The sequence below is a fragment of the Xiphophorus hellerii genome, chromosome 9, assembly GCF_003331165.1.
Source record: "Xiphophorus hellerii strain 12219 chromosome 9, Xiphophorus_hellerii-4.1, whole genome shotgun sequence".
NCBI classification, from domain to species: domain Eukaryota; kingdom Metazoa; phylum Chordata; class Actinopteri; order Cyprinodontiformes; family Poeciliidae; genus Xiphophorus; species Xiphophorus hellerii.
Genome location: NC_045680.1, coordinates 13,886,066 through 14,174,423, shown reverse-complemented (window position 1 = coordinate 14,174,423; position 288,358 = coordinate 13,886,066). Strand labels below are relative to the sequence as shown.

Sequence of the window (288,358 nt, the reverse complement as noted above, 5' to 3'; positions counted from 1 at the left end):
CCTGGCCTGTCTCTCTCTCCTTATTGCCTCCTTTATGCTTCCCCTTGAGTCCTATAGTGTACGTCTTAGTGTTTCTTCTTTCCTGTTCGCTTTTTCGCTCTTTTTTTTTTTGCTGCTTCTGTCTTTACTACTTTCACTATTTCCAATAAATCTCAGAAGAAATGGATCAGACCCCATTTTCTGTGGTTTTCTTACAACATCAGCAGAAATTGCACAAGTGCTAAGTACATATTGTCATATTGTCTTTGAATTACTGCGGCGACAGCAGATTTGCACTTTTGTAACCCAGGATTCTTAGAAGCATGGTTTTAAACGTAGATTTTTCAGATGCAATAGATGCATGCGAGTTTAGCACATGCGGCAGAGAAGGAACTCCAGAGTTGAGAAAGAGCCGCATGTGTCATGTCCGTCTTTCAGGATTCTCTGAACTGTACATTTAGTGGGTGTGAACGAGCAAAATTCATGAATGGAGACACATGCTTGTGTGTTTACATGAATTGTATGTGGCAATCGCTTAATGCATAATGCTGGGAACCTAAACATGCTGATGGGAAAAGTATATGCTGTATATGGTTTCATCACTTCTCTGTATTTACCAACATGATCTCACTGGTGCTGCTGCGAAAAAAGGGAAGACGATGCCAATTGCTGTAACATATCACACACACTACACGCTGAAATGCGCTCCACTGCTGTGTAAATCTGAGGACATGCCAAAAAGAAACACACCGTAGTGGATTTCCACTCTGAAAAGCATTTCTCAAACTTTTTGTGAGAAGTCATTGCAACATGACACAACTGATTGTCAACGATTCTCCTGTTGTTTTTCCTCTTCATTTTACGCTTTTTGATTCTGGGCTGTTTAAAATATTAAAACAGAAAGAAAAAAAAACATGCTTTACTTTACTCAGGCCAGGTGAGTCTCAGTTATTATTTTCTTTGTTTTAATGAGGAAATTTGTGAAGTACACTATATTATATTATATCTGCCTTTCCCACGCTTTGCAATATATTCACAGTCCTCTTGCATTTTATGAAATTTTGTCACATCACAGCCACAAATCTCTGTGTATTTTGATGGTATTTTATGTGACAGACTTGCAGCACATAAGTAAAGTGAAAGGAAAATTATGCACTGTTTATGTAAAAATCTATATTTAGTTCTCTTCAATCTCATACTAATAAAATTCTGTGCAACAATTTCCTTTGTGAAGTCATCAAATTGGTAATTGAAGTCCATCTGTGTGAAATTTGATCTTGATTTGTTAGAAAACATTAGAGAACAATAAAGCATCATAAAGACCAAATAACATGACAGGAAGGACAAAGAAGACCAATATCCCAGTCTTTGAACATCATTTACACATTTCTCAGTCTGTCATCTATGTAAGGAAAGAGGATAACACAACTGGAAGCCTAGCAAATAGGCTGTCCATAAAAATCTGACAGGCTGCACAAGTACTGTACACTGAGGAACAGTGAAGACTCTGGTGCCTCCAGGTAACTCTGGAGGAGCTGCAGAAATTCACAGCTGGGAGAAACAGCCTCCTATTAGTTAATTTCTTTTTATTTATGGAAGAATTGCACATCTGTTTGGAGACATTTTCTCATGTGAGTGTATAAAGTTGGGGGGCCAGCAGAAAGGTTATTTGGATTTAAAGTGACAAGAGGCCCTAAAATGGCTCATTCTGAAAGTAGATCAAAATAAGCAGAATTAACCAGACTAAAATTTTATTATCTAAGAGGGACTTTGTGAAAAAATGTAATGAACATGTTCAGTATAGACCAGAGACTTAGCCTGCTCAAGGAAGCATAATAGGTGTCCTTTGAGCAATTTGGCAAAGAATAGACAAGATGCCAATGTTTTCTTTCTTGGTGACTTACTAAGGAAGGCTATGTGTTTGGTACAAGCTTCCTTTCCTCTATTTATGTATTTACATAGGTGTAAATTTATTCTCAGTTTCCCCCATCACTTCAGAAACTGATGTTTACACTTACAGTCAGTGCTGCCGTTAACCTTCCTCTCATCGCTTCATCAAGGCCTCAAGATTTTTCATCCCAACCAGGGAGACCCTCATTTACATTTTTTTTCTGCCAGTCGGAGTAAGCCAGTCGCTCTTTGGCTATGAGACCCTGCTCATATTTTCTCCACAATGGATGCCTGTGCACGTTGAGCTCCCTCTGACCTTCTCCCTCACCCAGCTGAGAGTAAGCTGGCCTCTCAGCCAGCTTAATAAGAACAAAAACAAATTGCGCCAGGTTGGAAGTATGCGGCGTGGGTCGGGGCTGTTAATGTAATGAACTTGGCTTCTTGGAAGTACGAGGCAATTAAACTCCCACGATGCCTCCCTCAGGGCCCAGACGGTCAGACTGAAAGGGCGGGGTCAGGGTGTTAGAGGGACCCATCGGTGGGAGAAAGAGGGAGCTTGGAAGAAAGAACTGGAACATTGAGAAGGCCAGGAAGAGTAGGAAGTGTGTTGAGTGGGTTTGTGCTTAAACAGCAATCAGTCATGAGGCCGCCTCATCCAGAGGTCACATCAGGACAGCAGGAGCAGTGTCCTCCCATCACTCACACTCCTGCTGTTTATTTTGGTCATTTGTTGGCATGATTGGACTGATTGCAGAGCTGTTTTCAGAAAGGCTTTGGTTCATTCGGAGGGTGGGTGTCAGTGAAGGGACGTGTTTTCACGAATCTGGAGCTCAACACTTGGTTCTCTCGGCAAACAGAAACACGTTAGTGAATAGTAAAAGATAAACATGTCACTAACTGAGCACTTTTTTATTCATTAAAAGGAATGTTTTAATGGACATTCGGGTGAAAAATATCAAATGCTGAACAAACCTCGCTCCAAGAAACGAGCTAAAGTAATTGAGAAAATAAACTCAAAAACACTGAACCGCTTAATATTAAAACCCTTGGAATAATGTATGCTACATAAATGTACTAAAACACACAGCGTAACTGATTCTACATTGCAAGTAATTAAAAGTTATCATCTCAAAATCCTCTAAATTTATTCCAATTTACCCTCACATCAAGAAACATATAAGTCTGTATTTGGCATCTGATTAATATGATGGCAACAAAGAAAAGGTTTTCTAGTTTGAATAAAAGACAAACTTTTTTCTGTACTGTGGGACATAAAATGTTTCACACAATTCCCTGATTTCTAGTCAAATTAAAATTTTAAACTGTAAGATTTGAATTTTGTGTTTTGGGTTATTGTCCACTTGGTCAAGCCATTTCTGCCCAAGCTTACTTTTCCTGGTTGATGCTTTGAGATGTTGCTTCACTTTTTCCTCATTATATTCTTTCCTTTTTTCAGATACATTTACCTGAGTAATCCTTTGGGGAAAAACTACTTTTAGGAATAGTTTTACTTTCCACTTTTACTTGACAAATATTATTATGAAGTATCGCCACTCTTACTTGAGCAAAATTTCTGGATACCTACTCTGAACTTCACTAAATGAAGAGCAAACATGCTAACATATGTTTTATTTTAAGAACACTAATTTGCTTCTTGTGCTTAAAATCTTTTATACTGTATTTTTTTTTATTTGTGCAAGTTTTTCATTTTAGCTTTTAAAATACCAACATTTCCACATAACTTGTTTGTTTGATAATATTAATAATAACAATAATTGTAATAATATATACTGTACAAGATTATAACAGAAAATACTGTTTTGTTATTCGCAATAGACATATCAGACTCATAATCCAGTGGATGGTTACTTTTTACTATCAGGGTACGTTTGCTGAAGTAAAAATACTTTTACTTGAGTACAATTTTTGGGTACTCTATCCACCTCTGCATCCAGGTCTCTAAATAAGTCAAATGTTGCAGATTACCCTGTCAGACATTTTAACCAAGTTATCATTTTCGATTCTCTAAAGCCATTTTATTGAGACTGAATTTATTTTCTTACTTTTCTTTCTTAGCCAAGCTAAGCAGAGAAAATCTGAGACGTTAATTTGCTTCAATCGGGAAGGCCTGATCCACTGGATTTCATTACATCCAGTGTGCAAATGGGTGTGTCGCTGCAGCTGAGGCAACAGCTGTGGGTTTTGTTGTCCTCCAGCCAGCCTGCAGTGGAGAATTAAGATCTGAGCATCCCATTACTCACGATATTGCTGTAACCAAAAGTTATTCTGAATCATTTTCTCCTTTGCTCCTGGGTTCATTGTTTGGTTATGAGTCCAGAAATTGGCTCGAGTCTGAGAGCGTGAGGGAGGAAGGCAAAACTGAAACTCTAGTCAAGCTCCAGGAAGTAATTTGGGCCGAGCGCACAGAGGTTTCCGTCTGCTTCTGTTTGCGTTCATGCTGAGATTTCTGAGATATGAGACTTTTTCACCACATGGTTCACACTTTATTTCTTTTAGTGGATATCTCAGTACTGACCCACAGTTTATCGATTGGGCTGCTACCATGATATCAGTGGGGGCCTTTCGTCTGAACTCCCCGTCACAAACACAAAACATCTGTGCCGCTGCCTCTCATAAAGCCAGCTGACCACCACGGTGAGAAACAGCACTCAGAGTAGCAGAGAGGCTTTTTGGTTTGAAGGAGCTCAAAATCTTCTGGCTTTGAAGCTACCAGGAAGCCATTCTCTCACTCAGTACACATAACACCGGGGCCTTAGCCAGGACTCAAATCCATCCACTTACTTGCTTACAGCACACAGGAAATGAAGAAAACGTGATGAAACGAGTGAGGAAAGACAGTGAGGAAAGTGCAAATGGGACAAAAAGGGAGTGCCATCTCAGAGTATGATTCTGACTTTTTCTGCCTGGTTCTGGGTTATTATCACAGTGTAGATACAATGTGGTAGTTTCCCCTGGTGTCTGAACTCAAAGCAAAGTGTTTTGTTCATTACACAATGTAAAAGTGAAAACCCTGAAGCAGTGGTGGTTCTTGCATGAATGGCACCCCGGGCAAGCCTCTTCTTGTGCTGCGCTCTCAGCCAATCAAAATGCAGGAAGTAGTCTGAGATCCTGGGTCAGGATAAAGGGCAGCCCAGTTTCCCACCAAGCAGGTGGAAAATTCTTAGTGAGTTTTTACACAGATTGCTTCTTTAATGCGGTCTGAATCAATTGATGAGTTTATTAACTTGCAACCTTTTGTCTTTGTTTCTTTTCAAACAGAGAATCATTAAAATTGTCAATATAAACCTGAGACTAACATTCAGTTTGTTGATTGGTCAGATGTGTCTGGGGTAAGAGCACCAAATGTAAATACAGGAAGTAGATGCTGTGTTCTGAGCAAGTAAAGAATTTAATCACATCATGTGTTTGTTTCTGGATTCTATTTCAGGCAAACCTATCTAAAAAGAAGTGATTTTGAGAAGATGCATGTCTTGAAAGTGTCACAGGGTTTTATACTTTAGGAAGCAATAAGCAGCCAATAAGTATTAATTTGTTTTCTCTATTGTATCTCACAATGCAATGCACAGGAAGGCATCTGGCTTATGCTTGCTGCACACACATGGTAGCTGCACTGGATCAAGTTCATGCTCCCAGTATAAATAATCCACTCCTTAAAACACCCTTAGACTCCCTAGTCTCATCAGCAAGCAGGGACTTCACCTCCCCAGTGTCAGCATGTTAATAACATTTGTTCAGGAATCACTTCACAGATAAGTTATAGTTGTTTCTTGTGAATTTATGTCCCCTTTCCTAATGTCACCCTGGGCAACTGCCCAATGAATTCAAATCAATACCACTACTTACTTCAATGAAGCAGACTTTGGTGATATCCCCTTCCTGAAACCTGTGAACAAATTGTTAAGTTGTAAGATTAAGTTCTTCCCCAGATCTACAAGATACTTGAAAACTTATCACAGATGTGATGTGTTGTCTCTACTTAAATTACTGATTTATCAGACTACTTTAGCCAAATTGCTAAATTTGGCTAAATTTAGCCAAAGATTTTGTTATTTCGATGGGTGAGACTTCAAGGAACTATTTTTTTTATCCAACTTCATTCTTGAAGATTTTGACTTCTGAGTAAAAACTGAAGCACAATCAGGCATCATTTAACCAAACAATGGGAACAGTATTTTTTTTGTCTTTTGTTATGGCATTAAAAAAAAACAAAAAATCACACACAAAAATGAAAATCATGCTGTGTTACGGTTAGAAATGTAGCACATGATGGTTGTTGGAAATGTTTTCTTAGAGTGACAGTACTTGTTATGAATAACATTTGAGAACTATTGAGACAGAACCACGCAAAGTCGCAAAGAACAAAGAGGAAAAAATATTAAACACAAATTTAAACATACCAAAGGTAGATCAATGTGGAATATAATAAGACCATGACAAAATCAAGAGCAGCCAGAGATCAAACAACAAGATCATAAATTACACCAGAACACCAGAACCGACACTGACAAGCTTGACACTAGTAATAAAGATCACCCCAAATGAATGCAAGAAACCCAGAGGAACACTATAAATACCAGGATGAGCGATGACAAACATAAAACAGGTGTGAAGCCATTGCACAGTACACAACTAAGTAAACGAAAGGAAGAAAGTCTGCAGAACAAAACAGAAATCAACCATAAATTTGACTAAGACATCAAATCAAAGCTCTAATCATGTCTGTCTTTGTGTTTCTGCTTGTAAACCTGAAGTGATTATTCGTTTGTAAATTATATATTTGGTGTTAGCCCTGTTTGCTTTAAAATGGTCGGCCCAACGGATAGTTTTTTGTTTTTCATTTCAACAGAGGTTCGCCATGCTTCAGTTTGATTTGAATTTGAAATCCTTGACCATGACTGTCTTGCTTTAAGACGTGCGAGATGTACTCGGAGTGCAGTGCAGGGTGATGTTGATGCTCATCTCTGCTTAAGGCTGAATCCCAGATGAGGAAGTGTTGAGCACCTGACAGAAGAAGATTCATCACCCCTCACAGGCAATCCATCACCGGCGGCAGGAAGAGGCTGTAGGGAGGGGAAGGGTCTGGAGAGCACTCTGCTTTGGTCCAACACGGGCTTCAGAGAGTTTCCTGCAGAACAGACCCGTGGTTAGATCACACTCCACAGCTTCCACAAGATAGACGGGGAGAAACAGGAAATGGGAGACAGTGAAAAAAATATTAGTTAGATTGTTCCTAAAACAATCGAACTACTCACCTGGAAGAAAAGTCGAGTTTTACATTTTTACTCAATAATAATTACAGTTTTTTAAAATCTTGGATCTAAAATATTGCAAACCACAGTGCTTTCCATGTAATCAAGAGTCTGACCCTCGGGGAGGAACAGTGTCTGCTTCCAACAAAACTATTATTTCATCTTTGGTCAATGTTTTCAACCACAAACACTTGAAAAAGACGATCTCAACTTGAGAAAATACAACATGACAATGACTCCAGTTTTTAAAATATATTCAAGGGTTGACAACACCTGTTTAGTTCATGTTTTATTTCCTTTGTCTGCATATGTAATGGAAAATATATACTTACTGTATGAGTATAAGTATCACTTTATTATTGTCCTATTCTAGGCAATAATAAAGTGAAAAAAAAATATGATAAGTTAGGGGGGAAAAACAAACAGAAACATTCACACAACAGTAAAAGTCTATGAAATCTCTCTCTCACTCTCTCTCTCTTTATATATATATACAGATCTGGGAGAAAACTGCAGATTTCCATTAACCTGGCTCATCCCTGGGTAAAATCTTCAGACACCTGAAGGTGTGACATTCATTTGTTTATGCCACTAAAAGCAAGGATAAGCAGGAATGTACAGAGACCATACAGATGAGGAAGAACTGTTTATGTCGCAGCAATAACAATGTTATAGTGTGAATTGTGTGCATCAGAGCAGAAGCAAAAGATCTTGTGAAGATGTTGTCTGAAGCTGACAGGTAATCCTTTACAGACATGCACTGAAATGCCACTCAAATAGAAAGAAGCCATTACCAAAAATTTAACATAGTTTAAATTTGCGATCAGGGAAAGATACCTTCATTTTTAGATGATAAAACCAGATGAAACTAAGGGTGTTTTCACATTTAGACTTGGTTTGTTTGAGGACCAAAATTGTAACATTTGTTACATTTTCAACTGGTATGGTTTGCTTTCACAGAGTCAAATGAACACCTTGAAAAACTTGTTCCCTTCCTCGCCTGTAGTGGCGCTGCACCAAGGACCACTGAAGAAATTCTCTCAACATCCTTCCTAACAAATTGTGAAAGAAAATGGGGTGGCGTCAGAGTTTAGCGGTTGTAGGTTTTCTCTTTTGTCTTTGGTAAAAAAAAAAACAAGAAACAAAAACAAGAGCCGTTTCTCTCTCCAGTGCAAGACTCACACATTTGTTTTGGTTGCGTTTGCCCAGAATGCTCTGCACTATATCACGTTTCCTGATTTTAGAGCCGTTGTATCAGTTTGATTGCGCATCCACACACACCTCCCCAAATGAAGTAGACTTTCTAGGCAAACAGACTGGAGTTGGGCTAAACATTTGCTGGTGTGAATGTACCCTAAAATTTTATCATTTGGCCCAAATAACTATCTGACTATATGGAGGGAAAAGCAAGAGGCTAAAAACATAATTTCTTGGAAGTATCGGGATGGCAGCATTATGTTCTAGGAAAATTATGCTGTGGGACATAATGGTGCACTTTGCATAATAAATGGGCTTATAATTAATGAACACTATGTGGAAATATTAAAATAACATTTCAAGACATCAGAAAGGTAAAGCTTTGACACAGATGGGTGAAAGCTTCAGAAGAACAAAGTCAGTGTTTAGGAGTTTCTATCACAAAGCTCTGACTCAGTTACACCAGCTCTGTCAGGACAAATGGGCCAAAATGTCAGCAAACTATTGTGAAAAGATGCCCACAACTTCTTACCTAAAACAGGAAACGTTTGGTCAGATGTGATGACATTGAAGAGAAAATATGTTTTGTCATACAGTGTATGTAAATGTATGTAAGGTATGTGGATCACGTTTGAGTCCCATTGTTTTCTCCCACCACCTGTGCAGCTGTAACACTGCGTCCTCTCCTTTGATGCAGGCCAGCGGTGTGTCCGCCAGATGTGACGGTCGAAGAGCCAAGAGTTCAGTTAGTCCCTGAGGATTTTCCCCGCTGAGCCCCTCACACCAGCAGGGCTGCTGGGAACAGACATACAGCCAACATATGTGCTCCCCTCCAACATCCCTCTCCCTGTTTCACACAGTTGACTTCTTACCTCTACATCGTCCTCCTTCAAGTCTGTCACCAGGTATCTCATCATTTTTCTCTCAGTTTAGAAGGCCTTTAATGTTTTCAGCTGCTTGTGATTTTTGACATGTTCGCTGGGGTAATTATTACACAAAGACCTGCTGTCTCGATTCAAGGATATGCTGAAAGTATTCCATGTGTTTCCTTGTGATCCTGATTTGAAGTAGCTTCCTTATATCATCACTCCTGCAGTCTGGAAACAGGATGTGGGCAGAGGCTTGTCTTCTGGAGCAAGACAAGCCCAGGTGTGATTCATAATATGATGCCCAGGGCCCTGTTACTGCAGTCTCACTGTCACGGCTCAAAGAGACACCAGAGTGTAGTCAGAGCCATTGTGAATATCATTGGACACACCTGGGCTTTTCCTGCTGTGAACAATCAAAAATATCCATTGTGGAAAACGATCAAAACAAAAAACAAGTGTTCCTAGAGCCCATAGACCCTAGAAGTTGAAACGATTACAATCAAAATATGCATTTTAATGCAAATGTGATGAACCAGGACAAATCTGTGCAGGATTGTGAAATTTGAGCAACCAAATGGTCTTCAAAATGGTTTGCATTTACTCTAAACTCAGTTATGAATTAGTTGTTCTGTGAAGGCCACAGATGTGCTGCCCTGTAGGTGAAACAACAGAATAGTCAAAAAGCTGCTGTTGTCAGATTAGACCAAAATGTTGCGTTTTATCCTTTATGCAAAACATTTTTTGTTGTAATATCTAAATGCAAAGAAGAACGAATAAAGAAATCTTTCTCTAGATGTGTAAAAATTGCCGAGCTTCACAATTATGCACTACCATGTGCAAGTTTATTATGTAAATTGCATATAAGACACACTGAAGTTTGCATTTGAAACGTGGCAAAATATGAAAAATTTCAAGGTTTGTGAATATTTATGTTTCAGACACAGTGGAAAAATGAAAGCATTTGACCGGTCCACCCCTACAGACACACGCACACACACGCGTAAATGTATGTGTGTTTGAGCTACAGATGACCTTCTGGCTTAGAAAGATGTGGAAAAAAATCTGTTCGAGGTCCAACAGAAGACCCTCCAGGCAGCATGCATCACACACAATCCCTCTCTTTATGGGTTTACACCAAAAAGTCCTGGAGCTTTGGGGAACATATGTGTATATATTCACCGAAGACATATCCTCATCTGAGTGTGTATGTGTTGCTGCTTTTCTATATCTGGACAACAATGGAGCACAGCTGCACAGAGGGTGCTCTAACGGTCACTGGAGTTATCGCTGATACAGACTCGTACCCCATACTGGGCCTGATTGGGGATATAATTCTGAAAACTCAGGCACCCCTTCCTCCCCTGGGCAAAATTAAGGGAAATTAAAACACATCTGAATATTATTTTCTCATTTTCTGCAAATGCACCAAACATGTGCCCTGCTACATGACTGGAAACAATTTTAATTAAAAGAAGAAAAAAAAAATTCTCTTTTTGTGCCATTTTTCATGTGCTGCTGCCTTGTGCGAAGAGGCGAGCTCCGCTTCAGTCTGGAAACAGGATGTGGGCAGAAGATTTGGACCTCTGCCACATGCTACGGTGCCACTGGAGCTCATTTGCATGTATTATTGGTGTCTGCTGTGTGGTTGTGTTTCCAGTGTAAATGGTTGTCTCCAAGGAGATCTGTTGTCATTCTATTTATGTGCACATACAGAGCTTTTTCCAAAAATAAAAGCTCTGTATGTGTGTATGTGTGCGTGTGTGTGCGTGCGTGTTTGTCAGTGTGTGTGTGGCATGTTCCCTCCTTCGCCTCAAGCTTAGCCTTCTTTTCCTGGCAGAGCAGCCTCCGTGGCATCCCCGCTGGCACTGTCTTCGGCCCACCCTGTTGCATTTCTCTCTCAGTCTGTCATCAGCTCAATCTTTCCGCTCTGGCAGTCCACAGTTTGTAATGAAAATATAAAATGAGACGACGCAGCAAAAGGGACACAATATTTACACAAATGTGCACACAAATATAGCTGTGTGTCCTTTTCCTTAAAGAAAACACATGCAAGTATGAATGGCTGCGAAAAAAGTAAAACGTATTTGATAGTAAGGAGTTAGATTAAATATTTGTGACTTGAAATAATACACATTCAGTCCAACTGAGATCCATTTTATATACATATACATAAATAATCAAAACAAGTACAAATGTAACTAAATATGTTTCAGTTCAATTCTAGTGATAACAAAATGCAGTCAGTTTCAGTTTGCTATGGTTACTGGTTAAAGGTTAAACACTTTTTCTATGCTAAAGAAAAGGCATTTCAGAGTTAATGAGAGTGAACAATATAAACTTTAAAAGATGATGCGGCATAACAACAAAGGCAGCAGCTGCAGCAACTCTGTCTGCAGGTGCACACAGAATAGAGACAACTTCTTTATCTGATCTGAGAGATATTTTGATCAGCAGAATGTGATAAAAAAAAAAAGTCAAATATGATAGTTTCTGGTGTCTCAAGACATCAAATCTGTGTAGATGCACAGCCTACGTGACAACAAACATTTGTGGATGCAGCTAAAACTATCTCTATTTGGACAGGGCCTTAATAATCTGGACCTAAAACAGATAAAATGTAGTCTTATATAATCTCAGGCATGAAGGAAAAGTGTATTTTTGTACAGCATGTGGAGATATCTTGTTTCAGTTGTTCATCAGATTATTTCAGGACGATGTTGTTTTTATTTGTTCAAATAAAATGTTTTACCTTGAGGCAACCCTGGAGGACTCCTAGTGTTGTAACTAGAAGCTATTTTGTAGTTTTTCAAGTTAAATGTTAGTAACATCACACTTCTTTTTTAAATATTGGGTGGGTAATGGTGACATGCAACAAACTTTACAGAAAATTTGAGAAATATAATCAAAACTCCAGATACAAAACATTTCTGTAGATCAAGATCACTTTTAATTAAGGGTGTCGAAAGTCATCCTGATTGTTTACCTTTGTATGATTATAAGTGCTCCCACTTAACTGGACTGAATTTCTCAACTGTGTGACAAAAAGGGATATTTCTATTACTCTGTTCTATAATATACATAAATATATCTTTTTTTTTTTTAAATCTGGCATGTTTAGGAAGCAATCCTTCTAACATGAAATGTTGAACATTTTCTTTACAGCTTTTTCAGGTTAGTTAGTCCTTGTCTTTATTAAATCCAGATAAGTCGGACAAATAACACCTCATCTTGTTTAACTCATATATGATTTCTGTTCTTAGAAAAATATTTGAATCTGTCCTCTGAATATTTTTTAAATCAATATTGCTTGCCCCATCTGACCAGACAGAAGCCAGACTAGAGTTAAATGTGCGGTTTCTCTGTTTGTAGACATTATGTTAAAGGTTAAGACAAAAACCTTAAACCACAGTCTCTGTCTAAACATTTAATTGAAACCCTTCAAATGATCCCAGTAAGACATGTGAGTAACCTCGGAGTACGGACCTTGACTTTGAGAATGTATATTTTTCCTGAAATTGAGACTACATCACACAAACAGTTTGTGACACTGTGTGTGTACAGTAACACAGACATGTTTAACTAAGTGAAACTGTTTGCAGGCTGGAAAATCTCTCTGCTTGATATTTCAGTGAATGTTTGGTTTTAGTCACTGAAAATGAGGGTACGATCCCAGTCAGACGCCCTGGTTTTTCTCCTCTATCCTGGCTCGGTCTCCTGGAAAGTCTGAACGCTTTTAGACAACTTTATACAAACAAACAAGAACAGGAGGAGGGGGGGAAGATAAATACAGCCAAATATCAGCACCTTGGCCTGAGCAATGAACATCTCAGCCTGAGAACTTGGCTTGTTTTCTGCTGACATGGTATCACCTATGTGATCTGTGACTGATGCTGTTGTGATGTCTGTTTTTTTTCCCACTGTATGTGATGATTAATTTCCTCTAGTTTTCACATTGGGCTGCAACATCTAGCAGCCATGGTTTGTTTGTCAAATCTGGTAAAAAAAAAAAAAAAAAAAAAATTGGTTTCTGCTGCTTCTCCACAGTGATGGAGGGGAATTTGAAGTTTCAATGAAAAGGTTGACCAGTTCAATAGATTTATGCTGCTATTTAACACAAAATATAATGGTACTGTGCCTTTAAATTTGGCTCCATATCAACATTTAATCTAGAAAAAGAGCCTATTTACATTTTAACAGATGCTAATATGGGCGTTGGCTCGACAACAGTGAACAGATTTAGACGGACGGAATGACGGACGGACGGACGGACGGACGGACGGAGACAGACAGACAGACAGACAGACAGACAGACAGACAGATAGATAGATAGATAGATAGATAGATAGATAGATAGATAGATAGATAGATATTTGAGTTATTGTCTCAGTAACTAGGAAACTAAAAGTGTAAAATGAAATCACAGATTGCACCAATAAACTATATGACTGTGAGTTACTGTAAGCATTGCAGTGGCTGCTCTGGACCTAGAAACTGCTTGTGTAAGATATTATCTAACTTCAAAGAGAGTTTAATTAATGAATGATATGTCTGGTCACACTGTGCTGTTTGAAATAGAGTCTAATCTCTCCTGCTGCCCTTTAAACATTTTGGATTTACAGCCAGGAGGAACCAGCCAGGCTACAGGGACCTCACTGGACAAAATGACTTCTCTTTTATTTTGGGGAAATTTGCCGTTCTCATACTTAATTGAATTACTTCCATCTTTAAATCTATTTAAAAATGAATTGTTTTCATAATCCTTGGTGACATAAAACAGAAATGGTTTAGTTTGATGAAATTAAAGGCTGTTTGTTTACATTCAAACAGACTGCCCACAGACGCGTGGGAGTAATAAAAGTGGAGATAAAACTGAGATTCAGTTTTTTACCCGGTGATCTTCTTGTCACCCTGAAGGGTCTCTTAGACAGTGGCTTTGTGAAGCGCTCCTATTGCACTTGATGGCTGGGTTGTTTACAGGGATGATCAGTTTGATGTCTGAGCTATTGTGACAAGGGTCTATGTTTTCTGAGCTGCAACATGGTTCTTTGGTGTCTCTCTGCTGATCTATTCTTCCATTATCCACCCATAAACCAGCATTTAGTCCTAAACTCCTTTTATTTCCTACTGCAAGCACTTTATCCGTAAACTTAACCATTGCATATCAGTTTATTTCTCATGGTAGGTAAATATTTTGATGAATTGTGGAAATAATTATGAAAATGTAGCAATTTTTGGGTGTTTGGATTTTGGTTTTTTTGTTATTTTCCTTGTGGCTTATTTGTGTTCAACAAGTCTATCCAATTTCAGTTTATCACGGCGCAGTATCAGTTTATTTCTTTTTATGTAGCGTCTTAGCTTAGGCTTGTGTTTTTGTTTGAAATGATTTTCTTTGAAAACCAAACTGGGAAAAGCAAAATGATTTTCCCATTTTGGTTTTAAGATCCTTAGACTTTTAGTTCAGCTCCATCCATCCATCCATCCATCTTCTTCCGCTTATCCGAGGTCGGGTCGCGGGGGTAGCAGCTTCAGAAGGGAGGCCCAGACTTCCCTCTCCCCAGCCACTTCTTCTAGCTCCTCCGGGGGAATCCCGAGGCGTTCCCAGGCCAGCCGAGAGACATAGTCCCTCCAGCGTGTCCTGGGTCTTCCCCGGGGCCTCCTCCCGGTGGGACGTGCCCGGAACACCTCACCAGGGAGGCGTCTAGGAGGCATCCTGACCAGATGCCCGAGCCACCTCAACTGGCTCCTCTCGATGTGAAGGAGCAGCGGCTCTACTCTGAGTCCCTCCCGGATGACTGAGCTTCTCACCCTATCTCTAAGGGAGAGCCCAGCCACCCTACGGAGAAAACCCATTTCGGCCGCTTGTATCCGCGATCTCGTTCTTTCGGTCATGACCCAAAGCTCATGACCATAGATGAGGGTGGGAACGTAGATCGACCGGTAAATCGAGAGCTTCGCTTTTTGGCTCAGCTCTCTCTTCACCACGACGGACCGGTACAGCGCCCGCTTGACAGCAGACGCTGCGCCAATCCGCCTGTCGATCTCCCGCTCCCTTCTTCCCCCATTCGTGAACAAGATCCCGAGATACTTAAACTCCTCCACTTGGGGCAGGACACCCCCCCTGACCCGGAGAAGGCACTCTACCCTTTTCCGGCTCAAGACCATGGCCTCGGATTTGGAGGCACTGATCCTCATCCCGGCCGCGTCACACTCGGCTGCGAACCGCTCCAGCGAGAGCTGCAGATCACGATCTGATGAAGCCAAAAGGACCACATCGTCTGCAAAAAGCAGAGATGAGATCCTAAGGCCACCAAATCGGATCCCCTCAACACCTTGGCTGCGCCTAGAAATTCTGTCCATGAAAGTGATGAACAGAATCGGTGACAAAGGGCAGCCCTGGCGGAGTCCAACTCTCACCGGAAACGAGCCCGACTTACTGCCGGCAATGCGGACCAGACTCTGACACCGGTCATACAGGGACCTGACAGCCCGTATCAAAGGGCCCGGTACCCCATACTCCCGGAGAACCCCCCACAGGGCTCCCCGAGGGACACGGTCGAACGCCTTCTCCAGGTCCACAAAACACATGTAGACTGGTTGGGCGAACTCCCATGCACCCTCCAGGACCCTGCCGAGGGTGTAGAGCTGGTCCAGCGTTCCACGACCAGGACGAAAACCACACTGCTCTTCCTGAATCCGAGGTTCGACTATCCGACGGACCCTCCTCTCCAGGACCCCTGAATAGACCTTGCCAGGGAGGCTTAAGAGTGTGACCCCTCTATAATTGGAGCACACCCTCCGGTCCCCCTTTTTGAACAGGGGGACCACCACCCCAGTCTGCCAATCCAGGGGAACTGCCCCCGATGTCCATGCGACATTGCAGAGTCGCGTCTGCAGAGTACTTCGAAGACCTCCTCAATAGTTCAGCTCCTTCTGTGTTAATTGGTCTTCCTTCCTGAATAACCCAGTCTTCCCCGAGCCACGGCTGGACTACATTTCACCCTGATTAACTCATCTCGTTTTTTTGTCTATCTCCGCCCTGCCTCTGTATTTAAGCTCTTCAGTTTTTCTCCATTTTCATCAGAGTTTTCGCTCTGCATTTGCGTCTTTTAAGGGACACAATTATGTAAAATCATATGTAAATCATTCTGAGCCTTATATCACTTCATAATGTTATTCCATCATCAAAAAGATACCTGGAGTGTTGATCTGATGCTTTCTTGCATGTTTGAAGAATCCTTGGAGCCCATTGGGTGTACCTAAACATTTGCTCATATAAAACGTCCCTTATTTCCTCAAAGGTTCTCCTCTGAGCTGCTGTCTCCAGCCAAGCTTCTCCCTAATGCAGTCAACTCCCCTACTCAGCTCCTTCAGACTAGCCAGCAGCAATTAGCAAACACCTGGTAAAACTGTTCATCTGCTGAGCTCATTATACAAACAACTTTTCAGTCTGGTAGGAATGGTTATACATGGCAGAATGGAGGAAAGTTTTTTATGACAACTGAAGGTAACATGGCTATTGTGCTATAAAATCCCTTTATGTGTCTTGGAGATACACACTACTGCCCTTTTAAACTACATACATACTAAAAAATATTAAAATTATATAATTTCTTTCAAAAGCAGATTTTTAAACATTTTATTTCCATTGATTGTGCTTCTGATTCCTGTTTTGGACCAGTTCACTCTTTGGAAATATGACAGATTATAAACCCGGACCAAACCAAAATAACTATGACTCACAAAACCACATTATCCTATTATGAGCAGTTTAAAGAAAACTACCTCAAATCATCACTTGTCTAAAAGGGAACAAACTGATGCATAGCAGTTTTTTCCCGCAAATAAAAAGGCATAAAAAAATGACACAAAATGATGAGATGAAATGATCCCCAATTTGTGCCAAACTGTTTTCTTTCACGAGAACACATTTTGCTACAAATGTCATAAATCCAGTTACTTGGTCCTTTGTTTTGTGTAGTCCCAGCACTGCTTTGCCTTTTCAGCCTTTTGTATTTGACAAAATGTGAGAAAGTTCAAGCTGGATACTGTTGCAAGGCTATATAGTGGCAACTTTTGTTGGGAGTTTGTTTTTCTGCTCATTGTTTCATTCTGCATAGTTTCTGCATCTTTTGCAGTGATGGATTGCCCCATAGCTCTGCAACAGCCTGCAAACATTTGAGATAATCATAAGGCAAACACAGAATCAATGCCTCTCAGCCTGCAGAAACCCAATCCTCCCCCTTGACTCACTAAAAGTACAGAAGCACCTGCAACAGAGAGACACGGCGTCACTTTAAGGAGTAATCCACAGACGAAGATGGAATAACTGTAGGGAAAGAAGAAGAAGAAGTGTCCGTGTGGACGCTTGGATGTGCAACTGATAGACAAGGAAAAACGAAGAGACAGAGGAAAGAAAGATAAGGAGAAAGATAAAGACAAAGAGACACAACATTGCATTAGACACTAAGAGCCATTCCTTGCTCGCTAAAGGCTAATGTAATTGCCACACAATAAGAGCGTCTCAGCGGAGGCTGTAAAAAGAACTAGAGAGGGGAATGTAAGAGGAGAGGCAGGGAAGGAGGGAGGAGGGAGTGTTAGGTTAGGGAGGAGGGTAAGGGAGGACCGGCAGCTCTGCCTTCAGACTCTCATATGAATCTCCTGGGACAATGGGTGAAAGTCTCTGTGAATCTGTACTGTAACTCTGGGCTGAGTGGCTCACTTGCTGTGTCTTCAGGGTGATTGATCAGGCTTGCAGGGAGGAGAGACGGAGGAAAGAGAAGGGGAGACGAGTCCAGTAGCAGGCAGGCAGCTGGCTGGGTGTGTTAACTCCACATCTGACCTCTATGGGAGCAGAGTTGCCTCCTCTCCTCTCCAAGCAGACTGTGGGAACTGGGGGGACAGAGCTTTATCCTCCCTCCCTCCACACCACCACCACCTCCCCACCTCTCTCTGCTTCTTGCTGGGCCATAGAGCTCAGAGAACTGGCACTGGACAGACCGGGACATGACAGGACAAGACAGCTCTGGCAGTCGAGCCCTCTGAGGATTTCCACTGCAGAAGGAGTTCTGGAGCCGCCTCCGTCACTCAGACAGCCGGGCGGGTTTCTTGTCAGTTATTAGCCAGATTTTAGTTTGTCAGCCAGTAATTCAGTCACTGGGGTCTCTTCCACTCTGTGAATATCCTCATCTGAACTCTGATGTGACTCAGACGCCGTCCTGGACCACCAGAGGACCGCCAGAGGGTACGGTGAGTGGCAAACACTCCTCTCTGTCTCTCTCTCTCTCACACACACACACGCACGCACACCCACACACACACACACACACACTTTCCTCTCAGTATGGGTGCAGCATTCTTTTCACAAATCTTATTAGCTGACTTCTGCTGTGCCTTTTCTTGTTTTTTCCTTCACGGCTGCTGACTTGTCACAAACACATGACAACAGATCCGATCAGAGCTTCAGCCTCAGACGTGTTGTGCAGTCGTCTCAGCCTGGCTTTGATCTTTGGATGATGAGAAACAGGAAGGCATTGGATCTGCTTGTTCGACAAGAGGTTGTTGTCCTTTCTTTTCCTAGAACTTTTCAAGACCAAATCATAGGTACAGAACTTTCTTTTTATTCGATTGAAATCTCCCTGAACAGAGAAAAAGAGATATTTCACACACCTGCATGACTTGAAGCTGCTGTACCAGCACTTTCTCGCACGAGTCTCATGACTATGGGGGGTTTTGTGTAGCGCCATAATCTCTCTGCTGTTTGGAAAAGGAGGTTGATAAACTCAACCTAAAGTCAAAAGTTTAGAACATTTCTGTACGAATAGTTCAAATAGTTGAGCATGTTCCAACCCTTTATCTGTGTCTGCTAGATCAGTGAGCTGTTCCCATGTATGAGGGAACTTGTTCCACCAGAACAAAGCTAATACGCCAAGACTTAATTGCACAGACAGCACGAATAGATTTACATCAGTTGGGTATGAAGAATAAGCGTGGATCGTGGGTAATGCTGCCGGATACGAAGGAATTTAGACGAGCCAGGTGAGCGACACTTCTTGGATTAATAAGAAATATTTGGTTCGGTTTCAGAAGTGAACAGAACCTACCGTAGTATGAATTAAGCCTAAGACCGTGATTTGTACTACAATTTAACACAAAATATAATGATGCTGTGCCTTTAAGTTTGGGTTAAAATCAACATTTAATTTAGAAAAAGGGCCTATTTACATTTTAACAGATGCTAATATGGGCGTTGGCTCAACAACAGTGAACAGATGTTTTCTATTAGAGTTCAATAGATAGATAGATAGATAGATAGATAGATAGATAGATAGATAGATAGATAGATAGATAGATAGATAGATAGATAGATAGATAGATAGATGTCCTTTTTTTGTCCTTGTCTGTTATTCTAAAGTGACAAAAATTGACAAAATTCAATAGGGAATGAATATGAATACTCTGGTCTTTGACTAGGCCATTGGTGCTCTGGCTGTAGTGTGAGGTCTTTATCCTCCTGGAAGGTGAACCTTAACTCCAGTTTCATGTGTTTTGTAGTTTGCTCCTTCATGGTGGTGAGAATGTGTTTGTTTTCTGTGACGCATCAGCATTTTTGATGGGAGGACAAAAAGTTCAGTTTTGGCCTCTTGAACATTGTTCACATGTTTTGTTGTGTCTCCAACATGGTGTGTGGCAAAATAGACTTTATGGCTTTTCCTTGCTTTTTCTGCTTTTCCATAAAGGCCATTTTATTTTAACACAGTAAATTAACTACAACAAATGCATTTTAATTTGTAGGAAATATGGATAAGCATGCAGCATTTTCCTTTCAGTAGGTAGGTAGGTGGGTTTCGCTTAGATCAAATGCAGAGTGTTAAAGTGGCTGGGACAGCGTGGTTTCCCTCGGCTCTTTTTGCCCGGCCTTGCGTCTACCGCAGAGAATTTCCGTCTGAACCGAGGCAATCACAGGCAGCACACATTCAAAACCATCTTAGCCAGCAACCAAATGAAGGAGCCTTTGATACAGGCCCCGACAGATGCATATTTTCTTTTTACGAGCAATGGAGTAGTAAACAGCTTGCCTTGTTGGCTCGGCTGCGGGATTCCAAAAGAAGGGTCGTTTATATACACATGCACGACATGTGAATGGAAGTAAGTATATGAAAATAAAGGAATTATTAAAGTAAAACACAAACAGAGTCTGGGAAAGACAGAACTCTCTGTGGCCGGATGCTCGAAGTGTTTGCCAGTTTCTGATTTCATAATCGGGTTTGTTGTGCTATGCTATGCCTGGCTGCTGCAGACGCAGCAACAACAGCAGCAGCAGCCGCAGCAGCAGCGGTGGCGGTAAACTCCAATTGAAGCCATGTGTGGTGGAAAAACAGGCCCGAGTTTGTGGAGGGATCGCATGCTTGAAGTGGGAGGGAGCCTGCTGGTTACAGAGGTCACAAGCCGAACACGCCAACTCCTCTTGGCCCTTCTCACACGCCATTCTGACGGATGCATTTCAATAGTTCCTCCCAAACCTCCTCCACTCCCTCTGCGCCTTAATCTGAAGTCATTTAAAAAGGTGAATCAGCCTCTCTCTTTCTCTCTCTCTTTTTTTTTTTTACCTATTCAACTTCTTCAGAACATGCTTTTGTTTTCAAACGTGGCGGTGAAAGCAGAAGAGGTGTGTTGGAAATTTAGGAAGGATTAGTGAAGTGCAGCAGGAGACACTTTATTATCTTTGGCTCCACTAATGGCAGCAATGACACATAGTGTTCCCTGGCATTCCCACGTTGTTGTGTCTAGGTTTATTTTCTCCACAGCTACGTCACCTGATCTCACACATTCGTCGCATCGTCGGGGTTTTACCCTCCTCGGAGCATTACTTCCTCGCTCCTCTCTCTTCTTGGGTTCCTCTCAGATCCTCGATAACAGTCTTCCCCCTCAGAGTCCAAATGTTATCAGAGCGGCCGCAGCTTTTAGCTAATAGCTGCAAAAGCTAAAGCTATCAGATTCAGAGATAGCCAACGTCAGGCTTTAATGCAGCTGTGCCATTTCCCCTCATGCATTATAGCCGATCATGTTCCTGTCAACGAGGAGGGCTGGACCGTTTTTTCTTGTTTTTTTCATTTTGTAATCTCTCTTTTAACCAGTGACTTGTTGCCTCTTTAAAGATCACATTCATGTGATTTAACACCAGGTGTTTTTTTTTGTTGCATAATGTTCTCCAATTCAGTTTTTTTCCTTTTCTTTTGCTCTCTTGTGTCTTATTCTGTGTCTTTTCTAAGAAAAGGTTGGTAATGATTGATTATTTTTTTCATGAAATTACATCTCCACTGAATTGCATTAACTATGTAAAGTGGATTATTGTTAATGGGACATGTGAAAAAGCACCCGCATTATGCTCGCTCCCATCATCAGTCACATGGGAGGGCTGGATTATCAAGAGTGAGTGATCTAATGAGCTAAATAATGAAGCCAAGCCCCAGCCAACACGGGTAATGACTTTTTAATGCTCGTGGGTTCTTTAGTTACCTACAGAGGTGCGATTGGTTCAGATAAGGCCTTTGTGCTTGGTCAGTTGTGACCACCGTGTAGGAAATGCTTGTACACAATGCTGTCTCTGTCAGGGTTCAGCAACCAGCAGCTCCAGAGATACATGTGGCTCTTTGGGCTTCCTGCACTGGTCACCCAATTTTTTTTTATTTAGGCACTTAAAAGGATTTATCAGCCTTTTTTTCTCATTTTTTGCGTAATATCAACACAGATTTTCCACAGCAAAATAATACTACTGACTTGGTAGTTATACATTTATTTATTTATAGAATTTTCAAACTCCATTCAGAAAGACCACAGGTCAGGGTTCAAACCCAGGACCTTCTCGCTGCAACGCAACTGTATTCCCAACTGTACCACCGTGCTGCCAGGATAAAAACCATTTTTTTTATAATAAATGACTTTGTGGTCAAATCTTATTTAAGATCTGAGCTCATGTAAAGTCATTTTACCTAAGACAGGGCGTCATGTCTCATTCATACATCATGTGACAAATTATGAAACTGGCTTGACATCCCTACCAATGGATGCAGACGGAGCTGTGGTATTGTTACACAAGCAGCAGCGGAGAAAGTTTGTGTTTTCTGTCAAGTAAAAATGTTGTTGGCTGAGGAAAGGACTGTGAATAATCAAGCTGAAAGTTGATCTCCACCTATTGTTCCTGTTAACATGATACACAAGCTCAACTACATGCTACAGGAACTTAGAAAAGCAGCCGCTGAAATTCAGGAGTTCTTATGGTTAGCTATGAGGTTTAATACTATGATAGATAATTATTGTTACTTTGTGATTTCAGTTGTTCAGTGATGAATAATGATGTTGTTGAGGGCAATGCTTTGATATCAAAGATTTATAGCCACCCTGATTAAAGTTCCTTCTGCAGTAAGTCATCTGCTGGCAGGTTTGAAGAGTCTTTGCTACTGCAGACAATATATATGCAAAATCTAATAAAAGTATTAGATCTGCATCTCATCACAACCAAACTCTGGAAAAAGTGGTCTTTTTGCATACCTACTTAAAACATTCATTTCTAATTACTTTCATTTTAAAATACATCAAAATTTAGATTTGAGCAGAACTTTAATGTTGGCCTTATTTACATTTAAGCATAAGGCTGCCAAAAAACTTTAATATTTGCACCAGTAATTTATATTCAGTTTCCTTTTATATTTTTCTTCAATAGTAGTTTTAGATTAGTAATTACTGAACATATTTAATGGGGTGAAAATGTCTCATTTTGATTTGTCACTATATGCTCAATTCTAACGCTGAACCTTGGAGTTTTTTTGTCCAGCCTTTTTTGTAATCACATTTCCAGATGGCTTAAACATTTTGCTAATCGCCCTGGCTGTATTGATATTCCTGTGGGTAGGTTTAGATGAGTATTTATTTTCTAATTTATAGAGATTATCACATATGTGTCTATCTTGAATCACATGTTCTTTTGTCTGAAGGGTGGCTATTAGAAATCGGCTTATTGTTGTTAATTAAAAGTTTCTAGACAGCAAGTAAATTGTTGTTTACTTTCTGTGAATTCTTGGCAAAACAGGGACAAATTAAGGCAGAAGAAGGTACAAAAATCAGATCACAGGCACAGATACACACAGACGTTTCTCAAAATTAATTCAGGAAAGCATCTATAACCAGATGTCTCTGCCTCAGAGTCATTAAAAAGTCCTTTGAAAATGTTCAGAAAGAGTTTGTCCTGAATTTTTAGGTCAATTTGCAAATAATTAAAGGCATAAAATCCAAATGCCTCAGTTACATTTATTACTGCGGCTACCAACAATTACGGTATTCAGTCCCAAGCTATTATTTTTTTGTGTTAGATTTTTTTTCTGAACTGAATAACTGCAGCAAATTAATGGTTGGATTTTTCTAAAATTTTGCTTCTGCATTGACAAATTACTTTATTTTACTGTAGCCAGTAAATTAGAAACTATATTATCTCCAATTTTAAATGTTTTTGATTTATGTACGGTTTGTGATTTCTATTCAGCTGGTAGACAAAAACTATTTTGTTTACTGGTTGGGTTTTGTAAATTTCCTAAGCTTATGCTATCCATTGTGCTAAAAATTTTGTTTTCAAGTAACTCAAGATATGGCACTGAACAATTAATTAAAAAAGTGAAATGTTCTAAGCTACAAGCTGTCAAGCTTAGATGCACAAAACAGACAGCATCTCTAATGTTAACTTAAAAAATACCTCAACCAGGTGTTGTATTCATGCCAGCGATTGGCTAAAAACTTTTTCCAGATATTTTCTTGTTTCACCGTCTCCGTCCAAACATTTTCCTTGTGCTCTGTTTTAAGAAAGGTGACAAATCACAGTTGCACCAAAGTGAGAAACACAGTGTGACATCAGCATGGCACAGCTAGATTCAGATGTGAATGCTACACCCGCAGTCACCACCACATTTATCTCTACATCTCCTGTGTAAACATTGCCAACTGCAGAGCTGAGCTACATGAGAAAGTGCTTTTCAGTAAACGGTTTGTGGTTTTTGTCATCCTCTGAGGGAAGAAATGCAGCGAGAGAGCATTAAAAAGTGAGACACATGAAGATGTTTAGATCTTAAAAGGTATTTATTGCATTTTTCAGTTTGCTTCACTGCCTTAACTCCCTTTTGTTGACTGATTTTCCCAACAAGCGTGAATGGGGTCAGTTTGACTGAGCGTGCAAACCATGTGCTTTCTAAATTTGACTTGCTTACATCTTCAGCCTTTTATGCAATAATAAGTTCTTTCAGGCTATAAATCTTGTTCACTGGACACACACAGACCTAACATATTCAATCTGGCATTTCACAAACCAACTAAAGTGATGAGTAACTCCTGCACACAATGTGGGCTCTGGATTAGGAATGAATATATCTAAAAATAACAGCATACATCTATAAATTTCTACATGCTTTTTTATATTTTTTACTAACAGGGCCTTTAAATCACTTAAATCTTTGCCACGTTACCCTTGATTTCATGCCAGATGTGACCAATCGTTCATTTTAATCTGACAGCAGCCTCACCAGTCACTCGTTTCCCATTTCGACTTTCACGCCCATCAAACAAACAGTGACTCACCGTGGCATTAGCGGGCAGCGGCCACTCCCTTCATTCACACGTCTTCAGCGTTTTCTCTCGTTTTCCTTTGTTAGACAAACACCCCACAAGTTGTGCATGCAAATGAATCGTACACACGCAGGCATTCTCTCACTCTGCCTTTGCTGTTCACTGATGCGCAACTTTATGTTCCAGATCCCACAATCTACATTTTTATTCATGATTCCTGTGCAGGGAGTGGCTGACTGTTAACACACTGCTTGACAGCACAGGCATATTTCTCTGTCTGGAAGACGTCTGCATGCCTTTTTTAAGGCTGTACAACGTGTACTGAGGCTCTGTGCATGAATACCAAGGCTTTATGGAGAAAAATTAAAAATATGAATCTTTATTCAGAGAGGATATCTAAGGTTTTTCATTTTTAAAGACTGTGATTTTGATCGTTTTCTAATATAATACTTTTCTATTTACATAAATCAATTAAAGCACAAGCAAAACAGACTGTATCTCCTGCAACAGAAGAAAACATTAGACTTGTCTTCTTAGTTATTGTATTTAGTTATGGAAAGCACTTGAGTGAAGTTTTAAAACTTTCCAGACTTTTCCAAGCGGCATCTTCACCCTGTTGTTAGGAAACTGCGCCAGCCCAGATGGTTTAAAGTCTAGAATGAAAGAGAAGAGATGATGCACAAAAAGTGATCAAGGAAAAACCGCCGAGACTCGGCCCTAACCTCATCCTCCTCCTCACCGCTCAACAATCCTGTCATTATTCCTTCCCCACCCGGGTGGGCCGGAAAATTTCTCTGCAAGACAGCACAAACAACAACAACAAAAAAAAAACCGAAAGATGGAATAGATGTACACCATGACATTTGCAATTCTGCAAGGAGGAAGTTGTGAAAACGGCAGAAGTGTTTTGTTATTTTTCTATGTCCTCATCAAGCAACATTAAGCCTTAAACAGTGGAAAAACAAACCAACTCTTTCTGTCTTAACTGAAACCGGGGCTGCACAGACACCCACTGGCAGTGCATTGCTAGAGTTTCCTGGTTTGCGTTAAAACAATTGAGCAGGTAGCTGGCTCTGCATGTTTCAGCTAGACTCCACATCTGCTGCTTCCTGCTGATCACTGCAACAAAAAGCCCGCAGAGTTTTTTTTGTTTTTTTTTAATCTTATCTCACAAATGCGATTTTTCTGTTACGCACATTACGTTGCGTCATCTTCCAATGCAGGGCTTGGATGAGTGCTCTAAAGTGCATCATATATTATCATCAAAACACTGCGAGGTCTGATATGAAGGTTTTGTTTTACAGAGAGAAATAATGGATCTAAAATCTCCTCTCTCTCTCTCTCTCTTTTTTTTTTCTCCAGGTCACAGGTGTTCCACAGCTGCTGCGGAAAAGAAGCATCTGGAGTCCAAAAACAATGTAATAGTGCGGAGGGCGGTAAAGGGCAGAGAGGTGGAGACCGGGCCTCTGGTCTCGCTGTTTAGGGGAGGGTTCCTGGCACCGTGATTTGATGCACAAAGAGAAACAAAAATCACATTGCCAGGGATTTCCACTCCTTCACAGCTCAGCAGGACGTCTGTCCCGACCTCACATTTCCACTCAGGGACTCATTTTGAGGCCGGATTCTGGAGCGCTGAAGGAATTAAACCAAAATGCTATCAACCCATCTCTGCAGACCTCTAAAAGGTTAAGTTGTGTCTGTGTGTATTTAAGGCTGCAGCTGTTTGAAATTTAAACTATCCTCACCACTCTCTGCTCTAATGTGCCAGGAAATGGATGTAAATGCAAGCCAGAGCCACACAGGAGAAGGTTTATATTTCAGATGTTGGATTTTAGGGTTTATAAACAAGGAATTTATTTGGAGAGCTAAGATAAAAGTGGAGATCCCTCCACTGCACCCTCTGAACACTCTGCAGAATCTGAAACCACTGACTTCACTGCCGACGTCTCACGTAAAGGTCTGCATAAATCTCAGCCAGCCGCCCACTTGCTAAAGGCACAGAGCTTAGCTAATTGGTGAGCATTGATCCCTGCAATGTGTTGTTCACAGTGGCTAAGTTCAGTGCCCGAGGTGAAATAGTTGATTCAACGTGGAGGATTTGTTCCGGTGGATGGACTGAACTTGATGATCTCGGAGAAGCTGAAAGAAGAAGGGATCAAGGAAGGGAAGGAGGAGTGAGAGGTCAGGAGGAGATGAAATGACGGAGAATAAGGTCACTATTATGGCCTGAAGTGTGATTTTTGAACTTGTACTGGTCTTGTGCATGAAAGAAACTTTTGCCATTTAGATCAGTATATTCTCATAAACTGACCCAAAAATCTGACCATGTGACCCATGTACAATAATTTAAAATAATACTAACTGGAGCGAGCTCATGACGTCTTTTCTAATTTTATCCCTGCATTAACAGCATTCAAGCCTGTGCAAAAAAAATTCCAAAATCTTAAATATATATAATCATAAAGTGAATAGAGTGTCATTATTGATTGAGAGTTTAAACGTTTGTTGTGACTGGATAAGTCACTGCTTCTTCCTGCTCCTCTTCAAACATATTTTGTTTTTGATTTTACGAATCGTTTATTTGTTGCTATTTTTTTGCCTGCATTTGTTTTACTGATGTTTTAAGGAAGGAAGGAAAAAAAAAGAAATACCAACCCAGTTCAAGAAAGGGACAAGTTATAATTTTACTTAAGGCAGTTTTACTTTTAAATTTGTAAAAAAAATTTCACATTTTTATTGGCCTATGGTATATTCATGGTGCCCTTTTATTCACTTACTAGATTCAACACTTTCCTGTTATGATGGAAATCACAACATTCACTCTGACCACAAAAGTTTGAATTACAGTTTCCAGCATTTTCTAATTTTCTCGCTCCAGCCCACTCTGCTGACTAACACAACCCAAAGCCGTACGTCGTGACCGAGTGGATCCAAGAGTTGAGTTTGCTGATGATTTGATGACTTTCAGAGTCTGTTTGAGGTATTTTGGAGCCAACACACGAGCACTTGTGTTTTCTGACTCATGGTAACATCCATCTTTAGTCTGAAATAGAGCCTTTTTACAGTGATGCCATTAATCTTTATCTGTGAGAATGTCACAGTATGTGTACCTCAGTATTAAACTAATTTTTTACAGGGTTGGTGCAACCTATTGCAAAGGAGTGAAACAAAAAGATTCTTAAATATAACTTGAAGTTTGCCATTGTCCTTCCTGTGCTGCTCTGTTTTTAGAATAAAATCTAGTAGTACAGGTAAATATTAGTGATATTAACACTCCCAGCATGATAAACTCAGAATATATAACATTTTGTATCCTTCCTTTGTGACTATATTACTTAAAAAAAAAATCATTAACATAAATAGCTTTTTTAACCCCATTTTGAGTTGCACAAAGTAAAGATTTCACATAGTCTAGTTGAAGTTAGAGATATTGTCATACGCATAAGACGTGCAAGCTTGAAATATTTTTCCTTGTACATCAGTCAGTGACTTATTTCAATAGATATTTTCAATAGACATCTTCTCAGCCTTTAAAAACATTGCAGTAAAACAAGATAAGATGCGGAAAAAAACGATAATAAAAGTCTTAACTTGAAGCAAGAAATAATCCTGTTATGATGCTGGGAATTGTTTTGGATGATTGCTGCTGGAGACTCTGACTTCAGATACCGTTTGTTGTTAGAGTAATGTCTGGGATTTAATATTTGTGGCAACGCCAGTGAGCTGTGAAAATACAATTTGTGCGGACAGTTTATGAAAAGCGTGACTTATCTTTGTGTGCATGGCATGCGAAATGTAGAGTAAGCATATTTGATTGAGCTAAGAAATGTGGGTTTTGTCTCAGCACTTCTGGTCTTTCTGTTTCATTGAGCATGATTTGCAAACTTTGTCCAGACAGCAGCCAAAACACTAATTATTACATTAGAGCGTTCAAAACAAATGCTAAGTTCATGAAGCATGAGAATATTTTTTTTCTGTAAGTTTTGTTTGCACACAATTAACTAAACATGTTTCTAAATATGCTACAGACTAAATTAAAAGCAGATCAAATCATTGGTTGCTTTTGTGCAATGCTTTAGGAACAGCATTGTGTTATTTCACTGTATTTTAAAACTGTTTGGTATTCAAGCATAGATGTGGGATTGCTTTTAGCAAACTATTAAACTCAGACCTATGCATGAGGCAAAAAACCCCAAAACAAAACAAAAAAACCGGATAGGGAGTATCATGTATTGATGAGGCAGATAATAGCTAATGCTTTATGATTGTTACTATTTTTCATGCTGCATACATGAAGCAACCTTTCTTTAAATTGTGGTGTTCCTCAGGGATCGGTCTTGTGGAATTTTGTTATTAAGTTTACTTCCTTTTAGTTGAGTCTGGGAAAAATGCAATATTTTATTACAATGTTCACAGATTTATTCTCTCTCAAATTCTGAGAATCATGCAGCCTAAATATAAATTTTAAACAGCACTAATGATATGATCCTGATGCTTTTATAATTTTCTACGGTTAAATGCTAGCCTGCTGGAGATCGTCATTTGTGACCCTCAAAATTCCTCCTAAATATTACATTTCTTGAACAACTGTTCCTTACAACTCAAACATTTGAAATAATTAATTCATTGTCACCAATAAAGATAAAAGGACAGTAAAAGGGCTTTTATGAGCTTAAGATCTGATTATCAGCCAGTCTTTGATTCGTCTCTTTGCTTCCTTCTTTTACCTAAAACCAGGTAAAAGACGGAAGAAGTTTTGAATGGTTCACCAGTTGAATATTTCTTAAGTGCTCTTTTACTGTCTATTTGTTTCGTATTTGCTCTCTTTAAGATTACTAAGCTTTAAAAAAAACACTTAAAATGCTTTTATTCTCAATTACTTTTGATTAGTTTTGCATCTTGTTAGCTTTGTATGATCACCATTTCTTTACCGTTTCCAAGCACTTTCTTTTGTTTTCCTTTAAATCCTTTTGTCTGTTTCAGGGGGTTTATTGTGCATCACGTTTGCGATCAACCCTGTTGTTCTAAATGTGCTTTATAAATAAGTTTGATCTGCAGAATTTCGTACGCTGAGGTTTGCCCTGTGAAAGAGTGCTGGGCTGTGCCCTCCTGTGCCTACTGAACTGGTATCAGTGTTTTACCTGAAAACTGGCTCAGTTCAGCAGGAACAGGAGTGGAGCTCACTAACTTGGAGGACACGCCCTGCATGCAGCAAGTAAACCCAACCCAAGTTCAGTGTTTCAGTTGGGTTATGGTGCCGCACCCTTCCCCAAACAGACTGAAGGCTCGCTTTGAGTCAGCCATGAAAATCACAGTCAAGCTCTTGAACTTGTCTATCAGCAGCCTGCACCTTCTGAACTAAACACGAATGAGTCATATTTAGCTATCTTTACTTACAGGTCTGTCCTTGTTTTTTGTCACAAACCCACACAGCTTGTTGTTTTGCACAGCTTTCGTCTTTATTTCCCACTCTTTCCACTGAGACTGAGGCTCAATGTGGAGTAATCCCAGTGAAATGTCTGCTATGCTTGGGCAATCAATGTCACCCAGCAGTTCCCATTTGAACTGATGGGGAATGTGTGCAAAGCTGATTCCTGCCGACTTTTCAGATTCCCGTGGTCACTAAAGGAAGTGAGCTTCGTGGTACATTTTATGCCCAGAGGAAAATGGAAGCTCATTATTAAGCTTGATGAATCTTCTCTAATCCAGTAGCTTCGCTGTTCATGACAGGGATTGTAAAAGTTATTTTTTTTTTGTTGCTCTTAATTTCACAGGATAATTGTTCAGCTTAAAGGAGTTCACCAGGTAAAAAAGGACAGACGGAGGTGATGGTTGGAGAGTTTTGTTCAGACTAGGTGGTACGACTGACAAGTTAGCTGTGATTTATGTAAGTGTTCAGTCTAACAAAACGTCCATTATTCTAAATGTCAGGACTCTTTCAACAGTGTTCAACAATTTGATGCATGATTTAGTTTAAGGTTTAGCCATGTTTTCATTCCAGGTCTAGCCCAGTAATAATTTAAAGTGATAAAGTTTGAATAAGTCTGAGAAATATTTTCTTAAATCTTTAAAATTCTGTACCAAAAAAATAACTTATCTTCACAAAATAAAAATAAACAGTTTATGTTCTTCCATTATTAAATTTCTAGAATAATCTGTATTTACACAATAGTGCTGGCAAAATATTGAACAGCAGTGTTTGTGCACTTTCTATGCATTTTAACTGAATATTTTGACCAATTTCTCATAGCATGTTTGATTTAGATTTTCCTCCTAAAGCTAAAGAATGGTCACTTTAGATCAGCAGAAAATAATCTGTGCAGAAAAATATCTACAATGACAGGATGAATGTTTGCAATTGATAGAACATAAATCAACCCTATCCAGACCACATTTATTCAAGATAAACTACTGTTTAAACATATTTTGATCGTTTTTTGGAACGCACTACAACTTATGTCCTTCTATACTTATGAGGACAAAAGCCACAACACAGTGCATGCAGAATTAAGAAACAAACTTAATAAAACATAAATAGTCAACAGATGTGAAACAAAGCTAGCCAGGTCTTCTTAAAGAAAACCTTTGTTGAATCTCAAGTATCAAGACTGCACGGAAACCTTACATTAAAGCTAAATTTTTCCATTTTTCAACTAAAACTTGTTTGACGGTACATATAAGCTCAAACCCTCTAACAGTGATTTGATGCAAAAGGAAATACAAAGCCAGACGTCCAAAATGTACTAAAACTAGAAAGTACATGAAAATTAAATAAAGTAAAAGGAATTTCATTTGAGGCTGCACAGTGGCGCAGTTGGTAGCACTGTTGCCTTGCAGCAAGAAGGTCCTGGGTTCGATTCCCGGCCAGGGTCTTTCTGCATGGAGTTTGCATGTTCTCCCTGTGCATGCGTGGGTTCTCTCCGGGTACTCCGGCTTCCTCCCACAGTCCAAAAACATGACTGTTAGGTTAATTGGTCTATCTAAATTCTCCCTAGGGGTGTGTGTGTGTGTGAATGGTTGTTTGTCCTGTATGTCTTTGTGTTGCCCTGCGACAGACTGGCGACCTGTCCAGGGTGTACCCCGCCTCCCGCCTGGAACGTAGCTGGAGATGGGCACCAGCAACCCTCCCGACCCCATTAGGGACAAAGGGTGAACAGAAAATGGATGGATGGATGGAATTTCATTTGCACCTTTCTGAGAACAGTTTAAGCCATATATCTTACTGCAACTTGATATTTCATAACAGAATTGAGAGATGGTGAAACGTTATGTTGGTACTTATTCTCAAGACAGACGATCAGCTCAACAGTATTATACCCCAAATACCTTTCAAAGTAATATTTCCACACCATGAAATAACATTTTATTTCTGCTTATTATAGAATTTGGTAAAAATATGTAATTTTCCCTGCAAACCTGGGGAATTAAACTCGGCGTCATCAGAATTGTGAGGTTCCACTTTATTTTTGAGACACATTTGTCACATTTTTAATGCATCGACATTGAAAACAAAACTGCAGTGGGGTACCAACGCCAAAGCCTCCAGCTCTCCTTTTAGTCTCCATAGTGATGTCAATAGCCTTTTCATCTTCACGTCTCAAAGGCTGACCAGATTTCGTGATGTGGCCGCTTTATTGAGCCGGATCTGCTTTTCTTGCCCCGTCTTTGCCGTTCAATCAGCATCCATGTGGTTGTGGCCTGTGGCTCTGAGCTCGCTGCGTAATTTGGTTTAGAGCTGAGCGGGAACATCTGTTTTACAAAGCTGCAGCTCCTTCCACTCCTTGGGCCTCATGGAGAGAAGCAAGAACCTCAGAACCTGCCGGTCCAAATCCTCTGAAGTCCAATCTCAGCCCTGAGAGGAGAACAGTGACAGCGCTTTGAAGTGTGGGGTGAAAATGTGCGAAGTTGGGGCAGGGTTTATTACTCAGCTGGCTGTAATGAAAAATACTCTTTATTGGCTTCGTTTGTAGAGTTGTAGGTTTGAGACATGTTCTAAACCCACACAAACAGAGTTTTAATTTTTAGTTTTGAGAAACAAATACTTTTTACTTCTAATATATAAATATCACATTGATTCACAGCAACTGAGCGCTACAATACCTACATAGTCGTCACATTTGCACAATATTAGGTCCATTGTAATTGTTTATTGAATAAAAGAAAATGTAATATTTTGAATATTTAGTGTAAAGCTCTATTTATCTCCACACCAAGTGTGGTTGTTTCATCTTTCTAAGCTCAATGTCTAATTGACCAAGATGACAATAAAGCTCTTAACTTGACAAAACAAATATTTATATTTGATTTATAATATTTATTTCTTCAGGAGTTGATCATCCAGCTTCTCCTTCCCAACAAATAAAATCATAGAAAACCATGACTAAATGTGCTCTCCGTGAAGCAAGAAAGGATGCTATAAAACTTTGTGCCAATTTTTATGTTTTGCTTTTTTGTGTGAAGGTTGATACGTTATAAATCATTCAGAATTGGCTTGTTGACAGTCATTAAAAGCTTGTTAGAAGAACCTGGTTGAGTTAAGGAAAAGGTTTGGTTTTCCGGCTCCTGGGTTCTGCAACTTTCCCAAAATACCAGAAAAAATACGTTGGAATATGAGTCAAAAAGGTTATTTGTCCTCTTGTTGAAATACTGCAGTTTTATAACCACCGACTGCTTGAGACCAGTGTGTTATTATGAGAACACGTAAGCCTCGGGCAGCTGCTGGGATGGCTGTGGATTCTTGTTTTTAACAGTCGCCTGGAGTGCTCCTCTTACAGAAAACCCGTCTCCTCTCTTTGGAAACTTTCTGCAATTGAACCCTAATAATCACCCTCAGAACATCTTTCACCACACAATTAGTTAAGTGGTCACAATTCTCAGTCCAGAGCACAACAAGAATGAGAGAGAGGATTAAGAAAAGAGGAGAGAGGAAAAAACTCTCACATATATTCCCAAGGTTGACAACAAAGTCGGAGCAGATGGCTAGCATCCAGGCCTCAGGAGAAAACTCATGTTGTTATTGGTAATTGTATTTTACCTCAAAATGTAAGCGCAAAGAAAAGGTACTTTGAAAGTGTGGTGTCTTTTTTCATTGTTTTGACTGGAACATGTTATTTATTCATTAAAAACAAAACAAATGTTTAATAAGAGAATTTAAGTTGACAGTCTGGCTGCCTCTGTCGTTTTATATCTCATAACCTCTGGCGGTTCTCCTGTGTATCCGCTGTGTGCTATCTGAAATCTGATAAAGAGGAAACAGCTGTTCTCAGGGCTGCTGCAGATTTTGAAAGAACTGCCTCCTACACGTGTGTTCGCACTGGCATCAGAAAAAAATCTCCCTACAATGACCCTTTTTCTAAGTTATATTGCAGAGGAAAAAAAACATAATCGAGTCAAGGTGAAAGGGCATTGTATACTTAATTATAAAAGGACTCAAGAATTTAGCTTTCCATAGTTGTTTGTGCTCCGCTTTGTTTTATTTATCATATTTCCACTCTGCTTTATGTTTACTGAATCTTTTGGTCTGTTTTTATGTACTACAGAGAAAAGGCATGATTTAAAACCATGACAGACAAGAAGACATCATCCTGGATAAAATTCAGAAATTAATTCTTGACTTGGGGGGCATGAAAAAGATTGCATGCAAATTTTTTCTTCTTCTTCTTGTCCTGGATAAAACAGACAGATCTTGATTGACGGGGTGCAACTGTAACCATAACACTGGATATTTGCAGCTATCATTAACGTCTGAATGTGGAATGGGACGCTGAAAGCTAGCCAAGTAACCAGGATGTGTTCTTGGGGGAGTTTTTCCTTTGAGTAGAAAGAAGAGCTTCCTGATGTTGCCAATGGATGAACTCATGCTCTGCGTGAATGAAAAATACCAGATACTGAACGACCGGTTCAGTGCACATCTGGCATTTTCTGTTCGGGTACATCAGCTTGGTTGTGGAATCCATTCTTTGCATGAACGTGCCCAGATCTCTGTCCGGTGGGGATGTCTAAATGACGTACAAAGTTTCAAATTGAATTACTTTTTTAAATTATCTGTACCATATCTGCCCTTATTCTTACTTGTGTAGGAATGTATGCCACCTTACAAATATGCTATTCCAATTTTCCTAAGCTCCATAACCTCCATCAAAGCAAGGTTGCCACCAATTTCTTGGACATGTCCAAAAACTCAACAGCAGCTCTCACATGTCACTTAAATTCTTGCTCATATAACGTGCCACGTATTTACACAAAGTTTCTCCTTGGAGCTGCAGACTCCAGCTGAGTTTACACATCAATGAGCACCTCTCCTCCTACCTCTCCCCCACTCAGCTCCTTCAGACTAGCCAGCAGCAATTAGCACCATCTGCTGAGCTTTTATACAAGCTACTTATCAGTCCAGTGCTCCTAAGAACGGTTGTTAACAGCATAAAGGATAAACAACCTGATTTCTCTTAAGTTGTTGTTGATATATACAGCAGAAGTTGGCATAGTTACTTCATTGTGCTATAAAATGGCACTATGTGCCTGGGAAAACATAATAAACTTTAAACTACGACAAAAGGGCTACGACATGCAGCAAAGATCCCAAGTTTGGAAACACCGTAAACTAAACTAGAGAATACTTCACCCTTAACATTGACGTACACAATAAAAGACAGACTGTACTTATAATATTCTCTCTTTGTCATTTGACTGGCCCTGCATGCTGTGGTCAGAAAGATGTTGTTGAGGGAGAGAGCCAGACGGAGAGAAGCTGAAACCCTAGTTACTAAGTTTAATGGCGTTCAAAACAAAGCACTGAATTTATGAAGCAGGAGAACAAGTTTTCTGTAAAGTTAGGCCTCACACCAAACACTAGAACTGTATTGGACATGTTTGCCCCTCCAGCAGATAAAGGTGTCTGGCAGAAGCCATAGCTGGATACTGCAGGAACTTCATACTGATTTGGACAAATCTTGTTGGACAATAAGATGTATTGATGTCAAGATAAATAGATATTTGCTGGAAACTTTTTAGTGAGTTAGTTAAATAGGACACTGTTGCATTATTTATCATCCTGGCAGCTGATTGGACCTTTCAGATAAACTGGCTGCCACACGGTGAACTATACAATCTTTATGAGGTGTCTCTTGCTCCATGTTGCAGGTGTGTGCAAGTGCAAAAGGAATGATAATCCTTCACTCGTTGAGATGCAACTCATCTGAGTCAAGGCATTCTTGTAATTTCTGTAGTTTATTACATTGTGGGAGGTTTTCCTTTTCTTTCTGTCAGCATGATGAGCTGCATGTCTTTAATCAAGTGTTGGTGTCACTCACAGTTCACGTACCCTAAAGTTTATACACACTGGTTAAACCACTCCTCTTGGTAATTTTCTGTTCTTATAGAGTCAAGTCGCTTGACATGACAGTATACAAACCCAATCTCTAGAGCTGCAGGATTAGTTTCAACCACTTCGGAAACTTGACGTTCTTCCTACAACGAGCTCAAGTGGTTTGTGATCAGTCTTTCCACTGCAATCAAGCAGCATGGCACTGGAAACACTTGTGTCAAAACAAAATACCATACAGTTTTCCTCCTCAATACAATTGATTTTACTGTCTGAATGACCCAGTTACATTTAGCCACTGACATTTCTTCTAATCAGACCGGACCTTTACATGCATGCAGATGAGGTTAGTCTGGGCTGAGATGAAGCTAAAAGCGGAGCCATACCATTTCAACTGGATCACGTCATCAGCTTTCTTGACGTATCTCCATATATGAAGACATCTGTGGTAACAGTGATTAGTGTTCATAGCTGCAGATGTATGATAAATATAACTCAAGTACGTGTTCATTGCATAAACTTATTTGGTCACAGATGTTTAACTGGAAAGTTTAATGTCTTTATTTCCAATGGGAGTCCAGGGCTGAATCTCATTTTCCTGCTGTCATCACTGTGCACACACCTACTCATGTCAACTGGTAATTACTTGCCATTTGTGTGTTTATTTTGAAAAACATACAAAAGTTGGAAAAACAAAAAGATTGAAGTTTTGGGTGAGAAAAAATTGGAACGTAAGATCAAAAGCAATTAGTCATTTGGAAAAAAATAAGGCCCCACATATATTCTCATTTAAAACGCCTAAAAAAATACTGGAAGAAAATATGAGTCCAGACAGCTTGATATATGGCTCTACAAGCTTTCCACATAGAGATGCTGAATTATTTGCCTCATGTTGATTTCAAATAAGTCCAAGCTCAATCAGATTTGATAGAGAGGGTCAGTAAGCATCAATCTTTATGTCTTGCTCCAGATTTTCAATTAGGTTAATGTGTGGACTTTGACTGAACAAGTCTAAGCATGGATATTCTTTTTCGTTTTTTTTAGAACAGTGATAGCTCTGTTTGCATCTTTAGGGTTGTTGCCTTGCTAACCTCAGGCTTAAAATCTGTTTCAGCCTCTCGCCCTGCACGTAACTCCATCTATCTTCTCACCAATTCTGTCACGCTTACTTGTCAGTGCTAAAGAAAAGCCTCTCATATAGAATGATGCGGCCACCTCCGTGCTTTAAACAAAATTAAATTACACACAGGTGGATTCTGGATTTTCTGTAGCAGCTGTCAGAGTTATGTGAGCTCAATGCTTTCATATTTTTACATTAAGACAAGTTCAGACCAGCTTCAAATTTTCATTTCACTTTACAATAAAAATGTGTATTTTTATTGGACATAATAAAAAAACCCTTTGAAGTCAATTTAAAATGTGAAAACGCTGCAAGCTGCTTCATGACAAACGCTGATAAATTTTAAAATGAGCTAAGCCACACAGAAATGTATTGTTTCTTATCTCTTTTTCAATTTTCTTATGTGCTACTAAGTTGTCGCACTGCCGATCGCCCTCTGCGCCTCTCGTTGCCTCGCCCACTGCCTTCTCCTGCTCTCAGACAGCCCATCATTAGCTGTCTGCGCAACACCTGGAGGCAGAGGCAGCGAGATAATTATTGAGGGCATAGCCATGTCTGCACGCAACCATCATTAACCCATCGTACCTCATTTGGAGCAAAGAACAGGCCTTGTTGTTGTAAGGAGAGAGAGAGGCAGAGAGCAACAACGAGGGCCCTGGATCAACCTCTGACACGTCAAATGTGATACAACAAATGTCTCTGAGCCTTGAGCTAATAAAGGCAGGAATTTGCTGTTGGTTTTTCATCAGGCAGCAGATCTGGAGCTGTGCCAGGCCCAAGGGATGTAGGTAGAAAGCTTATCCCTCATGTTTAACAGTGACGGCACAAATGCACACATCCAGACAAAGATGAGTTTGCTTTCTCTGCCTTAAATAAAGATGAATTTAGAGTAAGCCAGTCCTAAAAAATACCTGCTTTTGGATGGTTTAGACATCAGTCTGTGTTTCAGGGGAAAATACTGTTTGTTGTGATTGTTATTTCATTTTCTTTACTGACATTGACAAGCCCATGCAGCTTGCACAAGCCATTTGAACTCAAGATTGATAGATTGGAATGAGTGTGGAGCATCTTTGACATCATCATTGACATCAAAAGATACAAACTGTTGCTTTGGTCTATTTTGAATTTCAACTTAAGACTTAAGACAAGCAATGACCTGCACAAACCTTTAGGTCTGTATTTTTAAGAGTAAAAATGGGGCAGTAGAGAGCTAATGTTTTAGTATCTGGAGTATATATGTAAATTGAGAAAAATGTGGTTGTGAAATCTAAAAAAAAAAAGCTTTGGGGTTTGAGATAAACAACACAGGTTTAGTAGTTTAGCACCCGATTGTGCTTTATTGGTAGCTCATAAAAAGATGATAACAGTGACCTTGAGCCATTAAAATGATTCCTTTTAACAAGCTGTTTTCATTGACACCAGTTTGGCACAGAGTTTGCGCAGAATTGTTGCTCAACATCTGTTTTTAAACAAGTTTTACAGTTTTTCCCCCATTTTCTCGTGAAGCTATAAAGCATCTCAGTGTTTTTGTCACACATTCAACAAGATGTTGAAATAAATGTATGCTATCAATACATCCTATCTTATTTTTCTGACACATTCATATACCAAATTCTGAAATTTTCTTTATAAAATATTTAAATACAACACACATAGAAACCCATCCAAAAACTAAGCTGCCTAGCTCTTTCAATTAGAAAACAGGAAACACAAAGAAACTGTGACTGTGGCCTTTCAAACCTCAGGTTCTTGAGGGTGAATGATACTAAAACATTCTCATCAAATAACAATACATTGCAACACAGTGTTCATGACTTAACGAGGAAGCTGCAGTTAATTATTGCAGCATCTTGAAGGGTTTTTTATGTCATAGCTTTTGGTAATCAAATTTTTCAGAGGCATTACCAGTCTCAGAAATCATTCATGAGCTACTGGATGCTTAATATATTTCTAAAATGGCAAATTAATGAAACAATTAATTTGTTTCATTAATTTGTTATTTGGTACAAAAAAAAAACATGTTGCCATTAGACAGTAAACATAAAATCCCAGAATCATGTTTGAGCTTTTAAACCTGCTCTCTGAGAGAGCGCTCTCCCTGTAGAGGCTAATGGGCCTGGCGCTAACTTGTCGGGAAGGGAATAAGACGAGCATTCTGGTCTGCTGGGACGTTCCGGGCATTTACAGCAACAATCTGCTAATTTGTTAAGAGACATTTAACATGCTGGACACCTTGTTTACCTTGGATTGTGAATTTGTGACCATGATTCATTAACCACACACATTTATTTATGATAGTCAACTTCAATAATCACCACCATAATTAGTCATCCTGATCTCAAACTGTTAAGATACATCATTCAGTTTAAAAAGGTGAAGCGGTTCATCTAGTCTTTTAACAAGTGTTAACATCAAGCAAACCAGTGATGTACAAGTTTTTTGGTTCCTGAACTGATTTTGTGCTGCTGCTGACTGCAATACAAAATTGGCCCTCAAGCACAAGTGGACGATGTAGATAAAGTCTTTGTATTTCTAATCAAGAGCAAAATTATTCCAAATAAAATACAATGCTTTTTGAATATTTCATTTTACATTAAATAGAACCACATCTATCCAGTGGTTTTTACTCAAAAAGCTGACTTAAGTGAACCCAAATCTACTTTTATTTTGATAATTAGACTTTCAGAGATCCTCCCTTTTTACCTAGTTCTTGACTTTTTCTACCAAGCTTCTGACCTCTGAGCATCATTTCTGCTCCTGACCACCAAGTTCTGCCCGGTCCTTTGATAAGGTTTCTGATTAAACCTGATCTGTTTTGGATTCTGATTGCAGCAACCTCATGTGTCCTCATCCCTCTCACTTCCCCATTTTCCTCCTGAGCTTTGTTTTCAGTGATTTGCCGCCCAGGCAGAAGAGGAGTTTTTTGATTGCTTACACAGCCTCATTCGTTTGGATCTTCACACTAACAAGCACTTGAAGGAGCACCCTTCGGATCAAAGCTCATTCATTGATCCCAGAAAGGTTATTGGCTTCTTATTTGAGTCTTTTTATTTCCCCTGATTCTATTACAGCAGCTAACCTGAACTCTTTAGTTACAGAGCTTCCTGTGTACGTCCGTGGAGTTTTTCATACCACTACCAGGTGCAGTAGGGGTAATTTCCATAATAATTCATGAAAATTAATTTAAAAAAAATTTTTTTAAACATGGTACTTAATTGATGACCATGAGGAGTTGATCTGAACAAAGTAAGACACAAAAGTTTCAAAACCCCTCAAGATAATCCTAGTCAACGTAATCTGAGTTGCTTAAAACATTAGTATCTTGATTTTACTCATTATCCCTGAATCCTCAGTGTTATGGAAGACTAAAGCTAAACAAGTGAAGTGTTTTTCTCTACAGATATGAAGTGAGGAATGACTCACTGCCTCAGAGTGCAAGTTAATGCTTCAGAAAATCAAGCAAACACATTACAATGAAAGCGGAAAGATTTAGATGTTCGACCAACAAGTTCCCCCTAAAGCCATTAAATCGGTCCTTGTGACTGCTCTGCCCCTGTGAAATGAATTGTGAGAAAGTCATGTTTTTGCTTTTGTAAAAATAGTTACTGCAAGTCAAGACAAAACAAGTTGTTCCAGTGCTCGGCAGTAGACATGTGGTACAGTCGGCTGTGTGTACTTGAATGTGCAGACTATCTGCTACAGCTTATCTCTCTGGCCTGCCAGACAGTCATAATGAATTTATCAATTAGCTCTGGCTGTTAGTACCCTTAGGACCGCAGACCGGGCCCTGAGCTGAAACCTCCATCAGTCATCCTGTCAAAAAAGCAGGAAGTGCCAAACAGCATGGGACGAGTCTGTCTAAGGCTTAGTTCAAAATAAAAACAATTATTTATTTATTTTTACTAAATAAGATAAATTTCTGATCTGGTAAAATTTCTGTCGATTCATTTCAAATTGTTTATTATTTTAGTATAAATCTGCATGACTCCTTTAATAAAGTGTCTCCCTCTAGAGGAGTCTATCGGTATTACTACTCCAAGACATATTTAACACAAAATAAATTTTATTTATATTTTTGTACAAAATTACATCACATTTTCTGCATTCAAAATACATTAAGATACATTAAATTTCATCCAAATGATCCAATCCAAAGAGTTTTTCTCTAGATGTGGGAGTTGCATTGACAAACTGAATGTTTCGTTAATAGATCATTCCCTGAGAGTTTTCATTTCATTGCATACTTAAACCTAAATTCCTGTTTTTAAGGTTCTCTTGAAACATCTTATCGTCCGTGCTGTGAACAGTCAAACCAAGAGTCAAAGGAAACGGTTAGATGTGTGTCAGTGCACACCAGTCTTGCTTGCTTGGGAGGGGAGCACGTTGTGGTTTAACCACTTGAAACTGACAGGCAGCTGGTTGTGGTGCTCAGCCTGCACTTTCTGCGAGGCTTGCTTGGGGTCGGCGGTGGGGAGGCCACGCTCAGACTCCTGGCCTTGCTGAAGCTGTTCCTCAGACTGTCCCTCCTGTTCTCCGAGGTGCTGCTGGTCTCCTTGGAAATGAACTTGTCGGGGCGACAGAGGCCGGCCCTCAGGCAGCAGCAGCACAGTAGCTCAGCCATGGCCTTCCTCATGTCGCTGCTGCCCAATGCATAGATGATGGGGTTGAGGCCCGAGTTGAAGACGGCCAGGGAGATGCAGAAATCGGCGCTGAACAGCAAGGTGCACTGGCGGGAGGCGCAGAAGAAATCCACCAGCAAAAGCATGAAGAGCGGCCCCCAGCAGACCAAGAAGACCCCCACGATGGTGATCACAGTTTTCAGCAGAGCCAGGGAGCGTTTGCGGTTGCGTTGAGGGCCCAGCTGGGCACTCTTGTGTACGTGGCAGTAGATGGCACCATAAAGCACCCCAATAGTCAGCAGGATGAGGAAGAAGATGATGAGGGAGAAGAAGATGTAGCTCTTGGAGTAGAGCGGGAGGAGAGTGGAGCATCCATCCAGGCTGCAGACGCAGTTCCAGCCCAGCAAGGGGAGGAAACCGATCACCAGTGCCAAAATCCAGCAGAGCACCACCAGGCCGTAGATCCGATAGGTCTTCCTGGTTGGCTTCTGGGGCAGAGGTTTTATCATGGTGGTGTAGCGCTCCACCGCAATCAGCAGCAGGCTGAAGATGGAGGCTGCCAAGGCCACGAACAGCATGCCCTCCCTGAAGAGCCACAGGGCCGGGGTGAGGCGGAAGGTCTGGTTGCCGGACATGCAGATATTGACCACGTAGGCTGCACCAGTGAGCAGATCGCTCAGGGTGATGTTAGCAATGCAGACGTAAACCCAGCGGCGGCTGTGGCGGATGCGGGAGATGACGGCCACCAGCACCAGGAAGTTCTCCAGGACTATAAACACGCTGAAAAAGAGGAAAAGGGACATGGAGACGCTGATGGGGGCCTGGGTGGCTGAGGTCGTCCTGTTGTGCAGGCGGCCAGTGTGGTTGTAGTGCCTCAGGATCACCTGGTTGGTCCCTGTGGCTGTAGTGGCTTCGTTTGGCACAGAGCTGTTGCTGGGGTAAGCTGGTAGGTGGTACACATGGGGGCAGGAGGACGGGGAGGTCAGGTAGGAGAGGACGTCCATTGTGACAAACCAGAGATGAAAATCGAGGCTAAACCACCAAGCTGGCAAGAGCTGCACAGAAAACTCCTGTGATCAAACAGGCTATTGGCAACCTCTAACCAGCAGAGCCTCTAACCGCACACAACACACACCTGAGAGGGAGAAAACAAGAAGTAAGATCAGCTTCATTTCATACAGGAGTTAAAGCAAAAAATAGAAACCTTCCTGGTCCTGTGCGATGCATGTTTCGGTGAGGGGCTTGAATACCGTATTTTCCGCACTATAAGGCGCACCTAAAAACCTTCAATTTTCTCAAAAGCCGACAGTGCGCCTTATAATCCGGTGCGCCTTATATATGGACCAATATTGAGCTCCAACAGGTCTCGCAACTACAGTAAGCAGCCGCCGACTTAATTTTCCCCCGTAGAAGAAGAAGTGCGCGGTGCACGCTGGGTTTTGTGTAAAAACCCCAAAATGGCTCCTATTAAGAGACACGCTTACAACTCAGAGTTTAAGTTCAAGGCGATCAGTCACGCAGTAGAACACGGGAATAGAGCAGCAGCGAGAGAATTTAACATGAACCAATCAATGGTTTGATTTACGTTTGTAACGTTTGATTTACCGTAACAGCATCAGACTGTTTTTTACGTGTTTATTGAATCGAGGAAAAGTTCCCCTCCACTATATGTTATACCTTGCTGTTGTTAAAAGATAAACTGTGTCACGAAAATACCAGGTCACTTACTTTACCTCGGGGAAAATAATAAAACAGCTGTTTATTCATTTTGGGAACGAACGGAGTTGTCAGAACGCTGGTTTGTAATCTATTAACAAAGTTTGACTGACCTATCTGACTATTTTGTTGACATTCCCTTTATCGCAGTTCCATCTAATGGATGCATAACGTAACCCCAGCCTCTACTCTAGCGTCTATTCTATGCGCCTTATAATGCGGTGCGCCTATATATGAAAAAAGTTTTAAAATAGGCCATTCATTGAAGGTGCACCTTATAATGTGGTGCGCCTTGTAGTGCGGAAAATACAGTACTTTAAAAGGCATCTTTTAAATGCCTACCATGTGTGCTATGATCTCCACCTTTCTGCGGTTAACACAGGATGAGTGAGCAACAAGGGCATTTAAATCGCCACATGGCGGAAACACAGCAGCTGCTTTCATCAAGAATATTGGAAAATGTTTTTCTTTGCAGTAGCATGCTCTGATAAATTATTGTCAAATTGTAAAAAAACTACACAAAATTTTTTTTGTTCATCTTTTTTCTTCATAAAACACTTTTCACAAAAACTGAGAAAAAAATTATAAATTAGAATATATTTAGGGCCACAAATCATCTTTTTGGAAATTAGATATATGTAAATTTAATTAAAAACTGAAATAGAAAAATTCAAGTTAAAATTGAAGATTAATTCCTAGTTCAAAAAAAAATCTTATAATCAAAAAAAATGTAATAGCTGATCCTTTTGTTTAAACTTAATTTATATTTTACATTTTTTTGCAGGTATTTCTAATATGTGTAGCTTGATGTGAAAGCATGGAGAGTACTTACGCTGGCTGCTGATGATGTTGATGCTGAGTGTGTGTGAGAGTCAACAGATTTTTGCAGCTCATTTTTGATGGGGAAATAAGCCTGTGTGAGTAAAGTCGCACACCCCACCCAAAACGCACTCACGTACACACACACGCCCACGCACACACACACGCACGCACACACATGCATAGATGCACTTGCACATGCAACAGAGAGATTACCATTGTCCTGTGCTATCATCATTGTCTAAAACAACAACTGCGAGCATTTACACTCACAAATTAAAAATTAAAATCCTTCTGGCATAATGTTGTTTTTTTTTAACTATAGTAATATGACATTTCTTATAGTGAATTTCCATACACAGAGGAAACTCTTACTGAGCATCAGATGTTTATCTTAGTCTGACCTCCAATAGCTTTTGCGGGAAAGGGTCTTTCAAAACATCTGCCACCCCCTCAAACAGTTGTATGTTTTGCAAAAAAACTGAAACATGACACAATATTTTGAAGGATATGTGGCAAGACTGTTCACTTGCACTCACAGCTTCAGGACTCCAGGAGCATCTAATTTAAAGGGACATATTTTTTTTTCTTTCACTTGGTATTTCTCAGAAGGTGCAAGAGAAAAACAGGAACTCCCATCAGATGGAAAGGTGCCCCTCCCTGTAGATAAAGGGTTTCATTTAGCTTCGTCGCACAGCTGCGTTGCTTTGCTGCTTTTAGGGCACAAATTAAAAACAGTCAACAGAACAGAGTCAAAAACTGCTTTTATCTTAAATGTTAACACAGATCAGGCTCACAGTCAACAAATGAAGCATTCTGCAAGCTCCACAAAGAGACACACGACCATCAGAAATAAACTTGAAATCACTTGTAGTTGAACATATTTGGAAAAAGGTAGACTGTAACTCTTGTAATATGATTCTTTGATGAAAAAAAAACCATGTAAAAAATGCTAAATTAACTTAAATCTTTAATAAAAAAAAACCAATCAGTTAAATATATTGAACAGCAGAGCTCTCTTTTTCTGAAGAAATAATTATCTTAAACATTAAATCTATAAAGTGATTTTAAATGCACAAGTCATTTGGGCTTCCCATCTGTATAATGCACAGAATTTAAATTTTAGTCTAATAAATTTTGCTATTAACTGTGCAACATACTTGACCTACATTACCACCACTGAGGGAAGGCCCAGCCTTTTCTATGTATTCACGCTCAATGCACTCAAGCACCACTTCTCCTTTTGAGATGTGAGGGGGAAAAAGTATGATGATTCACTTAAAATAAGTTGACGCAGAACAAGTGAATGAATAAATAGAATTTTTTCATAAAATGCTTCTGCTATAATCAGAAAATATAGCAGAAGGAAACAAACAGACAACAGCCTGCAACAGCTAAAGGTGTCAGAAAACACCCATGTCTGTTGAAAACGCCCTTACTCTGGAAATATGTGTTCAAACACCACTGTAACCACAAGGAGTGATATTTTAACCACAAGTGCGTGTGCTGAAGAGTGTGGGCTTGTTTATGTCGCCTCTTTATGCCTTTTCTGGTAAAGTTAGTTACCTGTCGATCACTGACTGGCATTACGGGGGCCAAAGTCCAGCTCTAAATGTTCAGATTAACATTTTTAGGATAAGCAGTAATGGTTTAAGGTGTGAGGTTATTTTAGTTTCAATCAAGGTTAAAGAAGGCAGGTAATTTTTTAGGCTGGGTTAGGGTTATTGTTAGGTAAACACCAAGTTACTGAGGACAAATAGTAGTGAAGTTTTCAATGTTCTACTTAGGATAGAAATACAAATTTGCACTTACCAACTTTCAATAAATTATGATTCTTTTCTTCATTTTTGCCTAGCAATACGAAGTCGGGAGGAGAGTTTCACTTTGCTCAAAATAGGAGGCGGACCATGTAGACAGTTTATATTGTTGGGGTTACACCTTCTTATCAGATGCTGCATATCTGTGGGTTGGAAGGAAACCTAAACCAATATGGATAAAAGAAAGGAGACACAAATTTAAAAAGCGTAAACTCACAAAGATGTTATCTGTTAGAAACTGAATGAAAGAATAAAGGGTTTTCAGTTCAAACCATAAGTTTACACACATTGCATAAAAATTCGTTGTCTGAAAAATCATACTAAAATTTTCTCTAAGGTTAGTAAAAATTACAAATATTATTTCTCTTTGCTGAATGCCATATTAATGAGAGAGACAATTTTGTTGCCATACTTTTCAACAAGTTGGAGACACTCAGGTGATGAAGTCATGGCTGAGTCATGGCCTCCAACAAGTTAATTCACAACATTTCAGTAAAATGGAGGTGCACATGTGCGTGTATTGTAAGCCAAAACCTGAAACACACTGCTTCTTTGTGTGATATTGAGGAAAAAATGTAAACAAATTAGTCAAGATATGTAGTAAGAAATATGTGGATATCCTGGTCAATCCTAGGGTATCATTTCCAGATGTGTAAAGGTATCACATTTAAGGGTAAAGGGTGATATTACTCACAGTGAAGTGAGACCTGTACTAACAGGGGGAGGAATATTATGTGTTAATATTGAACCAACATCTCAAGATATTGCCCAGGACGTTTAAACTTTGCATAAATGGTTCTTCCCTAGGGACAATGACCCCAATTATGCCACTAAATTAGTTTCAAGGTTACCTAAGGACAACAAAGTTAATGTTTTGGTGTGTCCAACACAAAGCCCTGATCTCAATCCTATGGAAAAAATGTAGTAAAAGCTGAAAATGTGTGTTAGGAGGTCAATAAACCTGACTCAGTTATATCAGCTCTGTCAGGAGAAATGGACCAAAATTGTAGCAACCATTGTGAGATGATTGTGGAAAGAAACCCAAAACCTTTGATCCAAGTCATAAAGTTAAAAAAAAATATTTTCCCAAATTATTATCATACTTTCACCTCAGTGCAGCTGGTAAATGATCTAAGTTTGCATAGATTCATCCTGTTCATATTGATACTGAGCGCTTGAATAGAGGGCAGAACTGGGATTCCTTTTTTACCTTTTTAAGATGTTTCACTTCTCATCCGAAAGACCCCTACACTGAAAAAACAGAATGGAGCTCCAACTTTTAAAAACTGAGTTCATTTTATTACATGTAATCAAATTAAGTATGTCAAACGTACTTTATTTTACACTTGCTTAACATGGCAACTTAATAGACTTAATATATTCACTTGGATAAACTTAATTTGAACTTTTAACTTTAATTTTCGGATTTTCTGTGGCATGGACATCAAGAAACTTATTAGTGCAGATGTTTTTTTTTAAATTCCTTTTTGTCTCTATATGCTGTCACAAAACACGTTCACCGCTTCCTCTTCTCAGGAAGCCATGAGAGATTTCTGAGAAGAAGATAACTTTTATTAGCCCTAATGAGCTGAGAGTAATTACTTTTTCTTTCCTATGAAAGGTTTTGTGACACCAATGCAGTATTACCTCCTACTTACCTTAAACAGTACAGGTTGTGTTGTTACACAGCTGAATTTTGAGTGACCCTTGAAGGATCAAATGTCCCTAGATGTGCATATGTGGCAATCATAATCATATTTATTGAATATGACTGGCACTTTAAATTAGATTTTAAGTGTTGAGAAAAAATTTTTTTTAACTACATCTTTTTTTGAGGCTGCACAGTGGCGCAGTTGGTAGCACTATTGCCTTGCAGCAAGAAGGTCCTGGGTTCGATTCCCGGCTGGGGTTTTTCTGCATGGAGTTTGCATGTTCTCCCTGTGCATGCGTGGGTTCTCTCCGGGTACTCCGGCTTCCTCCCACAGTCCAAAAACATGACTGTCAGGTCAATTGGTTTCTCTAAATTCTCCCTAGGTGTGAGTGTGTGTGTGTGCATGATTGTTTGTCCTGTATGTCTCTGTGTTGCCCTGCGACAGACTGGCGACCTGTCCAGGGTGTACCCCGCCTCTCGCCTGGAACGTAGCTGGAGATAGGCACCAGAAACCCTCCCGACCCCATTAGGGACAAGGGTGAACAGAAAATGGATGGACATCTTTTTTGTTTGTTTTAGAAGCTCAAATCTTTTAGATTAGAGATAAAAACCTTGCAAAAGCCACGAAAGTTAGTCTACATGCCTTTAATTCAAGTGTTTGAGGTACAAATGCAACAATGAATTGAACTGACTGTGTGTGAAAACACACACAGTGCTGGTGCTGAGCATTTAACAAAAAACAGTTCTGCAACACTGGCCACAGTTGTTATTAATGTTACAAAATACTTAATCTGAACTATGTTAAAAATGAACTCATGAAACTCATGATACAACTACATCATGAGTTTTAGTAATATGCAATATTATATCCTAATATCTTCACACACAATTACACAATAATGCATTTAGCCACCTGTATTTAGAATCGAACCCCATTTAACTCAATGTGTTTATTTATTTTTAGCTTATCCTGTGCTTTGCTGTGCAGCAAAATAACATGCAAGATATCTTCGTTTTTTTGGGTTAGGTTTGAAAACATGATTTCTGAAGTGAGCTACATCAAATGTGACTAAGAAATTTGTCCAATTGTGCAGACAATATTCATATTTTAGAGTAGCAGAACTAGGAAACATTAACAAATTAGTCATTAGGTTATTGGTGACAATTTTATGGAACATCCCAGAACATTAAAAGGAAGCCAATTATGTGGCACAGTTTTAATAAATAAAAAATGGAATGTTTTCTAAATGTTTGCTGTGCTTTTAAATAATGACAGCCCCCAAATTCCACAAATCCAACAAAAACTAAAAAACAACATGCAGGCATAAGAGCAAATTAGGGATGCAACTAGCAATTTTTGCAATAATCGATTAATCTTATGAATATTCAGATAAAAAATGGTCACATTACATAGCCTTTTCATTTACTAAAGCATTTTTATGCAATATTAGAAATACATTAAAAGATGCAAATAAACACATATTTCAGTTACATTTTTGAATAAAAAACAGTTTAACTACCGTTTAAGTACTGTTCTGAATATGTTTCTTTTTTCACCAAATTGCCTTTTTGAATCTGTATGTACTTAAGGATTAATAAATTACATAATTAGTTGAGGTGACAATTATTTAAATAATCGAATAATCCCGATTGTTATGACTAATGATTAATCATGATGAAAATACCTGTGCTGGTGCTGAGCATTTAACAAAAACAGTTCTGCAACACTGGCCACAGTTGTTATTAATGTTACAAAATACTTAATCTGGACTATGTTAAAAATGAATTACTTCTTCTTGCTATCTGTTGCAAATAGCACTTCATAAGAGCTGAGTGCTTGATAAAAGGAGGAAGGAAGTTGTGTTATAAACACTATTCAATACCTTGGTGGCACTCATCGACTTCATCAGTGACGCTTACATAAGTGAAAATGTGTACAATGACTACATCTTGTGGCCTAATGGAGTATTATGTGATATAAAGAAAAGCTAGTTTATGATGAGCTTGGTTTGAAAGTTGAGAATGCCTGCAAAAATGTTTGCTTGCTGCAGATAAAGTATATTTATTTTTAGCTCCAAACATGACCATGCGGGGCATCTGAGCATAACGTTTAGTGTGAAGATGTACGGAAGGTAATTGGAGGGCTTTTTATGGAGAAAAGTTGTTGTCCCCATAGGACTTTTAATATTCATACGAACATAAGTAAGTATATAACACTATAATATAGCATTCATGACACTTGTAATTTATCCATGATTATTAATTACCAGAAAAAATTCTAAGCAAAGTTGAAAGGTCCAATCGCCTCATTTTTAAACATTTGACAAAACAAAATAGGTGGAATAAACATACTGTAGATATTGTCACTAAAAGCGAATTAAATGTAGTTATTTGGTGTATTTTCATCATCAAATTAAGGTGGATTTAGGTACATTTTAAGTTTACAGTGTTACTTTGCTTGGTTATGGCCATTATTATTATCACTAACTTGATTATTTATTAGGTTTTATACAAATTATCAATTAAAATTATACGGAGGTAGACTTTTGTATGTTTTAATCCGACGTTTCCAAGCTTAGTTGTAATTTCCTAGGCGATTTTGCCACTCGCATTATGGCGCACACCCTGACGTATCGTTTCTGCTTAACAAGTTATCCCCCTAAATTCCTTTGGGTGGCGCTACTGATTCTGCACACTGTTGAGCTTGTTTCAAAGCTTTTGTTCCACCCTGTAGCACTGACCCTTGAATCCTGCAGGGGGCGCTGACCTCTAACAAACGCCTGGCAGCAACAGGGTGCCTTGAATGTGCAGAATCTGCCTTTTTCCTCAACTTTTCTCAACGCTTAGGCTGCTACTGTTATTAAAGACAAGGAGAAAGGAAGTAGCGGCAGGCTAGCTGGTTAGCCGAACTATAACCACACCGTTTACTATGATATAGTTGACTTTTCTGTCCTGTTTTGTCCTCACTGAGACGACATTGTGTTTTTATACTGAAACGTCAAAAAGGAGGATGCGGATATGTCTTTTTCTCGGGCTGTTTCGTCCGTTTCAAACCCCGAAACTGACTGAACACTGAGCTTTGTCTGACTGGGAATCCACCGCTGCTGTTAGCCTGCTTGAATCAACTGTTGTTTCCCATCAAGACGAGGAGAAAACAAAGAAACACAGCAGCGCCGTGTTTGTGAATTTAGACAAATACTCGGTTTCATCGCGGGGAATGCTGCTGTGAGGATTACACCAGGACAATGAGACAAACAGCAGGAAAAGGTACGTTCAATGAATGCTGTAAAACGAACTCGCGGCTCTGAAAGCAGCGTTTTCTTTTAAGTTAAAGCTTATCAAGTCGCTTAGAAATCTTTTGGATTTCTTTTGTTAAATTATTTATCTAATAAAGTAGATGAGTGCTTAAAGGAAGTTAGTTTGTAGTGGCTTCTAACTATTGGTCCGAGTCTGTCATCATAAATTGAGGTTTTATAGCATTTGTACCCCCCCCCAAAAAGGCTGATTTTGGTGTTTAGTGTTAAAAACATGGCCTGATATTTTACCGTGTGTGGAAAGGAGTTGAAAATGTAGCTCCACTTGTTCAAAAGGCATAATGTGATTAACTAGGCCAAATGACAATGGGTTGGTTTGTTTGAGTGAGCAGGAGCCTTGTTGAAATCAATGAGAGTCCATGGTTTTATAGCCGCTGCTGTCTCCCTGTAGACCAGCCAGGGTTCTCCAGAAAGAGAGGCTACTGCAGCTTAACACAATCACCACTTCATGGTAACTGATGTTTTTTGTGCTGCATGGGGCACAATTTATGGCTGAGTGCAGATGCGATTGCCTATGATTGGTAAAATTATATAAAACAGCGGTGTGATGAGCTGTGTGAAGGTTTGTTAGGTTTGTTGCTGAACTCATGTATTTGTTGTCTAAATGCATTTTCTCACACATAACTGCTTTGTAACTTGTTACTGTTTCTAAATATATTCGACTTCATGGGTAATATTAGCAGTGAGAAACCGACTGCTGAAACCTTTGTCACAGTGTTAAATGTGTCACTTCACATGCTTAGTACTGAGGCGACATATTGGTGAGATTATTCACATGACATTTCTGAAAATTCATAGGCATGCTTCCTTATGTCAGACTGGCAACCATATGTTGATGCCCTGATCTTCAGACTTTACAGCGAGATATTCTAATTGTAATATTTATACACTAGAGATCCACTTATAAGGCTTATCCTGGGCAATGCTGTTACCCTTTGAGATTTCACCTGCAAGTTTTCACTAATGCTGATATTTGATTCCAAGAAATATAACACACTTTGTTAAAGGTGGTAATTAGGAATCCAATTGGAGATACAGTGATTGCAAGGTTATTACTATTTGTGTCCTTAGACTTTTATAAGGTTACAAAAAGTGAGCCAATATCTATTCTGATTGTTTATGTACTTATAGACTGATCAAGCTGGGAATTCTTAATTTTGATGCTTTAATTAATGGTTAAAATATTTAGACAATTATGTTTTTTTGCTCATCTATCAGAACCAATCAAGAAAAAAATGTGACCAATCTTTTGCTGATTACTTGGTTTATCTGTTTTACTGATGGTTTAATAGTGGCTTACTGAATTAAACCCATATTTGGTAATAGTGGGTAACAAATATGGGTGCTGGATTTGGATTTGGCATATATTTTGATGCTCTGGGCATCAAAATATAGAATCTAACATATACAAGAGTGAGCCAAACAATTATTAGCATAGTGTGAAGCACAGTGTTTTAAAATGCAAAATGTAAATGTCATGTCTCTTGGAAGTTAGTTAGCACAACAAAATGCACAAAAAGGCTTAATTAGCACATTGGAGACTGAAAGAGAAAGAAAGCTTAAGGTTCTTAAAGCCACCCAGATAATATGAAGAAAAAAATTTCATTATAAGAACATCACTAATGACAAAATAGTAATAATAATATGCAAAGTAATGTGATACTAGACTGTCAATATGTAATGTACATTATAAATCTGGTGAGCAACAGAATTATACAATTTACATCTCTTCATATCAATGATGTTGTTTGATATACCTTTAATACCTATAATTAATCAAATTTATTATTGCATTAGCGCTTCCCAAACAGTATGAGATTCTTTTGTCTATTTCATAGATTGCAAAAATGCTGTTGTTAGAATTAGAATCCATCAATGCCTCTCTGTATGTTTACACCCCATTCCTCCTTAAAGTGCTTGAAAATGCTCAGGCGGTCTACAGAATGGCTCCCTGCCATCAATTGAAAGAAAGGGGCCATATGGCCCCCCGTTAATGGTTTCTACCCTGCTACAGATCTGACAGTGGTGGAGGATAAGACGGGGGGGATGGGAAGGAATACCATCTAACCTTCAGTTTGGAGTTTAACACATCTTGGTGGTTGTGTGAAACTGTGGAGAAACTGATAAGTGGCACAAAGAAACTGGGTTTGTTATCTCTCAATAGTTTTGGTGAGATAATGCTTGACTATTATTAGAACTGATCAGCATTATTGTGTTTAATAGTATTCTCTTTCAAAATTAGTTTTATCCATTCAGTGTTTTTCAAATTACAGAGTGTTTGTTTTACCTTAACAAATGTATGTTTTATTTACTCTAATAATCCAGGTTACCTGGTAACCCTGTGGCTTTGCAGCTTGTTTTCCTCCTCGGCTTGAATCACATTAAAGACGGTTGTTTCCCTTTTTTAATGCAAAACTACTTGAGTCTGGTTAGATGTGCATTTTGTTTTTGCATGATGATTTAAGAGGTGACCTAATTTCACTTGCACATGGGGAGCAAATTAGTATTACTGGAACACTTGTCTCACAATTAACTCTTACAAATTTTACTTTTACAGCTTGTGAATATGTAATGCTTAAACAAAATGTTGTCTGACCTCATTATTTGACTTACTCTAAAACAAGTTTGTAACCCATTCTCATAACTCTACTTTCAGGTTATTCATGAGTTTTTGTGTTAAGTCTGAGGAAGAATGAGTGCAAAGGAACAGACTTAACAGAGCTGAGCTGTGACTGCAAAGAGATTTCTAATGAGTCCCTTTGCAGCATGCGTTGTCTCTGTGTGCAGCTGGTGCACCTGGTTATGAAGACTACCTGAAATTGCCTTCATAACCACCACTTCACAACCAACCTTCATTACCATATGACTTCACAGCTGCAGTCCTAAGACTGCAGATGTGGACTGCAATCACTAGATTGTTTCATTTAGCAGGATCATGAGTGCACTTTTTTAACAGTTATCCACCTCTGAACATGTGATTTCTAGTTTTAGACTTATTTTCAAATTATGAAGATCTTTAGAGAATATTTGTATGTACTTCACTGCGTCAGGAAAATCTAGCAATTGAGTCTGAAGTAAGTGAAATTGATCTAAAACTTTGACACAGTTCAGTTTGATTGATCTTTAAGGCATTGGTCAATGTAGCTTTGGGAGAAAGGGGCATTAAGCATATGTTTTGTCTGAATAAGCCTGTTTTATTTGAACTTTGGTTAGTTTTTTGGTCTGATGTGGACCAAAAAAAGCGAACTCTGGTTTGCCTACAAACCTAGGTTTTGGCTTGATTGAAGTGAACTCTGGTGTGGTTCAAATGCATTTGTGAATGCCAAGCGAACTGGAGACCACTCCAAAAGCAGGAAATGGGCCACAGCACAGGGCATTTTGGGTAATTACAATCCAACCAGATGCACGAGTTTAGCACTAGCAGGAGAAATGGCCCATGGTTGTTTCTGACCAAAGAGAAGTCCTACATCCTCTAAAATCTGATTCCACTAAATTTTTGTGTCCAAATTGGACTCATGTCTTTTTCAGAGATTGTCATGTCATTTCTTACAGTGGTTCTTTTTGCAACCCCACTACAGGTGAAAGAGTAAACAGGTTAATTAAAGTGTTTGGTTCGTTCCACACAGTGCTGCGTGAAAGCAAACCACTAACTGATATTACAACAAATTTTGGTCCCTAATCAAAGCGAGCCTATCGAACTGTCAGGTGTGAAAGCAGTCAGTTAAAGTTACCACACTCATGAGAATAAAAAGGTTATTGCTAAGGGCTTGGCAAGATATGTTAGACTTGTTGAGACTTGCATTTCTATTTGTGTGCGCATGTATCAGGAAAATGTTTTTGTCATTCCACTGCTGTGAAACCTTAGGACTAGTTGGGTTAGTTTTTCAACTTTTTCCCACCTTTTTCAGGCCGTAACTGTAACAGATTGTTTTTAAAATTAGACAATTCCCTACAGTGTTGCCCTGTGTCCTAATACTGAACGGAAAGAACAAGGGCAGAAAGAAGAAGTGGGACATCAGGATGCATACGGATGTGTTCATAAAGTGTGTCAGATCTTAGTTTAGCTCCATCACCGTAATGCTCCAGGGATTGCATTTCTTTGCCAAGAGATTTCAGGAAGAATGGCTTCAAGTTCTGCAGAGACTCTTGACCCAGCTTTGCTGCAAAGAGGTAACATGTTGTAGAAACTGAGCCAGATGGGCAGAAAGTAAAGAAACAGGATTTTCAAGTCTCCATAAGTAGCCATGAAAAAAATGGAGTCTGAAAAAAGGTTGAGTTATTATTCCCTTTCTGTGGTTTAAGCTGTCCGACCGTCCATCCATCGATTATGGAATCTAGTGGAGGAACTCTAAATAAATGACACCACTAATCTCAGTGAGCAATCGAAAAGTTACAAAAAGGAGGGAAGTGAGATTGTTTCTGTTCTACAAACTCCTGATTAACTCTCTCCTTGAATGCTCGTTCAGTGCGGTTAGGGGAATTTATGGCCTTTATAAATAGAGCCAGTCTTAATGAAAGAGGGAAGAGCGAGGGAAAGACAGACTGACTGGTAAACGATGGTTTACTTGCAGTCAAATCGTTTGTTGTTTCTTGAACCTCACTCAGCTATCATCGCCGTGCCCAAACAAATCAAGTTGATAGGGAGCAAAGCATGATTATGATGATGACTATGTTAAAACTCCTTGTTTAAAGTCAGCTTAGAGACTCTGTTGTGAGTCAAAAGTTTCAGAAAAATACACAGTTTAAAAATCTTCCATAGCGACGTGAAAAGTGGTCTACCTGCGTCATGGAAGACGCATTAGGCTAGTTTATAGCAGCTTGTCCGCCGGGATCTTATGTGGTTTTAAGATTTTATTTCAGCATGTTTTATCTTTATTTCTTGTTGGGATTTTTTGGGCTGCAGACCCTCAACCTTTTTTTACCCAGCCTTCACTTTTTGACTGTGCTTCTAACCGTGAACTTAAACTCGGAGTCTGCAACGTGTCAGCTAGAAATATGGAGCGACCACATAATGGCACTGGATAAACACAGTACTCACAAAATCATATCCACAATAGGTTCTGGTATTATTGCATGACTTTTAAGTCTGTTTTTTACTGGATTATGATCAAGTTCAGATATGAATCCATGCTAGCATATGTGTGGATAAAGACAGACTACTACTAACTCGCTCTTTTGTCCTCTGTAGCCACTGATCTTGTCCCTTGACTCTGGATCATGGGCAAACTGGGAGAGGGCACGCCCTGAGGCTCTGTTTGCTGTTGCTCAGCGCCATAGTGCAAAATGTAATTATGAGGCCCAGACCACAGCTAATGAGCGCCACTTACATCTGCTTTTCTTTGTGTGTATCTATTTCTCATTTACATCTGTTTCTTATTGCTTACCTGTGTGTTTCTGCTTGTCTGCAGGATGGCTTTGTTGTTGTGGAAAATAATAATAAAAATAAGAACTACAATAATTGTTTGATTGAAAACAGGCCTCATTGGTTTGTCATAAACCCCACATTTGCAGTATGAAACTGATAAAAGGTCCCAAAGTCACTGTTATGAAGATTGATCATAAGAGTGGCTGCTAAACATTATAACTGTTTATTTTCTTTTACAAAACACTAACTCACACCAAATGTAACTGTGCAGATAATATAAAATCTCCACATGTTCAGGAGGATAGTTACTGCAAATGACATCTCTATGTAATCAGCCAAGCTTCTTAGGCAGACAACTGCTGCCGAATGTATCATCTTACTTTTTTGTACTGCACAAATGTACAGAATCTCTGGATGATTTGATGTTTGATTAGCCCTGGTCCGAAACAAAAAATATTTGTTTTTACTTCAGTTAGTGTGCTGACATTAACACTCTTCTCTGTGGATGTTGTTACTGAAGGAAGAAGTAGGCCTGTCATCATGATAAATTTTACTGGATGATAAATTGTCCCAGTAATTATTGTGATAAATGATAATATTGTTGTTTTGGTATAATTTTCAAGTAAGATATTGATAATTGCATCGTAATGGAAGTTTGCTCTGTCAACAGAAACCATAAATACAATGAACTTGATGTATCTGTAAACAAAATTTTGCTACAAAAAATATTAATCATCGGAATGGAAATTATCAAGCTTATTTTAATTTATCATCCCATTAATTGATTAATTACTTATTGCTATTGACTTAGGAAGAAGATCACTTAGCTATGTTTAGGATCATGCTTAGAATGAAGTTGGAGAAAGCTCAAAAGGTTTAAGGTTTCTAGAAGGGGAAACTAGTTTCCTCAGAGGCATCCCGGTGTTCAATCAGGAAACCACAGCATGCAGTTACAGCAAATACAAAAAGCTGACACTGTTTTAGAGCCCATCTCCATCGGTCGTTGAACAAGCTGGATTAAGAAATATTGGCTGTGTTTTAGGTCTCTCACAGTTAAGGAAAAAAGCTCTACATTCTCTAGGGAATAGACTGAAAAACTGCTGTTTACTATCTCTGCTAACCCTGTTAATCATTTGTGTAACTGTTAAAGACAGGTAAAATCTCTAATATCTTTAGCTTTTTTAATAACAGTGAAACCCTGTTTTACTGCAGTGCTTTGTCACTTTCTCTACTCTCTCTTTCACACGTATATTAATTCTTTCACTGGTCCCAATGTAAAAATTACAAGAGAAAGTTTGGTAAATTGAAAAGGAATGACATCAGACTTTTATGGCACTTTATTGGGACATTCAAAAATTATACATGAAATCAGTAATTTTCGTTCACACACTCACTGATGTTTCCAAGCTACTGCTCAGCGGCAGATTAAGGCTTGTTTGTAGTTTTAGGAAATAAATTATTTGACACACATCAGTTAGAGCTGTTTGGTTTTGAATATTAAATTGGATGCTATTTATTTTAAATGAATGTTGAAGAGAATCTGAATATGGTGGGATGTGGTGCACTTCTATATTTTTAGATGTGCAAAAAATATTTCAAATGTTGGAGAGACATTATCGGCCTTATATTGTGCTGCAGTTCTTTATTTTTTTGTTTTAATTAACATTTACTAACTTGTTACCTGGAGATTTCTGCTGTATTTGTTGCTATATAAGTGATTCAGAGAGAGAACCTTTGATCTATTTACAAAAAAATAACAAGAACTTACTCTAAACTTTAAGACAGAAACGAGAACATTTTATTTTATGTTTATTTTGTTTTGCAAAATCAAAATCGCCTTAACACGTGGAATTAAGAGGCCACAAAATCTCTCAAATACTGCATTACAAATGTAGTTGCTTGTTATCTGAACTGGAATATATATGTTGTGAATAAGTTGAAAAAATTTAATTTATACCAAACTGGTCTCTCAAACTGGAAATGAGTGGACCTGTTTAGTAAAGTCAATTGAAGTTATAATTTGTGTGAATTGTTGCCATGAAGAACTTTTTACATACTTTATTTAGAAGTATAAAATATGTAAAACATTTTTACTTAGCCGCACCACAAATCCCCTCAGAGTTTTAATATATAAATTCAACTTTCTGGCATCTTTTTCGGAGGGTTTTGCTCAACTTTAAAACAGATGGAGCTCAAGGCTGTTCGTTACTCGTTTTAAAATGACGTGAGGGGAAGAAAATGTAAACTTAGCCATGCTAGACTGTGCAGATGACAAACCATTCCCATTCTGTGTGCTATGGCAGGAGGAAGCAAGGTATTACTGGAGGCAAAAAAGACCCAGCAGCCAAAATTTCTCCACTTGCAAACACATTAAATGGTATAAAACCTTGATCTATGCTTTATTGAAGATGTAGACATTGTTATAGCTTTTAAAACAGCATGTGGATTAAAATGAGGAAACAATATTTGTCACATTAACCATGTTATGGTGTTTTAAGTAAGCCTTTCGTGTGGATTTATCACACCTATCAGCTCGTACAAGGTATGCATTTTGAATCACTTTGGTTGCTTATTTCCAGCACAAAGGTTTTATCTGTTTCTCATTGTGCTGACTGCAGCTGTATTTGACCACTGGATGCCTGAAAGGCTGTGAACAGTGACAGGAGAAGTGAAAGAGAAGGAAAAAAGTACCAGAAGAGGTCAGACAAGAGAGGCACAGAGGGGGAAGTCGATGGAAAGAAAGACACAAGCCCAAAGTTGAAGGAGGAAGAAATGGAGCAGCAGCAGTAGACCTTGGCTATGTGCTCACTATTGGCTGAGCTCCCCTGTATTCTGTTTGTTTTTGCTCTATTTTTACCATGCAGTCTGAGTCTGGTAACTGATGAATGGCTCCATATGTTGGATGGATTACATTCAACAGTGATCACTCAGCATGACTGGGCCAGGTAGTTCAACGGGACGGAGACGTGATATGACCCATATGAAAAGAGGAGATGGTGATACATTAAGAAATTGTTGGGGCTTTTGGAAAGCTGCTTTATAGTTTATGTCTTTTGGGTTTGCTTTAATAACTGCATATTTCACAAAATGTGATGTGTGATTCAATATTGCTCAATATAATGTTCAGCTAAACAAAAATCTTAATGCAGGAGTCAGTGTCGCACCAGTTCACTGCAAGGTTTTCTATACATTTGTTACTCCAAACTCTTAAAACTTCTTTAGTAAGATGGTTTTGGTCTTTTTATTTACACTTTCAAGTAAAATGTTTAAATCTCTATGTTGTTTATGTCATTCTACTACCAGTATTGAATGCTTCCAAAAATGCAAATTGTTGAGCTAAAGGAAAAGCTACACCCACCTGTCTGGACCTTTTCTTTTCATCAAACAATAGTCTGCTACCTACATGCGAACGGGACAGATTATGTCTTGAATAACTATGTGCTTGATGTGATGCAATGACTCTTCTGGTCTTACAATAGAGTCATGTGTTGAGAAATGTTTTTAGTGGGCAGCCCACATGAGCATGTACAATAATTCTCTCTGTCTTCCGCCTTCTCATCGCTTCCTTCTCTCCTCTCTTCCTGATTTCTTTTTTTGCTTTGGCCTGCAGCTGCTCTGCGTCTCCAGATGTCACACTGTATGTTTCAGTGTTTTTGTCAGATGTGGTTTATTAAGCCAAATCAAGAGAGGAAGTACTTCCTGAAAAAGGAATCTATATTGGGTTTTGGGTTTTACCCTCCTTTCAAACACACCTGGACCGAACAAATGCTCATCTTATTAGGGCAGCATCTTTTAAAAGACATGAACAAATTACAACTTCTCAATGCAAGCGATTAGGCTTAGTGTTAAAATCTCACCAATACAAAGTTATACTAAATTCCAGCTGCTAGAAAAGGTTTTCTATGAATGTCAATGCTGTCATAAAAACAAGAATAATCTGAAGTCTGTCATAGCTTTTAAGACACAAAGTTGCAACCAGATGCTGCTGAGCTAATGTTCTTAGTCAACTAATCTTCAGCAGATCTGATCACCATTTTGGAAGCATGGTTTCAGGATGTGGCTGGAGCATACCAGTCTGTGCGGTAAAATAATGACGGGGAAAAGACATCATCAGTGATGCACTAGCACCTCAAAGCAACTGCTGAGCATGGTGGAAGAGGTGTTATAATTTTGGCTTGTTATGCAGCCATGGTACACCTGGCAGAAATTGAATTGACCACAAACCAAAACCCTCTGAATACCAAAGAATTGTAAAGTCAAATGTGAGACCATCTGTCTGACAGCTGAAACTTGGTTGAAATTTGATCATGGGCTGGATAACCCCCAAATAGCCCTTAGGTCCAGGACAGACTGCCTGATTTCTAAAATCCCGTTGGACTTAAACATGCCTTAATGTCAGCATTAGATATGAAAGTTTCTCCTGTCATAAACGTGCATAATAAAATATGCCAGACTGAACAGCTTGTTGCTGCAGCAGAATCACATCAGACCAACAATCTGAGTTATTGATTCGTTTATTATTGGAGTCTGGTGCTGAAAAGAGGAATAGGGGAGGTTGGTATTACTCCTGAAAGATGTCAAAGTTGTCAAAAACAAAAAGTTTAATCAGCTCAAGGGATAGAAATCAATCAGTTTCGGTTTACTACTTCCTTTTTTCTCTGATAAATTGTTTTTGTTTATCTTAATCTGATAGCTGGATTGTGGTCATTAGGAACTTTTTGTTGTGCTGTCTTTTTTTTTGTACCTGACTTTTTTGGGACATTTTTGGTTCTACTGAACATGAATTGATTTATACTCATCTTTAGATTTACATCCACTATGAAAGCCATAATTCTGTATAATCGACTCCTGGTTTACGGTAAAAAATTATACAAAAATATAACTCTGATTAATAATGGTTATAAACAGAGTGTCAATCATATTTCAGACTAAATTATAATCAATGATATAAAATAGAAATCAACTGGTCCAAGTGCTATGAAAGTATTATTATGGTATGAATTCTTATTGTACTTTTTTAATTACTATCTTTTATTGTTATTCTTAAGTAAAATAAGAATGATAAACTATGGAGAAGTATGATCTTATAGAATGGTTTGTTTGGGAACCAAACCAGCATGGAAATATGCTGCCATAAAATGGCAAAGGAACCACAACAACAGTCAATTTTGTGAGATTCTCTTACTTGAAGACTTAATATTACATTTTTCCACAATATTCATCAGCTGTTCAGGCAAGCTTTGTTTATTACAATCTGACAACTATTTAAACCTGCATGATCTAAGAAAATATGTGGATAAATTACTTGCAGCATCTCACAATATCCCGCTGGTCTAAGTTTGGCTATCCAACTCAAGTCTATAGTGCAAGGAGCTTTTATGTTGGAACATGTGTCTTTCCTTTGAACTGTTTTTGTCCAGTGCTGACCTAAACAAGTCTATTACTACAGCATGGCTGCGATGTCTGGTCCGGAAATCTCTCCGGAATCTCCTGTCACCACTAACCCGTATGGTATCCCAGGATGAGCCAATTTTGGAAACAGAGGCTTCTGGTTTGCATTAAGTCAGACATGCTTCAGCCTCACTGCTCTGGTGTGTCCCACATAAACCCTCTTGCTTTGAATCTCAAATTTCAAGCTGATCACGCTGATTGAGGATGTCCATGCATCATTTTCTTCATGCAGTATTTTCTGAATAAAATAATTTCGGGACTTCTGTCAATGTAGGGTGTACGTTCAAACCCTGGATTATATGTTGGCGGTTCTTTGCCTGTTTTTGCATCTCCACTTTTCTCAGTGAAGCTTGACCTTGCAGTATGACTGACTGAGCCGCAAAATAATGAAGAAGCATTACATTTAAATCTAAAACAGGACTCGGGATGCGGGGGTATGGTAAGCGGCTTGGTGCATGGCAATGTCTCTTCTTGTCTCTACTCTGTAAAAGTTAGCATCTGGACTGCGTTAACAACAGTCTCAAATGTTAATGGGGGGCTGAAAGAGGAAGAGTTGGGGGAGATCCTGTGATACGACAGGAGATGGTGGGGTGGAAAAAGAAGCACTCCTGAGGAAGGAGTTAAGTACACAGCAGTAGGGCTGAGAGACATGGGGGGTATAGTGTGAGGACGTAGCCGCACTGTAAAATGAACAAGAAGTGAGAGTTAATAAGCCATGGGGGCCAGAAAAGTCTGCTGCAGCCAGCAGATTGAAACGAGGTCATCTCAGTGCTGTTTGGTTTGCCTAACTCATGCTTGCTTTTGGGGTCATGCATACTTTCGTGGGATGGCAGAGGAACAGCAGCCCTCTTTAGTTTTGTCGATACACAACTCTGACACATGATATTGGGAGTTTTAGATCGATGCAGAGCGGTCAAATCCCCATGTTGTAATTGATTAGCGTAGTCCACCACAGTTATGGTAATTTATTGGGTCACACAGCTGGCCTGCTTGTGTTTGGCTGTATTTCTGAAAGCTAAGCAGCCGACTGTCAGCTACTTTTGTTCATCTTTCATACTTTGGCAGAAATGTATGGCGTTTAGTAATGTATTTCCATGTTGCTTTGTTCCTTTTTTTTTTAGCAGATTACTTGTTGCTGGGGGGATTGCTTTGACCATGAGCATGAATAGGCTAATGTCCACAAGTCAAAGGGAATCCCTGTGGCTTCTCTCGCCTTTATGCTTTCCTTTAGACAGAGACGGCAGATGCTGCTCAGCTCTGGTTTTATTGTTCGTGGCTGGTCAGGCTGGGAATTGACTTGAAGATGCTGGTGGGGGGAGGTGAGCTTTTACAGCCGCCTCTTCTTCCTCGTCTCACATTACCTCTGCCTATGAACAGTTGAGTTGGTGTTTGTTGGGTGTTATTTATTTATTTATTTTTTTATAATTGCATATTTTAAAAGGCTAGTGATCTGGGGAGAGGTTTCTAAACTATTCACAGGCTTGTTTTAAAATGAGCATTTATGTATTTTTTTAGAACTGCTCCTCCTAGTGAAGCTCATCCCTGAGGCTGATTTACCACCACACAGCAGCCTCACTCCATCTGGGCACGAATGAGTCTTATAGAGAACATAAGCCAATAAAGAAACACAGAGACAACATACACCGGTGCATACAGACTGAATCTATTTTTTTTGTGTGTTGTCTGACATTCAGCCAACTTTCAGACAGTGTTTGCCTCCTCATCTTCATTACGTCAGGCACAGAGAGTTGTTGTAGCGATGGATACTTCAGAGGCTCCAGCCCTGCTTTCCCCTGGGAGAGAGAAGGAGGATGCATCAGGATGCACTAGAGGGAAATTGAAAGATTTAAAAAAAGAAATTTTGAAGTTAAAGAAAAATATGTTGAAATTGAGTAGGAATTGCTTTCAACATCGTCTTTTAACCACAGATATTTCCTTTAGAAACACACCAATCAGACTTTTGCTCTATATTTCTAATTTCTGGTTTGTGGTCTGACCTGGCCGGCAGACTGCAACACATAAAGGAAAACAAAAGCTTCAAGTTAGAAGGAGTAGCTATTCATCTCACATTAACACATTTTGGTAAATTGTCCCAGTAATTATCGCAATAAACAATTATATTGTTTTTAAATTACTTTCAAGTGACATATTGGTAATTGCTCTCTCAAAGACCAATAAACTTTAATTTTGTAAAGAACACTTAGCACTGGAACTGGGAAATATTTTTATATATCCAAAATAAGACACAACAACCTCATGTTAATTTATTATGTCATTGTAAGTGATGCCATTGTCATCGCTTACAATGACAGGCTTAGGAGTAGTTTTAAGTCCAACAGAAAATAAAGGATGACATTTATCTCCAATCAAATAATTTCTTCCATAACTTTATCTGATTGTATTAACTGAAGAAGTCCATGCCTTTGGCTGATGAGTTTATAGTCTGCAAATGGAAGTGCAGTGCTTCGTTTTGACGCATTTACTAAATTGAAGGACAAAAAGCTGAATTTCACCTGCCTATTTATCACTGATGCTGATTCAGTGAAAAGTGGCTGGTGGGTTGGTGTATCCATACATTCAGCAGATTTGACAGAATTTTCATTTTCTTTATAGCAACTCCAAAATTCTTTGAAGCTACACAACTTGCAACTTCAAGATAGTTTAAGATTAAGAAACCTTTTTTAATTAAACAAACTATAGAAGACTGTAAAGTACAAATACATTTTACTCTTTTCCACTGCTTTCAGTTAAACTTTTTCTATCACATCATAGGTTGTATCCCATTCTGGGATTCCCCAGAATGAGCTGAAGAATGTCACTGGGAAGAAAAGATGAAAACTGTTTTATTTTTATTTACACAGTGTGCAATAGATATTTGTAAGGGGTAATTTATTTTCACAAAAATGTAAATGTTTAGCTTCAGCTTTAGAAAATCGTGATGAATTCACATGTTCTGTTTGAATTGTGATGATGCTAACGTCAGGGAGTAAATAGACGGGGAAAGTAGGATATGCTGATTCACTGATTTGTCAGCGATACTCCTTCGATGCCGTAATGGAGTCTGTGGAGTCACAACATTTTTTCCCACATAAGACTGATTCTTATGTGTACCATTCTTCTGTTGGGATATTTGGTCCCTGACGTTGATTCGGACAGTGAGTTGTTGCGACAGGACATGTGGGAACGAGAGTTAACAGTATCACCAATTTGAAGTCCTTTGACCTTGATTGTCTGTCACTGGGTCACAGACTTCCTGCCTGGTATTTGAGTCAGCAGCTGGTGTCTCCGCAGTGACGCACTGCTCCCTTATTTTAACAGCCTGAATGACTATGAGCTTGTGTGTCAGCCTTGGGAGGTTCATTAGGAGGTAAATTTACTGCCTCCAGCACAGAGTAAGAGCATAACACTCAAACCTTTCATACATCTGTATACATACATTTAGATGAAGCAATCTAAATCAACTGTCCAAAAAAGGCAAAGTGCTTCTTTTCCCTCTCCATTGCTCGTCCCTCCGCACTCATGGCAATGTTCTGCCTTCTCATGTATGAAGTATTTGGTGTTTGCTTGAAAAGGGGTGAGTAATGCTGGGCTGGTTTAGCTCACTTTTGCCACATATGTCATTTTTCCACTTGAATACTTGAATTTTGTATACAGTTTTTTTCAGGAGTAGTTAATTATAATTGGTGTGAGAGTTGAAGCCATTGCTGTTGGCACAAAATTGTTGGTTGCAAAAAAAATTATACAGAATATACTTAAATTAGCCAAAACACCCTTTTTTTCTTCTTTTTTTTGTACATGCTTTGTTTGGTGACATGAGATCAGAAAAACATATGAGATTGTTATTTACTGTTTCATGTTTTGCAATATATAAACGCACATTGTTATTGTTTATTGAAATCACAGACAGCCGATAGTGAGCAGCATAGCTTTGCCATAATTAGCTCATGTTATTGCAGTCCAATGAATTATTTGCAGTATTAATTTTCCACACTAGTAGTGCAATGAAAACTGATTTTAGAGATATTAATGACCTAGAGCCTTACAGAATAATTCATTCCCTGACTGGTTTACATTTGGAGGTGTCGAAGTAAATAGGGCTTGATGCAAATGTGTGTCATACTATTTTATACTTTTATTTTTGTAAGAAAGTAAAAACTATGAATAATTTTCTTGCTACTTTACTGTTTTGGAATAGTTTGTGTTGGTCCAACAAACATCAATTTGTGGTTGCAACACAACAAAATGTGGAAAACTGAGTGCATTTATAAAACACTGCATGCACATAAAAATGTCAAAAGCAATCTTATTTCTTTTTTTCTTTTTCTTCACTTCTTTTACCCCAAATGTTTGGACGGTAATAAATAAGCTGAGTAACATTCCTGCGTTCAGTGGAAGTAATTTACTCCAAGACAATTTCCTTGCCTGGATTATAAGGGGTTAGTTAGGCTGGAATGGGGTTGGTGGGTTCAGTAAGGATAAAGACCAGGGCCTGCTTTTTAATAAGAAATGTCAGGCATAAGGAGCTTGTTGGCTGCTGACTCCCCCTCTGTAAGCAGGTAGAGAGCCGCTGTCCTCTGCCGTCTCCCTGTCAGCCCCTGGTAAGCAGCTAAAGTGCCAGGCTAAGCCTGCGTAAAGCAGACAACCCTGAGTCTTATCTGTGGAATGCTGGGCACCGCCACAGAGGATCCCCTCTGCAGGGAGGAAGCTCTATTATCTCAAAGCCCCCGTCTCCTCTTACTGTCCCCCGACGGCCCTCCTGTAAATGTTTGCCTTTCTCTCTCCATCTATCCCCCCACCCTATTTTGTATATGCCTTTCATAAAAGTAGTAGAGTGAGCAGTTCAGGCATTAAAGTGACAAATTTGAAGCAGACAAATCCCATGATGGGGAATAATGAAGGTGTCGTCTTATGTGGTCTCTGCAGTTCTGCATGTCTTGGCATTTTATAATGTTGCATGTTTTGGGGACTGTGGTCAACTCGCCTGGCACAGGCGTAAGCTCATCAGTCTCAAGTTGCACTATTTTTCCTTTTTCCCCTACAGCGATTTAAAACGTTCCAGAATAATGTTTGGGTTAGGTTTGATTTCTGAGACCTTGCTTTCTTTTTACAATGTGTTACCAGAAGAATCCAAAGTAGTGTGTATTTCTCTTAGATTTAAAACACCTCATTGTTCCTAAGAATAAATGATGGTCATTTTTAGATTTACTACATTAGTAGATGTGGCAATGGTTCCTCTGGATCCTGGCGATGGTAACTGCACAGTGTGGTGAGGCTCTGTGAGATCTAACATGGTTGTTGTTCCCATGACTGACAGGAAGACACAAAATATTATCTTTGTCACCATTACGCAACCAGATATTCAAATAAGAGATGCTCCTTATCTACATAAATGTAACAATGCCGTACAATATATCATTCAATGCAAATTGTAATTAAGCAAGTCTTTTCAGCTGTTTTAATTCAGAATTTGTTTTCGTAACACACACAGCTCTTAGAGGGCCGCTGCTTATGTAGAGCACTTTTGCCTGCTGCATTTCTGTTTGTCATTCTGAGAAAATGAACAAGGTGAAGTGATAAACTGCAGCCTCAGAGCTTTTAGGAGCTGATATAGGATCAGTTTACCTAAGCAGTGCCCTCTACCCACCCGGCAGCGTTTTCAGCCAGGTTCTTGTTTCCCTGAGGGGGACTCACAGTTTACATTTCATACATTTCTGGTTCAAGGACGAGCTATACAAACTGTTATTGGGACAAACCTTACCCAGCTGCTCTCTGTGAGAGTCACTCAATCGTAGATCACTGCTTCTGACTGCACATAGAGCCTTGAACTAGGCCATCTAAAGTGGTTTTGTTCTAATTTAGTCCATAAATCTTGCAGTATTGTGCTCCTAGACTTGACTAAAAATTAATCATTGATCATAACGTTGGACATCTGCTCTGTGCTGATGACTATAACGATGTCATCAAGCCACTTAGATACAGTAACCACGCCAACTGACACATCAGTAATGTGAGTTTGGTTTGAAGTTGTACGAACATGAATGCTTGAGTGACGTAGCATTTAACTTGTGTAATCTCTGTTTGGCTGCAGAGAGATATGATGATGGGAGGGTTAATGTTTCTAATGATGGCCTGGGTTTTGCTTAAAATATTTCACAGGGATTGATTTTTAAGACCTTTGCCAAGGTAGATAAAATCAATTGATAAGATTGGCTTCACATGTAAGTATGAAGCCGTAAAATACATATCCCCCTTTAATAAAGGTAACAGCAACAGATTTCAGAAGGTAACAGAAAGGCTGATTACATTCATCAATGTTGTCTGTTATTTTTTCCAGTCTACTTTTCAACCTCAGTCTGGCATTTGAGATGTCAGGGTTCTCTTCCAAATGCCTACAGAGACCACAATTCCTTATACAAGATGCTAGACACAATTTAAAATCTTACTTCAAAATCAGTTTCTTTATTCTAAACTAGAAAACACATCTTCAATGTGCCCTGCTTCTATTTAAAGGGGAGTTCCTGTTTTTATGCTGCACCTTGTGTCACCACACTTATGTCATTTTGTTTTTTTGGATTAAGATTTGTTTAAGGACAAGTATGTTACTCCTTCCTGTAGGGAGAAATGTATAATCATTCTGAAAATTGCTTTGTCATCAACGTATCTACTTGTGGTTGCTGTTTGTTTTTGTTTCTTAAAATGAAACTAGACTGGCTTTAGTTATTCATACGTTTGTTACCAGTTTCCTCTGTACATCTTTTCCAGTTACTGATTCTAATGTGTGCATGACTGAATAATTTTCAGTAGATTATTGGTACAATTTTTCTTTATTGAACTTTTGATTATTTCATTTAAAAAAATTATTTTGCATTTGAAACAGAATCACATTCACAGAAAACATTTGGAAGAACACACATCGGTGGCTGAGGAAAAAATTTTAAGTAATCTGGTTATCTTTGATTGAAGATACAAGTTTTGTTGTGCAGAGCGACTGAACCCTCTTTGTCTTGTCAACAACTTCAACAACCATACTTTCACAGGAGTGATAGCGTGCTGTCATTACAACATTTGTGGTTTAACCTAAGTGGTGTTGTCGTCATCTCGGAGCGGAAGGGTTGAATTTCTCTGCACGGTCTGCAGCTGCAACCTTTGGTTGGGTTTCAGGAGCAGAACCATCTAGATCTGATCTGAACACAATACGACCTAAACGCTCTGGCATACTGCCTGCCTACTCAGTGAAAGTAGAAATCTGTTTTCAATTTGTTATTGGCTGACAAAATGACTGAATACAAATACAAATAACTTGAAAAGAGGCTGATTGACGGTTTACCTAAATAGTTTTTCCTAAATTGTTAGAAATTGAATTGAAGGTGCTATTTACTATATCCATTTCCATCCATTTTCTGCACATCCTTGTATCTAGTGGGGCTGGGAGATGCTGGTGCCTATCTCCATTGAACGTTTCAGGCGAGAGGCGGGGTAATATACTATATTTTATTTGTAATACCTCATCTCAGAGCTTCTGTTATTTTTAAACTCTTAAACGTACATTTAGTTTTTTCTGGTTAACATGGAGAACTCTGATGCCACATCATATCTGTTGAAAGAGACATCTTATGACTCAAATACCACAGAGGTGTTTTCCAGGCGGGTTAAGATTTATTTTTGAAAGTTTGTTATTCTGGTTTTGTTTTTAGAAATGCTCAGAATTGGAATGAAACACATAGTGTAAAAATTTGATCATAATAAGTGGTTAGACTATTGTGATGATTTCCTTAAATAATTTACAACCATAAAAACAAACACTGCTCTAAAAACAACTTACCTATTGAATAAAAAGAGTATTTTTTTGTTTTATTTGTTTAATAAATGAAACAAATCACATGGATTTGTTTTATTTATTAATGAACTGGTTTAAAGTAACAATCATACTGGCTGTCCTTGTGGTTTGGAAATACTGTCAATTAGTTTCCCATTATCATCACAAGATGACTAATTATTAACACCTTTCTTTGCACAATAAAAATAAACAATATGATAATTACCCGCCCATGGATCAGAGATGAAATTACGCACAACCAAACGTTTGAATAAATCCCATAAAAAGACACATGATCTTGACTGTCTGATTTTAAATGTAATTAAACTATTCCTGTCAGGTCAGTTAAATTAGCAAAATACTTATATTTGGTAAATGTTGGAATTTTTTTATTTTTTTCACTTTGTTTTCTTCAAATCCTGAAGTTTTCATGAAACGTTTAGTGCTTGGTTTTCAGCTTCTGACAAATTTCTGCCCTGTTCCTCCTTACAGAACTGGTCTAACTGAGTCAGCTTTCCTGGCCACCTTCTTCAAATAAACATTTTCAGCTCTGCCCACAGATTGTCTATGAAACTGAGATTAGGGCTTTGTAATGGTAACTAACTCTGTTGTCTTTTAACCACTTTGTAACCAAACTAGCATGAGTTGGATTGTTGTTGATCCGCAATACCCTTTTTTCTCCCATTGTGATAATGCTCAGAATGGACAAACCCTTTGATTTTAGTTTCATAAAACTACAGAACATAAAAGCAATATGATCCATTTCCCTTTGTACATGTTCAAACTATTGCTTTTGGAGTAAAATTGTCTTCCTTGATGAGTGGCCTTTCAGCCAACATAAGGCTCATTTCACTGCATACCAGCTTGAGTTGACATCTTCAGAAGGACGTTTGGCTTCATTTGGTCATTTTGTATTAAATCAGGTTCGTCTCTGAGACACAGAAAGTATTTTCTTCCTGAACTACACAACAGCTGAAAATCCTCATCCTGTTAAAATGCTGTGTAATTATGTTAACTAGACTTGTGATCGACACTGCAGTGTCATTGCATGCTTGCATCCAATATTGAGTCTGATATGACATTTTAGTGCAATGCCTGCAAACTGTCAACTTTTACTGTTGATGTGAGTCAGAAAAATGTTTGATCAGGATTAATATTATCTAGGGCTGCAATTAATGATTATTTTAGTAATCGAGTATTCCATTGATTATTTTGATGATCAACTGAGTAATTGGATCATAAAAAATTGGCACATTCTGCAGATTTTTTTAGGTAATTCCTTCAAATTATCTTCTGCAATTTTAAAAATACATAAAAATGTAAATAAACATATAATTCAGTTCATTTTTTAAATAATAAAATAAAAATGTCATTGCCTAAAATGCAATAACATAGCATTCCTTAAGCTTACTCTTGGTGCAAAGGATGCATCTGCAACATGTTGATATTATGCTTCTAATATCAACATGTGAAAAACTTGGCCCTTTCTGCTGGACTCAACATCAATACAGTGTAGGCGGTAATGTGTTGATTAGTTTTAGGAAGAGTCTGTACTCCAGTGAACAATTATTTGATAAAATTATTTGACGTTTATTTCAAGAATCGATTCATCATGATTAACTCAAAGTAATAATTTCAGCCTTTATATAGTCTTGGCAAATTCAAAATTAGTATTTTAGTGAGCTGTTTTCCTCCTTGTGCAGCCCTAGATTGAAGAAATGACTGTTGCACCTTCAGGCATTTGGAAATAATATCCAAGGATGATGACAGTGAAAATAAAAAGCTTATGTTCCTTTTACTTCGTATGTAAATAACTACTTTCAAAGTATTAATTCAACCCATTTATCATGCCAAGTTCTTCCTCTCAGTGTTAAGTTTCAAACAAGTCAAGAACTGTGGTGCTCAAGTGCTTCTGCTTCTCAAATGTTGCATTATAGTTGGTGTGGGTTTGTAATAGGTCCTCCTGTCATCTTTAGGTGCTGTGTGGTGAGACAGAGGCGGTGGATGTGCGGCATGCTGAGGCCACTCCCCCTGGCTCAGGATGAGTGTCAGAGATGGCGCTGCCACCATGGCAACAAACGCAGGTGGAGGTGGAGGAGGGGGAGTGGGCTGTAACGATCCAGACGACCGCATGTACCTGCTCCAGATCTACCCACGGCTCGCTGCCCAGGCGTCCACCTGCTGCAACCTCAGGTGGGTTCCCCGTGATTTGGTGGAGGTGAAACATTTGCTATACCAGAGTGATAATCCAATGAAATATAATAAAATTTAATTGGAAAACGGTTTTTGTAACGTGTTTTTGTTGGCCTTCAGAGTGCAGAAGAATGCAACGACAGCCTCTGTAATCTCGGATGCTGCTGCGACGCTGGGGCTGGACCCCGGCGGTCTGTATGTGTTGGCAGAGGTGAAGGAAAGCGGCGGGGAGGAGTGGATCCTGGAGGCTGGAGACTTGCCCGTACAGAGGGTTCTGCTGTGGCCCCGAAAAGCTCAGGAGCAACACCCTCAGAGCGCTGGCTTTTACTTCTTGCTACAGGTGAAACTAACAACTCTGTCTTCAAGCTGTTGTCAACCCTGTCAAATTCAGTCTAGCAAGAGAAATGCTGCTACTGTTTGTTGCATGCTGCTTCCTTCTGCTTTCTTCCACTTTGTGGTGACAAGTCGTCAAACTTAAGCAATAGATTACGCATTAATAATAGGAAATATAGCAAACCACAGTGTTACTTGGACCCAGACTTAGGTATATTTTTACAAGTTGTTTTTGTATCAAGTGAGAAGATGCAGAAATCTGGCAATATAAATGTGTTTTTCTGCATTGTATCCAGGAGAGGAACCATGATGGCTCCATCCATTATGTTCACCTCCCACCTTCGTCCAAGGAGCAAGAAGTACAGCAGCTCGCTGCGAGGGGCTTCCTCCCCCCACCCCAGGATGACTTTGCAGACCTCTGCAACCTCCCCGTCCTCAGTGAGGACAGCATATTGAACAATCTACGCACACGCTTCTACAAGAAAAAGATCTACACCTATGCAGGCAGCATCCTCATCGCCATCAACCCGTTCAAGTTCCTGCCCATCTACAACCCCAAATATGTCAAGATGTACGAGAATCACCAGCTGGGCAAACTGGAACCTCATATTTTCGCCATTGCCGACGTGGCCTACTACGCTATGCTCAGGAAGAGGGTGAATCAGTGCATTGTCATCTCCGGGGAGAGTGGCTCAGGCAAGACCCAAAGCACCAACTTCCTGATCCACTGTCTGACCGCGCTCAGCCAGAAGGGCTACGCCAGTGGGGTGGAGAGGACCATCCTGGGAGCCGGACCCGTTCTGGAGGTAGGAAGGACAAACGTGTTGCAGCAGAAGTGCAAAGGTGGTCAAAGTGTAGGGACATGATCGAGATGGAGGAATGAATCCATGCAGGAGACTGGATTAATGTAACTCTTTTTACTCATTTTACTGAGGCCTGTCAGGATAACTAATTTTGATTGTCAACAAATTGCCCCAGTAGTTATTTTGTTGTTTTGAGGCTATTTTTGATTATGGTATTGTTCTTTAACATTGTAAAGAACAATTAACACAGGAAGTGGAAGATATTTTAAATATCCAAAACAAACCACAAGAACCAAAACAATAAATGAAATGGAAATAAACACCGCACACAACAGACATCATAAATAAATTGGATTATGTTTCTGTAAACAAAATTGCCCGCCAGAATATATTAATCATCAGAATGGAAATTATCAAGCTCATTTTAATTATCATGCAATTAATTGCTTATTGCAACAGCCTTACTACATCATAATCAGGTTCTACAGCACTTTATACTTACAGGTTAATAATTCCCCTTGAGCCTTTTGGGCATTTTGTCATATTACTAACATGTTTTTGCATTTGGTTGTTATATGACAAAAAAAGGAGGTGAATAATGTGTTGGGAAAATAAGAGAAGTTTCTTTGCCCTTCAACTTAAATTGTAAAATGTGGCATATCTTTCAAGTTTAGTTGTATAACACATTTCAGAAACAAGGCAGTTCAAAGTGATTTACATCATAAAAACATCATTATGTCACCAACTGTGAAACAAGATAAACATTATATTTTGTCAAGAGCCATCATCTAAATCGTCAATACACATGTTGATCAATGTTCCACTTACTGCTAATCAAAGGCCACTTTCAATCTACAAACCAGTCAATTCTGACCATATTTATTATTCCTAATCAGAAACAACATCCCCACAGCATCATGCTGCCGCCACTGTGTCTTAAGTCAGGATGGTGCTTTCGGAGTGATGTGCTGTGTTGTCTTTCCAAAACACATGTGCAATTTTGTTTCGGCCTTATCTGACCAGACCTCCTCCACATTTTCAGTGTGGCAGAAATCTGTAAACAGGATTTTTTTTGCTTTCTTGTGACTCATTTTATACTGGCCAGATTTGTGCAGCCTTCTAGTCTATAGACTGATTGTACCACCTGATCTGTTGATCCCTGTGTCTCCTCCAGAGTCGCCATGGGCCTCTCAGAGAAACTAGAGAGAAGAGCAATGTTGTATTGGATAATGACATCAAATCCCATAAGTACAATAACATTTGCAGTTCTTGTGCAACCAATTATGAAAATGATCAAGAGGTCCAAATACTTCTGCAGTACATTGTATGTGTTTGCTGTAAGTCATGTTACTTCTTGTCAGGATGAAAACGTTTTGCCATTTTGATGAAGTTATATCAAGTAACTGGAGTTCCTTCCTCAAAATGATTGTCATGCTGTGTGCAACTAACTATATTTGTAGATGATTGATGAACGTTATAAATAATGAAAGTGTAATAGCTTAAACAAAGAGGCTGTAGTCTAAACTGAAAGAAGAAATGAAAAGAAAGAAGGAAGTGGCTTCATTAACTCCTTCATGTTGCCCTGAGCTTCTGGAAATGCTTGAAGCTGTTTGCTGGTTCTTTATTTTTGTCTCGCTTTGAGGCAACACTAAAATCTTTATCATGTTTTCCATGCCAGCTCTAAACTTAGCTTAGAGGCAGTGACGTTTAATTATTTTGGTCAGGTGACTGCTTCTCTTCCTGCTTCTCTTCCAGCAGAGTTTACGAGCTTTTGCTGACTCGCTCAGTCTAATCGCTGACAGACACGAGTGAACAAAGACGGAAACTTTAAAGTTTTAAAGACATTTATCTGTTACACAAGGAAAGCATAGAAAAAGCTAAAGGTTCTTTGAACAAAATGCTCAAAAACAACTCGTTGTAGTTGAATCACACAGTCGACTGTGATGGATTGTTTGATTGAAACAGAAAAGTTAAGACTTTAAGGCCTTAGGGGTTTTTCCTGACTCTAACCAAACCACCTTGTTTGGCCTCTTACCTCTTATCCATATTCCTGAATTTAAATATCTGACAATACCAGAGTCCTTTTATTTAAATATTTTAAATGGTGTTCATATTTTTATGCCTTGCAGAGTTGGTGGTTATTGTGTGTTGTTTCACAAGTTTCAGGTTCGCCCTCTGCTTTTTGTGTTTAGGTTTTTATGATGCGTATGATTACAGAACACACAACAGAATGAAAACCTTTAAACACTCAAGTCTTGGTCGCATGCAGAGCTCATCTGTGATCTGTGCCACAGACTGACATCATGATGACTGCAGCATAGAAGATGAATCAGACCCTCCCTCTAAATTTGGATCACTTCTCATATTGTGGCCATTGGTTCTGCAAAGCGGAATGCAGAAAAAAATTTTCCCATCTACTTACAAATAAACGCTGGCAGAGAGAGTTCAGTTGCATGATTTAGTATTGATCGTATGTGAGTATTTGAAGAAGGTAGGAAGTGCTATGTGATTTCCTTTAGCCTTCCAATGGCCTTTTCCTCCTCAGTGCTGTCCTGGAAAAGGTGAAAATCCAGGTTTTCTTCTCCTTTCTTCATCATGACTACGTCCCTGTGGATATTTGCATTAAACTCATGTCAAGTTCAAGTCTTGCAGTTTTCAATTTGCTGTCCTGAAGTTTGTCCACGCATCCTATATGTAGTTTATTTTTCTCGTGGGACTTTTCTGTCAGGCAAAAGTTTGAGTTGCACGCTGACGTCCTCATTATATTCTGTGAGTTGAGGCAATTGAAGCTACTGCTAACTAGCTGCTAATAAACCCTTGCTAACTAAGTAGCTAGCTTTTTTGCATCTAGCTTTTTGCGTAAGTGTAAATTTATCATGGGTTAGCTGGACTACGTTTGTCTCTGCCACTGGCTCACTTCTGTTGCCCCTCTGTATGATGCTGTGTGCATTCGGTGCAAAAAATGCTTGACAATAAAATTATATACAGTACAGACCAAAAGTTTGGACACACCTTTTAATTCAATGAGTTTCCTTTATTTTCATGACTATTGACATTGTAGATTCACACTGAAGGCATCAAAACTATGAATAACACATGTGGAAATATGCACTAAACAAAAAAGTGTAAAACAACTGAAAATACCCCTTATATTCTAGTTTCTTCAAAGTAGCAACCTTTTGCTGTGATTACTACTTTGCACACACTCTGCATTTTCTTGATGAGCTTCAAGAGGTAGTCACCTGAAATGGTTTTCACTTCATAGGTGTGCCCTGTCAGGTTAATAAGTGGGATTTCTTGCCTTATAAATAGTCATGAAAATAAAGAAAACCCATTGAATTAGAAAGGTGTGTCCAAACTTTTGGTCTGTACTGTATAGTACGCTATTTTCTTTTGTACATTTCTGTCATACAGGTTCTACATTTCCCTCATAATCTTAAAAAGCCTTACATTTGAGTTGGTGAGACCTGCAGAAACTGTCCTGAACATCTCCAAATTAAGAACGTTCTGAGCAGGTAGACGTCTCACTCAGTAAAAAGCAGACGGTTTGGCAAAGATAAAATCCATGAGTACGTCTAACCTCCCACAGACCGTCAGAGATCCTGGATGCAATTTGTGGAGGATGATTTAGATTTACTGGATCTGTTTGATATCTGATCTACATCCGTATTTGAGCCTTTTGTGACTTTCAGACAGGAAGCAGTCAGTTTTGACCGCGCTGGTGTATAGATGATGATGCAGAGGAGGAGAAAGCAGAAGCCAGACAGGGAGAAGCATCTGAGCAATAGCTGCTTCTCTGATTACTTCACACTGAGTAGAGAGCGATGTGACGGCCTGGTGGGGGGATTTTGAGGCGAGTCACAATGAAACTCCACTAATAAAGATATTAGTGCGCAAACAGGCAGACATTTTGGACTTTTTGTATTGAAATCATTTTAAAATAATTTGTTAAATAAACTGGGAAAATGTAGCCATGGCAGGGGAAGTATAACAAGAACAGCCATTACAATAACGACGCTAATAGGACGTGAATTTATTTTAACTTGTGTGCATGATGACTGTACTCTATGGGGGCTGGGGGAACAGTCCAAAATCTGGAGTGTTTGGGTGAATTTTGCATGAATGTTGTAAATTCTGACATGAATACCGATTAGCTCAGGCTGTCTGGACCTTTAGCATCTGGTTATACATTTTCTTAGATGTACACATGGAGCGGCTTTTAAATACTCTGTGTTAACTTGAGTTAATTTAGGAGTCTTTTTTGGATCTAAGAAAGATTATCAGTTAATTTGAACAATTAAGAACATACTGTCCACTGTCTCTTGTATTAAAATAGGTCGACCATGTGAAAGACCTTCATGCTGATGTCTTTTATGAACAAATTTAGATGATAGCTGTTAGCTTTTACTTTGTCCATGCAAATATTTGTTGCACCTTTATGCGTCAGCGTTTCCCAAATATAGACCCGAAATGATTCAAAACTTGCATTTTGTCTAAAAGCTTAAATCCCTGCACTTGGGTTTGGTTTGATTGGCTCTGTAGCTTTGAGGGAATTAATACCTCAGTGCTGATCTGGAAGCAAATCTGCTCCACATACTTCTCGGTTTTATTTCACAATAATGTGACCAAAAATAGACCCTTAGTCAGAAAAGCCTGATGTGGAATGCAGCTCACTCGAAGTACAAGATATTGTGGAAAAGCAAAAACCAATGTTTTGTAAATGTAAGTTTATAGGAACTTAATATACTTGTAAATTGCAGAAAAGTTTACCACAAGCATCCAAGCAGAAAACTCCCACCAAGAATATGGAGCAATCTGGAGCAGATAGAAGCAGTCACTTTGTTGCCGTCCATCATCTGTCAGGTTTTTGTCATCTCTTGCACACACTGCAGCTTTCAGATGCATCTAAATGAGCACAGCTTCAGTCCCCTGATGTGCTTCAGTCTCTTGTTCCGGTTGTCGAATTCAGGGATGAGAGGGGGAGGCAGTGGAGTGGTGGTGTTTTTTTTCCCTCTCCATCAGCAGAGTCGTGTCCCTTTGGCAGACTGGTTGCCACTCTGCTGCTCTATTTTTCTGTGCGTGTGTCACCCTGGTCCAAAGCTGCGGTTTCAGGGCCAGACATAGAGATGGGCTCATATTTAGCTGGCCTGGGTACGAGAGGAAGTTGAAACTGAACTGCATCTGGAAATAGTCATGAAATTATCATAGGTATTGTTCAGCTTTGCATTTCCTGCGGCCCTAATCATAGTATCACACATTTTTATCTCAGAAGGGTTAATACTTTTATGGAGACTGTTTCAATATTTTCATCTTTTACCAAGCAAGGGGACCTTTTGATTTCAAAAGTGGGTCACATTGAAATTTGGGCATTTCTGCAGACAAACGTAATATAAATGTGTTAGAAGAGCAAAACCTGGACACATTAACACACGAGACGGGATTCATTAGGTGATTGGTGGCAAATCTAGGGAACATTCCTGTATGTTCTTATAAGTAAAAGGAAGCTATTTATGTGCCAGCTTTCTAATAAATAAAAAATATAGTGTTAGCTAAATGTTTACTGTCATTTAAATAATGACAGCCCAACAAAAAACTGAAATGAATGATTACAAATGAAGTCAAAGTTTGCTGTTGTAAAAAGTTTTCATTTGGTGCCTTTTTGTGCTGGGAGTTGATCAGATTACTTTAATCAAAACATTGCGAGTCCGCCTGCCAGTCTGTTAGTATTTCTTCAGCAATAGTGGAGGTCTGAAAGCCTGGGCAGCATTTTGACTAGATGAGATCACCATTTGTGGTGCTGGATTCTGACATTGTGCTGAAGTTTTGGTAAGTTGTATATCCTGAATCTCGGACCTGTCGGAAAAGTGGCCATCCAACTTTCATTTTACTGCTTTATAAATCATTCAGGTTTGTCTTTAATTAAATATAGAGAAAATATTGTTTTTAACACCTTCTGTGGGCAGAAATGATTAAACGACTTCTGCCTACTAACAGCCCAAAAGATCTCAGAGGTTTTCCCATAAACTGGTTCAGCTGGTTGAGCCGCTGTTACGCAATTACTTCTCATATTATTTTACCCTTCTTTGAAGCTTTCTTATTGTCATTGTCAGCTAGAGCTGCCTCTGTTTCAACATGCTGGCACATATGTGGGATGATGTCAGAAATGTGTCAGAGCGTTTTTTTTGTGTTTTTTTTTCAAAGTTATATCTGACAGCTGTGATTAGAAAAAGGCGAGGAGTGAGGGGAAATCTGAAATACCCTAAAAAGATCTGTGTCACTTAAGCTGCTGGTTCTGTGAGAAGATATCCATCATCTATACTGCTTATCCTTGCAGGGTCATTGGGGGGTTAGTACTTATCTCTAGCGGTCATCACAGCAGTCTCTCACTGGACAAACAACCATGCATGCACACACTAGTAGATGGTGACATTTTAGAGAGAATGTGCTTTTTATTTATTTTTTAAACCATTTTCTGTTGTGTTTAACACAATAAACTGAATCATAACAGTATTTAGGGGAGAAAAAAAATATAAATCTATAATGGCAGGTGAGACTTTACTGAAGATCGACCATTAAAGGCAGTATGATGCTTCTATAATTTAATTTTTATAATTTTTCATACATAGTTTATATCTGTCTGAGGTATTTTTCCTCACAAAAACAATTTCTATTGTTTTTTTTTTGTTCTCATGTTCTGATGTGAATTGTAACTCTTTAGCATTTTTGTTTCATTGGTTGTAACTTTTGTAAAGCACTTTGTGTTGCTTTCGACAATCTGTTTCTATTAATAGGAACAGATTGATAAATAGTCCTTCAAATGGATTTACAGAAATATTTGAAATAAGAATTAACTCTTATTTAGAATGAAACTAAATAATTTTAGCAATTAAGGTTTTTAAAGAGGAAGAAGCAGGCAAAAGAAAGTTTACCTATTCTCGATTTGAAAATGAAGCCAACATTACAGGTAATTAGTAAAACAGCTGAAGCGTGAACATATTGCTGCTTTCTCTCATGGGACCACTCAGCGAGGGCCCCTACAGTAGCCTTGTAACTTAAGTTTGTTGTCTTAGCAAAGTAAACATTGCTGTTCAAAGTCCCCGGCCGGCCTGCTCCATGCCGCTCCGTCTCATGGCTTCAGACAGGAAGTTCCTATCATCCGGAACCCTTCAACAGGAAGCGGCTACGACACAGGAAGCAAAGGCAGTGGTTCCCTCTGCTGTTAGCTCAGAGCCTTAAAGGGTGTGGACACACCAGAGTACTGTATTGTTGTTCAGGAAGTGCGGAGGAGAAACTGGCCATTCTGCCTGCTGATCTATTGTTTATCTCTCCTGCATGAGTAGTTATTGAGAGTGGGTGGCATTGTGTATGAGTCTGGGAAAGGCTGGCATTACTGTGTTTAAGTCGCCTTGCTGTGCCCGTGATTCTTCGTCTAAACACCCAGACACTTATACGTAAACGCCTTCCTGTAATCACACCATATAGAAACTCACTGACGGCTAGAATATGCTTTTCTTTACAGGCTCTATGCAGCATACATGCTGCATCTGTCTGCAGGCCGTTTCAACAGCTATTCGTGGTGCTGTGACCATACCACAAGCTGGAGTTTGATGTGGTGTTCATCAGGACATGGGTGGAGCAGCTTTATATGGTTCCAATCTGGTAAAACTCCGGACCGCAAGTTGGCATTCGACGCTCTGGCCCAGCTATTAAAGCTCTGCACCTTTAACATGTCTGTGCATTAACTTGTCACTTTAAACCTCTAAACTCCTGAGTGAATGATCACCTATAGGGCTGTTCAGGTGAAATAGAGATGTACTGGAAAAATGGCCAGAGATCAGTTTCAGCCTTTTAATTTACTCTGGTAAATTAAAAGGTTTACTAATGAGTAAACTCTAATTTACTCATTAGAGTAAATTCCAGATTTACTCAGGCATTTACATTTTTAACTGTTCAAAAATGAAAGGAAAAAGAATAATTTTCAATTCATGCATGATAACAAGGAGTCCTATATTTTTAAGTTTGTAAATGCATAATCCAAAAGCAAGAACTTTAAATGCTATCCTGACTTAAATAAAATCAAATAATCATTCATGCTTTAATGCATAATAGTGCATAGACATTCAGTAAAAAAACAAATGTAAGTATATATATATATATATATATATATATATATATATATATATATATATATATATATATATATATATATATACACAGTACAGACCAAAAGTTTGGACACACAGTTGTGTCCAAACCTTTGGTCTGTACTGTATATATAATTTTAATTTAAAATCTTTGAAATACAACACAAACAGAACAGTAATTTCCTCTTTAACATTAAGATCTGAGCTAAATTACAAGCATGGGATTGTTCAACTATTAAGAACTGGAATAATATATTTTCAAAATTATATAATTAAGTTAGAAGATAAAAATCTAATATGACTTTTTGACTAATGCTCATTTACACAATTAAAAATATACCAAAAGCAGCACATTTGAGACTGAAAGTCCAGCGTTGTTTAAGATGTTACCAAGTGTGCATCAAAAATTACTTAAATATTTTTTGCGGGCTAAATGAGGAAGAGAAGCTGTCTGTTCCTGTTTCCCCTGTGTTTGGATTATGATCTCTCTGTGACAGACCAATAGACGCCTCATAACTTGATTTGCTCCGTTTTCTGCAGCTTTTCCGGATGACATATTCTAGCTCGTTTTCCCATCTGTGCATGTTTCACTCATTTTAAATATGCAGCCAAAATACTGTACCCTGCAAATGTTTGTGGGTTTCTAGTGTTAATGTTAAAATAACTGGTCTCTGTAGTTGAAAATTATGACTTTACTGCATCCTGTTGAGAAAAAAGGTATATTTTCTTAAACCCTTTCTTGATAATTTGTTTTTCACTTACTATTAAGAATATACTGAATTTCTAAAGTCAGCCATTGCATCTTGAAGCAATTACATTTTTCTTTCTTCAGCCACCATTACCGCTATTTCATTACCATCATGTTGGCATTCAACACAACCCGTGGGAACAGTTGGGTATTAGTAAAACAATTTCCCTACCTAAAAACTCAATGTCCCTTGAAGAGAAACAAATGTAGGATTATAGGAAAAAATTCCGTTTTCAGACAGCTCCTAATGTGCAGAGATTAGATTGTGAAGAATAGGTGTGTAAGTGATTTTCTAAAATGATCAGCAACATAATGCTTTATCATATTGGTTTTAGATACTACTTTTTAAAAAGATCTACAGCTATTTTGTCTTGTGTGTAATCTGCAGCTAAAGGTTGTTTTTTTTTTTGCCACAAACTTCAAGAGGGAGGGAGGTTTGTTTATCTTTTTCCAACATACAAAAAACTCATTTGATAGCACTTAATCAGTTACCATACAATCTCAATACTAATGCCACTGACTTTGCCATTGCATAGCTGGTTTTGTTAGTTCAATTGAGAGAAACTTTGAGGGTTCAGATGTAAGTGGAGTCATAAACTGATGACCTGATGAGAAGCTGTGCAGAGGAGGAACTGTGTAGCGACGCGGTCGTGCTCAGTCTCTGCCAGCAACATGTGATCTCACCAAAGACTCATTCAGCCCGACAGCAAACACTGATTATTTTGTCACAGGGTATTGTGAGAGGTTAGCCCCGGTTACCAGAGTTTACATACTTGATCGCCGAACTCCCTCGGTCTAACCTGAGTTTCTGATTTAACCTGAAATTCACAGATGTTTGAACTCAAATTTTCTCAAATCACAACACTTTTGTTGTTTGCTCTTTGATGAAATGTTTGAATTGATTTTAGTTGTGTTTCTGCTGCTGCTGTCCACATCACTTGGGTTATTTACCACCCTTTGTGAGCATACCCATGCTGTAAGTGAGGTATCTGTGTCAGGGTCTTGGCATCTCCCTGTGGAAACATTTCGCTGAAGCTCTTTGCCTCGTTTTGAGGTTTGCTCCTCAAAGTTTCAGAGCTATCCAAAAGAGGTCTAGCAGCAGCACATTTTTACTGATAATTGTTTTCTTGCCTTTTGGTTGGAATTATTCATAAATTGGTTACATATGACAACTATCAAATCCTTGAAAGTAGTCTCAATGGAGTCGTCACAAAACTGCCTCCTTGACCTTTTAAATCTGTCACAGATCTTATGACTGAATTAATTTTTGCTTCATATTTTGGCTCATTCAAAGCTCGCTCTGTTTGTGCTGCTTGTTGGGGCAAACAACTTGATCTGTGCTGTTTGAGAGGCACGCCTCCTGCTGTGTTTGTTGAGAACACTGTGTGTGTGTGTGTGCGTGTGTGTGGGGGTGTGTGTGTGTGGGTGTGTGTGTGTGTGCAAGTTTCTGTGCTAAATAGGGATGTGAGAATTCATACTGGTGGGTCTGGCTGTATGAATGGAAACGTACAAGGAACAGTGCTACCAGAAAAGCCAGCTCGCAGCACAGGTAAATCAGTTGAAGCGGTGACGTGCAGGGAGATTTGAGTCAACCGTGGCCGACAGTGCGCACACTGCACAGTGCTGAGGCCCCACGTGTCCCCTTCCCTCCTTCTCTCGTCCTCTCTTTCTTTATTTCCCTCCTTTTTTTTTCTTAACCTCCTTGTGTGCAAACCCCCAATTCGTAAGACCGGGTCTATTTTCCACAGTCACAGCTTGGCAAGCTCTCGGTCTCCTTCCTCATACCTGCTGAGGGTTCCAGCCAATCGGGTTTAAAGATGGGATCACGCTCATGGGCATGTTTGAATACGAACAAGGCTGCGAGATGTTTGTAATTCCCTCCGTGGTGCAGTAGCGCAGGCTGTGGAGAGACTTCCCAGGGTTTTTGTGCTCCTGGTGTGCGAGGGAGTGGGAGGGATCTGGGAAGAAAACCGGGCACAGTGAGCAGCATTGAGCGCTGAGCTCAATTGTGCCACAGGATCAATACTCTGAGCACAGGAATTGAAGCTTGAATAAGGGTTAGGGGTTAGTCTCTTGCAAAATTACTCAGAGTACTTGAACTGTTTCACCTTTATTTTTTTATTTTTATTTTTTTACATTGCAACCACAAACTCATGTATTTTATGTGCCAGACCAGAAGTCAGCAACCTTTACAAGCCAAAAAGCAATTTTGCTTTCATTTTCCTATGGAAGAACTTTCTTTTTTTGTTTGTTTTGTTTTTTTAAATTAAAACAAAATGTCAAACTAAAGCTGCAAAAAAACAATGTAATCCCTTTATGTTGGGGCTGCACAATATTAGGAAAACATTAAGTCACAATAATTCTGTTGAATCTGGCAAAAAGACAGTATTGTTTGTAATTAACCTGCATTTTCTCATGACTCTCCTCATGACCACAGTATCACTTCACCACCATCATCTGAGCTTTAGCATCTCAGGCTGACATCAGGTGTTATTATGAAAGCCAGTAAAAGTTCACCCTATTGACCAATTATGCAGAGTTTTTATTAATGGCCCTATAAATACTTTGACCTAGAATTGTTTCCAAGCAATCCTTTGTGAGTCAGTTGTTGCATATTTTCAATTTGTAATTTGATATATTTGTTCTTGTCTTTATATTTAAAATGGCTGCACAGTTTCTTATGATTGATGATTCAAAGTTGTCGTAGTAGTTGGAGACCCCCCGTTAACTAATTATGAAGCTAAAGGGCAGAAAGCTTTCAAAATCTTCTGGCATTTGTATGTATTTATGCTTTTTAACTCTTCATATTACCGCGTAAAATCTAGTGCAACCTTCAGAAGTCATCTCATTTGTAAATGGAGTTCAGCAGTGTGTAACTTTCAAGTTTTTCAGTTTAAGACATCTTAATGCTTTTGCAGGGCTTGAGTTTGCAGATTAGTCTTAAAAAGCTCTGGTTTGACTCGAGGGAATTGGTGTCGCGCTTCAGCCCACCTCTTTCATCACGCATGAACAAGAAACCATTACCTGCTACATCCCTCAAGTGCGAAACTGTTACAGTATAGAGTGACATCTTGCTTTAATGATTTTACTACACCAAAAAAAAATAAAAAATTAAAACTGGGAGGAGGAAAAAAAGGAAGTGCAGACAAGAAATCAACATTTGTCTCCAATACTCTGATCAGCACCAGAGCTTTTATATCAAATTCACCCTGCATGTTGCTTTGGAAAACACAATGTGGCTCCTATTTAGCATTCACTGAGTCAACTTCCCCTGCTGTGGCTTTTAGTTGTGTGGGGGGGTGGGGGATGCGTGTGAGGGGGTGTGCGTGTGTGTGTAACCATGTGAACATGCACATCATGAAGGAAAAAGTACTGCTGCTCTGTTACCGTACCGATGCAGCATTCTGGGCCCCTCAGTGAAGTCTGGTAGCTTCTATCTGGACTGGAAATCACTCCACCCCCCTAGATGGAAACAGCCTTGCCTGTGCTTCTGTGCTTACAGTCTGTGCATGCTGCACCGGCCTCCACTCATTTATCATCGCTGACCTTCTGCGCTCTCCTACCTGCAGAGATGCACACAGATAAGGCCGAGTGAAAGGTCGGGAAGGGGAAAACAGAAAGAGATGGATGAATAACGTGTAAGAGGAGGGCAGATTAATCGACTCACTCTGTTCTGCAGCTTCAGCCAGAGCAGAGCGCGTTAGGCCGTCGGGTAGCGGGCCTCTTTGTTGTCAGGGAGGTTTTGTTGTTGATGAAGTAAGTTTGCTGGTAGAGTTGCGTGCTTAAGTGGAAGTACACTCCACTTTAGATTCAGTTGCAGAACTTCCATATATGGTCTGAAAGTCAATACGGTTCAGAGGTGAAGATTACTGATGAGCTGCAAGAGGCTGAAACCTGCGTCGGAGACTAATGGAAAAGACGCAAAGTGGATCGTTTACAGTAGCTCTCTCACCTCAGTGAAAATGTCAGGTATTTGTGCTGTAAAAATATCAGACCATGATGAACCTTTTCCATATAATAAAGTGTCCTGCACAGTCAAAAGAAAACTCATCAAATTTGTTGAAAGAATAAAAATAAATGATATTCAATAACCTAGTTATATCAGTGTGTCTTTTTATTCAATTTTAGCTCTCATTCTTGTTAGGTAGGATTCTGTTAGTGTCCCAGCTGTCAGTGTCTTTCCACTCTGCCTCGCAAAGTCTTTTAATCTTTCAGATTGCGACAATATCTACTGTCCACAGCTCTCTTCAACTGAGGCTACAGATTTTCTGCTATTGACATTTTTAAATTTACCTACACAAGGTTTTTTTTGTTGTTGATTGTGATGTATGTTGGAAATCTCTTTCATCTTTATAGCCGACAGCTAAAGGTTTTTGAGTCAAACCTGATTGGTATTTAGACCTCTACATATTTTGATCCAACTTGAATAAAACCTCTCTTCCATCTGAGAGAAGTAACCATTGATCATGGTGCTGCTGCTACCGTGTTTCAGTGTGGGTGTCGGCTTTCATCGGCAGATAAATACACATTTTCCCACTGGGTTTAGGGAGATTTTAACCAGACATAAATTTTCTTTTTGAAATTAAAATACTTTTGTCTTATAACCTCACTTCGTAGTCCAGAGACATGGAGAATATAGGAGATGGATGTGATTTGTTTTTAAAGCTCTTAATATCATTGCTTTGCCTTATCAGAGTTATTAAGCTTCTCTAGTCGTTGTCTGACCTCATATATTTGAGGTCAGACAACGGTGACTTACTGTTCCACGTCAGACTACATACTTTTTTATTTTATCGAGGCAGGCTTTTAATATTTAAAAATATGATGACATTGTGGTTTTATCTACCTGTTTCTCACGTGCTTTTTATGTTTTCCTTTGTATATTGATTTTCTGAAGTGCTTTGACCACCAATATAGCGGATGTGTAAAGGACTACATAAATAAATTATTGCTAACAATTCCTGCAGCTCATTCAGTGCTGCTCTTTGTTGCCTGTCTGAGAGCTTTATGAGAAACACCCAGTTTTTTGTAACGTCTCTGTTCCTCTATACTTTATGTGCCTTCTTCAACCTCTCTGCAAACTACAACTTTATCTAAGGGTGCAAATTTCAGTAAATGGAGATGTGATAATATTGGTATGGTGTTTGTGAATAGAAAACTGTGTTATTTGAGAGTTTTACTCAATTATTTTTGGCTTTCTGTCTTCTCTTCTCCAGGCCTTTGGTAACGCTAAGACAGCCCACAACAACAACTCCAGCCGCTTCGGTAAATTCATCCAGGTTAATTATCTGGAGAGCGGAGTAGTCCGAGGGTAAGTAATTGACATTTGTTAAATAGCTTCTCTGTGTTTTGCTTCCTGTTGCTTTTTCCCCCACATCTGGATCTTCAGCCAAACGTCTTCCTCTTTGCTTTTTTTTATGGGCGGTCATGTGGTGCTCAGTGTGCATGTGGGATGAAACTTGGACCCATTAGTGTGCTCTTCCTTTTTCTTTGCAGCCAGATTCTGGTTAGAAGCTGCTTCAAAGTCTAGTCAGCGGGATGACTTCCTTATTCCCTCATCAGGGCCGGGGAGAACAGCCGCTAGAAACTAGCAGAGAGCTCAGAGTGGGATTTTCAGACTCGCATCAGTGCTGACAGCTGCTCAGAGCTAAAATAAGTGGGCATCCTTGGTTATCCCCCTGTGGCACCTGGTGCTCTTTTAGATTGTTTGCCCAAAGAAATGTCTGCAGAATCTATTTTAATAGGCTGAGTCTTTTCTTAGCTTCAGACTGAATCTTTTGAGATGATGGTTAACAGGTGCTGTCTAAGCTTGTGAGGCTCTGTGACTTTTCGCAATAAAGAGACAGAAAGCTATATTAGAAAGAGCCACAGGGCCGTCATAGCAGCTCTGCTCACTAAACTCTGCTCACTAAACTAGCTGGATGCACAGCCTGCCTGTCTGTGCACCCAGCTCCACTGAGGCAGCCACTCCAATAGTTAATAGAGAAGCTTTATAATGGGAGGCTGCTGCTCTAGTTTCCTCTACTTACTTATAAGAAATCAGAGGATTTCAAGGTGCATTCATTTTGTACTCAACTGTTACGATTTTAAGAAGGAGCTTCTTGCCATGGGATGTTTTTGTGGCGACTATGTGTCAGTTTGAGCTCGTCTTGGGGACGTTTTGTACCAGCTTTGATTTAGCAAAAACCTTTATTTTCCTTGAACTTTGTCACATTATGCAAAACCAAACCTCACTGTGTTTGGGGGGGATTTTATGTGATAAAGATCAGTGTCTGTGTTTGATTTAGGTCACATTAAACAGGGAAACCAAATGGTGTATCTGTTAGCTGTGCCTTGAGCAAGTTTCTGTGGTTATTTCTGTCATTGAAGCAGCTGCAAAGAGGAGAGCATATAGTGCTGATAGAGAAAAACAGAGTTGTAACCATTGATACAGATGTTTTCTGTCCTCTCTCACCCCAACACCCCCAACATCTGTTGCAGCCAGTTGAAAAAGTCGCTTAATTAGTAGCAAGAATCCACTTCTTCTGTGAAAAATACAGAGGTTTGTTAGAGAAAGTTAATGAACAAACAGGATGGTAAATGCCTACACAAGTCAGAGATAAAGTAGTGTGGACGGTTTATAAAAGGACGAGGTTAAAATGAGCCAAGATTCTCATTCTGACTCTGGAGGAGCTGCAGAGATCTACACCTCAGGTGGGAGAGTCTTCCAGGCCTACGTACATTCCAAGTGGTAAAAAATTAAAAACTACCAAACATGTAATTTCCACCTTGAATTACGGTGGTAGAAGCATCATGCTATGGGACCTGAGTATAATAGCACACAACAATATTTATTTCTGAAACATTTTGAAAACCTTCCCTACTACTTCACAATCTACCAACTACTTTATATTAAAATCCAAAGTTTGTGTTGTAACGTGAAAAAAATGTGGAAAAGTTTAAGCAGAAAGAAACCAGTCAGAGACCAAAATCCACAAAATCAACTCCAGGTGTTGGTGGTTTAAAATGTTTCCACTGCTTTCAATTTAAAAACAAGATCATAGTCATCCTCCTATTGTGCAACATAGGATGGCATTGTCGCACTAAGAGACAAAGCATTTCCAGTGGCATGAAGATGAACATAAAGCGATCGACAGGTTCAGGTTTTTCTTCGTTTTGCGTGTAGCCAGTGTGTTTTTAGTTCCTCGTAATTTATTTGATGTTTACAATCTTATAGTTTTCATCAGCATTTTTAATGCACCTGAACACTCTGAAAACGTCAGAAGTACCTAGGAGGAATTCAATTGTTGTTTTACATTTGTTTATTTGTTTTTTTTTTAGTTGTAGCAGGTTCAAGTTCAACTTGTCAGGTTTTGCTCTAATCGGCTTCAGAGGTATTTGTGAGTGCAGCCTAATCTGAATTCCTGTCAAGGAATTCTTTCTCAAAAAATGTTTAACATTTTATCCTTCATCTAGATCTTGATCTTAGAACTTTTTAACAGCTTGAGAATGACATTATTATTCTGTTTGTGGGTTTGAAGCCATGAAACTTCCAACACAGCACATCCCAACATAGCAGCAATTGCAAACTAGCAGTTAAAATTGTTCAATGTGAAATCTTTTTTGTGTTGTCTGCATTTAAGGCTGCATTTTTGGTGGATGGACACCACCAAGTTTCTCACAGCAGAGCTCTATTCTTGGTGTGTCATGAGGACTGGCGTCAGTGTTGTTTTTTCTTGGATATAGAGAAAACAAGTTAGACATATAAAATCTGATTTAGAAGACTTTATGGCCTCGGGTTGGTCTGTTTGGTAAATATCACTGCTTTTAAATCTACTGGCCTCCTGACAGCATCTGTATGGCATTTTAATGTTTTGCTGGATGCTAGTTTATAGTTTGTAATGAATTTTGACGTGTGTGTAAGACTGTGTCTTTCTTTGCTCACTGATTGTTCCAACCATCTGTCCTCGTGTCCACTCGTGCTCCTCGCCTCACTTATTCTTACAAGCTGACTTTGACTCACACACCGAGCTAAAATATCCAAATTGTTTTGTTACCTTTCCTCATGTTTTCATGTATTCCCTCTTTCTTTATCTTTCAGGGCTGTGGTTGAGAAGTACCTCCTGGAAAAGTCTCGCCTGGTCTCCAGAGAAAAGAACGAGAGGTATGGATTGACCCTCCACTCTTAGAGCGCTTCATCAGGCCGTCTGGATAAAGATGAGACGTTTAACCATCGGCAGACCCTGATGGTTAAAAATGAAGTTCACGTGGAGTCGTCAGATATTCATCTGCAGAAACACTTGCACTCCCACACACTCTTATCCTCGCTGAATGTGATTTCAGCACACTTATTGGCACACCTGGCAAAGATATGTAAAAACCCTCAAAATAAATCCTTCTTTTATTGCAGTAGCACAATCTCAAACCAAAGTCCTGAATGCTCTCCATAAGCTTTAGTACCTCTGTGCTTAGGTAAAACCTCCTCCTGCCAGTAGGACGGGACTTTTTCCTTTGCAGATTGAGAGAGATCTTTGGTCATCCCCCCTTTTGCACAATTTCCCAAAGCTGGGGTCAGGACCTCACTAACGGGAAGTGTGGAGTTTTTACATCATCTTGAGAAATCAAACAAAATGATAAAGATAAAGCAAATTTATGCAATATATCAATCCGTTTAACTTTATTCATATCGTACTTTTAACACAACAGAGACCAGTGTAGCACTTTTAAACACATTGAAACTATTTCTTATTGAACTACTGGAACAAAGCTAGAGAGAAGAAAATACTAGTAAATTGTAATGTGGAAACAGAAGAATAAAACAGAAGGCATACATTTGTCACGTTAGAAAAAAGAAAACATTGAATATAAAAAGAATAAAGTGTTCTAATTACCGCTATGAATCAATTACTCAAAATTATGAACAGGATGGCATTTGTTTGGAGAGGAAAGACTTCTTAAATTAGATACAAGTGATTTAAAGACAGGCAGTGCTAGTAGTACTGTCATTATAAATTTATACGTTGATTTACTAATTATTCTGTGAGTCAGGAATTGTAAAGGCTGGAAGTAACCACTGCTTTAGTTCATCCACTGGTTTTATTTATTTATGGTTTTGGATCAAAACACTGAATAACAACCAGTTTTCAGTCTATTAGTATATGAAACTAGATTTATATGTAAAAGAGTTTATGATGCTGAAACAAACCCACAGAATGACACCAGGCTTAACAGTGACTATGAGCTGACTTTGTACATATTCATCTTCTCTTTTACGCCAAACCCACCTGAAACATAAGTTGCTGTAATATCTCAGTCTTGACTCATCTTTTATTTGACATCTTGTCAATGTATCAGTGGAGGTTTCAGGCCAAATTTACCAGGAGAGGGGGACAAAGTAAGTAATGATTTAACAGATGAAAGCTGTGATCCTGTCCCAACATGATTAAAATTAAAATGCAACATCTTAATTTTTAATTCATTATGAAGGTAAAACTGTGAAGATACACATTTTTATTGATCCAAGGGACCAATTAGTTGCTGTTTCTGTGCCAGCGCCTCATCATAAGAAACTGATCTAGTGTTTCTTCAGTAGAAGGGCCGGGAGCGTTGGCCCCTGTCTGCCCCTCTGTAGAGCCGCCAATGCCTGGGATGCCTCCCATACCAGTAGCTGGCGATGGATAATGTCTAATGGTTGTTATGGAAGATTGGTGACCCCAAGAGGTCACTCTTTGATGCAGTTTCAATTGCAATAGGGATTGAATATGTTATTTTTTAAGCTCCATTCACGTCCTCTGCACTGTGTAGACGAAGATTAATATCCACCGTTAAACGGGTCTCTGCAATCTCAAACAAAAAGTCATGGATTCCTGAAGTTTGTAGGAACTGAAATAATCTAAAAAAATTTACCATAAAAAAAACATCTCAGTTGCATTTATTTTACAGAAACTGAAAGTTTAGCCATGGCTGTTATATTAACAAAAACAAATACTTCCTAATTGGGTTTTTTTCTACCCTCTGGATAAATGTGGTAAAATTAAAAGTTGTATTTTTCAAATATTTTCAATGGAGGATAAAGCTACTTCAATAAAATAATGAATGTAAGTGTTCTTGCTAAGCTGCATACAGTAGACTAGTAAATTTCACTCTATGAAGGCAGCATGAACAGATAATAAAATTATTTCATATTTCTAAAACTAATTATGTGGTTTTGTCAAATTTGTATCTGCTTAAATGTTATGTTTTATGTCTCTGTACAAAGACAAAAAACATTGGGTGTTGACAGGATGGCATGTTGCTCTACATACCATCTGATCCGCTGTTACTCATACCAGACTCCGTTGCTATTTGTGTGACTAATAAGCAGCTTCATTCTTCATTCATTGGTTGTTATTGGGAAACAGTCAGATTGTTATTGGCTTCAGACTCCTCAGACTTTTCAAGACCACTCCTATGCTGTCTTGAAAACAATATCTATGGGTTAGGGTTACCTATTGTTATGCTTAAATGAGATGCTTTGTGTCTGATTTGCCACGTCGCAACTTTACTTTGGTATTTTCATTTTGGACTTATCTGACTTTATGCGCAGTGAAAACTCAAAAGGGCTACTTCATCATTTTAGTTTTTAGTCTAGACAATTTTAAACTGGACCTTTTTGTTTTTAAGCTGTGTGGTAAAAAAATATTTTTTGTTCCACAATGGCAAAGACATGCATTTAGTTTAGGCTACTCCAGTTCTTAATAACAAGTCCAAAATTGATTGACTTTGAAAAATGCCTGAATTGTTTTTGTCCAGATGGAAAAATAGGCATGAAATGCCTATAAATCATTTTGGAAACCAATTCTAGTATTGTTTATTAAGCCTACACATAATAAGATAATAAGACACAATTGCTATTAAATTCAAATAACTTTATTTGTCCCTCAGATGCAATTTCAAGGCACAAGAGTATTTAAAATGGACCCAAATGAAGTCACACAATAGACTTCATAAAATTCTCACATAATAATAAATGTATATAAATAAAAATGCAGTGTAATTTGTGACTATGGACAGTGTGAAGTAATTATGTTGATCAAATGAATAGAATGTTGTAAAAACTACAGAAAAATAAATCTGGAAATTTCTTTCAAGTATTTTGAAAAAACAAAAAAATGTACCCTGAAATGAAGAAAGAAAATTGACAGAGTTTGACTGAATTACATCTGTACTGAAAGCAAGACCACACAAGCATTTATTATTTCTTTTAAGTCTGTTCCTAACTACAAAGTTTTCAATTTACACTCTAAACCCAAGTTTCTCAGCTGTATTTTGGGAATACCTCTTAGGAAACAACAGCACCTCCTTTGAGTGGGCAGAGCATTACTCATTCATATGTTTCCTGTCTAGATTTCTTCCAGCTAGTTTTGGAAAATTTACTCACCCTTCTCTGACAGGTCGCTCTACGTAACCCTCCGCCTACTCACAGTCTGCTCACAGTTCAGCTAATCTCCTCTCCTGCAGTTGCTGTTGACTGAATATCCTGCCTGTCTAGTCGGGGAGAGGGAGTCGGCTCTATATTGTTGTTGTTTGTTCACGATAAGCATGGAAACTCATTAATCCAGCAGGCTTGTACAACAAAGCTCATGTCACCTGTTTACCTTTCGGCTGATTGCACAAGTGGAAAACTGATACGAACATCTCCGAGACGCTGATATCGCCTTCCATATGTTGTTCGTTTTACGACGCGTTTTTAATCTCTGTGTATAACCACAAACTTCTGACCGATCAGATAATAGCAACATAATTGAAAATCTTAATAATTTATTAGTTTGCCATAATGTTTGGCAGCCAGATTTGTGTGGCTGTTACGACTTTCTAAATATAGTGCCTGTAAAACAACTGTCATGTTTTGTTTTTCCCAGGAACTACCACGTGTTTTACTACCTGCTGCTTGGTGCTTCAGAGGAAGAGAGAACAGAGTTTAAACTGCTGCCGCCTGAAGAGTACTTCTACCTCAAGCAGGTACAAAGTACTCTAAACTTCATTTAGTCTCCCTTGTGTTCCTTCCCACTTCTGTTCAATAAACTCCACCTTCAATGTTTTAATTAGCCACAAGCTGGAAAAAATTTGTATTTTAGTCTCTGAAATGGACTTTGAAAGGATCTGCCGCTCGTGAAAGCTGCCAAGCATCTGAATAAGCTGTTGTGTACACTCTGAGCTCGCTCCACACATGTGCTTTGCATGTTAATGGGACCGCCTTTGTTGCGTCTTTCTTTTCACAGCCCTCTGTTCCCTGATCCCTTTCTCCTCCAGGTTGGCCATTTTAGGTTTTGTGATCTCACTTTTATTTGTTCCTCCCAACCAACCGCATTCCCTCTTTGCAGGAGAATTTTAAGATCGAAGATGAGGAAGATTTGCGTCATGAGTTTGAGAGGCTGCAGCAGGCGATGCAGATGGTTGGCTTCCTTCCAGCCACAAAGAAACAGTGAGTTAAGCAGTGATCAATTTGTGGTTCCTAAAGTCTGGAAAACTAGGGGAATGGATTTGAGCAATTTTTAGCTCTGGATAAGAGTGGAAAAGGAAATAAAACTTGGAAAAATGTTTTCATTTCCATCTGTCCATCCATTCTTCAGTATTTCTGTCCATCTTCTATTCATCCATCCATCCAGTTTTTTATCCATCCATCTATCAATCCATTTGTTTGATCATCAGACGGATGGATCCTTGTATTCATCCATTTGTCTCATTCATCCGTACATCAACACATCCGCATTTAAATCCTAACCATTGAATAAAAATCATTAACAAATCCATAGTTAACTATTGTATTTATGTTTTTAAATTTCCTAGAAGGACTAAAAGCTTTGAGAATTTGAGTCTTTTATGTGGAAAAATGCTTAAACATCGTCTGGAAATTCAATTTTTATTGTATGAGCGCACTCTGTTTAAATGTCTTTAAAGACGTGCTATAAATGTGTTGCGGAGCAAATTGCATCTTATTCTCTGATTTAAAGTATTTCTTTAATTTATTGAGTCACATGACCAAAGAAATAAAAAACTTGTCATCAGCTCTGAATGGATGGCCTAACGAAGCAGTTTAATAACCCCTTCAATTTCTCTGACCTCAATCAGATGTGTAGAGTGAAGCACAGTCGCAACATCTGTCATGTGACTATCTAGTCGTTTTCAGTCTATGTCATCATTTATTATTGTGTTGCAGGATCTTCTCTGTGCTGTCTGCTATCCTGTATCTTGGCAATGTGACGTACAGAAGGAAGTCATCGGGTCGGGATGAAGGGTTGGATGTAGGCCCACCTGAAGTCCTGGCTACCCTCTCTGACCTGCTGAAGGTGATATGATGATTTTAATGCATCATTTTGTCACTGGCGGTTTGCGGTGGAGTCACACCGTAAGACTGTGTGCTTATCCTCAAATAAGTGACAGAAAGATCCCTGATAAGTTGGTTGAAAACAAAGTAAATAGAAGTAGAATTTGGAGTGACAGCATAAATTCAGTAAAAATGCATGATTGTTTTTTAATGAGCGAAAAAATGTCACAAAAAATAAGCCAAGACTAATAAGCACAATTTACATTGAACTCTTTGGGTTTATTGGATTAGATTCTTGGTTAATTGTTTTATATTTCAATGTTTTGACAAGTTATACACAAGATATATCCTTGGTTACATTTTCACATGTTGTGATAAGATGTTAGCTTATAGTAACACTACCTTAAATACTTATGATGTCTGGAGCAAAGTGGAACGTAAAAAAATTTGTTGTACCACACTTAGCTTCTTGTTCTGTTATCCAAAATATAGAAAGAAGGAGCTTTTACGTTAGTTTATATTTACACAATATTTTATCTTTGATTTGCCACATTGCAACTCTTTCTACTTCTCGACTTCCCATCTAGATGTGAGAAAGTATTGTTATGTGTGTTTTGGAAAAACACACATAAAAAAAAGGCTTAAATGTAGATTTCTTAATTTTCATGACCAGTGTTTCGGGTTGCATCTTTAATCTTCTTGTTTGTTAATTTCAGGTCAAAGAGGAACTGCTGGTCGAAGCGCTGACGAAGAGGAAAACGGTGACTGTCAACGACAAGCTGATCCTCCCCTACAGCCACTCTGAGGTAAACTCCGACCACAAAAACATTTCTTCAAACTCTCTTTATCTTCCTCTTTGCTGCTCAGACACCTGATGCACACTTCTTCTTTTCACCTCAAAACCCTGAAGTCTGATAAAGTTGCATCACGTGAAGTCCTTTGTTTCTACCTTCAGGCGATCACAGCCAGAGACTCCATGGCCAAGTCTCTGTATGGCGCCTTGTTTGACTGGATTGTGCTGCGCATTAACCACGCACTGCTCAACAAGAAAGACATGGAGGAATCTGTTCCCGTAAGAAAGCAGCACACATAACCCACGATTAACCAAAACCAGTTTAACATCAAGCTACATGTGAATGAATTATGCGTCAACGTTGTCTTCCAGTGCTTGTCCATTGGTGTTCTGGACATTTTTGGCTTTGAGGACTTTGAAACCAACAGCTTTGAGCAGTTTTGCATCAACTATGCAAACGAGCAGCTGCAGTATTACTTTAACAATCACATTTTTAATCTGGAGCAGGTGAGTAGTTGCTTTTTTTACATTTTTCATTCAAATCCTAACTTCATAGTTGATAAACTGACCCATCAAATCTTCTAATTAAGGATAATTTAGCTAATTTATTGCATCAATCACAGTGGAGTAGGTATTAGAGATGTAGAGGTTTTTATTCCAGCAGTTAATAAAATTTATTTCAGCAAAAACAATTTAAACAAGCCTAAATGTGCTAAAATGTGTTTGTGTTTTTATTTGATGGTTTGGGGAATCGAATCATTTGAGATGAGCTTGTTGACCAAAAATGTTTTTTCCTACCGCGTTCAGGAGGAGTACCAATCAGAGGGAATCACCTGGCACAACATTGACTACACAGACAATGTGGGCTGCATCCACCTCATCAGCAAGAAACCCACAGGCCTGTTGTACCTTCTGGATGAGGAGAGCAAGTAAGGACAGTTGCACTCATGCATGTCAGAGGAATAAAAATAAAAACTTCATTTCTTCTGATTTAAATTTTTCTCAACCCTCGTCTTTCCTCTGCACCCCCAGCTTTCCACATGCAACAGATAAGACCCTGCTGGCCAAATTCAAGCAGCAGCACCAAGGAAACAAGTACTTCATACCCACCCCAGTCATGGAACCTGCCTTTGTCATTCAGCACTTTGCAGGGAAAGTCAAATATCACATCAAGGTATGATGGCAGCTACTTCATTCAAATTCAGGTACAAGTGTTTCTGCCTCCAATGGTCTCATTACCTGTTACCTCATCAGGATTTCCGGGAGAAGAATACGGACCACATGCGTCCAGACATCGTGGCGCTGTTGCGCAGCAGCGACAGAGCCTTCGTGCGGCAGCTCATCGGCATGGACCCGGTGGCCATGTTCCGATGGGGCATCCTGAGAGCCACAATCAGGGGCCTCGCCGCTTTCAATGAGGCGGGTCGCTCCTGGGCCTCAAAAACAGCAGGTAAACCTGCTAATAATCAGCTATTTGAAGGGACAGGGTTCACGGTTCTGTGGATCAGTTATTGAAAGCTTGACAGGATAATTTCCAGCCAACATATGAGACTTGAAAAATACCGGAACGTACCATCTTTGATGACAAAATGTAGAAAATATGATTCAAAGGTAAATTAGGATCCCAAACTCGATCTGTGTGTCTCATTGGGACATATGAATGTTTACTATCAATTGTAACAAGATTGAAATATTCAGGTAATGTGCAAAATTAAATTTTAAAAGTACAATTTCTGACGAGAAATAAATTATGACACTCCTCCGGTTATTCCCACTAAGTGACTAAAATTACACACAGATGTGTCACAGAATGTAAAATCACCCATTCATCCAACTGCTGCCAAAATGCCCAAGTCTGAACCACACTCTCCCTGGAAGCGGAACGCAAAATGCTTAATGGAGCTTGCAAAGGGGCGTGGCAGTGGCACAGGGGTAGAACCCAATTGAACGGGTTCGAGACCCGGCCTGTTGACTTTTGCTGCATGTCTTTCCGCTCTCACAGCCTACTTTTCTGTCAGATCACTGTCAAATACAGGCCACTAGAGCCAAAAAAAACCTTTGAAAAGAAAAACTTTTGTTAACTTTTGTAGTAAGAGGGCAAAAGGGAAACTTTTTTGTTCCAAAAAAAATGTCAAAGCTTTACTGAGGTTTTCCAAAAGGAACACAGACAAAGACCAGGACTAATTTGGACAGATTAGTCTAATATGTAATTATTTGGACAACAGAACAGAGGACAAGTTTGACTTAAAGCAAATACAGCATTCCAGAAAACGAACCTCATTCAAGCTGAGAAGCATGGAGAGGGAAGTGTCATGATTTGGGAATGCTGTGCATTCCCAAGTGGTGACCTAGTTAGCTCACCACTGACAAACCATCAGAAGAATAAAAAATAAATAAATTAACTGGAACAGAATCGGAAAACAATTGGACCCTATTGACTGACAATAACACAGAATGTGCCAGTAATTCACCAAGGACCGGTTAAGAAAACAAAGACTGAAAGTCCGCTAAAAGAAGTCTTTCTCTGAACTTTTACCTCATGTATAAAGCAAGGTTTTGGTTTAAATTCTAGTGTAATGAGTAAAACAAGGAACATTTTTACTAAGTGCAATCCAATATTTCTGTTTTCCAGAGATTAAAACATGAGATTAGGAACATTTTCAACTTGTTAAAATAAGCTAAAACATTCACCTAAGCTCTTCCACCTCTCTACAAATTCACTGCAATATTACATCTTTATATTGCAGGTTGTGTATAATAATTTCACAGAATCTCATTTTAAAATCTCCCCTTTAAAACTGTCCCTTTAAAAACGTCAATTTTCTCCTGATGCAGAAAGATAGAAAGGTAACGTCATGCAGATGCATTTGAACTGCAGCTTCAGCAGACAGCAGATGTCCTACTCTGTAATTAGCTTTAAGGTCAGCATGAAAAATAAAGGCGGTCACAAACTTCTGAGAGTTTCTCTGCAATTCTGAATCCCTCTGCTTATTTTCAATCTTTTATAAGTTGTCCAGTGACGTATTTAAAAGGAGCGCAACAAACTTAATAGACTGGTCAAAGCGAAAAGCAGAAAATCTGCTTCTAGTGACGCACGTTTTGATTATTTACTGGCTTCTTATCTGATTTTTAGGTGTTATCCGTCCAGCATCCAGAACTCCTTTAGGAGAGCTGCAGCGCTGCAACACTCCGATAGAACGAATGTACAAGTAAGTCATTTGCATCGATTGTTGAAAAGCTTTGTTCTCACTTTTTTCTGGAGTGGATCTGTCTGCTGCGAGAGCTGGTTTTGCACCCTTTGTGGTTGATACCTTTTGTTTCACGTAAAATCAGCAAAATATCCTCTTTTCGTGCCATTTGGAAATGTTACACCTGTTGTTTTATGGGCCACCACTTTAATCTTGTTGTGCTGAGTGAGATGAGGATGGATATTTGTAAAACGTCTTTAAATCTTCCTCCCCCTCATCTCAGTCACCCATATCCTCCCCACCTCTTGGTGACCCCAGTGTGTGGGTTCTCTCCTCTTCCTCTTCCCTCCACAGACGAGCTTCTATGCTCGATTTCTACTTTGATCACTCAGAGGAGCGCCCTCTAGAGGCCTTTGAAGACATCTTTGCTAGCTATGAGAATAAGAAGTAAGTGAATTTGGTGGAAAGCAGAGAAGAATGAGGACAAGAGGCCAAGCAGGAAGAAGGAATTAGTTGTTGCTTTTTCGGTTTGTTCTGCTTTCTGAGTTTGCTCTCATTAAATCATGTCAGGTCTAATTTGATGTAATGTTGTTTTTAGAGAAAAAGCGGGGGTTTTTTCTTATATTTCAGCATCTGTATTTTTGACATATGAGATTCGGCAGTATAAGGAAGTTCAGATCAGCTGTATAACACTTTAAGCAGAATAAAAAAGTTCCCCTTTCACTTGCATTTCCAGTCTTCCCTTAGTGTAATTCTCTTCCTTTTTATGTACTTTCCAAAGCCCCTCCTCAAATCTATCATTTGGACGTTTATTATTGGAGCTGCAGAGCACAGAACAGTGTTTGTGCAGGCTTTCGTTGAGTAGCCACTCAGATTAGCTGTGATGCCTTAAAAGCTCACAGTTCTTCAAACACACGCAGAGAGGCCAGGCCAAATATGCAAACACAACCATGAGAGCTTTCTCAGAAGCTAATCAAACCACGAACGCTAGTTTTGTATTGTTGGGCTCATGTGCTGCAGATTTATTTCATTATGGGAGAATTAAACATGAAGGACTGTTTCTTTCCCTGCCTGACCTCTGTGTTCATGGTCAGAATAAGGCAAGCACTGCATGGACTCTCTTTGGGACACAGGAAAAGTCTCCATATTAACCCCACCAGCCACAGTTAAGGGACCACACATGCAACCACTACTTTACCCGTAACAAGCTAGTAACAGCCACAGCATGGAAACAGCCAGCCGGCAAGCAACTCCGATCCTCAGCTCAGTTCTGCATGTTAACCACCACAGTGACAGGGATACGCAGATGTGTGACAAGCCTTAAAATAAATTAATATTTTACTGCACTAGTATAATCCAACATTTAATTTCAGTACGTTTATTTACTAGAGGGTGAGGGGGAAATACCACGTTAAGAAAATTGCTCTACTAATAAAATCCCTGGTGGCACAGTTGTGACCCTAGCAGTGAGTACTTTGCTCAACCGTCTTTTAACCAATAGGACTGAGTCTTCTCTAATATTTCCCCCTCTCTCTCTATTTTACAGCCCTGTAAAATATTAGAGAGAGAGAGGGTTTGTTCCTCTTTATACAATCCATCTAAATTCCTCAGTGTATAGAACCTACTTTCCACCACCACACAGGTTTTCAGGTTTACATCTGCAGACATTTCTGTGAAGTTTCATCTTGTAGCTTAGTGAAAAAGAAATTAGTCTTTGCATCATGTTGTATTTATTCCGCAGGGAAACAAAACAAATCCTGGAAGTTACTACAAATTAGGGCTGCAACTGACCATTGTTTTAGCTATCAATTAATCTATCGATTATTGTGACGATTAATTGGATAAAAAATTTGGCACATCTGCGGATTTTTCCTTTATGCCTTTTTTACACAATATTAGAAACATGGGAATATATCAGGCCTTTCAGCTTAACATTAACACAGTGCAGGGCTGATCTGTTGATTAAACAATTAATAATTGGATAGCAAAATATGTTTTATCCATTTTTTGTTTACAAAATTTGAACCAGGTGAAGCTAAAACTGCCACTAGAGGAGGTTTGGGTAGAAAATATTTACATACAAAGGGGTTTTTTTTATCTTCAATGCTAGATGTATCGATCGTTTGTACATTTTTGTCTTAATTACTTCTCTGAGTATCTTTTTCTTTCAGAAATTGGCCCTTTTCTGTGAGTTTGTACACTCCAGTTACCAATTCTTTGATTACTAAATTAGCTGATAATTATTTAATCAATTGATTCACCTCAATTAATCTGATTAATTGTTTCAGCCCTACTACAATCTTAAAGTAAAAAGTATAAACAATGCCTCAGTTACATTTATTTTTAAAAGGACTGTCAGTGGCACCGTCAGTGAGAGTTTTATTTGAACACAATTACTATTTGGATACTGGATTTATTTTGTATTTATTAAATAAATGTGCTCAAATTAGAAGTTGGATTTTTATACTTATTTCACCTTGAGATAATGCAACTGTGACCAGATCACCTACTCTTAAGACTTTTTACACATCTTTAGCAAGGGTGCCAAAAAATGTCTGTGCGTGTGTGTGTGTGTGTGTTTGTGAAAAATCCTCTAAATACACCCGTTTCTGATTCTGCTTGTGTGGGGGTCTTTCTCTGTTCTCATAAAGGATGTGGCAGCATGGTTGGGTGGTCTTGTGGTTTCATGATCGACAGGAGAACGTATTTTGCTTCACAGATGAGCAGCGTGTGAAACCTGTGTGTTTCTCATGTTATCTGACCCCCAGCCATTCTGCACTGTGTGTTTTTTGTCTTGGGTAACCGTTTTCGGTATGTTTCTTTTGGAGGTGACCTAACAGTGGTGTTTTTTCCAACTGTCCTTTCCTTTTATTTTGTCTCTTTCTGTCTTTTCGTACTATTCCCGCTCTCCCTTCTCCTCCATCTCTGCCTTTTTTCTTGTGTGTGTGTGTGTGTGTGTGTCTGGTGCGTATATCAGAGAAATGCATTCAGAGATCATCAGCTCCATAAAGAACTTGCAGCTGGACGGGGAGGACCCTCGCAAGCTGTTGCAATCCTGGGGTCGCCTCCGCTTCCCGCGCCACGTCCTCCAGTGAGTCTGCAGACAGAGCCGACATCGGCTCTGCTCCAGATCGCTCCAGTCCTGATCCGCTCAGACTGAACATGCTCTGACATTTGTTTACAGCAGAACATTGAGGTTTCATGAAACACACTGCTGCTTCTTCATCGTGCATCTTGTGATTAGCTTTATTTGAGTCTGAGAGTTTGAGAAGCTGCTTTTGTTGAGGCCTGAAGATGCAGGGAATAATTTCACTGCCGCATGAAGCTCCACAAAAGCTTTTCAGCATGGTAGAAATCGCTGCAGTGTGATGCATCCCCACAGAGAGGAACACAATGGTGCAGTGCCTGGCACATATTTATACCCCGATTAATTGCAATTCACAACACAAAATAGTTCATAACAAAGTGGAAAGAGAAGAAAACATGATTTATGATTTTGATTTTTTTTTTAAAATCTGACAATTGTGGGTCACAAATGTGACGTGCCAAAACTCGATAGAAGCCATCTGTTTGTAGCTCTGGCTGTATTATTAGGGCTGTTGTTCTGTTGCTAGTTGAACATCTGCCACAGATACACAGCTTTAACTTTGTAGGGTGTGAAAAACACTGCAAATTTCTATCATGCTGCAACCAGGGGAGCATGTCCGTCATTCTGTGGCCTGATTAGAATCATATTCCATCTTTTGCAGCAAGCTTCGTCTTCCTCTTCAACATTTGTTCTTTATCAGTGTTGGGCATCTTTGTCATTCATCCCATCTAGGTGCAAGCCTTGATTCCATCACTCACTGACTGCATGAAGAGGTCGCCCGGCCGTACTAACCTCCTGCTTGACCGTTCCATCTTCAAACCTTTGTGCTTCATCTCTGAACTCACTCTGCATCTTTTTCTCTGTTTGTAGGAAAAACAAGAATGTCAGGCAGAAGCAGGCCATCCCAAAGGTAAATACTTCTCATTTAAAAGCTGTTTTATAAGTTTGATCCAATACATCTACAATCGGGATGCTAATCAATCTGGTTTGGTACTGTGCAGAGTTTGCTGGATTCGCAGTCTCTGAAGTTCATCGTGAGTCTGACGCTACACGATCGTACCACAAAGTCTCTGCTCCACCTGCACAAGAAGAAGAAGCCGCCCAGCATCAGTGCTCAGTTCCAGGTAATCAAAGTGTTAGCAGCAGGGTAAATACCTGTGTTTCCCTGAAACTACATCAAACCTCTTGTTTTGTTTTTTTTTTTGTTGTTTTCCTCAGAACTCTCTAACGAAACTCTTAGAAACTCTGAACAAAGCCGAGCCTTTCTTCATTCGCTGCATCCGCTCCAATGCGGAGAAGGTGAGTCTCAACAGGTGATGAGTTGTTCCCGAAGTGTGGAGCTTTCACCAACCGCACTTATGATGTAACCATTTGTTCGCATGAGCAGAAGGAGATGCATCTGGACCAGGCGTTAGTGCTGCAGCAGCTGCATTACACAGGGATGCTAGAAACCGTCCGCATCAGGAGGTCCGGATACCCGGCCAAGTACACCTTCCAGGTAAGGTAGATCTGCTCCTCTTCGTCAGGGATGCAGTTCAGTTTAAAGCCATGAATAGATTAAAACATAAAGATTATAATTTATAATGCTTGTAGAAATGTTCAGGGTACCTAATTCTGCACAATAAAACAATATATACTGCAATATTGAGTGTTATGAATTAATCTTCAGCTACATAATTAATCTTATACCCATATTTGTTCTTTGTTTGGTTTATTTAGGAGTTTTTAGAGCAGTTTAGGGTTCTGCTGCTGAAGAACTCCTCCGCCTCCAAACAAGACATTGCAGATCTGCTGGAGAAGAAAATGGGCTTCAGCCCAACAACATACCAGATCGGCAAGACCAAGGTGCCAACATGCTCATCTAAAAGCAATAGCTTAAGAAAAATATGTATTTGATTGACTGAACTCAGTCTTTCATGAAAGCATATAGGAGCTGTTTATGACCTCACATCACAAGAAGCATTTCGTTCGTATTTCATGATTAAAGCCGTTCTACTGCTGCTAGACGGACCGGCTCACCTTTAGGGAACATTAGCAACAAACATTGAATTGTATAAAACATGATTAAAAGTTGAATACTTTTAGTCATATGCAGTATTAATGATTTCGTATTATGCAGTGTTCTTACACTGTATTATAATCAGAAGATTCCCTCAAATGCTTCAAATCTCGTGGGTAGACTTTTCAGAAATAATAACTTCAAAATTCATCAACCTAAACTAAGTATTGCAGGAAATGAGGGCATATATGGTTACATTACTCCAAATTATATTACATCCAGTCACCGTCTGCTTTTGTGCAAATTAATTTCATCTTTAAGGAAGGCAGGTGATATAATAGCACTTCTGCAATGAAATCTATTAGGTTTTGATGAAAGCATCTCATTAAGACTTAAGAAATAATAACATGTCCATTTTATGTCTTGTTCCTAAAATTTTGTCTTGAAGGTGTTTTTCTTATTAAACTCTTCCCTCTAACTTTCACGTGTTCTTGCTGCAGGTCTTCTTGAAGGAGCTGGAGCGACAGCAGCTGCAGGACATGCGGCACAGAGAAGTGATGCGGAAGATCATCTTCCTCCAGCGCTGGTTCAGAGCTCACCTGCAGAGGAACGAGTTCGTAGAAATGAGAAGAGCAGCCATCTTGATCCAGGTAAACCGGATGCTCTGTTCAGGTTTTTCAGCTCTCGCTTTAATGCACTTGTTGCTTCTTTCCTGTTGAATAACCAGCCTGAGGTTCTGTCTGTTAGGTTTCATGGCGCAGGTACTGCAGAAAGGAGCAAAGGCGACGGGCAGCTACTGTGATCCAAGCTGTGTGGCGAGGACACAGACAGAGATCCGAGTACCACCGACAAAAACACGGAGCAACAAAAATACAAGCTCTGGTCAGAGGACACTCGGCGCGCAGGAGGTAAAAACTGAGCAAGTCGCATCATAACAACAGGAATCCTATAAATATTAACAATTTTGGATTTTAATTTAGGCTTATAACTGATGTGGGTAAGATTGAGAAGCTTTTCTTTATTTTGCTCTTCTCTTTCTTTTGTGTTTCTTTCACTCGTTCTTTCTTTCTGCCCTTTCTGTCTTTCCATCTTCATCTCCTTTTTTCTTCCTTTCTGGTAAATATAGTTTCCATGTATAAAGAGAATATTAGCTTTTATATTTTTTAATGTGCGAAAAGTACAAATAACTCTGGAATCCTTCTTCTGGAAATGTCAAATGCTTATGTGAAAAAATGTGTGGAGATGCTGCTATTAATATCTGACCAAATATTTCTGTTCATTTCAGATGTAGGTCTATTCGTGAAGAGAAAAGAAAGAAAGAAGAAGAGGAGGAGGAGGCCAGGAAAAGAGAAGAGGAGAGGAGAATGAGAGAAAAGGAGGAAGAGGCCAGGAGAAAAGCAGAAGAGGAAGAGAGACTGAGAATAGAAGAAATGAAGAGACGAGCAGAGAAGGAAGCGGCAAGAAAAGCCCAGGAAACCCAGAAAAAACTGGAGGAAAAGGTGCAAAAAGAGGCGAGAGAGCCTCAGACGAGAGAGGATCCAGACATTGAGCTGGTTACGGAGGAGAAGCTGGATGAAAACGTCCCAGAGGAGGAGCAGAGGAAGGATGAAGAGATGGAGGATGAGGATGAGGACTTGGAGCCCTGTGGTACGGAAGCTGAGGCTGGACCCCAGCTAGATGAAGATCAAAAACCTGGTCTGGCTCCAAACGCACCTACAGACATTTCCCCCCATCAGGAGGATAAGAAGTCCAGCACTACCGCCACAACATCTCTGCATGCTGAACTGAAGCGGCCGCAGCCCGGCCTCATCAACAAGGTCCCTTCATCCAGGAGCCTGGAGAAGCGGGAGCAGAGGAGGCGAAGAGGCCTGGAGCACAGCCAGAGAGAGTCCGAACGGGCCGCCTCCTCCTCATCCTCATCTTCAGCCACCAACCGAGACCAGACATCCCCGATGAAGAGCCAGAACCAGGAGACGTCCAAGCTGAAGGAGCGTTCGGACAGCAAGGAGCTGGACCAGTACACCTTCGTGGCCTGGAAGAAGAAGGAGGGGAAAACTTCTCCCCCCTCCGCCGGCCCCGTCCGTCCATCCACGTTACCACTGCATCCAGCCGACTCCACACAGGACAAAAACGGTTTAGGGGAAGGCGTCGGGGTGGTGAACCTGCAGCGGCGCTCTGGAGCCATAAAGGAGAAACCGGAGAAATGGAAAGGAAGGAGGAGCAACGGGGAGAGCTCTGAGAGCACCGGGTCGCCTCCACTTCACAGCAAAGAGGAGACTACAAAGAAACCACCGCTGTACGTCTGACACTACACTGATCACTCCTCTGTTACTGTTTTAAACCATATGTATCAAACTCAAAGCCCACGGGCCAAAATCGGACCGCCATTGTTATTTCTGTGGCCCTTCAGTCGCCAGAGGGCCTCTTAAATGGAGCTTCAAGATAATAGTTTTTTTAAAACGGGCAGTATTATGTAAAATATATATTTTTGAGCTTTACATCATGTTATAATTTTATTCCCTCATCAAAAACATACCAGGAGTGTTGCTTTGTTTCTGTCATACATGTTTGAGAAATCCTTTAATCTCCATGGCAACCATTCAGCTGTGCAAAAACGTCTGAAAGACCAAGCAGCAGCAATTAGCAAACACCTGGTGGAACTGCTCATCTGCTGAGCTCATTATGAGTTACTTCTCAGTGCAACGCTGGTAAAAACGTTAAAAAGTTATATAAAGGAGCGATGTTGTTATGACCGTCTGCATGCAAAGTGTTGGAAACAGTAGTTTCTTAAAGAGACAGAGGCCCAATTTAAATTACAAAGTCAAATTTTTTTTACGTCATTTTGATATATTCAGCGTTTTTATAGGGATAGTGATATAAAATGATACAATGTGTCTAAAACACATAATACTGCTCCATTAAATATTATTTTATTAGTATTTGTGTAAATTACTTAAATGCCAAATATAAAATTGCTAAAGGTGCTCATCGAATGCAGAAAAGGCTACAATATCTTAACAGCTAATTTTATCAATAATTTCTGCCACATGTAGCCCTTTGAGGACATTAATGATTCATGATGTGACCTGAAATAAAAATGAGTTTGATATTTCTGTCTTAAACTGATAAACTTGAGCTGCTTTGTCTTTATCGCCTGCCTGCAGGAGGGACGTGTCCCACTCGTCCGTTGACAGTTTGTCTCCAAGCTCGGATGGAGCCTGGGCGGTTTCCGTCAGAGACCCCTGGACCCAGGCTGTCAGAGAGGTACCAGCAGGAAAACTCAGGATAAATCATAACGGATATTTTTCTGGAGTGTTATATTTTCATAACACTCCAGAGTTTGCATGTTCTCCCTGTGCATGCGTGGGTTCTCTCCGGGTACTCCTGCTTCCTCCCACAGTCCAAAAATATGACTGTCAGGTTAATTGGTCTCTCTAAATTCTCCTTAGGTGTGAGTGTGTGTGCATGGTTGTTTGCACAACTGGCTCTGTGTTGCCCTGTTTTTCATATCTTGAGCTCTATGTCACACCACAAAATCAGAACAGAAGCTAACTTTAATCTGCTTTGTTGAATACTGTAAAACCAACCTTGTTTTTTTTTTTTTTTTACTGAAATGTGTAGAACTGATGGAAAATGCAACAACTAGAATTTGGAAGAATGATGAACTCAGCTGGTGTTTCCTTATTTACATGATTTATTTTTAAATTCTTCACTGTCTTTGTGACTCTGCAGGTAAATCATCCACAAGACGGTCAAGGGGACAGCTCCAGGTCCAGCTCCTTTAGGAAGAGACACCAGGACGGTTCTGGACAACCAGACTCACTTCCCTCTAACACGACCACACCAGACAAGTAGGTGGAAACATTTCTGAGTTTCACTGTGACATAAGAACAAAATAAACATACATTTATCTTGTTTTTGAGTTGTACAATACTGAGTTCACTCTGATCATCTCCACTGTTTCTATCCAGATAATCTTGATTGTGAAACATGTTTTTCTTATTTCGGAGGTGACGGTTTCTTTTGATTTTTTTTCCTGCCCCACAGGTCTGGCGGTTTCTTCAGCAAGATTTTGAAGAAGAGATCCAAAGAGGCACATACTCCAGACAACGGAGAGCTGACATTTGCTCAGAGTCTCAACGACAAGTCGATGCTTGGGGAAGGTAGAATCACTCAGATCTTTAGGTTTTCTTTCTGATTTTTTGCACACACGTTTCACGTTTTTTCAGCAGAGTTCATACAAAATCTGATTATAGTCTGGAAATAGATTTCAGTATTTTTCCAGTATTTGTTCATTCATCTTTTAGTTTGTGGTAACATTTTGCGTGCAATTATTAAATAAGTTGTAATTTTGAAGATTACTGTTCTTGCAATAAATTCAAAATGTTAATAAACCTCTGATGTGAATATTTAGGAAAGTAACACTGATGTTTTAGTTTCATTTGAGAATCAATGTGTGCAGCTAAATTGAAGATGTTCCTATTTCACTTTTTTGTTTTGAGAAGAACAGATAATGTCTGACTCTGCTCAGAGAGTTGGACTGCTTTTCTCTCATGTACATTTTCTACTTTCTAGTGCAAGCATCACGTTAGACTTGAAATAGGACAAAACCAATATACAAATATTGGTCTTGAACAAGATGAAGTAGCTTGTTTCAAGTCAATAATTCTTGATAATAATTAATGATAAAAAGTACTTTTTCCACTGGCAGATTATTTTCACTTATAATAAGACATTTTTCCCCTTGTTGTAAGTGAAATAAATCTGTCAGTGAAATTACCTGTACTATTTGTAAGTTTGCTTTGTTTTATTTCAATTGTACAAAAGAATTTGCACTAGAAACTAGACCAATTTTTGACTTTTTACAATTTCACAATTTTTGGCGTTTTAATATCCGTTCGGCCTCTTTTGGCCCATTTTGCCAGAGGAAAATGAACTGATTTGTAATTACACAGCTTATATATAGTGTGTTGATATTCTCAGACCACACCTTCCCTCACTACACAAATAGGATCAACTTTTATATTTTAATCCATTTGGATGCTTGGAAAATATGCATTAATGTATTTATCTTTGGTGTAAAACATTTCCACTCTACAGCGCCTCCCTCTGGCCCCTCGGTGCGTCCCGTTTCTCAGCCGCTCAGCGACCGAACGGGTAAAGGTATAGGCCGAAACCCTACGATTAAGATCAGCCGCGCCACCCGAGTTTCAGAGCATTGGGACGCCTCACTGGACCGAGTGATCGCCAACAGCAACGAGCTGCGGAACCTCGACGAGTTTCTGGGCAACCAGGTGAGCGAAAAGCAGCGAAGTGTCGACTCTTTGTTCAATTTGTTTAATCAGATTTATAAAACAAGACGTAACTTGTTTTTGCTGCTGCATTAGGTGAATGATTTCCGCTCCAGAGGCAAGTCGCTGTCGCCTATAGAGTCCATCTTTGTCACCGCCACCATGCAGTTTAGAGAGCAGATCAAATCTATGTATTCTCTCTCAGTAAGCAGACTTGAAACACGCTTTATGAAACATGCTAATTAGTGTTAAAACACTTGCCTAAACTTCCCCTAAACTTTTACAGAATCCTACCATCGGCTACAAAGCTCTGATGACGGGCTTCAAGAATAAAGTGATCCACTTGGCCACAGACAAGCAGCAGGAAGATGTTCAGTTAGTGGTCAACCTGTTCCAGTCGGTCCTGGACGGTTTCATCAGAGGAGAGGTGAAGAAGGAGGAAGCCGAGCCCGTCAAGGTGAAACTCAGATTCAGGATGATAGAGCAGTCTGAATATGAAAACAAAACGATGTTCTCACAGCCTTCTGTCTTCCAGCCGACCAAAGCCAGAAAGAAAAGGAGGAAAAAAGATAAAATTGTAAGCCTGCGGTTTGCATTCTCCTTCTTTTTCCACCCACTCTATTCTAGTTCAGTATAAATTATTCTTTTTTTTTTGTTAGATGGAGTCCCTGCTGGACCATGGTTTCATCAACTATCAGGTCAGCATCGTTCAGTCGTGTGACCAGTGCAGCTCCTACATCTGGGGGATGGAGAAAGCCTACATGTGCAGCAGTGAGTATAAGCCCCAATAAAGACGGCCATGTTTCCTCTTTAATCCGTATCTGAGGACATCGTTTTGACTTTTCTGACAGATTGTAAAATGGTGTGCCACAAGAAGTGCCTTAGTAAGATAGCCATCAACTGCTCCAGCTTCTGTGCCAAAAAGGTATGGCTTGATCCGTTTCATTGTCAATGTTTAGGAAAATTAGGTTTACTGCCTGCTGGGGTGCAAAGATTGTTCATATTCCATGAATCCAAATATAATTTGCAGTAGATTAAAAAACAAGCTAAAGAAAGAGAGAAAAAATAGGCTTTTTTTCTGTTGTTTGAATTAAGTTATGGAATGATTCAAGCATGGAGTTAGGAATGCATTATGGGGCTCCAAGAAAACTTTAAATTATTACTCCTTTTTCTTCTTTTTATCTTTCTATAAGAAAATTATATGTTGTGGGTTTTTTACATATTGCAATGATTATGAGGGGTAGTTTAGTTCAATTTGATGTATAGGACAAGCTTAAATACATGTCTTGTGCTTCTGTCTTTCCCTTTGAAACTGTATTAATGTTTTCAAATCAAGCAATAAATTTGTGCCGTTGTGTTACTGACTGCTGCTGTGGATCCTCAGAATGATGAAGAGGCGACAGGATGTAACTTCGGGGTGCGAGTTTGTCACCTGGTGAGCGATAAGAACCCGGTGCCAACGGTGCTGGAGATGATGCTGGAGCATGTGGAGATGCACGGCCTCTACACCGAGGGCATCTACCGCAAATCAGGCGCTGCCAACCGCATGAGGGAGCTGCACCAGCGGCTAGAGATGGGTTAGACCCCTTTTCACTTACCTGGCTTCTATCAGATGTGCAACAGAGATATCAAGTCTTGACTTTTGTTTTGCTGTTCGGGTTCCTGTGTGTTTAGATACTTATGTGGACATTCTTGAGGACTATCCCATCCACACGGTGACAGGTCTGGTAAAGCAGTGGTTAAGGGAGCTGCCAGACCCACTCATGACCTTCGCACATTACAACGACTTCCTGCATGCTGTGGGTGAGTGGAGGCCTGACGGGACTTCTTCCACTACAGGAAATTACAGAGTTTTGGAAAAAGTTTACCTTTTTCTCAGTGGCTTCAAAGTTTAAAAATATATAATAAAGGGGTATTTTTATTCAGCCCCTAAATAAAATCCAGTGCAACTAGTTGCCTTGTAACTCCATTAAATCCCTAGCTCTTTGTTAGAGGTCGCCGCCCCACTGGAGGGCGACCCCTGACCATTCTCAAGTTTTTTGCAGCATAAAACAGTTTTTCTTCCAACACTGCCTCACGTTTAGCTCCATCCGTCTTCCTGTTGACTCTGCTTCTGTACATCTCCATCATCCACCATTTAAAGTTGTGCTCTGCAACAACATTTGGCTGCCACTATTTTATAAATGTCAGATTTATAGAGCTCAGGTTTAATAATTTTCCTGAGAGCTGATTATTCCACCTGAGCTTTAGATCGCTGCATCTCCTCCAGAGTGATATGGACCTCTTGGTTGCTTGTTGGATTGGATTTATTCTCTGCTTTAAGCAGATTTCTCCCTTTTCTCTAACAAACATCTGAGGCCTTCATAGATCAGCTCCATTTTTATTCAGGTTAAATTACACACAGGGTGACTCTGTTTGCTGTGTAGGTGACCTCAGAAGACAATTGGTTTCCTTGGATTTTATTGAGGAACGTCTGAGTCAAAGGGGATCAATAGATATGTACATGTACATCTTTGGAAAAAATTAAGAGACGACTTAAAATGATCAGTTTCGCTGATTTTACGTTTTATAGGTATATGTTTGAGCAAAATGAACATTGTTCTTTTATTCTATGAACTGCTGACTCTGAAATTCCAAGCAAAAATGTACTATTTATTTGCAGAAAAGGAGAAATGGTCAAAATATCAGAAAAAGATGCAGTGCTTTCAGATGTTCATATTTATTTAGAAACAACAATACTAATGTTTTAACTCAGGAAGAGTTCAGAAATCAATATTTGGTTTTCAGTGAGGTTCAGTTCAGGGGTCTCTTCATGTTTCTCAGTGCCTTATGTCACACATTTCGGAATTTTTTTACTAAAAATTTTTAATTTTCCTTCTTCTACACAAATTGGTCCGTCTGTCACACAAAGCATCAGAAAATGTGGAAAAAGTTTAAGTGACACGAAAGTTTTCTGTTTCCTGAAGGCAAACTTTCCTCATTTTTTTGTGATCTTCTTATCAATTGGTGTTCAGTTAGAATTAAGATGAAATTATTCTGTGATCAACTATTTAACAATTATAATACAAAGGTTGAATATTTTTTTAGCGGCTCTGTCTTCATTCGGTCTTTTGAACTAAACTCCTATCTGTTTTGTTTCTCTGTTAGAGCTGCCAGAGAAGCAGGAGCAGCTTCAAGCCATTTACAAAGTCCTGGAGGAACTTCCCACTGCAAACTTCAACACATTAGAGCGGCTCATCTTCCACCTTGTCAAGTAAACATTCTCCACCTGCTGTACTTCCACACATCTAGAAACTGCATTAAAAGAAGCTGAACTGACAGATAATGAGGTACATTTCTCTGATTATATTCCTGCAGGGTCTCTAAGGAAGAGGAGCACAACCGCATGTCTCCCAACTCGCTGGCTATAGTGTTTGCTCCGTGTATCCTGCGTTGCCCCAACACGGCTGACCCGCTGCTCAGCATGAAGGACGTGGCAAAGACGACGACGTGAGTCTGGCCCGCAAAGCAAGAACTTTCAAAATCTTGTTGTTTTTAATATTTGATCTGAACTCACCCAGTGTCGCTCGTTCGCCTGCAGGTGTGTGGAGATGCTGATCATCGAGCAAATCAGGCGCTACAATGAGAAGATGGAGGAGATCGAGCAGCTGGAGTACGCTGAGGCTCTGGCTGTCAAACAGCTGAAACTCAAGAGAAAGAACACAGTGAGTGGAATCAAATACCTCTGAGCCGTTTACTGTGGATTGATGTTTAGATCAGCTTTAATGGACCTCGACAGGCGTCAGTCCCACATCTTCTGTCACGTGAATCCAGCATTATGTCACGACATTTATTAGCTTACGTAGCATACGCAGAGCTCAACAAGCACCAAACTCTGCAACATTTGGTCAATGTTTATATGCAATGCTTGTCCCCATAAAATAATAAACTCTTATGGAGAATTTAGTATAAAAGCATACATTCATTAAGACCCAGCAGTACATGCAAGCAAAATACAATAAAGTCAATACCTGTCATCTTAGGAAGTGAAGCCCTGTCAGGTGTTCAGGTTTAGATCTGATTTTACATCATCCTCTGTGGTTTGACGTTTGGAGTTGCTGCTCTTCATTGACATAAAAATATCTGCAGCAAATTGCTATTTTTTTTTTTTATCTCTGCATAATATTTTGTCAAACCTTTAACAAAATCCAAGATGACACCAAGATATTTCTTATAAGGCTTTACCCTTTATTTTCTGTACTCCCTTAGTTGTTACCCAAACTGTGTCCAAATGAAACCTGGAGTGTTTTCACACCTGTTAGTCCGATTTGACTGGAGACCAAAACTGAAACATTTGTTGCATTTTCAGCTGCTGCGGTTCACTTTCTCACTGTACTGTGTCAAGCAGACCAAACAAACTTCACAAAGTGTCTGAAAAGGCTGACTAGCGCCTATTTTGTCTAAGGAAACTTTGTCAATTCAGTATTGACCATAATGACCAATGTTTTACGGCCCTTTCATTAAATCGGTTTTATCTTATTCCTTGTTATCTCATGGTTTGATCAAGCAGCACTGAGAGAAAAGAGTTCCCTTCAGCACATTATTAAGCTGTCCTCTAAACCATTACCTCAGCCAGGTACAGCTGATAGCCTCTTCTGTTTTAAAATGTATTTTTCAACCCTTTTAAAGGGAGTTTCAGCTTTCTGTTAAGAATTATATAAAATTCTTAACAGATTTTATATAATGGCAGAATTCTTACTGAAACACACTATATATATACTAGTTACTTTTTTACATTTATACTCTCCTATTCTGGGTTTTCAAACTTTTTTTGAATCTGACCTGTGGAGCTTTGAGCACCATTATATGTGAATGGTTATCTGATGTGTTCTTGCATTTTACAGTATGCGTGTGTTTTGTAACATTGCAAACCAAATCTACCTTTGGTTGTAAATAAGGTAACCTCTTAAGGTGCATTCACACCGTCCTTGTTTAATCCACTTTAATCGAACTCTTATCAGTTCATCTAGAAAGTCCAGTTCGTTTGGGGAGGTGTGAATGTGCAATCAAACCCTGATGCAGACCAAAAAAGGAAAACTCTGCTCTGCCTACAAACCTAGATCTCAGTTCATTTGAAACTAAAACGTAAATACAACCAAAACAGACGGGCGGGTCCAGCACTAACTGGCGAAATGGGTCAATGTCTTTTACCAAAGGCAAAAGAAAATCCTTCAGCAGCTAAAATTTCATTCCACTCCATTTTTGTTTACATGTCATGAAGAAAGAAGTTGCGCTCATGTCTTGATGCAGCGCCACCACAGGCGAGGAGATGAACAGGTTGTTTGAAGGGTTTGGTTTCTCTGACCCAGTGCAGTGTGAAAGTGAACCACACCATCTGAAAATGTCACAAATGTTGCATTTTTGAACTATTAGGTGTGGAAACATCCTAAACTGCAGTCAGGGCCAAATCTCTTCTTCCCGTTAGAAATAAAAGCTGAAGTTTCACCCATGTTGGAGATTATGGATTTATTCTAATGTACTTACTGATCATTAACCATATTCATAATTTCCTCACACAGTGTACATCATAAACATCCATTACTTTATCCCATTGCATGGCCTCTCGGGTTTACAGTACATTGGTAACACGGTTAATGTTCCTTGTCTCTCTTTAGACCAGCTGCCCTTTATCTCTCAGGTTGACAGCTCATTACAAAGGAGGGGTGGTATGTATCATCCAGACCTCAGGTGTAGTAGATCCTGTAGATGTAGTGTGCAGTAGTTTGCCATGTCCAAGCGCCTGTGCATGGCATGTTAGATCTGGGTGCTGAATCCTTTTCTTTTGTTGGTTTCTCTTGTTATCTTGTATTAATGCAGTTTGTTTGTACTAATTGGGAGTAGTTTGCATGTTGCTGTTGGTTCAGTATTTGTTCTGCTTGTGATGTGAAGCGTTTGTTGTTAGAAGAATACGAAGGGATTCTGGGTTGTGATCTCTCTTTTATCAGAAGGTGATCTAACACTATTGTGACCTTCAGGGCTTTATGGTATTAATTCAGCATTTAAATATACCACAGAGCTCTGAAAGTCATATTATTTAACTGGAACTAAACCTTATTTGGACTTTGATGTTTTCCTGAGGAGTGAACCTGCTGCCTCGTGTTGATATTCCTTGAACGATTTTTCCCTAGTTGTTACGTTCTAGCCACAAACTTCATGTCGATTTTATGTCCTGATACGACTAAATGAAATCAAATGCAACCGACTGCCAAGAAGAAAACAAAAAGAGGCTACAGAAGATTTGATATTTGGATGGAGTATTGCCTTCCAGCCGAACAATAATATTAATATTTTTGTGTTAAAATGGCCCAGTCAAAGTCTAAACCTAAATTTGACGAAGAATCTGAAATCTTTGAAGCTGATATTTGCAGACGCTGTCTCTGCAGTCTAAAAGAGCTTAAGGTGTAAGTATGTTCCTACTGCAGTAAGAAATCACCTTATATAGCACTGACCTTTAGCGCCGGTGTGGTTTTTTTAGGTTTATATTTTTACAGATTTGGGAATTAAAACGTTTCTCTTCCATTAAAAAAATCGCATACTACCTTGCGTTTGTTTATTACATAAAATCCCAATAAAATACGGTTAAAGTTTGTGGTTGTAACCTGGCATAATGGGAACAACTTCAAGGGATATCAACACTTTTGGCACTGGATATTATTTTTTACACGATTGCTCACAAACATGCCGTAAGTATTAATAAATGTAAATGCATGAAGGTCGCAGGCGACATCCACTCTGCTCTTCTCCTGACCTGACTAACCATTTTGGCTCGGTTTCCCTTTAAGGTTTGAATCTACTGTGTTTTTCGGTTTTAACTTGCACTTAAACATCTCTGTAGTCACTGCGGTTTAACATATGGATGGAGTTGGTGGGTCATCATCAGTGTTTGGTGCTGTGTGTTGTGCAGATCCGTGAGAAGGTCAGTTCTGATCTCACCGTGGTCCCCGAGAACGAGCCGCTGGACTCGGACACTGAGACGGAGAACAACCTGGTGGAACGCATCAAGTCCATCAAACAAGAGAAGTAAGGAACACTCCCTTACCTTTTTCTTCACGTTGATTTGTTTGTTTTTTTTTTAACTTCTTCTTTGTTTACTCTCAAGAGAGGAACTGGCTTTCCGGCTGCCAGAGATGGAGCAGCCCGGTTCAGACCAGGAGAACCTGGACTCTGAAGCGTCTCTGAGCTCTGAGAGTCTTCTGGACGAACAGCAGCAGCGTTCATCCGCGCACGGCTCCGAGCCAGAAGGTCAGTAGTAAGGTACAGTCCGGTGTTTCCCTCTTTCTGCCTGTTCCTCTCACACACCTGTGGGTTTCTGACTGGACCCCGGGGCCACTGGGTCGGGCCCTTCCTGTCTTTTGTGGTGCAGGTCTGGACCAGTGATGGTGATGGGGCGCTGATGTCTGCTCTGTAAACAAAGCAGGTTGGAGGAACAGCAACCGTGTTTGTGTGTTTGTGTGCATGTAAATTCACGTGTGGCACAGATGCATGCTCAAACTTCATGGACACATTTGGCACCAAATCAACTAAAATGCATGGAAATGTAACTCCCTGAACATACAGTCATGTAAAAAATTGAGGACACCTGTTGGTAACTCTGATTGTTTCTAAGAAGGGTTCCCATGTTGATGTCTAATCTCTTTGGTTGTCATCTCTGGAAAAGGAAGCGATTTAATTAAAGGATAAAAACAAAAAATGATGCATGTTTTAATCATGTTTTAATCTATTCATTTTGATTCATCTGTCCGGAAAATGTTATCCCAGCAGATCTGGTGTTTTTCTTTGTTCTCTTTGGTAAATGTTAGTAACGACAGTCTGCTGTAGGTCCTGTGATGACATTTTATTTCTTTGGAGTTTTTTTTAGCATCTTTCAAGGCTGGCTTGGACGGCCAAGCCTTGAACTTGTTTGCTGTTTTGAATGTTCCCCACATGTAGGCCATTTCCTGAACAGTGGAAAAGCTCATTTTAAATTTTTTGAGACCCTTTAACTTCATTTAACTCAACAGATGTTAGTCATCTTTCTGCTTGCTTCAGTCAGTTCTGGATGCTGTTATGGTGTTTAATTGCTCTTCTTCAGTCCAGAGCAAAGCAAGTATATAAGAGATTTAAACAGGGGAGACCTTCTTCAAAATGATGGTTCTTATCATTTGTTTTTCATTTATTTTGCTATATTATTAGGAAATAAATGTGTCGAAATCCAAATGTATTTCTCACCAAAAATACACTTTTTAAAAAAAAAAAAATATTAATTTAGATTTCTCAAAAAAAAATTAAAGATCTTCAAGGTTTATTGCATATTACTGTTATAGTAATGTTAACATTAATATATATTCATGTCCAAATATGGTAAAACTCAGGCTGTCACCATATTTTTCACATGACTCTATTTCATTTTAAATAACATGGTTGCATGATCTTCCATTTTTCTTCACCTTCCTGACTCTGTTGTGGGAAATCTCTTAAAAAATAAAATCACATTTTTCTTCTTACTTTTCATCATTTTCTCATCTTTCCTTCTCTTTCAGGGCTCAGTAGCGTCCAGCTGAGAAGACACAGGCCAGTTAGACCTCTTAAGCCTCCAGATCTCGTCCAGCGAACTAAACCCTCTGTGGGACGACCGTTTCTGGGAAACCTCACCCCCGCCAGCTCCACCTCCTCTCTGTCCAGCTGCGCCTCCACGGCATCCGAAACCTCCACCGCTTCCACCAGGCGGCCCCTGCAACGCCGCAACCCCGTCATCCCAGACACCGTCAAGCTGCCCCCAGGCGTCCTCCCCCAGCAGATGGCCACCGGCTCTTCTCAGACATTCCCTCCTCCTGGAAATCGAGAGATTTCGTACCCCGTCTGGAAAAGGGAGCATCCCGGCCGTCGCAAAGACAGCACCCAGTCGTTGTACCTCGACAACCCAGAGAGTGGCCTCCTGCTGGATTTCTCCTCCTGCCCTCCCTCTGCTTCCTCCTCTTTCTCCTCTATCGCCATGGCTACGCTCCAGCAAAAAGATATTAGAGCCCCCAAGAGTCACAGACGCTTTTCTGACCCAGACATACCCTACATGGACGACGATGTCTGACCTACGGAGGAGAAGAATGTAACAGAGTGTGAATTTGCTGTAGATTGAAGTGACTTTGAACAGCAGAAACTCAGTATGGCGCTAAAAATGTGTCAAAAGTCTTGTGTTGTGTTGTTCATCAGTAGAAATAACTGGACAAATTGTTGCCAAGCACCTTTTCTATCATTTTTAAATATACTGTGGTTACTGTTGGAGAGCACAGTTTGACTACAGGCTGCATCTTCTGTAGCCTCATGTTTTGTTTTGTTTGGTTTTTTTTATTTTATTTTGGCTTGTAAAAGAAAATATTGCAGGTTCTAGTCACGCTTTCATTCTTTCCTAATGCTGAGAATTGCTAGCTCGTGCCTTGATAATGATAACCCATTTCTCACACCATAATTCCTGAACAGTGCTAACAGGAGGGGTGTGGGGTGTCCAGAATAAAGAGGGGATTTTTGCCGCAATATTTCGTGTGTAACGTCTTGAAGTGGAACAAAACATGTTCAGAGAAAGGACCTAATCATGCTTTTACCCATCACACAAAAGAACACCAGAGAGGAACTCACTGCTTTCAGTTTGCAAAGGGAAATGGGAGCAGCACAAGCCACTTTCTCCAACGGAAAAGAAAGAAAGAGAACACAAGCCCGACCACAACGCCATGCCACGACTTCCCCGAAGTCTCGCAGAGTCACGACGACGAGCGCGGATTGAATTAAATACTAATTTCTTTCTCTGACTGCTGAATGATGTTTGTTAGTCTGTCTGGTTTGTGAGGAAGATTGTTCTGACGTGTAACTGAGGGTGTGTTTGGGACTGAATGTCAGGAGCTGTAATGGTTATTAGTGTTAACATAAAAATACATCATACTTCCGTGTGCTTGACTCTGATACATTATTGGTAAACCAATACACACTAATACACACCTAAACCAGATGTTTACATACACTGTATATAAAAAAGACTATCTCTCATTAAATCAGACTAAACCTTTCCAGTTATAGGTTAGTCGGAATTATCAATATTCTTATGACTTGAATGACGTTTTGAGCTTTACATTATATTATAATGTTATTCCCTCAAAAACATATCTGCAGTCTTCCTTTGATTCTTTTGTGCATTTTTCAGAAATCCTTGAATCTCCCGTGTCAGCCACTATGGGGTGCCTAAACGCTTGCTCTCACTAACTATTCTCTACTTCTAAGTCCAACGTTGTAAACGCACAATGAGAAGCATTGTGGCGACATTATGAAGGCGGGGTGCCGGAAGTGGTAGGAGCTTCTTAAAGAGACGGAGGCCAATTTCAAGTCGTCAAATTGCTTTTTTACTCATGTTTTATACATGTAACATAGTTGAATGTTACTTGATGGCACTTTGTGGCTGAAAAATAGATGATGCCACCACATTAAGAATAAACAGCATAGGAATTTATTCCAATATTGTTTAGGAAGTAGACTGGTTCAGGGGTCCAGAGAAAATGGGTCAAAAGTTTCAGATAAATCAATGGTGGTGTGAGGTCACCACACATGGAGGAGGAGACTAGAGCATATTCAGCTAGAGATTTGAAAAATTGTGTTCACTGACAAAAATTGATTCAAGTTAAAAGAAATATGTGATAAGTTTTTGTCTTGCTTATTTGTCTTAATATAAATTTCATGCATTAGGAATTTATTTTGACACATCCTTATATTTTATGAACACGTTGTTGATAACATCCCCATATTCATGTGTTAATCTCATAAAAACTCAGTGAACCACCTCTAATTCTGACTGGTAAAAAGAAAAATTCAAGATATTTTCAGTTACATTTTGACAATTAAAATGTTGCACAAAGGCCCCCTTGTGCTGTACTGAGCTGTTCACAAAACTGCCTGGAGAATTTAGGATTTTCTGCACAAAATGTCATAATGTAGAAAATGTTCATCTTCATAGCTATAGCCTGAACTTCCAATTTATTCTCTTCCGATACTTACATTGCAGTTGAAAACAGCTGTCAATCTATTCTAAAGCTTTAAATTATTATTAAATTTTTTATGTTTTTTATTTGAATGTTCAAATTGTTACATAAAATCTGGAATGTTTTATCTAGACAGAATAAGTTTTCAAGATATCAGTAATCAGTTAATTCAAGACATCTGAAATAGAGAAACTGTCTAGATTTTTTTTTATATATTCAAGCTCTAATTAATTTATTAATTAATTAAATGAATTTTGACTTGTCAAAATTACAGTTCTCGATATCTCTTTGTTAGTTTTGCCTAGTCATTATTTGCTTTCAAGACATCTGCAATTTAATTTGCACTGGTCAAATCTATAGATTTTCCAATCCAAACGTACATGTAAAATATCTTGAATTATGGCGTCATTCAAGTCATATTTCATAGTTAGAATTATGACTTTTCACAACAAAAAGTGAGATATTTTACTTTTTGACTAGCCATCATCTATGTGTTGATATCTGAAATATATGTTTCAGATAGTAGATATCTTGAATTAAAGCTTCCATAAAACTTAATGGTTGTATGACGTAATTTATACTAGTTAAAAGGTAATTAGCGATATCTTATATAGGTATTTTTAAGTTCAAAATATGTTTAGAGATTTCTTAAATTATTAATATGTCTAATCATCATATAGCGGTGTCAGAAACCTGGAAATAAAGTGTGGCGACGTTGATTTTATGATAAAACGTCCTGCCATACACGGAGACGTCCTTTGTAGCGGCTGCGCCTGGTCACCGTCATACAGCTGCGACACTGCGCGATTCCAACATGGCTTCCAGACTAGAGATCAATTTTATTAGATTATTGTCTCGCTGTGAAACCATGGCGTCGGAAAAACGAGGAGAGACTGAATGGAGACTGGAGAAGGTAAACCAGAGCTGAGCTCAAAGAGTTACGTTTCATTATAGCTGCAGATTTACTGTTGTTGTTGTTGTTAGCTCAACAGCTGTTAGCTGCCTTGTTAGCCACGTCGTCATAAAGCAGGAACTGTGATATACGCTTTTTATCTCATTTTTATGTTTTTAATCTTGTTTTTATGTTCTGCCTATTGAACCTTGTTTACCGTATTTTGGTATAAAAGTTCAGCATTTCATTATGTTCCCATGGAAACAGCAGAAAATAACAGTAATAACAAGTCCGACCGTTTTTGCAGCTTCTGATATTTATAAAAGTGATTATGTAAATCTGTTCATTATTATTATTAAGAATAATAATCACAGTATAACTAATGATTGTTTTTGAGATACTATGAAAAATATAATACTGTACTGGGACAGCTTCGTCTGAAATGTTGATACATTTCCTTATTTATTATTTTTAGGGGCTAAAATCAGCCACATTCCTGTAACACTTACTTGAAATAATAGAAACATTTCAAGATTCTTATAATAACCATACACTATAGGTTTCTGCAAACATGTTTATTAAATTTTTGTTTGTTTGTTTGTTTTTCTGTAGTACGTTGCAGCCCTGGTGGACATGTTGGTGGCTCTGAGGAAAAGCCCAAGGTTACACGCCCCTTGATTTTTATTTTTACCTCGATTATAAAAAATTTTTTTTCTAATGTTTACTAAATTGTGGACATTTAATAAACACAGTCTGGTAAATGACAAAATACCGAGAATGTTTTCTTTCTTGGAACTTGAACATTCTCTATTAATTTGTACAGAAGTCACTACGCTCACAGCTGGTGTCTTGTTGTAAAAACGTTCTGCTGCCTCTGTGTTGGTGTCTTTTTGCAGCAAACCGACACAAGAGATCCTGACTGAATACACAAGAAAAGTCGATTTTCTAAAAGGACTTTTAGAGGCGGAGAAACTGGTAAGATTTGAGATCTTCAATCCTCTTCCCTCTTCCCACGTTCAGCTTATTTATATAAATGGCAGTTCACAATAATTCAACTCATAATCATCCACAGGCATCACCAACAGAGAAGGCCTTAGCCAATCAGTTCCTCGCTCCGGGTCGCACACCGACAATAGCCAATGAGAGGATGCCAGCCACTAAAACCATTCACATTCAGTCGAAGGCGCGATTTACAGGGGAGATGAGAGACGAACTGCTCGGCACGGTGAGATGAGACGCGCGTTATTTAGCGATCAGGCGAATTAGACTGGATATTAAGTGTTTTAATGCTATAATAATATATTCCATAATATATTTTTTCTTTAAAGTGATTCTTTTGCTCACCCTCTTTAAAAGTGTGTACCCCCCTGATTTTACTTTAATGGGAAAATGAACTTAAAAATGCTATGGCATGTTTAACTCATGTCTTTTATGTTGTTACTCTGCAGCGGACGTCGGTCAAAGGTAAGAAACCTTTTAAATCTTAAGACCTCTAGTTTTCAGCATCTTCACTTTAAGCACTTTCTAACAATCTAATGTTTTCACCCACAGCAGACGGAGACTTGAGAAATAGAAGGTGAAATCAAACGGCACTGCGTCACCAAACAAATGCTCCTACGGTTTTTCCCATTGACTCGACTCATCGCTTTAAAAATCTTGCAGAGTTCTTCCTCTGGATGAGCGGCAGTCTGCAGCCGAGCTGGACGCAGTAATGCAACACCACCACAACCTGCAGGAGAAGCTGGCAGAGGACATGCTCAACTTGGCCAGAAATCTCAAAAACAACACTCTGGCTGCTCAAAACATCATCAAGCAGGACAATCAGGTAGCTACCAGTCAGTTGATTTGTTGTATAAAGTTAATGGCTTCATAAATATTTGCCTCCTCTCCTTCAAAGTGACTGACCTAAGTTGATAGAGGACCAGCTTGTAGAAACTGAGTTTTCAGGGAAGAGGTTTGAAGAGAGAGGTCACCAATCCACCTGGAACCACCCAGAAGCAGTTAAAAGCTTCACTATAATAAGAGTTCAAGCTTATGTTTCTATTTTCTTTATTTTTATTAACACTCTCCAAAAAAGCTGTTTCCATTTAGATTTTTGATTTTTTTTTAGCTAATTTTGGTCACAAGTAGGCAGTACACATTTACAACCAGGGCTGCAAATAATGATTATTTTAGTTATCGATTAATCTGTTAATTTATTCTGACGATTAATCAGATCAAAAAATGGGAAGTTCTATAGATTTTTTTTTATTTATTTAACCACTTACACAAAAATATGCAAATAATTCAATTCCTTTTTAAAATAAGAAAATAAACATTTTATTGCCTAAAATGCAACAACACAGCAATATTGTAATAAATCTGAACTGGGTGAAGTTAAAACTATTCTACTTGAGGAGTTTTGTCTGAAACATATTTACAGATAAAAGTGTTATTTTAAATGCAAAATGTTTATATTTTTTCTACAGTTTTGGCTTAATTACAGCTATGAACATCTTTTGTTTTTTTTCAGCAAAGAGCTTTGTTTTGAGTCTGTAAATTCCAGTCAGCAATTAATCGACTAATTGCGATTGTATAAAACACAGTGTGCATCAGCGGTTATCCATACCGCTGCATTTATCTGGATGTTGACGTCAGACTCGTCTCTGCTCTCCAGACGCTGAGTCAGTCCATGCGTCAAGCCGACCTGAACTTTGAGAAGCTGAAGACGGAGTCGGAGCGCTTGGAGCAACACACCAAGAAGTCCGTCAACTGGCTGCTGTGGCTGATGCTCATCCTGGTCTCCTTCACCTTCATCAGCATGATCCTCTTCATCAGAATCTTCCCCAGGCTCAGATGATGACGGGCCGGGCCCAGCCCTGTACTCTCGGTCTCCTCTGGTTGCCCCGGCTGATCGTGTGGGCTCCCGGAGTCTGTGATGCAGGTCAGCTGTGAGAGGACTGAACCAAGCCGGTTAAACAGACAGAAATTTCTGAGCGCTTGAAGGTGGAGGAGCAGCCGTCAGCCGTCCGCTCTCAGCTGAGCCGGATCAACTCAGTTGAAGCTGTTTGACTCAAATGTTGCCTCATTTAGTTCAAGAGGTTCTTATTTATAGATATTTCAGCCCTGTTTAGTGTTTACTGCCTTCTAAACTCTTAATAACTGGTGGATGACGAGCAAATCAGACGTAATAATGGAATGAATTAAAAGCTTCTATAGAGGACGTCAGCTTCCAGCCACAGGTGTTGTTATCAGATCTGATAACTGACTGGACGATCCATTTATAAAAGACACTAATTGTTAAAGATGTCAGAATATCCTCTATTCTTTTTGCTGAATTGATTTACCTCCGTCGTCAGTCCAGACCGTTGTTCGTGTTTTCTGTTTGAGTCTGGTTTAGTGATGACTTTTGAGGCTGCAGCTGTTGATGAAGTAAGTTTTTGTTAGTAAAGATTTGCTGCGTCCACACACATCTGTGACGAATCCCTTCTTTCATTTAATGATTTGTTTTCCTATGCAGGTCAGTCAAAACATCAGCAAAAAGTTAATTTATTTCAGTTGTTCAGTTCTGAATGTGAGCTTGATGCATGAAGTGATCTAAAATTCCCTCCTAGGCAGCTGTACCGACTGATTAGACTCAGCGGACCAACACCTGCAGGTGACAACAAAACCCAATCTCTGTTTGACTCCCCTGGGAGAAATTTGCCTCACACAGAAAGAGTATACTGCCCAGACACATTGCACTCCTCCAAACCATCACAAAAGTAATAAATGCACACAAGGATGTAAAATAAAAAATCCCTATACATTAAGAACCCATTCGGACCCAGCACATGCACCTCCATCCTCTTAATAAATGATTGAGGAACTAGTTATGTAGGTAGCTTTGTACTCACAACAAATCACCACAGGAACCTCACACTGGACCTTAAGCAACTTGGACTTTATTCTTCCCCACTCCTCTTTCTGACAACAAACCAGTACAGGCTCCAGAAACTTGCTTTTGCAGACTTTTTCCTTTCATCCAACTTTCCATTGCAAAGCACAATGTGTAGCTCCAGCTTCTTTTGTTGTTTTCTTAAGCAAGGTGTGACTTTCTGCTGGACAACAATGAAGTCAGCAATCTTACCCCATAATTGTAAACACAATGGCGTGACCACAACAGAACATTTCTGTTCTCTTTTCTAAATAAATTACAGCTTTTTTATTAGCTATGAACTATACTCATCTAAAGTTAAATGCTGGAAATACATCAACCTGTGTGCAATTAATTTGAATATTATCAAGACTGAGATATTTGAAATAAATTAACGTTTTGGCGATGGATTTCTAATTTATACTTTTCTCTTTGATCCTGGATCCCTTGGTGCAGTAACTAAATGTGGCCACTGGGTGTCAGCCTCGGCGTTTTCAGTCTCAGCGTTCCTCAACCTCAGTGACCCCTGTGGCATGATCAGCCTCGACTGTGTTTAATCATTTGTTAAATTTAAGAAACGTATTTTTTTGTTGTTGTTTTAATCAAACTACACCATCAGAGAATAAGGATTTATTTTCTTCGCGAAACAAGAACTTGCTACCATTACACTCAGCCTGGCTGAGTCTTGCGCTGCTGACCAGCTTGTTGGGGCTTGCAGCGTTGCCTCGTCGCTGCTCGCTGACTGGATCAGCCTGCTGTGTATTTTAGGAGCCCTGGGGGTATTTTGCCCGCTGGAAGCTAAAGTATGCAGGCAACCACGAGACCAAATGAGGCTGTGTCAAAGCAGAGGATCATCATCATCATCATCATCCCTTGGTTTAATCACAGCTGTTTGTGCCTCCTTAATGCTCCCACCCTGTGATCTGCTCTCTGAGGCTGCAGCACCAACATGACTTCATTCCTGGTGTGGTTTCTAAGGTCCATTATGGTTTTATTATCCCATTAAGCTGAAGGGGACTTTTAGTTTCCAAAGTAGCCTCTAGAGTCTGAGATGTAGTGATAAACATGAGTTCTTTGTAGTCAGAAAATACCACTGTGAGGCTCATTAGGGGTTCTTACACAAGAAACCTGAATACGTTCCTTCCTGCTGTCCAAAAAGTTGTCTCGGTTCACATGCGTGAAATTCGTGTGCTGTAAATGTTAAAGTCTGCTTCTAAAACGAACCCACGACAGGATGGGACAACGTTACGAACCGACTTGTAAAGACAAAACCATAAAACATGCTTTTAAGTTTATGGCTTATTGTGCCACTGAAGAAAAAAAACAAAAACATTGTTTCTGACTCATCGTTTACATGGTAAAAGTCCAACTAAAAATCTGAATTGTGTAATAGTAGTAAAGTGTTTCTGTTTCTGTTCTCATCCCTGGATTGTTGTGTTGTCTAAAGTTTGTGGCTGTTTGTCTCTTGAAGTTCAGGAAAGGAAAGCTGCACCAGAACATACCTTTCTTTGTTAGATTAAAGTTGTGACTTCCTGGTCTTTATACCGACACAGTCGGCTTTAATTTACCGGGATCTGTTTGCTGGAATAATCTCACCAGCAGGTGATATGAATGTTAATATTCCTTCTTCACAAACAACTATAATGTGTTGTTTTAAATGTCAGACCAATACAACGTATCACAAGAATAACTTTTCGGTTTCCCACATTTTCACATATAAAAATCTGAAAAGTGTGGCTTGCAATTGTTTTCAACACCAGTTTAGCAAATTTTTGTCCATTGTTCTTCACTCAAGCTCAATCTGATTGGATGGAAAGCGTTGGTGAGCATTAGTCTTCGTGTTCAGCCGTGGACTCTCATTTCAATTTAGATTTGGACTTTGACTGGACCATCACAACACATTATTATATGTTGATTTAAATCACTCTACTGTAGCTTCCACTACATGTTTCTTTCCTAATTAAAGGAGAACCTCTGCCTGAGTATCCAGGTTTTAATTGTTTTTCTTTAGTTTTCTGAAGAAGAGGATCCCCACAGCTAAATTCATGAATTTAGGATGATTTTCTTCACCAACAGTGAACTAGATATTTAATATTTTTCGTATTTCAAGACAATACCTCATTATTCTTTAATAATGATGTGTTTTCACTAGTAATAGAGTGAATAAATTTGTTGTAAGCTTTGATGCACAACTTATCACAACTCACTGAGTTCAGACTGTATTCTGGTCTCTTTCTGAAGAAAACAAAATCAGTAACCTTGGGATAAATAGGTGCCTGTCTGCTCATTTCTTGTTACCACACACAAATCAAATGATCCCCATTAGTTATTGTTTCTGCTGATGCTTGTGCTTGTGTGTTTAATGCTGTTTTTCATTAGTTTGATCCGTCCGAAAGGCAAAAATGCTCCGGAACAAAAGCTCAGGCATGAGCGAGCATCTGTCTGCTCTCAACACATTACTGTGGTGCTTATGCATCCCAACATTCCACCTTTTTAATTTGAAATTTGGCAGCAGCAGCAGCTGAGGATTTGGGTTGCCCACAGAGATAAAAGAGATTTTGTTCTCCTTCAGATTTTTTTTCCATGTACTTTCCAGAGAGCATCAGAGGTGAAGGGCTCTTTCTCTTTTTTATTTCTCCGTCTTTCTGCCGTCAACAGGAATGAGTTTCAGTGAAGGAGAGAGTTTTCACTTTCTAAGCTCATAATGAGACGCAGATATCACCTTTGGTTCTGCTGCACATTGTGTCAGTTTCATTGTCTCCTCGGTTTTCTCAAACACATCAATTCCACCTCTATTTCAACCTGTTCCATTTTGATTTTCCTAGCACCGATTCTTAGTTTTATCAGTATTAATTTTGCAAACATAACAAAACAAATCATCACAAAAAATTGGACCTTTTCAGGTTTTTTTAAAATGATAATGATTGTGATATGGCTCCGTTGCTGATTTCAATCTCCTGAGTCTGCAACAGGTGTGTGTCAGTTTGACATTGTGCTTCCTCAGCAGCCTCCCTGTGTTTCTGAGCATCTCTCTGTCTGTGTTGTGTTGTGGCTGTGATGGGAGCTCCTGTAAAGGCTTATAAACACACATATGCATCTGTGATCCCATTCAATCACTATGACCAGTAAAGTAAAGCTCCTTTATGTCCATACATGTATATTTTGTCTCTTGAAACAATGAGATACACGCGTCTCATTTTTATTTGTGAAACATTTTGGAAAACATGCATCATTTTCCTTCCACTTCACTATTATGCGCTACTTGTTGATTTATGTTGATTTATCTCATAAAAGCTCAGTAAAATATTATTACAAAGCACTATTTGTTCTTTGCACCCAAATAACTGAGAGGCCTTATGTCATTCCCTTCAGCTACTGATTGGCCCTCCGTCCTTCTCACAGATTCATGTCAGCATGTGGGTTAATGTGCTGAACCTTTCAGGCTTTTTATCAGGCAAGCGCAGGTTTGCCAAGCCCCCCTGCTGGTTTCTGTTCGGTCTTTTGATGTACCGAGCTCAGGTAGTGAAGTCGCAGCTGGGAGGCTTTATTTTTTCTTTCTTTTTTTTTTTTTTTGGTTCTTTGCTGTTTCACCTTTCAGTACTTCAGAATCTCCCAGCAGGCAGGACTGACGGCTGCAGCTGAATTACTGGAAGCTTTGAGGCTTGATGCTGAGAAGAGATGCTGGTCGAACATGAGACGGCAGATTTAAGGATCAGAGTCAGGAAATATACCTGTTTTCCTGCTTGTGGCGAAGCTATCGTCTTCGTGGAAACTGCCTGCTTGGTTTTGCTCTACTGAAGCAAATGAATCAGTAAAATTAATTAATTCCTGTTTCACGCATAGTGTTTTTTTTTTTTTTTTACCTGCATCGGAAGGAGAGGGAAATAAAATGAGGGAAAATTGTTATTCAGTTTGCCATTGCTGACAAAAAAAACAAGAGAACGTGCCGTCAGAGTAAAGCAGACATGTTGATAATCCCGAATTAGAAAATGACTTCAAAAATGGCTGTTCTCTTCAATCTGACATTGCTCTACAGCAGTGGTCAAACTCATTTTCACTTTGGGCCATACCAAAAATCTGAATGCTCTTAAAGGGCCGGTTGAGGCAGAATGTATTGATAACCATTGAATTGCTAAAATATCAATAAATACCTGTTTCAGCATTCAATAAGAGTTTCTTAAAATTAAATAATGTCTTAAGAAACTGATCAGTCCAGCCAATCAAAATCATAGATTTTGTGGTGCTAATTTAGAAATATTAATTTCAATATTTGTGTGATGTTAAATGTGACTTTTTATTATTGCTGTGTTGGTCACAGACTATAATCTGACATCAAGTAAGGCTGAGGCAGCAGTCACTTTAGCCCAATGTTTTTGTCAGTAAAATTTCCAAAAATGTGGCGATCTGTTGATTTATTTATTTTTTTTGGTGGATTTGTGAAAAACTAGAGGGAGTTATTGATGTAATTTGGAGTCTAGAGGGCCACATAAAAACCTGCGGCGGGGCAGATTTGACCTCCAGACCTTGAATTTGACATGTGCTCTAGGGCAATAATAATTAATAATTGACAGAAATGTGACAAACAAATGGGGATACAGACTCAAGTTTATTTAGCAAAATTAGGAGCATAGTTTGGGAGGTAAAAAATAATCTTCTGTCAAAATGCTAACACTTTATTTTGTTTATTTGTTCATTTTGTTAATGTAAAAGTACAACATTGTTAATGTGGAAATAATTGATTAAAGTACAACTCATTACTAAAACGGAGTCCACAAATGTTACTCTATTTAAACTATAAAATATTACCAACATTGATGTGTGACTCCAACCATCACTGGTGGAGGTTTATGTACTGAACGTACATCAGGAGAATATAAATGCCTCAAACAAATGTTGCTGTATTTGTATCCATTTACGATGTTTTCAGAAACCACTTAGCAGCTCGGAGTCCATTAAACATTTGGAATTACAGCCTTTAAAACACACAGTGTCCCAGTGGAAGCATCATCAAACAGACTTTACTAGCATGAGCCAGTAAAGTCAGAAAAAAGTACGGTAAATTAACAGCACACTTACCAACAAAACTCTAAGTGTGCAGCGCCGTCCTTGTGTTTGACTGTGGAACTACATCCTTTAAACAAATAGCGCCGCCCTTTTGAGTTTGGTCAAAGAATTGCATCTTTAAATTTCCACTACTCTGCTGTTGAACAGACTGAAGAAAAAAACATTTATTTGGACTCCTGAACATAAATTATTAGCTTTTCTGATTTTTGGATGTGACATTTTATAATAATTATAACAGTGGTTCGTTTAAAGCATCGAACGTTATGAGACTAAGATCTACGTTTTCTCTCACCAGCCGGCTGAGATCTACCTCAAGACACAAATACATAAAAATAGTAAATTAAACCCTATTGACTTATTTTCTATGTGAATATACATCAGTTATATCAGAAATAATAAAGGGATAGAAAACCTAATGCAGTTTCTTCCTCAGTGAGATTCTGACACTGGGAGGAGGTTACTGGTTTCTCAGTCAGAAGCTGGTTGCAAACCTGAGGCCAGCAGGTGTCAGTCAGTTATGGTAGATCTGAAATTTGGTTTGATGACGTCAATATGAAAAAGACTGATAGGAGGAACCAAAGAGCTCTGTAAAGGTAAGGGCAAATCTTCTGAATTTTGGATGTAATTAATTTAATTTCACATAATTATCATGGTAGAAGCCATTTGTTTGTTAAAACTTAATATTGTGAATATTTTTGATAAGCCTGTCAGAAGAGGAAGTGCTGCTCTCAGCGTCCTGGCGGCGTTGAGTTTGACACTTACTGCAGAGATCGACTCAAAAGCTTCCCGCGATTGAGCATCCCTGGTTTATTTTAACTTCTGGATAAATTGTTGTCACTTCTTTGTTAGATATTTTTTAGTTTTTTAAAAAATATATATCATTTATTTCCTTTTAACTCTTCCTCCAGTTTTTAAAGTCTATTTGGCTGTGAACACAACAGTTTGACCTCAGTCACATGAAATAAGTCTAGATTTTGCTATAATTGTTTTTTTTTTGTTTGTTTTTTTTGGGAACTAAAAAGTGTTCTTCTCTTTAGTTCTCAGGCTGGAAAATAGGAAAAGCACCAATGTTGAACTTCTCCTTTAAAAAGAAGAGCTGCAGGTGATGTGGATGCAGTGCATGTTTTTCCAGCTCAGTCTAAACACAAATACAATACGTTATTTAATACATCTTGGAATGAGGAGTTTCTCAGTTTGCTTCACTGCTAGCCTCATCACAACAGCAGGTGCAGGACAAGTCCTGCTAACAACAGGATAACAGGCCAGGGCCGCGTTCCAGCCTTCAAGGACTTCTCTCTAGTTTCTCTCTATGGCGTTTAGAAAATTACGTTTACAAATTCTCAACTTAGAGACAAATTTAATCACAATTAGGCCAACATGGAGTTAAAAAAAAGCATGAGTTATGATTTGTGAGAACATTTTTGAGACCAAACGGTTGCTTGAGCAACATTCAGCACATTGTTTTGAGCACAGAGGTGGTATTTCAAGGCCAGCCAGATGGTTGGTGACAGTCTGCAAAAACAAGAAGTGCAACATTTTAGCAAAAATCTGAAGCTTTTATAAACATGTTGCTTTCTGAGTGCAGCCTTCAGGACAGAAAACAAACTATGACTTCTGTTTTCAATCCAAATACAATTTATTTAATTGTTTTGTCCTATAAAAACATGTCATGTTTTTTTTTAATTGCATGCTGGTCTCTCTTTTTGAATTTGCTTTTTAAATTGCACTTTGATCCATAAATTTGATTGTGTTGTTTTTGTTCATTTTATTGATTTCCTTCCTGAAGTTGAGTGTCTTAAAATCTTCAGTTTTACATCCAACACAAACAGCTGGTCAGTGTTACGCACAGCAGATTGACTCAAAGCGCAACATAAATAAATTCATTGTTATTGTAATTTATACTGAAGAGTAGAAGGAGACTCGTCCAGGATACTGTTGCAATAATCGTGACAGCAAACTGGAAGTGATGGTCTGTATTAAGAAGACTCAGTGTTTGTGAAAATGAATGAATTTCCAATGAAATCTGGAAAACAGACGGTCACCTTTGTTACTATTGCATTAGGAAATGTCATGGCACCATGAAAGCTTTCAATCTGAAAAGGAGACCATCCTGTGGTAAACTTGGCTGGTATGCATGTAATACTGCAGCTGCTGTATGTCTTCGTTGTGAATCTGGTGTCTTCTTCTTCTCTCTTCTTGACATCTTTACTCAGTTTTAGCTGTTTGCCTCAGCATGCAGCTCTTCTCTTCAGCTCCTGTTTATCTCCATTAATCAATATGACAATAATCTGAGTGAACACACAAAAGCATGCAATTTTGGGGGGGTTTTTTGACAGATAAATCACTACCTAAAACAACCTGGGCTTATACAAAATTACAAGTTGGACTTTGTGCAATCTGCTGCATTTCCTTAGATATAAAAGTTTTAAATTAATAGGAATAATGAAATAATCTTGATGCACTGTTTGATAACAAGGATTAATTGGAATGTATGTGTGGTTGAACTGAAATTACTTTTTTTTGTAAAGTGCCTCAAGATGATATTTCCTTCAAAATCTCACTTTAATTAAAAAAGTTATCTCTTCCAATTGTTAACTCATGAATTACCATGAAAGCTGAGTTCAGTTTACCAGGCCAGATCGCTGCTTGACCTGTTGAAACAAAAAAAATCTCTTAAATCTCTCTGTTTGCTAAAAATATTAAAAAGCAACAAATTTTAGCCTGATCTAGAGAAAATGGAGAAAACATGTAACCTTCCTGGCAGTGGCCAGCCTAACAAATTTAATCCATTCATCTATCCATTTTCTAACACCCTTGTCCCTAGTGGGGTCAGGAGGGGTGCTGGTGCCTATCTCCAGCGAACGTTTCCGGCGAGAAGTGGGGTACACCCTGGACAGGTCGCCAGTCTGTCGCAGACTTCATCCAAGAGTTCATCAATAATAAATCCAGAAGGTCACCACAGAACCAGGCAGGTTGGTGTTGATGGCTCAACAAAAAGAAATATATTGGGCAGACATTTCATCTGATCGCACGGTCCATGGTGGATGCATACCTAAAAGAACGCCAAAACTAAGAATTAAAACATTTTAATGGGAACATATTTGGTGGAAAAGAGAAAAAAAAAAAACTTTATGGAAGATGAGCTTTGTGTTACATGTGGTAAAATACTAACAAAGTAATTTAGAAAAAGAACATCACAACAACAGTCAACCATAGTGGTGGTAGCGCAGTGATCTGAGGATGAGCTGATGCTTCAGGAGCCGGACGACTTGTGGCAAATGATGGGACCATGAACTCTGCTCTCTAGAGAACAAAATCCTGAACACCGGTTTGTGACTTTAACTTCAAAAATATTAGAGTTTTGCAGCGCCCCAGGTTTTGAAGAGACCTAATTAACATCAATTATTAATTTAGATGCTGTATTTCAAATGTTTGAACTGATTTTATTTAAGATCTGAAACATTTGAGTGTGACATTGGAGCACAAAGAGAAGAGATTAATAGGGAGGCCAATATTTCGTCACAGTACTGCAGGCTAGCAGGTAGTGTTGTAACGCTTTTAATTTACTTCAACTTCTTGTGAAACATTGTTATTTCTGGGACAGATCTTGGAAGTACTTCAAGTGAAATATTTGTCCAAACTGTGACCCTTTAGGGGCTCAATCATATAACTTTAAATTATCATTTGTGTGACTGGAGGTGTGGAAACCTTAACCACGCCTCCCTCTCTGGCATTGACATCTGTGCATCACACAAGTGAAAACAAGTGTTGCATCAACTTGTAAAAGCCACCAGGAATGTGTTTGGAAAAAGTCCCAAATTTTAGGAATAGCTGACATCCCAAAATGCCTTTAAAGCAAACAACCAACCGCTGCTATTTAAAATTAAACTCACCAAACAAGTCAGTGTTTAAAGATGTGCAGCGACATGTCACTCTGATAACAGCCACCACCTGTCTAATCTTTACCAGCATCCTTAGTGAGGTTGGTTATTTTTGCACACTGAGTATTTATGTTCTAATTTGGCTATTTTCCTCCAATTATTTTTAAACCGGGGCTTATTTAAAGAGAGCAGACACACTGTGCGTTCAAATTTGGCTGCTGTTAGGCATGCAATCACCACACACACATGCAGAAGCACACACTCTGGTACTGCGTCAAGTTTAAACCCCATCTCAATACTTGCAGCTTGCATAACTCTAAAGCCGCAGTTTGTGAATCTCTTGCTGAACTTTTACACCCATCCGACTTCCCCTGATCCCCGACTTCCTCATCCGTCTCCATGTGAGAACGTAAACAAACACTGTTTTTATTATTGTCATTGTGGGAAGTTCTGCGACATAACGCAGCCCCCCTCCCCAAGTTCCTCTTTCCATTCTCAGCTTCTAGGGAGCGGGCCTCCCGGAGGTCAGAGGGCAGCGTTGTGGTCAGTCAGGTCTGAGCTTCAGGATGTTGAAGTGCTTTGCCCCGGGGTTGCAGCTAGAAATAGGATGTGAGAAGAGCGGACGCTTGCAGCCTTGCTTCTGCAACTCGGTAACCGAAAAGAATAGGCCATAAGTAAACACGGGCACACACCTCTGACCGAAATGCCAAGCAAGTGACAAACAGCTCGTACTTAGCCCTCATTCCACTGGGCCGATAACAAGAGCAAAAGGTACACTGTGGAGGAAACTAATCAAGTACTTTGGCAGTTTGTTTGCCCGCCTTGTTACTTGTAATTTTGTTTGAGGAGGAGGAAATAGCTGTACCGGCCCGAGGCCAAGTTACCATCAAGAGTAGCAGTTATTCCTCTGTTCCCCTGTAATTGATGCTGCCACGAAAATCGCAATCCGGCTTTGATCCTCTGAGAAGAAACAGTTCTCACCTTGGATGTGGCATTTGCTGCGTCCAGGATGGGTGGTGTGCAGTTAGGTCTGGTTCCTCTGTAAACACTAATACAATGCTGCTGCATTTATCCCGTAACCCTGCCTCACTCTGAGGAAGTCATTAAGTGTTTTCCCCTTTCTCCTATTTGGCTCCAGTCGATCCATGTGTGGTGACAAGGGTTTGCTTTGCGAAGGCACCTGAAAGAAAAGCAATTGTTTGCTGTAAACCATAAAAAGGATACAACTTTGCTGTAAATATTATATTTTAAACACATATATTGGTGCTAACTACCAAAAACGCAAATCTTACTACATATTTGTGGTCTAGTTTCTAGTGTAAATATCTTTGTACACTTGAAATAATACAAAACTAACTTTTAGATAACTTTTTAGCAAGAAAAAATGAGCTTGTTTTAAGTTAATAATTTCTTCAATTGATGAAAAATTACCACCTTGTGTCCCCTCTGAGTGAGGTGTCCAAACCCCACCAACATGCATATGGGAGGGTTTAGTGGGTAATAAATGGGCTGAATAATGGACTCCATATGTGACTGTCTAATGTCCACAGTGGTTTTGCTACATTAACTTTGCTCTGATACCTCACGCTCTTCCTGAATTCCCCTGGGGAGTCACAGCAGGTCCACCTCTTCTGTTCCCAAACTCTTGTTCCTGCTTTTTCCCCTAGAGAATTCCCAGGTCGATCCACTTCATCAGGTAGCTTTTCCGGCTCTCCAAGGTGGGTCAAAGCCTACCACCTGAAGGTCCTGCACCTTCTTTTTCTCAGGTGTAAAGGATGGCTGGCTATTCCTAAATTTCAGAAGGAAACTTTTACTGGTAGATTTCACGAGACATTTTCCTTCCCTGGTAGGAATCTAATTGCCTGGATCCTGAACTAAGGGTGAAACTAAAGGTGTATTTTTTTCTCCTTTATTGTCCAGTGCATTTAGTTTAGTCATCTTTTAGTTCATGATAACAGGAGTTTTGTATCTTTGTTTTCAAATGCAACGTTGAAACCAAACCACCGATGCTGGATATCACAGTTTGCATTCAAATATTTTGATAATATCTGTATGATTGGTCAAATGTTGTAACAAGGACTCAATACTTCAGGGTAAGCCTAGTGGTGTGATTTTATTTTTCTGTTCCCTGTAAGTAAAATGACTGCATAAATAAATATTCACAAAAACTAAAACTCTGTGGGGAAAAATAACTTCAAGCATCTTCAAAGCATTAAAACTGAACTGATAGAATATAGTAAGTGGCACCACTGCTTTTCATGTTTGCGTAAGATACTATCTACTGGCTATTGCTCCACAAAGTCACCATTCAGGTCTCTTCCTCCAATGGGAGACAGTGAAGCACTGCAGCATTTCATCTAAACATAACATGTGCCACTACGTGGTCCAGCCCAAAATGAAAAGTTTCAATGCATTACATATCCTTTTAGTCATGTGTATGTAAAATTGTGCATGCGTGGCTGCACATGTAAATTTACACATGGGAAAAGAAGCAACAAAACAACAGCGTCCATCCAGTCTGGACTTGAGAGGAAACAGAAGAGCCATCGTCTGATATTGTCCAGTCCACTTCATCTTCCTGAAGTCCTTTCCACGACCCAAGACCTGTGACTTTGACTTTGTATTTAAGGAGTTTTTCCTCCTGGATGTATTGCTTTCTGTTGTCACTCTTACAATATGTGGATAAAGCTGTCAGTGACACATCCTCTTAGGAAGCATATTCAGATGGAGTGGCCTTCCTTCCCAGCTTCTTATCTGGGATAAAACAGGTCATGAAACCCTGCACTCTGACTTCTGGGGCCTTGAGGAGCACGTCAGTGTGAGAAAAGGGAATATTTGATTTCACACGTGAAGTGAAAATGAAGAGGACAAAAGTACAAAAGGTTGGGTGGAAGGTCATTCTTGAGACAGAACAGGGAGGAGAGGATGAGTCCATAACCACGTAAACGGAGGCAAGTTGTGTGTTCAACGTCACAGAAAATACATGATGAAGGAAATAACATGAGTGAAGGCAGACTTCTATATTTCTGGACATTACATAAGAGATACAACTGCCCCAAACAGGACGTGAAGCCTTTGCCTTAGAAAACAAAATGGCTACCACGTCCTGAACATCTTCTCTTCAGGGAGTGTGAAGAATGAACTTCCTCAGACTGACGTACAGAAAAACAAATGAAGGTTAGATTGTCATATGTGCTAACAATTATCCAGCTCAAAGCCAACGCAGTTATGTTTCTCACAAAGAACATCTTGCAGTTTGACACAGAAACTGTTTATTAGAAGAATGCAGTCACCATCCAGAGCAGTAGTGAAATGACTCACCTTTTTATAAAGACATAATTAGATCAAGAAGATACTTCAGTGCCTGAACAAAATGTTGCACTGAAGCAGGAAAAGTGAAACTATTCTGCAGTCCGACATCATGACATTTAACAACTAAAGGATTTATTTATAGCTGAATTGTGACAATGTTATATGCATTAGTGGCACATTTACTGCACAAAGTAACTCCAATTTTTAATTATTCATGTTAAAGTCAGCTACTGTCGAACCAGATAATTAAAGCCATGAACATTTGTTTTCTACCTCTTACGTTTTTATATTCTCAAGGGAAAATGAGCCTCCTGTAAAGCATCAATCAACCAAAATTTACTATGAATATATTATCTATTTAATATTTTCTTCTACTGGAGTTTAAAATGTTGCATTCATTTTAAAAACTAAAGAATGTGTGGTTGTTACAGATTCATTTTCTAAGTTTAAACAGAAGCAGAACAGAGACCGTATCATGCTGAGGGAAACTTTTGTTCACAAAGGGAGGGAAGATTGTCAGAGTTAATGAGACGACAGATAGAAGGAAAACTATTAGACTGTATAAAAGACCAGAGACACAGTGGTGGAAGTTCATCTTCCAGTTGGACAACAACCCTAAACATGAAATCAGGTCCACAAAGGATTTGATTGAATAATATATATTAAACGTGGCCAAGTCAAAGTCCAAACCAAAATCCAATTAACAGTCTGGGGCAAGATCTTCATCCAATCAGATTGAATTATTTTGAGCAGACTGAGCAGGTGGAGCTATTTTTATGTGAAAAAATTTCTTCCTCTTGATCCACATTTTGTTCATTTTTTTAAATTAGTATTTTTGTCTTTTAGTTGAAATATGAGTCTCCACGTTTCTGGCTAAGTGGATTGAATACAAATACTCACCAAAGTTTTCAAGTTTCATTTGAATAATTTAAATCAGCTTCCTTCTCCTTTCCAGGTATGCACAACATTGTGTTGATTTATCACAAAAATCCCAATGAAATACATGAAAGTTTCTGGTTTTAACACAGAAAACAATAAAAAAATTAAAAGGCACTTACAAGGCACTCTGTTTTGAACTTTGAACCTAAAAAAAGAAAACTGAAAACACTTTTTCATACTCAAAGACTAACAAAGGACAAAGGACAAATATTAAAATGGGTGCCCACAGTATCATACACATGATGACATGCTGGTTGAGTGGTTTAGCGTCAGATGTGGAGTCAGAAAGGAGAGATGCTTTTGCATTTCCTGAACCATAAACAGGAGGGTTTGAAGTGCAGAAGCAGAGAGCACAAAGGAGCAAATCAACAACACAGGGAATGGGCTGAAGAGGATAATCCCAGCATGTTTTGTATCTCTAAACCCGTGACCCTCTCCTTGGTGGACCCAGCCAATCACATGCACACACACAGAGACCGAACGCTACCTCCTGCCTTCCCCTGACAGCTAATTACTGAGGTTTCCACTTGGACAAAGGAAAGATGCTCTTTCCCCAGAAATGTCTTAATCCTTCTGTTTACTAGCTGCAGCTCAGGCGGCTGCAGAAAGAGTCAGTGGAAATCATTTTAACCCTCATCTGTGTGAGTGTAAGGCATGCAGTCTTACAAACATTTTAGATTAAATGCATGAAGAGAATGTCAATGCATGCATCTGCTGCTTTTTAATTTATTGTGTACAGTTAAGGTGCATAGACTCTGCTGCTCTGTTCCTAACAAATTCACCATTAGGGGTTCAGCATAAGAACACAAACACATCAAATTTGACAAATTTTAAAGTAGCCACGTTTACTTTCCGCAGAGCCTAATGTTGAATTACCTCTGGCGTCCTGTTCATGTTGTCTGAATCAATAATATCATATTAATCACAAAAGAGACCCACCAGTTTGTTACCACAAAGTGAACAACTGAGCTTCTTTGTTTTATAAAAATCAGAGTCTGGAGATGGACTCAGTCTTTCCAACCACAGCAGTCTCTGGACCTTATTTTATACAAAAAATCTGGCATCTGGGAAAAGCTGTGCAATGGAAGAATCTCTGCCAGGGATGAAAATAACGCATCAGTGAATTATTTACAAACCACCCAATGTCATGAAGGGAAAGACAGATTATCTCATAAATATTCAATCATTTAATGATGATAATGTCAAGACAATGCAATTATGTTGTGAATTTGAAATATATCACAATTTTAGTTCATGGCAAAAAGTTTTGTACCATTGATCCTTTGTGTATCTGTTGGATCTATTTCATCCCGTTATGTTTATAGAGTTCAATGCAGTTTTTTGTTTTTTTCTTTTTTGTATAAACAGCCCAAACCCAGTCAGACTGAATGGAGAGATTTTCATATTTCCAATTCAATTTAAAACTGACCCTTGACTGGGTCTTTTGAACACTACATGATCTGATCTAAACCAGAAGTCTGCAACCTTTATAGTCCAAAGAGTCATTTTAAACCTCAGTTTCTCAAGATCAAAACGAATGTTACCGTTTGAAAAAATGATAATAATTTTCAATACATATTTACTACAGGAAATGTTTTATTTTTTATAGTATCTCAATTATGTTTCTCTTTTTAAGTTTTAAAAATAAACAAAAACCTAAAGCCTTTGCAGAAAGAGGAGGAACACATTTTCCTTTATGGAATGTTGATGAAAATTTCTGTAAGGAAAAAAAAAAAAAAGCATGAAGCTTCCAATATAATGACGACAAAATATCTGAAAAGATAGTACTGGCACTTTTAATGTCATTCTGTTTTGAAAACGCAATACAATTTTTTTTTTTTAAACTACTAAAACTATCATTTCTTATCATGTCTACTTTTAAAAACATTAGTTGTTTCTCATTAATTTTTAACCAAAATTAGTGCTAATAGTACCAGCACCTATCAGAGACAGCGAAACTCCATTTTTTAAAAAGTAAACCAGTTATGTGCCCATTCATAATGCCTTCCACTGCTTAGAGAGGAGTGTCTCGTATCCTGTTTATATACTGTTTCTGTCTGTAGATTAGTTATTTCTTGGGTATAAATGTTTTCTTTCATTGATGTTGTTCTTTTTTTTTAGTAGTACAATATGTACTGCATTCTGTCTTGTGAATTGTATAGTGAGGTGTTTTGTATTGTGTGCTTATTTATCTTAGAACAATGGATGAAATTTAGTTATTGTGCTATTTCCTGCATATTTATGCTGCGATGAATTCTAATGTTTATTAATGTTCACTGTCTAAATTAAATTAAATTAAATTAAATTAGTTGTTCTTAGACATTAATGTGTCATTTCTTTCCAGGGTTTCCCTTTTGTACATCTGTTTGCTGTCTTTTATAGACATAATTTAACAAATTTTGTGAGAAAAAACAGTTTAAAAGGTGCAAATACTTTTTCAAATAACTCCAGCAATGTCGCTGCAAATTCTAAGGAACTTGGACAATCAAAAATTATCAAAGAAAGAAAATTCTTTCCATTTACAAAAATGCAGAACTGGAAAAAGAAAAACAGAAATCGATGGGAGAAATTAATCTCAGCCTTATTTTTAGGATGAATTTAATACATAAAAAAACAAAACAAAAAACAAAACAAACCTGCAACACTGGATTAGTAAAAGACTCTGATGCTTCCTAAATTACTTCCCACTCTGTGTTATTCACATCGCTCCAAATCCAATCAAACGCCTCAGCCCTGCCTTCATTTATTGACGGGCACTACTGCTTAACAATATCCATGTGGAGAATAGCGTCTTTGTGAATGTTGGAGGTGATCTCTTTGGAAAAACTACAGGAATTTCAAACACCCTAAAGATTTTAAATTCCCCATTTGCAAGCTTAAGAATTCCTACAGCGGCACAATGCTGATAAAATCACATTTTGTTCATTTGACAGGGTGCAAAGCTCCCCTCGGTTGCCCCTTTGGTGGAATTTAATCCTATTTACCCTCAACATTGTATCCCTTTGTCCCTGTTTGACATTTGGAATGAGTGAATTGGTTGTTATTTTTAGTGCCACCTACTGAATTTAAGCTGTAGTACAACTGAGCAGGAGCAGGACTGTAGTGGTGCACAAGTGCTGCATGCATGCACTCATACAGCAACTCTCTAGGTAGGTTAGTGCGATAGAAAGCTCTTCATCCGACCTCTTCTACACCCACAGAAAAGGGAAAGAGATCGGAGTGATATTCAGCACCTGAGAGGAAGTGGGACAAGTGTGAAGAGGGAGGTGCGCGTCTCCAGTTGGCATCAGATAGCGTGACTGCCACAAAGAGATCTGTTTTGACTAGATTCCCCAACCCTTAGTCCTTCAGACTTGTGACATTTAATCTCACTAGGAACTCATTTACTCCGTTCACTGGGCAACAACATTCCTCAGATTAACAAGAAGCCTGCCCCTGCGCCGCAGCCCCGCAGAGCCACATGCACCTATCCAGCCGGACAAACTGCACCCCTGTGTGATAAATAATCTATTTATTTTTCCATTCTGAAGCAACAGCACAGGTGGCAGGACCGCAGAGGTGGGAAGAAAATTCCCAGGTTTTGTTTACAGTTAAAATCCGTCAATTTTATGGGACATGCTTTAATAGGGGGATATTTGTTATGCAAAGATGGCAGAACTTTGTGTGTCTTCCTGACTCAGGAACATATTTTTGTAGTGCAAAAATAATGTACATCACATAGACTTAAGTGTGACTGATATAAAATAAATTTGCTGTATCAGAAAACAGTTGCTAATCATCCTTCTGATTAAATGTTTGTTTCAGAAAAAAAAATGTATTTCCCCATCTGAGGCTTTGGTGTTGTTATGTGTTGCAAATTTCCCAGGACACAGCTTTATCAGGAATATCACTGTTAACAATAACTATCCTCTAAGAAAAACCTGATTAGTCTAGGAAGCTAAAGGTATTCCAAATAAAGTAATATCATTGCAACTGCATTGTTTTGGTAATATCATCACTAGATTTAGAGAGTTTAAAATCTGAGATTTTTTATTATACATCACTGGAATGTTTATTTTGATCAACTAAAAATGTAACATTTAAAGGTCCTTCATATTTTATGGCAAATGGAATTTCCTTAAAGTGTCACTGACACCATAAAACCACTTACATAAATTAAAAAAGAACTGCTGTTCTTTTGTTCTGTGTACACAGAAGCTTTGAATAAGCTAAAAGCTAGCAACAAAATGCAGTCTGAAAGCTGTATGTTGATTACTACTCAAAATTGCAGAATATTTTGATGTCATCTACAGAAAAAGTACAGAAATGTAGTTTTCTGTACATTTCTGCAGAATACTACAAATTTCTGCAGAATGCTGCTTGTGCAGCAGAAAAAAGCAAGAACCTACAAAACATGTATAGAAAAACTGTTGAAGAGAAGTGAAAACTTTTAGTCAATGCAAAAGTCGCAGCTAAGGGGTATTAGAAATTAGTGCAGAACACTGCCTACAAAGCTAAACTGTAAGGTTGCAGCAGTTTTTAAGCTCAAGGTAGCTGAAATGCTAATGATAGCTTGTATGCTATCACACTGCTTGGAGAAACATACTCCAAGCAGTGTGAAAAAATCTATAGCTAAAATTAGCTGTAAACTAATGCTATAGTTAAAACAGTATTGTCTATTATGAGTTTCTTGACCTAGGGCAACATACTCCATTCAATAGGCGAAATGTAAAATCTAAAATTAGCTAAATCGTTAAGCTACCTAACATAACAATAGCATGTTGCATGTTGACCTACAGCCCCATATTCCATGCAGTGTGAAAAAACCCACGTAAAAGCTGAAATTAACTAAAATGGTTATGTCGGCAGGCATTAATTTTGTCAATAACATGCGGGCAAAGCTTCCAGATAAGTTAAAAATATAGGTAACTTGATCTAAATCCTACTAAATGAGGGGTCTCTGCATCCATCTGGGGGCTAATTGAGTTTTTGTGACAGCACTACAATTCAAGAATTGTTTGGTCAGGCATCTGATGCAGGTAGACACTGTTTTAAAAGGCTCCCAGGGTGCAATTTGTGCTGGCAAACTTCAATCTTCAAAACGAAATCTAGAAATTATTACTTGTTTTAGCCTACTCTCATTTTAAGTTCAATAAAAACCTTAGTGTTTTGTTAAAATACTGAATGTTAATGTACCGTTAATCAAGTTTTTTTTAATATTAATTTTGAATATCCCATGCAGTTGAAAGATATATTGTACATTTATATTAGAATAAATTTAATCAACTTCAATTGAACTGGAACCAAATAGGATCCCACATATGCTGGAAATGAACCCGCTAATCTTAAAAAGTGCCTTAATGTGAATATTAAGAGCATTGGTTTAAAACAGGACGAATGAGAAGCAATTGTTTTAAAATAGAATATAGCAGATATACAATATATTATTCCACAGTGAGGAAATTCAGGTGTCACAGTAGTTAAAGGTAAAGTTGTTTATTTTATAAAGTTTATAAAAATAAACAAAAGAGAGAAGAGACTGTTCAGTAAAGGCACATTTACCAAAAACATTATTTCTTCTCTATTTACTTCTTCCCTAAAAATGGTTTTGAGACATTTCATTTCATTAAGATAGACCTTCCAATCCTAAAACTGTGTGTTGTTTGTATTAACATGTAACTAGGCTCCAGTTTGCAGACGGTGTTATTCCGGTGACAGGGGCGCTCTTGTTGTGTTGTTTCCTGCCCACCTGGCGGACAGACAGTCGGTCCGGATCCAGGCTGTGCTGGAGGGGGCGGAGGAAGAGAAGGCGGACTTTTCTCTCCGTGTTTTCCCGCAGACCGCGGCCCAGCTGAGGTGACTGGCAGGACTTGTTTACTGGTGGAGAGGCTCGCAGAAAGAGAGACGGAAACGGGGAACCTGAGGGAGAGCGAGCTCCAAACGCAACGGGAATCCAAGTTTTTCCACTTGCCCCCGTATTTTTGAGTCTTTTTACTCGGATTTACCTCCTTTTTTGTGGACTCTCTGACACGGGATACTCACTTAGTGTGTTTGTGCGCTTTTTAAAATTATCTCCAACTCTACCGCCGACGCCGAAACCTCGTTTGTTTTGGATTAGCCAGCTAACATTAGCTACCCCCCCCCCCTTCCATCGTTGAGAGGAAAAAAAGCATCGGAGCGGCGTGGTGGAGACTTTTCTCACTACACCAGGCTAAACATTACATTTTTCTTTCTTTTTTCCCCCTCCACCTCAGTCTTCAAGGTTTCTGCTTAAAAAGGTGACGCTCGTCTCGTCTGCTCCGTTTCCCCCAGTTTGGTATTTTTTTTATTTTATGGGTGTTATTCGTTTGCGGCGCGGTGGTCAGCGGGGGTGAAGGAGTTCAGAGGAAGGTCGTAGTGTTGGAGAGAGAAAGAGAGAGAGAGAGACGGTGGGGGAAAAACTGCACGTTTTTCCTGCTGGGAGTTTCCTGGGATGTACCTCCATTGGTCTTAAAACGGGAGAAGACGAGAAGGAAGAAGCTGCAGCGGTGATCCTGGAGACTTTTAACTTCAGCTGGAAAATACTCTCTGTTATCTCAGTGGAAGATACACACGACAGCACACCTCCAAACTAAGGGATAATTACATTTTTTTTTCCTGTATTTATTGGAGCATCAACATCAAAACAGATGAACGGGGACTGTCGCCTTCACTTGTGGAAAATGATTTTCACTCGCACATGTGTTACCAGAACCCAAGATCATATAATTTAGTTGTTTCTTTACGCATATATACCAGGGCGCACATCACAAACTTGCCTGAGGAGGGAAAACAACTTGATATCTGCTCTAATATAAACATTTCCCCCTCCCCTGAGGATTGGAGTTTCCTAAACACCTTCAGAGGGAGAGAGAGAGCACAACTTCAATCAAAATGAGGAGGTTGACGCTGAAGCTGCGAGCACAATTGGTGTTTTTTATCCTCTGTACCTGTGTTATATGCCGGTGTGGGCTAATAAACGGTGAAAGTAAGTATAATAATAATTATTATTACTAATATAATTTATTGCTATTGTGAATTTTTTTTTGTAAACACAAAAATGTTTAAAATCTTGCTTGTTTTTTTTTTTGTTTTTTTTCCAGAGAAACCTAACGGTGTGAATATTTAGAGATACATTTAACATAACCCCTTTTAGTATCACTGAATAAATTATTTTGTTTTTCTTTTCTTGTCACGAGACCCTCGCCTACGGTTCCGCGCATGCCCAGACTCTTCGCACGTCTCTTAATTGTTGCAGCTCGTTAATTTCAACTGCTGCGGCTGCGTAATAATAATTGATAGTCTCCCGTTGTGCTTTGGAGGATTGTTATGCGAACACCCCCTCGGCCGCCCCGGGTGTGTTTTCGGGGGCCTGAGCTCGTAGCTGCGACCCCAGGGTCGGATTAGTCGCTGCTGCTGGACCAGGGTGGTCTGCGGCAGCGAGCCCAAACTGGGAACAGCAGGATTGATTAGTAGCCCCGTGAACAGCAGCGAGGCCTCTCATGGCGACGCTAGACATCGTTGGATAGGGCAGGATGTTGTGCCATACACTTAAAATGACACTCCTTTATATTTGTTTTATATAGGACCTATTATTTTGTACTCTGAATTGAAACTAAATATGCTCAAAATCTGTATAAACTTCCCAAATTGTTCATACCTCTGGCAGATTTTAGTTTTGAAATATTTTCATTCGGTTAATGATTGCTACTGGTAATACAACAATGTAACTGGTTGTGTTTCCTGTCCCTGATTTCCGCACGTTTTGTAGATTTTCAGTAACCGAGATGCTGAAGCTCATGGGAGCCATGATGAAAGTCAAGGGTGATTAAAAATGGGGATTTCATCTCAACAAATGATATTTTATTGCATGCTTTTGTTAATATCATCATCAACCTTTGAGCATTCCTGTCTAAAATTCTATCAGTGGCTGAAAGGATTTTTATTCTAGATCGCTGAAATGTGCATTTTGATCAACTAAAAATGTAATTGCATTTAAAGGGCCTTTGCATTTTATGCCAAACGAGCTTTCCATAGAAGCACACACATGCGGCTTTGCTGCAGCTTGAATGTAAACAAATTATCCACTGACACTAAGAAGTCTCTTCATAGGTGGTGGATTAACCCTCGCTGCTCTTTACCTCCAGATCACAGCGCAGTAAAGGCTTCTTCCTCTCTGGAGGACGTCTCTGCTGCTTGTTGTTGTTTTCTTATTAATGAGCCGAGGTTTTACAGAAATGATCTAACAGAGCGCAAATTTAACAGCCCTGTTAAGCGTCAGCGACTGAGTGAGATAATAGTCCCATTTCAGATTGCTTAATGACCTTGTTTTAGAAAATACAGGGTGAAAATTTTCAGCTGCTCAGATCTAACACAGAAAGGAGAAATATGAGTTATTGCAACATGAGAAAATAGATTTTTTTTTTCACTTTTGTGACAATATATAATCACATGCAAATTATTTCCTTCTTTGGGTTTTGTGTGTAAATTTAAAGTTAAGTTGTTCAGGCTGAACATTTGAGTGTTTGGAGATTAATAACAAACATTTTCATTGTTTGTCAGGGGTTTAACCTTTGGCCTACATTATGTCTCCTTGGGAAATTTGCTTTTAGTGTTGTTGGATGATGTGTTGCACAAGTCTGCAAAGTGTCTCAGAACATGATCTCATAGCAGAGCAGTGAGCAGGCAACGATCTAACGCCACAAATCACCTTAAAGAAGCTGCTCATTATGAACCAGTTGCCTCTCCTTGTCTTTAGTGTTGCAGTGGCAGGAATTGGTTGTGTTCCAGTAGAGTGGCTCTCAGTGGTTTGAGAGGAAGTGATCTGACTACTATTCACAGGTCATGTCTGCAGACAGAATGGAGGCCAGTGAAGGGGTTGTCTCAGACACACAGCTCTTTCCTTCTTGCTGTTTTTCTTTTTTCTTTCTCCCTCCTGCTCAGCGTCTCTCAGGGTAGGTCTCATTGGCTGTTCATGAGTACTCTGGGAAGTGCCCATATTTGGGTCTCAAGATGTTTGCAGCAAACGTGGGGGTGGGGACAACAAGCAAAATGCCTAAAATATTTCATTCTGAATCCACATGCAGGGCAGCGGTCATGATGTGCCGACTGCACTTCCAGAAGGTCTCATAAGAAACGCTCCTTGTCACAGCTTCTTGATGAGCGTGGACAGCTATCGAAGTCATACTTATCAGTGAAATGTTTTCTGAAGCAACTGCTGAATTGTCTTAGTCTAACTCCTGAAAAACAAGTTGTGCAACCGGAAGTCTTCCCCCCTCTTTTTGCTCCTTTAAAGCCTGTGAGCTCAGGTCTTTCAGGAGTGCATATGCATTTATTAGTACATGCTTTCCACACATTCTTGTCCATTATTGCTAAAATGGGAATAAAATGTCTAGAGCAGCGTCTTTCATTGAAGAGAAGTGGCGCAAATCAAAAGACCCGCACTGTAAGAGCTGCCCTCCGTTTGTGTTTGTCTGTAGCCTGTTTGGATTCACAGGCACTCTTCACTGAAGTGCACATTGGCATTTTCCGACAATGCTGTGCATGTTGTGGAATGCCTTTGAAGTGGCCCACCATGTAGGTGTGTGTGTGTGTGTTGCTTTGCACCCTGGCCTCTGTGTGCTTTCTGCAGGATCTCATCTCTCAGCTTCTGACTGGTGCATTTCTGCACAGTGCAAGTTTTGTGTGTGTCCAGATGAGGAGGCCATGCGTGTATAAGGCATTTAGGTTCAAGAGTGGGCATTCCAAGTAGGCCCCACGGAACCCACCATAGGTCCAATTCATCAGACAGAGAAATAGTTTTAGAAGAGGATGATGATGGTAAGTGAGGTGAAGGATGTGACGATGTGAAGCAGAGCTCCTTGTACTCTGCTGAACAAATTTATTTATTTAAGAGCATCTCAAAAAGGATTGGTGCACTGTGATAACTCTCCAAACGCCACGAACCAGATCCTCAGACAGCTAATTGATGATAAAAAGTTAGATCTTAGGACAAAGATGTGATATTTGCAGTCTGTCAATGAATTAAGTGTTTTTTATAGGACAAAGCGAAAATATGTCATAAGCTGCAGCCAGGTGAATGAATTGACCTAGAATTATATATAGATCTACAATAATATTTACAGATCTGTCTCGATAACCAATTTTGCTTGACGATAAATTGTCCCAGTGATTATTGCGATAAAGAATAATATTGTTTTGAGACTATTTTCAAGAAATATGTTGATAATGGTATAATCATGCAAATTTGCCCTCTCAAAGACCAATAAACTTTGGTTTAGTAAAGAAGACTGAAATATATTTTATACATCCAAAATAAAACCCAACAACCAAACACAAATGTAGAGCATAAAAAACACACTCAATCAAAACCATAAATAAAATGAATTATGATTTTTCTGTAAATTGCCCTTCAAAATTATTGATCATCAGAATGGAAATTATCAAGCTCATTTTAATTTATCATTTAATTCATTGATTAATTTCTTATTGCGACAGCCTTAAACATTCATATTCATCTCTGGTAATAAGAAGAATAAAAGAAATTGTAGAGACTGACCAAATAATCAGCCACAGATTGTAATTTGCGGAGTTTCTCTTGATTGACTCCATTTGGTAAAAAATCTTGGTGAAATACTGAAAAGCCAGATGATTACCCATTTCAGTGACTCTCAACCTTTTGAATATATTTGAAATAATAGCATAAACAAGATCAGGTTTGACAATTAAAAACACTTTAATTGGACTATATGCTGCTTTTGCATATATAGATTTATTATGTTTCTTCACTATAAAAACAATTAATATAGTCACAAGAAATGTGAAAATGTAGCTGCTAAAACCTTTTACCCATGAACTATTGGCCAGTTAGAGACTATAGGTTTCATAGAAAGTTCATAGGTATGTTTATGTTTTGATAGGTTTGTCCCATTTGAATATAAACCACATTGCAGACATACATCTCAGTATTTTTTCTTTATCATTGAAATGATGATGGTTTACTCAAAGTATTACCTGATGATGATCCTGAGGCTTCATAAATGAAGCTCCATATTGGGATAGATGCCTCCTCCTTTACCATATTGCTTGATACGTTAAACACAGATGCTTCTCCATTTTGACACAACATACCAGAAATGCATTTCCACCAGCTGTAGCTGCTGGGTTACAGTCTGAGTTAAACATTACACATCATATCTTCTACTGTAAGACGGGGAAGGTTATTCAACTGCAGTTAAATGAGCTACAAAAGCTTATCTTAGAACTTCCCCTGTTCACTTAATGATAAGTGAAATTTAAGAATTTTAAATAACATTCAAGCAGCTTCTACAAAACACAAGGGGTCCGTAACAGTGATGTTTTTGGGTGTAAAGCATGAAATGTAACTATCGTTGTTCTCCAGCCTGGAACACAGTCCTGTGACGGACTGAAATAGCTTGGTGGTGATGGTTATTTCTCTTTCCTCTGATGTCGTCTCCTCCGACTCTCATTCTTCGATAGAGGAGTGAGACTGTTTATCTAAAACTCTGCTCACTGCACAGAAATGTGCTGGAGTGAGGAGGGGGATGGATGGGGAGTGGGAGACACAAAGAAACACAGACTGTGCTGTTACGCCATGCTGCAACAATCTGATTTAACAGTTTGCGTCTGGCTTATTTAAACCAGGCATCAGTTTAGTTTTGTGCAGTTTTTACACGAGCACCTTTGCTCTTGATAATATCAGTAAAAGTCATAGAGTAAAACAAATGTTTCTTTGGAAATTTAAACAGATTAATCTAGGAATGGGTCTGTACCTTCAGTTTAACCTTTAGTAAAAAATCAGCTTCCTGAAAAAACCATTCGCCAAAAAAATCTGAAATAAGATAAAATTTCTTTGATTTAAAGGAGAAAAATCAATTTCTACTTCTAAAATTATGACTTACTTTTTATATGTGTAACATTTTTAGTTTGTGATTTGTAGAGCAGAAGAAAACACATTTAGCACCTGGTAAATGTAGCATTTAAAATTTTCAGTTGCAGGACAGTGGATTTGTGAAATTAAAATTAAAATGTTAACTTTAAACAATTACAAAAACAATGCAGAAAAGTTTATATAAAATCAATTTTACCAGATTCTGCGTATTCTCGGAAGATTAACTAAATCACAGTGGGATATAATCTAATGTGTTCATGGTTTTCCTGATAAACTGCAGGATGTTTTCCAGCCTTTTGCACTGATGTTTATATTGAAAACAGGAACAGAGAGACGATATTGGTCGCTGCAACTTCGAATCAGTCTTAGTGTTGCGACTCGCTGAGGACACGCTCTTTGAGTCTTTGCTTTTTTATTTGTTGTGCCCTCCCTTCCTTTTGTTAAATATTTCTTTTCTGTTTTTCCTGCCTTCCTTGTCTCCTTTAATCCTTCCTTTCTTTCCTCCCTCATGTCTTCCTTGTTTCTATTCTTATACGTGTATCTAAATTTATGGTGAACTTCAGGGTTTTATTTTCTTAAATGTCTGTAAAGGATCTTTCCCATTTCTACATGAAAAAAGCGAAGGAACCCTGATCTTATGGTTCTTAAATAGTAGATCTTTTCCAAATTATTGAAGATGTTTGTCCCTTGTGAGACTCTGAGTTCAGACTCTGGTGGTCAAAGCTTGTAAAAACTCTTCAGGAATTTGAGGCTGTCTCTTTGAGAAGTCAACATGTTCGTCTTTGTCGGAAACTGATCCATAACCCTTCCCTCTCGGGGTCGTTTTTCTGACTGCGCCCGGCCTTATTCATGCAAGCACACGTGTACATCTCATCTTAAAAGAAAGCCTGTTATTCACTAAAACACGTCAGCGCTTGTTAATTTCAAACAAACAATATTGGATTTACTAAATAAATGTTTACATTGCAAAGATTACCAACTATCTTCATCTCACTGCTTCCCCTGCTGAGTCAAATTCAGAAGATTTCCACATTTTTAACATACCAGCTCACGCGCTGCGCTGTGCAAAGGACAGATGCCTTCTTTGTATCTGTATCATGTGTTGGAGTGTGAGAGGGCAGCGGGTGCATGTGTGGTGTACAGTGGGCTCGAGAGGCTGTCCGACTAAACCCGATGGGTTACATTTATTTTAGGGACAGTCATATGACTGAGAAGTAGCCATTTGACACAGTGCCCAGTGAGGCTCTCTGCAGTTAATTACCTGCACACAAACAGAGTCGTAATTCTTGTCGTCGGTCCTAAGGAGGTACGGATTCAGCTGCAATAAAAAAAATTAAATAAATAATGTTTGCAGTTAATAAACGACATTAAATCCACCTCCGGTTGAGAAATAAATACTTTCCCACTAATAGCCGCATTTCTGCTGAATGGTTATTTTTAGAGGGTCTCTATTACTTTGATTCAAAACAGATAAACGTAATTTAATCCAATGTTGCTCATATAACAGAACATTGATTATTAAAGTTATGATAATGTTATGTATGACATTGGTTAGTTTGATAGTCCTAAAGATCTCTTTTTACAGAGTCGCATGAAGTTCAAAAGCTGGTATTTAACTATCAGACATGCAGTTTGTAACTCAAACTGTAATTTAAAAACAATTTTTTATTCATAAGAGTGATGGAAGGTAACCATTTCCACACCATGGCTCCATTTTTCCAGCCAGAAACATTAAAAAAAATCTTGATTTTAAACCCTAGAAGTAGTATAATTTTAATCGTTTTGACGCTATTATTTTCAATACCTTATACTCCAAAGAAACAAAAAATATATAAAAATACTGACAGTAGTTAGTATTTTTATATATTTTTAGTTATACTAACTAACAATAGTTAGTATATTTCACATGCTAACTAATGGGGAGCAAAGGCTGTTAAAATAAACAGCACATTTTATTTATTTTTTTAATAAAATAGTTCTGCTAGAGAAAACATGGAAATTACTTCTCAGTTTAAATGTACTCTGAAATAGAATTAATCTTTGAAATTCGATTTAAGTTGTAATGAATTAGATTTCCACATGTATTTATTTTCCTAACTAAATATTATATGTGTTTCCTAGAATGTGCTTTATTGTTTGTTATGGTTCACATTGACACAGCTGTAGAGCCACAGCTGTATGAGTTTAAGCTCAGACATTATGGGATATCTGCCTAGTTTTTGGATAATTCTATGGATTTGTTGTGCTTGAAACACAAGATTCATCACCTTTTGGTGACATCAGTGACTTTTTTTGGTCTCCTTGCTGAATATTACTGACAACTGTAATTTGCATGTGTAAAAGACACCAAAACAGGCTGTAGTGTAGGCGCCCTCATCCTCCTGAATTTGGATCTAGATCTTTTGCCTGTAAGTCACACTAATTTTCCTTTCGGCTTTATTTAATGAAGCGATATTTAGCTGAGGTTTCTTTGCTTGCTCCAGAACCTTCCTTACTCCCTGCACCCCTCCTGGGTCCACGCCTCACAAGTGTTTTCTTGTTTTTCTATGCTGGAGCTCCAACTCTTTGTGTATCCTTCTCCCTCCCTCCGTGTGCCGTTGCGTTCAAGGGTAAACGAGTTCACTGTCATCCGCTGCGATGTTTTCCTTTCACACAGCAGATGCGCACAGCCTGCAGACGCAGACTCGTCCTCCCCACACATACAAGCACACACAGAGGTGCACACCTGCTAATCTGGCCTTTATGGTGTGGGAAAACCTCCTTCGTTAAACGTTTCCACTCCCCTCCCCTCTCTCTCTCTCTCTCTCTCTCTCTTTTTCTTTCTCTTTTGCTTGTTTTTGTTTCATCCTGTCTTATTAGAGTCTAAGTGATGCTGAACATTTCCACCTGCACGTCCTGAACAACAGCCCCTGGTCACATGGCCTTCTCTGATTATGTTTGACAGGGCTCTCTGTTTTTGTCCTGATAGACCAGCCAGAGACGGATTACTATGGTGACAGGAGCTGTGCTGACAGTAGACTAACATCCCCTGTTTGACGACTCCTTGTTTCTACTGCCAAGATCGGCATTTACTGTGAACAGATCTTTAAATTTCTTCTTTTTGCCTCATTAGAAAATTTTACTTTACAACCTAGATTCATGTTGGACCTTTACAATTTAGTTGTTTCACCCAGTCTGCGGTCTGTTTGCTGTTGATTAGATTCAGATTTCAGTATGAACCTAACTGTACTGGCAGAGCTCTGAGTTGCTGTTTATACTGTCAGCTGTTTTGATACAATCAGTGAATCTCTGTCCTTCTTAAAACTGCATGGCTTCTCACCTCCAGCCAAGCAGCTTGCTTCCTCTTTTAAATCAAAACTCATTGGTGTCCAAACTTTGTGCACCCAAAATGACCAAGTTGATGCTATTTGGGAATCATACTTCTTTTCCCCATCAATTAGGGAAGCAACACAATTTTGTTGTGAATGCTGTCTTTTTATCTGCTTAGAAATAAAAAAAAAAGTATCAACATTTTACTGTAACAAAGTAGAAAACAGAAAATTTGTGGGTCAGGAAAAGGGTCTCAGACAAAATAAAGGTGGTCCAATTTACGGTATAAAAATTAAATCATAAAAACACGTTTTGTAAAATAAAAATACTGTTTTGTAACGGATATTTTCAGTCGAAGAAGCAATACAGTAAATTTGAAAATCTCATCCTATAGAAATTACAAAAAGTGTCTTTTTCAGCTTTTCTGGAGAGTCAAATATGAACCGGTCTTGAACTTCAGTCAGGGGCCACCCAAAATCATCACAAGGGCCAAACATTACTGCTCCATGAGCATTTTATTACCATGGTGAAACATGAAAGTAGAAACATTATGGTGTGTGAATGCTTTTCCTCTAAAGACAGAAAAGTTAGTCAGAGGTGATTGGATGATCGATTGTTACCATTTAACATTCAAGTCTGTGCACATATTTTTCCAGTAAGGAAAATTATTTCTTTCATATCTGCACCATGAAAGCCAGGATAGTTTGTCTGCATATACTCAAGTGCATTTGCTGGTTCAATCAATAAAATCATTGAAGTTTTTTAACATTATGTGCTTTATAAGGAGCTTCCGTTCAATGCTGCGTTACGTCAGGATGGTAGAAACAACATGGCTACTGGCCCTGATTTTGTGGCTGTAAAACTGATAATGCTTTATGAAAGTGTTCAGCGGAAGTCGATGTCTTGTTAAACAGCTGCTATATGTTCCAGTTTTGAAAATGATTAGCAGAGATCAAAGTCCCAGTGCTGGCATGGAAAAATAATTCGGACCGAAAGATTTGTAAAATTTTAAGAGCTCAGTAGCGTGGTGATCACGTGAAGTGTGTCAAAGATTAAAACGACGCTGAGCAATATTTTAAATAAACAGCATGAAAGGGTTGAACTTAATTTATTTCACTGGTGATGGGATCTTTTGTTGCACACTTGTATGTTTTCCTAACTCATGTTAATTTAATATTAATCGGTGCGATTTCACAAACATACAGTATTCAGCTTTGGTAGATTTCAGCCATGCTGGGATGTGTAGTTGAGAAGAAAATGCTTTTGTCTTGTACTGGCACTCTTTAGTCCAGACAAATAAAGAGTAATGGAGATGTTTTTTTTCACAACCAGAACTTGTTGGAGCCTTTGGGCACCATCCTGAGTCTTGTTTTGTCGTCAGTACAGCTCCATATTTTCTCCAATTGATGCCACCTTGCTGTGGTTTGGTCTCTGTATAAGGCTGTGGGGATTTTGCACCCTGCTCCTGACTGATACATCTGAACATGATATCTTTTTGATCCCTTTCAACCTTTTTACAAACTGTTGCTTCAGCTAAAGGTTGATCAGATACACCATAATGTAACTGGGGTTGGGTGTGGAACCAAAAGCGTCAATCAAAATGTGGTTACATGAAGTATTAGTTTAGGGCGTGGACCCTTGAGATCCATTGTCAGGACACCTGAAGGGCTCTCTATAATTTTATGAGTGAAAGAACAAATGTAATCTGTCTCTAATGTGTCTAATGAACAATTAGGTGGTACATTTGTTGACTGAAAAAAAAAAAAACCAGACAAATGGGTACAAATTAGAGTAAAGGGGCATGATGGTGAGTCATTGTGAGAAAGGACATGGACTTGACGCTTCTGCAGCCGTTTATGAGCCCACATCAAGTGTTCCCTAATTATATTATAGTTAAATGGATCCCATATTGAATTATGCCTTGCTGTTAAATGGCAGCATAATAAATGAAAGTCATTTTACAATACCACTGTGGCCACAGACCTCCCACTCTAGGGACCTGACTGTCAGACGTAACACTGAGGAATTTTATTGGCCAGTCAACGTTTGCATGTAACATCATCCATCCAGACTTGTCAATATGTTATACCGTATTTCATTTTATTTTAAACATGTTTGTCCATGATTCATTGATTGATTGGAGTTCATTGATCATAGTGCCACTTCCGCTTGTTGATATGGAAGAAGTGAACATGAAAGATGTGGATTTCTTGGTCTGCCTGTGGGTTGGAGAATAAGATGTTGAAGTTGGAACAGGCCTAGGCAGTGGAAAAGGTAAAGGAAGGGAGAGATGTGGAAAGAAAGAAGGAGAGAGGCAGCATTGGTGTGTGTGTGTGTGTGTGTGGTTTTCCTACAGCAGCCTGTGAGAGCTGGTGGTCTCACGGTGCAGACAAACGGGCCATTAAACTGACCTGACCCTCGGCTCTCCATCCCCTCGACTTCCGTCATGCTGTTTGCTCCCGTGCTTCTTTACTTTCTCCTGTGAAATTCTACCTGAGCCCCCAAGCCCCCGACCATCCTCCTTCCTCTTTCCTCCTCGATTTTCCATCCCCAGACATCTCTTAATAGTTTTAATCTTTTCCACTTACACACACGGAGTTCTTCATGCAGAACGTACATGGAAAAATGTCAACTTGAACAAAATAATTTCCGATTTTCTCTGTGTCTGTTAGTTTTGGGTTCATTTGGCAGCCATATTTGGTCAAATCTATAAGATTAGTGATGCATGGGGCAATCTTCCTTACCAAAAAAACTACATTGTGGAAAAAAAGTTAAGGATATCGAGTGACTCTCTTAGAGTACAGCTTGGCGAAGAAGAAGGAAGAAGGGAACGTGTATGGATGGACAGGAAGAAGCGGGTTTAGCAGAGCAGACGCAGCTCATCCAGACTCGTGCGTAGTCCTGGTTTGTGGGTCAGAGCGTTGGTTGGAGCCGGTCCCTGCAGCTGCTGCTGTGTGGCGGCGAGTCAAGTGGGGTAATGGAGTCCCAGCCTCCTCGCTCTCAGGCCTCTACTCACCACACCGCGCTCCACTCACTAACGTGGAAAGATGAAAAGTAACATCACATGTCTTTGGGATTACTCACTCTGTGTCTGTGGTTGTGTCTGCTGTGCTGTTTATCCTCTGAGCCGCCTGGCCTGCTGTTGATTACCTGCTGCTGTTTCCCAGCCACCACCCCCTCTGCCCCATCACCCCCCAGCCTTGTCCTTAGCACCACCTGGTTTAGCTGTTGTGTTAGGCGTGGCTTGAATTTTTCAGATTCTTCTTTCTACTTGATGGGACTGATATTTTTCCAGCTGCTCTTTAAGATGTTTTGCTGCAGTCCTTTTGACTTTAATAGCTCATTAAAACAGAATTTAAACCAATGAGGGGAGATAACTCAAACATGGTAATAAAATGTAATTCAGTAAATATCTTTGCAGCTTTTGCTTAGATGTGTCTTTTTCAAAAGCCACATTTTTGCATCAGTTTTTGAAGAAGCTGAGTAGTGCAGAAAATCAGGATATGTTGAAACTACAGTGAGGCAATGCTGCAATTTGCTGGGTAAAGCATAAAATAAGTCATTAAGATCTGTTGATTCCGGATTTGTTTATCAAAAATGTAATTTCTCAACTTTCTCTACCAAACTTTGTCACATGATTTAGTTTGTGCTGCTAGATTAGAAACAAAGAGGGATGTTTTATTTACCTATAAGTACCATGTTCATATCAAGGGAATTAGGTTTTCCTGTTGTTGATTGCTCTGAGCAATTGCTCTAGTGTTTAAAAAAGTAAAGATTAATCTTTACTTTTCCTTGTTATTACATTACTGTCTGATTTCATGCTAGCAGCACATGTAGCGTTAGCCATTAAGCTGTTGAATTGTTTTTTTTTTTTTAATGACGTTGAAGGTGAAAGTCAGTTGGCCCAAAATAAGAAGAAATAATGTAAAGTTTTCAAGGAATATTCTATAATTAAATAACATTTTAGTATTTAACTATCTTCTTTATTCTTGGAAGTAAAGAAAATTAAACTCATATGTAAAGATAGGATTTGAAATGAAATCTTTAACCCAGAGATCCTCCATATGGAGGATATGGAGGCTATCCTCCATAGCTGTGTTTGCCACAGTGTTGGTATATCATGGACTCCTAGTTTGTGCCTCACTCTCCATCTCTAGCCACACTTTGAAACCCACCCAGCGGTCCGCCGCGCAACATTCAGCACTTTTACCCTAAAACACTGTTGTTGTTTTCTTTAATGTCTTGTTTCTCATTTCCTTACACACCTGTTGATCCTCCTCTTGTACCCCCTCACCGCCACCTTAAGGCCTTGAGTCCAAAGTCGAGCTCGTCTTGTTGAAGCTAGAATATGGTGAGTCATTGTTTTTATAAATAAGCAGCAGTGACACAAGGCCTTTCCTCTTCCCCCTGCCTCTTTTTCTCCTCATTGTCCTCTTGTCTGTACTTGTTTCTCCCCTCTCCTTACCGTCTGCCCCTCTCCTGTCCCTCCATTGCGATGCCAGAAGGTAGGAAGAGGGAGGCGAGCCAAAGTCACCAGAGCGATCTGATTTGGGTTCCTCTTCTTGCTCAGCGAGCCGCCTGACGGCGCAGGCGGGGTTTGCGTGCTGCTCCTTCCTAGCTGCTCCAATCTGCCACCAGCTGGCCCTTTGCCACAGCTGTAACTGGACCCGGTGTTGTATAAAAATAGGCTGGGTCATCTTGGTTTGCCATGCTCCTCAATGGGAGACTGAGGCAATGGAGGAACAGGTGCTCCATCCCACACGCTCCTCCCCTCCACCGCTATCTGATGTCTTCAGTCGCCTCGGTGATTGTCTCTTTATGCTATTTATAAATACTGTGGAAACGTTGTAGGCTTCTTTCAGTCAGCTGACTGTCACTGTGCAGCAACAGGTAGGGAAGGGGCAGTGTTACTTTGTGCTTTATACAGCTAGAGCAGTGGTGTCCAAACGTTTTGCCCTAGGGACCAAAACCGCCAAATTTAAACTAGTGGGGTGCCACAAAATCCATTAAATTAAAAATGCCAAAATTTGTTTCCTCAATAATAAGCGAAATTTTTTGTCAAATCTTTATATTATCAAAGATTCAAAGCACGAAAAGAGCTTTGGACGGTCGCCTTATTAAAATATTTTGGGGTCGATTGCTATTTTTTTGGCCAAATGTTGACCACTCTTGATGCAAAATCATTTCAAGGGTCACAATTTCCCTCCTGCTCCACTGTTTGGACACCTCTGAGCTAGAGAAAACCCCTTGTTTGAAGGACAGAGAGGACATGGCAATGTAGGAACAGCATAATGGAACATTTTGAAACCAAAACTTCTTAAAGCTTTTCCATAATTTTCACCTACCATTCTGCTTTGAGCTTATTCATATTCAGAACACCCTTTCTGTGTCTCTTTCTGGCTCATGTCCTCATCTCTCTTTGCTTTGGAGGTACATGCTGGCACTTGTTACTAAAAATGCCTCTCATGCAGTTTCTCTGTGTTTTTTTTTGTTTTTTTTCTCACTACAGAAACCAGAGATTGGTAGCGGGCGCACAGGCAGGCAGGCTGGCTTCACGTCTCAAGACTTTCCACATTCATATTAACAAATACATTTTTCCACCAGCGCTCCACCTGGCACCGCAGCCACACATCTTCCCTCTCAGCAACCGAACTGTTGACAAATCTATAATCAGCAGATCACCTCATCGGGGAATGGGAGAGAGCAAACTTCTCACAGTCCATAGTTAGCCAGCACCTGGTCTCATGCAGGACAGGTCTGATTTCACGCTGAACTAATGTGCAGCAGAGTCGAGCCGCTCTACGCTCCGTAAAGGGCTCCCTCTCTGTCCTGCCCCTTCCCAAACCGCCACCGTAATGCGCTTCATCTCTGCCAGCCAGCTATCATTAGTTGACGCATATTAAATTCTTTGCAGGAAATACAACTCTAAAAATAAGAGAAGAATCTGTCTGAAACTGTAGCTATACTATAACTGAGGCTGCAGCTGTGAAGGCTCAAAGAACAGAGGAGATGGGTCAGCTGATGTGGAGATGACCTCACTTGCACCTGTTGTACGATTTATGTATTTGTTTTTATTTATTTATTTATTTGCTGAAAAAATGAAGTCACTCTGAGACCAAATGTTGAAATGATATTTATAAGCAGTTAATACATTTTCTCTGTATGAATCTAGATTAGTTTTAGTTTAGGGCTGAAACTAACCATTATTCTAGTTATCGATTAATCTATTATTCTGACAATAACCGATTAATCGCAGCAAAGAATTCATCTACATCTAAAACGCCTAACATCATCAAGCTCAGCCTTTTCTGCTTAACTTAACATCGGTACAATATAAGGCTAATCTGTTGAATATTTTTTAGATGAACCGATTAGTAATTAGCAAAAGGTGACTTTTAGAAGTAGTAGGAATTTTTATTTCTTTATTTTTAGTTTTTTTTATAGAATTTCAACTAAAACTATGCCACTTGAGGAGTTCTGGGTAGAAAATATTTACAAAGATTTTTCTTTTAATCTTAAATGCAGAATGTAAATACTTTTGGTTGAATTACTGCTCTTAGTGTGTTGATTTAGTAAATGTCCTTTTTTTGACTATGTTTACTCCAATTGACAATCAATTACCAATTTAGTTGATGATCATTGCAATAATCAATTAATCAGCACTGTTTTAGTTCCTATCGGCTGACAAGGGATCAAGACCAGTGGACTGTTTAAAAAACAATTGCAAATCCCCCCCTAAAAATATATAATCTGCTTATAATTTCTTTGAATAACTGTATCTCTATCTTCAAGTCATTTTAAAAATAACATTGAATAACTGCTAATTATTATTTATTTTTTTTACAATCACACTAGCACATGGTTTAAAGGCGGTGAAGCAGAAACTTAAGTCTTTAGAGGAGAAGCAAAATCAGAGGGTAAGAACATTTTGTTTCTTCATGTTCTGTTTGGATCGTGTCCACATCACCATGCCTTTCTACAGAACGTGAGCCAGGAAATATTTGAACTTCATACAATCTTGTTTTGTTTTTTTTTTTACCTGCAGATTAAAATCTCGCGTGTTGCTGAATAGAGTAGAAGTGCTGGCATGTCTGAAGGCATTGTTGCAGGCGGCGTCCTGAGCTGTGCTCCTGCACGTTGTAGAAAGATGAAATGAATTGCACTCTTGCGCATATCGTGTCACTGGGAAGTTATCATATTTGGAACCCTTTTCTTCAGTTTTTTTTTTTTTTTGACACCTTTGTACTCCTCCTCTTCCTCATTCCTGGTGCCAAATTAAGTGTCAAACAGAGAGAGAAGGCAGGCTGATGGCCCACTTTTCAAAAGGTCTACTGTGGGGTGCAGTATGTTCCAGCCTGGGCCCAGCTATCCACGCCACCCACCCGGGCTCATTAGTGGCTGATTGGGTTGTTATTGTAATTAGGAGATCCTGTACATCCCGTGAGAACACAGAGCTGTCTGCTTCCGGGTGGTCCGGAGCGACAGGGTGGGCCGCAGGGATTTCACTCACTGTCCACTCTACAACTGCATGTGGTTTTTCATTTCGGGGAAATTTTATATTAAAACAGATTATATTTACAGTGTATGTTGAAGCAGCAGGTGGCTGTCTTTTTTTTATGCTGTGTATTTTGCTGTTTTTGTCACTTCTCTTATTATGCTTCCTCTGTAATAACAAAGGTTTCTTTTATGTTCTAACTAAATTTATATGCATGTGATGTACATTGCAGAGAGCAGTTCTTCCTGTGTTTTTTCTCTCCCTCCAACCCTGCAGACTGTTGCATGTCTTGTCCCTGTGGTCCATAGCGACTCTCCATTCATGCATGTGATCACCAACCGCTCTGTTTGTTACGTCACTGCGTTCCTGATTGGGCTTAACTTACACCTTTTCCTCCTTCTCCTCTTTTTTTTTTACTTCCCCCTTGTGACCCCTTTCCCTCCTCGACCCACATTTTCCCCTCGTCTTCTGCCATTTGTCCTGTGTTTTAGCTGCCAGACTAGAGAGCAGAGAGGGAGGAGATTGCTCATTATTTTAAAGACAAGGGGGCTCCTGCCCCCTCCCTCTTATCTCAGCTCTTTCACATCTACCCTCTGATGACCAACCCCCCCCCTTTTTTTTTATGCTCCTGTCAGTCAAGAACAAGACTCCATTTTACATTTTCACTGAGCTCAGTCTGCTTCCCCTCAGTAACGCCAACCTGTCTGATCTGTAAAAGGTTATGTTTGTGTCCGCTTGGTGCGTCTTGAGGGGGCCCCTCTTACACCGTGGCCCCACTGGCTGTTGCATAACCCCTTTTTTGTTTTGTTGTCGTGTTTCACAATAGGCATCCAGTTAGCGCCGGTGGCTGACAGTGAGTAGGAGGCCTGCAGCCCTGTTTGATGTGTCCAGCAGATAAGGCAGGCGGGGTAGAAAAAGGTGTAAGGTTGCTGTTATCACCGGTAATAACGGCAGCTGCCACGCAGAGGAAGTGTGTTTTTGTGTTTTGGTTCCTGATACGGTTAGTATCCAATAAAGGAAGAGGAAGGCGTGTCCGAGGCAAACCCCTGTTGCTGATTCAGATGTTATGAGATGCTTATCAGGAGAAATGGATGATTTGGCTTTTCCCTGCTAGCTGCTGAGGGAGGATTTAAATAAATCTATTGAACTTAACCCTGTTGTGTGCTTTTCAACTTTGTCAAATTGATAGCGACTGAAAGAAATGACAATGATGCTCAGGATAGTTCATGCCAGCACTTATAAATGATTTGATTGAGATTCACTTATCAGGCCCTTTCTGGCAGATTCTGATTTCCTTTGAGGTCTGACCTGCAGGATTCAGACACAGTCTCAAAAATTCTTCTTGGATCATTTTCCAGAGTAGGCTAAGTCAGAAAAAATTAATGTTGAAACATTTTTCAGTTTACAGATTTCATTGACAAAAAATTCAGAATATCTAAAAATGCAGTAAACTTCTGTTATTTATAATTAAAGCACATATTTTATCCCTGATTCTTGCATTCAGTTTAGTTTTTTTTAGTAACTTTTTGGCCCCTAAACAATTGCACCTCGGATTGGTAACCTGGGTGTTATAATCACTCCAAACAAAGCTCTGACGCATCATTTCTTGTATCAAAGTTTATCTTCATCTAAAAGTATATATTTAAAACACAATTTTATAATCCAGCCCAGATTGTGGCTGGTCTAATAATAGATTTTAGAGATCTAATTATCGTTGACAGACCAACAGAAGTAGGAGTTATAACCGTTGATCTGTTTAATGAATGGGGAAAGCAATCTTTCTGATAATTAATTCTAGCCAATCATAGGAAAACTGATTCTAATTACTGATTGTTTTGTGCATCTTCTGCATCGAATGTTAAAGCTTACGATCTTTGAAATTTATTCAAGTTTGTCAAGCTGTTGCCAGCCGGGTACTTAAAAATGTTGCCTCTGATTAAATGTTATTTAGGGCTGCACAATAGGTTGTATTTCATTCAGTGTTTGAAATTTGTTACAGTAGCAGTATTTTGTATTTCAGGTGCCATACATTTAAACCTTTCTTACCACTAACAGATGTAGCCCTGGTTGTGTTATCAGGCACAGTGTTGTTAAAATGTAGTAAACTCTCTTCTAACCTTTTTGAAATTTTGATTTTTTTTCCTGTCTAAGCATAGCGCTGACTGACCCTACTTGCCAACACATAGTTATAGTAAAGATTGTTGGGATTACTGGCTTCTTGCCACCACAGGAAGTAATTAAAGTCTTTCATTGATCCTTTTTCTGGTTTGAGTTTTGTACCTGGATTGTTGTGCATGTCTGGCAAATCATTTACAGAATGAGGACGAGAAAAGCCGACTTCAACCTGGAACTGATCAATGGCAATAACAGCTCTGCTGAAACACGCACACTTTCTCAGTCTAGCATTTATCAATTTCTTTGAGTAATTTTTGATATTTGTCATGTGCATCACCGAGAGCCTAGAAGCTAATTGCGTCTTTCAGATGTCTGTCTGTCTTTCATCGACTGTAAAGTCACACACCGACTTTGTTGGACTGATTTATACGAATGAGCTTCACAGCAATTATGCCATTGTGTATGGAGAGAAAAGCTTCAACAATAGTAAATCCAAGGAACAATAACCGAAAGTGTTAACAGCAAAGATTTGTAGAAACGCTTTAAAGAAAACTCAATTTTATTGCAGTAGTATGATCTCACCATGAAACGTTTTACTGCAGTCCTTTAAACTGGAAGCTTTAGTTTTCAAACTCTCTTAGCACTCTCACTGTCTGTGGTGGCAAAATAAGCTGGGTTCTCTGTCCAGCCTTTTTTCACAGCTTCAGTTATTTTAAACTTCCTAATTATTGCTCTCACTGTAGATGGGGAGTGAGTTTAGTTCAGTAGTAAGGGTCTGTCGATAGACAATAAGATTTTAAGCTCACGGTACGCTTCGATCAACAGGTAACGATAATTTAAAAAAGGTTTTTACTTTTCTCACCAGTAAAATTGTATTTTTTACATTTGTAAAACTAGTTAAAATTTATTATGTGCAAGACATTAAAAGAACTACCTGTATAAATGGATCACTCAAAACAAATATTGCAAAATCAGATCACTCATGTTCCCACAAGACTGAAAAATTAGTTCATGCCTTTGTTTTTAGTAGATTTGATTACTGCAATGGCATTTTTACTGGATTATCAAAAAAAGCAATAAGACAGTTCCAGCTTCTCCAGAATGCCGCTGCAAGAGTCCTTACTAAAACAAAAAGAGATCAGCATATCAGTTCGGTTCAAAGATCCCTGCACTGGCTACCTGTTGCTCAAAGAATAGAATTTAAAATATTTGAACTAGTTTGCAAAGCGTTTCATAATAAAACCCCAGACTACATTTCTGTTCTTCTTCAACCCTATATGCCACTCAGACCTTTAAGATCATCAGAATCAAACCTACTAATGATTCCGAGAGTCAGAACTAAACACGGTGAAGCAGCTTTTAGCTTTTATGCTCCAACACTCTGGAATAAGCGTCCTGCTCTCTGTAAGACTGCCCCTACCTTGAGTTTATTTAAAACTTTGAAGTTGCCTATTCTTAAAATCTTTAATTCTATTCATTCACTATATTTAACATTTTTTAATGTTTACTTTGTCTATTTTTAATCTGCTTGATTTTTTTATTATTATTACTATCTTCTTGTTGTTTGTTAACTTTTTTTATAAGCACATTGAATTGTCTTTGGCTGAAAGGTGCTATATAAATAAAGTTGCCTTGCTTTGCTTTGCCTTCAATAAAGGCACTAGAAAATGGTCAGTGTTTACGAATCTGTGAACAAGATAATGCTGATATTTTAAAGTAACGTTTCTTGACGTATAGACAATCATCTTTTGCTTGCATGTTTCAAAAAAAAGCTCAGCTGAAATCCTCTCTGGTCAGAGAGGCTTATCACTACTCCCTATTGGTTGCATGTCTGCACAGCGTTTTGGGCTACGTGTAGCTGGAATTGGACTTTACTGATTTTTCTCTAGTACTAGCAATGATAACTTGAAGTTGTTCGAGTAATTAAGTTCACTGTAGCGCAGAGTATGTTCCCTTATTGCAGTAGGAGAAAAGCAGTAATGTAATAGGTGGGCAGCTCAGTCAGTACAAACAAAAACAAATGTTGCTTACGTGCAATTAAATTTAAGGTAGAATTTCTTTCAAAATTTTCAGATTATAATTGTGAAATAAAAGGTTGATTTATTTCAAGAATTTCACCCATTTTTACCAAGGCTGCCAATAAACGTGAAGGTTTGCTGTATGCCAATAACATGTTTGACCTACATCCGATTTAAAAGACAGAAGATTTTATTTTTTATTTATGGCTTTGTAGTTTATTATTAGATATTGACCATAAAGTAACTGTTGAAGAAATGGGATAGTTTTGAAAGAAGAGAAAAAAAGAATAGCAGGAAAACTGAATATTTGATATTAGATTTCTTCCTCATCTCATCCAAACTTTTCATTTTTCTTCCACACAATCTTGGCAGAAAACTATCAGCTTTTTTAGCTTTCAAGGAATTTTCCCCAACCAACAAATTTTTCCTTGATTGCTCTAACATATCCCAGCAATGTGTATTGTATTTTGCAAAATAGGTAACCTTGGTTTTCACATTCTGTCTGTAAGACTGTTCATTAATTCTCCTCATATGTAATGCGTTTGAGCGTCTGGCTCATGCATTTGATTTTCCTGTGTGTGTGTGTGTGTGTTCCAGCGTACAGCGACTAGAGACTATGAATGAGCTGGGATAAGCACTTTGCTTCAAGGCTTCATTTTTGTTAACCCATTCATGTCTACTTCATTCATATCAGAGAGGGCATTACAGTCACTTCCTCTCTGCAGAAAGAAGACTGTTGGTTTGTTAGGAGAGATGAAGATGGCCAATCAGATGGTTTCCCTTCTTTTAAAGCAAATCAGAACAAAACGGCAACAAAAAACTCCAGTTGTTGCACTTTTAAATTTAGGTTGCAGTTGTTTGACAGATCCTGTATTTAAAGCCTAACTGTCTTAGATCTGTAGTCCATATATTCATAGTGAAGGTCTGTGATTTATGAGTTATGATAAAAAAATGTGGTAGAATCCCTGAATAAATTATTATATTCCCAGATAAAAATGAGATAAATTGTTCGCATCAGTAAATTGTTACATGGTTGGCATCTTCTTACTTTTTTTGCTTTTCTCTCCGTTCAGTTTGTCAGAGCAAGAACATCCGGAACAACGTGACCAACCTCCGGTCACTGGAGAACTGCACCATCATCGAGGGCCACCTGAAGATCCTGCTCATGTTTGGGGCCAAGTCCGGCGACTTCCAGGGCCTCAGTTTCCCAAAGCTGCGCGTGGTCACCGACTACGTCCTCCTGTTCAGGGTCTACGGCCTGGAGACCCTCAGCGACCTCTTCCCAAACCTGACGGTGATCCGTGGTAACAACCTGTTCTTCAACTATGCCCTGGTGATTTACGAAATGCTGCAGCTGAAAGAGGTGGGCCTGCACAGCCTCATGAATATCACCCGGGGTGCCGTGAGGATAGAGAAGAACCCAGACCTGTGCTACCTGGCCACCCTGGACTGGTCCATGATCCTGGACTCAGTGGAGGACAACTTTATCGTGGCCAATAAGAACGAGCGGGAGTGTGGAGACGTGTGTCCCGGCACGGCGCAGGGCCAGACCCTCTGCACCCAGACCACCATCAATGGCCATTTCAGGGGGAGATGCTGGTCGCAGACCTATTGTCAGACAAGTAAGTGCCAGTCTTCTTTTTTCCCCCCTCCTTCATCTGCTCTGTCACTACTTCTGGTATGTCTCTTTTGAACAAGTCTAATAGAAAGGTTGCGAAAAATGGGATGAGACATTCAAACTAGCGGTCTGTTTCATGCCGATACCGATATGTTGTTTATGATGACATGTTTAGAAACAGTCACTGGAGAAGATTTGCTCAGAAGTGACGTTTTCATCCCCAACGATGCGTTTAATGAAGTCTATAATGTGGAAGGCAGGAGTTATGGACACACCATGCCCTCCTATTAGCATTCATTGACAGGCTATGTGTGGGCTGAATGAGCTGTAATTAAAGGCTGGTAGGTAAAAAGAGTCAAATGCATTGTTGAGTTGGGGAATTACAGCAAAATGAAAGGTTAGAATGAGAGACTAGGCATGGGGAAAGAGGTGTCAAAACCTACGTGGATTTGCCAGCTGTCTTCTGTTTTTCTTTGTGAAAATATATGTTTGGTCAGTGCTGGATCTCTGGAAGTTTATTGTCTGACATTTGGCAAAGAATGAAGTTAAATTTGATCTTTTTCTTGGAGATTACAGCTTGTTTTTTTTTTTAGGATGACTGTTTCTCAGTCAGAGAGATTAAATATGACAAGATCGGCCACATTTATATATATATCACCATTTGCATTCTGCATTCTATGTTTGCTCCCTGATTTGTCAATGCTTGACATCGGGGACACAGTACAGGAAATGGACCTCTCATGTAGAAGTAGGAAGAAGAAGGCCATTGTAAGTCCAGTTTGCATAGAGGTTCTGTGCATTGAGGGCTGCTAAGTGCAACACATTTCTTAAAGTTTTCTAAATGATGTTTTAAATAATAATTACTTATGAGGCTACATGGTTTAATTAAAATAGATCTTAAATATCAGAGTCAGCAACTCTTGAATATACTTTGAACCCAAGATAAAAACTATCCAATGAATCATTCCCAGCATGATCCAAGTATAATAATACAGTTTGACTCCTGGACCTATTCGGACATTAACAGAAAAAGAGATGATAGTTGGCTGATAAACAGAAGCGGCTGCATGCAGTGCGTCAGAGGCCATGTTTGCGAGCCTCCTTTGCTTGGGACAGGCCCGTTGGAGCAGATATAATGCAGCACGCTGCATAATGCCATAGTTACACCGTCAAGCCTAGAGCCGAGCGCCAGAGCAGGAGCCGTTTCTAGACCATGACGCAATGCTGCCTGCACTGCAGCGAGGGGAGTGTGCGAGTTATTCCTGCTGTATGTATAAATATGGGCCTGTAGGAGAGAGACGACTACACTTTCATCTGTTTAAAAACCCCCAAAAACAAACAGTTGTTTGTTTTTACATTTAAAAAAAGGAAATGTACAGCTTATTTAAGCTCCTGTTAATACATCACCAGGTAGGATTTCTTTGTAGGTTTTGATTATTTTGTTGCAGCTTTGTAGCCGTACTCCATCAGTCCAATAGAGGATGTTTAATTTACTTTTTTATTTTTTTAGGTTCTGTCACAGTTTACAAACTTTCATGCACTCAGATGTGGGTGCATGGGGAAGAAATATTAGACGCAGCATTAAAGTTTATATGCGAGTGGAAACTGTGGTGTTTTTGTGTTTTTACAAGGTTCCACTTATGTTAGGTGAAAGCCGGAGGAGGCGGGGGCATGTACTCCTCTGATCCTACTCTGCTCCTTCTATACAGGAAAACCACTGTACCAATGTGTGTAAATGCACTCCTTTGTTTGGGTGCATGTGTGTCGGCCTGCGTGTGTGTGTGTTTATACAATAAGGCTGTAACTCATCAGCAATCTAGAGTATAGAGATGAATTATTTTGTCATAACATTATAGTAAAGTTCAGGCACTAAACGAGTGTTGCAGCTAAAAATAATTAAACAAAGAATCAATTTGACAACTTCAGATACCGACATGAAATCTCTTTAAACGCACCACATAAAGAAATAAAGGTTAGTTTTAAACTTTTGTATTGTATGTTGCAATTTTATGTTAAGTTTAAAAAGAAGTACTTGATAAGTGTTTTTTCATTTAGGGAAGTTTCTAAATAAAATAGTAGGAGATTGCAAAAATGGAAGGATTATACAAAGACAAAAATACTGAATGAGAGCAAACAAAAAGTCCCTTTCTGCTGCTTTCGGAGTCACACAGGAGCCAGTACTCAGTTTGCACAACTCAAGAATACATAAACATACACATAATGTGGAAGACAAAAGCTTTTCAGGCTACAGTTCACATTGCCTTTGCCTACGTGCTTTATTGCGTGCTGTAGCTGTTTTCCAGCACACAAGGTGTCTACTTCCAATCCTGAAGGCAAAATTGGCAGAGGGGAGATAACTAATGAACTGCTCGTACCCTCTCTGAGGCCGACGCAGTCGCTCATGGTACTCTCAGATTGTTGCAGATCCAAACACGACTTCATGCGTCATCAGACAGCGCTCTGTGATCCTCTCGACCAGAGGTGAATTTAAATTGGGCAGCAGCCAGCTGTAGTGAGCAGGCCTCAGTGGAAGGTCCATGTGACTCTGTCAACATGGACTCTAAAGACGTTTAATGGGTCATACGGTCATGGTGAAAAGTAAGGACACCTCCTTTTAATTCAAGATTGTAGTTTATATTTGAAAGGACAGAATAAGATAAATTTCTAGTCCTTACTTGGTCTTTAAAATGAGTGACAACAACCTCCGAAAGTGAAGAAAAATTAAAAAGTAGTGATTTAAAAACCTTACTATTCCAAATAAAATGAACAGAACAACTAATATGCAGGGCTAGCTATTGTAATTATTTCTTACAGTTGTCCATAAGTGTGAACAGCTCTATAGAAACAGAAATCATGGATGTTGATTCTGATGTTCAGCAGAGAAAACGGCAATTGTCTGAGAGCTAGTTGTTATTCCTCGTTTACGGCTAAGAGTTCATTCATCATCATTCATTTACTCATTCTGTTTGTCCATCCATCTATACATCCATTTGTCCATCTGTCCATCTTTCAATTCAGCAGTCCTTTTGTCTGTCCTCATGTCACTCCATTCATCCATATGTCCGCTTGTCCTTCCTGCCATCTGTCCGACAGCAGCAAACCTACAAATGAATTATTCAAAAAGAAGGGGAAGCCATTTATTTTAAAGGAGCTCATTACGGTAAAGTGTTGTGTGTTTTGACCTAATTTTTTGTAAAATGACTCATGAAACAAACTGATATCATAATGGGTTGTTGTGCCTTAAAACTTAAAGAGGGTTAAGATGCCACAACAGCCCAGTGCTGGTTGGAGTTTATCTTTCAGCTTGTTGTCAAGCGTTTTCTTCATATAAACCCTCTGCAAACGTACAAAATCCATGGTACACACCAAAGGGAGTGTTTCCACACCCACAGTTCTTAACAAGTCCCTAAAGCACCTCTTTTTTTAGTTCAGGCTTCACTTGTGTTGCCTATCTCCATCACCAAGTAAACACAATTGCATAACACCTGAAATCCTGACATAGCAGAGCACACTAGGCATGTGGGGAGGGGGGGACCTTGAAGAGGTGAAATCATAGGGAGTTGGGTGGGGGTGGGGGCAGATTTTATAAAATTATTTTTAAATCAAAATAGCAGAAAAATCAAAAGGTATGAATACCAAAGCATGGAGAGAAGTGAATGTCAGCAAGTCTGCATTAGAAAAGAAAATTGAGCATTTCTTAAATAGTGGTGCCTGCTTTTAAATGATCCCAATATTCCTCATGTCCAGTTTGTTCAGAAATGAAGGCCATTAAAGACACCCAGCAGCACTGGTCGCTAACTTTGTGCTATTATTTGTGTAGGTCTATTGCCAGGGTTGTGTCCCAGCAACAGTAACACAACAAATCTCTCCACAGCCCGGGAAAGAAACACTCTGAAGATGTGAAGGTGAAATCTTGACCTTGGGATTTCAAAAGTTTTGCTCCAAAAAAATTTCTTTTTTTCATCTCTTATGAAACGATAAAGGTTTATGTAGGGCATCGCGCGCAACACATTTGTCGTGTTGTCTCAGCTGGGATCTACGAGCTTCACTGGTGGAAACTTTCATTGGTGACATTTCCATCAGTGTTTGATTTCTCATGCTATCAACCCCTGAACCCCTCGGTGAGGATAAGACGAGGAGGCCCGGAGGGGACGGCGAGGGTCGGGCTTAGCAAAAATAAACAGTGCAAAACAAACATGGCGGGGCATTTCAAGTGCGGATCCCAGGTACACACAGAAAAAACACTCACTCACACAAGCCTTTTGCCAGTGTGGCGATCGGCCAAGTTAGAGGCGACGGAGGAGTGAAAGAAAGAAAGAAAAGGATTGTTTTCAGGATGGTGGTGCCCAGTGAGGCATCCTGTTGCCCGTCGCCCACAAACAAACAAACACTCGCCTGGCCCCGCTTCTTAATTGGGCTTTAGAAGTGTTTTTGATTGGTCTTCCTCACATTCACTCCTCTTCATGTCTTTCCCTAAACCTTCTCTTGGTTTAGTCTCCACAGTTGTTTCCACTGAGCGCTAAGTAGGTGTTTTAAAGAGGTTGTTAATCTGAAATAACCATTTAGTTAAGTGAACTTCAACAAATTGGCTTGCTAGGTGGTTCATTTGTAAAAGGACTCAGAGTTACCCTATTGCTGCGGAGTGCTGAGTTCATACTGGTTAATATAAAAAGTTCTTGTAAACTATATATTTGTTTTTATGAGTATTCTAAGTAGCACAACCCTGGTCCCTCCCTTACCTGCTGCTGTGCAGAGCTGCTTTGTAGCCTTCTCCTCACTAAGAAACACTAATTCAGCTGTTCATTTCTTAGTTTTGCATTAACATGGTGACGCTGTGGTATTCTCCCAGAACGTTTTCATACTCCAAGAATCTCAGAGGCCCACGCCTACAGTTAAGCAACACATAATTCACACCCTGGCAGATTTAGGTTCAAAGTAATATTTACATTTTATCAACACATTTCTTCTGACTGGAAGTAATATTAACCCGTTGAAGTGGCCTTGCTAGAGCGCTGACTTGACTCCGATAGAGAAAGTTGGGAACAAGCTAACGATTAGGATGATGGCAAGGAGGCTTTTCAACTAATCTGTATCATCCAAACTTCAGCAGAAAAATGCAAAAAGCTGCTCAGCAATTTCTAAGAAGGGGTTCATTAATGTCAGAAAGATTTTTTTTAGATTGATTATTGTGAAGAGCTGTAAATTGACGCATTTTTTTATTGTTTAGTATCTTGACAGATGCTTTTCTCATCTGTCAGAAAATGACAGATGAGTTTTTAAATGGAAATTTTAAATCTACATTCTCCTGGGGTGTGAATAATTCCCTATTCATTCATGTGCATTCAGCTCTAACTCAAGAACCAGAATTGATACCAAAACAGTTAATGAAATCTGACCAACGAGGTAACAACCTTTGGAATGTTTTAATTTGCTAAACTTTGCCCTAATGCAGCAAACAAGCCTCCACATAAAGAGTTTTTTGTTTCTACAATACATTTACTTTGAACACAAATCTTAAAAGACAGACACATGGAGCAAACTAAAACTTACAAAGTCAACAGACCCAATATTTTCCTGTTTAATAAAATCAAATGTTTAAAGTCTTAAATGTTTTTAAGTTAAAGTTTTTCTTGATTTTTATGCCCACTGACTTTTTAAGAAACTGTAAGTTATTGACTTAATTATGTGTCTTTTGTTGAAGACCCTTTTTAAAGTTTACCTGACTACCTGAAATGTATTTTAGAGTGCAGCTCTGGGGCCATTCAAGCTTTAATGAATGTAATTTTAGGGTTCATTTGCAACTTACTTAGTTTCGCAAAACCACACTAATCAACAAAAGTAAGTTCCTTTTAATAACATTAGGAATCAATTACAATTTTTGTTCCTTGCAGAGTTAAAAGTTGTTCTTTTCCAAAGTAAGACATTTTTAATTTGCTTTAGCTGGAAAACAATCAAATACCAGTTTCCTTTTCCATCCCATGTCTCCAGTAAAGTGAATTGCGGCGCATGTGAGACTCTCTCGTCGAGAACAAAGAGCTGCACACATTTTGTTCTCATCGTTCTCTCGTTTATTGCTATTGACACAGGTGAGCTCCTCTTTGATGCTGTCAAATTCAAATAGCTGGAGCTTTTTCCTGATTCTTCGCCTTACATCAGCACACATGCTCCCAATCACTGCTGTTTCAGTCAGCCCGAATATTGTCAACGAGACTATGGGTGAAAGCAGGAGGCAAAAGCTGAATGAGAGAAAGGAGGAAGGGAAAAGACAAAGAGACAGCTTTAGGGGGAGAGGTATTAATCATACTCTCATGCTTTCTTTCTCCTGCAGCTTGCATCATGGTTTACAAACCTAAATTAACTTTGATGAACTGGCACTGGTTATGTGTGTGCATGTGGGAGTGTGCACCCATGCACTCAGCCTGATTCAGAGCTGAGCAGGCGGAGCTAGTCGAGTGCCCCGGGGGATCTGGGAAACCATCTCTCTCCTACATTTCATCAATGGGCTTGCTCTCCCACATCCTGCTTTGCATACACCCATAGGAAGCGCACATGCCGGATGATAGACATTCACACACAGCAAGCACAGAGTTTATTCACATAAAACGTTGCTCCATCTTCTTAGCAGGAGGAGTAGCTACTTGTACAGTCACCAGCTTTTCTAATTTTTAAGCCTCCCGAGTTTTTTATTTTTAATATTAAACATTTCTACTGGAATACCAGAGAGATAATTGATCTTAATTTGTAAAAATTCGACTCTTTTTGTAGAGGTGCAGACAAATATATTGGCACCCCTGGTAAAGAGTTCAAATAAACTAATCCTTTTTTGTTCCAGAATCGTAATATCACCAAAAAAATGCTGAAAATCCAACCTTTCATTCAAGTAAATGTATTGTTGGACATTAAAAAGAGGAAATTTTAGGAAGTTAATGGCTCCTTCAACGTAAATGTTCTTCAGATTTTCAAGAGTTTCCTGGAACTTTTAATTGGTAATCTGTGACTTTTATGTTTCCCCGATGTGCCACTATGCTCACTGTGCATAGTGGCACATCGGTCTTGCCACTATGCACAGTGAGCAGGATGTTAAAGAAAGTTAAAATACATCTCCACCGTTGGAGACGGCGAGGTCAGAAAATCTCCATAGCTGCCAGGAAAAGTATTTTTCTGCATTAGCATCACAGATTTAAACATGTAGAGTTGCTGATCTCTGTTAGAAGACCTGAACAGGAACTCTGTGCGCTTGCTAAAGTGAAGCCAAATCTCTTTTGAAACTGCAGTTAACTGCTTTAGTAATTTAACTTTTTCATTTTCTTCTGGATCGATTGGTTTTTAGGTTGTCTTATTGTTTATTATCTCATTATGTGACTGCTGTGCTATACTTTTTATGCACGGTACTCTGGCGTTGCGGGTGTTTTGAAATATTTAAAAATATTTCTTAAAATAATTCAGAATGGGCCTACTCAAATTAAAGGTTATGTTTTTATAATGTTTTAAAGCTCCTTACTCACTAAATTTGACTGCGTCTGTATGTGTGCAGTATAAAAAGTTTTTCTCTCTGTAGTTTTGTTGGAAATCATGTTGGCAGGCACTTTATTTTCACATCCTGAGCTCTCTGTAAGGACTTCCTCATTACTTCCTGGCTTTGTCTAAACTACTTCCCACTGCTGAGCGCCATGACTGAGCCCTGGGGAGAGAGAACTTGTTGGAGGCTTATTTTTATGAGAGGAATAAAATCAAAATGAAATAAACGTTAGATGGAGATATCCCAAACTATTAAGCAGGGACACCAAGCTTGCGGGTTCATTACTAATTCAAACCACCAAACTGCGAACCAGTATGTCAAAAATGAGAATACAGCCAGCTCAGAGCAGAGGTGAGGAGTGACGATTTAGCAGCGTGTTTGTGTACGAGGGAGGAAAATAACAAGACCCTCCCTTGGGTTGAGGGCAGGGGATTATTTTCAGGTGTTTGGGTGGATCAGATGACAACCTGCCTGTCAGTCTGACATTAACATGGATGCTAATGTTATTGCGTTTTTTTGTGAAGATGGTCACTAATTCTGTGACTCCCATCACTGCAGTTTGCAGCCGAACTAAATGTCGTCTCTTCTGAACAAATTCAAAAGGTATAAATACTTCCCTAGGACCATTTCTAAAGACTCAGTCATGCTTTTTATAATCCAAAAAACGGTAGGTTAAGAACAAGATGGACAAAACTAACCAATCTCAAACATTTGAGATTCCAAGGACAGATCTTGAATTCTCACATTCAGAACTAGAATTAGTGCTACATAGTTTTTTTTTTTGCCTATGAATATTACATTTGTAATTTATTACTTCCTGTTTTACTGGGATGTTCATGCAATACAAAGTGGCACATTTTTATTGTTTCCCTTTAACATGGGAAAGACAAGAGGACATGCTATTTGATAACAAATTTTTTGTCAAAAGTGGTTTTGCCAAAAGATGTATTAGGCAAAACAATCACGGTGGGGAAAAATAACTTGGGCCAAAGGAATCAGGCGTCTTGGGGTCATAAAATCTCCATAATAACCAGTACATGGTTATTATGTCAGCTGGTTGGTTGGGGATTATTACAGGTAAAATAAAACCTTTTTTGTCTGCCCATCAGAAAGAAACCTGTGATTTTGCCTAAAAAGTACAGAGACTTTAACTGGAACCATGTGCTCCAGGTGGGTTTGCATTGAAGCAAAAAAAAAAAAAAAATTAATAATTGGAGAAGCAGCTCATGCCCACTAGTGAGTAAGGTGGCAAATCTGTGATGTTGAGGATTTTTTTCCCTTTCCTCTGGTTAGACTGTGTTGCATCTTGAATGCTTTAAAATACCAAGACATTTAAAATAGAAATCTGGCCGCGTCTGCCAGAAAACCCAAAGTGGGTCAAGATTGTAGATGGTGGAGAGGACATTTTGTATTGAATTTAAAATATATTTTAAGTCAGCTGAGGAAATTTCACTCTAAAAAAGTCGATCGTACCCTTAGATTCATAGTTGATGCCTATGCCCAGAACATCTGCATGGATGTATTATGTAAAGTGAATGTAATGCGTGTCATTAACTCGCTGTAAAGCTGCTGCTTCAGTGGAGATCTGTTCATGGTCATGCGTATGTAACCTCAAAAGCACGTGTTAGCGGCTTAATGTTGCTTGTCACCACAGCTGCTGTTAAGTATTTAGAAAAAATGAAAGTTGTGATCCATAAAATCCTGGGAATTTTATGGGTTTGTGGCGCTACGGTAAATCAGCTAAGGGACCTACATCTCCTCCTTTGGAAATCATCGTTTCCCTCAGGTTTAGAAAGTACTTGAGGTAGTTCTGGTTGGGAACTTCTTGACCCTTTTCACTCTTACTGTTTTAAAAAATGGTTTTCCCTCAAAAATGATTACAGAAATTAATTTTGTCCTCTGATTATGCTCGCCTGAAGTCATTCATTGTTTTATGACCTTGTAGTTCTACCTGCTTCCAGTAGCCTTGCATTTCCAAGTAATTTCACCCAGACCAATTCACTTCTCTGAATATTAGGTCCTTGACTTTCAAGAAACAACTTTTTTCCTCCCTCGAAATATTTAACAAGTCTCCCTAAGGCCAAAAATATCTTTGGTATCTTCCATGGAATCGTGGCTTACTGAGAATGTGTTGTGTTTCTGGGAAAAGAGCATAATTTTCAGTAAGACGGATCTCTGATGGTGGTTGAGAAGGAGTTACCACAAAGCTCCAGCTGAAGGCAGCAAAGGCTCAGTATAGAGAACCATTTTACTAACTAGGATCATATTTGTGACACCTGACATCAGGTAAGCCAGATGCTAGGAAACAATTTTGGGTGACTGTGAACCTGGGGTAGGAAAAACATCCAGTTCAGGTTAGAGGCAAGCCAGTAGAGGATAAGAGGAGATATAAAAGAGTTTAGGACATAAATACATAAATGCACTTTAGAGACTCGTCAAAGATAACCAGAGTAAATAATGGAAAAAGTTATCCAAACCAAGTGGGAAAGTAATCAACCCCCTTATTGAGTCATGAGGTCTTTTGAAATGCTTTATATCAAAGTAGCATAGTTGAAATCTGGACCTATATCCAGTTGAGATGCTGTGGCATGACCTTAAATAAGTTGTTTATACTTGAAAACCTTCAGATGTGGCTGAAATAAAACAAGAAGAGGTGATCCAAAGCAATGAGAAAGACTCTTTACAGGTTATTGCAAACAAATGTTGCTAGCAAGGATTATCAAACCAGATTAAGTCTGGGAGGAATTACTTTTTCACCCGTCTGTTATTTTTCCTTAATAAATTAAATCATCAGTAATGGAAATCTGTGAGTGGGGAAATACTTTTTCACGGAAAGAAGTTAATAAATACACTGACTCATAAACGGACTATAAAGCTGTTGCCACATGTAAACAGACTGGCATAGTTTCAGTTTGCAAAAAAACGGTACTTTCCTCCAACCTGTTGCGTTTCTGTTGAGACTTGTACCGTTTCTCTGGAGCTTTTTTTTTCTTGGCATGAACCTTTTAGATCTCTGGAAAGAGAAATCCTATAAGAAATGTTCACCTGGAAATGAAAGAAGAAAAAAAGAGAGAGAGGTGGCCTGCAACATTCACATGAATAAACATGTATGAAGGTGCCAGCAGTGTGTGAGTTGATGTTACGCTCAGATAAAGAAGGATGTAAAGGTATGAGGTTTGGTTTATGTAGTAAAATAGAGCAAAATGTTAAAGGATGGAGTCTGTTTTCTCACTCTTCCATGTTGGATCCTGAAAGGTACTTTCCTGACCTTGTCGCTACATCTGTTTTATTCTGTTGCGACCATGGTCCTATGGAGAAAAGCGATCCTGTAACAGTGTTTAACCTATAAAGTCATTCAGCAGCCATTTGCACTGTCCCCCTGGAAGACAGAAGGGTAATATGTGTACATGCCATATAGAAATGTTGTTGCTATTGAATAAATGTTAAAACCCTGCTACCAAAGTTAAAAGCTCAGTGAGAAGGTCATCTGAAGATGTAAGATGTTTTTTTGCATTTCCAGTCAATGGTTTCACCAACATAGTTAGGATTTCTGGTAATATGATGAAAAGCCTAGAAAGCATTCAGTCATCACTAAAACAAAATAATGAAAAGGAGAAAAAATGGTTTTGACTGTTTCTCTTTTTCTCTCTGCTCCTGATGCTCCTCCTCATCTGAAAGGTCCTCCCTTTTTCCCTTTCTTCGCTTCTCCTCTCTGTTTTTTTCCTTTGTGCTCTCCCGCGCTCCTTCTCTTCCTCCCCCCTCTTTGCATGCTGTGGTATGCAGACATGCAGGAATTTCTGGGCCTCAAAATGATAGACCAAACTTGACGGTCCTGGCTCCAGTTACCAAAGATGGCCACTATGACAGTGTGTGCGCCTGTGATTGGAGCAGATCACAGTTGCTCTTCATGTGATTGGTCATAAAATGTTTGTCCACACTTCATGTTGTTGGCAGCAGCATGAGTTTAGGATCATATGTCCGTGACAGGCCATGTTTTCTGTAGTTTCTAAATGTGGATGCTGCTCACCTACTACTAATTAATGTCAAACCTTGAGGTTGTTTTGAAGTTTTTGGGTATATTTTAACCACTACATCACAAATTAAAGAGAAACTGTTTTGCACAGTGTGGAACATAATAACTCTGTGAAAAATAGTTGTAAAAATGTTAAAATATGCTTTAGATCATTAAGGTACAGTACAGACCAAAAGTTTGGACACACCTTTTAATTCAATGAGTTTCCTTTATTTTCATGACTATTGACATTGTAGATTCACACTGAAGGCATCAAAACTATGAATAACACATGTGGAAATATGCACTAAACAAAAAAGTGTAAAACAACTGAAAATACCCCTTATATTCTAGTTTCTTCAAAGTAGCAACCTTTCGCTGTGATTACTGCTTTGCACACACTCTGCATTTTCTTGATGAGCTTCAAGAGGTAGTCACCTGAAATGGTTTTCACTTCATAGGTGTGCCCTGCCAGGTTAATAAGTGGGATTTCTTGCCTTTTAAATAGTCATGAAAATAAAGAAAACCCATTGAATTAGAAGGTGTGTCCAAACTTTTGGTCTGTACTGTATTTTTAATATCAGACAAAGAGAACCTGAATAAACTAACAAAGCTGATTCAAGCAGTGGTATAATTTAAAAAGGGAAAAACTTTTCCTACAGGGCCTGGTTAAGCTCAAAAGCTGTGAGTTAATATATGAAGTCATCAATTGAAAGCTTTTTTGTATCGGTGAGTTTTTCTTTGAAAGGTAGACATTTTTTTCATGCATAAATTTTGTCCATTATTAATGTAGGACCTAGTTTTGGGATAATCTAACCTATGAAGGATTGAAACTTTTATTTTGCAGGGTTCTAATCTATTTAAAAAAATAAATATAAAGTTCTTTATTTGAAGCAGAATTACAAGACATGCAATTTACTGGAAAAGTGCTTAAAGTGCTGAAATGTAAACTTGAAAACATCTCAAGATAAAATGTGAAATCAAATTAAGTGCTGAAATAAAAGTTCAGAGGGACATCTCAAAATGAATCTCATTATACTCAAGCCATTTTTGTTATGAATGATTATTTAGAACCTGAACATAAAGTGAAGAAAGTTCTTCTTTTGCAAGAGTTATTGGCTATAAATAGGCTGCAAAATGACTGCACTGATGAGAGGAATATTATAGTAATGTTGGGTCAGTAATGACCAACTTCTAAGACAGTGACAAGGATCCTGTGTCGTCAAGGTACCTGCACACGTTTTTTTCGTTCTTTTTTTTTCTGCAACGTACGAAATACATACTTTGCATTGACATCGGGGTGCCGTATTAACATTTTTGAAAGCTGCGTTACAGTGTCAGTCATAGAGCTGCTTATAGCTGCAGCGCATCTACAGGTTTCCCACCAATTGTTAGTATCACCTCAGACCAGGTGGTTTCTTTTTACAAACACTAACATTCATAAAGCATATGGAAAGACGTTTATGTTGTGCATAATAAAAAGTCCAATAAATTGGAGTATGGTGCTTAAACAAGGATTAACTGTGGTGAATATCATCTCTAGTTCATTGGTAATTATAGAAAGCGTAATATGCTTTTAAGCCCTTTTAAGCTTTCCATTATTAGGTGGAATGAAGATTGCTATTAAGCAAGTTGCTATTTGATATAGTAGATCAAATATTTTGGTATTGTGAATTGTTAGCAGTTTAGGGTAAAAGCTAATGTTAAAAATGACATTGATTTGTACCTATAAAATGTCCTTAAAATAGACTCTGATCTAGTGAGTTAATCTCTTACGATTGCATGTGTTTGGTTATGTATCACCAGGCAGAATGACGTCTAACCCTGTACATGTTTGGTATGCCTTGGCCGTTGGCTTCATTCCCACAGGGCCTGCTGCTCCAGGTCTTATGATGGCATTGTTGCACCTAAAATAATGTCTCGCTCTGTACTTCTGTCCATAACTTGGCTGGATCTGCTGCACTCCACAACATGCACTCATAAGACGCAGATGACGCTTTCAGTACACCTTGTTTTGTGTGTGTGTTTACAGGTTGAACACCAATAGGTCATCTGGCCTCGTGTGTGACGTTAACACAGTGGATAGTGGGGCTTTTACCCTGAGGATCTTGCCATCAGATGCTGTCAGTTTTCCTCTTTTAGATTATTCTGTGTGCACTGTGACAACAAGTGATGAGTCCAAATCTGAATTAAGGCTAATGAGATCAGCTGGAGTGACAGTATTTCTTGCGTGTGGACACCAGGCATGTAAACCAGTGCAATTCAATCAATCATGAGGGAGGAGAGGCGGACATTAGAGACTGAGCAAGACTTCCCGCCATCTAACCCACAACGCAAACCATTATGGAGCTACTGTTTCCTCATCATGAGATTGCCTTAAGAATATGACAAGGAAAACTCTTCCTGGTGGGTTTCAATCAATCAATCAATAAAATTTTATTTGTATAGCACATTTCAGCAGCAGTGCCTTTCAAAGTGCTTTACATCATATCAAACACAGAAACACAAAGTCATCAAGTGGGGGGTTCTTGCTTTTGCATCCATAAAAGGTTTACCGGTTACACTCCTACTGTGTTATATGGAACATACAGTCCCACTCACGCTCACAATCGCGCAATTTAAAACGATGTAAACAGCCTTTCAACGGGCTTCCAGCACAAGGCTCCATACACCTCTTTCTCAGAATTTCGAGCGGGGACTCCGTCGTCCCTCAGAGATTTTTGTACAATTCTACGGTACCTGTTAGTGTCTAGAATTCACAGGGTTTCTGTTACGCGCAGTGACCCTCAGTCACTCGCTGTTTTTCTTCCGGCATGAGGCTCCGTACACCTCTTCCACGGAATTTTGCTCTGGGACTCTGTCGGCCCTCACGGATTTTTGTGCAACTCATAAAATTTACTTTGCTTAGATAATCTAGCTAAAAGGTGCTGAATGGGAACAAAACTCAAATGGTTAGTCGTTTCCTCATAAGTTCCTTTGGTGGTCAACCACATAAAATTTAAGCCTACAGAAGTGCTGATTGATGTACTCTTCTTAATGAACATCACTTTCTCCTGTCTTTCTCCTTCAGTACAAGCAGAACACAGAAGCAGCAGGATGTCCCTCTGGCTAATTTCACTAATTGGTGTTGAGGATTAATAGATTGATGGGGTTTGGAAGACGAATATCTGTGTGTCTGTCTAATTTTAGTCAAGGAGTAGGATAGTTCATCATAGATGTGATGTGCTTCAGTTTAGAGACAGTCATGATCCGGTATTAGATTCTGATGGAATGATAAACTTCAGCAGTTTAACAAAAGTTTTATATTGGACAAAAAGTCAAAACAAATATGCAAAATTATGTCATAATCTAATATTTCTTTCACTTGGAAATTTCTGGTAAATATAATAAATTATTGAGTTATTATTATAGATTGATATGATTCGATGTGCTGGAACACCCACTAAACCATAGAGACAGAGGAACTACCTTTTTAAGATCTGCTGAATGGTTGAAGACTTCTGCCAAAAACATTGAGCCAATGCCAGGCAAATTTAGTTAGCTATAATGTGACCATCGGCAGTTCTTCATATTTCACAGGTGGTTGGCACACCACCTGTTCTTTGGAGGTTGCCATACCACTGGGGGTGCAACGAGTACCTTGTAACTTCCATCCATCTATCTCAACTGATATCAAATGTATATCTTTTGGTTGTTTGTGCTGCTAGATGTTATAAATTCTTATTTTGCTCGCAACTAATGTAATAACAATTAAGCACTTACAAAGAGTAACATTATTTACTCTTATTGTGCTTGTGTTTCTCAATCGGCAGCGTCTGTTTACTTCTTCATGTTAGCTATCCTTCCATTCAACACCCCCAGACTCTCTTCCTTTTTTTTCTTAACCGTGATTCAATTTAGTCCTCATTTTACGTTTCACAATCTTATTATCTAGACACACACAGGACTGTTTACCTCTATCTAGCCAATGTTCTGAGAAATAGATGCACATCTGTTACAGAGTTTCGCTGTGTCACGTTCAGACGCCAGAGGCAGAAACATGATCCATAACAGGAAGTCAGAGTAATTTGTTCATGCATGTTTTGTGATTCTGTAATATAGTAAGTGAATGTAATTGACATGCTGGCAAGTTAAACATACCTCAATGAGAATATTTGCTCTTTTATTCTTACTGTTAGCATTTCATGAAGTCACAACTTATGTTGTGAAGATTTCAGTGAAGCCGCTAAGCCAAGCTGTCTGCTAGGTAATGGACAATCATAGTCCTATTTAAACTCTAGTTAGTGCCTCTGAGGATCAGGCTTGCCTAGTTGTTGACGCGTGCTTATTTTGTTCTCTGGAGAAGACTGTTGTACTACACAACTACCCACATGGCAGCAAAAGGTCTCTGCTTGTTTGTATTTAAGGTTTAGGGTTAAATATTTTGAGGCCCTGGGCTCTTCGCTTGTGTTTCTTGAACGCTCCCTTCAAATCTGACTAAAAGTGCTGCAGCCATGTGTTCCTTCAGTTCTGATACACTGACTAGAACCCAATATTTTCCTGCAGAAAGTTGCACTTTAGCAAGCTGTTACTGGTTAAGACATTATTGATGCAAGAGATGCTTCAATTAGAGTTTTGTAAACAATTTCAATCCCTGACTTGCAGACACAACTTTCAGCTGATTTCTCTTTAAAAACTTGTCATTGTAGAATAACTGCTTCCCATGTGTATGTATTTAAACCTGTCAAACTGCGACTGCATAAAGTCCTTATGCGTAAAATTTTTTCCCATCCCGAAAATTTAAAATTTATTCATTTAATAATTTAGAATAATAGATGGACAGTAACCAGCACTGCCATAGACAGCCAGGAAAAAAACAACTTTCTTCTGCCTCTGGAAAGTTTCAAAGGGTGGAACCGATGCAGAGATCTTTTAATCATTGTGATAGAAAAACAAACCAAAAATATGACAGAGTATCAGAAGGTTTTTGATGTTATAACATCATATAACATGACGGACATTTTAGTGATATGATGAAGAACAAGAAAAAAAATTACAACAAACAGATCTAAAGAACTGATGACTTAGATCTTCCTTCTTTAATTGATATTTATTAAAATATGCATGTAGGACTGGTGGTGAGGGGAGGGAACAGAAGAATCACAATCAAGGGTCCTTGGTGCCTTCATTACTTTCAGTGTTTGAAATCTACGTATCAGTGAGCTCTGTTTTGCAGTTTGCCTTGATTGATGACTTTAATGTGTCTGAGGTCACTTCTTCACTAGGTTATGCAACCTGACTACAAACAAAACATGTTATTCAGAGCGCTGGCAGCATGATTAGTTTACTTCAGGTACGTCATGGTAAACTGTCTTGTGCTTTGGTTCTGACTGATTTGAGGTGGCATCATCCTTTTCGGATAAGTTTCGTCCTGTCTGAGTTCAGTCTGAACAGAGAAAATGAGTCATCAGAAAATCAGCCTCAGTTCAGCTTTATCGCTCTTCCCTATCAGAACCGAGGCGGTGCTACAACTTCTGAGTTGGGATGTATTTATTAGTGGTGTTTCTCGTTATTAATTTGAGTAATTGTGCTTACAAAGCACCAAGGAATGCACAGAGCAGAAGTCGTGCTTTCCACGGAAACAAATGTGCATTCATCAGCTTTTATTCTCATTGCCCTGCTGTCTTTTGTCCTGGTTGCATCAGCAGATTAAAATCAGGACCCGTTGGGATCCAACTGAACTTTTCTCCAGAAAACGACACAGGTGTTTTCTTCAGAAAACACCTGTGTCTCCAAGAAAAAACAGTTCTTCCTGTAGTCCCCGGAACGCTTCTTTCTCTTTCAATGTATATGCACTCCTTATTTCTTATTCTTTTATCCTACACTCTGGTGAACATGTATTATTCAAACACACACAGACTCAGACACAGAGATGCAGTGATGGGAAACTGGTGGATACTCATTCGTGGGTGTACCACTCTCTTCCAATCGTCACCTGCCGTGCAAATCCCTCGCTCTGGGTTTGTTTTCCAGGCAGGCCCCTAAAGGGACGCCATGTGCCTGAACCTGTCACTGAGCTGAATTTGGCTGAGAACCCAGGATCTTTTCTACCCTCTCCGCTTTGATCACTTTGTGCCAAACCTGCAGCTGTAACAGTGTGAATGTTTTCAGAGTGAGTTGGCATCCCCGACTTTGTTTTACCCGCTGCTTCGGATGCAGGGAGAAGTCCAACGTGAGGTTTGGATGTCACTGATGGGAACTAAAGGAGCTTATTTATGCCCTTGCCAATTTGTGGGAATTTACAAATCAAATTGATTACAGATTTACAAAAAAAAAAAAATCCAGTCTTACACATAAGTTAAAGGAAGATGACAGCATCATGTTGCCTTCCAAAAGATGAAATGATGTTTTATTTTTTCCAAGTACATGTCGTTGAATTTATCCCAGAAGAACTGGTTGGTTTTTGGAATATGCAGTCAAGCCCAGCTGTGCATCCACACAGTTTTCTGTAGAAATATCCAGTTCTGCTTACATCATGGGTTCTCTGATTGATGTTTGTCAACAAAAGAGACAAAATCTGAAAAGCAAGACGTCTTCACTGAAATCTTCTAAATTGTTGACTTGAGCACAAACCATTTTAAGTTGTTTTCCATGCAACAAAGAGCTTACTAGCTTAGAGTGTTTTGAATGAACACCTGGTTGCTTGGCCATTAGTGCAGAATTTGGGGCGTTGATTTGTCAGATATTTTTCATAAACTTCCTTTATGTACTAATGTTGATGGGTTTGTATGAGGAACAGTTTGGTAAAGTGATTATGCTAATTTTTGCTCACTTTCTTTTTCTTCAGGCAAGGGCGTTTTAAAGTTGCACAATGTTCTGGTCAATTGAGAAGCTTTACCTTGAAAACAAACACAATGTATTTTCCAGAGCGGCACAATTTATTGAAAAACAATCATCTTTGTAATATCGTGTGCAATAATGCTATTGCAAGACACGGCTTGGATGCAGCATTTGGTAGAATATGACTGTGTATTTAAAGTGTCAGGCCTTCAGGCTCCACATATTCATTATGTTTTGACCAGTTAGTTTAATTATCATGGAATATCTTTAGCAGCTAAAACTCATAGAGAGTGGTTAGATCATTAAAAAAGTTGTAAAAAAAAAAAAAAAAAGTGTCCAAAAAAATCTCAATTTTCATTAAAAATACAGTTAAATACATTGTAGAATTTTGGCTCCCGAGGTTTTCCAAATTATGGAATACTGTTTGGATTTACAGATTTAAATCTGTATCTAAACTAGAAGTTTGTCTGTCTATTTGTCCGTCCGTCCAGCTATCCAGTCACTGGATCATTGTTTAAAGCCTCACCGCTGCAGAGACATCTGCCATAAATTCACTTTGAATTCACTTTTAAGAAGACAAATGTGTAGGAACCTGATTAGAGGACACAAGGTTGCTACTACAAATGTTTCCATTGGTGTTCACAAAAAGTGAGGAGTCACTTTAGAGGAGCCATTCTCCTGGCAGAGGGAGATTCACATTGTTAACTCACAATTTAAACTTTTTTCCCTAAGTACAGCCAATGAGCTAAAAGCTAAATTAACTTAGATTATGCTTTTGCCACAGAAAAAAGTAATTCCTTTTGCATATTTCTGAGGCACACTGGCGTACTGATGGGTCTACAATATGAATGTTTATGAACTACTGTAAAATAAATTTTGCATCATAGACAAACACAAACATGCTGTGAGTCTTACGTCTGAGCTGAAAATTTGAATCAACTGGGAAAATTGTAATTTCTGCGTCATTCAGTGGAAATCTAACGAAGAACAAAACAGGGAAGGCTGTTCATGTGCACAAGCTCGATCTTTTTCTTTTTTCTTTTTTTCCCATCCTTAGGGCCTTTCCAGCGAAATGGCAGCTCCTCCCTGTTACTCGCCGTCTCACACTTTGCAGCGTTGCAGACAGAAAACACACAGCGGAAGGAAAAGGAGCGAGAAGCTTCTGTGCGGAGAGATTCCTGCTAAATTATTACAGTTACTCATTTCAAACCTGCGCATGCAATTCTGTGAGTTTAAAATCAACATGTTTATGTTCAACAGGGATGGAGAGAGAGGGTGTGAGCAGCAAAATTGGTGTTAATTTGGTGTATTTTCCTTGTGATGGAGGCGAGAGATCATAGTTGCTGAGGATAATCTGCTTCATGTGTGAAGCTTAGACAGACAGAGGAGAGGAAATTAGCCGTATTGAAGCATTTTTCTGGGAAATAAGCGATCTAAATGTTTATTTTATACAATAAACTTCAGAATTTGATGTTTTTTAGGGGCTAACCTGGACATTCAGGCTAATTGTTTTCCTCGTGGTGACCATGTGCCTGTACCGTCTGCTCCCCTTTCATCCTTTGTGCATCGCCCCTTGCACCAACGGTTCCTCTCTGCTTCTCCTTTTCAGCGCCTTTTTTGCATTTCTTCACCCCTCACGCCTGCGGCCCCCCTCCTTGTTCCATGCACTGCTCAATTCTTTGCCTGTGTATCACAGCGTTCGATTGACTGTCACGTGCCGCATCAGCCCTCAGCCTGCTTCCTCCCTTCCCATCATGACTGCAAAACACATATACGACCGTCGATTTTACATAGACACATAAAATCTCTTGCAAAAGTCTACCTCATCTCATCCCTGTACGCTTACAGCTGGCACACATATCCCCACACTGGCATAATCTCTTATTCTGCGCTCGGCGGCTAATAGTGAGTGCTTACGGCAAATCTCTTTAGTCTGCTGGTTATTGGAACTAAGATTTTAATTAGGGGAGGTTTTAGAGCGGCGCGCGCTGCATTAGCATTACAACAGGGGCGTGTTCGAGGGCTGCATTCGTACTCGGATGCTGAGCCATCATCTTAACCGTCTGACATACCAGTTGTGGTAAATACAGAACAATGATCCCTGTCTCCATGTGTAAGGTGATGTTTCTGTCCCTCCGTACTTTATTCTTGTATTTTTCTTCCTGTATTTTCTGGGGGTACCAGAAGTTTCCAGAAATAACTCCAGTTCCAAAAATGAGGTGGTGGGATGATTGATGGATTCATGCCGCTGCCTGTCAAATGGGCTCGGATTATAATTTGATTTGAAATGAAGTCCTTTTGACAAGACACGTGCCTGTCTGATGCTGTGTATTCCATTTCATCCCAATCAAACTGGTTTTTAGAGAGCAAATATTTTGTTCGCAAAGCTTATTTTTTAAGTGAAATCTGAACATTTTGCTCTGTTTAAGTCTGTAGACCTTTAAGCTCTCATGTTTTCCACAAATGTCTCACATTTCAACTGATGGAAAATAGAAGCTGGTAAGTGAACCACTCAAAATATGAAGTAATCACTCAGTTTTTCATAAATTTCCCACTACCATTTGACTGACAATTCAGAATCTAACATATTTAGCTGATGACTAACACTCGTCACATCAAGTTGAAACAATGTATTTTGTGAAAATCTCAAAATTTTACTTGAAGGGAACCTATTGTACTCAGAAATAGTTGTTCCCGGGTTTACAAATCTACTGTAGAAGAAGCTTTGTGGACAAAATGACCTTAAAGATTTCTGTTGGCTTACTCTGAGCTCTTCTGCTCTGACCTTCCGATTACTTCCCTTTCTTCTGTATTGTCGCTCTTTGACCATGTGTGTCTACACTCCAGTATGTGTGTGTTTCTGCCTGTGTACTGTAGCTGTGCTCTGTGTGGCGCTTTGAATATGAAATAGGACAGCTAGCATCTGCACTGCAGCCGTCCCGCCCAGGCCGCACGCCCTGTGCCCCACTGCACGGCACGGCTGGCCGCTCTGCAGAGACACAGCAGAGGAACGGCCGTCTCGTGTCTTTATGAGCTCTTATCCTATTATTCTGTCATTCTCGTTTCCTCTGCTTTCAGTTTTACTCAGTGTCTGAAAAGGAAACCACTGTAAAGCTGCAGAGATGTCCGACACACTACATCCTGACAATATAATGCCAGCAAAACACTTTTTCAATTTTGTGGCGTCTTCATTAAAATTTATTTGCAATAAATATGAGATATTTTCCTGCTGGGTTGTTAAATAGACCATGTGATTAATCTGTTGCTGACTGAACAATGATAGATTTGTAAAACATGGCGCTACAGAGCCATTCTATGAATTAGAACATTATTGAAAGTTAACTTATTTCAGTTCATTTATTTTCACAAAGTGAAGCACATTATATAGTGTAATGGCACAGATGGATGTTTTTAAGGCTTTACTTTTGTTAACAATCAACATTTTCCTCTTACAGCTAAAACACAATATTTAATATCAGAATATAAGATCATATGAACAAAAAGTTAAATGCAGAAATGTGGGCCTCAAATATATTCTAATTTCTGAGTGAATATATGCTGTGGAAAAACAGCAGTCTTTGTTTTTTGTGTTATACACAGTTTGTTTTCAAACTCAGTTAATTATTGCGACAAATATTCATGGTTTCACTCTTGACCGTGGAACTTGCTTTGTTGCCAAAGCTGCAGCTGTAGCCAAATGCAGGTTTTCTAATAATTTCATTTTGTTGGAATAAAAATATAGCATTTAATTCTTTCAATTTCTGCATGGCCTTTCAATTCTTAGAAGATTATATTTGCAGAGAATCTACAGCAGAAAAACCTTATTGCTAAAACAGCACCACTGTATCATTATGCACAACTGTTACTTTTGGTGTTTTTTTGTGACATTGTGCTTCCAACATCAGGCTTAGTTTTCTAAATCTCTTGTCTGCCAGTTTTCCCAAACATTGACGGGTACGGTCACAAATATTTCTCTCATTTCTTTTTGAATTAAAGCAGAACAGTGTGTCCATCTTTAACTGTAATAATAACATTAATATACACAAAATTTTGAGATTTAAAAATTGGCTTAAAAATTTTGCAATCCACATTCTTCTTTTTGCCATACTGTCCAAAACTGTTCATTTGATATTAATTTAGGTTAATTTAAATAAATAAATTCCTAGTTTAGTCATTTACTCCCATATTTTCCAAAAATCTTTCTTTCTTTTCTTGTTTTTCATCTCAGCACCCGTTTTTGACCATTTTTATTACATAACTCATTTCCTGTCGTATATCTGTTGGATCATTTAGTGGCTCAGTTGGCTTGCTAGCCAAGCTCTAATGTCAAGAAAAGCTGCAGCATGTCTTTTTATAGATTAATCAAAATAGCGCTGCATTAACAGTCAGTCTGGTATCCCTGAGTCTTCAGTACCGAGTGAACTTAAAGCCCCTGACATGTAAGACAGACAGGAAGGACGGAGAAGAGGATAGATGGAGTAAGGAGGGAGGGAACATATGACAATCATTCCTCTGGTAAGCATTTCCTCTGTGTAACACAAGCACAGAAAAAGCTGTGTTTGCTCTTTTCTCGCCTGGTGTTTGTGTGGTGAACATGAAGATATGTTAATAATAATAATAATAATAGTAGAGCATTTGAAAAGAAACAAAAAACGTTGAAGATGCCTTAATGTTGATTAGGTCCACATTAATACTTTAAAATGATTAAGAAGAAAAGCACAGGGAAATTGGTCGTTGATTTTAATCGGATGATGATCACTTTGATGTCATCATCACGTTCGACCTCAAAAAAATCTATTTTCAGCGAGCTGTTCAAAATGTGAGAAGCACAACAGGTTTAAGAAGTTACTTCAAATAATTCTTTGCTTTCTTTTAGCCTCTGTTTTCACGTGGTGATCACTTATGGCATGATATTTCTATATTTCAGTTGCTAAAGAGGAGTTGAAACTTGCTGAAATCACCAGGCCAAATTTGGAGTTTGTAAATTTGCAAAGTCCTGTGCATTTCTGTTTGTAAGACTGGTTTATTGATGCACAAGAACAATGCATCAATTAGTATTTTAAGTACTCTCTCGTACTGTTTGTGTCTACATATATTTAGTAATTATTATTTTTGGTCCAAAGACCCATTTCTGCTCTCTCCCCTTACAAGGATAATTTCTCTAGAGCCACAAAACCTAAACAACGCTTTGAGAAGACTTTTAGGTTTAAACAAATTAATGAAGTCGAATTTTAGGAAGAACAATTTTGTGGCGTTGTAGGTTTTTAAACAAACCTACAACGGTTTGTTTTGTTTAAACAAAACAAGGACAGTGGTTCAACTAGAAGAATGAAATCCTTTTTCTTGTGGGGATGAATCATAATGATTATTATACGCCACATAAATAAATAAACAAACTGAGCAACTAGTAGAAATAGACAATTTTGCAGTACTAGTTTGCATTTTGACAGAAAGCTCAGTATATTGCCTTGAACAAAACAGTGAGGATTCATCAGCAGTATAAATCTCAGTCCCATCAGTCAGATGTAAGACTGGACACCTACTGTCCCTCATTAAGTCCTAATGTAGCTGTTTTAATTCTTCATGGCTTGATAAATCCTGGCCACCTGGACCTGATGACAGCCTCCACATGATGCTGAGTTTTCCAACCTATCCAAGGCGTCCTCTTCTGTTTGTGTGAGTGTGTGATTGATGGTTTGTGTGCCATGTGCAGAAGAATCATGAAGATGTGATGCAGGTGCCTCACTCTGCAGATGGATGTTCACCTTCTGCTTCCCGCCATCATTCCTTTCCTGTCAATAAACTGTCCAATCAGTGAAGTGTGTCGGACCTGGTCGTCTGTGTGTGTGTGTGTTTGTTTCCAAAGGAGAAAAACAAATCTGCAAAGACTTCAGCAGAGTCTGTTTCGGCTCGTTTGTGTGTGCGTGTGAGCTGGTGGTTGTGTGACAAAATTAAAGACGAGACAGAGACAGAGAGTGGGAGAGGGTGGGGTGTTTGGTGAAGAACACTGATGTCAAGTGCAGGGGCTTTCTGGAGAAAAGGTGATTCTGTATGAAGGGTTTTAAGTGAAGCATTAGAGGAGGTGCAGCGGGGAATATCCCAGGCTAGAGCAAGTCCAGCAGGATGAAGAGGAGTGTTTCTGTGTGATGAAATCCAAGACACAAATGATGACTAGGGAATCTAAAAAATGCTTGGAGGAGAACATTCAGCTAATCACTACAGACGGTCCATGTCTGGACTCATTTCCATGGTAACAGGATGGGCCAGCAGGCCTGGCCAGTGCAGAAGAAGACAGACGGGGAAATCGATGAGCAGAAATACAAAGCAGGGCTAACTTTATTAAGCTAGATTCATTCTTTCATTTGGTTAATTTCTTCATGTGTTAATATGTGTGTCATATTTGAACTAACAAAGTGACTTATGTCGCATTTTGTTTTATTTTGCATCCTCTTATTTAGGTTATGAAAACTGAAAACATAGCTGATCAAGCTGTGGTGGAGTTAGAGATTTTTTACAGTATCAGTATGAAAAATATTTTATGCATGAGTCAGAAACTGTCCCCTTTTTATGTTTTAATGATGCTGATGTAAGGTCGGTATCATTTGTATGTATTTTGATGATAAAGGATGCGTATGATACGGTTCTAAACTATTAAAGCCTTGGTGCTCTTGGTTTTTTTTACAGTGAGGGATTGAGACGTGAGACAATATCTGGATTATCTGTATATCCACATATTATCTGGCTGCTTAATCTGCATAAAAACAAAATCTTCAATTACAAAAAGGTTCTAGGACAAAATCTAACTTCTGTTATATGTTTGTGCTACCAGCTGGTTGTTATGTGCCAGCTAAAAAATAACTTTTTAAATTTATTTTAAATTGATCCAAACATTTTTTTAAAAGATTTAAACAAAATCATATAATATCAATGACTAAATTTTATAGTAATAAATACTACTAATAAAAATAAATCTTACTGAGATATTTATTCTGAGACGATAGCTTATTATTTAACTGGGTTAGCTGCCCTGGGCTCTATTCATTTGCCAAACTCTCATAACTCCTTTGCCGTGTTCGCTTGCCGACCAGTGCAACCAGAAGAAACTCAACTCTTGTTACTCCCATTCAACTAAAAGAGAGTTTAAATGACAGGTAGTTAACAACAAAGACTCTTGTGGTTTTTAAACCTGCGGTATCATGAACCCACAAACTGTCACTGTAACTTTCCTTTTAGACTGTTTACACGTCTAACCCTCGATAGGCTGCAGAGATGGACAGAATGTCACTGTTTATGTTGGGAAGCTGCAGGAGATGTTGATGCAGGTATGCAGATACATAGATGGGTGTGATTACTTACACTGTTAGGAGTGAAGGGGCAAACATGTGTCCTCCGCTTGATCTTCTTCATCTATTTGATTTGTGAAGTGTGAAAGAGTCGAGTTTTGTTCAGTTTTGACCCAGTTAAAGTGTCAGTTCCAATTAGAATCCAGGCTATTCAGGCAGGAAGATAGACAAACTTTAAAATGACATTAAACCTCATGTCAGAGCGTTCTGCCCTTTCCTTTTACAACTTGTACTGTTTGTGACAGGTTTATGTCTTTTGGATGCGTCTAAAGCTTGACTATTTGTTTTGCTGTCTCAGCCGAGATTCAGTGCATGTCCATGTCTGCATGCGATCACCAGCTGGCTGCATGCGACATGGTCAGTGAAGCCATTTAAACTGGATAAACGTCCTGTCCAAACATTTGCCTGTGGGGATTCGGTGTGACTCAAACACTCCTCATAAAGAGAGATCACAGAGTGCCATTGTTGTCAGCGTGTTGATGACAGATCTATAGTAGGACATAAATGAAGCTGGTTAAGTAGGAAACACTCACATCTCAGTTTATTAGTAGTGAGGCAGCGCTGCTTCTTAGTAAACGCTCTCCACTTCCTGAGAACTTATTTCCATGCCATGATTTTTTTTGTATTACACTAAAACCTGAATATTCTTTTGTTATTAGACACGTAGTTATTTTCTATCTCTTCATGCATATCTGACACTTGTACGTCTATCTTCGTTAGAGGTCTTCAGCTGTGACACCTATGACGAAGACGGACATATACAATCAAAACATATCAAGTATGTCTGAAGAGATGGGGGGGAAAAAAATTGTCTTTCAGACGTTATCCTATATAAATAAATACAATAAATTTCATCGATAGACACAAAGAGCTCTTTTTTTCAAATTCCTAATGTTTTAAAACTAACAAAATGATTACGAAGGCCACATTACTGACTGTTCAGTTTGCGTATTTACTTCGTGTCAGTCGTCCTTGAGGATTGTGATGTACAGGCTGATATATTATGCAGCTCTTGTCCATTAGCCTGGATGGACAGAGCTCTGACTCCATTTGAGTGGCAGTGGCAAGAAAGAGATGGGTCACATTTTATAAAGGAGCTGATGTTACTTTCACTTTAAAATGTATGAGATCTGTATGTTCCTCCGACTCCCTTCCTTCAAGTCTTACCTGATCTGCTTAATTTCTCTCCATCTTCAGCTGTTTTCTATCTTTCTCATCACAGCTGACACAAAAACTCATTTCGCTGAGTGTGTGTATTGATTCATGTTTGCATCCATAAAGGTGTTTCTGATGCTATCACCCTCCGCCTCCCGGTGAGCCGTGCGTTTCTGTTTACACTCCTCCTCCGTTTCTCTCCTCAACCATCTCAGGGCAAATTACTTACAGTGGATCAGTCCGAGCATTTATAGCAAAGCTTTGGAAGCTTAGGACTCCCACCATGGCCAAATATAGTAAATGTGAATCCAGCTGTGTGTGTGTGTGTTTAAAAAAAGAAAGAAATTGAGTCGAGGGGACTGGGGGGAGGGACGAACATGCATGTGCACGTTTTCTCCTGAGTAAACAGCTCTGGAGTAAAAACAAATTAAAAAGCGTGTTTGTTGTTGTTCCCGGCACTTTTGCCTTTAGACAACACTGCCAATTAAAGGGGAGGGTTTTTTTTCTGCGTTAAGAGCAGAAAGCGTTGCCGTTTGTGACGGTGTTTGATTGGCTGCTTGGCTTCTCCCACGTTCCTTCTCCGGGGTAGAGAGCAGCCAGGGTTCTTTACTGCCACGGTCAAATGAAAGGTAAACACAGCACACCTTTGATCGGGCTTTGCGTTTAAGCTCCTTCCTGGAACAGACTGCGTGTGTTTGTGTGTGTGGGGGGAGAAAAGGTGAGCAATTTATGAAATGACACACTGAGGTTTAATATGAGGCGTGTGCTTTGCTTAAGGAACGAAATCTATCCAGGATGCTACAGCTGCCACCTCCTCTTGTTGTTGAAGTGCAACTGAAATTCCTCCTGCATCCATCCATCCGTTCACTCACTCATCCATCCATCCATCCCCTCCCTCCCTCCTTAATCCTGCCTGCCTGCATGAAAACAAAACAAGGCGTTACATGAATGAAAGTGGGAGGGGTTGAGTGGCCTAGAAAGCCTGGCAGATAGAGCAGCAAATAGTGGTGCAGGGCAGGGTGAGGCGGTGGTGAGGAGGAGGGGATGAATGAATGAGTGAGTTGACTGAGCGTGTTTGGCACAGCAGCTAGCTTGTGTAGCCTGATGCAAGGGTGAGCAGAATTGGGAATAATCTTGCAGCAGTAGTGATGTTATTAGGCCTGTGTTGGCATTATAACCTTAAAGCAGAAACACCACCAGCTTCACAATGAGATTACAGCTATGGGATCTGCTTATTTAAAATGCAGCTTTTTTTTTTTTCTATAAAACTCAAACAATAGCTGATAAAAAGCTTGAAACACGTCAGCATTAAAAAAAATATGCACAAACACTGTAAATCCTGCTGTTAATCATAAAGTAATGTTCTAATAAATGGTTCACATCTCTCATAGTGATAAGTAAGAGTATTAACACCAGCATTTAAATGAATAAATGATAATATGTGATCTAATGATTTTTATTTATAAAAGAGAGAAGCAAGTATTACCTGCTGGCAGGTGAAAAAATGTCGTAATTGAACTGCTCATAGTTCAGACAAATGTGACCTATGTCTGACTTTTCATGGCAGTCATAATAAATTTATTATAATTATACTAATATGATTTAAATAATCTTTGTTAATTTAGCAGCTGCACTAATGTTGCGCCTGTTTGTTTTGCTTAATATAAAACAATATGAATTAAAGTAAAAATAATAAATGAAAAAACATGTATGATATTTCTTAAACAATTCTCTACAAATACATGCTGTTGCCTATAAATCGTGGTGCTTTACTCAGTGTTGCCACCCTGTGTGCATCTGATTCTGGCCGTTCCTCTATGCCACCAACATTCCCTCGCAGTGGGTTATTACCCTGACCCCTACATCACCTTCTTCTAATCCCATCCTCTAAAACTAAATCTAGCTCCTAAAAGCTGGTGTCTGCTCAGACTTTGTTCCCAGTCGTTTAAAAGAAAAAACCTGCCCACATATTTAGGGGCTTTCAGTTCCCAAAGGGTGCTGATAGGAAGAGTGTTACTACACTTTGTAGCACTTTATCCGTTTCAATTATAAAATGCAGTTTTACTTATTAAATTGGATATTAAAAACATCTTATTCACCAAATCCAATAAGGCAAGGAGAGATTATTTACATAGCACATTTCATTTACAAGACAATTAAATGATTTAAATCAGAGGTTATATTAGCTCATTGGCTAGAATTGTAGCTTGATTGCATTCAGCTGAGGCAGTTTCACCATTTTATTCAAATTTGTAGCCAAGGGATGCAGCTAAAAGTTGCAGGACTCTGGCCCTCAAGGAATGCAGTTTGAGACCACTGATTTTACCGATAGTAAAAGTCTTAAAATCATCATGTTGCTAGTTGTTATATTTTCCTATCTGTAAGTTAAGAAGTATTATACATCATATTTGAATTTCAATCTGGCTTTATAGCAACAAATACTTATTTCAGTTCACTTTAACTTTATTCGGTTTATTTATATTCCATCAACAACAATTAATTAGTCACATTTTATAATAAACAAACCAGACTCTAGGTCTAGGTATAGATATAGACATATAGCATTTCATATATCTGAGCCGCGTTGCTCCTGCTGTTGCTCCTCTAAAGCAGCGGCTTTGGATTCATCTATCCGGACATGTTTGGCTCCTTCGCTGCATCTACCGTCTACCGCCCCTCGGCCTCTGCCCCAGCAGGGCCAGGGTTAAACCTGGGCGGCTCTCCACCCCAACATGGAAGAGGCCACAGAACAGTTGCCTCCCCCAGCCAGCAAACACATTGGCTGAAGCCGAGGGTGGATCTAGAGCTGAGCGGATCTCCGGCGTGGATCCTGGATCTGGAGCCGGACCAGGGATGCCCCTCCCCGCTCCGTTACGCGACGACGCCGTGGTCGCAGCACGTACGCATACAAACAGCCAACAGATGAGAGAGAGCGGGGTAGGGCTGTGCTTTTCTCACTGTCGGAGACGGCTGTGTGCTGTGCTGAAGTGGGTTCACAGCTCGTAGTAAAGGAATAGCAGAGGAGTGAAGAACTACCCCAAAGACTGAACATAGTGTGGTTTTTCCTCTACTCATTGCTGCCCTTTTTTCACCCTTATTATCCCACCAACTCCCTGCCCCCCTGCCTGCAGCAACCCTGTTTCCTTCTTTACTCAGGCAGTACAATGGGCAGCCTTCCAAGCAGAAAGAGGGGGTCCTAACCATGTCTTTGGTAATAAATGGATGGGGCTAAGTCCTCACAAACAGTGGCTGCTGCTGCAATTTTCAGCTCTTCGTCGGTGGTGTTATGATTTTTGACTATATTATAAAAGGATTTTATTTAACAGATTAAGGTAACTTTTATTGCTGTTTGTCCCGGATCTGTTTTCTGAGACACTACTGTTCTGTTTTTCTTTATATCAAAACTGGCAGCAGGAGAATTAATCAAGTAATTGTATGATAAATTAAAATGAACTCGTTAATATCTAATGATTATTTTTTGAAGGGCAGTTTAGTATACGGAGACTTCATAATCCATTTTATTTTAATTATGATTTCAGTGGGGATTTTTCCCCCATTTCATTAATTATTTTTGGTTGTTTTTATTTTGGGTATTTGAAATATCTTCCAACTCCAGTGTTAAGCTTTACAAAATTAAAGTTTATTGGTCTTTGACAGTAAAACCTTGAATATGGCCTATGTTGTGATCCAAACGGGATTTATTCTGTCATTATGGTGATGGATATAACTGCGTTAAATTAGAAATACAAATTTGCACAGTGAGGTGAACATTTTCCCTGAATATAACTTCCGTTAAAGCTGTAAGTATTGCTGGGAAAATGGAAAAATAAAAGAAAATCCCCAAGGACATGGAGATAAACCTGGGGCAATCCAGCCACAACTACAATGGATTGATTTAGATCAGTCCATGTAGTCATGTTAAAATGGCCCAGGCTAAGTCCAGACCTAAATCAATTTGAAAATCTTGACAACTGAGACTTGAATGTTGCTCTTCACATTCACTCGTGTTACAATCTGAAGGACCTTCAGGTTTTTTTTCTTTTTATGCAAGAAGAACGAAAAATCTACTCTAAAATACCAGCAACTATAATTAATGTGACAGGTGTCTGTGCAAGGTGGCTGGGAAAGGACAGATGAGGTCTGAGTACAAATTCACACCACAATTTTCAGATTATCTGTTAAGATTTTTTTTTCATTTCAAATTTATGTCTCACTATACATCTGCTTGCATGCAGCTTTTCTTTGCGCTTCATTAAAAAAACCCAAAATCTTCCTTTTGAAGCTCAGTTCCCTCCCAGAGGAGAAGGACACACCACACACATCAGGCCTGCCGGATAGTTTGACAATCAGTCTCTCTGACCAAATGGTGAAATGAAAGCTGACATTAGCTAGCAACACATAATCTTCAGGCTTTCAGCCGTTCAGGTTGTTTCCATGGCACTGCAGACTGCTGCTGTTGACCTGCCGACTGTAAACTGTGGTCACTAAATCTCTCCACGGATGTCAGAACAGCAGCGGTGTTTGTGCGGTTAAATCTTTGAAGGTCTTTACAGCTGCAGCATTTCTGCTTTTGTTTTTGATCTCTGATTAGTGCTGGTACTCAACTTGTGAGCTTCAGTGCAATTTAACTTAAACCCCATTAATCTATCTGTGATGTTTTTACCCCTGTAGGGAGCGTTGCTTTACCACTGAAGTCCTGTTTAGATAGCGAGGTTCTGTTAGTGTGGGTAGATATGTAAATACAGGCTGATGAGAGCTTTCATTGAAGCTTAATATCAATCACTGCAGCAGTAAGATCTGTGGCATTTCTGAGAGGTGAGCTTTAAACCGAGCTTGTGTATTTGTGCACAGATACAACAAATGTGTCTGTTTCTCCCACAGTTCCTCAAACTACAATAAAAATGTTGTAGGTCTGTTCTGTCTGTGTGGCTTGATATTAACCAACTTCTTCCTCTTCTGCTTTTCCTCAGCATGCGATAACTGTAAAAATGGCGCATGCAGCCGTCAGGGCCAGTGCTGCCACGATCAGTGCCTGGGCGGTTGCTCGGAGCCGGGGAACGCCACCAGCTGTGTGGCCTGCAGGAACCTCCAGCATGGAAACATCTGCGTGGACAAATGCCCTCCTGGATACTACGTCTTCCAAGGCTGGCGCTGTGTCAGCTTCTCTTTCTGCCAGGTTTGTAGTAGCTGAGATTTCTGTCACCAAATCCAATTACTGAGATATTCTGATTTGTCTGAAGTGGGGTTCTGTGAAGTAGTTTAAAGCAGGCAGTGTTTTATTGCTTTCACTTTGTAGGACTTCTGATGTACGTTATAATAATTGCAAACTTTGAAAAACAATTTAGATTTTTACTATTTTTATAGTGTTTCATACCAGCTTTGTGTTGTTTATTTTTACAAGGTATAACTTTTATGTCAGACAGCTCTGAAGACAACATTCTGGAGTCAGATGCAAAGTGTTTTATTTGCTCTAATCTGGTTTTAATAATTGTCTAATCAATAAATGTCATTACATTAAAATGATTTAACAAGTAGGGGTGAAAGTATATATTAATTTCCTAAATTTCCTAAGACAGAACAGAATAGAATAGAATAGAATAGGAATAGGAAAGCCTTTATTGTCTCACTGAGGGGAAATTCTGCTGTAACAGAGGATCTGATATATACAGGTTCACACAGAAGTTCCAAATGTTTTAGAAAATGCATAAAAATCAAGATTAAAAATAACAACACTTGTATTAATAGCAACATACAAGATTATAACATAAAAAATACTGTTCAGTTATTAGAATATAAATATTGTACTTACAATCCTAAGGATGTACAACTGAGTGAGGTGACGTTTATAAAATGTCCATAACATGGATTTGTTTTGAACTTTAAAAAACACAGCAGACATTTTACAGTCAGTATGCAAAGACAGGAGAAATTTATTAAAAATGTGTAAAAAAAAAAAACAAACAAAAAACTGTGCAATAACTGTGCTAATGCCAGCACGGATGTAAACATTGATTTTATTGGGGCGCAGCTGCTGGGAGGAATGATGATGAACAAGAACAAGATGAGACCACAGCCATATTTTGGGGGGAAACTAAGACTCGCCACATTTTTTTCAGGGATCAGAAGCCATTTTAATTAATTCGATATAATAGAAAATCTTTTTAGTCACCAAAATAGATTAGGTGAGCTGATTATTTATTTTTTTGTCTTGCAGGACCTTCACAACCAGTGTAAGAAATCTAAAAACCTGGATGCCAACTGCCATGAGTACGTCATCTACAACGGGGCCTGCATTCAGGAGTGTCCTTCTGGATACAGCAGCAACTCCACTACGTAAGTCTGGCTCACCAAGAGCTCACATGCAAACACGTCTCGAAGGCCACCATCAACACAAGAGAAACAAATGTGTGGTGGTTAGCGAGCACAATAACATTTGTACACAAACGTACAAAGGCGTTGTTGAGTAGAGAGATCTATTATCTGAGTAAAGAATGCAGCGGGAGCTTATTTTTCTCCTCCTTTGGGGAATTTTAATAATTTATTTCTCCATTTTTGTTATTCGTTCGCTCATCAGTGAAATCAATCTTTTAGGCTTTAAAATGTGAAGGGCTTCTGCAGTAGGGTTATTGATATAGCAAATGTCAATCTGCAATTTCTCATTGCGTACAACTAACCTGCCATCTTTGGTTTTGTATCAAAGAATATGCATTGCAGTGACCACAATATGCTCATAGCATTCACATTGCAGCAAAGATTTCAGTTTTATGAGTCACAAAATAAACAGCATTTGACCTAACAAACTAATATTAAACCGGAAGCACCCAATATGGAGTTTCTAGTCATTACTTCATATTAAAGTTCTCAAATAAGCCCATTTTGTTCTCATAGTTTCCAGTATATTTTAATGGTTACAAAGGTTAATTAAGTCCCAATTCAATTATTTGCCATTTAAATAGTAAGGACTCGTCTGATGTAACAAGAAGGTAATTTATCCTGGTAAACAGAATCTGTGCTCTTTATGACTCAAAATGCAAACTGGATATATTATTAAAATTTGATTTTAAAGAACAATCAGATGTCATTTTATAAACTTTTTTTGCAATATTGTATCCTGTTCAGCTAGTTTATTGTGTATGAGGAGTTTAACATTACTTATTTTTCCTGGTGAAAGGACACTTGTGTTGTCAAACTGAACCAGCTTTAATAATCTGTCAAGGAGCCATTTATTTAGTGTGATTGGATGTTTCACAAGGTTGTTTCGTATGGCATGGTTTATCATAGGGATTTGAAAGATCAGTTTAAAGAGTCATAAACACATTTTATCATACCGGCAAAGATTATGTCTGTGCTTACGGTGACTGGAGTAGAATATGAGAGAGGTGGAAAATTGAAGGAACTGATAAAGAGCCACATAACGAGGCCTTTATCCTACTACTTGATATCATCGTTGCAAAATCATCCTAAACATCTGTTATACCTGCTTCTTTTGAGCTCACCGTTTGATCTGCATTCCAATAATCAAGAGCATTCTTACTTGTTGCAAGGGAAAATCACTGTCATGCTTATTTAGGCTCACTGGCTCTTGCTAAACCAGGGAGATGCGTGTTTGTTTAGATGCCAAGTATGTGTTTTGGAAACCACTCCTGTTTACACGCTCACTAAACGCATGCATGAGGCTTGAGCAACGAGTATAACATACTTTCCAGCAGGAGGAATGAAATATTCATGTGACTAAATCATTAATGTGAGCTATTGCAAGAGGCGACAGTCACACCAACTAAAGACGACAACCTGAGATCAATATGAAAAGACGAGGACAGGTTTGTGTTTCACAAAGCCTCTTGGTCTTGGTCTGCAGCGCTCTGACAAGATTGATTGATGCCGTTCATATATTTCAGTACGGTTTGCGCTGATGTTTTTCGCATATATTTTTCAGATAGTCTTCACTAAAGTTGTAAATACGGATTAGATGCACCGTATGTGTGTTTTTTGTGAGTATCACTCACCGAACTGTACACTGAGGAAGCTGATCTCTGCGTCTTAAAGGTCAGAGCCGAAATCCTACATAAGAGGTAGAGTAGAGCCTCACAGCCAGGGCTGCAGGGTGAGGAAGGCGTCTCGCTCAACAGTGCTGGCATTAAGACCACTTAAAAACTAACACAAGTCAAACCTGGATTGATTTATTTTTCACTATTTGCAAAACATTTTTAAACCTCAGTTTGCCATTTATGAATCCTTTCTTTATGTTTTTGGTTTTCCCCCAAAATATTGTGATCTTGTCATCATGAATCCATAACATGGATGGACCAATAGGGTTTACTAATGCCAACTGATCGTTACAATCTTGTGATGTCATTGACATTGTTGTTGCCATTGAAATCCATGTTTCATTATATAGATGTTGTCAGTGTACATCTGTTACTGAAAAAAAAAGATATGAGTTTGTTTTTTAGGATTTCTTACAGTTGTATTGTCAGCATTTTTATCTTTCTGTCAGCACGTCAGCTGTGAAGATTGACATTAATAAGAGTTTTCCCTGCTTCACTGTTTCTCATGGCATAGCAGACGCTATAATTGGTGTTTTTCAATTGATTGATTTGACTATTTACACAGAATATAATTTAAAGTGCTTTAAATTAAAATCAACCAGCTAGAAGGAAAAACAATTGCATTGAAAAGAAGAAAAACAATCATAGAATAAAAGTGAAATTTAAGTTTTGCATAAAGCAGGAGCAACGTTAAAATGTGAATCTAAAATAAATAGATAAAGCAAGATTAAAATGAAATAAAACAAAATAATAAAAGCATGCACCTATTTCTCAATATACACTGTAAAACCTTTATTCTGGACTTATATGGATTTAGTAACAGACTTTATGTGAATTGTAAAATTTAGTTACAGTATAACAACACCCAGGTTTCTTTATGATTTGTGCTCATTGAGATGAAGTAAGTGGAAATCTCTGGCTTTGTATTGCTGGGATTAAAAACAAAGATGTTTGTCATCTTCCTATCATTAAGCTGAAGGAAACTCTTACTGCTACCTATTGGTATTTTGACCCCACTGATGCAGTGACTGTAAGGAACTATAGTCATGTGGTGACACAGAAATATGAAGCTGCGATTCGCCAGGATGGTGAGAGATGCCGTAGTGCTCCATAATCCGGGCTGGGAGGAGAATATGGATATTAAATGGATGTTACCAAGAACAGCGTCTTGAGAAACCCTATGTATGATTTCTGCTCATTTTTGTAATATGTCCAAGTCTGCCAAGTAAGACCTGGACCACAGTATGAGAAAATCCCATTTTTCCTTCCCATCTTTATGTTGTAATTAAGTGTTGGATGCAACACTGAGATTCAGTAGAGCGACAGGAAGTAGAGTTTCAGCACATGATGACCGTGATAATAAGACTCTGTGGGAAACGTTTCTCTCTTTTGTACCTCCATTCTGCTCTGGAAAAATGTTTGCCAGTGTTGTGGTGCTGCTGAGTTTGAACCTTAAAGCTCACCTTTTGGTGCTGGTGGTTGGATCGGAAATTGATCCCATGAAGTGTCTAAAAGTTTTCCACAGCAGAGTTTGCGTTTGCATGTCCGCCCGTAGATATCATGTGATAAACAAGACTTTTCCATCAAGACCGTGTTGCAACACCGCGGCCGATGTGTGTTTTGGTTAAAGCAAGAACTAACGTCATCACAGATGCGTAGCTTCTCACAAGCTGCAGACGCAGTCACAAAATTGGATGGTTACAGGATATTTTATTTACTTTTTGTATTCATGAAGGTCTACAGCAGCTTTAACCATAACTGCTGTAATGATCCAGTGAGGGTCGACTGGATGTTTCACTTAGATGATCAGTTTCCATCTGTCTATCTGTTTCTTTTGTGTCGTCCACCACAAAGTTGGGTAGTAACAAGGACTAAAAAATTACTTTTACAAGTATTTTTATTATTTTTACTTGAGTAAGGTTAGTATGAAGTATTGCTACTTTTACTTGAGTAAAATTTCTGGATACTCCATGTGAATGACTTCACTGTATGAAGAACAAACTTGTTTTAACCAAACATTAACCAAACACAAACAATGCAGTTTTTGCTAAAGTGAAGTTTTATATTGAAAATTGATTTGAAAATTTTTTTTCTTTTGTCTGATTTTGTTATTTTGTAATTATGCCATTTATATTAATTGTTTCCATTTTGATCTTTAAAAAAAACAACATTTCAACATAATGCACCGTATATTTTGTTCTGTCTGATGATTGGGCTTTTAAATGTTTTGTTCAGTTAATCAATACTTGAGTAGCCTTTTTAGTTGCCCTGTGACAGACTGGTGACCTGTCCAGGGTGAACCCCGCCTCTCGCCCGGAACGTAGCTGGAGATAGGCACCAGCAACCCTCCCGACCCCATTAGGGACAAAGGGTGAACAGAAAATGGATGGATGGATGGATGGACTTTTATGAGAAATTTCACAGATTGTTACTTTTTAATTTTACTTGAGTAAAAATATATTGAGGTAATTCTATTCTTACTTGAGTACAAGTTTCGGATTTTCTATCCACCCATCCATCCGTCCGTCCGTCCGTCCGTCCGTCCGTCCGTCCGTCCGTCTGTCCGTCCGTCCGTCCGTCCGTCCGTCCGTCCATCCATCCATCCATCCATCCATCCATCCATCCATTTGTGTTTTGTATATGCATGGATGAAACCTTCTTTCATAGTAAACTTTTTAATTCATGGAAATAAATCAAAAGTGAACTGAGAACTCTGCTGACTTTAGTCTGGAAAACTATCAAATTTGGACATGAAAAATGTTCATTACTGGATGTTTCAGTCCAGCTCCTGTAGCGTTCCTCAAGATATCACACATCAACAGACATTAAGCTTTACTATCATACTGTACACATTTGGAAATTTGCTCCAATCTGTTTTATGATGATAAATTCCTTTCAACTAGTGATTCTCTTCCAAACTGTGTTTAGCCACATCTGCTGCTCTCAGAAAGCATCTGCTTCTGTCTGCTATGGGAAAGGAGTTTGCTCATCTTTTTTTGGACAACGTGACAGCGAGCACGCAGTCCCACATTTGGTGTGGTTCTGTCAGGGTTGGGCCGAAACCAAAACCTGAGCGTCAGCTGCAGGCCTCTGCTCTAGATGGTTCCAACAGACTCCGGAGTCCGAGTCACAGGGTTCAGATAAACACTGTCCCTTTAAGAGCTGCCCTCGGAGCCCCGACCTGTCTGCCTGTGTGTCTGTGTTTTTGGTACAACAGCCCAAAACATTCTCCCTTTTCTGCGCTGCAACTAGAGCGTTACGCTGGAGAGGCAGAGTATATGTTTTTTTTCTCCATGTGTGGGAGACGGAGAAAGACAACTCCTTGAGTTTTTCTTATTATTCATTGTCTTGGAGCGCTTGTTACCGTGTTTTCACTCGCTCAAAAATCATAAAGCGACGTACATTTAGTTGGTCTTTAATTGGTAGGAATTCTCAAGCGTTCGATAAACTGTAAACAAAGATCATCGGGACTGAAACTGGGAGGTTTCCATGTCTTTGTGCTAAATACCATTGTGAGGACAGTTCAGCAGGAAGAGGGAGAAAGTCAGGACACGGTCCTTGAGAGGGGATTATAATAGGAGTTGCATAAACAGAATTTAAAGCATGAAGAGATTTCAAACGTCAGTTTGTGCATAGCTTATATGTTTCCCTCAACAAACAACAGCATCCTTTGTAAGATTATATCCCCATGTGCAGGGGCTTTAAAAAAGGTGACTGCCTCACCTTCTGTCTGATCTAAACTTGTTAAAGCTGCCAGCCAGAATTTTACACAAAAACTTTAATGTAGTTTGTTAACTATAGACCAACATGCCATCATTTTTTTTTTCTTTTGAAATGCTGGTTTGTAGTAAAAAAAATTTAAACAGCATCCCAAAGCGAAATTTTAAGCGCTCCTCCCTCCAGCGACATCACATGAGGCATTTTTTTTCAGTTAATATACAACACTTTTATATAGAAACAAACATCCTATATTCTTTAACAATACTGGCATTAAGACCACTAAAAAATTAAAAGAAGTCAAACCTGGATTGAATTATTCTCCAATATTTGCAAATTTTTTTTAAACCTTACTTATTAACATTTTTAAACATGGATGGACCAATACGGTTTACTGATGCCAACTGATCAGTTACAATCTTGTGATGTCATTGACACTGTTGTTGCCATGGAAATCCATGTTTCATTATATAGTGTTTGTCAGTGTACATCTGTTACTGGAGCAAAAGATATGAGTTTGTTTTTTAGGATTCCTTACAGTTGTATTGTCGGTATTTGTATCTTTCTGTCAAAGGATTAATCATTATCTTTCTGAATTAGAAATGCAGCTTTTCTCCACACATTTTAAAGTCATTTTCAAGCGAAGCTCTTCGGGCTTAAAAGCTGTAGTCTGTAAAAGGAACAAAAAGATGGATTAAGCTCTTTAGAAATCTCTCGAGGGGTTTTTGAAGCTTGTTTGTCAATGAATTTCCTAAAAGGCGCTATCAAGGCCTCTTCGTGCTGTGAAATCTTGCCTGCATTTGTGATTTCACGCAGAAGTGCACGCGTGCAGGCAGAGGACGTCACCGAGCGAACAGAGAGACAAAGCAATAGGCGAGAGCCCCTTTGGGAGCTGCGGCGGTGTTTGTTTGGGTTTGTCAGTGATTACGCTCTCTTTGATCATTCACGTCGGTCGCCTCGGTCCAAATAAACATCAAGGAGGTGCAGAAGTGAATGAGAGCGAGTATAATCTGCGTTTACGGGCTCATTATGGGTGTTATCTGATTACCGGAGAGAAACATTCACTTCTGAATTGTGAGCAGATTTTTGCAACCAGCAGACAGAAGCTGGTTGTCATTTGACCACCAAATTAATTTGATTTGCAATCACCACCTAGATTCAACTTTTGACATATTACAACCTCAAATTTCATATATTTTCCTTTGTTTTATATGGTACAGTAAGACAAAGTACACAATCATTGTGAAGTAAAAGAAAACTGATGCATGTTTTTTACATTTAAAAATAAGTGTGCTGTGGATTGATATTGAGCACAGTCTTACTCTGATAACCCTTAAAGAAAATCTGACTCAAACTTTGTCAATTTGGACATTTTCTGTGCATTTGGAGCTCTAGGACACTCATTGTATGTTAGAATAAAATAGAATAGAGTAGAATTGAATTTATTGTCATTATATCTGAAGGCACAACAAAATTGAGGATCCTCCTACCAAGCCACCCTTCATTGCTGAACTAGGATTATTTAAAAAAAACCCAAAGAAACAGTAGATTTAAAATGTATGTACTGTCCCGGTTTGGTTTAATCTCAGTTTTTGTGTTTGTTTAGGCTGACCTGTGAACCTTGTGCGGGCCCCTGTCCTAAAGCATGCCAGGGAAATAAAACGATTGACTCTGTAACTTCGGCCCAGGCATTAAGAGGATGCACCGTCATTGAGGGCAACATGGTCATTAAGATCCGAGGAGGAAGTAAGTAGTTTACCCACCGCCTGTAACAGCTGCATGTTCTGTCATTCTTTATTTTGTATAATCATCTCTGCCTGGCTGCAAACTCCACTGTCTTCCTGGTTACAGCGAACATAGCGGCCGAGCTGGAGGCTAGCCTTGGACAGATCGAGGTCATCAAAGGTTATCTGAGTATTCGCAGAGCCTACGCATTGGTCTCCCTCTCCTTCCTGCGAAAGCTACATACCATTAAGGGAGAGCAACTTGAAGCAGAGTAAGCGCTCCTTCTTCCACCTCTTGTCTCATATTTATTTCATGCTAGGACGAATCCGTTAACTGCTTATCTCTGCGTTCCTCCATTAGTAGCTACGCCTTTTACGCGCTTGACAACCAAAACCTCCGCCAGCTGTGGGATTGGTCCAAGCACAACCTGACAATCGAGCGAGGTCGCATGTTCTTCCACTTCAACTCTAAGCTTTGCATGTCGGAAATCAGAAAGCTGGAGGAGATAACGGGAACCAAGGAGCGCAACCAGAAGAACGACATCGCAGCTCGCACCAACGGAGACCAAGCATCCTGTAAGAGTGTTTGACTCAGTAAACATTTTTGGATAACATATAGGAAAAATATTGAAACCCATTTGTCCTTTTCCACCCACTTAAATATGCACCACTTTCATAAAATGTTTTAATGCCTTTATTGAAGTTTTGGATAAAACTTTTATCTTATCTTTAAGAGACTAAAGGTTTCTGTGATGTGTATTTCAAGCTGTTTGTACAGATATGCTGACCCCTGACTCTTTTGTTGTGTAGGTGAGATGCAGCTGCTGAACTTCACTTCTGTCAAGGTCAGGTACAACATGATCATCCTGAAGTGGAATTCATTTTGGCCGTCGGACTACAGAGACCTGCTGGGATTTATGGTTCTCTACAAAGAGGCGTAAGTGGGAGGTTTTTATATCCCGAATTACATGTTTTTTTGTTTTTATTTTTTTATTACAGGCATTATTATATTTATGATGTTATAGTCATTGTGCATTCGTTTTGTTTTTTTTTCCTGTATCTTCTTACTGACTTTTTTTTTTTAATGCCAAACGCAGCCCGTACAAGAATGTGACGGAGTTCGACGGACAGGATGCGTGTGGCTCTAACAGCTGGGTGATTGCTGACGTTGACCCACCGCCCCGCGCCAACCAGGAAGATCCAGGCTACCTCATCCGGTCGTTGAAACCCTGGACCCAGTATGCCATCATGGTGAGAACCCAGCTGTCTGCGTCTGACGAGCATCAGGTTCATGGAGCCAAGAGTGATATCATCTATGTTCGCACGAACGCCTCAAGTAAGTAATACTGACCCTGATGTTCGTTTGAGATTTTTAAACTGCTTAGATGACATATAAATATATTTGTTTTATCAACTGGGTCCAGATCTCATCATTGACAGAACTGCTTAGCTTAACTTACTTTGCAGCAAAGTTAATAAATATCCGAGCACTACATGCTGCTGTAAAACTAGACATCAATTGATACAGCTTTTAAAGAAAAGTGCTTATTATGAATCAGAATAGCAACCATTTCTGTAGGTTTTGTTCAAGCATAATTAAAAAAACTAAATTACCAACAAGGCATATCAAAACAGAAAGAGCATTGGTATATGTAAAGATCCTCAACAGAAGACAGATTCAACATTACCAAATAATTTGTAGTGATGTGCAGAGTCTGATAAAAATAAACAATAAATGATTGTTAGAACATTAAAGGGTAGTTTTCACTGTGAGGAGTTTTTAATTTGTCAAAAAGGAGAGTTTCTTTCCCTGTTTATAAAATAATTTAAACAATTTTCCTTTTTTCTACAGAAATATTTAATAAAACTGATAGTTAATCAGTAAATTTAGGTTTTTTATCTAACAGCTGAGGCCTTTCTGAGTTTTTATTCAGTAAAACGTGGAATCAAACAGCTGTTCTGTTGTATCGTCTGTCTTTTATCTTCTTTCACTACGTTTAGCTTCATAAAACAGCTGACCGTACCATGACCACACTTTGCTTCAGTGTTGTGAATGTTCATTAGTTGTCTGGGAACAAATCTACTTTGAGTGTTCTTATTAAATTTAAATTCTGAGGGAAATGGTAATAAAACCATAATCATGATTCTGCTCCTGACTGCATAGTTTCCTCTCCTGAAAATAATTCACAACATGTTTTGCTTGTTTAAACTTGGAACTGCATGCATGCGGTGTTACTTAATTGCATTCTTATTTCTTCCTTCTCTTCTGGCAAATCAATGACAGTAAAACCTCTCACTGTTTAATGTGTGTCGTATGAGAGTATTCGAATGAAACAGAGAGAACATTGGTATCTGTAAAGATACCAATGTATCTTTGGGAGCTGCATAACCCTGTTGTCACTCCTGTTTTTATTGGAACTGTCTGTTTGCATCCATTCAAGTATATCAAACAATTCTAGTTCAAGGCTGCACTGTGTCTTATTTTACAGTTTTGACTAAATGTCGTCTTTTGCCTCCTTCAGAGCCCTCTGGACCTCTGGACCCCATCTCATCCTCGAACTCCTCATCTCAGATCATTTTGAAGTGGAAGCCTCCCACCAGTCCCAACGGCAAAATCACCCACTACCGGGTCATCTGTCACAAGCAGGAGGAGGACAGTGACCTCTACAAGTTTGACTACTGCCTGCAAGGTTAGTAAAAACTGAAGCCATCGGCTGTTCCCCTTTCTCCTGGCTTCACCTCACACCGCTCCATCCTCCCCAGGAATGAAGCTGCCATCCCGCACCCCGACCCACCTCGACAGCGAAGACGAGCAGAAGTGGAACCGAACAGAAGAGCCCAACTCAGGGGGCGGGTGCTGCACTTGCCCAAAGACGAAAATGGAGATCGAGAAGCAGCAGAAGGAGATAGCGTACCGCAAGACCTTTGAGGATTACCTCCATAATGTAGTTTTTGAGAGCAAGTGAGTTGTCTCAGATTGGCAGTCAGTTCAGTTTAATAATATAGCACCAATTCACAACTCGCATCATGCTAAGTCTTTTCCAGAGTCACATTTCCAGATGATTTTACCCATTTTTATGATATAAAAACCCTAAAATGCCTGATCAATTTTTACATTTTCACTGCAAAATCCTGAAAGTCATAGAGAGACAGGAAAGGCACAAGGAAAGAATGAATGACACTAGAAAGGATAAAGAGAGGAAATATTCAACAAGAGACATAGTCAGGAGGCAGAAAGTGATGAAAAAAGAGAAGGAAAGGACACAAAGAAGGAAGGGAAGAAGGAGAAAGAGGAAAAGAAAGGCAGGACAGGGAAAAACGACAAAAACAAGAGAGAGTAAATAAAGAAAAAAAAGACCCTCTGAAGGATGGAGCCAAGAAGAAAATCTGGAATAAAGAACGGAGATACAAAATATTTTTCTAGTTTCTAATCTTTGTCCGTATTTATCCTGACCTGGAAAACACCTAAATTCCTGAAATTTCAAGATTGAATTTGAACCCTTAGCAACAAAAAATAACAATAAAAAAATGCAAGCAAGAAAAAAGTGTGATTAAAAAACAAGAGCAAAAATAAATACAATAAATTAATTTAAAAAAATATCACCTTTGATAACTTACTGTAAAGTAAGCTTAGTAGAGGAGTCAAGTCAAAAAAACACCAAACAATTTAAGCCACCATTTTCACACAGTAATCAGCTACCTCACAGTTGTTTACATTTTCAGCAAACTTTTTGTTTTAATCCCAGAAACCGTGATGTTCATCTTGAAGCAGTTCTCATCTTTCTGTCTGTTGGTTTTCTTAGACGCTTGTTTTTGTGCAGAGCAACAATTTATGGGGGGCCTAAGGTGGGAGGTGCTGAGTATCTGACCCTTCCTTCCCCCTGAAACACACACACACTTCACAAGGGAGTGATTACTGTGCCCATTTTCATTTATGCCAGTCAGAGGTGCAATCATGCGAACTGCCATTTGGAAACACACAAACACTCTGCTTCGCACACTCATGGCTCTGGACGGGTTGAGCTCTTGGTACAAACAACAATCCTCGTGCTCCCTAAGTCCATCAACCAGAGGGAGACATGGGTGTTTTTCTTCCACCTGACTGAGAATCGACTCGGCAGGAGTTAAGCATCAACAAGGCGACCGCTGCTGTGATTAAACATATAAATTCTGTAATTTTTTTAAGTTGGGAAAAGTTTATTTCTGTGCTTTGACAAATATAATGTCCTCCACAAGATTTATTGGTACCTTTGGTAAAAAAAAAAAACCTTAAACCAAATGTTATCTCACACTGGGAAAGAAATCAAACCTTTAAGATTTATTCTGTGAAAAAAATAGCATTTTAAGAAATAATTGTTTTTATAAAATACCGATTTTTCTTAAAAAATAAACACTACAGAAGCAATTTTAAAAGTAAGATTTCTTTATATTGATCAGAGTTTCAAGCAACTTCTAATTAGTAATTCAGAACTTGTTTCCATGGTGATAGAGAGGCCTATTTCTCTGACCACTGACCTCTAGGCCCATATTTATCTCTGCACAGTGAGCTTATTGGAGAATGAAGGATGCTGTGAATCTGTTCATCATTGAATAACCCAAGAAACTTTTCAGGAGACAAAAAAACTGCAAAAATAATTGTTAAATTCTACCGTGTAATGGAATATAAATAAAGTTTTTACTTCAATCTGCTCCTTTTTAAAAATGTCAGAAGGAAATGTAACAACTAAAAATGTTGATAATTTATTAGTATCTGAACATGTTGGCGGAAAGAAATATTTGAGCATCTTAAAAATATACTGTAGGACTTAATTTTATATTATGCTGCCATAATTAAAATCACGTATGGGTTGTTGCACTTAGTGACACAACAGTGAACACTTCACCCTAATTTTTTTTTTTATGTCACAAAGTAACAGCTTTATTGACCAGGCTGGTCCTTTGTGCTGGTCGGCCTGACATGTGGTGGTTTTAAATTGTGATCATGGACCAAACTAAATCATTCTGAGGGCTGGATATGGCCCCCGGGCCTCAGTTTGGAGAACCATGATCTATAGAAGAACAAAAATCCTTCTCCTTCCACCGTCGTGTTATTGTGGAAAGTGTTTCTCTGTTGACTAGAGACTGATTTGACAGCAGGTCTGCCAATAAGTGTGACACCATTTATTTTGATTAAAAGAAAACAAATCTCAAAATTAAATTTCGTTTCCCACTAGAGATGTTTTCAATCTGTTTACTCGTTTTTGCAAGAGTTGCGAACATGTGTGGATTTTGCCAGATAATTAGAGGCGCTGGAGGTTAAGGAAGCTTCTTTCAGTGGCGTCACATGCTGCAAATGGCTGCTGGCGCCTTGAACGGAGCCAGAGGGAGTTTATCGTTTTAAAGTCATGACGTCAGACTAATTCCTGTGAAAACCTAGTTTGAGGTCAAGATTGTTTGCTTTTTGTAATGTCTCCTTGCCCTGTTTCCCCAGACAAAGTCGTCCACGACGCTCTGTGGAGAATTCTGAGCCCATTGGGTCCACGCACTTTTATTCCACAATGTCCAGTCTGCAGACCACCACTGCCTCATACAAGGAAGAAGAGAAGGATGATAAGGTATCCAAGGTCTCAAAAAAATAGTTCTGTTTCACGGGTAAAGTTCTGATTCAGCGCTTTGTTTGTTTTCAGATGGTTGATAACATAGTGTGAAACCCTCTTTATTATTTTTACGGTATCTATTCACGCAGTCAAACTAATTGTCTCTCCTTATTTCTGCTCAGGTTGTGGAAAATGTGTTTGGAAGGGAGTCAACAGTCATATCCAACCTGCAGCACTTCACCAGCTATAAGATAGAGATCATAGCCTGCAACCATCTCACTGACCCCGGCCGCTGCAGCATGGCCACCTACGTCAGCGCCCGGACCATGCCAGAGCGTAAGGGCCCTCTCATATATCGATTCATAAATCTTTACAAGTTGAATAGATATTTAAAAGCTACCACTGATCTGTTTGTTTCTCAAACTTAAAACTAACACCATAGAATATATTGATGTTTGAGATGAAATTAGCTCCATTGAGATGCTGTTCCTAATGTCCAGTAAAAGCAGACGACATCCCGGGACCGGTGACCCATGAGATTGTGAATGAAGAACCTCCCCATGTGCTTGTGAAATGGCACGAGCCTCCATCGCCTAACGGCCTCATCATCCTTTATGAGGTGTTCTACCGCAAGGTTGGAGACACAGAGGTAAACCTCGGCAGCAGATAAAGATTTACAAACATGGTGACCACACCAAAAATCTAAAAACACTGAGAAATATTTCTATTACTAGACTTTATCCCATTCTATCTATCCATCCGTCCTTTTGTCAATGGAAAGAAAAAAGAAAGTGACTTTTGTGTGCACTTCATATGAAAATTAGATTCTGGTTCTGAGAGATAGGTGCACATCTGTGACAGTGTGTGCGTTTGGCTCTGGCTGTTTCCTTGCTGCAAATGTGTGATTAAAAGCCAGCATTAGCAACAGCTCTGTTGCCAAAGTGACAGAAACAGGAAGGAAGGTTTCAAATGCAGCATCTCAAACTACATCTGCACTGCAGAGGAAGCAGTCAAGTCACACACATGCAGCCTAAACATACTAATCTATAATTTATTAAAAATACTTTTCAGAGCATGTTTTCAGGCTCTAATTAATTTACCAGGGTGTTCCTTTGTGGTTGCCTAAAGCAAAACACAGATTTAAAGATATTTTATTGTTCATGCAGTCATTATTATATAGTCAACATTTTTTTAAATGAAACAAGCAGTGATTATGTTTAGCCTTTATTTTGTAAGCTAATTCATTCATTTTGTATCATGAATACTTTGAAGGTTTGAGTGCAGGGACAGTGCACAATAATTTAATTTAGCCTCTTATCAAAGCTTTTAAAGATGAACCTCATAAATTAAGGCGTCACGCATCATTAATTGTAATTTACATATCTGTAAATCCATAAAATAATGCAAGAAGCCTTTTTGTCTTTCCTGAAATTCTTAATAAATAAATTTCCTAAGTTTTTGGTCATTTTGGTTGAAAAGCAGCTTTATGCGACTGCATTACCATCTGTAGCAGATGTTTCTCTCCTGCATTTAAGCATAGAATTATTACCTTTCTTAAAAAATTTACCTGAACACAGAATCAGACCAAAATTTTTGTTTGAGTCTTTTACTAAAAAAATATTACATCAGAGTTTGAAATTCTTAATTTTTATCCAGCATTTCTTTCCAATTACCTTACCTCTCATTATTTGTTAAGCAAACTTTTTCCCTCTTTTCTCCAGCCCCACTCAATTTGTGTGTCACGGCTGAGCTACGAGAAGTTTGGTGGCACAAAGCTCACCTTGCTACAGCCTGGGAACTACAGCGTGACCGTCCGGGCCACGTCGTTGGCTGGAAACGGATCTTTTACAGAAACCACATACTTCTTCATGCCCAGCCGTAAGACAAGATGACATCCAGCTTTACTAGTCATTTATGGTTCCCCTTTCTTCATAATGCGATTCAGTGTTTGCTAGATTGATGTTCAGAGTGATACGTTTTCTTACTCACCGTCTTCTGTCTTCCTGCAGCTGATACAGGTATAGCTTTGATTGTTTCCGCTCCGATTGTCTCCTCCATCTTGCTGGTGTTTGTGGGAGTCATCGCCTTTTATGTCTTCAAGAAAAGGTAAAAATTTAATTAAACTTTGTCCCAGACAACATTCCATCATATCTAACAAACCTCATCGTATTTTATTAGGATTTTTGCTGGTAGACCTACACAAAGTAGCCGAAATTATAAAGTGGAAGGAAAATCATGCTTGTTTTTCAAGTGTGATGTTTATTTTTATTTTGATGGTGTTCTGTGAAGGCCTCAGAGGCTCTGTAAGGCCCTGCACTCTACTGATATTAAATAAAGCAGAAGGAACTGGACTTTTCACATGTTAATGGTATTAGTATATTTTTTTAACTGAAGTTGCATCCTTTGCAACAAATGATGAAAATGTTTGTTGTCATTTAGGAGGAATTTAATTATTTGTTTATCTGCATCTTTTAGTATATGTTATATCAAAAAGACTAATTGGTTAGTTGAATAATCTGCAGAATGTGCCAATTTTTTTATCTAATGAATCGATTAATTGTCGGAGTAATCAATTACTTAAATAATCATTAGCTGCAGATTAGCAGCAACGTCTCACATGCTTTCTGTGCTTGTGTTACAGGCAAACTGAGGGTCCATTAGGAGATCTCATCACCTCACCAAATCCTGAATATTTCAGTGCCAATGACAGTAAGTCCAACCTGTACCCTGTTTTGTTTTTTCTTTTTTCCTAAGTATGTTGGCACCGTAAAGAAGAAGTAAAAAAGATCTGTGAAGGGTTCCTACAGCCATCTGTCTTGTTTTTTAGTGTATGTTGCTGACGAGTGGGAGGTTCCCCGGGAGAAGATCACGCTGCTCCGGGAGCTGGGTCAGGGCTCCTTCGGCATGGTGTACGAGGGAATCGCTCAGGACATCGTCAAAGGAGAACCGGAGACGCGCGTCGCCGTCAAAACCGTCAACGAATCGGCCAGCCTCAGGGAGAGGATCGAGTTCCTGAACGAAGCTTCGGTCATGAAGGCCTTCAGCTGTCACCACGTGGTACGGGCGAAAGCCATCAGTGTCCAGCATGCTGAGGCAGCTTGCTGACTCACAGCTTTTTGTCATGTTGCTGAAAGCAGCATGAGCACATGTGACTCACGGAGTCATGACTCGCTTGTTGTGCTGAAGCTGCCATATTGACACACAGCTAGACTCCAAAGCAAATGTTCACACTCCGTGAGCGATAGTGCCTGCCATTACTATTTCATTAGACAACCTGTGGAGCAGCAATTAAGCCGCCGCGCGTCCGCGCTGTCGGCTAAAAGCAAAACCGTGTTGGGATGTAGAGGAGGAGTTTTATTATTTACCTGGGGAGGAGGAGAGATAGTCCACATTGAGCAATAGTTTGTAAATGTTGCAACTTGTCTGCATAGTAAAGACTCTCACGCAGATCCGGGAAAATATTTATATTTAATGTACTTGTAGCCAATGAATACGATACAAGATACCGTCTATTTTTATATGTTTTGTGTTTTTCCAAACCTTTAGATATAGAATGTAACAATATTTATTCAGTTGGATGTGTTAGATAATATCTGGTTAAATTTAAACATTTAAATGCAAATTTCACACTTTTAGTGTCTGTAAAATGAGCCGTTTCATAAATCAGCACTGCCTGTCACCTAGCAACGCCAATGGAATTCCATCTGTCACTTAGCAACCCAAGCAGAGCTCCAGCACATTTGGTCAGCTGGTTTTACTGCTATGTGTGCTGTACAATGGTTGCTGGAAAAGACAAGTGTTGCTAACATCCAGAAACCAGTTGCTGCATTCTTGTTGGTTGTGCAGGAGGCTCCACTTCTGCTTTTCAAAGGTGTATGGTAGTATAATTATGTGTCTGTTTGCAGCGATTTTCATGTGTGAATATAGACGTTGAGTTGTGGGCCAGCAGCAGCTTATTTGTATATAAAGTGACAAGAGACGTAAAAATGGCTCATTCTGAAAGGAGCTCCAAATAGGCAGAATTGAACAGACTAAAATTTCATCATCTAAAAATTATTTTGTTCCAAAAATGTAATGGACACGTTTAGTATCGCCCAAAGACCTAAACTAATGTGTTTAAGGAAGCATAATAGTTCACCTTTACTGACATTATTAGGGCAAGAGCACCCCTAATAAAAATTAGTCCAAATAATAAATAACAAATGTTTAAAAATTACTGTAGTTATTTGTATGCTTGTTTTTAATATTTTTAATGTGTTTTTAGGTTCGTCTGCTTGGAGTCGTGTCCAAAGGTCAGCCCACGCTGGTGGTGATGGAGCTGATGACTCATGGTGACCTGAAGAGCTACCTGCGGAGTCTGAGGCCAGACTCTGAGGTTTGTTCATCCTCCCACCTCCACATCACCATTTTTATTATCAGTAAAGAGAAAAATGTTCCCTCAGCCTGTTGGGATTACAAACAGACTGAGTGAAGGGAATAATTCTGGATAAAACATGAAGACGTTTGTTGTTTTATGTGTGTTTTTCTTTCTAGAACAATCCAACGGGCTCCCCGCCGCCCACTCTGAAAGACATGCTCCAGATGGCAGCAGAGATCGCAGACGGCATGGCCTACCTCAACGCCAAGAAGTTTGTGCACAGAGACCTGGCGGCCAGGAACTGCATGGTGGCCGAGGACTTCACCGTCAAGATCGGAGGTCCGTGCTGGTTTTATTTTCCGTGATTTTCCAACTGTAAGCCCAGTGAGCGTGAGAGGATTTTCCTGCATGCTGACTCGTTATTTGCTCCCACACAGACTTCGGAATGACGCGGGATATTTACGAGACAGACTACTACCGCAAAGGAGGAAAGGGCCTGCTTCCTGTCAGGTGGATGGCTCCAGAGTCTCTGAAAGACGGCGTGTTCACCGCCCACTCCGACTGCTGGTACGTCACGCCTCGGACCCCGCACCGACACCGTCCTGAAAACAAACCTTTAGTCATGTTTGTGTGGCTTGTTTACAGGTCGTTTGGGGTCGTGCTGTGGGAAATCAGCACGCTAGCGGAGCAGCCTTACCAGGGCTTGTCCAATGAGCAGGTCCTGAAGTTTGTGATGGACGGAGGGTTCCTGGACCGACCCGACAACTGCCCTGAGAGGATGTAAATAGAGATTGTTTTTATTCACTTCCTTTTTCTTTCTAGTAAAAGTAAACAGACTCTTAGCAATAATTCTCTTTTCCGTGAAGTAATTCTGATTTTAATTTCTTTACTATGACTTGCTTGCATCAAAACTCTTGCATCAAGCTAGTTGCATATGTCTTTGTGTCTTAATTATCCCAAATTGGACAAAACTTCAACGTGTATGAATCATTTTGTAAAACCTTTTTTTGAGATGTGATTTTTTTGTTAATCTGGTTTCGTGTCTCACAACCAGGCACAGCCTGATGCAGATGTGCTGGCAGTACAACCCCAAGATGCGGCCGACGTTCCTGGAGATCATCGAGATGCTGCGGGACGACCTTCACCCGACTTTCCAGGAGGTCTCCTTCTTCTACAGCGAGGAGAACAAAGTCCCTGAGACGGAGGACTTCGACCTGGACCTGGACAACATGGAGAGCATCCCCCTGGACCCGTCGTCTTATTCCCAGAGGGAGGAGAGCTTAAGCAGAGACAGCGGGCCCTCGGTGGCCCTCAGGGGGAACTACGAGGAGCACGTCCCCTACACACACATGAACGGTGGCAAGAAAAACGGGAGAATCCTGTCGTTGCCCAGATCGAGTCCTTCCTAACACCTCCTGCCCCTGAAATGACTAGTAACACTTCCCTCGTCTCCACACCCCCTGTCTTTCAGTCCATTTTTCTGTACCCTGCAACCATTTTCTAAAGATTTTCTTATTCTTAGAGAAACTCTTAAAAAAAACGACAAAGAAAAAAAAAATAATGACACGGATCTCAGGACTTTGAATTTTCTTCCTCACGGCTGCCAAACCAAGGTAAGCAAGGGATGCAAATGCCTCTTTTTAACTTGCTCCACGACACATCAGACTTCAGCATGTTTCCAGGACTCCTTGTGACGGAAACAACAATAAAACAAAACGAAACAAAAAAAAAAATTCAAAACTGTGAACACAACAAACCTTAGACAACCAAGAAGGCTGCTCGACCTTCCCCACCACCCTCCTGCCGAACTGCATTTTCCACACTTCTGTGCTTTTAACTTTTTTTGTCTCTCCAAATGAAATCTTTTTACTCTGATGGTGGCCTTTTTTAAAATACGTGGCCTATAAACTAAAGAATCATGTCTAAGTAAATTCCTTTTTTTGTTGTTGTTGTACGATGACTTAATCAGTGGGATGAATTGATCTTAGAACATCTATTCCTGGAGGAACGTTTTCTTTCATCCAATTTTGTTTTCTTTCTTCTTTTTTTTTGGTTCTGCAAAATTCCGTACTGCACACAGATTTATCTGGTGTTTGGTGAATAGTTTTAATTTATTGGTTTTACTTCCCTCCTCTTTTTGTTTCTGTGTCCTCACTTTGTGGCTGAAGGATATTTAAATAGTTAGAATTTGGACAAAAGAGTTCATCAGACTGACCAATAGCTGCTGCTTTGATATATTATAGTGGGTATAGAAATATATAAATATATATATATTATATATAGTATATATATATAAAATAATGGTGTTTCTAAGCCAATGTTTTATATATAATATACTGTATAACATTGATGGGGTTTTGGTTTTGTAAATACTGTAGTTGATATTTGTGTTCATCCGAGGCTTTGCTTGCGTTTTAATGTCTTTGTTTTTTAAGAATTATTTTGGTTTTTTAGCCCTGGAAGTTACACTAATCTACCGTCAGTGTTCTCTGTGTCTTAGGCATCCAGCCCTTGATTATTTCTTATTCTTTAATTTTTTTACAATCTTGGGGGAAAATTTCCCATTTCTGGAGGCTACTTTACTACTGGAGAAAAAATTGAAAAGTTCAATATCCTAAAAGCTTTACAAATGGGGGATCGAGGCCTTTATAGGGTCAAAGTGCTCCTGATACGTGTTCGTCTGCCGTTTTCTCTGGTCGCATCACAGTTTGCCTTTTGATCTCTTTGGCTTTTTTTGTGGAGGAAAAAAAAAAGAAGAAACGAAATTCGGTTGCAAAAATTTGGTGTGGAAATTATGCAACTTTCGGTGTTTTAGTTCAAGTTTTGTCTCGGTTAGGGCTTGTAAGAAGGCAGGTGAAGTGGACGATGTTTGGGATTTAAATCAGGGAGAGTTTCTCCATTAAAGTCGAGGATTGATAAATCTCCCACAGTTCATTTCTCCTGCACTGCCGTCGCTTCCTGCCGGCCGCAGAACTCTCCTCTCCAAAGAGGTCTGGTGGAAATTTCCACGTTTTTCCTGGCCGAGGGCTGCAGAGAGATGCAGAAAGTTCCAAATGTATTCACAGCCGGCAGTCCTGCTCTCTGTTCAGCACACCGGGTGGTGGGTGGGGATCATGAGTAGATTGTTAATCCATTTCTCCTCCCTGCCATCACATGCAGTCAGAGCACAGCGTGCAGCAGCTTTCTCGCTCAAGACTGACATTCCAGGATTTTTGTCAAAACTCCTTGTTCCCTCAAAATCCTGTTACGTTGGACTGTTTTGCTGTGTTCCTCTTTGGCCGCCTGGTTTTTTTTTTTTTTTTTTTTTAGAAGATAAACTTTTCACCCCATAAATCTAAAACGTTCCTGTCAGCGGCGCCAACAAATCAGCTAAAAAGATTTCCATTCAGAGCAGATCGTGAGGAAACTCGTTTCTCTCAAATGGCATTTTTCTCTAATCCTTTTCTTCGAGGACATAGATACTGTGATCGCCGAGCCAGCTGAGCAGCGTTCATCTTTTAAAGGGTGGCCAAAGTCAGAGATAGCAGAGAAGCTGCCTCCATATCTTACCAGTGCCTTTTTTAATTTTTTTCTCTCCAATCAAAACCGGAGCCTTTCTTAAGGCTGATGTAACACGCAGGAAACAACTCCTGGTGCATTCGCTGTTGTTGTTTTTTATATTACAAGGAAAGCGAAAGGTTTCTTTGACACGAGGAGTCATGTTTGGATTGGTGTGGTCAGACCAGGGTCTGAATCATTGCTACCTGGAGTCATCTGAGGTTACGGTTGGCAGAAGGGGACAAATTTGTTGGTACAATTGGAAAACATGTGTAACTAGCCTTAAAATCAGTTGTTTCTGTGTTGAGGTAGCCTATTCTCACTCTGAATATTTTGGGCAAATCCAGCCTTTAATTTGAGTACAGTTATTTAGTTCAAGAAAAAACAACAGCAGTACATTTACTGGCTTGATTTTGTGTGCGGGGAACCATTTTTATGTTAATTTGGAAGATAGTAAATTGTTTTGGACATTTATCATCCTGGAAGGCTTAATGTCGTGACACATTATTGGTGTAGTCCACCAGCCTTTTGCTAAAATCTTTGCTAAGGTCACCAGAAACGGTTAAGGACTAATTGGCCCGCAGCATCACAGCTCCTCCTCTTTACAGTGGACATGAAATTATTTGTTTTAAAGATTTTAGTCTAATTTGACCAACGCACACGATTCCCAGAAGAGTTTAACAAACTCCACACAGTCACGTTTGTGACGGTTTTACAGAAAGGCTGAATCTCTTTACCAACCACTTGGCGTGTAGATAGCATTTAATGGTTGCTATGGAGACTGGCAAAACCAGGAGGCCACGTATTCCCACAATTCCCAGTGAACTCTTTATTACCTCCATCACACTAACTGTAAATGATGGCAATTTAAATCTTAAGCAAGCATAAGACAAATAAATCCTTCAGATTATATATAAAATGATTATTTCTTATGTATTTGTTGGATTTCTACTGTGAGATTCTGCTGCAGCAACAAAAAGCAGAACTTTATTTTAAGGCTTTTATTTTTTACACACATGTACCAAGTTTAACCAACAAATTCGTCTGTCTGAAATGTTGAACAGTAATGCCAAGGATGTAAAATCTTGAGCGCCATACTTGCCTTATCAGCTCCTTGCTTGAGATATAAATGGGCAACAAAAGATATTAAACTGCACAACTCTGGCTTATTAAGACACATTTGGAATATTCTACCAATTATGCTTAAGGTTTCCAACTCTATCACACTACAGTACGCACTAGTTTGTATCATGGTCTCTGGTCTCATCTCCATATGCAAATGTTAACTTATCTTTGATAGTCTCTTTGGAAAAAGCAACTATTTATTTCAAACTGAACACACTTTCTTGCTTTGATTGAGCGTCGGTGAGGTTCCGGGTGATAGTCCGGGTGGAGGAGCTGGCGGTGAGCAGCTCTGTTAATAGTTTGTAAGTAGTTGTCGTCTTCGTCTTTGTGTTTGGCCGGAGTCTACCTCAGCGCAGGAGGAGGAAACCGTTCAAAGAGCCTCAATCATCCCCACTGCCTGCTCAGCATCACTGCAGAGAAGATCACCCCATCCCACATTTCACACTCACACTTATGGTGTTAACTCTCCCCTGCCTTCTTTTATATACCCTTAGTTACTGCTCTGTCTTGTGTCAGGGGGAAGCCTTGCGTTATTTTGAGTTAAACACAAGGCTTGGAGCTTGGTGAGCGGCTCCTTCTCACGCTCCGCAGCCACAGGAGGAAGCAGTTGACCTCCACGCTCCTTCTCTCTGCTCACATCTGCTGATTTCACTGCAGATCCTGAGTGTCTCTGTGATCACCTGTTTGCAGCCAAAGCTAACGAAGCTCAGTCACGGACCTTACGCTCTGTAAAACGACCTTTCCCACATTCATCCTCCTCTTGTCTTGAGTCTGATTTTTGTCGTCTGTGTATGTTTTTTTTTATCTTCTTTTTTTTTTCTCAACTGTGAATATCAAGAGATGACCTTTTATTTTCTGTTATCGCCATGGATACGGTGGGTCTGTTCACGACACAGAAGTGTGGGCTGGGTTAAACAGGACCTTTTACCCTGCTGCAGAGGAGAACAAGCTGACTGGGACAATCCTGTGTGCCATAAACAAAAACTTTGAACAGATTTAAAATCTTGATTGTAAATTTTCGTCTCAGGGAGGCAGCTCAATGCTTTGTCTCAAGAGCATAAAGAGGAGGAGGAAGAAGAGCTACTAACCTTTTTATCTACTCTAAGTCAATTAAAGATAATCAGGAATCCTCGTCTCTGTGAGTCTGATGTGATGTGGTTCAGACTGCCCTCTTGTGGCTTACAGGGGGCATTGCAGTGCCTTCTTAAGACTATTGGCACACCTGACTCAAACTGTCCCCCAGACTGACCTGTCTCCAACAATCACACAAGATTTTCCATCTCCAAGCATTAAATAAAAACATGTTTTTTACACGTTCTGTTTCTTTTGCCTTTTGGTTGTGAATGCAGAAGAAGAAAAAATACAAACTGTAATTTGTGACTAAGAAGAAAACAAAAGAAAAGCTGATGAACTCTACTCTGCTGAGCTCCAGCCTGCTCTGTTGATTGGATGAGAAATGTGCACCAGTTTGATGGTTTAATGTCTGTCTCTGATCCGTCTGTTACCACTGGGACGCCCAGCCCAAAAGCACACAGACGCACACACCCACACACAAAACAAAACAACAAAAGCGTATCATTTGGAAATCTCTACAATTATAATAAGCTCATCAAACTGTAAATAGCAGCCAATGTCGTCTGTCCAGAAAAATGGAAATAAAGAGAAGCACTTGGTTTTAGGGAAGGTTTGCTAAACTCTTGGGTGAGAACAAAGCAGATTATGGTTTATTGTTTTTGTTTTACGCAGATATAAAAGTATTACATTTTAGAGATGTTGATTTCTATTTTTTTAGCCAAAGTAGGGGAGGATAAATACAATACTTTTTTCTGACTGTAAAGATTTCCTACTCTTGTACATGATGAATTTAATGTTATCGATGTGTGTGTATATATCTTTTTCTAATTTTAAGATTATTGATTTTTCTTCGTTTTATTGTTTTTATGACCCGACCCACCACACAGAAACATACCCTCGTCTGTTTGTGTATTTAATTAGGAGGAGAAGCAGCTTTCTAGTCTGAGGACAAGTTAAACAGGATGTGGCCTCAAACTTTTGGCATCTCATAATCCCACACTAGTTTTGTGAATGTCGGCCGCCCAGGCCCCAGTCTTTGAAACTCGGTGGAAGCAGCATGTCGACCAAGAAGCCTTCTCTTCTCTCACCAATATGTCTCCTATTGTTTTAAATTGTCAATATAAAACATTTTTACTTGAAATTTGGAGAAAAGCTGGAGAAGACCACTGCTCGTGTACGTTGAGGAGGAATTCTGGGATGAGATCCAGAATAAACTAAAAAAGAGAAGCTAATTTGTGCTTTTGAGTTCAACTCTCTGAAAGACTGGAGGTGTTTCTTCTTGCCAAGATTAAAATGTCTGAGTTTGGTAAAAGCCCGTTCAAATTATTTTTACTTAGCAGATCTACTTTCTCTTATAATTTAGTCAAAAGTTTACAAATCATTAAAAAAAAACAATCTTCTTTTAGGGGAAGATTTTTTTTCCCCTGAGATGATAGATGATTACTTCCTAACCTTGTGAACTGCCCTGTTTATTCAATTAAGCAAAAGTGAAATGAGTGGAGTGTTATCAAGTGGTAAAGTGTGAGATTACAGTTAACTTATTTTGTTTTTCTCTCCTAATTTTACAAAGTACATTTGTTCCATGTACCTTCCTCATATTTGCAAGGATGTTCAGCATGATTTGTTTTTCTCGAGGCTTTTATTCAAATCTTTATTACTTTACAGGGCCTCACCTCACTCCAGCTGCATAAATCTACCCAAGTTTTTTTTAAATATATAAAATAGAACGCCTTCTGCTCAGACTAAATCCACAACTGTTTTATTTTCATTTATAAACTCAAATTGATCTTGGCTAAAGGACTGTAATCGGACCCTCTTCATTGCGTTAAATCGAGCTGGTGGTCTGCTCCAGTTTAGAAACCTTCTGTTTGTTTTTGTTGTTGTCTGGTTGCTCCTCTTCATCCTCTCTGTCTCTAAGTGTTTCTCTCGGTGCACATAGGTGGTTTCCCAGATTTCTGTGTGTAGTCCAGATACCTCTTTATTAATGTACGTTTTATTGCGGATGTGTTCATTTTTGGAACATGTTGTGTATACATTACAATGAGACGTTGTTGTGACTGCAGACAGCGGGTGTAAATGTGTGTTTGTACAGTCCAAACCCCCCCCAAAACTCGCAAAACCCCCCACAGATGTCGCTTTACGCCCCCCCGCCCTCCTCCTCACCTCACACTGGATCCAGATGTGCCATGACCTGCGTTTGTGTACCACAGACAGCAAACATGTTGGAGTTCCTCTCACTCATACGCATAAAACGCAGAGATAAATGCCCATTGTACAGGATCAAAAAATTGTGCCATGACTAAAAGAACCCTTGACAATTTATTTTTTCTATACGTTTTCAAAACGGAGAGCCAAGTAGTGACATGCAAAGAAAATGTTGCAATGATATGAAAATAAGAAAATCTTGCTGTGTGTAAATTATTCAACAATTAACTGTTTATATTAAAATTATGAATAAAATTATTGGAGAATATGCGTCCACTTGCAGTCCTTTGTTCCATAAAACTGTGTGGGGCCTTTTCAGATACAAACTCATAGATCTGGTTTCAATAACGATCAGAATCCATAGAGGCATTTTCCTCCAGCAAAAAGTCCTGGTTTAAAATCATAAAACCTTCCTGAACCTCAAAGTTTTACAGATACACTCTATGTTATTTATATTTTTGAAAGAACTACAACATATTTTATTTACTGTATAAGGTTTTAAAAGAAAATACCTCTCATAGAAAGAAGCTAAAATCTATAACCCGCTATTAAAATGCTCATTGCTGATGTCAATTGATAAAGGGGCTGAAAAAAACAAAAGTCCAATTATCTTTTTATATTTGTATGTATATTATAATCTACAGCAGACTTTTAAATGTGTTCCTCTGAGGCATGATGCTTGTTCTTAAAAACGGTAATTTAGCAAATTTTAAACATTTCTTGTGCACAAAAACATTTTACTCCTTTGGCCAAAATGTTTTTTCCTAAGTCGTAGCTTTCCAAAAGTAGTGAGGTATTTAATTGATCTGGTTAGATACATGATAGATGTTGACCAAACACGACATTTATTAGTAATACTTTTTGAGAAATTGTAAATATTCTGTGTATTTTATACTATAAGTTTACGAAGCACAACATTCAGTTCGATTAAAGGTGAATTATTATATCTGTAATAATACATTTAAGTTTTGTAAAAACAATTTTACAAAAATGAGTATAATTATTTTATATTGTTACTTCAGGGTTACATTTTGTAACAGTTTAAAATATTTCAGACTAAAGATGATTTAATGACTTCAAATATTGAGTAACACATGGAACTCTAAATTTATTGATAAATATAGTTGTTTAAATTTTACTAAAAATCTTTAAGCTTATTTTAGGTTAATTATTATTTATTGATTATATATAAATATATACATATTATTAAATTTAGCACCTTTTCGAAGCCTCTGATTGCCATGTGATCCTTTAATATGTTATACCTGACTAGTCCTTTGGGGGGCACTAGCACCCACTCAGCAGGGAATGGCCCACAGCAGAATCACCATTTCATCAAAGAAACAAACAAAAAACACCCATCAGGTTAGGTACAAGGAATGTATGAAATATGAATGAAAAGTAAACAAAACTCAAAATGTAATGTAATGAGGGATTACTTAATGTTTTTGCCTGAAACTGAAGGTTCCCACAACTATCACAAATATATGATAATATCTGCACTAATGAGGGATTCATATTCTGATCTCTTGGTGCTGTGGCTAAATGAAAACCAATAAGTTCAGATAATGCACCGGGTTGTTTCCTTTCCTTCTTGGCATCCGAGGGGCGGATATCTCTGTGCTGAGTTTGTACCAGTTTGGATTCATTCAGATTGTTTATTTTCATTCATCTTTCATTAGTCGGTTCCGAATGTTTTCAGCTCTTCTGCTTCCTGAATCTGCACGCCTGACTCTTGTTCAGTGATGATCTGTCTGTGTGTGACTGGGTCACACACTGATCCTGTCCAATTTGAGTCTGTGAGTATGAAATGATGACAGATTATTTGTTCCTTTTTATGACGCTTCATTCAGCTTTTGCAGTTCCTCTCAGACATTCCTTTCATCCAGATATTGAGGTTTTGATCAAGTTTTCTTTGCTGAAGTGAAATAATCTGATTCTATATGAATTCTGTCTAAAATCCTAGAATCCTTTTTGCTATGACAAATGTGTCTCAAAACGTTTTACTTCATTTGAAAGAAGTTAAGCTAAAAGTCAACATGAGATGATGCATCAAGGTTATAAATAAAGCAGCTCTAATTCAATGCTGTGTTTGTGGAGACAGTAAAAGTCCTGAGGTGAAACTTTCAACCAGAGCTTCAAATAAATTACAAAAAAAAGGGAATAACCAGCACTCCAAAAATACACAAAGGTACTAGTAAAGGTAATTAAAAAAATATTAAAACATTTGTATATTATTGGAGTGTTATTATTCCCATTTTTGTAGTACTTTAGAACTTTCCCAGGCCAAGTTTTTAATGTTAGAGTTGTGTGCTTTACTTTCCTCCTTTTCATCTATATTGGGAATGTGATAAAAAAAACTTGATGTTCAGACTCCTCACCCAGTCTGAGCTATTTTCCTAAAAAGAACAGGCCAATACCAGCACAACGCTAGTAGAGACGCTTCAAACCAAAGTTTCCCAAGACCCTGGCCTGCAAGTTTTAGATGTTTCCCTGCTTTAACACACCTGATTTAGATTATTGCTGTTTAGGAAAAGTCTGTTACTCAGCCAAAAATTGAAGTCAGGTGTGTTGAAGCAGTAACAACTAAAACACACAGGACAGTGTGTGCTTTGAGGATCAGGGTTGGGGAAAAAAATGGTCTAGGAAACAACTTGCAGCTGGAATTGTGTCAAAAATGGTCAAACAAAGGAAGTTGATTACTATTCCACAAAGATTATTTTTTTTAAATATAGGTGAAAATCATAAATGTTCCTTCTGTTTCATAGTTAAGTGTTGACCTTTCGTGTGAAATTCAAATAACACATGTTGGAAATAAAACCAAGCAGGATCCAGTGTGAACAGTTCACCACTCAGTTACAGAACAACTTAAGTAGGTAAAAAAAATTGATTTGAGTGTTTTTCTTCAAAAGAAATATATCCTTAAACAGCTTCGAAATGACATATAATAATTCACATCTATTGACGTTTCCACCCAGGCTTCAGTTTTGTGGAAATATCTTTTGCTTTTTAAATGGTTAGACTTTATGACTCAAGAGGTTTGTTCTGACATACCAGATTCAACAGAAGTAATAAACCCCTAGATGACCCCTACGCACCCATTCAACCAAAACCTGTTAATAACTTGTTCATTTCAGTGAGGTTCAGAGTGAAACTGAGTCTGTGAATGATGACTGTCATGTGGGAGTCATCATGCCTGGTAAAATGGGGGAGTTTTACCAGAGCAAAGTGGCTGGTAATGGGAGGAGCTGCTACAGTGAGTCATTGATAAACGTTTTATATTCTTAACAAGCTGGAATTACTTTTGTTCTCCAAATGCATTGTCCTTAATTGTAAAATTCAAACATCCTGATATATGCACTAAAATGACACTGTAACATTTGCAGTGTAAAATAACTGGATATTCATACATCCAGTTATATAACAGCTACATAAAAGACCAAAACGTTCTTGTGAATAATTGTACAAGGAGAAGACATTTAAAGCAACAAACTGCCCAGGTCTAACTATTCAAGCAAGTTTACTGTAGAAGAAATAAAATGCAAGGTTCTTGAAGAAGTCTCCCAAAACCTCAGATTTAATCACAGGACCTACAGCATGCTCTTGCTACTGTTGATGTAATTGTCTGTACAATCAGAAAGAGACTGCACAAAAATAACGTTCATGGAAGATGTTCAACCTTTACTCTCAAAGAAAACATAAAGTCCAGACTGATGTTTGCTAGACAGAACAAAGACCAGAACTTCTGGAAGAATGTTTGGACATATATAAGTTCATCTGGCACTGCTGTCATTTTTTTCACTTCGCCATCATAAAAACCACCATGAAATCTGTCGTATATCAGAGGGTAATCATCCACAACGTAACAGTGACTCTGCCAAAGCTGAGAATTAAGAAATGGAAAGTCCTAAGCAGAGTCAAAGCCAAGATCGTGATCTTATTGAGATGCTGTGAGGTGGTTTGTGTGATGTAGATTCAAGAAACCCCTCAAACATCTGAGGACTGAGGAAAAACGTTCAGGCTTCTGTTCCAGCTGGTACTCTACTTCATCTAGTCCTCAATGGCTGGTGTGTTGCAACTTCTAGAGCCGTCTTTGCTTCAGCACAACTGAATCACATACCTGATTTATCATTATTATGGACTCTGTAGGACTTGACTACATGCTGTAGAACGACAAACCATTTGATTTAGGTAGATCGGACCCGGGAAGATCTGCCTAAACTAAACAGCACTCCGTCATATTAATGAGTTTAATACAGTCATATTGACTGTGTGATCTCCAGATATTAGGCTGGAGCAAATGTTTTGTTTTTTATTGGGTTGAAAAACTCCTCAGTCTAAACGCGTCTCAACGTAGCGACGCAATATAAACCGCACAAATCCAACGCTTCACATTGACGCAAGTGTTACTCAAACGTTGCAGCAGTGACTCATTAGTAAGATTACTTCCTCTCAAAATGTGCTATGTACTGATGATTACAGACTCACTTCGGCATGCTGAATGCTTGAAGTAGCTCCTGCTGATGTTAGCCTGACCGACTTTTTGATTTTTTTCAGATAATAGTAAAATAATAGATAATATTTGTCCATTTGGTGAGCTGATAGACTGTAAACTTTCCTGTCCAGATGGTCAGCCAATAAGTAAGAGTGGGGAAAAATGAAATGAAACTTTGACATTATTACAAAACTAACCTGAATGGTGTGACTAATTAAAGTTTTTCTTTACAACCTTTGCCACAGTTTACATTACATTACAAAAAACTGAGGCACATCAAAAGCAAAACATATTTCAATTCTGTGATAGGACTCGATGTTCGCAGAATGAACTCCATGTTTTCATGTTTAGAACCTTGTGAACAAGTTCTTAGATTAGCAGTGTGACAAAAAGTTTTGCTATTCCTTTCAGGGTCCGTCCAGTTTTTCATAAAACAATCATGAAACAATTCCTCTACTAAAGAACAATAAATGAAGGGATAGCTCATTTGTTGTGTCATCTAAGTTGAAATGTCGATAAATTAACTCCATGCAATTGAAAAGTATAATTGATGGAGGCATTTTTTTTTTACTTTGATATGAAACTAGTGACAATATTGAGAATCCTATAAATGATTTTGTAAAAAAAAAACCCCAAAAAAACCTTTTCCTTATTCTATGCATTTATCAGTATTGTGCAGAAGTTTTAAGTCAACCCCAATTTTTAAACTATTTTCAATATTTATTTATTTGTTACTCTTTTGCCTTCAAGTAAGCATTCATACAATCTTTGCAAGTAAACTCAGTCATCAAGTCTCAAAGGCTATTTTGGCTCCAAGTTATTTTAGTCCATTTAACAATAACATTGAGTTATTTAGGCATAGAAAGATTTTATTTTTGTCTTCTCAGGTGAAACTTGCAAAGTCCTTAGACACAAAATGTGACAGCGAGTGAGAGCATCCTGCAACCAGAGCATCAAGAGTGATACAGTAAGTCGTTGAGATGGCTGTGAGTGCGACGCTTTGTTTAAACATTGATGAAGCAGTTTGAGTTGTTGTGCAACTTACTGAGTGTAAAAAAAGAATCTCTTTTTTTACACTCAGGTTTACACGCAACACGGCACGTTGTTTTCTGCATAGTTTGTCTTTTGACCTGCGGAGCAGCGTTGTGGGCTGCTGCTTAGAGTGTCAGCTGCCATCACTTGTTTCACAGCCGTAGTGATGTGTGAAACTTTACGTCTGAGCTGCACAGAATGAGAGGGGAAAAGAGGAAGCAGTTGGCTGTCTTTTTACTCTCAGTCTGAGAACCAGAGGAACACTCTCACACTCAAACTCGAAGGACTTTAGTCCTCTTTTCTGGAGCTTTTTTTTTTCCACTTTTAAGCACAAGAACTGATGAGAAGTCGTGTGCCGCCTTCTGTTTCATCCAATGTGAGTAGAAACTGGTTAGTTTTAGCAGAAACTTCTGCCGGTTCTCAAGTAAAATCCTCCACAGTAACAGCTTGTTTCTTGTGCTTTTTGTGCTCAGTATGAGACACAGTCTTGTTCTAATCCATCTCCAAAGATGGCAGTGGTGTCTGTGTCGTCCATCTTTGTGCCTGTGTTCTATTTTCTCAAATGCAAAACACTCGGGGAAGTCGTGAACTATATGCACTGTGATCTACTTCATAGTAGCTGCAGTTGTGCTAAGATTGAACCAAAACTGCTGCAAAAATAGACAAACTGTCCTTTTTTTATGTACAGTAAGTCCCTTAAAACATGTATAATTATTTCAGAGCAGACGTGTTGGCGTGTTCTTCTGTGAGCCAAAAAGAAACAGTTTCATTGCTCTGTGCTGTCATTGCATTCACTTCCTTCTCTTTTTTTGTATCAGCCCTATTTCCCAAAACCAGGCACATATGTGAGCCGCTCTGGTGGAGTAAGAAGCGCCATTTCAATAATTTAACTTGCGTCTAAATATCTGGTGAACTTTTACTCATTTTCCCCCTTTTATTGTTACTCACTCTCTCTGCTGTTGACTGTGATTATAATTATAATAATCCGCATTTATTTTGTCTAAATTGTTTCATATACTTGCTGATTTAAAAAAAAACTAAAGGAAGGAAAAACTTCTAAGAAAAAGAGCAGCAGATGACAGTTTTTAGAAATATTCACTTGTGTTTTTCAACTCCAGTACTCCCACTATCGTTTCTATTTTAACATTTTTACTGTGCAGTTCTTCTGTGTTGCTGCTGGAGGTAATCCCCAGCCTTCTGACTCCCCTCCCTCCACTGAGCTTCCCTCCCTCCTCCTCTCACTGGGTGCCACAGCACCAGTGTGATCAAACTCCAGTTCAAGCTGGCCTCTGCTCTGCTCCCATGGCTGACTCTCCTCTTAACCACTCCTGGCCGTCTTTCTCCAGGCTCTGGATGAAGAGATGGTCCTTCAAGAGAGGTAATCCAGGTTCAGCTTCAGTGTCAGGCCGTCTGTGACCCACCCGAGCTCGTGGAAACCGTCTCGCTTTTCTCCTCTGAGCTCCATTCAGTTCTTTTAACATGACTGCTGTTTGCCATTGTGACCTGATTGTGGTTTGCGGTAAATGACGGTTGGAGTCTTTCAGATCAAAGTTGGTGAAAGAGTAGAGGGTGCATTTTGTTGAACTGTGAGAGTGCCGAAATGCATTGTTCAATCAAAACAGAAACTGTGATTATTTATCTGTGAAGTGCCACCTTCTGTCTGCAGAGCTGTGTTTGACCTTTTGTGGTCAACGTCCAAGGTGCTCTGTAACTCATGCAGCAGCCCCTGTTCTTCTCTAAACCCGATCAGCGCTGCTGCTTGTGCTTCCCTTTCACTTCTGTGCAGCTTGGCACTTTCAAAAGGCACCAAATTTTCTGATCAAAAAGATGAGGGCGGTTGTTTTTGATGTGCGCTTCAAGCTCTGATCTGACAGCGCCGTTTTTGTTTTTTTTTTATCTGCAAGCAGCATCTGTCGTGCACCATGAGAAATGAACAGTGCTTCTACTTAACTCATGCAGGCATACAAATTGATCACCACAACCTAAAACTCTTTCATGCTGTCCCAGAAAGGGCAGTCTAAAAACATGCTTGCTGTGACTGCTGCCTTGACATCTGGGGCTTTGTTTTTGTCTCGTTAGAATGACCCGAACTGAAAGCTGTCACCATTTGTGAAACATACATCTGTGGGAAACGGCTCGACATGTGCAGCCTGACTAAATTGAATCACCTGATCATGGCCTGGGTTCCTCTTGTGATTATCATGTAGCACTCAATAACACTGAACTGTGTGGGTAAACATGTGCTTTTATTTCCTTCCACATCTTTTGTTGAACATCCTCTTTAAGGACGAAAAGGACGTCAAAATGTAATGGTTTTTGACTAAGTGTAGATTTAGGTATTTTATTCTGCTAAAACATGACGTGTTTATTTCTGTAAATTTTGATGAGTATGGCTTACAGATGAACAAAGCTCAAAATTATGTTTCCCTAAAAAATTTATATTACATAAGACTGATTAAAAAAAAAGAGGATGTTTAACACATATATGTTCTGTTACAGGCCTGGTATGGCCCTCATACTCATGGGGAAAACTGCAGGGTTAGCCACGAGATGTTCTTGCAGGAGCACCAGGCTCTTCAGAGAGCTTTATCCATGTACTATCCATGTACTTTCCACTCAACTTTCCAGTTGAGTGGAAGGAAAAAGTGTGCTACAGATTCAAGAGGATTATAAAAAATAATCAGCATAGAGTTAGGGAGAGATTCGCAAGGCATGGACTGAGGCTGGAGTCGGTGAAGAGTCACAACAAGAAGACATATTGGGTCACAGCTGTTGCAGCTGTCTGTTTTTAGCCACTTCTAAACCAGAGAGAATATCATAAGCTAAAAGGAAGAGGCAATGGACAATTGCTCAGTGCTCCAAGTCCTTCTTTTCAGGTGAAGGTGAATTTAGCATTTTAGTTGGAAACTAAGATTTCAGAATCTGGAGGAAGAGTGGAGTGGCTGCGGCACAGAGTTCAGTTTTATTTAGTCAATGCTGATTTTCTATTAAAATAACATGAATTGAATTTAAAATGAACAATGTCTTCTGCTGGTGTTGGCACACTGTGTGTTAGGAAGTCAGAAGTCATCAGGTCACGTCATACTTCCCTCTAGTGATGAGCTTTATGAAGATGATAAATCTATTTTTCACTTGCCCACGCTACGAAAGTATCATTATGTGCTTTAATTTGCTATAAAGAGGAAGATGAGGCACCAGACCCAGCAATGCAGAGAAGCCGAAGGCCACATGTTAACCACCTCCGTGCCATGCTGCAATGATGCAGTAACTCATGCAAAGTAAACCCCAAATAAATATTATCCACAGACACTGGACATTTGTTTTTAGTAGTGGAGCATTTCTGAAATATATAATTTTCTATTAGCTTAATATAATATTTAATTTAATGTTGGGATTTAATTGGCTAAAGTCATAGTCACGAAACTCTTGAAATATCAAAGACTGAGAGTATTAAATCAAACCAATGAGTTTCACATTTTCAATTGAATTACTGATGTAAATGAACTTTTCAATTATATTCTAATTTCCTGAGATGCATATGTCGAAATTAAAAAATAAATCTTTTTGCAGCATTCAAATTTATAGTGATTGAACATATGTTGGTAGAAAATTTTCTACCAGTGATTGGAGTTATTTATTGCTTACAGATTCCTGTATAAACAACTTGGATTTAAAGTATTTTAGTTCAACACAATACATGATGAATGCCTCGTTTACTGAACACACAGCTCAGTGACTATGAATACAAGCAGTTGTGTTAAGTTTTATGCTGAGTGTACTTCAATAATGCTAAACTAGTTCTTCATGCACACTTTCGAGCACATAAAGCATCAAGTTGCTTGCAGCACACTTCACATGTTGACATTTTTACATGAGTTACCCGTTTTTAATCGTTTTTGCTGCAGAGTGAGACCTCTCCTTTGCACGAGGAGCCAAACTCTGAAAAACAACCGGAGTCTGATAAAAATCATTTTAAACCTGAGTGTATGTGCACACACAGTCATGCACTGATGTTTCATTGTTTTGTCATGTCTGAGGAGAAATGAAAGGCCAACCATAAAAGGCCACAGCGACTCTGCAGCCCAGCATTGAGCGGCTGCTGCAGAGTCTCCTCTGAGTTTACACTTAACACAAGAAGGATTTGGACACAGGCTAATTCTCCCTCCGGGAAGGACGCTGCCACCCCTGCTGCCTCGGCCGATGATTTAGTAATATGGAGAACTGTACCTACAGTGTGTGTGTTTACACAGGAGCATCTCTGGCTGTCAGGAGGAAGACCACAATGGATTCTGCAGGTCGATAACAAAACAGGGTGCAAGACTCAGCCTGTTGTTTTGCCACATGAGCTTAGGAATCAAAATAAATAATTTGGTACATAGAACAAATGATTCTTTGTAGCTTTTGTTTCTTTTTGGTTTGTATGAGGGCACAGGGGCGCCCAGAAAACTTGGAACCTCTTAGAAAGACTTTTGGTTTGATTTGTTACTTTGGAAATCAGTCTTGTCACCCGGTGTCGGTTTTGTATGTTTAGTAAATTCATGTTTTGGTTTGGTGTTCCTATGTCTTGGTTTCTATATTCTGTTTGGTTTCTCCCGGGCCTCTGTTTTTCTTGGACTGTTTATTTGGTTCAGCCACTCTTTCACTGGTAGCTTCAGCCTCTCACTCACAGCTGCAGCAAATTCGTTTTGTACTCTCCACGCTGTTTATGGCATTGCAACCCCAAACTTTGACATGTTTTAGTGGGATTTTATTTGATAGACCAACACAATGCAGTGTATCAAGGGTAAATTATTTGTGTTTTTTCCAAATTGTCTACTATGTATAAATTATAATAATAAAAAATAGAAACATTTCAAGCATTCAAATATTTAGATGCTGTTTTAAGGCTAACAAAATTAGACTCAAACAACAGATGAAGCTATGAAAATTATTTGTCTAACTTTTGATTTATTAGAAGGAATTTAAGTGCCAAGTTATATTTTGATGCCGCTGTCATCCTCTTGTGACATATTTTATCAGTCAACTGCTGGCAAAACGAGTTTAAAATGAATAAAAACACAGCATAAACGGGTATTAAGTGTTACAAAACCAAAATGGTTCCACAACTTGAATGATTAAGTTGGGATAATGATTCTGTCTTGGGTTATGAAGTATTTCACAGCCTCTTTGACAACAATTGACTCAAAAAGCTTCTAGTAAGTGAACAAGAACAGACTGTAAGGGTGACTCTCTAATATCATTTAGAAAAACTGCTATATGTCAAGCTACCGTTTCTTATCGTTGATCTAACTAGAATGCAAAGCTGAATAAAATAATCAAAGTCCCACATCTCACTTCATTTAGAAAACATCTTAAAATGTGTCCCTGGGTAGCCAAAAATGTCAACATGATTATATTTAAACATTCATGATTAGACTGGGTGGATTAAAAGGGTGGGGTGTATTTTCCAGACACATAGTTCCATTTTATAGCACAATCAAGTGCCTATATCCGATTCAGGGATTTCTCAAACATGCATGAAGGAATCAAAACAACCGTCCAATTTTTGATGAGGGAATAACATTATAAAATGATATAAAGTTTAAAACAGTAACTTTGCATAATACCCACCCTTTAAGGTTGTATGCACAAGCTTTTAGAGATGTACATATAATTGTATGATGTGTTCTCAAGTTTAGATCTCTGCTGGTTTTAACAGGTTTATTGAGATTATTAATAGATGTTATGATTGAGGAAAGATATGGTGGTCCTAAAGTTACTTGTGGTTTGCCACCATGTGTGGTGGTGTTTGCTAATTTCACAGTGGTTGATTGCTATTACAAGACAAGCTGAATTTTTATATCAGTAAAACCATCTTTTACCAGTTGGTGCACCCTGATGCTCGTTGTATCAAGACTAGTAAAGCTGCCGCTGCAGTAAAGATAGAGCCAGATAATATGTTTCAGTACAGATGGACTAATGGTGACTCATATATATTAATAATTTTTCACATGCAGTCAAAAAGATTCTGTGTGTTTAATTGTGATTTTATGGAACAGACAAACACAAAGTGGTTTGGTAGGTGGAAGATTTAGAAAAAAAAATGGTAAAAATCCAAATAAAATTATAAAATTGTTGCATGCATTTTTGTTCAACTATTTAATTACCACTTTAATTACAGTCCAGCAGGTCAAAAGAGGAAATTGTTGGTGACCAGTGCTTAAGAGGACTGTGAAGAATACTTGTAATTTGTATCTAGGTTTAATAAGAGAAATTAAAAGTTGCTGTGTTGAATGACAGTCTTAAAGAAGAGTGAGGAATGCCCTTTGAAATCTGGATTATGTAATCTGTTTCAATAATGGATCTCCCCTCCTCAGATTGGCTGAAACTCATGAGACATTGCAACAGCATTACACACCAATGCTGTGTGTAATGTCTGGTTTTATCAATATCAAAACCTGACCTTTTATTTGCTCTGCATTTGCCACTGATTTGTAGAGGTGACTTCAATATAGTTTATGCTTTGTACACTGTGATCCATTATTTACCACAGACGGACCACTTTTTAAACTGCTGGAACAAAGTGGAATAAAAAGGGAATAAAATCAAGCTCTACACCACCAATGGTATAGAGCTTGTAAAATAACACTGACCCTCGGAGACGTTGCTATTGGTGACTGTGGTTTGCGGCATCATGTGAATCGAGGAATCTGTTTATGTAATGGAAATGTAAAGGAGCTTTCAACAAGAGCCTGGAGTGGGGTCTGCAGTGGGGCGTTTCATCCATCATGCACAGCACAGTCCAGACTGATTACACAGGTGCTGTGTGATTGATGCATTCAGCAAGCCGTCTGCCTTTCCTCCGGCTCCTTATCTCTCCAGAGAGCCGTTGAATGTGCTGTACTTTTAGAGAAACTTTTGTTTTCAACAACAACAAAAAAATCAATTCCTTTGTTGTCCAGCATGTACTTTCTTTTAGAGAAACGTTTGTTTTCAACAACAAAAAATTCAATTCCTTTGTTGTCCAGCATCCGAGTGCAACCCATGTAGCCAGTCCTGCGGGAATCCCAGTACCCAGCTCAGTGTCCAGGCACCCAGTGGGAAAGGATCTTCCTCCTCATTACCGCCGGCCTCCATCACAGAGGATGTATTCAGTGGCAACACCAGTGATGATCAGGTAAAGAGTCTCTAACCTCAAAGTTGCTCTGGCTCCACCACGTGAAACATGCACGTTTCTCAAGTTCCAGAAACTGAAGCAATGATCTGCTAACTTTGCAAACTTCTGCTTGCTGCAGTTTGCTCAGTGTCCTATTCACAAAGCAGATGCCACTAATGACATACTGGTGCAAGCATGTGATTTGAGTGCAGGAGGGATGAGCAATTTGCCTTCATGTTGGATGGCAGTTACTGTATGTTTCATTTGCTCTCTAGATATGACTCAACACTGCAGACACCAAACCAACAGCTAAAGCATGACATCCTTGAAAGAGCTCAATGTCACAATCAGAATCACTTTACTGTTATTGACAGTAAACAAATTCACAGGCTATGTAATTGCTTTGATAAAAACAAAATAAATGATATCTCTGTATCAGAGGGAAAATTGAATGAGCTTTAATCAGAGAAGCAGCCAAGAGGTTCATAGCAACTCTACAGGGGCAAACTAGATGGATGAATCATTAGTTTATCATTTTTTCCTCCTAATTTCCTCCATAATTTTAAAAATGTGAAGAATAAAGCTGATATTAAAAAACAGCTATAAGTAGTCCTATTTAAAGTATTCAAAAGGCACAGTAATGCTGTGGAAAGTGACTTCTTAACCAAAATCGAGTTTTTTTTGCTCTGTACATAGAAAAACTAATGATTAACGTCACCCTGAACACACCATCGACATAGTGAAACATTGCATTCATTTGTTCTCCTCTTTCACATTGTTTTGTCTCCTTTCTCTCTTTGCGATCATCCAGGATGGATCCTCTGTACTCAGTGACTTTGACTGTCCCTGTGTGGATGTGGGCAGCAGCCTAGAGGACCTGCAGGGTCTCAGTTCCTCCCTCAGGGACTCGGAGTACTTCAAAGACCTGCAGGGAGAATCACCAGCCTCACAGGCTGCAGTGTCAAAAGACACCTCTGCATTCCCAGAGAACAACACACAGCAAACTGAGAACTTACAAGAGCCTGTAAACACAAACAGTCAGACCAAAAACCAACCCGCGGCTCTAACCACAGACTTCCTACAGGTCAATGCAACATCATTTCCTTCCTTGGAACAATTTGCAGATGAACCTCCCTCTGACTCTGTTACCCAGCTCAGCCTAAAGCCGCTGTCAGGTTGTGTCACTGACGGCGATGACTTCGCTGCCTCTGCACTCAGCCTCAACTGGACAGTTAATCTAAATGGACTGCTGGAATCCTTGGAAACAGTGAAAGCGGTTGAAGAACTGGACGACGTAAAGGACCAGGGCAAAATGGAGTTGGATGGGGAGCCAGACATGGACAGTTTTCCGATTTTGGTCAGATCCATGTCAACGTCTCGGAGGCACAGCTGGGGGGTTCCTCTGTCGCCCCTCAACTCTGGCAGGAGGTAAGATGAGCAATAGGTGGTAGAAAAAGTTCATCTTAATAAGCCATCACAAACTAATCCATGTTCTGAGTAAGCCTTGAACTTAGATGTGAGCATTAATGCTACTTGAAGATTTCTCTGACAGTTTAGGCCAGAGATCAGCAAACTTTAAAACCCACAGAACTATTTTCATTCTCATTTCTGTGTATTATTTATCCAGCACTGCAAAAGCTACCCCGCTCCTTCAAGAACAGATGGTTATTTCACTTAAGAAATACCAACTGTAAAAATGTGCTTAAATGGTAAAAACAAAACCCTATTTTATTTATGTTATTGGTTGTGAGGGGGAAAGAAATAATGAATTTACGTCATCCTGTTGTGAAAACTGTGTCGAAACTGTTTTAAAATAGAAATATGGAGAAATTCTGCGAGAAGAACTGCTATTTGTAATTGTTGTTGGTTTACCAACCACTGCGGACGTCCTAAAGAGCCACATGTGGCTCCAGAGGTGCAGCCTGCAGGCCTCTGCTTTAGTCCAATGCAGCAATTTTTTATGGTGTCATTTAAATAAAAGTGAAATAGTACATTTTATTTAAAAATATGCAGAGAGCCTCATTAAAATATTTAACCGCTTTATTTGACATTTTGTGTTTGCTTTGCTGTGCTCTCAGACTGAGTCTGGACACGGCAGCCATAGACAGCGATGAAGATGGAGACGATGATGACGAGCAACAGAGCAGTCTTTTCCAGTCCTCCCAGCAGCAGTCTGACAGCTTCTCAGCAGGACCCGGAGATGAGCCAGATGGTTTCAGTTTGAGGGTAAACAGTCACTCTGCTACCAACCAAAAGACTTTTATTAACACTTCTCAGGCTTTCTTTGCTTCGATGCTGACTGAGAATTTCAGTAAAATGTCCACATTCTAAAGAACCACTACAAATTGCTTGATTTACTTCAAGTTTTGCCTCGTTCATGTCTTAGACATGAATTTTAGTAACCTCCCATTTTCACTTTCAGACTTTAAAATAGCAATGTCCCATCATTTGCCAGCTTCAAATCTTCATGGGAGGGTTTACACGAGGTTTAGGAAAGTGTTAATTGGAGCAGCCATTCCTCCAGAAACACATTTGCGAGGTCAGACACTGATGTTGGGTGAGAAGGCCTGGCTTACAGTTTCTATTACACAGGTAGAAGGAAAGGCGCTGTGCAGAACTGTGATACAACTGCTACACACTGAATCTGTCTACACACCAGCTGAGTTTCTAATAATCATAAAACTGCGCAAATTGAAATTAAAAAACAAGTTTGCTTAATGGAAACACATTTCTCAATAAAAAGTTTTTGTGCTATGATAAGGTGGTTTTTCAACCGTATCGAAATGCTTTATTTTTTTTTTTTTACATCACATGAGTCACATGATCAACAGTCGGATGTTACTACTGGCAAAAAGGACGAAGAAGGACAATGATGGTTTGTTTTTGTTTTTTTCGGACAATGTGCAGCTGGTTCCAACAGATCTCTCACAAGATTGAACAGTTCATAGCAAGTTGTCTATCTGTTATTCAAATATGTTGAATTCATAGTTCCTCTATAAAATCACCAACTACAATTTCCCCAAAACACAGCGCATGTAGCCGCTTCTCACTCCAATGCCTGAAAAGACACCAACATCTACTCTGATAGCTGATCGATGATGAGTGCTAGTTCTAATTATGACTATATTATATAACTCTGTCATTGCCATGTAATGATTATTGCGTGAAAAAGCTAATTCCCGTCTGATTTTAATTTCATTTCCTATTTAATGGAAACACCACAATTGTGAAATTGTGTTGGGTTTTTTTCACATTAGCAGAATATAGACAAAGATTTGCTCACATTTGTAATTGCAACATGGCTAGTGTCGCTATAGGCACAGAAATTGGCCCAAAATAGACCGATGGTCTGTTTCTTTGGAGCAACGCAACGATTTGATGGAAATGTCATGAGTGAGACAGGGGATGAGTCATAGTTGCAAAGTAAAACACATCCGCTTTCAGGAATATACAAAACTAAATCTTTCACTCGCAAAAAAAGTAACATACTTGGTAGGTTCTAAGAAGTACATAAAACAAATGAAAGAATGAAAGACCAATCTGGTTTGAGCAGCATTCTGTTTACTGTCGGTTTGTCTTGCGTTTACATTGGCGGATCATGTTGGATCCTGTGTGTCCTGTAAAAGTTGGATGTGTTTTGGGTTTTAATTCAGTCTGATGCCCACAGTGGAGATCTGCTGCTATTGATTCTGCATTTAGCGAGCCTCTTTACTCACTGTGTTTTTTTTTTCTCCCGTTCAGGGGGTCTTTTGTGGGTTCTAGTGTCCCTTATATGAAAGTAGGCTGACAGGAAAGGGGGAAGACATGTGGCAAATGTCGCCGGGTCCGGGAATCGAACCCACGGCGGCCGCGTCAAGGACTCAAGGCCTTCGTTTTTTGTTTTAAGACTTTGTTTTATTCATGATCGGATGGGAACCAGGAAGTAAACAGAAAGAATGGAGTTTACCAGGAGTGTAGGAGACACTGAGTCTCAGAATTCAGCTCAGACAGGAGATACAGATTATGAATAGATTGGCCTTGAGAGACAGAGATGTTTGCAGAGAGCTGAGAGATTAACATGCGCAATCCAATAACAAGATGGCATTGTGGTTTTGTGATGGCATTGTAATGGCACTTTCAGAAATAAAATCTTCAAATTTCTTTTGTTTTGAAAAATAATTATTAGATTTTTATTTCAAAATAAAATCTTAACACTTCTTTTCGATATATAGAAACAAAACTGAAATTGCCTATCCTCTTCATCCCTGAAAATAGTTTTTTTTTTTTTGTTCATTTTTATGTCTGTAAAAGTCTCCTGAGTGGCTTCAATGCATGGTGGAGCACTTTTCCTTATGTGATCATAACACATTTGTAGAGTAGTATGACTGAAAGAGACACACTACTTTACAAAATAAATAAAAGCATGGACTTTATGCTCTTTATAGTGTTTTTGTGAATTTTTATGTATTTTTTTTATATATATTTGATCAGTTTCATTAAATCCTAAATGGTCAATCACTCAAAGATCCATGTGCTATTACAGAATTTTATGTAGCAATTCACTGAATGAGATAATCTAGCATCTTGCACATCTTACACATTACGATTGCAACTTAATAAAAAGTAATAGACCCTCTGCTTTCAGAGCCTGCAGCTTTCTGGCTCGTAATCTGGCATCCTGTCTTAAATTACCTTTCAAAGCTCACTTGGCCTTTGTTAATTGCCAGGCATCATTATAAATGAATTCTTGGTTTAGTGGCTTGTTCCTCAATTTAAAGCTTTTCCATAAAACCCTCCCTTCTGATAAAACATTATACGCACTTTTTAAGAGAAAAGAGGAAAAAGGACGACTGGAACACTGGATTTAATACCAAATAAGTACACAGTTAGAGGGGAATGATTCATTTGGAGTGTTGTGCCAAACTACAGAGAGCTTCCTCACTACAGAGCACAAAAACAACTAAATATTCTGCAGATCAGCAGCTAATAAAGGCCACTGTAAGCACAATTAATCTCAATACAGTACCTGCTGTAAACTAGAAAGTGGATGTAAAACAGATCAGACATGAATTCAACGTCCATGCCTGCTTATTCCTCTTTCAGGTCACCGGTGGACCAGGCAGGCAGCTCTACTCTCGATCGGACATCCTTGCCACCGATGAATATTCCCGAGCAGCACACATTTCCCGTGTAGTGCAGACCTCCAAACAGGCTGCCAGGGCAGCAGGAGGTGGGGGGCAAACACGTGCTTTCTTCATGTGTAGTTGATTCATGCTTTACATCTTTTCACAGTAGATCTACTTGACTTTTTTTCTGCAGTGGCAGAGGAGTTTGACCCAGAAGAAAACCTGCACTCATCAGAGGGACAAAGCCATATGTAAGTGCAACAATGCAACAGAATACCTTTCCAAGAATATGATTCTGTCTAAGTAACAGTATGAGTTTAATGAAGCTTGAAGGAGTGGAAGACACTGGAACTCTTGAGCGGTTCATGCAGATTCTGCTCTGTAGTTGTAAATAGCCTGTTACGGTTACCTAACTCCCACATAACAAAGGGGCTTTCCCCATTCTCCCCTGACATTTCTGCTCCATATCAGACGTCTGCAGTTTCCCCCTCCCACAGCTCGCTCTCCTTCAGCTGCCAAGATGGCCCCTTTGCTGACTGACTGTGTCTGTATGTAATAAATGGTTATACTCTGGTGATTTCATGGATGCGGCAGATGAAGGAGGATTGTCCTTCACTTTACAGTTTCAGTCAGTTCCCAGCAGATTGATCCCCCCCACCACCACCACCACCACTCAGTGTCAGTGTCTTGTTTGTCTTAGGCTGATGGTACAGAAAGTTCTGCAGGAGCTAAAGCTGTACTATGGGTAAGTAAACAGGAGAGGGAGGCCTGCACGCTTTAGCTGCTGTTCTAATGACGTCTGCGGCAGCAGAGTTGGGTCTTCACCAGGGAGTGTTTACAAATTACACTATGTATGCATGATTTTTGCACATGGGGTTGCATGTGTCTGTCCTGGTCACTGTCACAAACGGTACGTCACCGTGGCTGGGAAGGATCTGCAGAGCACAGAAAGTGAGATGATTGGCTACTAAAAGTTCACAGCAATATCAATCAGTTCATGCTGTCGGACTGTGCTTGTTTTTCTTGTTCTTATAAACTTTGGCTTTGACATGCTCATCCTTTACGATCATTTGAGGTTTATATTTGGACCTGCGTTCTGCTTAAATGGATTCTCTTGCTGCATGAAGTTTTCTAACTGTCCTTCACAGAGCGAAGCATAGAAACAACAGCAGTCCAGACACCAAGGATTCAGGAAGTGTCACTTGGTACGAGTTCCTCTCCAATGCGTAAGTGCAATAGTTTACCATTGCACATTTGGCAACGACAATGTATCTTTCTTTCTAAGCAATGTCTGTTACTGAATATATTTTCTAATATCGCATGTTGCAAATTCCGTGGATGCAAAGTTTGTAATGAATACTTAAACTTTTTGTCTTACATTATATTGATCATTCAAACAGATACAGACATTCAAACATGCAACATATAGTTAAGCCCCAAATTATTCACACCCCTGGCAGATTTAGGTTTGAAATTATTTTCATTCAACTAAGAAATTTGTTCTACCTTTATTGGCTGGGCCACTAGATTTATAATTTTTGTTTCATTTTGTTTGCAGTTGTTGTCATTTCCCTAGTGACACAACTTCCTGTGTTTTTGTTTTCTCTGTCCTTGACATATTATCCATTTTATAATTGTCGTGATCTTTCTAATTTTCTGCCTGAACTAGATATGGCCTGCTGCAACATTAATTTAAGAAAGTAAACTGTGCAACTCTTAGAATACCCTACATAGTCTAGTAGGGCAATTCTGCGACTGACATAGCAAGCCTACCAGTCCAATCATACTTCTTATTGAGATTATGAGAAGAGAATATGCGGAGAAAAATGTAATACAAATAATCAACAGAAATTTTAACTTTAGCTTGCATGAACTCTTAAAACGAACAACTACAGGGTCAGTAAAGCTGACAAAAAGCCACAAAAGTTTGAGCAAAACTAAAACAAATTTTCAAAAGCACAACAAAGTGCTTTTGTTGTGGAGCACTTTGGTCAGCTGAAGTTGTTCTAAATGTGCTACGTAAATAAACTTTGACTTGCCTTCACTTGCGTGAAGCACGGAAAAAATATCTACAGTATGTGAATTCAGTTAACCACAAAAAGTTTTAGCAATTACTGTAAAATATGCCAAAAGCCTGTGGTTTAACTTATTTTGCAGTCTGTAACAATAAAACATGGAAAACATTTGAGCTTTGTCTCATAATAATAAAAACCATCTGCAGCATGTAAATTCAATTAATTCAGATGGTCTTTTTGAAAAGGGTATTTATAAATTCCACCCTCATAAATAATTTACTTAGAAAAAATACACTTAAAGGTATAAAACATATCAATTTATTGTTTAGTTAAATAAAGCACTGTGAAAACTATTTTTCATGCAGGTTAAGAGATCTTTGACTTATTTTGTTTTGTACACGGGATGCTTTCTTCTTTCTTCAGGAATGAGGAAGAGGAAGACAGAGCAGAGAAGGTTGAGAAAGGAACAAAGGTGAAAAGGACCCTCAGCTCCCTGAGGAGCAGGGTGACGGGCTCCTTCAATAAAGATAAGGTAAACAACGCCACAGATGAGTGATGCATGACCTGCGCTTGTCTCAATGTATCAACATATTCCAGAAAGTCAGTTTTATTTGTTGTCCAGCTCAGTTTATAAAACCAAATCCTGACATGTAAACACTTTACTTGTATGCATGTCGCACTCACAATACTTTAATCTTCTTACACAAACCCTATTATATATCCTTACACACAGCCACGCAAAAAGCGGAGCGATGAAGGAGAACACACAGCATTTGCATTTAAAAACCGCCCTGTGTGTTTGCTTCTCTTTTTTTCTCTCCAGGGTAAGAACCGAGAAAAAGAACTGCAGAGGGACAGAGCGAAGGACAGAGACAGGGAGGTCAAAGAGAAAGTGTGCAGGACCAGCAGCCGCAATGGGCATCGTTTAGTGCCAGGCTCCTTCTCCAGCTCCGCCACCTGCTCGCTGTGCAGCAAGAGTCTGCTGAAAAAGCATGGAATGCAGTGCATGAGTGAGTAACACCGCAGTCACAGATGTACATGCGCCCACGCTTGCTCACCACCTCACACAAGTGCGCAGGTGCTACGCTCACACAAGCTCGCATCCAATTATAGCTCTGCTGCATGTATGCTCATTTACCTATGTAGTGGTGTGCTGAGGCACACGGAAAAAAACTGCCAATCACGTGGGCGCACCCACCACAAACTGCCTGAAATGTCTTACACTAAGCCACTCAGCCATAACTTAATGAGCAATGGGAGTTAAAGTCCTCAACCTGATGTGTTTTTTATTAAAGAAATGCACACATGCGGATGTCATGATGACATTTGCCCCCTAAAACTCTCTTCAGCTGGACAGCAGAGGGGCTGATTGCAAACAATAAGCCTTAAACAGAAGAGCTAGTATGTGAGGGCTTCACCTAAACTACAACCTTTTCATAGTGAAATACTAGTATTTTAATTTATCTTTATTATAACAGGTAAATCTCAAATCTAAGAGCCCTTTGAGTGGTTAATATGACTCAAATAGGGGTAAATAAAAGTTAATTCAGTTCATTTACTACTTACATACAAGATTAATGATCTAAAAATAAGGAATGAAAGTATGATAGCCTGGGATAAAACAATTGAAAACAAAAACAAACATTCAGTCATGCGTTCTGTGGTACTTTAAAATATTTTTAACATTCAGGCAACCAGGACTGCGTGAGAAACATTTATATCATCAACATAGAGATGAAGACATGTGTTCATGATATTCTGACCCAAGTTATTAATGTAAAGTGCAAAATGTACTGGTCCTAATACAGTCCTGAGAGACACCATTTGAAACATAATGGCTTTTATGGAAATAAACCCAGTACCACCAGGCTCCCAGTCTATATCCCACAGAACCAAGAAGGTACATTAATGGCCTGCTGTATAAAACACTCTCTGGTAAAGTGTTTTCTGTCCTGAGTGGGCAAAGTTAATTTAGTGGCAAATTGGTGAGCTGCTCATAGTAATGTATTTTAATTTTGTGTTATGGTTGATTGGTGTGTATTTTATCACACTAACCTTTTCTTCTAACTTTCTGCTAAACAGATCTCTTGAGTAAAATATTTTCTTCTTAACTTAGAAATGATTTCTTACCTAAAGTTTATGAGCGTTGCTCACCCTTTTTTCTGGCTTTTAGACTTCACAGACGATTTCTGGGTTTGGTCTGTATCACCTTTAAACGTTGGAACATATAATAACAATTTCAAGGCAATGTCACAAAAATGTACCACATTTCAATCAACTGAGTCCTGTTTCTTAAAGAAAAAATCTATACCACAGGGAAACGGAAAGCCCTAGATTATTACTTGGAAATCATTGGAAATTTAGATAAACTTAACCCTCTATGGCATGGCGTTGCCCTCAGGCAACAAACCACATAGCTGTACCTCACATTGCTCCTTTATTTTATTTTTTGGGGGGCATGATTTTTGACATATTTTTGTCCAAAAAATAGTTCTTTTATGAATATAGTTTTTGTTTGATTTGTATTTCATTTCTCATAATCAGTGTAGACAATCTTGGTGTTCTAGACCAATGTTACCCTGAGGCAACAAACCCAAATCTGGTTCCAGGAGGTGTCAGAGTCCGATTTTATGATTGACATGTAATTAGGGACCACCAAGCTCCCAAAGAATGCAGGAAAATATTTCTTCCCCACAAAAATAAAAAGTCATGCCATAGAGGGTTAAAAAGTAGATTTTTATTTTAAAAAATGCTTGAGTTGCTGTTATTTTAATATAAGATTTATGAGATATTTACAAATCTGTGACTTGAAATAACAGTTCCTTAATGAAGGATTTCTCCCCAGGCCAAACACTGCATGTTAGAGGTTTTTTCAGTTTTTTTCCTTTTTAAAAAAAAAGTTTAACATGATAATACTCCACTGTTATTATTTTAAGATTTTTCACACGTCTTTAAAAAGGATGCAAATAAACAATTATCTGAATCTAAATGGTTTATATATTCTCCTAAAAAGTAATATTTCTTATATCCCTAAAGACACTGTGATCACTTCTGCCACTTGCCTAAAGAATTTACTGGAAGTGCAACTGGGTTCTCATAAAACACGAGGTTTTACTGGTGTATAATTTCACATCACTTAATGTGAACCGAGAAACTGGATTTTTTTTTTTTGTAAACTTTATTAAGCAGGTGCGTGTGGAGAAGTAGCTGTTCTGCCTGGAATTAAATGTTTACCTTGTAACGTCAACTGGTTGCAATATTTCCAAGATATGCATGAGCCCCCACAGCGTGGTGTGATGAATGATTGTTTTTAGCCGAGTGTTTATTAAATAAATGTGTTCTGGCATATTTCACAAGGCACAGAAAAACCACACAGGCGATGGAAGCGATTAGTTATTCTGACATTAAAAAAAAAAAAGAAAGCAACGCATTTCTCCCGTTGATGCATTTGTTCATTAATCAGACTTCACTGCTGAGTGGGATGGTGTTAAAAATATTAATGCTGGAACACACACGCAGGCGTGAAAAAAAAAAACAAAAAACAAGTGAGTGTCCCTTTAATTTGAAGCGAGCCCTGTGGGGATTCAGCCTGTGGAATGTGTGGTTTGTGTGCCAGAGATTGTTCCCAGTGGATGCACTAAAACTGGACAAAACCAACAATAACTCGGGACACTTGCTGCTGTCGGGTCCGTTTGGAGGATGTGATTCACTGAGTTTAAACTTTTTTTTGTCGGATGCTGCTGATTGGGACCGACGCGAGTGTATCTGCAGCGGTAAGGAGCAGCTGCCGCAGCGGGATCAGGTGGATGAAGTCCGGTTGTTTCCTCTTAGCGGACCTTCTCACACATCCTACCGCTTTGGTGCTAACAGGCTAACAGCTAATCACATCCAACTTAACACTATATGTTGCATCTGTTTGTCGCACTGTGTAATGTTTGGGTTGTATAAGTGTCTGGGCAAGAATTGTACATCTTTAATCTTTTTCTGCAACTTAATGTGTGAAGAACGCCACTAAATTAGACCCTTAGTTAAGTCTTTCCTGGTTAGCGATTAGCAAAGTAACGCTAGCGTCTTAGCTGTGCCTTTATTCGAAAAACAAGGTTAGTTGGGTGATTTGTTGGTTTTAATTGGCTTATGCCGAACAAATAACGCTGGGAAAACCATGTGTAGGAAAGCAAGTGGATGTTCCACAACTTCTTTATAACTTTGAGTTATAAAAACCGTCTCAGGAGACTACAGTTGATGCTGCTTGTTGACTACAGGAGAGGCTCAACAGGTGACTGCTAACTTAGCTAATGTTAGCTTCCTGGTGACTTCTGTTAATTTTCCAGCAGTCAGCTGATGAAATGTACAACCAGTTCAGATGGAGACTCTTTTTGGACAAAAAATGTGACTATTATCCATTTTTTGAAAAGTATTTTCCTAGTGTACGTGTGATAAATACATGGAAAAGCCTTAAAAACATTTGTTTCCAACTTTAAATCTCCATATTGTTCGCTACGAGATGAATCTGTCAGAAATGGATGGTACATTAGGATAATGTGCTTTCTGGGCTACAGCCTGCTTTCGTGTAGTGTGTTTGTAAAGACTTTAATTCGCTTGAAAGATCATTCTGAAAAAACATGATTGTGTGTGTAGACTATAAATTAGGGAAACTGTGGTTTCTTAAAACAATTTTGATAACTTTATGATCCGTATTTAGATTTAAACGTGTGATTTATATTTACCTAACACTTTTTAAAGATATTGGTTGACATATTTCAGTATTTGTTCTTTTGAAAGATGTTATTTGCTTCTTTGGTAAATGTAAAAAAAATTATCTAGCTTTGTATTTACTGTTTAAAAATAAAAAACAGCGTGGTATAAAACTAAATATTAAGCCTGATAAAATTTTTAAAAGTAACGCTTATTAATAATTTCTGAAATCAAAATAAAGAGGTTCAGGTTTATCATCCTGCTATTTTTTTAATTGAGGTAAATTTGAAAATGTGTTTAAGGTCAAACCTTTCGTGCAACTTTACTTGTACTACTTCCTTTTACCTCTTTTTATTTAAAAAATGTGGACAGTTGATTATGTTCTATTGCTCATCTGTAAAATAACTTTATTTTTAACATGTAGGTATTAAAAACACTGAGTAACAGGTTACTTTTAAAAAGGCATACACTCTTCAAATATGTCAAAATTTTGTCTAACCAAAGATTAGGGTTTGCTTTGTGCTTTTAAGTGGCAAAATTAGTAGCAAAATTATAATTGCACTGTCTGGGAAGAAAAAAAAAGCTCATTAATGGTAACATTTCAAAAAGAGACTTGGGATGTCATAAAAAAAAAAATAATTTGAGAGAGCAACAGCATGATGTTAACATTGACAATATCCAGCATATTATTTTCTATTGCTGATGGAATCTTAGCTTTGCACTCACCAATTAAACATGAATCAACAAAAGCTGATTTTATACTTCAAGACACTAACTTATACTATTTAATTGATTCTCAAAGTTTTCTTTGTTACTTGTTACCTGTCATCCACTTCAGTTCATACTGGGAATTTACAAATTTCCATCTCTTAAAAAGCTTTGGTTGAAATATATTTTAGCATTTCATTTGTCTGGCTGTTCAGGATTGTTAGGTCTACATCAGACTGAATTTAACTTGCAAATAAAATTTGCCAGTGATTCTTCTGATTGAAAAGACAGCCCACATGCCAACTGGGATAGTTGCACCACAGTTTGAGAACCATTGCATTTGTTCAAATTAAGGCATGTCAACAGTTTTGTAACAAACTCTATCATGATTATGAAATTTCATTTAAATGTATCTTTGTGTGTTTAGATTTTTGTGATTTCTCCAGACAGGTGATGTCCTCTGAGGCTTAATTAGCCTGAGGCAACAGGAATGTCGCTGGCGGAGGGGAGACTGTTTCATGTATTTCACATTTTGCTCTCTAGCCACAGACATTGATAGACTTGCCTCTCTCCCTCTCCCCGTTTATGACTGGGTCACATGGTGTTAATTGTGCTTGGCAGGTCTGCTGGGGCCAAACAGCCCAATCCACTGACTCCTAGTCTCACCCACCTCATCCTATTAGCAGACGCTTTCTCCGCGTGTTACTTTTTATTAGCATGCCAAGTTTCCTAGATGAGAAAAGTTTAATATTTTGACTATTACAAGGTTTTTCTCACATTAACTAATTAACTGTTTGGTCTGTATTGAACTTTTAGCTGGTGCTGTTTAATTCTATTAGTTTATCAAAGCCATTATTTTCAAAGGCAGGAATAGGTGCTAAATGGTACTTGAAAGTAGGACTGAAACTAAGGCAACTTCTTCTTACAGTTTGTTCTTCTAAAATGTCTACCATGTTGTCAGTAAAGTATGCAGTCATATTTTCAACTCCTTAATTTAGTCAGCCCAGGTCTAGTTTGAATGCACCACTTCCCTTTCTGGCTTAGAGGTAACTTGTGGTTAAAGTATATAGTTCGTAGGTAGGCCAGCCATCTTTATTTAGTGACATATATTACCATTAGAGAAGTTTAGTTTTGCTCTAATAGTTAATTTATTTAAGTTGTTCCTGTTTTCCCAGGTTTTCCCAGGTTCTCATTAGTTGGCTTTTCAGGAAGGAAAATGCCTTCTTTTGCTCTCAAAGGCACACATGCCTAAAATCACAGGCAGCCGGTGGCATCACTTTTTGTTTGGCTACTCTGTTACATTCATATGGTGAATGGATTGTGTTAGAAGTATTTGAACCGAACTGTGAAGCTTGAGAGTGGAGTTGAAGCAATGTCCGTTAGAAAGTACTTGAGCAATAGGTATGGATATGCTTTAATAAAATACAAAGAAGAAGACGAGTCAAGTGAGATTTATTGTCATTTCAATATAGTACACAGTGGAATGGTTTTTTGTAGGATTGTTGGAAGGTTGCCATCTGAATCATAAATTGCTTTTGCACATTGTATAGTCTGGTTTATAGGGTGTACTTGGATTTTTTCCTTCAGATTTTTGAACAAAGTATTTTGAGATGCTTTGGTCACACAGATGGGAGTCAATTTGCAAGTGAAATACCGAAAAATACAGTTTTTCATATCTATACATTGAGTTAATTAAAAACCAGATAAATGATAAATGACATGTTTTGATGCATAAACTAGAAACATTTTTCATTAAAACTACTGCCTGTGTCAAAAAAATTTAAAGCACATTTTATTTTAAATGAAATGCTACTGAGCTTCAAACAAATAAAACAAAATGAAGACCAAAAACTAAATCAGTATTGGATGAAAAATTGCTTGTTAGACCTTAAAGAAAATAGAAAAATTGGTGTTAGCCAAGTAAAGCCTGATCGGTGCAGGTCTAACACAAATACATTTTGTAGTGCATTTTCTGATGACAATCAGCTGCTAATAGACTTCAGAACCAACATCTTCTTTTGTTTAATTTTATGTAACACTGTGTGGCCTCCATTGTGATTGAACCTACAGTTTAGCCGTGTTTAGAAGCAGCTTGTGTTTTTATCAAATCCCAGTTTCATCTCTAAGAAAACCCAGAACAGTAACTATTCTGTGAGGAACGTCGTTGATCTAGGCCCCATTTACACCTCCAGTCCACTGAGTGACTCACTGAAGTGCGCACTGTTGGCCACAGCTGTACTTCTTGTTTGATTGGGTGTTTATTAGATGTTGAGTAGTGGTGGTTTGGATCAGCTGACATGAACAAGTGACTGGACCTCATCATGTTGCTCATTAGCAGCACAGCAGCTGGTTGATTGTCACTGTCTTTGTCCAGCTGAGGATAAATCATCTGGTCTTCACACCGAGCCAAGATGGCTTCCATGCAGCCTGTGGTGAGTCATTTGTTTGGGTTTTTCCAAACATCATGATGATGACATTTTCTGTGGTATCAGTGGACAGAAAGCACAGTGTTCCTGCTGCTGTTTGCTTATCATTCTAGCTCCATCGTAATGCATCTGAACTCAGTTTGAGGAGAACCACCGCTGCCTCAACAAGAAGTGACGTTTGTTGCAGCAATTCTGTGGCTTTTTGTCCTTCTACCTGCTATACCCTCTTCTCCTTTCATACCATTGCTGCTCAGTGAAATTTAGTTATCTTTAACTTAAGAACACTTTGGTGTGTCATCATGTCTCTTGTCTGATATATTCAGCCTGCTAGAGAAATTCTTAATTTTTGTTGTCTTATTTTGTGACTCTTGCTGGGTTTTTTTTTCTAAAGTTACAAAATAGTAGTTGTGACACCTGTTTACATTGCTTTGATCACTTAGCTGGTGTGTTATGTTATATTTATCAAGTTACAATTTAAATAATTATTACCTTGGCTTACAGATGAGTTAACATGTCCATGATCTTTACACATGTGTATCTTTCTACTGAGTTTAGTTTTTTTAGGGAGTCTTTTTGAGTTGTTTTATTCTGCTAATCTCTGAAGCTTTGTGTTTCAGTTTTTGTCTAAAAGTGATAAGGTAAAGTTTATTAGTGGCAGGTTCAACTTCATACTGACAATTGAAGAGCAAATGATTTTTGTCAACAGTTGTGAAGTTGATCTGTTAGCATTGTCATTGTGCTTTGATTAATGCTTAGCATTTACCTGCGTTCCTCAGAGATGAACTGATGATTAGAGTTTAAGGATCAGTTTCTGACCTGCCAATACTGATTTTGGCCACTTCTAATTCCTCAGAACAGCATTAAAATGCATTTTCTTTCTTGACTTTTTGTCATGATTTATAATTTGTTACGTAGTCTTAGCTGAGGTGACATCACACTGTGTGAGTGAGAAAGCTGTCGCTGTAAAACAGAATTTTACTAATCTAATACAAAGAGTAATGATTAGGCCTGTCACAATTAATCACTTAATTGCATGATCAGTTAAATGAGCTCTAATTCCCATTTTGATTCTTAATATTTTTGTTTAGAGACATAATCTATTTTATTTAAAGTTTCATTTGTGTGTGTTTTTTAAATTTTTTTTTTATTTCTGTTTTTGGTCGTTTTGTATTATCTTGTAATATTTAAAATGTCTCTCAGTTCCAGTGTTAAGATTTCTTTTCAAAATTAAAGTTTATTAGTCTGAGAGCATAAACTTGCATTATTATTCAATTATTGATACATTTCTTGAAATGGTCTCAAAACAATATTACAGGGACAATTTAATATATTGTCACAGGCCCAGTAATGATTGCCTAGTTGTTGGCGTGTTCATGTATCATATTGTTTATCATGATCAATTTCTTATCATGGTACGATTTTGATTTATTGTCGTCATAACAAATTCCAGTTAGTGATGTTTAAAAACACTAAAAATATCCATATTGACAGGATTATTTTTTTCCCCACTGTTCAGTGAATATCAATAAATTTGAGAGTATGATTAAATGCAGTTACTGTATGCATTTTCGTGACACAAATCACAAATTGTATTTCATCAAAAGAAAATATGCTTCTTTTGATGTACTAAAGAATTATATTACAAGTGGGTGTAGTAAAAAAATAACTACTTCTTATTGACACTTTTGTCGTTATTACAATAGTACTACGAAATGTTGTGATAAAACTTTAAGTCCATATCTCCCACCCCCACCAAGTTGAGATTTCAAGCTTTTGTAGCATCCTGCATCGGCAATTAGGTGTATTTAGAGTTGATAGTGTCTCGTTTTCGGAAACAACAAAAGATACAAAGTAGCCACAAAAATTTTAAAACCGGCAATTATCTAGCACCCTGTTTAAACAAACCAAAGTTGTAAACGCAGTTTCCCTTTAAGTAGCAGTTTCCCTTTAAGTAGCTTCCTTTTGTGCTTCTTATAATTTCATGTTTAAACACTTCATTGATACTTTGAGAAGCTTCTACCCACAGTAATAAGTTCCACATCAAAGAGTCTTGGGATTGCCCCGACTTGCTCCTACTAGCGTTTAGTTCTGGTTGGTCCACTGACCGTAAAATCTGATCACTGTCCAAAATTTCTTGGCCACTGACTCAGACAGAAATGATCATTGGTTGCTTCATATTTCTACTAAAGAAGCAGCAGAGTCTCTATGGTTGTCTTTTTTTTATTATTATTATTTTTTAGTTCTAACACACAGACGGGAACCCAGCTGTGGAAACGGGGTCACAGCTGGTTGTCCTGCAGTTGCTGGTGTGACTTGCTACCTTTGTCAGGAAGCTACAATTCAAGCTTTGCCTTGTCTCTATCATGTCGTGTGTGAAATGGAAAATGTCTGAAGCAGAGTTGAGAGCTGATGTAACATAAGTACTTTTTTCACCTTTGAACTGTTATGACTTGGCATTCTTCTATAATGATTGTAGAAATGGATCACTATTTAATATCATAGCTGTTAATTTGGAAACTGAAAATCATTTTTAAGCCATTGTCTAAAACATGTTTTAACTTTATTGAGCAATAACAGCAATTTGACCTGTTTTGTTCTCTGATTCAATTTGACTGACAGGATTTTTATTTTTTAAACTGGTTTCCCAATGGAGCAGCTTTGTGTCCGTTTCTGGGACTTGAGTCTTTGGCATTTGCCAGGTTTTAACTGGTCGGACTGGATCCTTGCTTTGCATGTTGATAGCCTATTTTGTTTGGCAGGCCTCATCCCACAGCCTGGGCTTGTTTTGTTTACCTCATCCCACTGGCCTTAAATGTCCAGGCCCTGCCACTGAAAATGTTTTGTTTCCAAGATGTTTTGTCTCTGATTAGGAAAAAGCAACACACTAACTGTCCTCTGCGTTTGCTCAGCAACATCTCAGATTTGTGTCTCTGCTAATCACATGCAGGACACTTGTTTCGGCTAAACCTGACAGGGCCCGGTTTGCTCTCCATACAAGAACAGAAGGGGACTAAAAGAGAAACCTGTTTCCAGGAAAACGGGGTGTTTCTGATCTGCTCTCTCACATGACTCTGATGATGAAGAAGTAAACTGTTGCTTGTAGCTGCAGAAACCCTCCTCCACTTACTGTAAAGGGATTTATTGATTCTTTTAGCCGCCTCCTGTATTTTGGAGCATTCATTTTAGGAAAAACTTGGCTTATAGTGTCATGTTTTCTATCTGCATTCATACTGTCACCCTTGACACTTCCCCTTTTTTAGTACTGTATACACGTTGTTCAGCTATACTGATGAGACTCTGACTCCAAGTTCTTGTCCTGTTTTTCAGATTGTGCTGTGAACGTTCACAAGAGCTGCAAGTCTCTGCTGGGTGAGTGCACCAGCAGCAAGAATAAGGTAAACATTACACTTCAGAGCAGATAAGAGCATCAAGGCCAAGGTTTTAGCCACATTGGTACCTTAATATACACATGTGCACAAACACTTTGGGGTTTTGAAATGTGTAAATGGTTCAAAGATAACAAGAGGTTTTTTTTGCCATAGTATGTTGATAGCATTGTCAAGCATACAGTATACTTTTTTATTTACTGTTGCTTAGTTGATATCCTTGTTTTGAACCTTAGAATCATTGCAGGTTATCGCAAACTCATTTGATTGCAGTTGTTGTTGCTAAGGGCGGCCCAACCAGTTACTAAGTTTAGACGCCTACAGCCATGTAGATTTGGATTTATTCTCTCTTAGTAATAAACATCTTCATTTAAAAACTGAAATTTTTGTTTACTTGTGTTGTCTTTGACTAATATTTTAATTAGTTTGATGTTCTGAAACATTGAAGTGTGACAACCATGCAAAAAAGGAAATCAGGAAGCGGGCAACTCTTATCACAGCTCTGTAGATTATAAAAACAAACCTTTGAATGGGGCAGATTCATGTTTACATCTTAATGAAATCCATTGTCCAATTCCAGTGTGCATGCCTCCACAAAGTATTATTAACACTTATCTACTGTTTACTGTTGAGTATTGAGTGTATTTCTTAGTTTTGTTATCGAGTTTAAAATCTTGGCGACCCTAAATCTTTTTTTTTTTAGCTAGAAAGCGTTACAGAGATGCATCTCATCTGTAACCCAGATGATTTTACCGGATTTTTTTTATCTGCAGCAGTTGTACATCTCTGTACTTTTGGATACATTGTTCTGTTTTACTGTACAATTAGTGATGCCAGTTTATGGAAAAGTTACAAATGTATATTTTGAAGTTTAGCTTTCTTAAAGAGGAAATAAAAATCACCTGGTGCAGAGCTGAAAAACTGTGATTTGAATTTGCTAAAAAAAACAACAACTCTGATTCCTATATTTATTGTTTTTTATTTTGAATATTTAAAATGTCTTCCAGTTGCAGTGTGGAGTGTTTTGTATAAAATCAAAGTTTATTAGTCGAACTTGCGTTATTATGCCATTATCAGTATGTTATGTGAAAATCATCTCCAAACATCAGTATTATCATTTATCGCAATAATTTTTGTGACAACTTCATCGTCCAGCAAAATCTGTTATGATGACAGTGTAGGGAAATGTATGTAATAAATATGGAATATTGAGTGATATCAGCCCAAATTTTCATATTGCTGCATCCTTACAAAGATTAGATTCTGGTATCAAATCATGTGACTGTCCTAATTTTCTTCACACAGAGAGATTTTCACTCGAGGGGCAGCGGGTCAGCATCTCCTAGCCTTGGTAAGCAGAATATTTAATTACTGGTGAGCCGCTCATATTGCCGTGGATCACATTATTTCTTTAACTGTGACAGAAGCTTTGATGAATGATGGGGAGTTAAATTCTAAGAACGACCAATTAAGGATCCAGTTTTGTGGTGTGTGTTTCTGTGGACCCACTCAGTGTGGAGTGAGCAGCTCAGTCTCCCACGGCTGGGAGAGAAAAGTGATGTTTAGCTATTAAAAAGAGTCGTGTGGTGCGGCTGTTTCTCTTTTCATCCTTATTTAGAGATATTTAGCCGTAAACACAGAAGAAAGCTAATGGGCAATAAAAATTGATGCTTCTGTTTGTCATTTTTAATTTATGATCACCCATTAATTCATTCTGCACTGCTTGGCAATTAATAAAACGAAACATTAACTCTTACATCAGCTCATCTGTTCTTAGAGATCTCAGTCTCTGCTGCTTATTGCACCGTCAGCAGGTGTGAATGCATGTGATTGAACCCGCAGGAGACATGAGTGGCTGCAGCAGCGACAAGCTTTAGTTAATCTCCTGTAGCAGTTGTTATTCCCCTCTGAACAGCTGGAGTCCTGTCAGCCACACCTGATTTCTCCACATGTCCCGCTCGGGCCAATCACTTGCTTGTGCAGGGGGTCGGGAACACGATGGGCAGAGAATTGATGAGAACCGCAGAAACAGAACTTGCTAGAAACGTGAAAAGGACGCACATCTTTCCAGAAGTTACTGCAGGAACCGGGACCCTGGGGAGTCTGGGGTGGTTTATATAAGACTGGCTTTTGATCCAAACTCCTGGTTGTCTTTGTTTATGTCCCTTAAATCCGTTACTAAGACCTCAACCTGGAATTGAAATTTAGAGACGTTTGTAATGGATCTAACGGGTGCCAAAGAAGCAGGAAAAACAGTGAGGGCCTCCAAAGGTGCCTCCAAAACCGCCAGGGCATCTTCCCTGTCTTTTTCTGCCTCATCGTGGGGTCTTTCTGGACGTGTAGGCGTGCGGGTTCTGATGCACCGCGACATGATCACCTGCCGGTTCTACCGATCCCTGCCTCGATCTTGGCTGAAAAAATACTGGGGCCAACTCGGGAAGGATTCGAACAAGTCGCCATCTTTGCCACTTCGCTGGTCATCTTCTCCTTTCTCACTGTCCTCTCCTCGTTTGTCCCCATGTACCTCCTCCATCCAGTCTCATTTTCTCCGATCACCTGTGTCTCGTCTCTCTTTCCCAGCGCTGAAAGACCGGGACAGGGAGAAAGATCAGGCAGGCAAAGATTTGGCTCAGGCTGCGGATGGCCACCGAGGGTTTCCCGGCGTCCCAGGCATGACCGTTAGCTCGTTTGGAACCAGCACTCAGCCTTCAGCCAGCCTCAGCAGCAGCTTCGCCGCAGCCCCTGCCTGCAGCGTCGGCCCCAGCCTCCGTCACCACAGTAGCTCCGGGTGGGTACCACAACAACGATAGTTTCTCTAGGTACTGTAAAGGATTTTTCATGAAATGAAAAATTTGTGTGTGAAAAAATATTCTTTCAGTAGAGATGCAGAAATTGCAAATTAAATTTTCTGTAAAATTATTGCAATTTTAAGTGTTTTGAAGATCTGCTTCATGTAAATAGAGAAGATTTTAAAATTCTTGTGATTTCAGTGACCATCATGAGATTTAGATGCAAGCTACTTTCTAAAAATAAAAAAATCTTAAGTTCATGGAAGCATCCATCTTAAACAGCTTTGTTCAACAGTAAGTTTGTAGCAATGTGTGTTGCATAAAGTCAGAAATTTCTCTGCATTGGCTTCCCACACACACAGATTTTTTTCAATGATTTTAATGACTTTTTAAATGAATAACAACCCTGAACATTTAGAAAGATCAAAATAAAGATCAAAATTATGTAGCTTTATGTTATTAAAGCTAAAGTTTAACCAGTAATACTTTTATAACAAATTTATGTCAGATCATGATTTCTTGGTTAATGTCAAATTGTCATAACGAAGACCTTTTGAATAATGTCAACTTTGTATTAAAAGTGTCATGATTTACTGAATGACACTTTATGACAACAGTCATAAATATTCATGAAGACTTACTCATGTTCATGACAGGTGTTATGTCATGTTTATGACGGCGTCATGACCGTCTTATTCACAACCCGTCTGGTTTAATTACTGCTCTGTGTGTTATTCTTTCAGCAGATGGCCTTTTTTTGTCTATACTTGAGCTAACAGTTAATTGACTACTAAAAATAATTATTTTAATAATCGGTTAATCCGATTAATCATTTCCGCCCTGGTACATTGTATTGTTTTAAAAATCAAACACAAGGTTTATGCTTTTGGATTGTTCTGTAGCTGATTTTTAGTAGAGTAGATTATTTATTCCTCAAAATAATCATATATGCTGTTTAATGCTCTTGTAGATTGACTTGATATTGATTTATAAACTTCTAACTTTTGGACACATTACATAAATGGTAGGAGACATTTTGTTGCATCACTGCTGTATAATTTGGCTGTTTTCTCTCAGATCTCTCCCCGGGGACATGGATGAGATAGATTCTCTGCGCTCTAAACGCTGCAACGACGACGCCGTTTCTCTCGCACCTTCCATCGCCGAGTCTATCATCGTAGAAGGTGAGCAGACATTTTCAAAGCGGAGCTGAAGTTTAAATTCATCCGCTCCTCACTTTAGCATCATTTACTTTGAACAAAATCATCAAGGCTGTGTTGCAGCGTTTACAGACCAGAATGCCCTTTTCAGACTGTGAAATCTTTGCAACTGTTTGTCTTCAGGGAGTTTTCATAAGACCGGAGAAGAGAGTGTGGAGGATGTTTGGCTGAGTCATGACTTTAGCCTCATTAAACTGAACTGTGTGGGAGACATCAGACTAACTGGAGACTAGAGCTCCATGTTTGTTCCAGCGTTCAGTTTTACGGGATTTAGTCTCAACACTGAAGCGCTGGATGCTCATCGACCTTCTTTTTTCCCCAAATTGAATGCGTTCCTGAAGATTTATCAGTTTGTAAGGCAGATTCAGCATCTGGTTCCTATCTTGGTCATGCAAAAATCTTGGAAAAACTGTAAAAATCCACGTTCTGTGAGGGTCGCATTAGTCATTTAAAATAATACAAATAAATTCTTCCATTTATCCTTAACTTTACCTCGTTGAAGAACACAATCCATAACATGTTGCATAATTTCTGCCCTTTCTCTTCAGATGCTCACTATGCAGCAGTGCGGGCCGACCTGGAGTCTGATGCTCAGGACTTGGAGGCCGACTCCTGGAGCCTTGCGGTTGATCAGCATTATCTGAAGAAACATTCAAAAGACTTGGTGAAAAGGCAGGATGTTATTTATGGTAGGTGTGAGTTCGCTTCGTACTTTGACACTTGTAAATGCTTTCATGAGTTTTATACATGGCCGACTGAGAGTAGTTTTTCTTATAAAGGCAGCACGCTGAGTTAACAAAAAACAGATATTTGTTTTCTTGTGAAAATCTGGCTCCTATAATCCACAATCGTCTCCAGGTGAATGATGCTCAAATGTAATAATTGATTAAATTTGACTTAATTAAACTGGTCCTGAGAGTCTGGAGTAATTATAAATGAATTTGTCTTGTTCATTGTTTTATTATAAACCTAAAATCACAATTTTGTTAATTGGTTCCATTGTATTTAAATTAAATGATCTTATGTTAAAAGGGAGGTTATTATTGCAACCAAACTTTTTTGAGCTTCATTTCATGCTATAATGTTATTCCCTCATCAAAAACACAGCAGATTATTTTCCCATGCATTCCTTCCTAAAACTCCACTTTGTTCATGAAGTTTTGGTCTATACTAGACACCAACTTCAGACAAATTCATGTGTAAGGAAACACAGTACTTTTGCAGATCATGTCATACTAAACAGAACCAATGTGACGTTGTTCTGTAGAGCTAATGCAGACGGAGATGCACCATGTGAGAACACTCAAGATAATGCTGCGTGTGTACATCCGAGAGATGAAGGAGAACCTGCAGATGGACTCAGGCAGACTGGACTGCCTTTTCCCCCGCCTGGAAAACCTCCTCGACCTTCACACACATTTCCTGTCATGTCTCAGAGAGCGGCGGCGAGAAAACCTCGTCTCACCCAGCGACAGGAACTACACTATCAATAGAGTGGCAGACATCTTAATCGCTCAGGTATGGAGCAGATGCACAGTGGTTATACAGCTAAAGGAGACCATCAGTCATCTGTGAAGACGTTTCTCCACTGCAGTCATCCTGTACTTACTGCAGCATTCTCCCTTTACTGTAGTAGATTTCCTCAGATGTATTTAATCTCATAAGTGAGGCAGGTTCAGCATGTGGTACAGTTTTATTTGTTTTTCTTAGAGCTGAAACAATTAATCATGATGAATCAACTTATGTAATAATAAAATAATCCTTAACTGGAGTTTACAGACTCAAAAAAGGCAATTTACTGAAAAAACATGTGTATATATATATATATATATATATGGCATTTTAGATGAAAAATCTTGTTTGTCTTTAATATATTCTACCCCAAATTTCTCAAGTATCATAGTTTTAGCTATGACAGTTTTAGCTTAATAACAGAATTAATACAATTATGTTAAGCACCTCTTTCTATCTAATTATTAAATGGTTAATTTAAAAAGTGACCAGCGTAACAGCCCTACACTACTGAAGCAGAAAGAGATTATTTCAGTATTTATTTTGTATTTCAGTATTTATTTTGTATTCTTATAGCAGCAGATGCATCATTGCTATGTAATTACATTTTAGACAGTAAAATGTTTTATTTTCTTATTTAGAAAAAGGAATTACATTTATTTGCATTTTTCAATGTTTTTGTATAAAAAAGCTTAATTGGTTAAAAGAAAAATCTACAGAATGTGCCAATCTTTTTTATCTGACTAATTGTTGGAATAATTGATTATTAACATAATAGTTAGCTGCAGCCCTAGTTTTGTTTAGCTGTGCATTATTACGCTGCTGCTGACGATGAGTTTGTTTGTTCTCCAGTTCTCAGGTGAAATAGGAGAGAGGATGAAGAACTGCTATGGAGATTTCTGCAGCCATCACACTGAAGCTGTCAGCTTGTACAAAGAGATGCTGCAAAACAATAGAAGGTTTCAGAACCTCATAAGGGTAAGTTATGATACTGTAGCATTTTAATTATCGTATGTTTAGAGTCATTTCACTTTTGATTACTTGTGTAGGCTGGTGAAAGGTTAATGTTTCTTTGTTTTGTTTGTTTTTTCCAGAAAATCAGCAACTTATCCATTGTACGGAGGTTAGGAGTGACGGAGTGTATTTTGCTGGTAACGCAGAGGATTACCAAGTACCCGGTCCTGGTGGAGCGCATCCTTCACAACACTGAAGGTTCAGCTGCAAAATTAATACCAATTACCATCCTAGTGTACCTTAACTAAAAAATAGTGGTTGTTTACATATTGAAATCTCTGTCTTTCTGCCTCTAGCGAACACAGAGGAGCACCAAGATCTGACTCGGGCTCTGAGTCTGATCAAAGACACCATCAAAGAGGTGGACACCCTGGTAAACCTGCATGAGAAGGAGTCTCGACTCCGAGATATTCACAGCAAGATGGAGCCGAAGACGCAGGGAAAGATAAAGGATGACCGGGTGTTTCGTAGGGAGGACCTGGCTCAGGGCAGGAGGTGGCTGCTGCATGAGGGAACCGTCAGCTGGAAAGCTGCCTCTGGCAGACTCAAAGGTAACATTCACATCTATAAAATGATCATTGCAGATGTATTCAGAAAATGAGTAATGTTCTTGATGTTCTTGCTTTCTTTACTTTCAGATATCCTGGCTGTTCTGCTGTCAGATGTGCTGCTTTTACTTCAAGAGAAGGATCAGAGATACGTTTTTGCCACAGTAGTGAGTGATTTTTGATCATTTCTCAGTTATAGTTCTAGAGAAAGTTTTAATAAACCCAATATGAGCATAAATGTGATGCTCTTATGAGCCTTTAATAATTTCAAACCAATTTTTTGTGGATTTTGACCTGTTAACTCATGGTCAAAATGTTGCTTAAAGAATTTATTTTTCTATTTTCTTCATGTTTTTTCTTCTCTTTTTTTTGCCCTCTTTGTCTTAAATACTTTCAGGATAACAAGCCTTCAGTGATTTCTCTCCAAAAGCTGATAGTCAGGGAGGTGGCCCATGAGGAGAAGGCCATGTTTCTCATTTGCGCCTCCTCAAACGAGCCAGAGATGTACGAGATCCACACCGCCTCCAAAGAGGAGCGAAACTCTTGGATGACATACATACGGCAAGCAGTCGAGAGGTAACTGGCGTTTTACAGGGAACGTACAAACACAATTATGGTCAAAAAATTATCTGAAAGCTGATTTCGAAAAAATTACTAAATAGTTTGACAATGTAACAAGTGTTGAATAAAACTAATTGCATCTTGGTGTCTTGTTGACCCTTCAATGCATTTTATTGACTGGTCTTTGTGTCTCTCCCCCTCCCTCGCTCGGTTAGCTGCCCTCACTCAGAGGAGAGGCTGTTCAGCGAGGAAGAGGAAGCTCGAGCTGCAAGGCTTCGAGAATTTCAAGGTAACTCCTGATCACAAATTACATTTATGTCCACAAGGAAGTGCTGATGTGCCACATTGAAACATTTAGCGATTTAGTTTATTGATAGAGAATCTTAGCAGTTTATACTTGCATGCATTTTTGCTGAAAAGACTTTACATTTTGATGAGCCGACTTATAATTAAAAAAAATAAATTTTTTGAAGGTCATGCAGTGGGAATAAGTTCCAATAAAAACTGCAATATTAGACAAAATATTTTAAAATCTAAGTCTTCTCATGTGAAAGTAGATATATATAAGCTATCAATTCACCTCCAACATTAATATTTTCACAAGCAGCTCTACGAATACTCATATTTTTCTCATTTTTTGACTGCTGACTCTAATTCTGTGTCATGTTTCGGCCTGTAGAGCGTCTGAGCCAGAGGGATGCAGTGATTGCTCAGGCTCTCACGGAGAAACTGCAGCTGTTCGCAGAGATGGCAGAGTCCGTGGCCGGTCTGGAGGACACGGCTTCTCGCTCAAAGCTGCTGCTCCGGAGCGACGCCTCGGACCTCCAGCAGGGGGAGGTGCTGCTCAAAGGAGCCATCACTGAAGGTAGGATGATGCTGCACATCGTGGATAAAATCAGAAAAACTTTCTCTTGCACTGTGCAAAAGTAAAGCACCATTTTGTTCACACTTGCTTTTACATTTATGTCATCGCATATCTAAGGTTCTTTGTTTTCTTACCTTCTGTTAAACTTTAGTGGAGAATCTGCAGAACTTGTTGCAGGCTGGCGTGAAGGAAGAGGCTCAGGCAACACAGACGGAGGACGGGAGCAGTTCTGGGGTTCTGCCCAGGAGAGCGGGGACTTTTGGAGGCTATGACAGCAGTCCGGTCATCCTCTCTAAGAGTGAGTCCAGGACTGCCTTCACTTTAATCAATCTTTACCTCTAAATAAAATCAGATAAATGTTTCCATCGCCGCGAATCGACATGTGTTTGTGTCTATGCCAGATGGCAGCGTGAAGAAGAGCTTCTCTGGCGAGTCCAGGAACAGAGACAGGAGCCAAAGAGCCAGCTCCGACCCTCAGCTCAAAGGCCTCCGTGGAAGCCACACCCTGGAACAGACGGTAGGGGCTAAACAAGTTCACACACACAAGGTGTTTTGAAATGCATCAGTCTCGTTCTTTCCTCTAGATAATAAGAAATGCAAACCAAATCATCTGGAAAGTTTTCTTTTTCTCATATTTTCTGGAATATTGTATATTGCAGGTCTCTCCGTGTTTTTTATGAATAGATAAAATCTTGATCAACATCATCCTGGGAACATTCAGTTAATCCTGGTTCTTGAGAAGAATTAGCCAGTCAAAATATAGCCACGTGTTGGTGACTGGAGCTCTGTTTGTGGAACAAAAGCCAAGCCAACAGAGATGGAAATAATCCAGACAAATATTTGATCTCCACTCCACTAAATAATGTTGCCTTTTTAATAACTTTTAATTACTATTTAACCTGAACATCAACACTGCTACAGTCATTAATAGAAGCGCTAAAAGGGCTCATCTTTCTTACACAACTTAATGCTCAAATCTAAGATTTTTATTATAAAGAAAGAATCGTAGGTGGTGTTCTATCTTCCATAATTCAGCAGGAGTTCAGCTCATTGCCCGTCTAACTCGCATGAACCTGAATGAATGATTTAGACCACAGAATGTAAACACTACTTCTGCTTTCATATTTAATTCCACTGCATTCGAGTGCTGACACAACAGATGGTTATGGGTGGAACTCATGAACCCGTTATTATGACCAAATTAAGCAGTTTAAATCATAACATGAAGAACGCCTTATTAGATTTTTCTACTTTGATGTATTTGCATCTCCATGAGCTACATAGTAATGAGTCTTTTAGAAAATAAAAAATACTTTTCACAGCATCGGGCCTTTTTTTTTATTTCCTTTCTGTGTCAGGTGGATCAGAGCTGCTCCTCTCCTCCGAGTTGGAACCGGATCTGGTCCAACTCTTTCCCCGAAGCTGAGGTGATCTTTTTCTAGATCTGAACTGCTGGATTTTTATTTTTCTTATTTCTTATTTGAACAATGCCTTTATATGATAAAATACTTTATAAAACCAGAAAATTGTGAGAACATTTTGGTGAAATTAGTTTTGTTTTATAACTTTCTGTTTTTTTGTGTGTGTTTGTTTTTATCTATTTTAGTTCTTTGACAAAGTGTTGATGCTCTCCCAGAGACTTTATAGCCTGCAGGTAATATTCTCTCTACACACTTTGACTCTTAAATGTGTCCAAATCTAAATAAGAAGTATAGTTCAGTTGAAATCAGATATTTATGTAACCTATAAAAAGGTTTTCTTAGTGTTTCAGGCTAATATTTTCCTGTATCAGATCCGTTATGATTACCAAAATGATTTCCGTTGACTAAATGCTAGAATAGTTCTTCTACTTTAAATTTAGACGTATAACTTTGTATCTTTTAAGCAATTTTGGAAATGATGATATATCTCTTTAAGCCTCAGTTTGGTTATTTAGAAGCAAATCTATGGATGTATGTTGGCGCAATACCTCAAACACTTGAAGGAGGAACAAACCTTTTCTCCAGTAGTAACATAAAAAGATGGATCTTAATTTTTAGATACATCTTAAAGCCATTGCTCCAAAATATGAAGAAAATATTTCATATTGTGTATTTTTGTAAACTTTTAGAAAAAAAATCTTAAATTTGTCTTGCATTTAGCAAATACAAATCATTTTGTATTATTGCATTTTAGACAAAATCATTCATGTCTTTGCATTTTGCTTATGCATTTCTAATATTATTTAATATAAGGTTAAGATATTAAATGAAAAATCAAATGGAAACAATCTATTGCATTTCCGTCACCACTGCATTGTGATGACCTTGGTTGCTGTGCACTGCTAGTGATGCTTTTTAATTAACATTTGATTCCTATAAACATAAGTGGCCATCCTAATTGTGAAATAACAACTTATGGTTACCAATAAACAGCCCTGGACTTGGATGTAAAGTTATTGCTCCTAACTAATATATAGGCATCCATCAAACCTTTAGTTAGTTACATCTTTGACTTTGAAATACTGCAGATATTATACAACATTTGGTTTTAAGTTTTTTACAAAGTTTTGGAGCATCTACTGAATAAATGTAGGAACGTAACATATTCCTCAGTTTAACTGACTTTCTGAAATGGATTTAACAGATCACAACTATATCCTGCATTCTTAGAGGGAAATATTCACCTTTTCTGTTAAACTTGCACCTCCCTGTCATCCTCAGGCCATTGTATCGCAGCAGGACAGTCAGATTGAGCTGCAGAAGGCCTCGCTAACAGAGCGGGTGTCTCTGCCTGGGCGCAACAAAGGAAACGGGCTCTTGGAGCAGGAGAAACAGCGGACTTTAGCCTTGCAGAGAGAGGAGCTGGCCTACCTGAACAAGCTTCAGTCTCAGCACAGGCAGGAGCAGCAGCGCTGGGAGAAAGAACGGGAGCGGCACCGGCAGCAAGTGGAGGCAACTGAGGCCAGGCTACAACAAAGAGAGGAGGAGTGCAGAAAACTAGAGGTACAAGTTCAACACGCTGCCTTAAAGATACTGAGCAGATTTAAATGGGATTGAATGCTTCATGAGGGTTGCATGTAAAGAGTGTGTGTTTTTATAAAATACAGGAGCAACTGGCTAAGGAGAAGGAGGAATTGGACAGGCAGAGGGAGACGTATCAGAAGGACTTGGAGAGACTGCGGGAGTCCACTAGAGCTGTGGAAAAGGAAAAGGAGCGACTGGAGTCCCAGAAGAAGATGAAAAGGAAAACAATTGAGGTGAGAAGCCTGTAATGGTAACTTTAATATCATGTGGACAATATCAACATTTACTGACATGTCAGAAAGTATGTAAATACTTATATTGAAGTATATTTAAAAATAGACAATTTAACAAGCACTCAAGCTCTTAGAGCACTTTGTGGATTGGGTTGTTTTAAAGGATGCAGAAAGAAAGTTATTGGAAGAAAGTTTGTCTTTTTACTTTGAAGGAGTTGGCTTACTGCATGTATCAAAATCTAGCTGTACGTGGTCATTAATTATTCGGAGCAGATTCAGCTTCTCACTGTGAGAGAGAGAATAAGAGACATCAGTCGCTGAAGGAAAGAGGTTTTAATAATTTAAGCAAAGAAGCCACAAAGTCAAGTTTTCAACTGTTTCTAGTATCCTATATTAGCAATTAGCAAAATTACCGTTTCTAATTGTACATATTTCCTACAGAATATCAGGTAAAAGGCTCTGAAGGATTAAGCGCATCATCTTTTTTGTATTCATTCACTTCCTGTTTAAAGCCTGAATGAACAGCTGGTATTCCTCTGCAGAAAACACGACTAACAACTAATGGAACAAACACAAATGTTAGGTGTAAATTTATATTTCACATTATAATTCTGAATAAATGCATATAATTGACTATGTAATTAAAACACTTTCAAGAATCATGAATGCAGATGCATTTTAGGGCCCCATGAAGTTATTAAAAAAAAATGTATTTGGATTATTTTTGTGTTTTTGGTCAGTTCTTTCACCACGTTTTTGTAATCATGTGGTTAATTGAAATGAGACTTTAAAATGTACCTCTCTCTAATTACAAAGAGATTTTGTAATTAGAAGAACCAGATTAATTTTGAAAGTAAACAATCCAAAGATGATCATTCACTATATGAATGCAAATTTTGATAATGAACCAGTATTAATGAGAATGATCGGGGTGACTTTCTATTTTGCTTTTATATTTTTTGGATCAACAATGGATATTTGTCTACTAGAGTTTCAAGACAACCTTCAACCCAACATTGAGTTCACTTGGATTTAGAAAGCTGCCATAACAGACTTACAACACTTAATCTAAATCATTCAAAGCATCATTATTTCTAAAGTACTGTTAGTACTAAATGTTTTTGGTAAACATTATTTTCTTTCTTCTGAGGTTCTTTGCTGAACTGCTGGGCTAATGCTAGCTTTCCCTCCTCTGTTCTGAGATGATTTGTTGATAGTTCTGCTTATAATATGTTTTCCTTTTAACTCCTGTTATTTATATGTAAACAAAACCTACAGGAACAATTGTTGTTCTGTTTCATAAAATTAGCACTTTTCTTTGGACGTCACAGTTCTTTATGTGTGGTGTTGTAGCATCGTACAGGGCTGGGCTCAGGTCTCTGCTGGTGGTCTGAAGCAGAGCTGAATCCCACTTGAGTGAGTTACATCAGAGATAGAAAGCAGCACCTCAGGGACGTTTCTGCCCCCTGCAGGTCAGTTACAGAAATGAATTGCTGTTCTCGCGTTCAAATTGTAAAATCTTCCATCGTTTGTGGGTTGATGAAATTCATCCCCCTCTTCTATTATCACCAGAAAATGTGAGAATGTTGATCCGTTTTTCTAAAACATGACACTCAGGAGTCAGGAAGTGTTTTTCAACACTTCAACCAGGATCCATAGTGGGGACATTTTCCCTTCTCCTCTTCTTTCCTCTTGAACAGTTTTGGCCAAAATGGTGCCTGCTTCAATATCAATGCATCAATTTCATTTTTCTTAAGGTGCGGTTTAGATGGGGAAAATGTAGAGAGTAGTCTTTCTTTACTTTCTTCTACCTTCTTTTCCCTGATGGTTTCTTCCAAGCATCTACTCTTATTACAGAACAATGTGGGTCGTTGTTTGTCTGTTTCATGGGAGAGCAGTTTTCAGGATGATCCACTGTAATTTCATGCCTGGTGCTCAGAGCTCTGTCAAGAAGTCATAGTTAATTTGCCCAATAAAAACTTTGAGTGTTCAGTTCAGATTCTTGTATCACTTAGTCATCGCTCAGTTCATTTGTTCTCAGTTTCTAGTTGTGTTTTATCTTTTCATCAAACCGTCCAAACCAAAACAAAGAGAGCAGTGACATCAGTGGCGGTGTCCCATCCCGCCTCCCTCATGATTCTGTCATCAAGAATCATTTGATAATCTGTTTACTCAAAATAATTCTTGCACATAAAGGACAAAACAGCAAAGTGAGTTGGCAGTGTCCAGTCATAACCAAGTTGTGTACCAAGAAGGCTTGGTACCATAAATTCAACCCAAAAGACAAGACGACACACAGTTAATGAGAAAGGAAAAATAAGAATAAACACTTTCTATTTTAGAAATATCAGTTTCATAAATTGAAAAATTGTATGTTAAAGAATCTCAAATCATCATAGAACAATTCGATCAGGACTTGTATTAAGGTTTAAAATGACCACACTATTCACCACACTTTTATAGTTTGAAAGTTATATGTACCCTCAGCCCAAATGGGTCCCGTGAGCCACCTCAGGGTTAAAAACTAATTTAGTTACTTTTTTTATTTAACCACTAGTTAGCAGCAGAGCTAGGAGTCTAGATGAAGCTGCTGTTGTATTTTTTTTTGCAGTACTGCATAGAAATAAAGGGGCTTTTATTATGATGTAAATGTAAATACATTTTAGTTCTAATTTTAAGCCTTAAAAGTAAAAAACTACGTTAAAAAACTAAGGTGAGTTACGGTAATTAAACTTTGTGTAATTAATTCACTAAGTGTGAGTTTTTCCTAGGGTCAGTGGTCTGGCACATTATTTACGCATTATTAGTTTGCCACTGTGTGTGGAAATTTTCTCACAGTGCTAATAAATCGTCTGTCTTGTCTTTTGCTTTTCCACTGCTAAGGTTTCTTCTGGAAAATTACTAAATGCTGCCACATAAACAATTTTAACAGGGAGGAGCTCTTCAACTTAGTCTGGTGTTTGGCCAGACTAAGTCAAGTAAGAAGGTTGAAGAAATATGGTCAGATTTTATTTGCATACCAACTCTTTTATCAGCGATTCTGATACTAGCCTTTTTTTGGTGTTGACTGCAGTTTTAGGCTCATTTTAGCATTCAGCATTGTTTTTTGTTTTTTTTTAATCTGCCATGTTGTATAATGGCTGTTGTGTTTTTTCAATTCTTTTTAGTTCAGTACTATTTATTTATGTAGTGCTAATTCACAACAAGTGTAATCTGAAGGCATTTTATGGACAGAAATGTATCATTGAGATCTATGAACCTTCATTAGAGTGGCATCTGTTTTTACCTTGAGATATTTCTCCAAAAATGTCTAAAAAGTTCAGGTTGCAACTTTGATTTATATAAAACTTTTTCTGAAATTTCCTAAACCACATATCTCATCAGATTTTTATGCTTTTATCTGGTTCTGCTAAAGCAGCAGCTCTAAATGTGCTTTCTAAAATGCATTTTGCCAAATGAATAAACTGCAATATGCTAATACATAACTGTAACCCCTTAACGTCCTGCACGTAACATTTACTTTCGTACCGTCGTGTGTTTTGTTGCACATGTCTCGGATGTGGTTCTGTACTTTTTGCTGTGCTCTGGGACATTTCTTGGCTGTGCTTCTGGGAGATTTGGACGTGGTTTTTCCTCCTCCTGCTTCAAACAACATCAAACCAGCTTTTCATTAGCTGGAACCACAGGATCTCTTCCAGGCTCTTTGCCAACCTGATATCATCTGACATTTAATATCCCCCACCCAAAATTAAGTCTCATCAGCAAACCTAGAGAGCTATAATTAGACCTTGTAAAAAAAATGAAAGAGTGAGGGATTTTTTTTTTCCACACGTTTTACTCAAGATGTTTGAGAAATAACTCTGCTAGTTGTTGCTCGTCAGTTTTTCTAAAGAATTTCACCTTCAGTCTAAATCTTGTTTGATCTTGATTAGGTTCTTTACACGTCTAATTATAGAGGCATTGTGTGAATATAAAGTAATAAAATTATACATTATTAAGATTTATTGAACTTTTCAGTGTCTAAAGAAATAATATTGATGTAAATGTACTAAAGGAAGAAACTAGGCTGATTACTAGTAGTCCAAACAATCTATCAAATATTACACGCACATTTAAGATGCCTTTAGACAAAACTGCTGAAGTTGTGGGAGCACAAAACCATAAAAATCTGCTAAAGTGACTCATAAGACGCTGACTCACATTTGTGCCCTGAACAAAGGGAAACTATCCCCCTCCATCTGCAACCTCCGCCTGCAGACGTAGTTACAATTCAGTGGCCTGAGACTGTGCTTATTGTCACCCTCGCCTTGTAAACAAACACAGATGCTTGTGACTCACTTCCTCTTGACGAACAAGGAGAAAGCACAAGGCTTTATGAAGCTGTCTGTGTGCATATCCCATCTGTTAGCTGTACTTTTTGTTTATAGCATAATTCATTCTTTCAACGCATAAGAGCCATGCATCAGGATTCATATCACTGTTTTATATAGTGCTATGGTACAGAAACAAACTTCAATATGTTGAGAATTTAGATTAGACAAAAATATAATATTTACAGATGTTTTATTTTATTCAGCCTTTATTTTACCAGACAGGACAGATTTTCAACTGGGACCTGGCAAAAAGTAGAAGCTTATGAGGAAAACGGTAATATGAGGCTACAAGAGCCGACATTTAAACAGCAACAGATAAAACGGTATAAAGCTCCACTAAATATTACGGTCATTAAAGCACAGTGCATAATTGTGAAGTGGATGGAAAATGAGACATGCTGTTCATTCTTTTTTTTTTTTTTTTTTTTTTTTACAAATCAAAGTTGAAAAAGTGTGGTTTACATTTGTTTTCAACCCTAACAGTTATGCTGAACAGTTATTACTTGCAGATGCCCCTGTCACTGCTATTACAGCTGCAAGTATTTGAGGTTTTTACCATCTTTGCACATCTACAGACTTAATTATTTGCTTATTTTTGTTTGCAAAATTGGTCAACCTCAGGCAGTGTAGTTCTGGAGCAGGGATCAGATGTTTAGTAATTTTGTTTTTGTTGGATCAGGAAAAAAAGATACTTTTTTTTGTCTTTTAAAAAAAATTTTTTAGCCAGAGTTTCAAGTTAGTTGAGGGGAATCTTGTTAGCTATGATGTTTAAACAGAATCATAATGTAGTTTTTTAAATTAATACTTGTATTATTAAACTTTAGGATTAGATGATTTGATTAAATTCAGATCAAAGCTGCAGATGCCTGGCTGAAAAATGAATAAAAATTCAAACTTTTATGTGCACACACACACACACACACACACCACATCTTACAATCAAGTTTAGGTAAGATTTAGGTCTGGAGCTTGTGTGGAAGTAGATCCAAGATCGTTTAAGATGTTAATTTTCCACAAGAAAGTATATTGTGCATTGTCAGTAAGGATGTGCTTGATTTATGAGAATTCAGGAAACCTTCAGGCCGAGACATTGTGTAATTAGCCAGTCCAAACCTGCCATCATCCAATCCCTCTGGAAGGCGTTCAGTCCCGTTTACGACCTGTCAGTCAGAACTCCTTGTGCCATGTGGTCTCTTCATGTTTCGCTACCTGGATATCCGTTTATGTCATTAAAGCTGTTTGCCTTGTTCTAGGAACAATCAAACATCTGTATGTCATGATGAGTGAGGGCTGAAAGAAGAGAAAATGATGGAGTTCAGGGTCAGGGAAGGGGTGAAGGATACTTTTCCCACACTAAGGCTTCTGTTTTACTCGAGTTATTCCAGTTACAGCTGGAGGAAACATAGCGTTTAAGATCATCAATTATGTTCCAGGTGGAGGCCATACTGAACAGAGCAGATGGAGAGATTCCCCATTTAAACCTAAACAAGTGTTTCCCTTACCATTTTGTCATGGCGACGCCCCGCAGCAGGATCCACCCCGAGAAAGCTAAATCAACTCTCTATATAGAGCCAGATCACAATCAGAAGTCCTTTTTATAACAGTAATTTTATAATACTTGCTGCATTCCTGTTGGTTGTGCGGTAGGCTCCACTTCTGCTTTTCAAAGATGCACAGTTGTATAATTGCTCATCTGTTTGCAGCCATTTTCAGTTGAGTTGGTATTTTCAGTATTTCTAAAATACGCAGAAATTTTTTTAATTGAACTTAGATTGTGCAACATATCTTAGCTGTCATGATGACAGAGACCTGGGAGGTCGGATAGCTGTGTGCTACAGAACAGAGATGCTGGTGAGAACAGTCACAGAGATCTTTAAAACCCTTGGATGGATGCTGGTTTCCTGGGTCTTCAAGCTGCTTGGCTTAGACCACATTCCCCCTGACACATCTATCTGCAAGGCACCATCATAAGAAATGTTTATTTTTTTTTAGCTTTTGATGCCTTTGCTTAAAGTAAAATAAACATCCTGGGGCAGCGTTGGAAAACCACAGTGTTTTGCAAGGAATGACCTGTTTGATTGCTCTCTTAATTCTCTTTAATGGCACCTATTGGAGGCTTTTTATGGTTCTTGTAACTTAAGATGCTGGATTAGTAACACAAACACTGAAGGAGGCTCTCTGATGCTGAAATCTTCCTGTTTGACTTGATCTTCACATCGTCTTTAGTTCTTTCTTGTAATTTTGCAAACAATGCAGCCTGTGTGTTTCGTCCTCTGATGTCATGAGAGCTGTTTCTGTTGCCCTGCTTGTCCTGAAGTCCTGTCTGTTTTGTTGGACACGCCTTTATGTGCACAGGGACCATTAGTGGTTTTATGTTTCTCATTTCATGTGCTTGTGTGTGTGTGTTTCTGCGGGGGCACACGTTCATGGTCTTTGTGCGTTTTTACTTTAGAGCCTTTGTTAAACTGACTCCTCTGCAGAACGCAGGCGTTGAATGTGTTTCTCATTTCCTCCTTGGCTTATAAATACGGAGAAGTAAATAGATCTCTGTGATGGTGCTGCTTCACGCTGCTGATTTATAGCCTCTGTCTTCTGCAGACTGAAGAAGCTGTTTTCTTGTGTTTCAGAGTGTTTACAAAGCACGCGCCCGCACACACACAACTAGCCAGCAGGATGTTTCTCATCAGCTGAATCAAACCACAAATGTAAATAATTTCAGTGCAGAGATCAGTAGCACATCCTTTGAACTGGTATGCTGACTTTTAACCCCATTCAAGCTGTTTCTTAGCGATTGACCTACTGTCTCCTCTTTCGCTCTAAGGTGGCTCCGATGTCTGGCAGTCTGAATGGGGATCTCATCTCATCCTCCGGTCTCAGCAGCTCCACCGGTGTCGCCGAGTTGCCCCACTCCCAGAAGCCCCTGGTGCGGGGAAGCCTCTCGGTGGCACAGGCCGACTACCCCGAGCGGCCCGAGATCATGCTCCGGCGGGACACCAGCTCCTCGACACTTCCTCTCCCGCAGAAGACGGAGGTGCCGCTGCACCTCTTCAGCACCACCAACCAGCAGCACAAACCGGTCGGGGTGCAGCAGCAGATCCCCACCAAACTGGCAGCGATCAACAGCGGCAAAGGGAAAGGGAGCAAAAGTGGAAAAGCGTCACATCGCACCGACAGCTCTGGTAAGCAACCAATGATTTCCATTTACAGTATTTATTCTTTTTATTATGTAGTGGAAAAATTAAAGTAAGGTCACACCTGCTAGTTGTATTGCTATATGTTTATTCTAAGTTCCAGTATATTCCCACCAAGTTAAACTATTTTGGTTACATGTACAAGGTTGGACGTTGTTTTTCAAAGCTGCATGGGAACCAGTCTGTTTCCCATGCTTAGGATCCCTTTTCCCTTTGTGTAAAACTCATGTGTTGTCTCTGCCTGGCAGAGCTTTCATCCAGACCTGCTTCATTACTGATTGTCCTACAAGCTCTCTGTATTGTGCACGATATATGAATAAACCTGATTGAGTGATTTCACCTGAACAGTGCTTGGAAATAATATTTTTTCCACGCCTGTCACAATAACAGATTTTTCTGGACGATAAATTGTCCCAGTAATTATTGCGATACACAATAATATTGTTGTTTTGAGACCATTTTCAAGTCATATAATAATGCAAGCATGAACTTAAATTTCTAATGAACATATCACTCTGGATCTGGAAGACATTTTAAATATAAAAAAAATAAATCAGCAAGACACTTGAAACAACAAATAAAAATGAATGCTGAAAATTATCCTTAAAAAAGGGCAAGTTGAGACCAATGCACCAGACTAAAGACTCCTTGTGTTTTTTTTAATTGATCATGCAGTTTATTTGGAAACAAACCTCAGTGTTTAATGGGACAGTGTGTGATAGTCCAGCATAATATATATTTATATAAATCTGAAAGGCATGCATTTGTATTCAGCCCTCTTTACTTTGATATCACCGAGTTAAATCCAGTTTAACCATCTACTTTCAGAAGGCTCCTAATTTATAAGTGGGAGTCAACGTGTGAAATTAGAGCAGCAGGTAACATGTCCTCCTAACAACGTTGTTGAGTGTTCAGAAGCAGACACCAGCAGTGACACTGTTGCAGCTGTCAGCCTGTGGGAGATGTAGATGCTTATCTCAGAAGGAAACAAGTTTTGAGTTGCTCTTTTTGAAATAATTCCAAATTATGCGAAAAAGAATGTTTTGAGATTCCTCTCTGCATGTCTGCACTTGTATTGAGACATATTTAGAGCCTATAAGACATTTCCTCCTCCTTTTTACTTTAAGTAGTTATGATTCCCACAATAATTATAGAACTACAACTTTTGTAAAACGCATCATTAGATTGTTTTATTAATTTTTACGCATTCCTTAAGCCTGTTAGAGCACTATATATTTGGTTTTACCCTCAAAATTATTAATTTATTCCCTGTGGGAAGCTTCACTGCTCCACACACCTAACACTGCAATCTGCCAACCCTCTGTCTCTTTTGTCTCTCCATTTTGGACGTCCTCCTCTTAGCCTCGGTGGACATGAAGCAGATGCTCCCCCTGAAACTGTCTGCTAGAGACGACAACGTCCTGAAGGAAAAACGCTCCTTCAGCCCCCATCAGCAGCCCCTCCAGTCTCACTCCCTGCTTCACCACTCAGGTACCTGTCCAGATAAACACATCTTCACTGCACCTCATTTATCAAAATTTGCCAAAGAAATTATCATCTGACAAGATCCACGTGTGATTTATGAAACTGCGTGTGTGGTAGATAATTGTGTGTTGAATTTTAAGGTGGCAGAAATCGCGTTTTCCATACCACACCTTGTATGTTTATAGTTTTTTGTGGCTGCTTTTGTATAATCTGACTTTCTTTATTTTCTTCTTCTTTTTACAAGGTTCATAGAGGTGCTTGAAATTCTTGAAAAATGCTTGATTTTCTATTAGGTGTTTTGAAGGTTTGGAAAGTGCTTGATTTCTGTATAGAGTCCTTAAAAGGACTTGATATTAAAACTGCACACTTTGGTAATAAAGTGCAATCCAACATTTGATTAAAAGCCTAATTGTGCCCAGCACTATTTATAATTGAAACCAGATATTTAAAGAGAATAAAAAAAAAACATTTTTTTCTCTCTGTCAGAAAGCTTGGTGAGAATATCTTTTTTAGATTTTTTGTAACTCTCTGACCAGTCAGGAGAATAAACATAACAGTTTGTTATATTTTTAGTTTAACTCATCCCTAGATATAGAATATAAAATACTATCATAAAGTATTTACTAATAACAGCAGTGAATTCAAACAGTTTTCTTTAGTTCATTAATACTTTTTTTTTATCTCCAAAGTGTGGCGCTGGGCATGTTTCAAAACGTACCTTGAAAATGCTTGAATATTTGTGTGAAAAGTGTACAAACCATTTTTAATAATTTATTACGTCGTTGTTTTACTTTGATTCTATTTTTCTTTTAAATAAAGGAAGCGTCACAACAAAATGAAGATGTCATCTAAAGACACAATAGAGAATTGAAACTAACATTCTCTTCCAATTTTGTGCAATATTATTTTTATGGTTGACTCACCAATAATGAGCAATTAATCGTCTCGTGTTAAGAATGACAAACAGATCTGCAAACATTCTCGAGCATGACCCAAAACTGAGCTGACTACTAAGCCGCATTTTTCTGCTGCACACGTTTGAACTTTGAAGTTGGTTCTCACGGACACAAACCTGATTGTTCACCTGGACAAGTGGGACCCCACCCTGTGGCATTCCTCTGAAAAGCTCACCCTCATGCCGGCCTCGCCCTGTGTAAACACCCATCAGTTTCTCATCCTTCCTTTTGATAAATACCCAGCTCTTCTGTTCACACACACACGTTTTAATCCTGCTCTCTCACAATCACTTAGAACAAAAATCACTGGGAGGATCTCATGTGATTCAGTTCAGTTAGGGCTAAGTAGGCCACACAGGGTTTTCTGAAGGGTTTAAAATGACTTCAGCAATTACAAACGGTATGTCATTAATCTTGCTATTGAAAATAAAGCTAGCACTTGGGCACTCCATCAGAAATGTAAATATCACAGCAGCTTCTGCAGTTTCAGCGAAATTGAGGATGGAACATAAAATAATGTGGATTTTTACATTTTTTTATTTGTCCCTCACCAGATTGTTTTTGCATACACAGCATATAAACCTTTTAGAAATGTCATAAATGAGGCTACAAACTTTTGGAAACCGTAGATCCACCTGTACATTACCTGTGCAAAGAGTGATGTAGCTAAACTAAAGCGAATTTAAAGACGTTTTAGTAAAATAAAATACCTTGGTGTTTTGCCTTTGGCGTAGGCCGGCACCATCTACAAAACTGGGAGTTTCCTGTGTTTCTATTTATTCAACTTACTAAACTTATTTTTGCCTTTTTTGATCATTTATTTTTTTATTCAAATATTGTAAAACAATAAGAAATTTATATTTGAAGTGTGTCTTTTAAGAATCAAATTTAAAAAATATACATTGCTACAAATTTATACACATATTACTGTATAAAATGTATAAACCACCAAAATATATTATTTTTGGCACAACCAGAACTCCATACGTGTCTCTTTGATGTAGGTTCCTAGTCACTGATGTTTGTCCTGCAGCTCTTGGTAATAAACTCAAAAGCTTCCTGCTCCACTCAAATGGTTTTTATCAGCTTCTAGCCAAGACTCTGGCGTTTCCATGGATACCAAATATGTCTATGTTTAACTGAGGGGAAAATAGTCCAAATCTGCCCCCTTTACCAGTTCTTACCAGCTCGAAATATTGCAAACATACTGCTGTTCATGATTTCTGGATTAACCCTTTGTTTCCTGCTGGTGTTTTCAGATCAGCTGAGTCCAGAGCAGACTGGATTAGACGCACAGCCCACCTCCTCCACCAGCTCCACCCAGAAGCCCCCCATGCAGGGCGTGCAGCCCCATCCTCCCGCCTCCGTTCACCACCTCCACTCCCAGAGCGCCGACTCCCTCCCGTTCCAGCCCCACCTGCAGCCGCACAGCCTCAGCCAAATCGCACAGGCCAACGCCTCGCTGAACGTTCATGGCCTCAGCGTGACGCCGCCCTACAACCTCCCTGCTGAGGACCTCAACAAGGAGGATGTCATATTTTTTTAAAGCTCCAGCTGCCCCATGAGTAATCACTGACCCCCAGTCTGACCACAACTTATTGCCGAGGCTCGCGTGGAGAAATGTCCCCAACTTTTTATTTGATAGCGTTTTGCTAATTCACATTTTTATCCAAGCTGCCTCTAATATTTTATTTAATTTTTAGGTATATATACTTACAAGTATGGGGTACAAAGGTGTCCTCAAACAAATGAGTCCAGCGTTGATTTATTATTATTTTAATTAAGTATTTTTAATCCAAAGACACAAAACACATTTCTGAACAGGATCTGACTGAAAGGAGAACGGTGAAGGATCGTTTTTATTTTTATCTAAAAGAAGTTCGGTTTGTTCAAGTTTCAGTTTGTGAGAAGCAAAACGTTCAGTGAAGGATATTTACCGCTTTCTCCTGCTGGTCCTGGACCATCATGAAGCTTTTCCTCAGAAGTGATCAAAAAAACTCTGCTTGAAGTTTCATCTGCACACTGTAAAAAAAACAAAGCAAAACAAAAAAAAAAACTCCTTTCCAAAATAATGAAGGAACATTTCCTGAGGAATACGTTGTAAAAAGTTGATTGTACAGCTTCTATGATTGTAAAGCTTTATTGCATTTTTTGGTACTTGTCTTAAATGTGCTTCTTTCAAAAAAAAAAAAAGAAAATGTTGTAACAACACCACCAGTCTTGTTGCTGGTTTAGAAAGTTAACCAACCTTTTATTTCAGCAAAAGGAGGGCTTGTTTTTTTAGTAATATGTGTAAAAATATTAAGTGAGACTCAAAGGACACACTTTCCTTAGAAGAGTTGGAGAGTTTTTTCTTTGTTTTCATAACGCTAATCTGCCAATCTTGTTTGGTCAAAATGACTTCCAGAATTGTGCTTGTATAAGTGGCAAAATAGCAAAACAAATTTGAAATTTCCCTTTACTTTGTTTCACAGAGGATGAAGAAAGTAAAAAGTAAAGAAACGGTTCGGTTAAAAGACGTTCTGTTCCCAGTTATTTTCGACGTGTTGCAGGTAAAGACTGAGTCTGTTTGTTGAGTTCGCTGTGAGCTGTGTCTGCATGCTGGACTTTAAAAACAAACTTCAGAATCAGAGGATGAGCCATCAGACGGTTCCCTTCATAGTACAGATGCTCTGATCGTGAGTTGGAGGCTAATTTCCAATCTGATTTTTTTTTTTTAAAGCTTGATGTGCTCATATTGTTTATCTCTACTCAGATTTCAAGAGGAATATCTTTTTCTGGCTTTTTGACATAAAGGAAGCAGATTTAATGTTGATGTAAAACAAGATTTTTCTGTTTCAGACAAAATGATCATGGAGTTTACATTTTAAACAATCTTATCATTCTATATTATAGGTTATTATGCATCTCTAGGTATTTAGGTCCTTCCATTAGTTAAAATTTCTGAAAGGCTGCCAACATTAATCCAACCTTTAACAGCCAACCTGGTTAAAAGCTCAAAAGCATAAAATACACTTCCTTGAGCCCTATGATTCTTCTACCGTAGGCATGTCTGAACATGTTTTCTTTTGACTAGCCTCTCTGTGCTTCCTCTGATTCATTTTTAATCACCTAAGTGGGACCAAAACTCAGTCGTCTTCACTCGTTAGCTGCGTTCACACTGAAGTGTTGTCGTCAAGACAACCTGGTCGCTTTTCATGCGTGAAGTTTTCTGCTGGTTGGAAACTCAAACATCAAACTGATCACTGGTTAAGGCAGATCACCAGCCCGCTGCTGGGTGCATCTCTATTCTGGAGTGCGTTTGGAGAACTCATTTTAAAAGAAGAAATAGCAATGGCTGCCTAAGTTTTAGGAGTTTCTCCTCCCTCATTACTCGTGTAAATCGAAACCAGAGCAGTAAAAGGAGACCTAAAGTTTGTATTTTGCAGCTGACTATCAATTTCAAAGTTAATGCACGAAACTGTTTTGAGTTTGTTTCACTGGACTCTGTTTCACGTTTGATAGTATTTCATTTGAAGGATTGTGAATGTTAAAAGATGTACAAATGTCTTGAGGAGAAAATGTGGAGCTTTCCATTTTTCTTTTTTTTTTTTTTTTTTACTCTTCGCAGACAGAGACCAAGCTCAGTAGGGTGACCCGGAGCGGCTTATTTTATATCCTGTATATTTTTGTACATAGTTTATGTGACCTACAGCATTAGCTGCCCTCCTGTTGCTTCATTTGTTCATTTGTCGTGAATCAGGTTGTGAAAATCCAGCGGAAGTCTGTTTCTGTGTACACTTTACACACACCCACGCACAGGCTTCTGTGTATGCTCAGTACGGTACACCTGTGGACGCTCTCGTCTGTCGATAAAACCATAATCACATGTTGCTGTAATTTAACTGAAATTGAAGGCATTTTATTTTTCTCTCCTCACTTGTTTTTGTTGTCCGAACTAAACTCGATGTCCGCTGCCTGTTGGCTCTCTGGTACGACTTATGATTGAGGTTTCACCAAGATTATGCATCAGTTAAAAATATAATTGTCTGCTCTTTTTTTGTTTTTTTTAGTGGTTTGAACCAAAGACACATGCGGCTGCCTCTGTTCCTCTCTGTGCACACGCACAGAGGATTGAAGACACCGTGCTCGTTCTGTGGTTATCCACAAGGTTTATTTACTTGCCTATAAAAGAAAATTCTTCAGGGAGTGTCCGTAGCAATTGTTTACAACATCTTGTAGTCCAGCTCACATCCTGCATTGGGTCTGTTTTTTGGAAAGCGTACGCTTCCTCTACAGATCACTCCTCATCTACACTGTAGACATGATGATGATGATGATGAACCAGTTGAATGTCGGTGGGATCAGTAGGCATGGGTTGGCATGCTTTATGTTTTAAGGTTTAATTTCTGGTATTTAAAACAGAAGTGCAACAGCTGTTTCTGTTGTTGCTACAATAATCTAGAACATTTACTGGCTTTATAAGCAACATATTGGACAGGAGTTGCAACTTGCACCTCCACAGTCAACAGTGGCTCTTTAGTCCTTCCATAATGGCTAAAACAGTGCAGAACCATATTTTTAATATAGATATGAAAAATGCAGATTTTAACAAGTTTTAAGTAGTTTTTTTTCCATGGAATAAATTCTTCATTGAATTTCCACAACAAATATTTATTATTTACTCATCATTATGGTGGAAACGGTTTTGTTTTTATTTGCCTCATTTTTTTTTTTTTTACAAACATCAACATGCCACCTAAGAAAATATATCAATCCAATTTTTGTAAATGTTTTAAAGTTTTTCTTTGTTTTCAAACCTAAAGCCAGAAACAAGATGGTGGTTCTTTAAAAATGACCACTAATTTTCTTATAGCAGATATTTAAAAATTAAGTTGTCCTTTCACCAAAGGTTCTGAGACATTTGCGACCCTAGAGTTTTATATAGCTGGCTGAAGGGCATAAACGACTCCTTAGTGTGTAAAGGTTGCAGACCTCTGATATAGAACAATCACCATATTGGTTTCCAAATGCAAATTACATTCAAATACTACAAATTACTCCTCTTTATAGAGTAAAACAAACATTACCAGCTGAAATTGGCTGCTTAGTCAGGCTATCTGCTCAGGTAGCCAGTCTGCTTGTAGCTTCACAACTGTAGTTTAAAACAGCATTACCGTAATAAGTGATAGGTGGCGCTCAGTTTCCATCCAGGCCTGTTAGTGACGGGGCTGCTCTTTACAGCTTGAGAAAACACCATCACTCCAGCACTTTTTCTGGAATCTCATTGAAAGGATTTTAAGGTACGACGTCAAATTGTAGCTTCTTTTTTTTTTAAAGCCTAACTTTATATAGCAGCGATAGCAGAAACCTGCCCATGCCTTGTGCCCGGAACTCTGGCTTTGACCTAAACTATAATGCGGCATGCTGTTAGTAGATGTTTGCCTATAGACGTTTCATGTAGTCGCTCACTCCAGGCTACGGTCATAACTCTGCAGCAGATGGAAGAACTTGTGTAAGAGCACTTTAGCTTTGCTCCAGAGTTTTGCGTCAATCCTCAGCAGGTTCCACTGTTCTGATCAAATGAAGTCTTAAACGTTGCAGCGCTGCACTCGGACGCTTGGTGTACTTGATTGTTGTATATTTCAGAATGTGGTCAGTCGTGCCACTGTGTGTACATGTGTGTTTTTGTCTCTGTGTGTGTGCTACAAAGCAGAAGAAGCATTTTATGCACACTTGTTGGACCTGTAATATGTAAATAAACACGCAAAAATATTTTATTTCCTCTGCCAATTTTACACTAGTCACTTTGGATAGTAGCATACTTGAAGAGGAAAACAAATGATTATAATGTCTGTTTTATGTAAACTTGTTTGTACCGACACTTATGACATCCGTAGCACACGGCTAAAAAAACAGATTTTTGTACTTTTCTTTTTTTTCTTTATCTTATTCACTGCGCCACATTAGAGCACAAACCGCTGCCTTAGAGAGACCTAGTAATAAAAATCTCAAAATGATTATTTTTGTCTGAATTATTTTTATTAATCAGAGGTAATGTAGGGTTAGAGCACCCTCTTGTGGTTACTGAAGGTTACGAACAGCTTACCTCAACTTTTCCTTCACACAACCAGCTTGTTGCATTTTCTTATTTTCTGATAATCAAAGATGCTAACAAAATGTCGCCTGCTCCGTTGTTATAGAGGACAAAATTAAATGGCTGAAACCAGATGTTGACTTGTTCCTGTGCATAGCTAGCTGCTACAGGAGGTTGGAAAAGTTCATTCTACACCGCCATTGGCCATTTTCTGGTTCAGAAATTTTTGTTCATGTACCGACGTCTAAATCTAACCCTTAACAAAGTCTAGTCCTTATTACAGTTAAGCTAGATATTTGCTGCATAAAAAGACATTTTTACTTCAGTCTATTTTTCTATTTTAGGTAAGTTAGTTATTCAAATTATTTCTATTTACTCATTATACAAGCTACATCTCAATGCAATGCCGGTAAAAGTGTTGCTAAAGAGTTAAAGGAGTGATGTAAAGGGCAGTACTTAAAGAGATAGAGACCCAATTTCAAGTAATTTGACTTCGCAATTTCAGTCATATTTGATATATATAGCATTTTTATAACAACTGAAGGTTGCATAGTTACTTGATTGGGCAATAAAGTTATACTATGTGGGTGGAAAACGCATAATGCTGCCTCATGAAAGCCCTGACATCTGGTACTGCCACAAAGAAATCCAGATCCACAAAACTCTTGTGAACAGACATCTGATCCACAGCTAGGGCAAAAACTGAACTACCCTTTCTCAATCCCGGGTTTAATAATCGTGTCTCATCTCGAGTGTGGACAAACTGTGCAAAGCTAAAGCAACATTTCACTGGAAAAAATGATTTGCAAAAACTCAATAAATGCCTTCAAATATGTGTTTTGCCTTGCAAGCAGGTTTTAAACAATTACTTGTTGAACTGTTTTGTGACTCTCACAGACAATTTCTATTCAACGTGCAGTGGAGCCTTTCTGCTGAGCTAAGGTTGCTGGAACATATAATTCTCCCTGATTATTGAGGTTTTTATTAACTGCTCATCAAAATAATCCTGACCACCCAATCAGCTGGCTTACTAACCCTTTTGCAGCGTCTAGGAGGTGCAACGGGGTGTTAAGGACCCCGTGTTTAGACGACCTAATAACAGCTTACCCCCAGACAAAGCTCTATTTCGAGGCCCTGTGGTTGCGGCCCTTCAATCCCTCTCGAACACTAAAGGCGGCTAGTTCCTGCCTTATTGTCATCCAGCAGACACTACTGTAGTCGCCCTTTTTTTCCTGTTTTATTGTCGGCTGTCATTAGTGGCTTTTCTCTGTCTCCTCTCAACAATTATTTTTCCTCCTCTGTCTTTGCTCCCGTCTCGTTCTTTCCAACTGCTCTGCCCATCGCGTCCGGTCATGTGTCAGACCTACCTCGCAGCTCCGAGGCTGTTTATGTAACACAGGACGTCCGGAGTCTTGGCCGCCATTGTTGTGTCTGTGTGCGAGTCGGAGACAAATAGTCTCTCCACAGAGTGAAACGACCAGGCAAACACCATAAAACACTGGGACAAATTTGAGTTTGATAGACTCTGTGTCAGCAGTTGTTTTCTACTTCGGTTTTGGCTCTATAAATCTATTCCGGGGCTTCAGGCTTTTACTGCTGTCTTCAGAATGAAGGATTATCTTTTTGATTCTCATGACAGGCCAAACACATTATTCTCAAGACTTGTTTTAGAAGTTTCTGGTGTAATAATTAAAAAAAAGTCTTGGAAGAGACAATACAAATGGGTTAAGCAGACAGCTCTGGTTGAATGAGTCATATAATTAATGTATTTGAAAATATAAGTATCCACATTTATTGAGCCTCCTAAGGGATCCATACATCTAAGAAGTCAATATTTACAGTGTAAATCTATTTTACTGTGTTTTTCTGTCAGTTTGGCATGTTGACAATGTGACACAATGAAATACCTTTTATTACTTAATGTCTGGGGACATTCAAGTACTTAATTAATGTTGCTAGATCAGTAAATACAGTGTCAGCCTTACTGGCACCTCTGATCAAAATGTGTAAAAAGCTTAAAAATAATCTTTTACTGCACTAGCATAATCTTGTGCATTAAAAAAAAAAAAAAATTATACTGGTGCTTCTGTAATTGCTTAAAGTTAAGCCCAAAATGACTCCTAGTCCTGGCAGACTTAGGTATGAAGTAATCTTTTAATTTTACATGCATGTTTCTTCAGACTTAAGGTGATAATCATGTTTTGAAGAGGCCTGCACCTCGTTGGATTAGCAGTGCTTGCTAACATTGTCATCTATTATACTCTGCAATATTGCCTCAGCAAGAGGAACTGCTACCAGATACCTTTCCTCACTCTTTGAAGATGCTTGGATGATGTGAGTTGTGACAAGATTTAAACTGAATTTTAATTGTTAATCTGTGAATGGAGCTACAGATGAGGAAGATAGTAAGACGTTCTTACAACCTCAAAGACTTGGAGCATATCAGAAAAGATAACTTGTATAAATACCAGTGGAAACTTACAAAAGTGGCTAGATTTTTCTACTGAGTTTTGAGAAGTGTATAAATTATTTTAAAAAGTGCCTTTTACAAGAGATGCAAATAAAAATGTCATAATTTTAATTGTTTAGACACAAGCCTACCTGTGACCCATTGTATTTATCATTCATCCGTCAATACCTATACTCACTTATTCTTGCAGAGTCGCTGGGAGAGCTGGTGTCTATCTCCAGCTGTCATTGGGCGAGGCGGAGGTACACCCTGGATAATTTACCAGGCCTTGAGCGAGTCACAAGGAAATACAGGACAAAATACCACAAACACCTAAAGGTAGTTTACTGTATCCAATCAACCTAGCCTAGTGTTTGGACTGTGAAGGAAGCCAGGGTACCCAGAGAGGATCCATGTACACAAGGGGAGAACATGCAAACTCAATGCAGAAAGTCAGTTTATGAATATATGAACTGCTGCTACTAATTTCACTGAACAATACTTAAAACTGAACAATTTACATTGTTTGCCTTACACAATAAATGAACTGAAAAAGTTAATGTTGATAAAGAATTATCTTCTGCTTGACCCTCTGTTGGGTTTCAAACACTGAGCTATTATCCAGGGCTTGTTGTTTCTCCACGTTTTGCTATGAGAAGAATGTGAAACATGGAGAACTCCCTGGCTGCAGCTTCATTGCTCCTGAGTGTCAGAGGAGGAACTCCATGTGTCTGTTTTTTAAAAAAAGACCAAATGTGATAACAGCAAGATAGTCAGCAGTAAAACATGCCCCTGCTTTACACCCTGCTTACATAACCTCTCAGACTGCCTGTGGGATAAATATGGTTTGTGCAAGCTAAAGTATTCGAATTATTTGAGTTTGTCCGTGGCTGTTTTTAGGGATAGAGGAAGAACCAAATAGTTGAGGCTTGTATTGACACAGGGCTCCATCAGTGTTACAACAGACATTTCTAATGGATTGTACAATATGTAAACTATCTTAGCTCTGGTTTGGATGAATGAGAGTCTTTGTTCCTCCACCCTGCTAGGTTGATCTCCTATCTTACATCAACAAAGGAAGTTCCTGCTGAGAAGGCCTCCACAGAGAGCCATTGTGCCAGGTGGAAATAAGATCAGACGGAGAACCGTTGTTGGGTCACAGGAGACGCCTCAGGTGAACTGAAAAGACGGATTATAAAGGAAGCGTGCTCAGTGTTGACTCTGCCTTTGTCTTTTTCATGGGATCTGCATTTTGGAGTCAGCTGGAGCTCGGTGGCTCTGTCCTGTTGGACCAGTTTTACTCCCTGGCTTTTGTGTTGATCACATTTTATCAGGAAGGGAGGAATGGCCGTAACTGTTGACAGATGAGCCTTTCATAGCAATTCTCTATTCTTCCAGCTTAAGAACAGTGTTGTGTCTAAGATACAGATAGCTTTTTCCTTAGAGAGTCACACAGCTAAAAACAATACTAAAATATTTAAAGGCAGATATTTACCCACACTATCTTTTTTTTCCCCTCACTGTCTGACAATGAATCCAGATCATTTCCCCTTGTTTTAGATCAGTCAGGATCACCTGACGTCCATTTAAAGCCTTTGGGGAAATATGATTATATTATGTTTGTGTGAGCTTCCAGTAGGTTATAAGAATCATATTTGATATAAATTGATTCAGATTTGAGGATGTGTTCTAAAAGTAACACCTCAA

At 38.9% G+C, this 288,358-nt stretch overlaps 5 protein-coding genes and 1 long non-coding RNA gene across 19 annotated transcripts; 5 read left to right on the top strand and 1 right to left on the bottom strand.

The window, feature by feature from the left end:
* The first annotated feature begins 16,953 nt into the window (after window positions 1-16,953).
* On the top strand, window positions 16,954-28,864 carry LOC116726116 (uncharacterized). The gene is made up of 2 exons (XR_004340544.1): window positions 16,954-18,451; window positions 26,174-28,864. It is a non-coding gene; the product is annotated as an uncharacterized LOC116726116 (long non-coding RNA).
* A 12,432-nt stretch (window positions 28,865-41,296) lies between these two features.
* On the bottom strand, window positions 41,297-44,661 carry s1pr4 (sphingosine-1-phosphate receptor 4). Its single transcript, XM_032571116.1, has 2 exons — window positions 44,419-44,661; window positions 41,297-43,005 (listed from the first exon to the last, which is right to left on the bottom strand). Exon 2 carries the CDS (start codon window positions 42,872-42,874, stop codon window positions 41,642-41,644), a length of 1,233 nt encoding a protein of 410 aa, XP_032427007.1. The 5' UTR covers window positions 42,875-43,005; window positions 44,419-44,661; the 3' UTR covers window positions 41,297-41,641.
* A 6,038-nt stretch (window positions 44,662-50,699) lies between these two features.
* myo9b (myosin IXB) lies at window positions 50,700-119,642 on the top strand. Of its 10 annotated transcripts, none has more exons than XR_004340372.1 (45): window positions 50,700-51,140; window positions 71,796-72,012; window positions 72,133-72,352; window positions 72,642-73,151; window positions 87,257-87,351; window positions 90,121-90,183; window positions 93,920-94,019; window positions 94,382-94,482; window positions 95,218-95,347; window positions 96,042-96,131; window positions 96,281-96,397; window positions 96,491-96,625; window positions 96,926-97,047; window positions 97,151-97,292; window positions 97,373-97,568; window positions 99,252-99,327; window positions 99,625-99,753; window positions 102,284-102,397; window positions 103,265-103,304; window positions 103,396-103,518; window positions 103,613-103,693; window positions 103,782-103,892; window positions 104,114-104,239; window positions 104,894-105,043; window positions 105,141-105,301; window positions 105,679-106,689; window positions 107,558-107,657; window positions 108,126-108,244; window positions 108,441-108,556; window positions 109,494-109,687; window positions 109,781-109,888; window positions 109,971-110,141; window positions 110,220-110,261; window positions 110,344-110,455; window positions 110,536-110,609; window positions 111,069-111,261; window positions 111,359-111,487; window positions 112,832-112,937; window positions 113,042-113,173; window positions 113,265-113,388; window positions 115,339-115,389; window positions 116,628-116,743; window positions 116,823-116,977; window positions 117,087-117,140; window positions 118,243-118,311. XR_004340372.1 is itself a non-coding variant. In XM_032571240.1 (45 exons), the coding sequence occupies exons 2-44, from the start codon at window positions 71,861-71,863 to the stop codon at window positions 117,098-117,100; spliced, it is 6,339 nt and encodes a 2,112-aa protein (XP_032427131.1). In that variant the 5' UTR covers window positions 50,700-51,140; window positions 71,796-71,860; the 3' UTR covers window positions 117,101-117,140; window positions 118,243-118,413. The 10 variants fall into 10 exon arrangements, 9 of the variants coding, with proteins under 9 accessions (XP_032427131.1, XP_032427133.1, XP_032427126.1 ...); XM_032571240.1 differs by having other exon boundaries at window positions 116,823-116,965; window positions 118,243-118,413; XM_032571242.1 differs by lacking the exon at window positions 117,087-117,140 and having other exon boundaries at window positions 118,243-118,354.
* A 1,821-nt stretch (window positions 119,643-121,463) lies between these two features.
* Window positions 121,464-125,917, top strand: use1 (unconventional SNARE in the ER 1 homolog (S. cerevisiae)). 3 transcript variants are annotated; one of them, XM_032571244.1, is made up of 8 exons: window positions 121,464-121,633; window positions 122,225-122,274; window positions 122,509-122,587; window positions 122,685-122,837; window positions 123,061-123,076; window positions 123,167-123,188; window positions 123,275-123,437; window positions 124,269-125,917. In XM_032571244.1, exons 1-8 carry the CDS (start codon window positions 121,535-121,537, stop codon window positions 124,449-124,451), a joined length of 765 nt encoding a protein of 254 aa, XP_032427135.1. In that variant the 5' UTR covers window positions 121,464-121,534; the 3' UTR covers window positions 124,452-125,917. The 3 variants fall into 3 exon arrangements, with proteins under 3 accessions (XP_032427135.1, XP_032427134.1, XP_032427136.1); XM_032571243.1 differs by having other exon boundaries at window positions 123,164-123,188; XM_032571245.1 differs by having other exon boundaries at window positions 121,535-121,657; window positions 123,164-123,188.
* Window positions 125,918-144,524: 18,607 nt separating this feature from the next.
* Window positions 144,525-225,647, top strand: insrb (insulin receptor b). The gene is made up of 23 exons (XM_032571350.1): window positions 144,525-145,688; window positions 166,622-167,170; window positions 198,985-199,190; window positions 200,229-200,347; window positions 207,386-207,525; window positions 207,631-207,775; window positions 207,865-208,079; window positions 208,314-208,440; window positions 208,601-208,839; window positions 210,026-210,193; window positions 210,267-210,465; window positions 212,974-213,097; window positions 213,262-213,415; window positions 213,580-213,728; window positions 214,801-214,957; window positions 215,089-215,185; window positions 215,721-215,788; window positions 215,907-216,136; window positions 217,344-217,454; window positions 217,613-217,775; window positions 217,874-218,003; window positions 218,082-218,216; window positions 218,491-225,647. The coding sequence occupies exons 1-23, from the start codon at window positions 145,595-145,597 to the stop codon at window positions 218,843-218,845; spliced, it is 4,074 nt and encodes a 1,357-aa protein (XP_032427241.1). The 5' UTR covers window positions 144,525-145,594; the 3' UTR covers window positions 218,846-225,647.
* Window positions 225,648-231,162: 5,515 nt separating this feature from the next.
* On the top strand, window positions 231,163-284,125 carry arhgef18b (rho/rac guanine nucleotide exchange factor (GEF) 18b). 3 transcript variants are annotated; one of them, XM_032571319.1, is made up of 32 exons: window positions 231,163-231,280; window positions 237,912-238,060; window positions 238,851-239,467; window positions 240,118-240,265; window positions 243,122-243,248; window positions 243,338-243,395; window positions 244,293-244,370; window positions 245,583-245,691; window positions 245,983-246,169; window positions 256,316-256,383; window positions 257,680-257,725; window positions 258,955-259,162; window positions 260,241-260,347; window positions 260,932-261,072; window positions 261,651-261,901; window positions 262,748-262,873; window positions 262,990-263,107; window positions 263,206-263,460; window positions 263,548-263,624; window positions 263,855-264,033; window positions 264,234-264,307; window positions 264,698-264,883; window positions 265,035-265,181; window positions 265,285-265,400; window positions 266,242-266,310; window positions 266,490-266,537; window positions 267,586-267,867; window positions 267,972-268,121; window positions 275,122-275,199; window positions 275,316-275,673; window positions 277,048-277,176; window positions 279,386-284,125. In XM_032571319.1, exons 3-32 carry the CDS (start codon window positions 239,352-239,354, stop codon window positions 279,670-279,672), a joined length of 4,323 nt encoding a protein of 1,440 aa, XP_032427210.1. In that variant the 5' UTR covers window positions 231,163-231,280; window positions 237,912-238,060; window positions 238,851-239,351; the 3' UTR covers window positions 279,673-284,125. The 3 variants fall into 3 exon arrangements, with proteins under 3 accessions (XP_032427210.1, XP_032427208.1, XP_032427209.1); XM_032571317.1 differs by lacking the exon at window positions 231,163-231,280 and adding an exon at window positions 232,171-232,282; XM_032571318.1 differs by lacking the exons at window positions 231,163-231,280; window positions 275,122-275,199 and adding an exon at window positions 232,172-232,282.
* Window positions 284,126-288,358: the final 4,233 nt, after the last annotated feature.

Coding starts and splice junctions, on each gene's coding strand:
- insrb (XM_032571350.1), top strand. CDS start 145,595: ATGAGGAGGTTGACGCTGAAGCTGCGAGCACAATTGGTGTTTTTTATC. Junction 208,080..208,313: donor CAACGGAGACCAAGCATCCT/GTAAGAGTGTTT, acceptor TTTGTTGTGTAG/GTGAGATGCAGCTGCTGAAC. Junction 208,840..210,025: donor TGTTCGCACGAACGCCTCAA/GTAAGTAATACT, acceptor TGCCTCCTTCAG/AGCCCTCTGGACCTCTGGAC.
- s1pr4 (XM_032571116.1), bottom strand. CDS start 42,874: ATGGACGTCCTCTCCTACCTGACCTCCCCGTCCTCCTGCCCCCATGTG.
- arhgef18b (XM_032571317.1), top strand. CDS start 232,207: ATGGCTGACTCTCCTCTTAACCACTCCTGGCCGTCTTTCTCCAGGCTC. Junction 265,182..265,284: donor TCCGGTCATCCTCTCTAAGA/GTGAGTCCAGGA, acceptor TGTCTATGCCAG/ATGGCAGCGTGAAGAAGAGC. Junction 265,401..266,241: donor GCCACACCCTGGAACAGACG/GTAGGGGCTAAA, acceptor TTTCTGTGTCAG/GTGGATCAGAGCTGCTCCTC.
- use1 (XM_032571243.1), top strand. CDS start 121,535: ATGGCTTCCAGACTAGAGATCAATTTTATTAGATTATTGTCTCGCTGT. Junction 123,189..123,274: donor GGAGACTTGAGAAATAGAAG/GTGAAATCAAAC, acceptor AAAATCTTGCAG/AGTTCTTCCTCTGGATGAGC. Junction 123,438..124,268: donor TCATCAAGCAGGACAATCAG/GTAGCTACCAGT, acceptor TCTGCTCTCCAG/ACGCTGAGTCAGTCCATGCG.
- myo9b (XM_032571233.1), top strand. CDS start 71,861: ATGAGTGTCAGAGATGGCGCTGCCACCATGGCAACAAACGCAGGTGGA. Junction 90,184..93,919: donor TCCAGAGAAAAGAACGAGAG/GTATGGATTGAC, acceptor TGTTTTTCCCAG/GAACTACCACGTGTTTTACT. Junction 115,390..116,627: donor CTCATTACAAAGGAGGGGTG/GTATGTATCATC, acceptor TGTGTTGTGCAG/ATCCGTGAGAAGGTCAGTTC.